This window comes from Arachis ipaensis, chromosome B3, assembly GCF_059453495.1.
Source record: "Arachis ipaensis isolate K30076 ecotype BB chromosome B3, ASM5945349v1, whole genome shotgun sequence".
Lineage (NCBI taxonomy): Eukaryota > Viridiplantae > Streptophyta > Magnoliopsida > Fabales > Fabaceae > Arachis > Arachis ipaensis.
In genome coordinates, this window is record NC_142438.1 from 48,404,089 (window position 1) to 48,692,446 (window position 288,358).

At 37.3% G+C, this 288,358-nt stretch overlaps 5 protein-coding genes, 5 non-coding genes and 3 pseudogenes across 10 annotated transcripts; 4 read left to right on the forward strand and 9 right to left on the reverse strand.

Moving 5' to 3' along the window:
- Positions 1 to 42,476: 42,476 nt before the first annotated feature.
- On the reverse strand, positions 42,477 to 44,169 carry LOC107633124 (protein BIG GRAIN 1-like B). Its single transcript, XM_016336759.3, has one exon. The coding sequence runs from the start codon at positions 43,804 to 43,806 to the stop codon at positions 42,559 to 42,561; it is 1,248 nt and encodes a 415-aa protein (XP_016192245.1). The 5' UTR covers positions 43,807 to 44,169; the 3' UTR covers positions 42,477 to 42,558.
- Positions 44,170 to 54,151: 9,982 nt separating this feature from the next.
- LOC148570549 (small nucleolar RNA R71) lies at positions 54,152 to 54,259 on the reverse strand. Its single transcript, XR_015908057.1, has one exon. It is a non-coding gene; the product is annotated as a small nucleolar RNA R71 (small nucleolar RNA).
- Positions 54,260 to 67,887: 13,628 nt separating this feature from the next.
- LOC107630489 (replication protein A 70 kDa DNA-binding subunit A) lies at positions 67,888 to 70,841 on the forward strand. Its single transcript, XM_016333632.3, has 2 exons — positions 67,888 to 68,321; positions 69,050 to 70,841. The coding sequence occupies exons 1-2, from the start codon at positions 68,050 to 68,052 to the stop codon at positions 70,665 to 70,667; spliced, it is 1,890 nt and encodes a 629-aa protein (XP_016189118.1). The 5' UTR covers positions 67,888 to 68,049; the 3' UTR covers positions 70,668 to 70,841.
- A 261-nt stretch (positions 70,842 to 71,102) lies between these two features.
- On the reverse strand, positions 71,103 to 71,705 carry LOC107630490 (uncharacterized). The gene has a single exon (XM_016333633.3). The coding sequence runs from the start codon at positions 71,574 to 71,576 to the stop codon at positions 71,205 to 71,207; it is 372 nt and encodes a 123-aa protein (XP_016189119.1). The 5' UTR covers positions 71,577 to 71,705; the 3' UTR covers positions 71,103 to 71,204.
- A 14,076-nt stretch (positions 71,706 to 85,781) lies between these two features.
- On the reverse strand, positions 85,782 to 85,889 carry LOC148570550 (small nucleolar RNA R71). The gene has a single exon (XR_015880396.1). It is a non-coding gene; the product is annotated as a small nucleolar RNA R71 (small nucleolar RNA).
- Positions 85,890 to 95,073: 9,184 nt separating this feature from the next.
- Positions 95,074 to 95,181, reverse strand: LOC148570551 (small nucleolar RNA R71). Its single transcript, XR_015880454.1, has one exon. It is a non-coding gene; the product is annotated as a small nucleolar RNA R71 (small nucleolar RNA).
- A 17,896-nt stretch (positions 95,182 to 113,077) lies between these two features.
- Positions 113,078 to 241,923, forward strand: LOC148570552 (uncharacterized; annotated as a pseudogene).
- LOC148570553 (DEAD-box ATP-dependent RNA helicase 13-like) lies at positions 170,500 to 171,475 on the forward strand. Its single transcript, XM_088508982.1, has 4 exons — positions 170,500 to 170,524; positions 170,674 to 170,744; positions 171,089 to 171,229; positions 171,371 to 171,475. Exons 1-4 carry the CDS (start codon positions 170,500 to 170,502, stop codon positions 171,473 to 171,475), a joined length of 342 nt encoding a protein of 113 aa, XP_088365108.1.
- On the reverse strand, positions 199,149 to 199,256 carry LOC148570554 (small nucleolar RNA R71). Its single transcript, XR_015880325.1, has one exon. It is a non-coding gene; the product is annotated as a small nucleolar RNA R71 (small nucleolar RNA).
- LOC148570555 (small nucleolar RNA R71) lies at positions 233,045 to 233,152 on the reverse strand. The gene has a single exon (XR_015908033.1). It is a non-coding gene; the product is annotated as a small nucleolar RNA R71 (small nucleolar RNA).
- A 1,783-nt stretch (positions 241,924 to 243,706) lies between the features above and the next one.
- Positions 243,707 to 245,853, reverse strand: LOC107630488 (protein FAR1-RELATED SEQUENCE 5-like; annotated as a pseudogene).
- Positions 245,854 to 257,790: 11,937 nt separating this feature from the next.
- On the reverse strand, positions 257,791 to 261,633 carry LOC107630486 (mechanosensitive ion channel protein 10). The gene is made up of 6 exons (XM_016333631.3): positions 260,954 to 261,633; positions 259,600 to 260,600; positions 259,378 to 259,501; positions 258,758 to 259,051; positions 258,330 to 258,532; positions 257,791 to 258,238 (listed from the first exon to the last, which is right to left on the reverse strand). Exons 1-6 carry the CDS (start codon positions 261,320 to 261,322, stop codon positions 257,965 to 257,967), a joined length of 2,265 nt encoding a protein of 754 aa, XP_016189117.1. The 5' UTR covers positions 261,323 to 261,633; the 3' UTR covers positions 257,791 to 257,964.
- Positions 261,634 to 264,921: 3,288 nt separating this feature from the next.
- LOC107630485 (protein FAR1-RELATED SEQUENCE 5-like) lies at positions 264,922 to 269,534 on the forward strand (annotated as a pseudogene).
- The last annotated feature ends 18,824 nt before the right edge of the window (positions 269,535 to 288,358 follow it).

The window sequence follows — 288,358 nt, forward strand, 5'->3', positions numbered from 1 at the left end:
GAACCATACCCCCCTCTCCACTCCTATATAAACCCATCTTCACTCCTTCATTTTCACACAATATACACACTACTTCTCCCCCTTGGCCGAAATACTAAGCCCCCTCCATCTCCTCTTTTTCTTCTTCTTCTACTCTCTTCCTTCTTCTTTTGCTCGAGGACGAGCAAACCTTCTAAGTTTGGTGTGGTAAAAGCTAAAGATTTTTGTTTTTCCATAACCATTTATGGCACCAAAGGCCGGAGAAACCTCTAGAAAGAGGAAAGGGAAGGCAAAAGCTCCCACCTCCGAGTCATGGGAGATGGAGAGATTCCTCTCAAGAGTGCATCAAGACCACTTCTATGAAGTTGTGGCCAAGAAGAAGGTGATCCCCGAGGTCCCTTTTAAGCTCAAAAAGGGCGAATATCCGGAGATCCGACATGAGATCTGAAGAAGAGGTTGGGAAGTTCTCACCAACCCCATTCAACAAGTTAGAATCTTAGTGGTTCAAGAGTTCTATGCCAATGCATGGATCACCAAGAACTATGATCAAAGTGTGAACCCGGATCCCTAAGAATTGGCTTACAATAGTCCGAGGGAAATACTTAGATTTTAGTCCGAAAAATGTAAGGTTGGCATTCAACTTGCCCATGATGCAAGGAGATGTACACCCATACACTAGAAGGGTCAACTTTGATCAAAGGTTGGACCAAGTCCTCATGGACATATGTGAAGAGGGCGCTCAATGGAAGAGAGATTCAAGAGGGAAGCCGGTTCAACTAAGAAGGCATGACCTCAAGCTTGTGGCTAGGGGATGGTTGGAGTTCATCCAACGCTCATTCATTCCTACTAGCAACCGGTCTGAAGTTACAATAGACCGGGCTATCATGATTCATAGCATCATGATTAGAGAGGAAGTAGAAGTTCATGAGGTTATATCCCAAGAACTCTACAAGATGGCAGACAAGTCCTCTACTATGGCAAGGTTATCCTTCCCTCATCTCATTTGTCACCTCTGCAATTCAGCTGGAATTGACATAGAGGAAGACATCCTCATTAATGAGGACAAGCCCATCACTAAGAAAAGGATGGAGCAAGTGAGGGAACCTCACCAAGAGCATGAGAAAACTCCTCATCATGAAATCCCTGAGATACCTCAAGGGATACATTTTCCTCCACAAAACTATTGGGAGCAAATCAACACCTCCCTAGGAGAATTAAGTTCCAACATGGGACAACTAAGGTGGAGCACCAAGAGCATTCCATCCTCCTCCATGAAATTAGGGAAGACCAAAGAACCATGAGAGAGGAGCAACAAAGGCAAGGAAGAGACATTGAGGAGCTCAAGCACTCCATAAGATCTTCAAGAGGAAGAACAAGCCATCATCACTAAGGTGGACCCGTTCTTTAATTTCCTTGTTCTTTATTTTCTATTTTTCAAAAATTATGCTTTATGTTTATTTATGTTTGTGTCTTTATTACATGATCATTAGTGTCTAAGTATCTATGCCTTAAAGCTATGAAAATGAATCCATCACCTTTCTTAAATGAAAAATGTTTTTAATTGAAAAAGAAAAGAAGTGCATGAATTTCAAATTTTAAAACAGTTTAATTATTTTGATGTGGTGGCAATACTATTGTTTTTCTGAATGAATGCTTGAACAGTGCATATTTTTGAATTTGTTGTTTAAAGAATGTTAAAATTGTTGGCTCTTGAAAGAATGATAGGAAAAGGAAAAATGTTATTTGATAATCTGAAAAATCATAAAATTGATTCTTGAAGCAAGAAAAAGCAGTGAAAAGCTTGCAGAAAAAGGATATATGCGGAAAAAAAAGAGAAAAAAAGAAAAATGAAAGAAAAAAGAAAAGCAAGCAGAAAAAGCCAATACCCCTTTAAACCAAAAGGCAAGGGTGATAAAAAGGATCCAAGGCTTTGAGCATCAGTGGATAGGAGGGCCCACAGGAATAAAATCCTGGCCTAAGCGGCTAAACCAAGCTGTCCCTAACCATTTGCTTGTGGCGTGAAGGTGTCAAGTGAAAACTTGAGACTGAGTGGTTAAAGTCGTGGTCCAAAAACAAAAAGAGTGTGCTTAAGAGCTCTGGACACTTCTAATTGGGGACTCTAGCAAAGCTGAGTCACAATCTGAAAAGGTTCACACAGTTATGTGTCTGTGGCATTTATGTATCCGGTGGTAATACTGGAAAACAAAATGCTTAGGGTCACGGCCAAGACTCATAAAGTAGTTGTGTTCAAAAATCAACATACTTAACTAGGAGAATCAATAACACTATATGGATTCTGAGTTCCTATAGATGCCAATCATTCTGAACTTCAAAGGATAAAGTGAGATGCCAAAACTGTTCAGAAGCAAAAAGCTAAAAGCCCCGCTCATCTAATTAAAACTGATCTTCATAGATGTTTTTGGAATTCATTGTATATTCTCTTCTTTTTATCCTATTTGATTTTCAGTTTCTTGGGGACAAGCAACAATTTAAGTTTGGTGTTGTGATGAGCGGATAATTTATACGCTTTTTGGCATTGTTTTTGGTATGTTTTTAGTATATTTTAGTTAGTTTTTATTATATTTTTATTAGTTTTTAAATAAAAATCTCTCTTCTGGACTTTACTATGAGTTTTTGTATTTTTCTATAATTTTAGGTATTTTCTGGCTGAAATTGAGGGACCTGAGCAAAAATCTGATTCAGAAGCTGAAAAAGGACTACAGATGCTGTTGGATTCTGACCTCCCTGCACCCAAAGTGGATTTTCTGGAGCTACAGAAGCCCAATTGGCACGCTCTCAATTGCGTTGGAAAGTAGACATTCTGGGCTTTCCATCAATATATAATAGTCCATACTTTGCCCAATATTTGATGGCCCAAACCGGCGTTCCAAGTCAGCTCAAGAATTCTGGCGTTTAACGCCAGAACTGGCACAAAAGCTGGAGTTAAACGCCCAAACTGGCACAAAAGCTAGCGTTTAACTCCAAAAAAAGTATCTACACATGGAAACTTCAATGCTCAGCCCAAGTACACACCAAGTGGGCCCGGAAGAAGATTTCTGCATTAATTACTTATTTCTGTAAACCCTAGGCTACTAGTTCTCTATAAATAGGACTTTTTGCTATTGTATTTTCATCGTTGAGAAGTCTTATACTTGGATAGACCTTTTAACGCTTTTGGGAGGCTGGCCTCACGGCCATGCCTAGACCTTGTTCTTATGTATTTTCAATGGTGGAGTTTCTACACACCATAGATTAAGGTGTGGAGCTCTGCTGTTCTTCATGAATTAATGTAAAGTACTACTGTTTTTCTATTCAATTCAAGTCTATTTCTTCTCCAAGATATTCATTCGCACCCAAGAACATGATGAATGTGATGATTATGTGACACTCATTGATAAACCCATATTTTATGATGTATTTTGTGCTCAGTTTGAGTGATTTATTCAATCCTTTACCCACTTATTCATGTTAATTGCATGGTTTTACTTTCCCTTCCTTATTATGTGATGTATGTAAAAAACATGTTTCCTATGCTTTAAAATTTATTATTTTAATTACCTTTATTTCCATTCGATGCCGTGATTAGTGTGTTGAGTAGTTTTAGATCTTCTAAGGCAGGAATGATTCAAAGGATGGAAAGGAAACATACAAAAATGGAAGGAAAGCACAAAACGGAGTCCTTGAAGAAACTGGCATCCACGCGATTGCAGGGACGACGCGATCGCGTGCCAAGCGCGAAGAAGCAGTGACGCGGTCGCATGACTGACGCGACCGCGCGCCTTAAGCAAAACGCACATGACGCAGTCGCATGACTGACGCGACCGCATAGCAAGGAAAAGCTCCGAACGACGCGACCGCGTGACCCACGCGGACGCGTGACCCACGCGAACGCGTGACAGAGGCCACGCACCAAAAATTGCAGAAAACGCTCATAGCGAATTTTGAAGCCCTTTTTGGCCCAAATCCAAGTCCAGAAGGCATAGGCCAAAGGTTATGAAGTGAGGGACTGCATCCATTCAGAGAGAGCTCGCCAATTTCCACTTCTCATGTTTTAGATCTAGTTTTGAGAGAGGTTCTCTCCTCTCTCTCTCTTAGGATTAGGATTTAGGACTTCTCTTAGTTTTAGGAGTAACTCTCAATCCCAGGTTCTTTATTTTTATTTATTCTTCCAATTTAGTTTATGAACTCTTCAGGTTAGATTACAATTTCACTTATTAATGTTATTTGAGGTATTTCAATTCATGATTGCTTTCTTTAATTTATGTTATTGCTGCTTTACATCTGAAGGCATTTTTATTCCAGCAAATTTACTTTTTCCTCTTTTGGTTTTGGTTAAGAAAGCAGTAACTCAGGAGTTATCTTATCTCAACATAATTGATAACTGTTATCTTTTCTAATTGAGTTAAGCTTCAATAATCCCAACCTTTTCTTAGGAAATAAATAGGATTCGAAGATCAAGCTAATTAGTCCCTTGACTTTCCTTTGCTTTAGTAAAGGTCGACTAAGTGGAATTAAGATTCAACTTTCATTGTTGTTGATAAAAATGACTAAGCCTGAACTTCCAATTTCTCATACCTTGCCAAAAGTTTGCTTTACAGTATTTGTTTATTTATTTTAATTGCTATTTAAATCAACTATCATAATTGTCCCTCATTCTTAAAACCCCCAATTCTACAATCTCCATAACCAATAATAAGAACATACTTCCCTGCAGTTCCTTGAGAAGACGACCCGAGGTTAAATACTCGGTTATCAATTTTAAGGGGTTTGTTACTTGTGACAACCAAAACGTTTGTAAGAAAGGTTGATTGCTTGGTTTAGTAACTATACTTACAACGAGAGTTTACTATAACCTCTAAACCATCAATCTTCAGTTCTTCAAAATGGTGCCGTTGCCGGGAAACTGCTAACGTATGCCTTATTATTGGTTATTGTAAATATTTTTTATTTTACTTGTTTATTTATTTCTGTTTTTTCTTTTTAATTTTATTTGCTACTATGAACTCTCACCCCTCTCGCTTTGAGTTTGGTTCTAACTTTGTTGAAGGAAATAGAAGTTGCAACAGGAATATGCATCAAGGTCAGACCAATCAAGGATGAATGGAGCCAAGAGGATCTAATCAACCCTTTAGGCAACAACACCCTCTAAGATATCATGGACAACGACCATTCTACAATACATACCCAACTAATAGATATGGTGGACAATCTTGTAACTACAAACAAGCCCCACCCCGTGCCTATAGACCATCCTCTCAACATAACCTCGAACCACCACACTCACAAGCTTCTCTTCACCATTCGCCACCGTATGATCCTTTTCCACCCCAGTTCCAACCCAATCACTCCCAAACACCACCACTTTCCTATGTCTCATGCCCAAATCCATCACTCTGAGAATCAGAGGTTTGCCTCAAGGCAATAGTAAATAAACTTCAAGCAACTATTTGACAACTGGAGCAAGCAGTAATTCAATTAGTTTCTAGACGCGCGAACATTCAAGGACCAACCACAGCCCCATGTGGACAATCTAATGAAGAGCGTAGCATGAAGGAGATATTAGAAACTCCGATGGACAAGACAGAGCATGAATTCGTACTCGAACAAGTAGAAGAAGCTATCATTGTACAAGAAGAAGAGTTGGTTGAAGATCTAGGAGACGCTGAACCTCCATGGGAATCCAGAGCTGAGGAAAACTCCGTTAAGGACCTTACAGTTAATGCTAAGGAGGATATTGCACAATCCCCAAGGCAGGTCGTTTATGAAGAACTAGACGGAATAACCCAGGACACAAATTCCCTTGATAATGATAGTCGCAAGTCAAGCTCTCTTAGTAATGAACTTGCATCCGCAAGCGACTTCTCTGAGATCGAAGAATCTTCCCCAAATGAATACGAAGATGATGCAGAGGTAGATTTCTCTCAACCTCCCATCTATGACTCAAGTGATGAGGAAGACATAGAAGACTTTGACCAGGACTCAGATGCATTTGAAGAACCTTACAAGGAAGTGGAGGAATTGACAGAAGAACACAAGGGAGTAGAACTCACGGAACCATTGGAATCACCTACCCCAAGGCCATTACCGCCTAATACAAGCTTCAAGTGGGTACAATCCTTAACCTTTAACTTTACTTATTCACTTGAATATGGTTTACTTGAAACAGATGGCCAGCTTAGAGCTCTATGCGGCTTTAAGAGTAAGAGGGAAATGGCTCGTGCTCAGAGCTGGTGCACAAGGTTCAATAAGGTTCCACGCTTCAACTTGAAGTGCACGGATTGGTATCAAGCTCAATTGAATGGATCTCGGAAAGCGTTTGGTCACTATGGTGAGAATCTACTTTCTAAATCGCCCGAATGGAAAAATATAGATCAAGACGGAGGCGAATTTAGATCCGAAGCTTGGGATCCTGGAATCTATTCTGACATTCGTCACCCCGGAATCCTGAAAATCTGTTTAAAGCTGCTCAGAAGCTTTACATGCCTAGTTTGGGACCCCGGAGGCTATTGGCATTCCAAACACTGGTGGAGATTTCTGGATGAATTTAAACACAAGCCACCATAACAGGAAGCTCTTCAAATGTCCAACTTAAGGACTTTAACTAAAAGTGCTAGGTGGGAGACAACCCACCGTGGTATGATCGCTCCTTTTGCAATTTTAATTTTATTCAGTTTTATTTGTTTTTGAATTTTATTTTATTTTATTAAACCTGGAATCATGCACAGCATTCACATCAAGCACTGCATTCTGCATATTGCATTCCGCATTCTGCATATAAAAAAATGGGTGCGCGACGTGACCGCATGCCCCATGCGATCGCGTCGAATGGCGAACTACACTTCCCACGCGACCGCGTCATCCACGCGGCCGCGTGACCTGGAGATCAGCGTAAACATCCAACGTCCAGAAAGTTAGGCTGGAATCGTGTAGCCATTGTGTGTCTAGCACAAAATGGCCCATGCGATCCCATGCCCCATGCGATCGCGTCACATGCACACAACCAATCCCACGCGACCGCGTGAGCGACGCAATCGCGTCGCATGGATTGCACAATTCCCAATAGGAGACAGAGAGTTATACTGGAACGACGCTGGATTTGTGCGTTTAGCACAATTTCCAGCGACGCGATCGCATGCCCCATGCGATCGCGTCATCCCTTCTTTTACCCTTTCCATGCAATTGCACGCCCCACGCGATCGCGTCACTCCCATTTTCACCCCAACCACGCGACCGCGTGGATTCAAAAATATAACCCCCCAGTCACGCGAAACCCTACATTCGCGCACCCCCCTCCAATTCCTCTTCTCCCTCTCTTCTTCCCCAACCCTCAACCACCACCACCCAGACGCCGCTGCCACCCAGACGCCGCCGCCACCTACCCCCTTCCTCCCTCCCCTTCTTTTTTCTTCTTTCTTCCTCCCCCCCTCTCCGCCACTGCCCTCCGCGAACCACCACCCACCGCCGCCATCCGTACCTGCCGCTCCCACCACCACCCGCAACCCCCAACCCTCTCCCTTATTTCCCCCATTACCCTTCCCAAAGCCCCTACCCCCCCTAACAGCAGCAACCGCCCTGCCCACCTCCGCCAGCCGCCGCACCGGACGTCACCGCCACCACCCCAGCCACCTCTGTACCCCAACCTCCTTCTTTCGCCTTCCAGGTTCCGCAACACGCAATCCCTTTTATCCGTTCGTAGTTTATTCTTATTTTTCCATTTTTGTTCATGTTAGGATAGTTAGATATGCATGTTGTAGTGGATTTTAGGTCGTTAGATAGCCTAGGATGTGGTTAGTGGATTTAGGTCTGTTTATTTGCAATGTTCTTGTTTCTGTTTTATCATATTTGCAAATCTGTTGCTGCTGTGATCTTGTTCATATGATGTACTTTCCTGCATTTGCTGCTCTCTACATTGAACTTTCATGTTTATATTCCGTATATGTAATTGCAAGCTTTAATTTGGATTCATATGAACTGCTTGTTTGCTGTTTATTTTCCGGGAAAGTCCTATTTTAGCCGGAATGCTGCCCAAATTTCTATGAAATATTTCTGTTCATGTCTTGGTTTTGGCATTTTCAACTGTGCTTTCCTATAATTTCACCAAACCAATTCATGAATGCTTAGGCATGCATTTTTATTTTCTTTGATCTCCTGGTTCATAAATTGCACTTTTGATGTTTGATTCCTATTTTTGCCTTCTTTATCTCTATTTGAATCATCATCAAACTGTTTTACTTGTTTAAATATGAGTTACCTATAGCTTCTACCTGTGATTACTTGTTACTTAGACTATTGTCCTTATGCCTCTTACTTTAACCCAATTTTCACTAACTCACTGATTTTAACTCTAACCAACCTAACCTTTTCAAAACTTCTTTTATTGCTTTTCTTTCACTTTCTTTTAACATTCTAACCCAGGCATGATGTTAATTTTTTCTATTTAACTTGCATTCAATTACATTTTGGATTGTGATTTCTTCTTTTCAGACTTTTCACTCACATACAATCCTAAATGCACATTTTACTTAACTCATATTCATTATCCTATTGCTCCTTTGCCACTTTGTGTTTTCTTTGACTATTTTCCTATTTGCTTTCCTATTTTTACTATATCCTGGTTTTCTATTTTTCAGGATGTCAGATTCCCAGAGACGAGGCAAAGGCAAGGCCACTACTGGCAAAAGGAAACGAGGCAAAGCCTCCGTGTCTATCATCGACCTAATGCACGACGCCTCCTTGCGGGAGAAAGCCTTTACCCCGCAGGAGAAGGCCGACCAGCTACTTCCCGCCACTGACCCAGTAAAGTTTGCAAACCGATATTGTGAGCTGAAGTATCCGGTGTTTGCAAACTCCAGGAACCTATACCTGGAGCGGACTTTGAAGATCCCAGAAGAACTCCAGCAATATACCTCTGATCAGATCAAACAACGAGGCTGGTTCTTTCTGGAGAGACCTCTGACTGAGGTTAATACATCTTGGGTTAGGAAATTCTACTGCAACTACTTCAAAACTTCCCTAAATGCAGTGAATCTCAGAGGGAAGCAGATTCTGGTTACTGAGGAGGCAATAGAAGAGGTTCTGAAACTTCTGCCTAAGACTGATCAGACAAATGGCTATCAGAAAGCTGAGGAGGATATGCGCTTCATGAAGTTTGACTGGGATGCAGTCAAGGCCCGGATTGCCCTTGACCCGTCAGTTCCTTGGATCACGGGTCAAAACACCACCATGTCGAAAGGGATCAAGCGGATTTACCTGAACGATGAGGCTTGGCTATGGCATCAGATATTCAGCAACTACATTATGCCGAGCACTCACGAGACTGAGATACCAGCCGCTATGATCACCCTCCTTTGGTGTGTGATGGAGGGCAAGGACCTATACCTGCCACGCTTTATCCGGCACTACATGGCCAGGGTCTACGTCCGAGGCACTCTCCCCTTTCCCTATCTGGTTACACAGCTGGGCCATCGAGCTGACGTGCCATGGGAGGATGCTGATGAGAGGCCACCTGCTGCAGAGTGCAAGAAGCTTATCCCGCACAGCAGGAACTTCCTGGCCTTGGGCTATAGACCCTCATTCCTGACTGCCACTGCTGATGATACGGCTACACCATCTTCCGGTCCCTCTTCCTCCACTGCTGCACCATCTACCCCTGCCACCACCACTGCACCTCCACCTGCCACAGAGCCTGTCTATCATCTGGTGCACCGCTTATTTCGACGACTTGACCAGATGGAGCGTCGCAACAAGCGACGCTACGAGTACCTGAAGCTGATGATACGATCCGGCGACATCCCCTTCGAGCCTGACACACCTTCTGAGGCATCTGAGGAGGAGGCGGATGCGCCTGAGGCAGAGACCCATCCCCAGGGAGAGGCAGAGCAGGCAGACACCCAGCAGGTAGCACCCCAGTAGATCCAGGTTGTAGATCCTGAGATCCCCATTCAGACAGTCCCTCCTCTCCAGCAGTCGGACATTCAGCCAGCCACCACAGAGACACCAGCTACCATCCCTCCAGTGATGACACCCCTTCACACCCTGCTTGAGTGAGCATCAGGGACGATGCTTCATTTTAAGTGTGGGGAGGTCGCCATCTCTGGCGTATTATTTTGGTGAACCACTACAGACTCTTTTTCTTTTATTTTGGATATTTTTCTGTATTTTTCTATATTTTTATTTTTATTTTCTGAGTACTTATACATTGCTAGTTTTATGTATTTTTACTCTATTTCTGCATCTTGCACTTTAGTTCATATCTTGGTTATTTAGTTTAGTTTGCAATTCTAACTTATTAGTGGATTATTCAGTATAGTTTACCCTTTTTATCATAAGATAGCTTAGTTTAAATTGAAAATATAAAAAGAAAGTAAGCTAGGAACTTGAACATAACAGATTTAAATCCATAAACCTTGTATATATAGCATTACATCATGTAGTTAAGTTAACAACACTTCATCAAGGAGAAACACTAGAACTTTAAAGCCATTCAATATAATTTTTACATTGAGAATAATGAGAATTTTTAACTAAACCTGCATGACATACATAAGTGATAAATGATTTTTGAGCTAGAGAACACATAGCCTGTGAGTTTTGAGCTTAATTGTATGGTTACATTCAAACCATAATTTTTATTCCTGTGTGTTCTGCCCTTCTTTTATATTCTGGTATTCTTTACTTTGTTTTAATCTATATGTCCAATTATAGAATATAGAATATAGAATATAGATACATACCAAAAGAATGATTGAGGCCATCATTTGATTTTAGCTCACTTATCCCAAAATAACCTACCTTTTCACATCACCCTTGTTAACCCCCTTGAGCCTTTAAATCCCTTTTTTATTCTATTAGCCACACTACTAGCCTTAAGCAGGAAAACAAAATAAAATCCCAAGTTGAATCATTGGTTAGCTTAAGATAGAAAAATATGAATAGTTTAAATACGGGAAACCCATTGGGAACATGGATGATAAAAACAAAAGGTAGAAGAGTTGAAAAGAATAAAATAACTCAAACTAAGAAATTTTTGGGAAGCATGCTCATGAGAAATCAAAGTGATTAAATTACCATGTACATTAAAAAAAAGTCATTTTTCAGTATTTAATAAAGGGGATACAAAAAGGATTCCCCAAATTCAAATTAAAAGCAATGCACATGGAAAAAAATAAAAAAAAAATGAAACATAAGCATGTAACATCAAGTGGGAAAATATGGGAAAATAGGTAAAGAAGCTTTGTTTTACTAAGTATGTATGTTAGGTGAGATCTTAGTCTAATTAAGGATTCACTTATTAGCTCACTTAACCTTATACATATATCCTTACCTTTACCTTGGCCCCATTACAACCTTAATTAAAGACCTCATGATTTTTGGTATGACTGTATTCTATAATTGTTGATTGGTTAGATGAAGAACAAAGTTATAGAAAGGAAGAATAAAAAGAGGAATAGAGTGATTAACCCAATAAACACTGAGTGACTAGAGAGTAAACACAAATCCAGTGAGGGTTCAATAGCTCATTAATATTTATCTCTGTTTGAATTATCTAATTGTCTTGCAAGTTCATAAAATGTTTTTTCTCCCATCTCAACTGTAAAAGTGCTTATTGATTATCTAAGGTTTGGCTATATATACATATATGACTCTTTGAGAATGTAAATTAATTTAACTACCTGTAAGCTTTATATATGAGTGAATAAATTAGAATTGCATGATGCATCATTCATTTAGGTAGTTGCATTTAGATTAGATTGCATTGCATGACATTCCATCACTTTAACCTTACTTATTACCTTGGAATTAGCATGAGGACATGCTATTGTTTAAGTGTGGGGAGGTTGATAAACCCATATTTTATGATGTATTTTGTGCTCAGTTTGAGTGATTTATTCAATCCTTCACCCACTTATTCATGTTAATTGCATGGTTTTACTTTTCCTTCCTTATTATGTGATGTATGTGAAAAATATGTTTCCTATGCTTTAAAATTTATTATTTTAATTACCTTTATTTCCATACGATGCCCTGATTAGTGTGTTGAGTAGTTTCAGATCTTCTAAGGCAGGAATGATTCAAAGGATGGAAAGAAAACATACAAAAATGGAAGGAAAGCACAAAACGGAGTCCTTGAAGAAACTGGCATCCACGCAATCGCATGGACGACGCGATCGCGTGCCAAGCGCGAAGAAGCAGCGACGCGGCCACATGACTGACGCGACCGCGCGCCTTAAGCAAAACGCACATGACGCAGTCGCATGACTGACGCAACCGCATGGCAAGAAAAAGCTCCGAACGACGCGACCGCGTGACCCACGCGGACGCGTGACAGAGGCCACGCACCAGAAATTGCAGAAAATGCTCATAGCGAATTCTGAAGCCCTTTTTGGCCCAAATCCAAGTCCAGAAGGCATAGGCCAAAGGTTATGAAGTGAGGGACTGCATCCATTCAGAGAGAGCTCGCCAATTTCCACTTCTCATGTTTTAGATATAGTTTTGAGAGAGGTTCTCTCCTCTCTCTCTCTCTTAGGATTAGGATCTAGGACTTCTCTTAGTTTTAGGAGTAACTCTCAATCCCAGGTTCTTTATTTTTATTTATTCTTCCAATTTAGTTTATGAACTCTTCATGTTAGATTACAATTTCACTTATTAATGTTATTTGAGGTATTTCAATTCATGATTGCTTTCTTTAATTTATGTTATTGTTGCTTTACATCTGAAGGCATTTTTATTCCAGCAAATTTACTTTTTCCTCTTTTGGTTTTGGTTAAGAAAGCAGTAACTCAGGAGTTATCTTATCTCAACATAATTGATAACTGTTATCTTTGCTAATTGAGTTGAACTTCAATAATCCCAATCTTTTCTTAGGAAATAAATAGGATTCGAAGATCAAGCTAATTAGTCCCTTGACTTTCCTTTGCTTTAGTAAAGGTCGACTAAGTGGAATTAAGATTCAACTTTCATTGTTGTTGATAAGAATGACTAAGCCTAAACTTCCAATTTCTCATACCTTGCCAAAAGTTTGCTTTACAGTATTTGTTTATTTATTTTAATTGCTATTTAAATCAACTATCATAATTATCCCTCATTCTTAAAACCCCCAATTCTACAATCTCCATAACCAATAATAAGAACATACTTCCCTGCAGTTCCTTGAGAAGACGACCCGAGGTTAAATACTCGGTTATCAATTTTAAGGGGTTTGTTACTTGTGACAACCAAAACGTTTGTAACAAAGGTTGATTGCTTGTTTAGTAACTATACTTACAATGAGAGTTTACTATAACCTCTAAACCATCAATCTTCAGTTCTTCACTCATCACCATTCTCACCTATGAACGCGTGACTGACAACCACTTCCGTTCTACATGCAAACAAGCTTGAATGTGTATCTCTTGGGTTTCTGATCTAAGATTGGAACCTTCGTGGTATAGGCTAGAATTATTGGCGGCCATTCCTGAGATCCGGAACGTCTAAACCTTGTCTGTGGTATTCTGAGTAGGATCTGGGAAGGGATGACTGTGACGAGTTTCAAACTCGCGATTGTTGGGCATGTGACAGACGTAAAAGGATCAATGGATCCTATTCCAACATGATCGAGAACTGACAGATGATTAGCCGTACGGTGACAGCGCATTTGGAACGTTTTCACTGAGAGGACGGGAAGTAGCCATTGACAACGGTGATGCCCAACATAAAGCTTGCCATGGAAAGGAGTATGAATGGTTGGAAGAAGGCAATAGGAAAGCAGAGGTTCAGGGGGAACAAAGCATCTTCATACGCTTATCTGAAATTCTCACCAATGAATTATATAAGTATCTCTATCTTTATTTTATGTTTTATTTATCTTTTAATTATCAATTCTCCATCACCATCTAAATTAGCCTGACTGAGATTTACAAGGTGACCATAGCTTGCTTCAAGCCGACAGTCTCCGTGGGATCGACCCTTACTCACGTAAGGTATTACTTGGAGGACCCAGTACACTTGCTGGTTAGTTGTGCGGAATTGTGACAAAGTGTGATTCACGTTTAAGAGCTCCAAGTCCTTTGGCGCCATTGTTGATGATCACAATTTCGTGCACCAAAAGGTCAATACGAAAGCGAGGCTCAGTCGGCTAGGGATGGTGAACCAGGAAGATGTTGTATGTGTGTTATGTAGTAAAGGAGTTGAAGATGGTCACCACTTATTTATTGGTTGTGAATTTTCTTGGAAGATTTGGTGTTCATGGTTGTCTTTTGTTGGTAGGCAATGGTCGTGTTCGGGGATGCTAAAGGAATATTTTCAAACTTGGACTGAGTCACCAACTCGAAAGGAGGAGCGAAATAGATGGATGGTGTGTTTCTGTGCAATTATCTGGAATATTTGGTTGGAAAGGAATAGAAGGATCTTCCAGAATAAAGAAAAAGGAGTTGAGGATATTATCCATTGGTCTCTTATGAACTATAGGGATTGGTTAGGTGTAGATCCCTTCTGTTGTTGATGGCAATGCCGAAGATGACAGCGGGATATCTTCTAGTGTGATTGCTTTGGTTATTTTCTTTTTATCGTTGGTACCTTATGTTTATCTTATGTTTGTTGTTATGCTCCACTTGTTGTGTTAAGCTCTTCCGTTCAAAAAAAAAACCGACCTTACTATATGTGGAATATTCCAATTCGAAAGAGCTCTATTCTGTTTGATGTATGCTTCCATTAATTCTATTTTTGTTTTTGTTGTATATGTTTATTCTGAACGACTAGGGTAGCATCAATTTTGACTTTACAACTAAGAGGAATACATGTTCCAGTTTAAATTCACACTGTAATCTCAATTTTTGACTAAATCTCCATAAAAATTGTTAAGATTCACCATATGTACTGATTTGATATTGAGGTTTCAATTACATTATTGTTCTTTTCATATTGAACTTCGAGTACCATAATGGTTTTTCGGCCACTTTTCAAAAGTAACTCAACAAACAGAATGATGAGTTAGCTCTCTCTTACCACACTGGATAATGGTAAAATAATATTGTTTGTTTTTAGCGCCTAATCAAAATGAATACCCAATCAAAATTTGTGTGCAATCCATTTTACATGCCCCAATCATCAAAACATCACTTCTGCTTTGATTATCCCTCGAGTAGCCTTTTATATTGTAATGGATATGGTAATCTTGTGCCACTCTCCTTAGAAAGTTTTCCATTATACAGCATAGGAATTGAAGCAGGTTTAGCTTCCAACATACCATATTCCTTAAGCAAATCAAGAGTGTACTTACGTTGATACAAAGCAATCCCTTCAGAACTACGAGCAACTTCTATTCCAAGAAAAAATTTCAACCGACCTAAGTCCTTAATACTAAATTCAGCATCAAGAGCCTTTTTAATAACTTCAATTTCAAATAGATTATCTCCAGATAAAACAAGATCATCAACATAAATAGTAATAATAGCCAAGCCAAGGTTAGTGTTCTTGGTGAACAAAGAGTGATCATGAGGAGACTTGATAAAGCCATGTTGCTGAAGAAAACCACTTAATCTTAAATTCCATTGACAGCTTGCTTGTTTCAAGCCATATAAAAACTAATTCAACTTACAAACAGCACCATTTGGAACATCGAGACCTTGGGAGGGTTTCATATAAACCTCTTCTTGCAACTCACCATGCAAGAATGTTGTATTAACGTCTAATTGGTGAAGTTTCCAGTCATGTACAGCAGCGAGAGTAAAAATAAGTCGTAAAGTAGTGATTTTTACAACCGGAATGAATGTATTAAAGTAATCATAGCCAACTCTTTGACGAAAACCTTGAGCCGCAAGACGTGTTGTGTGGCGTTCAACACTACCATCTGGGTGAAACTTCACTTTAAAAATCCACTTGCATCCAATGAGGCGCTTTCCAAGAGGCAAAGAAGTGATAGACCAAGTTTTATTCTTCTCAAGAGCAAGCAATTCCGCACTAATTGCATTTCTCTAGCATTCGTGCTGCACAACTTGTTCATAAGTTTTCGGTTCAACTGTTCTGGTTATTGCTAGAGAAAAGGCTCTAGGGGCAGGGGATAGCTTCCCATAATCCACCATGTGAGATAGACCATACTCTTGGAACATGATTGGTTACTAGAGCTTCCTGTTCTAAGTAACATACAATGATAATCTTGAAGATAAGAAGGTGGTTTATGTGTACGAGTTGATCTTCTAAGATCTTGATGATGCATGTTATCATTTGAATGAGAATTAGATAATGCACTATTTGGTGGATTAGTAGAAGATACATGTGAATTAGTGAGTGAGGTAGGATCCCTAGGATCATGAAAATAATCAATATTTACATGAGATGGATGAAATGCATATAAAGAATCATAAGTAAAAAGATCAAACTCATTAAAATTAGAATCAGCAATAGGTAGAGAAGAAACATTTATAAAATTTTTGGTCATGTTATCATGAAAGGATTTATAAGGAAAATAATGTTCATAAAACTCCACATTTCGAGACAAAAATAGTTCTCTAGTGTGAATATCAAACAAATTATATCCTTTTGTGCCAGGTGGCTCTTGCTCGTTTATCAAATTTTTTTCGACCATGAATTAACGTTGAAGCAAAAGCTAAGCATCCAAACACTTTAAGGTTACTGATGTCCGTATCCTTGCCAAATAAGGTAGCATAAAGGGTTTTATTTTTTAAAACTGGAGTCAAAATTCTATTAATTAAATGAACAGCTAAATCAATAGCAAAATTCCAAAGATTTTTTGGCAAGGATGATTGAAACATTAATGCTCTTGCAATGTTAAGAATATGTTGGTGTTTTCGCTCAACAATACCATTTTGTTGAGGTATCTCAACACATGATGCTTGATGCATTATACCCTGTGAATTATAAAAAATATCAAGTTTAAACTCAAGACCATTGTCAATTCGAATAATCTTTACTTGCGAATTAAAATGAGTTTTCACATAGGCAACAAAATTCTGAACCAAACTGCTGGCCTCTGACTTTAATTTCATGAAATAAATCCATACAAATATGGTTTTATCATCTACTACAGTTAAAAAATATTTATAACCTTGTAGAGAAAAAAGTGACATTGGCCCCCCAGATATCGATATGTATTAAATCAAAACTGTTTAAACTTGTTGTTTCACTAAGGGTATATGGTAACCGTTTTTGCTTGGCATAATGGCAAAAGTCACATGGTTTAGAGTAAGTAGATATAGGAAACTGCACAAAAGGATATATTTGTTTGATAATATTAATTTTTTTTGTTGTACATGACCCAATCTAAAATGCCATAAATTCACAACAGAAAAACATGATATTTGTGTAACCAAATTTGCTGTCCTAAGATTAGAAGAGAGTAAAATCTTGTCACTATGACTTTGCGGATCTAGAATCCTAGTACTCCTATTGTATGTTGTATTTTCGATGTTGTCCTTGTGTGCTAACCCTAATGCAGGAAAATCCATCATGTATAATCCATGCTTTGCTCTAACTGTGCCAATCATCTTCAAAGAGGTCCGATTCTGTATCTCACAAAGTTTGTCAGTAAAACACATTCACAATGTAGGCCTTTTGTAAGTTTGGAAATAGATAAAAGATTGAAGTTAAAACTTGGTATTTACAGCACATCCGTGAGATAGAATGTAGCTGAAAATACCACAGTTCCACCTATAGTTGTAGTTGTGTGTGTTCCATCTAGTAATTTTACCAAAATCGGCCTAATATGTCTAAAGTTTGTAAAAAACGCAATGAGTGTGATACATGATCAGTAGCTCCTGTATCAAGCACCTAAGAATTTGAGAAAAAGGTTTTTACTGACAATAATCGTGCAATATGAGAGCTCATGCAAAGTGTATAAGTCTCTAAAGGTATACCTCTACTTTCTGCATTTGATTGATTGACATCTCTCACACTTGCTCCTTGAGAAGACTATGCACACTCCTGCCGAAGAAAGGTAAGCAGTGCATCTCTCAAACTCTGATTGAATTGGGATTGACCATCGACTTCCTTGTCCTACTTGACATTGTTGGTACTGCTCTCTTCAATTCCAGCAACAATATAATTAGCCATAGCTCCGTTGCTAGTCTCTCGTGGCCATTTCTGCCTCTGTAGATGAGGTGAAAATCCAGTAACAAGTATCCACAAGATGCCCTGTCTTGTGACAATAAGAACAGGTCTTAGGTGCTGAATTTCTTCCTCCTTTTCCACCTCTACCTCCACAGATTCCTCGTCCTCTTCCTCTAGAAACACTGCTTGAATTATTGTTGAAATTATGAATTGAATTGGTCAAAGCTGTAAAGTTTTGAGTCTCCAAATCTGATCCATTAAACTGTCTTTCTTGCTGAAAAAGGTAGAGAAAAAAATTCATTGATGTTTGGAAGAGGCTTCATCAGCATGATTTGGGATCTCACAGTCCCATACTACTCATTCAATCCTCTTAAAAATCTCACTGCATAAGTTTCATCTCGATAATCTCTCATAGTTCCTAATCCATAGTCACATTTTTCATAGCATTTCTTGCATTGTGGAACTGGTTTGAAACTGTCAATGTTTTCCCAAATAGCCTTCAACTTAGTGAAATAATTTGTTATGCTTAGATTCTCTTGTTTCATAGCATACAGCTCTTCTTCTAATTCAGCAACCCTGTATCTGTCTCCATGATAATACATGTGCTTCAAATCAAGCCATAAATCTACAGCAATTTTATTCCAAACAACACTCTGTGCAATCTCAGCACTCAATGATAGATTTAACCAAGAAACAACATAAGTATTACATTTATCCCATGCTACATATGCAGGATCAATTTTATCTGGTTTCACAATGGTTCCATCAACAAAGCCTATCTTATTCTTTGATTTCAACGCTAATTTCATAGCTCTTGACCAGGAATTGTAGTTCTTAGCATTCATCACAATTAGGACAATAGAAACTCCAGGATTCTTACCTGGATGTAGGAAGTAAATACTTGCTGGATTCGCAAGCAAATTGGTACTCGATTTCGCGCTCTATGGTTGCAAACTCGAGAGTTGGCTTAGAATGCGAGCTAGATTTCGAAGCTCACCAGCTGAAAGCTCCTGGTTCTCATGTGACCCGTGATTTTCCCTAGATATTAGGTCGAAAGGAGTTTCGGCCATTGATGCTAACTCAATGCTCTATTTGTGGCCAAAAGTTCACCTCTTTCACGATCCTTCACACTCACCGCACCATGAAGAAATCGTGGTCTAAATCTGATTTTAGTGAAGAAAATTACATTGAGGTGGAAGAAGAAGACTCAGAGAGAGTAGATTTGTCATATGAATAAATACAAAACCTAAAATTGAAAACGAACAACTGAGTATCATAGAGTACATATTGTTATCCACTATTTATAGTTATTAGAAAATTAACCTTACTAAAACCTAACTCAATATGGTAAATAAATTAACTATAGTTATGAGGTAATTACTATTGCTAGCTTTAACCTGTAACCAAAACAAACTTTTCTATCATTCTAATTAAAGTTACAAAAATGAATACTATCAAAAAATTATTCTAATTAATGTTGTTTTATCATTGTTCAATGTGGCAAGAAAGTATCAATTCATCACTCCATTTGCTAAGTCACCGTCGAAAAGAAGTCAAGAGACTACTATAATACTTAGAACTCAATCTTAAAGACAACAATAATGCAATTAAAATCTTAAAAACCAAATTAATATACAACGTGAATATCTACATTTTTTATTTAAATTGTTTAAATATTTTATTTTTCGAAATGTGCGACGTATAAAAAATTTATCTTTTTACGCTCACATCCCGGATACTAAGACCTAAAGAATTGAAAAAGCACATCCCGAGTATTCAGTTGTTGGGACATATAATAAATGCTTAAACCAGAGTCTATACACCCGGGACATGTTTGTATTAGTTATCGAGTCATAATACCCGAGATACGTACGTTTTCACCTATATATAGGATGCAGTCAAGATAAGTGCTCATTTGAAATTTTTTTACAAATTTAAAAAACTTATGGTAAACTTTTCTCAAAGTTCTTTGAAGTACCATGACAGGTCGACAATAAATGTGCTTAGAAGATATCGATCGGCTAAATGCGATATCACACATAGTTGGGGCATTGGATTTTAAGGTTGGTTTGTCTCTCTTTTATTTTAAGTAAATAATTAGTTGACATGTTATAATATTTTGGTTTACTTAGTTTTAGTTGACATGTTAGGATATTTTGATTTAATTAGTTAGAAGATGTGTTAAAGTAATGACTTGTTAAATTAACTTAATTTAAATAATTAATTGACATATTAGAATAATTCGATTTAAGTAGTTAAAAGACTTATTAGAATATTAACATCTTAGATTATTTTAATTTAATTAATTAGTGACTATGCATGTTAGGGTCGTTGGGTTTAATTAATTAGAATAATATTAGTTAGAAGAGAATATTAGAAGATAATTAATTAATTTTTTAAATTTAGATGAAATTTTCTTTTTTACCGAATACTTAATTATATTAGGATATTACTAATTAATGTTGTTATATGATATCTATAAATATATTATTTTTAATTAAATTATTTAATTAGTTAGAAGAGAATATTAGAAGAGAATATTAGAAGATAATTAATTAATTTTTAAATTTTAGATGAAATTTTTTTTACCAAATACTTAATTATATTAGGATATTGCTAATTAATATTATTATTTGATTATATTCATAAAATAGAGTATTTTTTTATTAAATTATTTCATTATTTAATTCTAATATTTAATTACATTAAATACCAAAAATTCATGAATTAAAAAAGGTTAATTTGCATAATTTAGTTATTGTTTGCATTGTTATATACAATTACAAAAAGTCTAATCAATCATATTTTTATAGATATTTTTTATTGCTCTTGTTACGTACGTCGTACGACGCTGTCTATTCTCACCATCTGACGTCCTACTATTTTACATTAGGAAAGTTGGGTTCGGACATGTAATAAAGTTAAGGAATTTTATGTTTGACAGTGTTTTATTTTTTTCATTTATTGAGCGGTAGAGATTTAAGATCCATAGTTTCTACTTTCTATCGGTGAGGTCACCATTACATTCTAAGATGTAGCTTACCATTTTGATCTACGCACAGATGATGAATTGATTGGAGTTGCAGTAGAGATTTTTAGTAGTATTATGGGCATCTCTCATGACAGTGGATTGAGGACTTGCTTGGTGACATATCTCTACCACAACTAGAGGACAGAAAGTGGAGAATTTTTTGTCTGAGGATGACTTGGTTAAGAAATACGGTCGCATATATTCTCCTAAATCTACCTACCTCCCTACAAAATTACTCATGAATCTCATCGTCTAATGTATAATATAATCAACATTTACTTGTTAATTTTATAAACTGTAAACAATGACATTTAGTAGTAGCTCAAATTTTATTGAAGTGCTACGCAAAGACTCTATGGACACCTAGTAGAAAATTACTTACATCGACAATGGTATTTCAGCCTATCCAACTCCAAAACTCTGTATTTAACTTTTCTTCGAATGTTGTAGTTTTTTACTGCTATGAGAACATTTCTATTCCTAAACTTATGGTCCATCCGAAATTTCACGCCGCCATCTGTTTTCTAATCTTTTCCTTTACCAATGTTGAAAGGATCATCTAGTTGCATGACACCCAAGTTAAGATTGAAATAATGGCTTGGAACATCTTATACTTGTGAAATGGCTAAAGGAGAGGAAGAAGAAACTGAGCATCTCTACCAGCTAGAGTCTCTGGCACATACTCCTCAGAAGAATCACTTTCGTTACCCGATCCAAATTCAGCAACGTAATCCAAATCAGAGTTATTATGGTCTTTTTCGACACAATTGCGAGGTTCGGCAAATTAAAGTGAATTAGTGTTTTCGCTACTGGGACTGTCTGCGGAATCGAAGAAGACGACAAAATAGCACTCCATCATATGTTGCGACATTAACCTAACATGTACGTCGAACATTATCCTCACCTGCTAATAAGTTTCAATCCAAAATGTCCTATTAAAAAACTTTCTATTTGGCAACACTGATTTAGGATTGTATATACAACTTTTTCAATCTCCTTAGAACCTATTGCCCCATATTATTTAAAATGATTTTTTTTTTTGCGCATCTAAAAATTTAAGACAGCAAATATGCAATATTACAAGTGAATTGTACTCAATATCACTCCCTCCTCACCATTTTTTATAATCCAATAGAATAAAGTATCACAAAAAAAAACCCTAATTACTAGCTATATCTATGAAAAAGATGAAGAAAAAAGAGTAATGGAATTGATTCAGCGTGATTAGTTTTTAAGTCTTGAAGCTCTTTATATAGGAATTTTTTATGTAATTATCTAGTATACAGAAATTTTTAAATAACGTTTATTTTAGAATATTGGAACTGAATTTTATAAAATTAAGATTCAGTATTATATTTATTGTCCTAAGATTGAAACTAAAATTTCAATGATGGAATACAAAATTTTAATTTTTAAAAACTAAAAATATAAAAAACTAAAAATTTTAAGCACAGAAATTAAAATTTAACTGATAATTTCTTCCAAAACTATCATTACAAATCTTAAATTCTAAATTGTTCTTTGTTCAAAACTAATTACAACTTCTTGTTATTGGTTTCTTCCCTTCACGCAACCTGAAGTACCACCACCACCATCGTCGCAAAAAAAAATCCGTAAATATCAATGACTACTTTAGAGATTTAGTGCTCAATTTTCAAACGGACAAAAAGTTGAGTTGTGACTGGTCATCATTATATATTTGAATCTTCTATGACGTTCGAGTGGAGATAATTTTTTACTATCTTGCCACCAGGGACATGTGCTATGCCAGCGGAAAAGTTAATTAACCTTTTTTAACTTTTCCCTCCTCCGCGTAATTAGGGAAAGAAACTATAATAGATTAATTACACTACTTTACCAATAATATTTTTAGTAACTTCTGTCAATTTTTATTTATAATAATATTTAATGGAAGTGTCTTTGTGGATGTGTCTAATAAAAATATTTTTTTACGACTGTATTTAATAGAAATGTCTTTATAGATATATTTTTTAGATGTGTCTCTTTATATATGTGTTTAAAATATTATAATTAAATATTATTAACAATAAATTAACAGATAATATATTGGTACCCTACATTTTTCCATAATAGATTTGGTCCGTATTAGTGTATTACTCAATAAACTATAGTTGTGATATGCTAAAAATTAGTTTTGAAATTTTATTATTGTTAACGAAATATATTACAAAAATGCATTCCTCTCGATGTATAAAAAATAAAAAAATAGTGCTAGATAAATAAATTATTATTCAATTAAGTTTTCACTCAAATATTCCAAAAGAACAATTTCAAATATATGGGAATGAGTGCTATCATTTTTATTTTAATAATCTTACTTTTTTTATAATATACAATATAGATAAATCATACATAATTATGTATAAAGTGACATTATAAAACATAATACTGAAAGTTACATAAAAAAACCAATATTCTTCTTTTTTTTAGTTAAATTATTACATTAGTTCTTATAGCTTCGTCATTAAATTTATAATTAAATTTTCATAATTTAAAAATTTTTAATTGAATATTTTATAATTAGATTTTTTTTATATAAAAAATTTAAAGTTAATAGAATATTCTAAAAAAAAAAACATTTGTATTTAGAGATTTAACCCTTAAGTGAAGGTATCTTTAATTTAAAAAAAAATATATATTCTATTAATTCTAATGTTTTTGAGACAACAAGAATCTAAATATAAAATTTAAAATAATGTAAAGACTTAATTGAAAATTTTTAAATTATAAAAACTTAATTACAAATTTTAGTAAAACTATAAAAATTAATAAAATAATTTAATTTTTTTTTTATTACTGTACTCTTTTACCTTTTTTATTGTGTTTCTTTCTGAAAAGAAAAATAAAAAAAACATAAAAGAAGAAGAAGCAACACAAAAAAAAGCAAAGAAAAAGGAGAAAGAAAAAAAGAATTAAAGATACCATCGATAAGAAAAAACAAAAAATAAATAAAAAAACACAAAAAAAAATTTTGTATTTTTGTGTCTTTTTCTCAAATATTTGTATGCTATAAAAAAAAACCTTTTTGTTTGGTTTCAAAAAATTTATATGTTTATGTTATTTTAAAAAATGTAGTTTAAAAAATACAAAAAATAGTAACTTTTAGTCACTTGATTGAAACTTGATTGTAGAAATTCTTGATTCCCCAATATTTCTCAAAAAAGAAAAAGATATTATCAACACAAATATGTAATGACTTTGCAATTATATACGTATAGTAACATGTGATTGAGAAATGACATAAAATTATATCTTAATTTTTTTTAGCTTTTATAGTTTTATCATATTTTTAATTAGATTATTATAATTAAAAAATTTATAATTGAATTTTTAGATTATATAAAAAATTTCAATTAAATTATTTTTAACTATTCTTTTTGTTAAAAAGTATTTTTTTAGGATATTCACTTTTGTACTTGATGTAAGGTAAATTAGAAAATATTTTAAAATCAAATATTCCAGTATTATTGCATTTTTTATGAAAAATAATAGCTAATAATGATATAATTATAAATTTTTATTTAATATAGAGACTTAATATAATTACAAACTTTTAAATTATAATGATTTAATTAAAAATTTGTTAAGATTATACAAACTAATAGAATAATTAAACCTAAAATTATTCACAGGTGTGTTTCATTATGATAATTTGAAAAGATTTTTACAATTTTAATTTTGTATTTTTTATATAGTTGAATTAAAGTGAAATTGATTTTAATAATTAGAAACTATTGTTGTTATATTTTCAAAATTGAAAAGAAAAGAAGCTGATTTTTTACGATTTTGTTTTGTTATTTCATAAAGTTATACAAACTTGTGAAAAATTGATTAGTCACAAAAAAAAAAATACTTGTGAAAATTGATTATTTTTTTAATAAAGGAAAACTGATTTTTTTAAAATAAAAAAAATATCAAAGGAACCTTAACATTTTATTAAAACTAACCTTTAATAATTTATCTATATTTAAAAATATTATATGCTTTAATTATTACTTTATAAAAGTAAATATATATGTAGTTATTTTTTATAGACAATATCATTGTATTAAGTGTTGATTTTTTTTTTTTTTTTTTGTGTAGACAAAAGAAAAGAGAAAATTAAGAAACAGAAAAAAAAAAAAATCCTACGATACATGAGCGGAGTCCACAAATTCATTAGTCTGCTTCAAGGCATGTTTAACCATCCTATATGCCATTGAATTAGCCGATCTCTGCACCAATTTTACTTTTACATCTACAACATTCCAGTTTCAAGGCATAACTTACGAATTCTATTTACTTGAGAAAGGGGAGAATTGCCAAACACCAGTACACCACCTCCCTCCCAATTAATAATGTTTACCCATAAAGTTCTAATTTTTTTGGCCAATAATGCTTAAGAAATAATAATTTAAAATTTTTATTTAACTTAATATTTATAATTTTATGTATATAATATCTAAAATTACATATTTATTATATTTAATATTATACATTTATTTCAGAAGTAATTAATGAATATAAACTAAGATAATTTTAAATTGATTGAAACTAATTTTTATTATCTCTCAAATATTTTTGTTTTCTAATGTTCCTTAATTATTGTTTTCTCCTCTCAAGTTATGCTTTCATATAGGCCCCTCCAAGTAAACGTTCTAGCTCTACCCTTGTTTCTTGGTTGCAATTTAGGTATCTAGATTATCTATTCACATGTTACTTCTCAAAATTCAGTCTCCCAATTTAATACAAGTCCTCTTCTGTAAACTCCGGTGAAATTAGTAGATAATTATTCAATAAATTAGTTTTTAATAAGAAGGATTAGAAATGTGAATATTATATCAAATTAGGATAGAGCTCATCGAAACGAGAATTTTGACACTAATTTTGAGAAAATCGGTTTAAAATTAAACCGAATGAGCCGAATCGGTTGAACCGAATCCAAACCGGACCAACAGTCCAACCGGACCGACCTATTAAATGAACTCACGCATTGCATCTCCCTCATTTCAGCAACGTGACGCTGAAAGCTTGCGTCCAGGAGAAGAAGAAAAGGGTCCGAACCCTTGTTCCAAGTTCAAGGCGCCGTAACTTCTCGATCCGAGTTCTGATCGCCGCACCGTTTGCGGCCACGGGTCCACCACGTCGAGCTTTACATTTCTATCGGAATAATTTCATAGGTAAGCCATTAAATATTCTCAGCCACTCTTTTCCCCCAATTTTCGAGTTTTGAGAAGGGGTATTGAATTTCTTTGATTTTTAATGTTTTAGGATCCAATTAACTTGAGAAAAACGTTCACTCTTGCTTATGTGAAGCTTGGGTAAGGTGAGGATACAATAATTATATTTTATTTTCATTGAATTTGAGCTTTGAGTATTAAATTGGATATATATGTGTTATGAATATGTATTAGGTTATGAATAAATAATTAGAGCTTGGAATAGTGGATATTGGAACTTAAAGGAAGCTGAGCCTAGTGTTTATTGAATTCTGGAAGGGCTGTGTTTGTTTTGGAAGGGCTGTGTTTATTATAATTAAAGTGCCTTAATCGTTACGTGGAAATCGGCCAAGGTATGATTTATGTTTCTTGCATTTAATATATAATGTTCTGTGAAAACTTAGGCTAGATGACCATAGGATAAGTTGGAGTGCAGGTGTATATTTAATATTTAGTAATGGGTTGATGAATATGCTTGGTTTGGTTTGGTGATTTGTTTGTAAAATAATATTGGTTGCTAGTTGGATCTTTGAAAGGATATGTGATTGAATTGTTGATTATATGGCTATATTTTGGTTTGGTTGAATGATGATTGATGGAAAGACATGGAACTTGTTGAGGATTATTGTTGGCAATTTGGACTGGTGGTAATAGGTTTGAACATAATTGGCATGGAAATTTTGAATGAAAAATGAGGTATTTTGTGTTAAAAGCCTAGGATTTGTGAACTATGATTTTTAGTTGAATTTTGGTCGTTGGATTTGAATATTGTATGAGTATAATTGTTGATCTGAGGTAGATTTATTGTGGTAATTGTTATGATGATGAGGAAGGGTATGTTGAATTGGAAAGAATGCAGGTTTGGACCCGAAAAGGGTGGCAAAGTCCGAGTTTTAGAGGAGATGCTACCGAAATTTTATAAAAATTAGAGATTTTGTTTATATGATTATTTAAAAAGATTTAGATTTAAAGGTTATATGGTTTGATTTTGAGTTATTAAGAAAATGAGCATGTTTTAAGTTTGATTCATTTAGAAAAGAATGAATTATGTTTTGAATTGGAACTATTGATGGACGGAATGGGAGGTGTGATAATGAAGGATAAGGATTGAATATGATTGATGTATGATGATGAATGAGATGTGATTGAAAATGATGTGGATGTTGATGAATTATAATTGAATTATTTATATGGCTTATGAATTTGAATTATCTGAGATACGAGGTTCCCTGGATTAAGTGCCGTGGCTTGCCACCACGTGTACTAGATTGAAAACTCGATACTCTGTTGACCCTACGATGTAAGTGTGACCGGGCACTATATAAATTCCCGGGAATGTTACCCCCATTGAGCAATATTGATTATTTGAGATAATGCTATGCATAGACTCTTGGGGATGCACGTTGGGGGACAGTCTAAGGACAATTCAGACTTGTCGGGTTGGCTGGATAACCGACAGATGAGCCTCATCAGCCATAGGACAGGCATGCATCATATGCATATTACTTGAACTACTTGCTTGTGCTTTAATTGAGTATACCTATATGTACTTGCCATGCTAAATGTGTATTTGTTACCTGCAGTAATTGTAACCTTCTTGTGTTTTCCTTTATCTGTCTATTTGTCTGTGAAAATGCATGATGGAACTGGAGGTATGGAGGAATGGCGGTATGAGACTTAGATTTAAGGTTAAGTTAAGTTAGGTTTAAATATCCTTAGTAAACCACCTTTTATGGCTTCTGTTTAATACTTTAAGCTCTATAATCTGAGTGTCGGCGTTCTAGGATTGCCTTTGGCATTCCCATGATCTTATATATTATGTGTGTGGCACCTTTACCATACTGAGAACCTCCAGTTCTCATTCCATACTATGTTGTTGTTTTTCAGATGCAGGTCGAGAGGCTTCTCGTTAGGCGTCTGGACTCTTGAAGCGAAGTGGTTACTGGGTTATTTTGTTATGATGTGTTGTATATATATATATATATGTACTTAGCTTTCTCTCTGCATAACTTGTTCTTTTTTATCCTCTTAGAGGTTGATGGAGAGGCAGGATTGTGTATATGTACTTTTGGATTTTGGATATGTATGTATATATGTGTAAATATTCTCTGGCCAGTCTTGACTTCGTAGGCTGAGTTAGGAGCTTGTTATTTTGTATCTTTGGCACTCTATTCCTACTTCTGTTATCATATGTTCAATAGTTATGGTTTTCTTAGCACGCAAGTTAACTCGTTCCTTGAGCGTTGCGCTTTTATTTTGCGATTTTTGTTTCTTTTATTCTTCAAGGCTCCTAGCATATTATAATTCTTCTGCTATTATATGTACTCATTTTATTTTAGAGGTCGTAATACCACACCACCTCTGTTTTACGACTTAAGCGTAAAGCTTAGTGTGGTAAGTTGTTACATTATGGTATCAGAGCAGTTCGTTCCTATAGAGCCTGAAAGACGGACTGATTGTACTTCTGTGTATTCTCTGTATATGTGTTTATGTGCTATTAGGATATCTGATTGATATATATGGCATAAACGTTTGTGAGCATGCATTTGGAACTTAAAGCATTAGACCTGCGATATTGAGACTGATCAACTTAATATCACTTGTTTAGTGTGTATAAGAACCAGATGTCGACTCGCGGACGCGGTCGCGGGTGAGATAGAGGTAGGATAGGCACCGTTACTCCTAGCCCGGTAGGGAATGATCCAGTAGACTTTATGGCTTCCCTGGGAAATATGGCTGCAGCTATGCAGGCAACAGCTGAGGTGCTGGGTAACCAGATAAATCAGGGTAATCACGGGAATAATAATGATGAGGACGGTCCTATGACACTTACTACGTTTTTGAAAGTTCGCCCTCCGACTTTTAGGGGAACCTCAAATCCCACTGATGCATATAATTGGATCCAGGCTATGGAAAGGGCATCGCAGGTTCCTGAGGAGCATTGGGTTGAGTTTGGAACTTATCAGCTGCAAAGCGAGGCTCAGCATTGGTGGTAGGGAATACGACGTATCCTGCAGACAGATGATGCTGGGATAACCAGGAGGTTGGTTATCTAAGAATCATGTTTTGCTTGATTGTTCTAAAAAGTTAGTACAGTTTATGCCAGAAGGGTCAGAAGCACCAGTTGTGGTGAATAGTTACTATTTGAACTCTATGATAGTAAACTGTTCTGGAACTAAATGTCAGGGTATTATGTTATTAACTGCGGGAGTATTAGGTGATGATCAGAGTTTAGAGCAGATTATGATTGTATGTGAATTTTCAGATATGTTTCCGGATGATATTAATGAATTTTCACCTAACTGGAAAGTTGAATTTGCAATTGAGTTGGTGCCTGGAGCCGGTCCGATTTCGATTACTCCTTACAAGATGTCACCTTTAGAAATGGCTGAATTGAAAGCTCAGCTGAAGGATCTGTTGGGTAAGCATTTTATCTGACCAAGTGTTTCTCCGTAGGGAGCGTTAGTATTACTGGTAAAGAAGAAGGATGGAAGTATGCGCTTGTGTGTTGATTATCGGCAATTGAATAAGATCACTGTGAAGAACAAATATCCGTTACCTAGAATCGACGATCTAATGAATCAGTTACAGGGTGCCGGTGTGTTTTTTAAGATTGATCTGCAATCCGGGTATCATCAGATAAGGGTTAGAGACGAGGATATTCCAAAAACTGCTTTCAGAACCCGTTATGGTCATTATGAGTATACAGTGATGTCTTTCGGGTTAACTAATGCCCCAGCGGTATTTATGGATTATATGAACAGAATTTTCCGACCGTATCTAGACAAGTTTGTTATTGTCTTCATTGATGATATTCTTGTTTATTCTAAGTCTGAAGAGGAACATGCTGATCACTTGCAAATTGTGCTGCAAATTCTGAGAGACAGGAAGTTATATGCTAAATTATCTAAATGTGAGTTTTGGAAGAGTGAAGCAAAGTTTCTCGGCCACGTGGTGAGTAAGCAGAGGATAGCTGTAGATCCTGCTAAGGTGGAAGCAGTGATGAATTGGGAGCGACCAACTTCTGTAACAGAGATAAGAAGTTTCCTAGGTTTGGCGGGGTATTATCGCAGATTCATTAAAGGATTTTCACAGCTCGCCTTACCTTTAACTAAGTTGACTAGGAAGGATACGCCTTTTATCTGGACTCCAGAGTGTGAGGAGAGTTTTCGAGAATTGAAGCACAGATTGACTACTACACCCGTATTGGTATTGCCTGAGCCAAGTGAACCGTTTGAAGTATATTGTGATGCATCACTAAAGGGTTTAGGGTGCGTTCTAATGCAGCAACAGAATGTTGTAGCATACGCCTCACGGCAGTTAAGGCCGCATGAAATGAACTACCCGACACATGATTTAGAACTTGCTACTGTTGTGTTTGCTTTAAAGATCTGGAGGCACTATCTCTATGATGTTAAGTTTCATGTTTCCTCAAACCATAAGAATTTGAAGTATCTTTTTTAGTAGAAAGAGTTGAATATGAGTCAGAGGAGGTGGATGGAGCTTCTGAAAGATTATGATTTTGAATTGAATTATCATCCAGGAAAAGTGAATGTTGTGGCAAACGCCTTGAGTCGGAAGTCTTTATATGCAGCTTAGATGATGCTACAGGAAGAAGAGTTACTAAAGGCATTTCAAGGTTTGAATCTGGGAGTTACAGAAGAATCTGGAATTCTGTGTTTGAGCCAGTTGCAGATTTCAAGTGATTTTAAATCAGAACTTCTGAAGGCTCATCGAGACAGTGAAGCGTTACATAAGGTATTACCAGCAGTCAAACAGGGAAAATAGTGGAGAGTGTCAGAAGGACAGGATGGTTTGTGGAGGTTCAAGAACCGGATTATTGTGCCAGATATCGGAGACATGCGACAGAGTATTTTGAAGGAAGCTCATAAGAGCGGGTTTTCACTTCATCCAGGGAGCACTAAAATGTACCAGGATCTGAAAGCAATATTCTGGTGGCTAGGGATGAAGAATGATGTGGCATTACACGTATCTAAATGTTTAACGTGTCAGAAGGTTAAGATTGAGCATCAGAGACCATCAGGGACCCTTCAGCCTTTGGAGATTCCACAATGGAAATAGGAGAGTAGCTCAATGGATTTTGTGATAGGTTTGCCTAGAACCTGATCTGATTGTGACGCTATTTGGGTAGTTGTGGATCGACTGACAAAATCAGCTCACTTTCTTCCTATCCGAATAAGTTGTACAATGGAAAAATTAGCTCGAATGTATATTAAAGATATTATCAAGTTGCATGGCGTGCCTTCTACCATTATATCTGACAGGGATCCTCGCTTTACATCAAGATTATGGGAAGCTTTCCAGCGTGCATTTGGGACTCAGCTAAGCTTGAGTACTGCGTATCACCCTCAGACAGATGGTCAGTCAGAAAGAACTATTCAGACCTTGGAGGATATGCTAAGGGCTTGTGTTTTGGACCAGCCGGCGAGCTGGGATTGGTATATGCCATTAGTAGAGTTTGCTTATAATAATAGCTATCATGCGAGCATCGGAATGGCTCCATATGAGGCTCTGTATGGCAGGAAATGTCAATCTCCATTGTGTTGGTATGAAACTGGAGAAATAAGTTTGTTAAGACCGGAGATGATAGCTGAAACCACTGAACAAATAAAGAAGATTCGTAGTCGAATACTTATAGCCTAGAGCCGCCAGAAGAGTTATGCTGATCAGAGGCGAAAGTCTTTGGAATTTGAGGAAGGGGAGCATGTTTTTTTCTGAAAGTTACACCAACCACTGGAGTATGAAGGGCTATTAAGACTAAGAAACCGAATTCCTGTTATATTGAACCATTTGAGATCCTGAAAGGAATTGGGCCAGTAGCTTATAGGATTTCCTTACCACCATATCGTTCAAATTTGCACGACGAGTTTCATGTGTCACAGCTTCGGAGATATACTCCTGACGCAAGTCATGTTCTGGAACCAGAACCGATTCAAGTGAGGGAAGATCAAATACCTCCAGTAATTTCGATAAGGAATGGTGACACCAACATTAAACAATTACACAAGAAAAGAATATTATTGGTAAGAGTAATGTGGAGTCGAGTTGGTATTAAGGAACACACTTTGGAACTCGAATCAGATATACGGAAGGATTACCCACATCTCTTTTCAGATAACTACTAACTACATCTGAATTTTGAGGGCAAAATTCTTTATTAGGTGGATAGGATATAAACCCCGGTAAAATTAGTAGATAATTATTCAATAAATTAGTTTTTAATAAGGAGGATTAGAAATGTGAATATTATATCAAATTAGGATAGAGCTCATCGAAACGAGAATTTTGACACTAATTTTGAGAAAATCGGTCCAAGATTAAACCGAATAGGCCGAACCGGTTGAACCGGATCCAAACCGGACTGACCTATTAAATGAACCCACGCATTGCATCTCCCTCATTTCAGCAACGTGACGCTGAAAGCTTGCATCCAGGGAGAAGAAGAAAAGGGTCCGAACCCTCGTTCCAAGTTCAAGGCGTCGTAACTTCTCGATCCGAGCTCCGATCGCCGCACCGTTTGCGGCCACGTGTTCACCGCGTCGAGCTTTACATTTCTATCAGAATAATTTCATAGGTAAGCCCTTAAATATTCTCAGCCACTCTTTTCCCCCAATTTTCAAGTTTTGAGAAGGGGTATTGAATTTTTTTGATTTTTGATGTTTTAGGATCCAATTAGCTTGAGAAAAACGTTCACTCTTGCTTATATGAAGCTTGGGTAAGGTGAGGATACGATAATTATATTTTATTTTCATTGAATTTGAGCTTTGAGTATTAAATTGGATATATATGTGTTATGAATGTGTATTAGGTTATGAATAAATAATTGGAGCTTGGAATTGTGGATATTGGAACTTAGAGAAAGCTGAGCCTAGTGTTTATTGAATTCTGGAAGGGCTGTGTTTGTTTTGGAAGGGCTGTGTTTATTATAATTAAAGTGCCTTAATCGTTACGTGGGAATCGGCCAAGGTATGGTTTAGGTTTCTTGCATTTAATATATAATGTTCTGTGAAAACTTTGGCTAGATGACCATAGAATAAGTTGGAATGCAAGTGTATATTTAATGTTTAGTAATGGGTTGATGAATATGCTTGGTTTGGTTTGGTGATTTGTTTGTAAAATAATATTGGTTGCTAGTTGGATCTTTGAAAGGATATGTGATTGAATTGTTGATTATATGGCTATATTTTGGTTTGGTTGAATGATGATTGATGGAAAGACATGGAGCTTGTTGAGGATTATTGTTGGCAATTTGGACTTGTGGTAATAGGTTTGAAAATAATTAGAATGGAAATTTTGAATGAAAAATGAGGTATTTTGTGTTAAAAGCCTAGGATTTGTGAACTATGATTTTTAGTTGAATTTTGGTCGTTGGATTTGAATATTGTATGAGTATAATTGTTGATCTGAGGTAGATTTATTGTGGGGATTGTTATGATGATGAGGAAGGGTATGCTGAATTGGAAAGAATGCAGGTTTGGACCCGAAAAGGGTGGCAAAGTCCGAGTTTTAGAGGAGATGCTGCCGAAATTTTATAAAAATTAGAGATTTTGTTTATATGATTATTTAAAAAGATTTAGATTTAAAGGTTATATGGTTTGATTTTGAGTTATTAAGAAAATGAGCATGTTTTAAGTTTGATTCATTTAGAAAAGAATGAATTATGTTTTGAATTGGAACTATTGATGGACGGAATGGGAGGTGTGATAATGAAGGATAAGGATTGAATATGATTGATGTATGATGATGAATGAGATGTGATTGAAAATGATGTGGATGTTGATGAATTATAATTGAATTATTTATATGGCTTATGAATTTGAATGATCTGAGATACGAGGTTCCCTGGATTAAGTGCCGTGGCTTGCCACCACGTGTACCAGATTGAAAACTCGATACTCTATTGACCCTACGACGTAAGTGTGACCGGGCACTATATAAATTCCCGGGAATGTTACCCCCATTGAGTAATATTGATTATTTGAGATAAAGGTATGCATAGACTCTTGGGGATGCACGTTGGGGGACAGTCTAAGGACAATTCAGACTTGTCGGGTTGGCTGGATAACCGACAGATGAGCCTCATCAGCCATAGGACAGGCATGCATCATATGCATATTACTTGAGCTACTTGCTTGTGCTTTATTTGAGTATGCCTATATGTACTTGCCATGCTAAATGTGTATTTGTTACCTGCAGTAATTGTAACCTTCTTGTGTTTTCCTTTATCTGTCTATTTGTCTGTGAAAATGCATGATGGAACTGGAGGTATGGAGGAATGGCAGTATGGGACTTAGATTTAAGGTTAAGTTAAGTTAGGTTTAAATATCCTTAGTAAACCACCTTTTATAGCTTCTGTTTAATACTTTAAGCTCTATAATCTGAGTGTCGGCGTTCTAGGATTGCCTCTGGCATTCCCAGGACCTTATATATTATGTGTGTGGTACCTTTACCATACTGAGAACCTCCGGTTCTCATTCCATATTATGTTGTTGTTTTTCAGATGCAGGTCGAGAGGCTTCTCGTTAGGCGTCTGGACTCTTGAAGCGAAGTGGTTACTGGGTTATTTTGTTATGATGTGTTGTATATATATATATGTACTTAGCTTTCTCTCCGCATAACTTGTTCTTTTTTATCCTCTTAGAGGTTGATGGAGAGGCAGGATTGTGTATATGTACTTATGGGTTTTGGATATGTATGTATATATGTGTAAATATTCTTTGACCAGTCTTGACTTCGCAGGCTGAATTAGGAGCTTGTTATTTTGTATCTTTGGCACTCTATTCCTACTTCTGTTATCATATGTTCAATAGTTATGGTTTCCTTAGCACGCAAGTTAACTCGTTCCTTGAGCGTTGCGCTTTTATTTTGCGACTTTTTGTTTTCTCTATTCTTCAAGGCTCCTAGCATATTATAATTCTTCTGCTATTATATGTACTCATTTTATTTTAGAGGTCGTAATACCACACTACCTCTGTTTTACGACTTAAGCGTAAAGCTTAGTGTGATAGGGTGTTATTACATCTTCAAATCACAAAAAAAAACTCACAACACAAAACAGAGGCATATGAAAAAATTCTTGTGCAACTCTTCACCCAATTTTCATTAGAGCATTCCAAATAATGCAGCTAAAATCAGTTGATTTGTCAACAATTGACATGCTAGTTAGTATCATAATTCACCTTAGTTAAGTGAGGAGATGGAAACTACTAATTAGTTACGGAAGATAAAAATATAATATTCACATGAAATAAATAAATTCTTTCTATGTATATAGTCCTTTAATTTTTACATAGACCTCTTCGTTTTATTTTTTCTCTCCTTCTAAAGTTATATTTTTTTATATTTGCTCCCTACAAGAAACTACTCTAGCTCTGCCAGTGCATAAGTTCAGTAGCTTTTAGAATGTTATCTTACAAATGACAGCTATAATAAACTATTTTTAATAAGTAAAAATTTTATCAAACTGCATCTAAAAATAACTTTCAATGAGAACAATTAACAATAATTATTTTGATTAAAATTTTTTTAAAATTTAAAATGATCATAATAGATATAAATACAAGGATACACAAAATATTTATTAATGCATTACATTATGAACTTGTTTGGATATCATTAAATAGTTAAAAAATATATATTAATGTGTTTAAAAAAATTTTAATAACAAAAGATAAAAGTACTAAAAAAATAAAAAATAAATTTTTTTAGAGGCTAAGGCTATAATTTATATCCTTTTTAGAAAAATCTTTTTTACTTAAAAAAATATTTTAACATAATAAATTAAAAATATATTTTTATATTATTATATCCAAACATAATTAATAAATAAAAAAATTATATAAGATATTTAAACATAAAATTGCTTTTATTTTTTTAAAAAATTTTTTAAAAAAAATCACCTAAAATAAGATTTTTTTTTTAAATTTACCCAAATAAATCTTATATTAATTTTTTTAATTTTGAATTTAAAAAAATATCTCCTTAAATACTTTTTAAAAAAAATATATCTAATTTTTTAAAGTTATGAACACATACATGCAATCTTTTTGATGTATCAAATATAAAATAAAATATTTATAATTTTAAAAAGCATAAACAGTAAACACAAGATTTACTTAACGGACACCAAAAGCTTTGGTTGTGTAATTTATGACAAATTTTTATTCCCAAATTTGTTTATGAAAAAAGTTTGGTAACAAAAAATTTTTGGTCATAACTAGCTAAAATTTTTTAAAATTTATTTCATTTATATAACTTAATAACATTTTGATTTTTTTATCTCATTCTCCTATCAATCCATTTATCATTCTCTTATCAGCCCTACTTATTAATGATATTAATTATAATATTATATTTCTAATTATTAGACATTCTTGTAATCATTATTTAATATTCTCTTTTATAATTTAAATTTTATATTTAAGAATACAATAAATATTAATAATAATAAAGAACTGTAATAATAATATTCATTAAATGACTTTAATTGTAATTGATTTTTAATTTTTTTATTTTATTTATTATCATTTTAAGAGTTAGTAAACATAAAGGTCTTATTTAGTAGGTTTATCATTGTTAGAAGAACTATGAAGGCCGTATATAAGAAGTCGTTTTTATCATTGCAAATAATATGACATTTGAATTCGACCTTAATATGGTACCTATGTCGAAAGGAGTTGAAGAATAATTTGAATAACAGATGGACTCACCCAATGTGATTGTTGCCAGTCAATCAACTTTTGAGAATATGAAAAACCATGCTAGTTTTGATGAGGTATGGTAATAAACTGATTTAATTTTTTTTTTGTGTGTTTTTATCAAGGTTACGAGAATCGAACCGGTCAATGAACCGATAGAATGACTGGTTTAATGGTTCAGAGATTCAATCAGAGTTCAATCGAAATTCAACCGATTTAATTAAATATATAATAAAATTATAAAATATTTAATATATAATTTTAAATATTTAAATTTAATATTTTTTTATAATTTATGATTAAAAATTCACAAAAAATCAACAATAAAATATTTAAAAAACAGCATAAACAAAAAAATTCCAGCATAAACACAATGTAGTAAAACAATCAGAATCAAACCATAAACATCTCAAAATCAGAAAAATTTCAGCAGTCCAGCACAATGCAATGAAGCATGCACCATAGCACTATCAACAATTCAAAATCAGAAAATCATCAACTAGAATCACCAATCCAAAATCAGAGAAAATCAGCATAAACAACTCAATGTAGAATTGTGACAATATTTCTATTTTGAATCAATAACAGCAAAACAACAATTCACCAAAATAGCAAGTACAACATATTGGATTTAAAAATCAATCTCAGTAGAATTAATAAATTAAACAATTGAATTTATAACTCATCAACGACAGAATTCAAATAAAAATTCAAAAAAATTAATATCTCAAAACTCAAAATCATCAATAATACATATGCATATTCAGAATAAATTTCAAATTTTAGAGGAATAGAGTCAGAGAGATATTCAGAGAGAGTTAGTTTGAGACTTGAGATCCGAGGGTTGAAAATTTGAAAAATTTAGCCATGGAAATAAACTAAGACTGCAAGATACCACACGAAAAAGAGAAGCAACAATGGCGAGATACAGTGTGGAGAAGGGAAGAAGAAACGACACCGGCGAGGAAGGGAGAAGCGGAAACGACGAGGAGGGGAGAAGCAAAAACGACACAGGGGAGGAAGGGAGAAGCAGCGACGACCCATGACAAGGAGCGGAGAAGCGGCGACAACGACCCACGGCGAGGAGCAAGGAAGCAGCAACATAGAGACAAAGAGGGCGACAGAGAGAGAGAAGGGAGAGAAGGGTTCAGCGATGACAATGATGTGGGGCTATGGGCTGCGGTGGCTATGGGTGGCTTTGGGTGGCTAGAGTTCTTTTTCTTTCAATTTCAAAACTTTCTTCAGTTTCAGAGAAGAGAGGCCGAGAGGGGTGGGAGTGGGTTGCGGGTCTTGGGTAGCAATTCAGGGTTTGTTTTTGTATATATAAACTATAAAACATTTCCATTTAAAGGGGGTTCCGAATCGGAAATCCTTTAAAAAAATCGGCCAGTTTCAATGGTTCCTCGGTTAACTGTCGGTTCGACCGGTTCTTTGACCGGTTTTTTGCCAAGCGATTTAAAAAACTAACCGGACTGACTTGGTGACCGATTCCCAGTTGAACCGGCCAGTCTAGTTGGGTTTTTAGAACTATGGTTTTTATGCACATTTATAATTATATTGTATACATAACATTCATAATAAGTTCATATACATAACCTCTATAATTACATACAACTAACATCTAAAAATTAAATTCATATTTATTAGATATTTCATCCATACACATATCATTTTTTAGTTATTGTATAAGTAACTATCAAGTTAACATAGATGTTTTTAAATTTTATCATAATTGAATTTTGAAAAAAATGTCAAATTCTTAAATTAATTTATTCAATTGATAAATTTACTCATAACATCCATAAATTCATATACATAATATCCATAATTTTATATTAATTAAGTCCATAATTTTATACATATGATGTTTATAATTAATAAATTTTTATAATTAATATTACCAAATTTTAAACTACGCGTCTTATTGTATTCTTCAAATTATCTTATATGTACACTAATAAATCATGATTTTAATTATTTTAATATTTTTTATTTAATATTTATATGTATGCTTATTTATTGATTTTAATATGACGAGTTAATAATTATTTTTAATTATTTTATTTTTTATTTTTTAATAGTCTATATGTAAAATATGAGTTGTATAGTAGTTGTTAAAACTTTTTTAATTTAACCTCCATAATTTTTGCAAAAAATTATATTTTAATAGATAATAATATAATGAAGGGATGTTAGGGATTTAATTTGGGAGAAACTGAAATTGATTTTAAAAAAAATATTAATAACTCTAAGCACGTAAAAAAAGAATAGGTGATAAAAAGGGTAAAAGATAAAAAAAATATATATCATTTACTTATAAAAAAAGTAAAAATTTTTTACTTACTATTTCTATATTATAATTACTTTTTCACTATCTAGCATTATCGTTTATTACTTCAATTATCTTATCATTGAAACGATTACATTCTAAGTGAATAAAAGAGTTGTTGGGCAATTAATTACCATTTAACTTCCATTTCTTTATTTTATCTTTTCTTAGAAGAAAAATTAAACCTTCTTTTGTTGCTTTATATCCTGTTTTTATTGGCACGTAAGGCTCCAATCTCAGTGCTTCCAGCTTTTTCCGATCCACACTCATTATGCAACTACTCAATTCGTTACAAAATCAGTTTACTATTCCAAGCATGCTTATGCTAATGAAACCCTAATTCCAGCCTATTTCATACTTTGCAACAACAAATACATAATTTTTTTAATCTACATTTAAATCAGTGATTACTTCCATAAAAAACATCATCAAAAGATAATATTATAAATTGTTAGATAGTTAGAGATAGGGTATATCTAAAACAAGCACAACAATTATGTGTTTATTGGATGCGCCATATTTATATAAACCATTAGATTTGATTATATGAAAATCAAAAGTTAATATGAAAGAAGAGCATTGATGGACTCTAATAAATACAAAATATCTTAGTACATAAATAAATGCTTTAAATGGTAATACATTAATACTTCTTTAAAGGTTAACAGAATCTTTTATTCTTAAATAATTAAATATAAAATATATAAATACAAAAATATGAGTATTTTTTATTTAATAAGATTAATTATTATGCAAGAAATTTTTATGATATTAAAAAATTATATTAAAATAAAATTTTAAACTGTAACGTAAAAATATAAAATAATTAAAATTTTATTTTATATTACTTAACAAATAATTAGATTATTATATTCAAAATTTATTATCTAACTAATTTTATTAAAGATATTGTTATATAATATAATTTTTCATCAAAATATTTTAAAAATATAATTTATTTAAAATATTATATATAATACATGAAAATATTAACCTTTTTATTTTTTTATTTTTTTTAAAAACAGAATAAATAATATAATTCTAAAAATATGCCTATCATATTACATATTTACTTATATTAGTAAGATCTAAACTAATCAATTTTACGTAATTAAAAATATAAAACATATAAATACAAAAAAAATAAAAGTATTTTGAAAATATTATGACATTTACACTAATTTTTCATATATATATATATATTTGGTCGAGTTAGAGAATAAAAAATTTAACTAAAACAATAAAAAAATACTTGAAAATAATAAAAATAAAAAATGATCTTATTATAAATATATAATTTTAAATATTATATATATAAAATTTTAAATGTTAATTTTAATAAATAAAAAATATTTTTTTATTTATATGTTTTATATTTTTAATTAGGTAAGTTTGATTAGTTTAGGTCTTACTAATATAAGTAAATATATAATGTGATAGGCATGTATTTAGAATTATATTATTTTTATTCCGTTTTTCTAAAAAAAATTGAAAAAATAAAAAGGTTAATATTTTCAGGTATTATATATATAATATTTTAAATAAATTATATTTTTAAAATATTTTGATGAAAAATTATTTATTTTTTTCATTGATATTTATTTTATTTTTTTGTGCTTCCCAAGTTTTAATGTAGTTTTTAATATTTCTTGAAAATAGATTTTTGATCAAATTCAATTAGGCATAATAACTACTTTATTTCCATTTGTAAAACAAATGTAACCACTTATTATACTAATGTTATTTTGTAGTTTTTCTTCTAATTGCAAGAATACATTTTCTTTACAAAAGAGCTTTACACCGGAGATATTAAAAATATTAAAAACAATACTAAAACGGGAAATAAAATTGTATTTATATTTGTAACAACTAAATGTCTAAAAATTAAAAGAGTATAATATATATATTACACAACTAATTTGTTGATTTAAATATAGTTTAAAATAAATACAAATATATTAAAAAAGATTACTTTTCACGCACATATTATTTATATGTATATTTTTAATTATGTAAGTTTGATTAGTTTAGGTTTTACTAATATAAGTAAATATATAATGTGATAGGTATGTATTTAGAATTATATTATTTTTATTCTGTTTTTCTAAAAAAAATGAAAAAATGAAAAAAGGTTAATATTTTCATGTATTATATATTATATTTTAAATAAATTATACTTTTAAAATATTTTGATGAAAAATTATTTTATATAATAATATTTTTAACAAAATTAATTAATTAATAAATTTTTGAATATAATAATCTAATTATTTGTCAAGTAATATAAAATAAAATTTTAATTATTTTATATTTTTATGTTACAGTTTAAAATTTTATTTTAATATAATTTTTTAATATTATAAAAATTTATTCTATAATAACTAATCTTATTGAATAAAAAATACTCATATTTTTGTCTTTATATATTTTATATTTAATTATTTAAGAATAAAAGATTCTGTCGCCATTTAAAGTATTGCGTATTAAAGTATTGTCATTTAGTCACCAAAAAAAAAGTATTGTCATTTAAAGCATTTATTTATGTAGTAAGATATTCTGTATTTATTAGAGTCCATCAACGATCTTCTTTCATATTAGCCTTTGATTTTCATCTAATTAAATCTAATGGTCTATATAAATGTGGCGCATCCAATAAACATACAATTGTTGTGCTCGTTTTAGACATACCCATCGTTCTAACAATTAATATTTAATTGAACTATCTAATAATTTGTAATATCATATTCACATAAAAATAATTTTATGAAAGTAACCACTGTTTAAATGTTATTCAACAATAATCTTTTTTATTTATACTTTTGTTTATTGGTTATACTGTTCTTGTTGATTAATTAGGGTTATTAACCTAAATGTTTCTAAACACTTCTTAGCTAAATTTACTATATAATATAATAAAAATATTCATTATTTCTTCGTTGCAATTAAAATATATAAAATTATACATATAAATCCACTATATATATATATATATATATATATATATATATATATATATATATATATATATATATATATATAAAACACGAATAATTAACTTAAGAATTCAATTGGGTAGTCAATTTTTTTTGTCAACAACAATTAATATTTTTTAAGTTTTTATCTTAAATTATAAATTTTAAATCTTAAATCATCAACTCTAAATCATAAATTTTAGACCTTTCGAAAATAAATTAAAAAAAAGTGTACAACGAAATTTAAAGAAAAACTAACATGAACTAATTAAAAATTTTCCTGGGAACAAAGACCATTAGCAATGGCCTTGTTGGTTTCTAAATTTGTAGTCTCATAAACCGGAAGTTCTTCTTGGTACCTTCCTTCAGCTCCACAAATAATATGATCTAATTCGAACAGATCAGAACTTGAATAACTCAAAGCATCCTCATCCTCATCCTGGTCCACATCCTCATCTTCACAATTACCATAATACCCACTAATATACTCGAATTTACCATCATTACCTTCACGTGAAGAATGATTTTCTCTTGCTTCTATGCAAGAAATAGAACTTCTTGTAATCTTTCTAACATTCAATGGAAACAAGCTTGGATCTTTCTCACTATAAGCACTGTACCTCTGTTGTTGAGAATCATTCTCCCCAAGAATTAAGCTAACTGGGTAAAATCTCACAGATCTTTTGACTCCATTATTATTATTATTGTCGCTCTTCACGTTTGATGAAGATGATGATGAGGTTTTGCTGGTGCAAGACCTTCTTGAAAACGAAGCCGCCGCCATTGTTGTTGATGAAGAAGAAGAAGAAAAACATGGCGACTTGGATTTGTGTTGGAATGTTAAGTTTACATCATCAACTGCTCCAACGTAACACATCTTCTTGGCCTTCTTCACGCTTCCAGAGTTGAAGATTGAACACAGGAAGCTAGCTATTCGGCTTCCCGGAGAGATTGGTTGCTTAACTTTCCGGTTCAATTCGCCGTACATTTTCAATGCTCTTAGCTTGCTCCTTGCAAATCTATCACTATCACCATCGCCATCGCTATCACCAGCACGCTTTTCCTTCTTCTTCTGCTGCTTTTTCTGATTCTTCTTCTTCCTCTGCTGCTTTGACGATGATGAAAATGTTGCACCAACACCATAGCTACATTCTGAGGAGGCTGATGAGGTGACAGAGTTCGTGAAGATTTGATGAGAGAATTCATCATTTAGCATCACTGCGTGACGACAAAGATGATTATTCATCTTCTCCTTCTTGTTCTTGTTCTTGTTCTTGTTGTTGCCTCTACCACCCCCACCCCCAACCCCACCATGGTTATGTTTCATGGTGGTGGTTGGGTTGGTTTTTTCTTCATTCAAGTGATGATGATGATGACCCACTTGTTGATGATTGTCAAGGTCAGATTTTGATCCGTCAATTGAACGGTATATGGCATCTAAGAGGGTGGAAGAGAAAGAAGGGGTTCTTTTACTTTGTAGGTAGGTTAAGTTCTCCTCCTTCTCCATTATGTACATCTAGTCAAGTGTCAGTGCACACTACTACTACTACGATGTACTTTTTATAGGGGAACATTGAAGCAGAGAAACATGTTAGAGCAGAGAAAGAGGGAAATTTTGTGTGCATGTGTGAGATTTGGTGATAGGAGGAAAGAGGACACTGAGGTTTAGTTTAAGGGTGGTGAATAGCTGTAATGTTGGGACATCAAATGTCAAAAGCTGCAAGAGATATATAATAGGACACAAGTTGAGGATCATGTGAGAAACAGAGAAAGATTGTGTTTGTGTCTGTGATTTGAGGTTGTGAAAAAAAGAGGAACACTGGACCTGGAATAGAGAATTTTAAAAGTAGGCAATTTTTGTGGGATAAAATTGTGATATTTTATTTTAATTTTTCTTACTCAAGGCATGTATAGGTCTTTTTATTTTAAGCAATAGTGTACTGCAAAGAAAGTGTGTGGCTTTAGGTGAACATACATATACACATCTAATGGGAAATACGATGACTAGCTAAAGGTGCTCAACATCCAATCAATTCCATACAATTGTTGAATAGATCTCTAAACGAAAAAAATTGATGAAGTGATAAAGCGAGAGTTAATCACGGGTGAATTTAAAATTTTAATTATATATAAACTCCATTGATCCATCCATTATAACTCGGATATTGAAACGAATAATCATAAATGATGAAAGAAATAGTAACGAAATTTTATTCTCATAAATATCATAATCAAAATGGATGATGGTCATATTTCTCTCTACATTATAAAAACAACCTAAAGAGAAGGACAAGGTATATGCGAAATTCCAATTGATTGATTCATAAGAAAATATCTTATAAACTAACTTGAGTATCGAAGTACCTTTTGTAGGTATTCATAACACTTGTTATTCTTTGATGACCGATGTAGATCTCTTCCAGCTCAAAAATTGAGCATATCATCTGGAGGAAGACAAGCTATATGTGGCAATCTCCATAGCAGGACAAAAATAATTGGCGCCTATCATGGGTTGAAAAATTAAATTTTTCTTTGCGCTCTAATTCTTAAGACCATGTTTGATAATTAATCTCCTCCAAGACTATCCGAGCTTCTTCGTATGGTGACATAACTGCAACAAGTCAATCAACGTGTGGAGACATAAAATCAGCGAATGGCAAATTAGTTAGCCGAACTTACTAATGCTCGGATAACCAACAATGAAAATAATGAAGGTGATGAGGACGATAAAGAGGAGATAGAAAACTCTAATCTAACTCATGTTTCGGAAACACAATAGCAAGACAATACTCAACCTACAGCTTAGATGGACAGACAAAGCATTGCTGGTCCATTCACTACCGAAGTCATGAATTTTCAGCTTCCTCGACACTTTGCTTTACCTTTAACTTTGAAGCCATATGATGGACTTGGTCCAAAGAAACATATACAAAAATTTTGTTCCATAATGTTTGTTAATGGTGCTTCTAATCCTATTTTATGTCGTTATTTACCTACTTTTTTGGATACAGCTGTACTTGATTGGTTTTCTTCTTTACCAGCAAGTTCTATTTCTTGCTTTCAAGTTTTGGCCAAGCTTTATGTGGGTCAATTTGTGGCCTCCTCCATATACCTATATGACTCTGATTATCTAATCACAATTAAGCAAGGACAACATAAGAGCTTACGAGACTATGTCACTCGATTTACAAAGATCGCAATGAATATTCCTGAGGTGCATCTCCATGCCATCAAAAGTGGACTTCAGCAAGAAAAGTTTCAAGAAACCATTGCTGTCACTAAGCCAAAAACTCTCGCTGAATTCCATGAAAAAGGCCAAAGGACAAATGGAAGTTGAAGAGTTTCGGCAAGCTCGGAGATCAAAGAAAAATACTGTCTTTAAGTGCATTCTTTCTTCCCCACCAATTTTAAAGCGTCCTGAACTAAGTAAATCTTTACTTGTGTATTTATCTATCTCTAATATAGCTATAAGTTCTATTCTTGTTACAAAAATTGAGAAGCATCAGTGCCTTGTATATTTTGTTAGCAAGTCTCTCCAGCATTCCGAGCTTTGCTATCTAAAACTTGAAAAGCTCGCCTTGACTCTTGCTTATTCAACTTGACGATAGTAACCTTATTTCCAAAGTCATACAATCATTTTTCGCACCGAGAAATCCCTACAACAAGTCCTTGCTTAGCCCAAACTAGCAGGCTGACTTATTAAGTGGTCCATTGAGTTATCAGAGTTTGATATCAAATATCAGTCACGGGGTCATTGAAATCTCAACATTTAGCTGCTTTCTTTACCGAATTCACTACCGCTGATGCGAAGATCTCATCCCCACATGGACCCTATATGTGGATGGTGCTTCTAACCCTAAGGTATGTGAAGTAGGTATCCTTTTAAGATGGCCAAGGAGTTGTATTAGAGCATTCATTCTTTTTAAAGCAAGTGACAATCAAGCTGAGTATGAAGCACTCTTAGCTGGGTTATATTTGGCAAAAGACCTGCAGGTTTGGCATATTGTTGTTTATTGTGACTCTTTACTTGTGATACAGTAGGTAAACAATTTCTTCCAAGTAAAAGAATCCTTATTAGAAACATATTTGACTGCTATCAAACATTTAATATCCTATTTTGAAAAATTTGATATGCAATATATACCTAGGAAACAAAATAGACAAGCAGATGTTTTATCTAAGTCAGTTACTACTCGTCCACATTCTCATGATGCATCCTCATTATAGCCTACACTAACAACTCTTAGTGTATATCTACCCCCTATTTTAAGTATATTTTAGGCATCAGATTGGAGATCTCATATATTTCTTATTTGTAAACAAAAGAAATTCCATCTGAGATACCTAATCAGAGGAAATTTAAAAGATAGACTGTCTTTATTACCTTACTTGGCACTGACCTTTATAAGAGAGGAATCTCATATCCTCTCTTAAAATATGTGAGCCCATTAGAAGCAGACTTAGCACTTGCTGAAGCACATGAAGTAGTTTGTAGCACTCATGTTGAAAGCCAAAGTTTAGCCTATAAGATTTTTCGTGCAAGTTTCTTTTGGCTGACTTTATAACGTGATTATAAAGACAAAATAAGGCTTTGTGATCATTGTCAAAAGCATGCACCTATAATTCATAATCAAGCTAGTCCTATGCTCGGTAAAGGAGCATGAAGGCATCGGGAGAAGAGCTCAAAGCCGATGAGAGCCTTGTGTCCCCCCATTATACACAAGTAGAATGAAAAGGGCCACTCTGGACGGGTGGCACCATCCTGCCATTCTAGGAGACTTACCTAGCGATCGCCATGAAGATGCTCTAGCTCTTTTCCGGCTTTAGCTCTTTTCTTCTTATTAACTGAATTTTTTTAACTGCTAGTACCATACCTTTATTTACTGGAGACCTCTCTTGGTAAGTCAGCATGAAAGGCTATGGAATGTCTTAATGCTAGTCGAGGCAATGAATATTGTGTATAGATCTATCCCGTTGTCCAAGAGTAAGGCTTTCGCTCCCCCCTTGAAACTCAATCCTGTTTGTCAAATGCAGGTTTCGTTCAGTGCTTTACTTCAAGAGAATTTCTTTTTCTCTTACTTTTTTTTTTCAAAGAAGATAGGGTTTCGGTTGGCATTCGGCGTAAGCCCTTTCCTCTTATCTGTTGTTATCTTACCTTAGTAATTTATGTCCACACCCACGCACAAAGAATAGGTTGTGAATGTCCTCTTTTATTTTCAGGAAGAATTGGGATTTACCAGGAATGAGAGCAGAATGAGCAGCCTAACGACGTACCTTCAACTCGCAACTCGAAAGGCTAAGCCAATAAGAGATAGTCCTTCCGTGTGAAAGAATTGGATCTTCTCTTGTGAACGAATCCCCTGTTCTCTTTGAAAGACTAGCCTGTGGGACTAACTAAGTTATCACATTCGATTGAGGTAAGTTGATCATTTAATAAGTGGGGGATAGATGCTTTATGAGCATTTTCTTTAACTCCTGGTCAAGTAAAATTTCTTCTTGTTGGAATCAGTTATTTTTCAAAATGGGTTAAAGCTTAACCATTAGCAAAATTAACTTTGGACAAAATAATTTCTTTTGTTTAGAAAAATATTATCTGTAGATTTGGTATTCCACAACACATTATTACTAACAATGATCGGCAGTTTATTTGTTGACAAAAATTTTGTTGCCTTTTCATAGAACTTTAAGGTTCAATAAACATATCTCCTTAGTAGAACACCCACAATCAAATGGGCTACCTGAAGCTACTAATAAGGTGATTTTACATGCTCTAACAAAGAAGCTCGATGATGCTAAAGGATTATGGGTCGACCTTATACCTGAAATTTTATAGGGATATAACACTACTATTCAATCTACAACTCGAGAAATACCATTCCAATTAGTCTATGAATGCCACACCATGATCCCTGTAGAAATTTGTCAAGCCTCTTTACGCGCACATTTCACCTCTGATGATCAAAACTCACAAGCTAGACTTATGGAGTTCGATACTATAGAAGAAATTCAAAACTTGGCTGTAGTCAAACACTAAGCTATGCAACAACAAATAGCTCGGCGATACAATGCCAAAGTCCAACCTCATATATTTCAAGTTGGTAACCTCGTCTTAAGAGGAACTGAAGCTGCACGATGACCACCTGCTCATGGCAAATTAGCAGCAAAGTGGGATGACTGGTGCACGAATCCCCACATTTCGTACAACTAAACCAGCAAGTGCACTGAGTCATCCAAGTAATACCTGAGTGAGTTAGGGTCGATCCCACGATGATTGTGGTTTGAAGCAAGCTATGGTTATCTTGCAGGTCTTAGTCAGGCGGCTAGAAGAGTTGTTGAATTTGTGAGATCTGAACTAGGTTGATATGTTTACAATGATAATCTTAAATTTTATATGGTTAAGGTTTGAAGTTGCTTTGTCCTTCTGGATTAACTCTGGTCTTACTGTCTTCTTCAATTGTGAATGATTTCTTCTATGATAGGCTGTATGTGATTGATGCTGGTTTGAGCAGCCACCAATAATCCTCCAGATCTGAACACCAGGGTTAGTGCGCATCCAGTTTGATTGAGGGTGAACCTCCTGCAGTCCATTCTCCTTAATGATCCTATTCAAAATGCCACAGATAAGGTTGGATCTTCCAGATCAGAGAATGCTGTGCCTTTGGGTACTAGCCTCTACCATAGAGACCCTAATCTCCCTATACCTCGGTTGAACTGGTGTCTCGAGAAGTCCCCAATGAAGTTGTGGATTAAACGTTTGAGAGATGTATAATCAAGCTGGCGGTTCAATGCTTTCCAGTCACATATTCACACGAACGCAAGAAGACACGGGTGGTTGTCAGGCATGCAATCTTAGTATGAAAAACACAGCTGATTGTCACGGATCATCCCATTCATCAAGTTGAAGAACAAATATATAGCTTAGAATTGAATCAAACATGGATTGAAGAGAAACCGTAATACTTTTATTAATTCATAGAACTCAGCAGGGCTCCTCCCCTCAACTTAGGAAGTTTAGAAACTCATACTGATAGAAAATACAAGCATAGAATTCGAAATATGCTAGAAGAGATCCTAAACAAGTGTGATCTTCTCCCTTAAATACTAAACTAATGACTAGTAAGCGTAAAATAGTCTTTTTAGTGCTAAAATCCACTTTCGGGGTCCACTTGGTGAGTGTTTAGGCTGATCTTTGATGAGATCCACGTGTTAGGAGGCCTCTAGGGCATTGAACGCTGGCTAGAGGTCCTCTTTCGGTGTTTGGGCGCCTGGTCTCCTCCTTTGGGCGCTGGACACCTAGAATGGGGCAGGAGGCTGGTGTTGGACGCCAGTTTTGGGCCTTCTAATCTGAAGCAAAGTATAAACTATTATACATTGATGGAAAGCTCTAGAAGTCAGCTTTCCATAGCCATTGAGAACGCTCCATTTGGACTTCTGTAGCTCCAGAAAAGCTCTTTCAAGTGCAAGGAGGTCAGATCCGGACAACATCTGCAGTGCTTTCTCTGTCTCTGAATCAGACTTTTGCTAACTTTTGCTCCACCTCCTCAATTTGAGCTAGAAATTACCTGAAATTGCACAAAAATATACAAACTCAAAGTAGAATATAAAAATGTGAATTTTACACTAAAACCTATGAAAACTTAATAAAAATTAAACAAAACATGCTAAAAACTATATGAAAATGATGCCAAAAAGCGTATAAAATATCCACTCATCACAACACCAAACTTAAACTGTTTCTTGTCCCCAAGCAACTAGAAACAAATTAGGATAAAAAGAAGAGTAAGATACAATAAATCTCAGAGTTTCCAATGAAGCTTAGTTTCAATTAGATGAGCGAGACTTAGTAGCTTTTTGCTTCTGAATAGTTTTGGCATCTCATTATCCACTAAAACTCAGAATGGTTGGTCTCTTTAGGAACTTAGAATCCAGATGATATTACTGACTCTCCAAGTTCAGTTCCTTTTTAATTATTGAACACAACTTTTAGAGTCTTGGTCGTGGCCCTTGATGAGCGGATAATTTATACGCTTTTTGGCATTGTTTTTAGTATGTTTTCAGTATGATTTAGTTAGTTTTTAGTATATTTTTATTAGTTTTTAATTAAAAATCACATTTCTGGACTTTACTATGAGTTTGTGTGTTTTTCTGTGATTTCAGGTATTTTCTGGCTGAAATTGAGGGACCTGAGCAAAAATCAGATTCAGAGGTTGAAGAAGGACTGCAGATGCTGTTGGATTCTGACCTCCCTGCACTCAAAGTGGATTTTCTGGAGCTACAGAACTCCAAATGGCACGCTTCAAATTGCGTTGGAAAGTAGACATCCAGAGCTTTCCAGAAATATATAATAGTCCATACTTTGAATAAGGATTGACAACGTAAACTGGCGTTGAATGCCAGTTCCATGTTGTAGTCTGGCGTTCAGCGCCAGGAACAAGTTGCAAAGTAGAGTTCAACGCCAGAAACATGTTACAAACTGGCGTTCAACTCCAAGAAAGACCTCTCCACGTGTAAACTTCAAGCTCAGTCCAAGCACACACCAAGTAGGCCCCGGAAGTAGATTTCTACATCATTTACTCAATTCTGTAAACCCTAGTAACTAGTTTAGTATAAATAGGACTTTTTACTATTGTATTAGACATCTTGGGACGTTTAGTTCTTAGATCATGGGGGCTGGCCATTCGGCCATGCCTGAACCTTTCACTTATGTATTTTTCAACGGTAGAGTTTCTACACACCATAGATTAAGGTGTGGAGCTCTGCTGTTCCTCAAGGATTAATGCAAAGTACTACTGTTTTTCTATTCAATTCAACTTATTCCGCTTCTAAGATATTCATTCACACTTCAACATGAATGTGATGATCGTGACAAAGTCATCATCATTCTCCTATGAACGCGTGCCTGACAACCACTTCCGTTCTACCTTCGATTGAATGGATATCTCTTGGATATCTAATACAGGGGACCGAGTCCGAGTTATTAGCATCTTCGTGGTATAAGGTAGAACCCATGGATGGCCATTCCTGAGATCCGGAAAGTCTAAACCTTGTCTGTGGTATTCCGAGTAGGATCTGGGAAGGGATGGCTGTGACGAGTTTCAAACTCGCGAATGCTGGGCGTAGTGACAGACGCAAAAGGATAGTAAATCCTATTCCAGTATGATCGAGAACCGATAGATGATTAGCCATGCAGTGACAGCACATTGGACCATTTTCACAGGAGGATGGGATGTAGCCATTGACAATGGTGATGCCCTACATAAAGCTTGCCATGGAAAGGAGTATGATTGATTGGATGAAGACAGCAGGAAAGCAGAGATCAGAGGAACGAAAGCATCTCTATACGCTTATCTGAAATTCTCCCCAATGAATTATATAAGTACCACTATCCTATTTTATATTTTATTTATTTTCATTCACTATAATTTCTTAATACAGTTTAATCCGCCTGACTGAGATTTACAAGGTGACCATAGCTTGCTTCAAGCCGACAATTTCCGTGGGATCGACCCTTACTCACGTAAGGTTTATTACTTGGATGACCCAGTACACTTGCTGGTTAGTTGTACGAAGTTTTGAAACAGATATAAGATCATGAACGTGTGTATTGAGTTTTTATCACCGTTACCAAGGAATGGAATGATCACGATTTTGCATACAAAGTTTTTGGCGCCGTTGTCGGGGATTGTTCGAGTTTGGACAACTGACGGTTCATCTTGTTGCTCAGATTAGGTAATTTTCTTTTTGTTTTATTTTCAAAAAAAAAATTTTCTTCAAAAATCTTTCAAAAAAAAAAATTTTCCCTTTGTTTTCGAAAATTATTTTAAAATTTTTAAGAATGAATTCTAAAGTTTCAAAATGGTATGCTGAAGTTTGGCTGGCCATCAAGCTTTAGACTAACCTGGTATGATTCTTGGAATCTTGATTGAGGACTATGAAATCATTGCTTCCTTTTCCCTATACGTTTTCAAAAAAATAAAAGTATACAAAATAATAATAATAATAATAATAATAATAATAATAATAATAATAATAATAATAATAATAATAATAATAATAATAATAATAATAATAAAATCATAAAATCAAAAATATTTTGTGTTTCTTGTTTGAGTCTTGAGTCAATTTTTAAGTTTGGTATCAATTGCATTTTTTCTAAAAATGTATGCATTTTTCAAAAATTTATGCATTCATAGTGTTCTTCATGATCTTCAAGTTGTTCTTGGTAAGTCTTCTGGTTTGATCTTGATGTTTTCTTATTTTGTGTCTTTTCTTGTTTTACATGTGCATTTTTGCATTCATGGTGTCTGAACATTAAAAATTTCTAAGTTTGGTGTCTTGCATGTTTTCTTTGCATAAAAAATTTTTCAAAAATATGTTCTTGATGTTCATCATAATCTTCAAAGTGTTCTTGGTGTTCATCTTGACATTCATAGTGTTCTTGCATGCATCATGTGTTTTGATTCATAATTTTCATGTTGTGAGTCATTTTTTTATGTTTTTCTCTTTCATCATTAAAAATTCAAAAATAAAAAAATATTTTTCCCTTTTTCACTCATAAATTTTTGAAAACTTAAGTTGACTTTTTCAAAACTTTTTAAAATTTAGTTGTTTCTTATGAGTCAAATCAAATTTTCAATTTGAAAATCCTATCTTTTTCAAAATCAAATCTTTTTCATTTTTTTCTTATTTATTTTCGAAAATTATAAAAATATTTTTCAAAAATCTTTTTCTTAATTCTATCTCATAATTTTCGAAAATATTACTAACAATTAATGTGATTGATTCAAAAATGTTAAGTTTGTTACTTGCCTAGTAAGAAAGGTTCAATCTTTAAACTCTAGAATCATATCTTTTTAGTTTCTTGTTAGTCAAGTAATCAACTTTAAAATAAAATCTTTTTCTAACTTCTTATCTTTTTAAAATTGATTTTCAAATCTTATCTTTTTGTTTCAATCATATCTTTTTAAATTTCAATCATATCTTTTTCAAAAACAAATTTCAAAACTTTTTCAATCAATCTCATCTTTTTGTTTCAATCATATCTTTTTCAAAACCACCTAACTAATTTAATCTCTCTTAAATTTTCGAAAATACCTCCCTCTTTTTCAAAATCTCATTTTGATTAACTAAATATTTTAAATTTAATTTAATTTCAATTTTTAATTTTCGAATTCTCTCACATCTCATCTCCTTCTATTTATTTATTCATCTACTAACACTTCTCTTTCACCCAAAAATTCGAACACCACCTCCCTCTCTGTGTTCGAGTTTTTTCCTCTTCTCTTCTTTACATTACATTCTTTTCTTGTTCTCTTCTCTTTCTTATGAGCAGGAACAAGGAAAAAGGCATTCTTGTTGAAGCTGATCCAGAACCTGAAAGAACTCTGAAGAGAAAACTAAGAGAAGCTAAATTACAACAATCCAGAGACAACCTTACTGAAATTTTCGAACAAGAAAAGGAGATGGCAGACGCACCTAACAACAATAATGCAAGGAGGATGCTTGGTGACTTCACTGCACCTAATTCCAATTTACATGGAAGAAGCATCTCAATCCCTGCCATTGGAGCAAACAACTTTGAGCTTAAACCTCAATTAGTCTCTCTGATGCAACAGAACTGCAAGTTTCATGGACTTCCATCTGAAGATCCTTTTCAGTTCTTGACTGAATTCTTGCAGATCTGTGATACTGTTAAGACCAATGGGGTTGACCCCGAGGTCTACAGGCTTATGCTTTTCCCGTTTGCTGTAAGAGACAGAGCTAGAGTGTGGTTGGACTCTCAACCCAAAGATAGCCTGAACTCTTGGGATAAGCTGGTCACGGCTTTCTTAGCCAAGTTCTTTCCTCCTCAAAAGCTTAGTAAGCTTAGAGTGGATGTTCAAACCTTCAGACAGAAAGAAGGTGAATCCCTCTATGAAGCTTGGGAGAGATACAAGCAACTGACCAAAAAGTGTCCTTCTGACATGCTTTCAGAATGGACCATCCTGGATATATTCTATGATGGTCTATCTGAATTAGCTAAGATGTCGTTGGATACTTCTGCAGGTGGATCCATCCACCTAAAGAAAATGCCTTCAGAAGCTCAATGACTCATTGACATGGTTGCTAACAACCAGTTTATGTACACTTCTGAGAGGAATCCTATAGGTAATGGGACGCCTCAAAGGAAGGGAGTTCTTGAAATTGATGCTCTGAATGCCATATTGGCTCAGAACAAACTATTGACTCAGCAAGTCAATATGATTTCTCAGAGTCTGAATGGAATGCAAGCTGCATTCAACAGTACTCAAGAGGCATCTTCTGAAGAAGAAGCTTATGATCCTGAGAACCCTGCAATAGCAGAGGTAAATTATATGGGTGAACCTTATGGAAACACCTATAACTCCTCATGGAGAAATCACCCAAATTTCTCATGGAAGGATCAACAAAAGCCTCAACAAGGCTTTACTAATAGTGGAAGAAACAGGTTTAACAATAGTAAACCTTTTTCATCATCCACTCAGCAACAGACAGAGAATTCTGAGCAGAATCCATCTAGCTTAGCAAATTTAGTCTCTGATCTATCTAAGGCCACTCTGAGTTTCATGAATGAAACAAGGTCCTCCATTAGAAATTTGGAGGCTCAAGTGGGCCAGCTGAGTAAGAAGATCACTGAAACTCCTCCTAGTACTCTCCCAAGCAATACAGAAGAGAATCCAAAGAGAGAGTGCAAGGCCATTGATATAACCATCATGGCCAAACCTACAGGGGAGGAAGAGGACGTGAATCCCAGTGAAGAAGACCTCCTGGGACGTCCAGTGATCAACAAGGAGTTTCCCTTTGAGGAGCCAAAGGAATCTGAGGCTCATCTAGAGACCATAGAGATTCCAATGAATCTCCTTATGCCCTTCATGAGCTCTGATGAATATTCTTCTTCTGAAGAGAATGAGGATGTTACTGAAGAGCAAGTTTCCAAGTACCTTGGTGCAATCATGAAGCTAAATGCCAAATTATTTGGTAATGAGACTTGGGAAGATGAACCTCCCTTGCTCACCAATGAACTGAGTGATCTGGATCAACTGAGATTGCCTCAGAAGAAACAGGATCCTGGAAAGTTCTTAATACCTTGTACCATAGGCACCATGACCTTTGAAAAGGCTCTATGTGACCTTGGGTCAGGGATAAACCTCATGCCCCTCTCTGTAATAGAGAAACTGGGAATCTTTGAGGTGCAAGCTGCCAGAATTTCATTAGAGATGGCAGACAAATCTATGAAAATGGCTTATGGACTAGTAGAGGATGTGTTAGTAAAGGTTGAAGGCCTTTACATCCCTACTGATTTCATAATCCTAGACACTGGGAAGGATGAGGATGAATCCATCATCCTTGGAAGACCTTTCCTAGCCACAGCAAGAGCTGTGATTGATGTAGACAGAGGAGAATTGATCCTTCAACTAAATGAGGACAACCTTGTGTTTAAAACTCAAGAATCTCCTTCTGTAACAATGGAGAGGAAGCATAGAAAGCTTCTCTCAGTACAGAGTCAACTAAAGCCCCACAGTCAAACTCTAAGTTTGGTGTTGGGAGGCCTCATCCAAACTCTAAGTTTGGTGTTGGGAGTCTATAAAATTGACCTGATCACCTGTGTGGCTCCGTGAGAGCCCACTGTCAAGCTATTGACATTAAAGAAGCGCTTGTTGGGAGGCAACCCAATTTTTATTTATCTAATTTTATTTTTATTGTTCTTTCATGTTTTATTAGGTTCATGATCATGTGGAGTCACAAAATAAATACAAAAATTAAAAACAGAATCAAAAACAGCAGAAGAAAAATCACACCCTGGAGGAAGTACTTACTGGCGTTTAAACGCCAGTAAGGAGCATCTGGCTGGCGTTCAACGCCAGAACAAAGCATGGATTTGGCATTGAACGCCAGAAACAAGCAACATCCTGGCATTCAAATGCCAGGAATGCACCCTGAGAAGAGCTGGCGCTGAACGCCAGAAACAAGCATAGAACTGGCGTTCAACGCCAGAATTGCATGCAAAGGCATTTTACATGCCTCAATGGTGCAGGGATGTAAATTCTTGACACCTCAGGATCTGTGGACCCCACAAGATCATCTCAGCATCTGTGGACCCCACAGGATCCCCATCTACCTCCACTCATACTCTCCCCTCTTCTCATTCATCCTCTCTTCCCAATAAACACCTTTCCCTAAAACCCTTCACCAATCACCTCAATCTCTCTCTTCCCTATTACCCATTCACCACCTCACATCCATCCACTCTTCCCCATAAACCTACCTCATAAACCCCACCTACCTTCAAAATTCAAAATCACTTTCCCACCCAAACCCACCTCATATGGCCAAACCTTAACCCCTCTCCCTCCACTATATAAACCTCTCCATTCTTCTTCATTCTCACACAACACAACCCTCTCTCCCTCTCTTCCATATCTTCTTCTTCTTCTTCTTTTCTTTCTTCTCTTGCTCGAGGGCGAGCAATATTCTAAGTTTGGTGTGGTAAAAGCATAAGCTTTTTGTTTTTCCATTACCATTGATGGCACCTAAGACCGGAGAATCCTCTCGAAAAGGGAAAGGAAAGACAAAAGCTTCTACCTCCGAGTCATGGGAGATGGAAAGATTCATCTCCAAAGCCCATCAAGACCACTTCTATGATGTTGTGGCCAACAAGAAGGTGATGCCCGAGGTCCCTTTAAAACTCAAGAAAAATGAGTATCCAGAGATCCGGCATGAGATCCAAAGAAGAGGTTGGGAAGTTCTAACAAACCCCATCCAACAAGTCGGAATTCTAATGGTTCAAGAGTTCTATGCTAATGCATGGATCACTAGGAACCATGATCGAAGTAAGAACCCGAACCCAAAGAATTATCTCACCATGGTTCGGGGGAAATACTTAGATTTTAGTCCAAAAAATGTGAGGTTGGCGTTCAACTTGCCAATGATGGAAGAGAACGCACGCCCCTACACAAGAAGAGTCAACTTTGATCAAAGGTTGGACCAAGTCCTTATGGACATATGTGTGGAAGGAGCTCAATGGAAGATTGACTCAAAAGGCAAACCGGTTCAACTGAGAAGACTGGACCTTAAGCCTGTAGCTAGAGGATGGTTGGAGTTTATTCAACGCTCAATCATTTCCACTAGCAACCGGTCTGAAGTTACAATAGACCGGGCCATCATGATCCATAGCATCATGATTGGGGAGGAAGTGGAGGTTTATGAGATTATACCTCAAGAACTCTACAAGGTGGGTGACAAGTCCTCCACTATGGCAAGGTTAGCCTTTCCTCACCTCATTTGTCACCTATGCAATTCGGCTGGGATTGACATAGAGGGAGATATCCTCATTGAAGAGGACAAGCCCATCATTAAGAAAAGGATGGAGCAAACAAGAGAGCCTATTCATGGATCTCAAGAGACACATGAAGAAGCTCATCACCAAGAAATCCCTGAGATGCCTCAAGGGATGCACTTTCCTCCACAGAATTTTTGGGAGCAAATCAACACCTCCCTAGGAGAATTAAGTTCCAGCATGGGACAATTAAGGGTGGAACATCAAGATCACTCCATCATCCTCCATGAAATTAGAGAAGATCAAAGAGCAATGAGGGAGGAGCAACAAAGACAAGGAAGAGACATAGAAGAGCTCAAGGACATCATTGGTTCCTCAAGAAGGAAACGCCACCATCACTAAGGTGGACTCATTCCTTGTTCTCAAATTTTCTGTTTTTTGTTTTCTTTATGTTAAGTGCTTATCTATGTTAGTGTCTTATTACATGATCATTATTGTCTAAGTGTCTATGCTTTAAAGTCATGAATATGAATCCATCACCTCTCTTGAATGAAAAATGTTTTAAAAACAAAAGAACAAAAAGTACATGGTTTCGAATTCATCCTTGAAACTAGTTTAGTTATTTTGATGTGGTGACAATACTTTTTGTTTTCTGAATGAATGCTTGAACAGTGCATATGTCTTTTGAAGTTGTTGTTTAAGAATGTTAAATATGTTGGCTCTTGAAAGAATGATGACAAGGAGACATGTTATTTGATAATCTGAAAAATCATAAAAATGATTCTTGAAGCAAGAAAAAGCAGTGAATACAAAGCTTGCAGAAAAAAAAATTGCGAAAAAAAAAGAGAAAAAGAACAAGCAAGCAGAAAAAGTCAAAAGCTCTTAAAGCCAAAAGGCAAGAGCAAAAAGCCAGTAGCTCTTAAAACCAAAAGGCAAGGATAATAAAAAGGATCCAAGGCTTTGAGCATCAGTAGATAGGAGGGCCTAAAGGAATAAAATCCTGGCCTAAGTGGCTAAACCAAGCTGTCCCTAACCATGTGCTTGTGGCGTGAAGGTGTCAAGTGAAAACTTGAGACTGAGCGGTTAAAGTCAAGGTCCAAAGCAAAAAGAAGAGTGTGCTTAAGAACTCTGGACACCTCTAATTGGAGACTTTAGCAAAGCTGAGTCACAATCTGAAAAGGTTCACCCAATTATGTGTATGTGGCATTTATGTATCCGGTGGTAATACTGGAAAAACAAAGTGCTTAGGGCCACGGCCAAGACTCATAAAGTAGCTGTGTTCAAGAATCAACATACTGAACTAGGAGAATCAATAACACTATCTGAACTTTGAGTTCCTATAGATGCCAATCATTCTGAACTTCAATGGATAAAGTGAGATGCCAAAACTATTCAAGAGGCAAAAAGCTACAAGTCCCGTTCATCTTATTGGAGCTATGTTTCGTTGATATTTTGGAATTTATCGTATATTCTCTTCTTTTTATCCTATTTGATTTTCAGTTGCTTGGGGACAAGCAACAATTTAAGTTTGGTGTTGTGATGAGCGGATAATTTATACGCTTTTTGGCATTATTTTTAGTATGTTTTCAGTATGATTTAGTTAGTTTTTAGTATATTTTTATTAGTTTTTAATTAAAAATCACATTTCTGGACTTTACTATGAGTTTGTGTATTTTTCTATGATTTCAAGTATTTTCTGGCTGAAATTGAGGGACCTGAGCAAAAATCAGATTCAGAGGTTGAAGAAGGACTACAGATGCTGTTGGATTCTGACCTCTCTGCACTCAAAGTAGATTTTCTGGAGCTACAAAACTTCAAATGGCGCGCTTCTCATTGCGTTGGAAAGTAGACATCCAGAGCTTTCCAGCAATATATAATAGTCCATACTTTGAGTAAGGATTGATGACGTAAACTGGCGTTGAACGCCAGTTCCATGTTGCAATCTGGCGTTCAGCGCCAAAAACAAGTTGCAAAGTGGAGTTCAACGCCAGAAATATGTTACAAACTGGCGTTCAACTCTAAGAAAGACCTCTCCACGTGTAAACTTCAAGCTCAGCCCAAGCACACACCAAGTGGGCTCCGGAAGTGGATTTCTACATCATTTACTCAATTCTGTAAACCCTAGTAACTAGTTTAGTATAAATAGGACTTTTTACTATTGTATTAGATATCTTGGGACGTTTAGTTCTTAGATCATGGGGGCTGGCCATTCGGCCATGCCTGAACCTTTCACTTATGTATTTTTCAACGGTAGAGTTTTTACACACCATAGATTAAGGTGTGGAGCTCTGCTGTTCCTCAAGGATTAATGCAAAGTACTATTGTTTTTCTATTCAATTCAACTTATTCCACTTCTAAGATATTCATTCGCACTTCAACATGAATGTGATGATCGTGACAAAGTCATCATCATTCTCCTATGAACACGTGCCTGACAACCACTTCCGTTCTACCTTCGATTGAATGGATATCTCTTGGATATCTAATACAGGGGACCGAGTCCGAGTTATTAGCGTCTTTGTGATATAAGTTAGAACCCATGGATGGCCATTCCTGGGATCCAAAAAGTCTAAATCTTGTCTGTGGTATTCCGAGTAGGATCTGAGAAGGGATGGCTGTGACGAGCTTCAAACTCGCGAATGCTGGGCGTAGTGACAGACGCAAAAGGATAGTAAATCCTATTCCAGTATGATCGAGAACCGACAGATGATTAGCCATGCAGTGACAGCGCATTGGACCATTTTCACAGGAGGATGGGATGTATCCATTGATAACGGTGATGTCCTACATAAAGCTTGCCATGGAAAGGAGTATGATTAATTGGATGAAGACAGCAGGAAAGCAGAGATCAGAGGAACGAAAGCATCTCTATACGCTTATCTGAAATTCTCACCAATGAATTACATAAGTACCACTATCCTATTTTATATTTTATTTATTTTCATCATCTATAATTTTTTAATACAATTTAATCCGCCTGACTGAGATTTACAAGGTGACCATAGCTTGCTTCAAGCCGACAATCTCCGTGGGATCGACCCTTACTCACATAAGGTTTATTACTTGGACGACCCAGTACACTTGCTGGTTAGTTGTACGAAGTTGTGAAACAGATATAAGATCATGAACGTGCGTATTGAGTTTTTAGCGCCGTTACCAAGGAATGGAATGATCATGATTTCGCACACCAACCCTAAGCACTTTGTTTTCCAGTATTATCACCGGATACATAAATGCCACAGACACTTTAACTGGGTGAACCCTTTCGGATTGTGATTTAGCTTTGCTAGAATTCCCATATAGAGGCTTTGGATCATGACTTTAACTGCTCAGTCTCAAGCTTTTCACTTGACACGTTCACACCACAAGCACATGGTTAGGGACAGCTTGGTTGAGCCGCTTAGGCCATGATTTTATTGCTTGTAGACCCTCCTAACCATTGATGCTCAAAGCCTTGGATTCTTTTACCCTTTCCTTTTGGTTTAAAAGGTTACTGACTTTTTGCTCTTGCCTTTTCGTTTAAAGAGCTATTGGCTTTTTCGTCTTTTTATTTTTCTATTTTTTTCACCACTATTTTTTTTTTTGCATGCATATAATAATTTTTTTCTTTTATTGCAACATGCTTTTTTATTATTTTTGCTACTTTTTCTTGCTTCAAGAATCAATTTAGTAAATAATACACAAAAATACAAAATACTCTTAATATCTATTTAATCAGCAAAAAATAAATAAACAATACACAAAAATACAAAATCATAATGAAGCAAAATGAAAAATATTCAAAATTATGCAAACACCTTAAAACTTCAAAATCAAGAGCTGCATAAAAATGAATTCCATAAAAAATAAGTAGAACCAAAACCAATTCATTAGAACCATTCACACAAACAACACAAATGCAATCGTTGAACAAGATATGGGCATTGATTATCTTTGTGACCATTGAATTTAAACTGCAAGCAAATAGTAGTTTAGAATATTTTAACAAAATCATAATGAAGCAAAATGCAGAATAAACAAACCTTAACAAAAAAGATGCAAAATCAGAAAGCAAATCCTAACGAAGCAAGAAGTAGAAACTCGAAAAATCGGTAAACCCTAAAGTTCAGAAAATCCAATCTCCATCCAAAAATAATTCAGAGAATTGAAAATGAAAACACACCTTCACTGTTTGGTTTGGCTCTTAGTTCGCAAGGCAGTTCACCATCGCCATCGTTATTCTTCTTCGTTCTTCGTCACTGAAAATGAACAAAACAGAGAGTGAATGATATAGAGAAACACGAACGCGAATGTGAAAAAGGGATCGAAGTGACTCCTACCTCTAGAAAGAGGTGCGCGGTGGTCGTGTAAACCTAAATTGACGGCGAGGCGGCACCGATGCTGGTGGAGCTTCCTTGAATTTGGAAAAAAAAGCTCTGCTAGAGTTTTGTTTTTTGGTGAAATGAGAAGGGAGAGATCTGAAAGAGGGTTGGATTTTGTTATTTAGATAAGGGTAGTTTAGTCTTTTTCTTTTATTATACAAATTTCATTCCCATTGGAATTAAATATATCCAAGGGGATATGCGAATAAAAATGATGGTAATTTAATTCCCTAAAATAAAATATACCTGAGAATAATTTTTTAAACCTTGAACTGAATATGGGAATAAAATATTCCTGGGAATACACTTGTAGTCCCTCCAACCACACACACCCTAAGGGTTTGGGAGGAAGACTTAAATAAAGACATGCTCTCCATTTTGGAATATGTTCATATTCATGAGAAAAATAAGCACAATCTAAGATGGAAGCATAATAATTCTGCAATCTATTCAATATATTTTGTAGTTGTTGTACAATAATAAAGAAGAGGGGAATAACCAAAGGTGTAAAATTGCAAGAAAACTATGGAGGAATCTAACAACACTAAAAGTAGAACTACTGGCTTGGTTTGTTTTACAAGAAAAACTTAATACTAGAAAAAGTTAACCAGATATAATATTATACCCATACCATGGTGATGTTTGTCCTTAGCGACGAGAAAGAAAAATCAGTTCATCATTTGTTCTTCTCATGCAATTGGGTGTGGGAGTTATGAGGTGCTATGTTGAAGGCTCAGTGTAAGCTGGGTATGACTAGGTGATGTGGTATGATGCTTTGACACGTAGATGAATGTAATTTGCTTGAAAAAAAAAGAGTAGATGTCATTATTCATTGTGGTAATTTTGAGCATATAGGGTGATTGTAACAACAAATTTTCAAGCAAGAAGAGATGGATATAGAGAAAATAAAGTAAGACGTAGCAAAGACTCAATGCAGTATGGATCCAACAAAAGGTCGAAAGAAGATTGTTGATGCTGAGAAAGGAGAACTAGCACATGAAGAGGAGTTTCCATCTAGGTAGTTTACCTTTATTTATGAGGACATCTAGAATGAATCCTAGTTGTTATGGTTGCTACTATCATGGTTGGGTGGGGACCAGGGAAGACACAAATGATGAGATGATACTAATGCCTAGTGATTTTTATTGGAGTCTTGTGAAGGATGTATAAAGAGATCAGTACTAAAGTTGTAAACAGAGAAGTGGATAAAAGAATTATGAATTGTCTAGATCAAGATTATATTTTTTTATTGTCTTTTGTCATGCAGGTGGAGCTGAGCTTACTGTTTTATTGTGGTTTTCTATTCTGGAGCTTCTTGCTAGTCTTTCTTGTTGTTGGATTGATGTTATTTTTTGTTGTTGTGTTGTTTTTGTGATTGTACCTTGGAACTATGCCTACATCATGTTGGATTGGAGTGTTCATGGACCGGACGAAGCCAGATTTGACTCAGCTTAAACCCAGCCTTAAATCATGACTAGGTATATTTTCGAAACCTATACCCGACTCTAGACCCAACAAAATTTCTATATTTTGGGCCACTTTTTACCAAGTCTGCACTAAGTTTAAACCGGGTCTAAACTAAAAAAAATGAAAAAAAACTATCATCACTAAAATTATGATGTTTTTTTTTACAGAAACTAAAATCAACATACTTACATATATATATATATATATATATATATATATATATATCTAAAAAACACATATAACATATATTGAATTTCAAAAAACACATCTAAATGACATAACATTAGGCACAAAAATCAAACAATATATTACCACAATAAATCTAATAAAGGGGGGGGGGGATGATCTCCAAGAACAGATCTGGTCATCTGGAACAATACGCGCATTAGGAATAGATCTTGAACAACACATGCTTGAAGAACAGCGACACAGCACGGGCAGCTGCAACATGAAGCAAGGTAGAGGCTCAGTAAGGCTATGCAGAATAGATAGCGGCGAGGCAGTACTTAGGTGGTGTAGAAAAATGGCATGACAAGGCAAATTGAAGCAGAAGTAGATGGCAAGACAAAGCGGAACAGACGCACAGTGAGCCGAAGATGAACAAAGGCAGCGAATGAGAGGCTATGGTAGTGATAGGCCGCGGTGGTGACTGGGGGTAGGGGCAGTTGTTAGTGGTTGATAGTGAAGAAAAAAGAGTATATGATGTAAAGAAAGGATAAGAACAAAGAAAGCAAAATTGAAGAGGGAGGTTGAAAGGTGCCGGAAAAAAAAGGGTGAGGGAGATAAAAGATTAAGAGTTAGGATTTTACCGAATTAGGCGGGGTGACCCGAGACACAATCCTAGTCTGATTAAAGGTGCATATCATATTCTGATTTCGGGTTCCACTCGTTTTTACCGAAACTAGGTCAGGTCTAACCCGAATTGAGCAGGTCTAGTCTAGATTGTTAGGCCGGACAAAGTTGTATTCACGTCTATTATTAAATTTATATGGGTTAGTAACTATAACTAAATTACTTGTGATATTAGTAAAATGTTATAAAAAGCGCGATTGCTGTAACACTCTTACTATCAGAATGTCACACTTTCGGTTGCGCTACTCTGATAGCGAGAAGTATTACGACGACTTCATATACTTAATAATAAAATAGGAGCCTCTAACTCGAAACCGTATCGCTATTTTCTTTAAAAAAAACGAAAATACTTTTTCATGAAAACGAATAAGAATATACATATATACAAAACTTCTTACTCAAGTAACTTATAAATATTATATACATACATATTATTATAGTCACAACTCCTATCCCTCTTACAAGAATATAAATAATAAAAGAGAGAAAAATCTATATCATATGTATACAAATAGAAATAGCATATCTAAGAATCTAGCAAAAACTCCGCAAGCTTCGTCATCCGTCCTGAAAAGAGAAGTCTGTAGGGGGTGAGAACATCGTCCCTGCTGGTCCTCAATAGAGGGTTTAAGAATTGTTATAAGAAGATATTTTAAGTAAAACTATTTTCAATCGCAGTTATCGTCAGTTCATTATCCAAATTTAAAACTCATATTATTCTTAAAAAAATTTCACGCAAAATAACATTCCATATATTCTACTGCCTACTAAGAAACTATTTTATCCAAAACTTACCACCGATCCAACCAATCATGGCCTCTGGCCCAAATTAAATCAACTCGGCTTCCGGCCCAAATTAAATCAACTCAGCCTCCGGCCCAAATCCAAAACAAATCACCATCAAAACTTAATCCCAAAATAGAATCAATCACAGGCGCAAACAATGAAGGCAAACACAATCAGAGATCAATTACAAAAAGTACGACAAATAACAATAAGACAAAAATCATCAGATAGGCAAACAAAACACTTAAGCACATCCAGAGCAAACAAATGCAGTATGTTGCATGCCTGTCCTACTGGCCGTGAGCTCACATGTCGGTTAAATTGCCAGAACCCGACACATCCGGTAGTTAACTCAGATATTGTCTCTAGGTTGCACATCCCTAAGAGGAACACAAATGGAGGAGAGTGCCTTCCCACCTTCTCCTAGAGGAATTACAAAGGAAAGTGCCTTTCCACATCGAAAGAGTGTGCGTTTCCACCTTATAACTAGAGAAAGATGTGGGGGAAACCAATATGAAGGAGAGTGTCTTTCCACCTTCCCCACATCCATACCACGACAAGAGAGGGAATCCCTCATCCTCAAATCGCCAAATTTGTAAGCGGGACAAAATCACCGTCCTCACAACATCAACTATACTCATATTTTAATAATATTGAAAATCATAATCAAACTCAATTCATAATTACTTTACCAAAATTTGTCAAAAGACTCAAAACATAATTCTTTCCTTAAGTAAATCAAATTCAAAACATAATACTTTTCTTAATAAATAAAGCTCCAAAACATACTTCATTTCTTTTCTTAATAATTCGAAATCAAACTATATAATTCTTAAATCCAAACCTTTTTAAATAACACTTTAAATCAAATCTCCAATTTTTATAGAAATTTTAACATCTCTAAAACTCAGACTTCTACCACCCTTCAAGGGTCCCAACCAAACCATCTATCAATGTCTTCTCAGCCAATTCCAGTATTAAATCATTTCAAAATCAAACCAATTTTAAAATTGAACCGCTTCTGAAATCAAATCATTTTCATATCTCAAATCATTTCCAATTCTCAAAATTATTTCAAATAAATCAACAAAACCAAGAAAATCACTTTTCATAATATTCAACCAAATCAACTTTCCAAATCAATTTCTTATCAACGACTGCACACCAACTCAAACAAATCAGTAATTCAATAAAGCAAATAATTTCATTCATCCAAAGCAATTCAATTCAATTCTTAAGGCTTACGAAAATCTTAAAAATACATTTTTCGCATTAATATCGACTTGTAACAATTCTTGATAGTAAATTGAGTTAAAGAAGTCATCCCTACCTCGAATAGTTGAACCTATAAAACCAAACGTGTCTAAAAACCTTATTTCTCTTATCTAGGAACAGCGGCAGAGAGCTTCGGTGGCAACGCAGCCGCTTGTTGTCACACGCAGCAAGGCCACGTCACGTCCACTCCTCCGGTCAACCTCAAACAGCAACGGCAGTAAAGGGAACCACCACACCTTCCTCTCTTCTCCATCGCGTCCCCTCTCTATCTCGTTTGACTCTTCTCGCGGTAGCTTGACGGCGACGCTCCTCACGATTGCGGCTGTGGAAGGTTCAGCGGTTTCCTCCGGCGACTTCTCCCAAACAAAAGTGATGTCAACGTGAAGAGGAGGAAGATACAAACACTTTAATCAGATTAAATTTTTTATTAGAGTTATGGAGCTCAAAAAATCAAACGCCAAAGTTTGCAGTGCCATAAAATCACGTTCTTCTCACTCACGACATTCTCTCTTTTTTTTTTTCATTAGTGGTTTTGAATGAGATGCAAATGATGATGACTAATGGTGTCCATGATGATTAATATAGTTTGGCGACACACGGGTGTTGGGTGTGCGTTTTTGGGCTGGTGAGTTAGCAATTCAAGTTATAAATATCTTAAACAAATAATTATGAAGTGTGGATATATTAAAACACAAGTAATAATATATATGAGTTGTTAATATAAATGACACCAATAACATAATAATAAAAAATATACGATGAAGTCTTAGCAAAGCTAAGTCTACCAAAAAGTACCGATATTTACTCATATCAGCGGATATCGAGCTCGATAATAATATCATTAACTAAACTCTATTTTTAAATTAAAAATGTAATTTACTCAAATTAATATATATATAAATTTCATTACTTATAAATTATTAAAATTATAATTTTAATTATGTAAAATATTTCATCATAACAAAAGTATATATAAGAATCTGAATTTAAATAATTATAAAATTAATTTAATTACTTTTAAAAAATAATACCTAAAAATAATGAATTTAATTTAATAAATAAATCATAACTTAAAATAAATTAATAATAATTAAAATTTAAAAATATGGGGTGTTACCATTGCTAATATATAAATAACAATAAATAAAATTAAGAAAATTTCATAATTGCGATCAAGAGTTCCATTGATAGTTTTACCAAGAGTTTTTAAAAAATTTTGTCTTTTTAAATAAAAAATAATTTTTATTTTAAAAAAATTATTATTTTTATTAAATATTATTCTAAAATTATCATTTAATAAATAATTTTTTGAAGATAAAAAATAAAATAATAAAAATATGAATAATTTGAAAAATAATTAAAAATATTATCACCCATTCCTTATTTTTGTGTAGAATAACTGAAAATAAATATTTAAATTAGTTTTAAGAAATTTTTTTTAGATATCCTATTTTTCAGCACATTTTTAAGAAATTCTCAAAAATTATTTTCGTAAAATAAATTAGTCCTTCGTCATTTTTAATATACGTATTAAACAAATAAATTATTAACTAATTTTATTATGAACATTAGTTGGAACAATTTGAGATTTAATAAGTAATAAACTTCTTCCTCTCCCTCCAAAATCCGTTCTCTCGCTCTCTCCCTGAATTTCCAAGGGTTCCACTTTTGTCTTCTCCGTTGGGGAATCGCTAATCTTGGTAAACGGCAAGGAGGGGGAAGCATGTCGGTGAATCTAACGGCAAACGCGATTCCGTCAATAATAGGCGGCGACGTGAACTCGAAACCGCTGGTTCAGGTTCTCGATTTGTCGCTGATCTCAAGCAGTAGCAACTCGCAGCAGCAGCGGTACCGCATGTTGCTATCCGACGCCGTTTCGTCTCACCAAGCCATGCTCGCAACTCAGCTCAACGACCGAGTCCGAACCAACCGAGTCAAGAAAGGCTCCGTCGTTCAGCTCCTCGAGTACATTTGTAGCCCTCTCCAAAACCGCAAGTCTCTCTCTCTCTCTCTCTCTCTCTCTCTCTCGTTTTAGATTAAAGTAATTTCTAACAATTATAGTAAAAGAATAGGGCATTTTTTATACTGGCAACTTTGTCTGAAATTTTACGATCCTGTGGTTTAAATTTCAGTGAATTAGGACATTTGAATTTTCTTTCAATTTAGTTATTTCATGTGTTTGGTGAGTTTTCTATCTCATTTATTTGAAAACTTTTTGTAAAATTGAGGGAGTAACCTGTTAATGATTGAGTTCAAGGTCTTTTAGGTTCTGAGGTGCACCACAGGTGATGCAAATGGTTTTAAAGGTTTTGTTAAAGCAACTAGTTAAGGAATCAAGATTAGGATAGGTTTCGAACTTTTGCTTCATCAAATGCATTGAAAAGTTGAAGTCTTTTATATTTTCCATACGAAATTGAGCCAAGCAAGGCAACTGGTTAGGTAAACCCGTAGTTTAATAGTTTGGGCATAGTTTTACAACTTTCCTTCTCCTTTGAGTTTTGGCTTCTATCTCTTATGTAATGGTTGGTGATAAGAATTAAAATGTGCAACCTCGTTGAATGGTTGAAGATTGGCAAAGCCTTAACATTGGTTGTTGAAGAGTTTTGCATATAGTTGAATTATGAAGAAACAAAAACCATTTTGCAGTGGAATTTAGTTTATGCAATTATGAATCTATCAGATGATATTAATTTATGCTTCTATTTCTGCTTGTCCTTGAACAGGATTATTGTAGTACTCAACATGGAAACTATAATCCCAGATTGCGAGATCATTGGGAATCCAAAACCGTTTGGGGAATCTAATTTACCAACTCAGAAAACATCACCTGATAAAGTTGTGCAGACATCATCCAGGGGTCATAATAATAATCAACAACAGACTTCTCAAACAGGTCATGCTGCACAGAGTTTCCGGCCAATAGTTCAACCTGCATATCAGCCACCTCCAGTTTACAAAAACCGTGGTGCTATTGTGAAAAATGAGGCACCAGCACGCATCATTCCCATAGCAGCTTTAAATCCTTACCAAGGTCGTTGGGCAATCAAGGCAAGGGTAACCGCCAAAGGGGATCTGCGCCGCTACAATAATGCTCGTGGAGATGGGAAAGTTTTCTCATTTGATCTCCTTGATTCTGATGGAGGTGAAATACGAGTAACCTGCTTTAATGCTGTTGTAGATCGTTTCTACAATGCAATTCAAGTTGGTAAAGTTTACACAATATCCAAAGGTAGCTTGAAACCTGCGCAGAAAAATTTTAACCATTTGAAGAATGATTGGGAAATTGTATTGGATTCAAATTCAAATGTTGAACTTTGTCCGGATGAAGATGATTCTATTCCTAAACAGCAATTCTCCTTCAGGCCAATAATTGACCTTGAGAATGTTGACAATAATGCCATTCTTGATGTTATTGGGGTTGTGATATCTGTGAATCCTTCGGTTCCCATCTTGAGGAAGAATGGGATGGAAACTCAGAGAAGAATTTTGAATATAAAGGACTCCTCTGGCAGGAGTGTCGAGTTAACCCTTTGGGGCGAATTCTGCAACAGGGAAGGACAAAAGCTGCAAGAGATGGCTGATGCTGGGTCCTTCCCTATTGTGGCAGTCAAGGCAGGGAAGGTTAACGACTTCAGTGGAAAATCTATTGGTACTATTTCTACTACACAGCTTTTCATAAACCCGGACTTGCCTGAGGCTCATACCTTGAGAGAATGGTTTGATAGAGTGGGAAAGGATTCAGTTTCTCGATCCATTTCTAAGGATGTTTTGCCAGGAGGACCAAAGAATGAGATACGTAAAACTGTGTCTCAGATCAAGGATGAAGGCCTGGGGCGGTCTGATAAGCCAGACTGGATAACAGTGAGGGCAACCATATCATTCATCAAGACAGATACGTTTTGTTACACAGCTTGCCCTCTGATGGTTGGAGACCGACAGTGCAATAAGAAAGTGACCAGGGTAGGAGACGCAAGATGGCAGTGTGATAGATGCAACCAAGAGTTTGAGGAGTGTGATTACCGGTACCTTCTTCAAGCTCAAATTGTGGATCATACAGGAATAACTTGGGTAACTGCTTTTCAGGAAGCAGGGGAAGAGATTATGGAGTACCCAGCGAAAGAGCTGTACTTGTTGAAGTATGAAGAGCAGGATGATGACAAGTTCGGGGAAATAATCAAGAGTAGCCTCTTCAACCATTTTGTGTTTAGGCTTAAAATCAAAGAGGAATTGTATGGTGACGAACAGAGGGTTAAGGTAACAGTAGTCAAGGCAGATAAAGTTAATTACTCTTCAGAGAGTAGACACATGCTTGAATCGATTTCCAAGTTTTGTAGGCAGTAATTGTAGCTTTCTCAGCATCCTTTCATGAGATGTGACTTGGTGGATACCTGTTAGTATTAGTGTACAAGCTTACATAGAATTGGTCATTAATGGTCGAGTTATTGTTATTGTGTCATTTGAGCCCAATGTAAAACATACTTAAAATAACTTAAAAGTTGAGGATTTTATGTTTCTTCTCTTTTTTGTTTTGTTGAATATTTCATTGCTCCCATCCCAGTGGAATTTCATGCGAGTTGTCAACTATTGCTTTTCCTACTTTCTGATATGTGATCATTTTTGTCAGCTATTTATGCTTCATATTCCAAAATGTTCCTCAGTTGAATTGTTTCTCATTAGTCATTAATCTGTTTCTATGACGTGCCAAAACAGAGATTAGATTTTAAGAGTTGAGAAGGGTCTGCTCAGATAAAGCACAAGAATCACACATACTAGTAGTAGACACAAGAGGTTTCAGTTCATTACTGAAAAAAACATTACAGATACAAATCATCATAAGATAAAACACTACAAATTCCCTGCAGCATCTCATGAATTCCTTCAGCTTCGCTTAACAGGATCAAAATTGGCGACACCAACGACAGCGCCAACAATGACCACAAGCACAACTCCACCAGCTACTATGCTGAGCAAGAAGTTCTTGAGTGAAGGACTGACAGCAGCCTCAGCCACATCAGGAACCATCATTGAAGCTGTCAATGCAGCTGCTGTGAGCCCTGTCACAACCTTCTCCTTCATGGAAGCACTCACTTGAAACGTACCATTGGATTTTGTTGCTGATGCTGCAACACCCTTTGGAGTCCTTAGAGGAAGTGGCTTCAAGAATGCCTCGGAGCTAGGCACCCCAACAACCTTTTTCTGGGTTGTGTATGTTGGTGGCATAGCCATTGAAACTGCTGAAGTAGATGCCATTCCTGTTATTTTTTTCCGCGTTCTCTATTGGTTCTTTCTTTGTTCTCTTGTTAGGTGGTTACTTTGCCTAGAAGCTTATGTGAAGAGAGTGAGGGAATTTGTGCAGTGTGATGTGTGATTTGAGTGTGCAACGAGAGGTGGAAATTTTTCTTCATATTTGCATGTGTCTGATGTGGCAGATTGCCCATTGAGAATTGATGGATAAGCTTATCTTGTTGGTCCAATCATCATCCATCGCCCATTCAGTTCAAGTTATGATCTGAACTCTTAAATCTTATGTGGCAATATTTGCCTACTTAGACTTTATCTCATCCGAATCAATACCTTGATCATGAAATTAGTTCAATTTTTTTTTATTTTAAAAACAATAAATTGAAAAGAAAAGAACTATACAATGATGTGACAGCATTGGTTTAAGAAGAGTAATCTAATAAAAATTGATTATATTACATGTATACTAAAATTAACCATTAATATTAATCGTTAGTATAAAATATATGTTAGTATTGTAAAATAAATAAAGAATATGTACTAAATATAAAATAAAGATGTGTAAATAGAAGATTCTAGTATTAATATAATTAGCTCAAAAATAATAATTTATATATGTATTTACTATATATATATATATATATATAAAGAGAGAAGTATTTAGTAAAATTGTAACGTAAAGAAAAGGAGAGAATTGATTTTTTATTGCTGTGTCTCATGCCTCGTATATGTGTCCTTATTTATACATGTATGAGATTCTTATTTTCAACTTTTATTAAAGTTCAGTTTGGCTTGGGAGCCTCATTCTTTCATAGGAAAAGTCAACCGCCCATATAATCAATGTCATCCACATAAGCTCTTATCACAACACTCTCCTTTGAATGACCATTTAGGATTATTGCCTCGTTAAAATCTTACTAAAGAAAAATCCAGTGGGAAAAAAACCTTAGTGAAGGAAAAAGAGTACAATATCCTTTGTGATAGGGACTGCCTCATTAAAAACTTTGTCAAGAAAAATCCATTGAAAAAAAACCTGACCAAGAAAAAAAGAGTACAGTCTCCCCCTCTTGTCAACATCATTTAATGTCTCGAAATCGGCGAATCCCAATCTCATGTACCAACCTTTCAAAGGAGGATTTTGGGAGTGACTTTGTGAATAAATCTGCCAGATTGACACTTGAACGGATCTGTTGGATATCAATTGTCCCTTTATTTTGAAGATCATGAGTGAAGAAGAATTTGGGAGAAATATGCTTTGTTCTATCACCTTTGATGTATCCACCTTTAAGTTGAGCAATGCATGATGTATTATCTTCAAACAGAACAATTAGAGCTATCTTATGATCAATCAGTCTACATGATGACATAATATATTGAATCAAACTCCTCAGCCAAAAATACTCGCGACTAGCTTCATGAATCGCTAGTATTTCAGCATGATTAGAGGAGGTTGCTGCTATCGTATGTTTCGTGGACCTCCATGATATAGCTGTACCACCATATGTGAACAAGTATCCTATTTGAGATCTCCCTTTTTGTGGATCAGACAAGTATCCAGCATCTGCATAGGCAACTAGTTGTGACTTGGATCCATATGGATAAAATAATCCTATGTCAACCGTTCTATGAAGATATCAAAAGATTTGTTTGATTCCACTCCAATATCTTCTGGTTGGAGAGGAACTATATCTTGCTAGTAAATTCACAGAAAATGATATATCGGGTCGTGTATTATTAGGAAGATACATTAGCGCTCCAATGGCACTAAGATATGGTACTTTCAGGACGAAGGATATCTTCATTTTCTTTTTTAGGATGGAATTGATCATTTTCCACATTCAAAGACCTTACGACCATTGGGGTACTTAATGGATGTGACTTATCCATATAAAATCTTTTCAAGATCTTTTATGTATACATTGTTTGATGAATAAATATCCCATTTTTTGTATGCTCGATCTGCAGGCCGAGACAAAATTTAATCTTTCCAAGATCTTTCATCTCAAACCCTTCTTTTAGAGTTTTTATAATTGTTAGAATCTCTTCAGGAGTTCCAATGATATTTAAATCATCAATGTATACAGCAATTATAATGAACCCTGATGCAGATTTCTTTATTGAAACACATGGGCAGATATCATCATTCTTGAATCCGTTTTTGGCCAGATACTCAGTAAGACGATTATACCACATTCGTCCAGATTGCTTCAGACCATATAAAGGTCTTTGCAATTTAACTGAGTATAATCCCTGTGAATATGTCAATCCATGCTGATGCTAGAATTGCTTTTCCCCCTGCTCATACCTGGGAAGAGAAAGTACAACCTCTGCTGCATCCTATCCTCTACTTTAGTTGAATTCTTTTGTTCTAGAATCATAGACATTGGCTAAAGATACCACAGACTTTCTGGTTATGCGTCGTACCCTGACTACTCCTCTTTCACTGGCTTCTTTGTACCCAGCTACACCCCCTCGGCCAATCCTCACTCGACAGCAGCTCCGTCCTAGCGTAGGCAATTGAAGTAAAGATGGGGAGCGGTGAGGGGGGCCCCATCGCTTGAGCTACATCCCGCTTTTCAGGTGGCACTCAGAAAGAAAAGGAAAGCGGGGTGTCGCCATATTGAAAGATTTTGAGGGACCGACACCGGACAGGCAGACCTCGAATCGTTGGATCCGGTAAGTAAAAAAAGGTATCCCCAACTTATTCATTGGATGGTTTAGATATCTTTAGTCCTTCAGGGACTTTTATATAGATATCACGATCTAATGATCCGTATAAATAGGCTATTACCACATCCATTAAATGCATATGTAGTTTATGATATGCGGATAAATTGGCCAAATAACGCAATGTTATTGCATCCACTACAGGGGAATATGTTTCTTCATAATCTATACCGGGCCTTTGTGCAAAACCTTGTGCTACAAGTCGAGCTTTGTAGTGTACAAATTTATTTTTCTCATTTCATTTTCTCACAAATACCCACCTGTATCCAACAGGTTTTACATCTTCTGGTGTACGGACTACAGGTCCAAAGACTTCACATTTTGCAAGTGAGTCTAACTCAGCCTTCATGACTTCTTCCCATTTTGGCCAATCATTTCTTTGTCGACATTCTTCGACTGATCTTGGCTCAAGGTCCTTACTTTCATGCATGATATTTAATGCCACATTATATGCAAATATTTCATTGACAATTGTCTTATTTCGGTCCCATTTCTCTCCTGTAAAGACATAATTTATCGAGATCTCGTCATTTTTACAATTTTCAGGTACCTGAACGTCTTCTGGCGTTAAAACTATATCAGAATTTTGGACAACTATAGGTGTCTTTACTATGCCTTTTTCAACAGGAATAGAATTTATCTCTTTTATTTTTCGAGGATTTTTGTCTTTGGAACCGACAAGCCTACCACGCTTCTGGCGTGAATTTGTTTCAGTGGCAATTTGTCCGACTGGGACATCAATTCGAATTGGGACATTTTCCGTTGGTATATAAGATTTGGTTATTCTCTTTGTATCGGAAAATGTATCAGGCAATTCATTTACTATTCTTTGCAAATGTATAATTTTTTGAACTTCTAGTTCACATTTCCCAGATTGAGGATCTAAATGCATCAAGGATGATGCATTACAATTAAGTTCCTTTTTAGGAAGCTTATTCTCTCCCCCCTAATGTTGGAAATTTTGATTCATCAAAATGACAATCTGCAAATCGGGCTTTAAATACATCCCTAGTTTGTATCTCAAGATACCTGATGCGTCACTACAAGAAAAAAGGCCTGTCGGCACAATTTTTTCTTGCCACGGTTTTAAAGCGTGCCTAAAAGTGGTCAATGGCCACGCTTTTGCGAGGGTAGCCACTGATTTATGATTTGGCCACGCTTTTTTTTGCCACTCTTGAAAAGCATGGCCATATTTTACGAGGGTGGCCATTTATTTGAAATTTGGCCACGCTTTTTTATTGTCACTCTTAAAAAGCGTGGCCATAGAGAGAAATCGGCACGCTTTTACGAGGGTGGCCACTGATTTCAAATTTGGCCACGCCTTTTTTTGTCACGCTTAAAAAGCGTGGCCATAGAGGGAAACTAGCACGCTTGAATAGCGTGGCTATCCTGTGTTTATTTTGGCACCGTAAAATAACGTGCCGATAGAGTTCCCTCCCCTAAAATTTAGTTTCCCACCTATTTTTTTCCACACTTAACATTTTTTTGTAAGTTTTCAAATTTTAACCCTAAAAATGATAACAAAAACAAACTAGTTTCTTATTGTTACCAAATTCACTTTTAACCCTAAAATTCACTTCCAAACCCTAAACTGCGCCGTCAGCTTCATCTTCACTCTCGAACCCTTCCTTCGTCGTTCATCATCATCTTCATCGTTTAGCTTCATCGCACCCAGCAGCCTTCATCGCCTTCATCGTCATCTTCATCACTGCCCTTCATCGCACCCAGCCTTCATCGCCTTCATTGCACCCAACCTTCATCGCCGTCATCGTCATCTTCATCGTTCATTATAGTGGTCTTCCTCGAGCTTGCCGTCGCCGTCACCATCAGTAGTCGTTGTCTTCCTCGACGCTGCTTTGAAAGGGTTTTGAATGGCTTTTCGTTGAAAGGTTCAGAAAACCTTAACCTCCATCACGCCGCCATCTATCTCACCGTCGCCACCCTTCGCGATCAAGATCGCAACCAGATTTGTCCTTGAATGACAGTCCTCTTGCTGTTTTGCTTGTCGTCTGTCCCACCGTTCTGCTCGGAAAGCTTCTCGCCTTTCTCTCGCGGTTCTGCTCGCCGTGCTGCTCGAAGGTTAGTGCTCAGTTGTGCTCTATCTTCATCTTTTTAAAATGCTCCATTTAGAAATCAATCAAGAAAATTGGATGATTATTGAATGTTTTCTGCTGTTAACTTTTTATTGAATTGATTAGTGATTAGCTCTTGCTGTGCTACTGGTTTAATTTGTAAAATAGATGATTATTGGATGATTATTGAATATTTTCTGCTGTTTTATTGAATTGATTAGTGGTTAGTTCTTGCCTTTTATTGGATGATTTCTGCTGTTTTTTGCTGTTTTAACTAATGAGCAATATTAGAAAATAGAAAAATAGCTATCATTTATTCCTTTTTATACTATTTTAATATTTTTTTAATTTACCTTTCATAAATCACTTGTCACAGTAAATTATATATAATATAACTTATAGGTTTAATTCTATTTGAATTAACTGCCATCTTCATTTTTGTTACAGCTTCTAATGATGTTTCATTAACAAGTTCAGGTCAATGCGGCTCTCATGGAGTTTCTAGCCGAGATAATTCAAGCGAAAGCAAATTGAGGGATCTCCTTGATAGCTCGGAATACGTGCTTACCTTTAGGAGTAAGTTCATCTTTTCTAGTTTGAATTTTAGGAGAATGTCAGTCACTTGAAGAAATTATGTCACCATTTAGTAAGTTCGGGTTTACTAATTCTGTTCTTTTACTGTTGTTGTGGCCTGTTATTTCTCTCAGGCTGACTAATTTTTATTATTTGAACGAGCATGTGGCTGCTCATTTTTGTTGAAACCTTTTCACTAGTTAACTATTTTTTGGGTTACACTCACTATCTAACCATAAAGTCAAAATTAGTGATTAGAAAATAACAGAATACACCTATTTAATTTGATTTCAGTCTTGTTATCACAGATCATAGTCTTTTGCAGCTCAGATGTGTGCAGATTTCAGAACTTTTTTTTAATCTGATTATGATGATCAAGATCATCAACACTGCTCCACGCTAATGCTACCTCTTCATTTCCAACTTTTTTTAACCCCTTTAATTTGACTAACTTGTGTAATTAACGAGTCAACTTTGGTTTGATTTTGGTTAATAACTACTAATTAAGGTTACTATTGCTTTTGCATGTACCACTGAGAAGGATCATATCTTTCTGATATTTCATTTCATTCTTTTTCGAAAAAATTTTAACCGTATTGGATTTAATTTTTAATATCATGTCAATTGTGTTTGTTCTAGTATTCTTACAGTGTGCAGATTTTTTTTCAGGTATATTTAAGTTACAACCTCGATCTAAAAGAACGGTAGAGTTCGATGAATGAGGATCCAACCTCATGTTATCTACTCTAAGCTTCTCATTTTCCGCTCTAAGCTGTGAGTTCTCACTTCTTTTAGTTTGAGACTGCAACAAAATTTAAGTTATTCAAACATATACACTTTGTTTTTAGTTTGCTTGATCAACACCATGCCCAATTGTATTAAAATTTACCTTCACTTGAGTGCATTTGCCTCTTTGAATATTGAGGACTCGTATACCAGTACTAAAGTTTGCTGGTTTGCAAATTGCAAAGAATACCTTATCCTTATTTGTATTTTACTTTGTAGAGTAAGTACTATGTACTATGTAGGGTCTAATCTCTGTGTTAGCCATAGCAACTCAGTTAAATACAATTACTACTACATCTGTTTGTATGTAATGCATTAATGCAGTCATATTGAAATTGAGTGAGTCACAATTTTATTTTATTATACACAAAAAGGTAATTAAGTCATTATTCAATGTTCTGGAATCAGTTGAGAATTCAAGAATTAAACTTAAATTATAGACCTACTATACTCAACCCCACTTGTCAGTGAAGAATTGTGATTTAATTTAATTGAAATTTAAATGTGTGCATAACAACAATAATATATCTTAGCGGTTTATTTTGAACTACTTAAAATTTTTTAATAACTTTTTTTTATTTCTAAAGAGAACAATGAAGAGCCATCGAGGGCTGAAGTTTTCACAGCAACTCGCACAAGTAAAAATGAAAAAGAAATTGATGCTAAAACACAAACAACAATTGTGAGTTGTTTTGTATTTGTATTTAAATTTGTACAATATAAATGCTAGATAGATTTGTATCTATATTAAGTTAATGTGACTTTGTATTTTTTTTGTTACTTTTGGTAGAATGAACTTCAAAGCCACATAGAGGCAGGGGAAAATCATGAGGATGCATTTGTAGCAGTGCTAGAAAAGGACCAACCAGGTCGAGTTCATTGTTATGGGACTTCAGTTACAAGAAGCTCTCTTAGAAAGGATGAGGAGTTCACGAAGTGAAGGTTGAATACAACGATAGTGTCTTATCATTAAAAAAGAAGATGGACGGTGTTTGTGGTCTATTAAAGGTGATGTTGCACCAACTCAATCATGGAATGAGTGACGAAGAGGTAGCAGCCTTAGTGCAAGCAGCGCAAAATTCTCCTTTGGATGCCTCAAGTAGTAGACTAAGAAATACTCCCCACTCCTCCGAAGCAACTCACATTCTACCAACCGATGATGTAAGTAACTGTCCTAACCTTGTATTATTGTCATTCTCTTGATTTAGATTATAGAATTTTGTTTTTCATGTTGAATTTATGTTGCTGGCTGAATATGTACTGTTGATTTATGTCCTAACCTCGTATTATTGGTTGTTGAATTTTCTTGTAGTGTACTAATGAGCGGATAATTTATACGCTTTTTGGCATTGTTTTTAGTATGATTTTAGTAGGATCTAGTTACTTTTAGGGATGTTTTTATTAGTTTTTATGTTAAATTTACATTTCTGGACTTTACTATGAGTTTGTGTATTTTTCTGTGATTTCAGGTATTTTCTGGCTGAAATTGAGGGACTTGAGCAAAAATCAAATTCAGAGGTTGAAGAAGGACTGCTGATGTTGTTGGATTCTGACCTCCCTGCACTCAAAGTGGATTTTCTGGAGCTACAGAACTCAAAATGGCGCGCTTCTAATTGCGTTGGAAAGTAGACATCCAGGGCTTTCCAGCAATATATAATAGTCCATACTTTGGCCGAGTTTAGACGACGCAAAAGGGCGTTGAACGCCAGTTCTACGCTGCAGTCTGGAGTTAAACACCAGAAACACGTCACGAATCCTCTAGAAAAGGGAAGGGGAAGATAAAAGCTTCCACCTCCGAGTCATGGGAGATGGAAAGGTTCATCTCCAAAGCTCATCAAGACCACTTCTATGATGTTGTGGCCAAGAAGAAGGTGATCCCCGAGGTCCCTTTCAAACTCAAGAAAAATGAGTATCCGGAGATCCGACATGAAATCCAAAGAAGAGGTTGGGAAGTCCTAACAAACCCCATCCAACAAGTCGGCATCCTAATGGTTCAAGAGTTCTATGCCAATGCATGGATCACTAGGAACCATGATCAAAGTAAGAACCCGAATCCAAAAAATTATATTACAATGGTTCGGGGGAAATACTTAGATTTTAGCCCGGAGAATGTGAGGTTGGCGTTTAACTTGCCTATGATGCAAGGAGATGAGCACCCCTATACTAGAAGGGTCAACTTTAATCAAAGGTTGGACCAAGTCCTCATGGACATATGTGTGGAAGGAGCTCAATGGAAGATTGACTCCAAAGGCAAGCCGGTTCAATTAAGAAGACTGGACCTCAAGCCTGTGGCTAGAGGATGGTTGGAGTTCATCCAACGCTCCATCATCCCCACTAGCAACCGATCTGAAGTTACTGTGGATCGGGCCATCATGATTGGAGAGGAAGTAGAAGTTCATGAAGTCATCTCCCTTGAACTCTACAAAATAGCCGAAAAGCCCTCCCCTGGGGCAAGGCTAGCTTTTCCTCATCTTATTTGCCATCTATGTTACTCAGCTGGAGCTTTCATAGAAGGAGACATTCACATTAAGGAAGAGAAGCCCATCACTAAGAAAAAGATGGAGCAAGCAAGAGAGCCCATTCATGGAGCTCAAGAGACGCATGAAGCTCATCACCATGAGATCCCGGAGATGCCTCAAATGCATTTTCCTCCACAAAACTATTGGGAGCAAATAAACACCTCCCTAGGAGAATTAAGTTCCAACATGGGACAATTAAGGGTGGAACATCAAGAGCACTCCATCATCCTTCATGAAATAAGAGAAGATAAAAAAGCAATGAGGGAGGAGCAACAAAGGCAAGGAAGAGACATAGAAGAGCTCAAGGACATCATTGGTTCCTCAAGAAGGAAACGCCACCATCACTAAGGTGGACTCATTCCTTGTTCTTGCATTCTCTGTTTTTCATTTTCTATGTTAAGTGCTTATCTATGTTTGTGTCTTATTACATGATCATTAGTAGTTAGTAACTATGTCTTAAAGTTATGAATGTCCTATGAATCCATCACCTCTCTTAAATGAAAAATGTTTTAATTCAAAAGAACAAGAAGTACATGAGTTTCGAATTTATCCTTGAACTTAGTTTAATTATATTGATGTGGTGACAATGCTTCTTGTTTTCTGAATGAATGCTTGAACAGTGCATATGTCTTTTGAAGTTGTTGTTTATGAATGTTAAATATGTTGGCTCTTGAAATAATGATGACAAGGAGACATGTTATTTGATAATCTGAAAAATCATAAAAATGATTCTTGAAGCAAGAAAAAGCAGCAAAGAACAAAGCTTGCAGAAAAAAGAATTAGCGAAAAAAAAAAATAGAGAGAAAAAGCAAGCAGAAAAAGCCAAAGCTCTTAAAACCAAGAGGCAAGAGCAAAAAGCCAATAGCCCTTAAAACCAAAAGGCAAGGGTAATAAAAAGGATCCCAAGGCTTTGAGCATCAGTGGATAGGAGGGCCTAAAGGAATAAAATCCTGGCCTAAGCGGCTAAACCAAGCTGTCCCTAACCATGTGCTTGTGGCGTGAAGGTGTCAAGTGAAAACTTGAGACTGAGCGGTTAAAGTCAAGGTCCAAAGCAAAAGAAGAGTGTGCTTAAGAACCCTGGACACGTCTAATTGGGGACTTTAGCAAAGCTGAGTCACAATCTGAAAAGGTTCACCCAATTATGTGTCTGTGGCATTTATGTATCCGGTGGTAATACTGGAAAACAAAGTGCTTAGGGCCACGGCCAAGACTTATAAAATAGCTGTGTTCAAGAATCATCATACTGAACTAGGAGAATTAATAGCACTATCTAAACTCTGAGTTCCTATAGATGCCAATCATTCTGAACTTCAATGGATAGAGTGAGATGCCAAAACTATTCAAGAGGCAAAAAGCTACAAGTCCCACTCATCTGATTGGAGCTATGTTTCATTGATAGTTTGGAATTTATAGTATATTCTCTTATTTTTATCCTATTTAATTTTCAGTTGCTTGGGGACAAGCAACAATTTAAGTTTGGTGTTGTGATGAGCGGATAATTTATACGCTTTTTGGCATTGTTTTTAGTATATTTTTAGTAGAATCTAGTTACTTTTAGGGATGTTTTTATTAGTTTTTATGTTAAATTCACATTTCTGGACTTTACTATGAGTTTGTGTGTTTTTCTGTGATTTCAGGTATTTTCTGGCTGAAATTGAGGGACTTGAGCAAAAATCAGATTCAGAGGGGAAAGAAGGACTGCTGATGCTGTTGGATTCTGACCTCCCTGCACTCAAAATGAATTTTCTGGAGCTACAGAACTCAAAATGGCGCGCTTTCAATTGCGTTGGAAAGTAGACATCCAGGGCTTTCCATCAATGTATAATAGTCCATTCTTTTACTGAGTTTAAATGACGTAAAAGGGCGTTGAACGCCAGTTCTACGCTGCTGTCTGGAGTTAAACGCCAAAAACAAGTCACAAACCAGAGTTGAACGCCAGAAATACGTTACAACCTGGCGTTCAACTCCAGAAAGAGCCTCTGCACGTGTAACATTCAAGCTCAGCCCAAGCACACACCAATTGGGCCCCGGAAGTGGATTTATGCATCAATTACTTACTTCTGTAAACCCTAGTAGCTAGTTTATTATAAATAGGACTTTTTACTAGTGTATTAGTCATCCTGGATTGTATTTTTGATCCTGTGATCACGTTTTGGGGGCTGGCCATTCGGCCATGCCTGGACCTTTCACTTATGTATTTTCAACGGTAGAGTTTCTACACTCCATAGATTAAGGTGTGGAGCTCTGCTGTTCCTCAAAGATTAATGCAAAGTACTACTGTTTTTCTATTCAATTCAACTTATTCTGCTTCTAAGATATTCATTCGCACTTCAACCTGAATGTGATGAACGTGACAATCATCATTATTCCTTATGAATGCGTACCTGACAACCACTTCCGTTCTACCTTAGATTGAATGAGTATCTCTTAGATCTCTTAATTAGAATCTTTGTGGTATAAGCTAGATTGATGGCGGCATTCATGAGAATCCGGAAAGTCTAAACCTTGTCTGTGGTATTCCGAGTAGGATTTTGGGATTGAATGACTGTGACGAGCTTCAAACTCGCGAGTGCTGGGCGTAGTGACAGATGCAAAAGGAGGGTGAATTCTATTCCAGCATGATCGAGAACCTCAGATGATTAGCCGTGCTGTGACAGAGCATTTGGACCGTTTTCACAAGAGGATGGGATGTAGCCATTGACAACGGTGATGCCCTTACATAAAGCCAGCCATGGAAAGGAGTAGGATTGATTGGATGAAGGCAGCAGGAAAGCAGAGGTTCAGAGGAACGAAAGCATCTCTATGCGCTTATCTGAAATTCTCACCAATGATTTACATAAGTATTTCTATCCTTTTCTTCTATCCTTATTTTAGTATATGTTTTAGAAAACTCCATAACTATTTTATATCCGCCTGACTGAGATTTACAAGATGACCATAGCTTGCTTCATACCAACAATCTCCGTGGGATCGACCCTTACTCGCGTAAGGTTTATTACTTGGACGACCCAGTGCACTTGCTGGTTAGTTGTGCGAAGTTGTGATAAAAAGTTTAGATTACAATTGAGCGTACCATGTTGATGGCGCCATTGATGATCACAATTTCATGCACCAAGTTTTTGGCGCCATTGCCGGGGATTGTTCGAGTTTGGACAACTGACGGTTCATCTTGTTGCTCAGATTAGGTAATTTTCTTTTTGTTTTGTTTTCAAAAAAAAAACTTTTAAAATAAAAATGTTTTCAAAAATATATTTTTCTTCAGAATTTTTAAGAATGAATTCTAGTGTTTCATGAAACATGTTGAAGCCTGGCTGGCTGTAAAGCCATGTCTAATTCTTTTGGAGAGGGCATGTCAGGTGTGTCATGTCTGAGTTACATACTAAAGCTTGGCTGGCTATTAAGCCATGCCTGACCCTTTGATTGGAGCTTTAGACTAAAGAGCATAAGATTCCTGGAATTCATATTAAAAATTTTGGAATCCTTATTTTTCTTTTTCAAAATGATTTTCAAAAAAAATTTAAGAAAATACAAAAAAAATCATAAAATCATAAAAATAAAAAAAAATATTTCATGTTTCTTGTTTGAGTCTTGAGTCAAGTTGAAAGTTTGGTGTCAATTGCATATTCATCTTGCATTTTTCAAAAAATTCATGCATTCATAGTGTTCTTCATGATCTTCAAGTTGTTCTTGGTAAGTCTTCTTGTTTGATCTTGATGTTTTCATGTTTTGTGTCTTTTCTTGTTTTTCATATGCATTCTTGAATTCTTATTGCCTGAGCATTAAAGATTTCTAAGTTTGGTGTCTTGCATGTTTTCTTTGCATTAAAAATTTTTCAAAAATATGTTCTTGATGTTCATCATGATCTTCAAAGTGTTCTTGGTGTTCATCTTGACATTCATAGCATTCTTGCATGCATTCATTGTTTTGATCTAAAAATTTTCATGCATTGCATCATTTTCATGTTCTTCTCTCTCATCATTTAAAAATTCAAAAAAAATCAAAAAAATATCTTCCCCTTTTTCTTCTCATAAATTCGAAAATTTGAGTTGACTTTTTCAAAAATTTTTAAAATCTAGTTGTTTTATGAGTCAAATCAAATTTTCAATTTAAAAATCTTATCTTTTTCAAAAATCAAATCTTTTTCATTTTTCTTATTTATTTTCGAAAATCTTAAAAATATTTTTCAAAAATCTTTTTCTTATCTTTATCACATAATTTTCGAAAATAACATCATCAATTAGTGTTTTGATTCAAAAATTTCAAGTTTGTTACTTGCTTGTTAAGAAAGATTCAAACTTTGAGTTCTAGAATCATATCTTGTGATTTCTTGTGAATCAAGTCATTAATTGTGATTTTAAAAATCAAATCTTTTTCAAAACTAATTTCAATCATATCTTTTCAAAAATATCTCTTTATCTTATTTTTTTCAAAATTTGATTTTAAAATATCTTCTCTAACTTCTTATCTTTTCAAAATTGATTTTCAAATTTGTTTCAACTAACTAACTAACTTTTTGTTTGTTTCTTATCTTTTTCAAAACTACCTAACTAACTCTCTCTCTCTAATTTTCGAAAATATCTTTCGTCTTTTTCAAAATTTCTTTTTAATTAACTAATTATTTTAATTTTTGATTTTAATTCTCGAAAATTACTAACCTTTTTCAAAAACTATTTTCGAAAATCACTAACTCTTTTTCAAAAATTATTTTCGAAAATTCTCTCTCTCTCTCTCTCTTATCTCCTTCTATTTATTTATTCATCTACTAACACTTCATCTCACCCAAATTCGAACCCCTTCTTCCATCTGTGTTCGAATTTTTTCTTCTTCTTTTCTTTTACTCACACAGGGACCTCTATACTGTGGTAAAAAGGACCCCTATTATTATTATTATTATTATTATTATTATTATTATTATTATTATTATTATTATTATTATTATTATTATTATTATTATTATTATTATTATTATTATTATTATTATTATTTTCTGTCCCTCTTTTTCATATGAGCAGGAGCAAAGACAAGAATATTCTTGTTGAAGCAGATCTAGAACCTGAAAGGACTCTGAAGAGGAAACTAAGAGAAGCTAAATTACAACAATCCAGCAAGCACCTTTCAGAAATTTTTGAACAGGAAGAGGAGATGGCAGCCGAAAATAATAATAATGCAAGATGGATGCTTGGTGACTTTACTGCACCTAATTCCAATTTACATGGAAGAAGCATCTCCATCCCTACCATTGGAGCAAACAATTTTGAGCTTAAACCTCAATTAGTTTCTCTGATGCAGCAAAACTGCAAGTTTCATGGACTTCCATATGAAGATCCCTTTCAGTTCTTAACTGAATTTTTGCAGATCTGTGATACTGTTAAGACTAATGGAGTAGATCCTGAAGTCTACAGGCTCATGCTTTTCCTTTTGCTATAAGAGACAGAGCTAGAGTATGGTTGGACTCTCAACCTAAGGATAGCCTGAACTCTTGGGATAAGCTGGTCAAGGCTTTCTTAGCCAAGTTCTTTCCTCCTCAAAAGCTGAGTAAGCTTAGAGTGGATGTTCAGACCTTCAGACAGAAAGAAGGTGAATCCCTCTATGAAGCTTGGGAGAGATACAAAGGACTGACCAAAAAGTGTCCTTCTGACATGCTTTCAGAATGGACCATCCGGGATATATTTTATGATGGTCTGTCTGAATTAGCTAAGATGTCATTGGATACTTCTGCAGGTGGATCCATTCATCTAAAGAAAACGCCTGCAGAAGCTCAAGAACTCATTGACATGGTTGCTAATAACCAGTTCATGTACACTTCTGAGAGGAATCCTGTGAGTAACGGGACGCCTATGAAGAAGGGAGTTCTTGAAATTGATACTCTGAATGCCATATTGGCTCAGAACAAAATATTGACTCAGCAAGTCAATATGATTTCTCAGAGTCTGAATGGAATGCAAGCTGCATCCAACAGTACTCAAGAGGCATCTTCTGAAGAAGAAGCTTATGATCCTGAGAATCCTGCAATAGCAGAGGTAAATTACTTAGGTGAACCTTACGGAAACACCTATAATCCATCATGGAAAAATCATCCAAATCTCTCATGGAAGGATCAACAAAAGCCTCAACAAGGCGTTAATAATGGTGGAAGATATAGGTTTAACAATAGCAAACCTTTTCCATCATACACTCAGCAACAGACAGAGAACTCTGAACAAAATACATCTAATTTAGCAAACTTAGTCTCTAATCTATCTAAGGCCACTGTGAGTTTCATGAATGAAACAAGATCTTCCATTAGAAATTTGGAGGCACAAGTGGGCCAGCTGAGTAAAAGGATCACTGAAATCCCTCCTAGTACTCTCCCAAGCAATACAGAAGAGAATCCAAAAGGAGAGTGCAAGGCCATTGAATTAATCACCATGGCCGAACCTGTGAAGGAAGGAGAGGACGTGAATCCCAAGGAGGAAGACCTCCTGGGATGTCCAGTGATCAATAAGGAGCTTCCCTTTGAGAAACCAAAGGAATCTGAGACTCATCTAGAGACCATAGAGATTCCATTAAACCTCCTTATGCCATTCATGAGCTCTGATGAGTATTCCTCTTCTGAAGAGAATGAGGATGTTACTGAAGAGCAAGCTGCCAAGTTTCTTGGTGCAATCATGAAGCTGAATGCCAAATTATTTGGTATTGAAACTTGGGAAGATGAACCTCCCTTGTTCACCAATGAACTAAGTGATCTGGATCAACTGACATTGCCTCAGAAGAAACAGGATCCTGAAAAGTTCGTAATACCTTGTACTATAGGCAACATGATCTTTGAAAAGGCTCTATGTGACCTTGGTTCAGGGATAAACCTCATGCCCCTCTCTGTAATAGAGAAACTGGGTATCTATGGGGTGCAAGCCACTAAAATCTCATTAGAGATGGTAGACAATTCGAGAAAACAGGCTTATGGACAAGTAGAGGACGTGTTAGTAAAGGTTGAAGACCTTTACATCCCTGCTGATTTCATAATCCTAGATACTGGGAAGGATGAGGATGAATTCATCATCCTTGGAAGACCCTTCCTAGCCACAGTAAGAGCTGTGATTGATGTGGACAGAGGAGAATTGATCCTTCAATTAAATGAGGACAACCTTGTGTTTAAAACTCAAGGATCTCTCTCTGTACCCATGGAAAGGAAGCATAGTAAGCTTATCTCATTGCAGAGTCAAACAAAGCCCCCACAGTCAAACTCTAAGTTTGGTGTTGGGAGGCCACAACCAAAATCTAAGTTTGGTGTCAAACCCCCATATCCAAACTCTAAGTTTGGTGTTGGGAGGTCTCAACAAAGCTCTGCACATCTGTGAGGCTCCATGGGAGCCCACTGTCAAGCTATTGACATTAAAGAAGCGCTTGTTGGGAGGCAACCCAATGTTTATTTATCTAATTTTCAGTGTTTTTCATGTTTTATTAGGTTCATGATCATGTGGAGTCACAAAATAAATCAAAAAATTGAAAACAGAATAAAAAACAACAGAAAAAAAAAATCACACCCTGGAGGAAGACCTTACTGGCGTTTAAACGCCAGTAAGAAGCATGTTTTGGGCGTTCAACGCCAGAACAGAGCATGGTTCTGGCGCTGAACGCCAGAAATGGGCAGCATCTGGGCGTTTGAACGCCAGAAATGAACCCTGGAGAAGAGCTGGCGCTGAATGCCCAGAACAAGCATGGTTCTGGCGGTCAACGCCAGAAATGGGCTACAAATGAGCGTTCAACGCCCAGAACAAGCACCAATCTGGCGCTGAACGCCCAGAGTTGTGTGCAAGGGCATTTTACATGCCTAATTGGGTGCAAGGTTGTAAATCCTTGAACACCTCAGGATCTATGGACCCCACAGGATCCCCACCTACCTCCACTTACTTCTTCTCACCCCTCTTTCACACAATCCCATAAACACTCTTCCTCAAAACTCTTCACCAATCACCTCAATCTCTCTTCCCTATCACCACTTCACCACTCACATCCATCCACTCTTCCCCATAAACCTACCTCATAAACTCCACTTACCTTCAAAATTCAAAATCAATTTCCCACCCAAACCCACCCTATATGGCCGAAACCTTACCCCCCTCCCTTCCCTATATATAACCCTCCATTCTTCCTCATTTTCACACAACACAACCTTCTTTTGTCTTCTTGGCCGAAACATACCTCCCCCCTCCTCTCCATATTTTCTTCTTCTTCTTCATTTATTCTTTCTTCTCTTGCTCGAGGGCGAGCAAAATTCTAAGTTTGGTGTGGTAAAAGCATAAGCTTTTTGTTACCATTGATCGCACCCAAGATCGGAGAATCCTCTAGAAAAGGGAAGGGGAAGACAAAAGCTTCCACTTCCGAGTCATGGGAGATGGAAAGGTTCATCTCCAAAGCTCATCAAGACCACTTCTATGATGTTGTGGCCAAGAAGAAGGTGATCCCCGAGGTCCCTTTCAAACTCAAGAAAAATGAGTATCCGGAGATCCGACATGAAATCCAAAGAAGAGGTTGGGAAGTCCTAACAAACCCCATCCAACAAGTCGGCATCCTAATGGTTCAAGAGTTCTATGCCACTGCATGGATCACTAGGAACCATGATCAAAGTAAGAACCCGAATCCAAAAAATTATGTTACAATGGTTCGGGGGAAATACTTAGATTTTAGCCCGGAGAATGTGAGGTTGGCGTTTAACTTGCCTATGATGCAAGGAGATGAGCGCCCCTACACTAGAAGGGTCAACTTTAATCAAAGGTTGGACCAAGTCCTCATGGACATATGTGTGGAAGGAGCTCAATGGAAGATTGACTCCAAAGGCAAGCCGGTTCAATTAAGAAGACTGGACATCAAGCCTGTGGCTAGAGGATGGTTGGAGTTCATCCAACGCTCTATCATCCCCACTAGCAACCGATCTGAAGTTACTGTGGATCGGGCCATCATGATCCATAGCATTATGATTGGAGAGGAAGTAGAAGTTCATGAAGTCATCTCCCTTGAACTCTACAAAATAGCCGAAAAGCCCTCCCCTGGGGCAAGGCTAGCTTTTCCTCATCTTATTTGCCATCTATGTTACTCAGCTGGAGCTTTCATAGAAGGAGACATTCACATTAAGGAAGAGAAGCCCATCACTAAGAAAAAGATGGAGCAAGCAAGAGAGCCCATTCATGGAGCTCAAGAGACGCATGAAGCTCATCACCATGAGATCCCGGAGATGCCTCAAATGCATTTTCCTCCACAAAACTATTGGGAGCAAATAAACACCTCCCTAGGAGAATTAAGTTCCAACATGGGACAATTAAGGGTGGAACATCAAGAGCACTCCATCATCCTTCATGAAATAAGAGAAGATAAAAAAGCAATGAGGGAGGAGCAACAAAGGCAAGGAAGAGACATAGAAGAGCTCAAGGACATCATTGGTTCCTCAAGAAGGAAACGCCACCATCACTAAGGTGGACTCATTCCTTGTTCTTGCATTCTCTGTTTTTCATTTTCTATGTTAAGTGCTTATCTATGTTTGTGTCTTATTACATGATCATTAGTAGTTAGTAACTATGTCTTAAAGTTATGAATGTCCTATGAATCCATCACCTCTCTTAAATGAAAAATGTTTTAATTCAAAAGAACAAGAAGTACATGAGTTTCGAATTTATCCTTGAACTTAGTTTAATTATATTGATGTGGTGACAATGCTTCTTGTTTTCTGAATGAATGCTTGAACAGTGCATATGTCTTTTGAAGTTGTTGTTTATGAATGTTAAATATGTTGGCTCTTGAAATAATGATGACAAGGAGACATGTTATTTGATAATCTGAAAAATCATAAAAATGATTCTTGAAGCAAGAAAAAGCAGCAAAGAACAAAGCTTGCAGAAAAAAGAATTAGCGAAAAAAAAAAATAGAGAGAAAAAGCAAGCAGAAAAAGCCAAAGCTCTTAAAACCAAGAGGCAAGAGCAAAAAGCCAATAGCCCTTAAAACCAAAAGGCAAGGGTAATAAAAAGGATCCCAAGGCTTTGAGCATCAGTGGATAGGAGGGCCTAAAGGAATAAAATCCTGGCCTAAGTGGCTAAACCAAGCTGTCCCTAACCATGTGCTTGTGGCGTGAAGGTGTCAAGTGAAAACTTGAGACTGAGCGGTTAAAGTCAAGGTCCAAAGCAAAAGAAGAGTGTGCTTAAGAACCCTGGACACTTCTAATTGGGGACTTTAGCAAAGCTGAGTCACAATCTGAAAAGGTTCACCCAATTATGTGTCTGTGGCATTTATGTATCCGGTGGTAATACTGGAAAACAAAGTGCTTAGGGCCACGGCCAAGACTTATAAAATAGCTGTGTTCAAGAATCATCATACTGAACTAGGAGAATTAATAGCACTATCTAAACTCTGAGTTCCTATAGATGCCAATCATTCTGAACTTCAATGGATAGAGTGAGATGCCAAAACTATTCAAGAGGCAAAAAGCTACAAGTCCCACTCATCTGATTGGAGCTATGTTTCATTGATAGTTTGGAATTTATAGTATATTCTCTTATTTTTATCCTATTTGATTTTCAGTTGCTTGGGGACAAGCAATAATTTAAGTTTGGTGTTGTGATGAGCGGATAATTTATACGCTTTTTGGCATTGTTTTTAGTATATTTTTAGTAGAATCTAGTTACTTTTAGGGATGTTTTTATTAGTTTTTATGTTAAATTCACATTTCTGGACTTTACTATGAGTTTGTGTGTTTTTCTGTGATTTCAGGTATTTTCTGGCTGAAATTGAGGGACTTGAGCAAAAATCAGATTCAGAGGTGAAAGAAGGACTGCTGATGCTGTTGGATTCTGACCTCCCTGCACTCAAAATGAATTTTCTGGAGCTACAGAACTCAAAATGGCGCGCTTCCAATTGCGTTGGAAAGTAGACATCCAGGGCTTTCCATCAATGTATAATATTCCATTCTTTTACTGAGTTTAAATGACGTAAAAGGGCTTTGAACGCCAGTTCTACGCTGCTGTCTGGAGTTAAACGCCAAAAACAAGTCACAAACCAGAGTTGAACGCCAGAAATACGTTACAACCTGGCGTTCAACTCCAGAAAGAGGCTCTGCACGTGTAACATTCAAGCTCAGCCCAAGCACACACCAATTGGGCCCCGGAAGTGGATTTATGCATCAATTACTTACTTCTGTAAACCCTAGTAGCTAGTTTATTATAAATAGGACTTTTTACTAGTGTATTAGTCATCCTGGATTGTATTTTTGATCCTGTGATCACGTTTTGGGGGCTGGCCATTCGGCCATGCCTGGACCTTTCACTTATGTATTTTCAACGGTAGAGTTTCTACACTCCATAGATTAAGGTGTGGAGCTCTGCTGTTCCTCAAAGATTAATGCAAAGTACTACTATTTTTCTATTCAATTCAACTTATTCTGCTTCTAAGATATTCATTCGCACTTCAACCTGAATGTGATGAACGTGACAATCATCATCATTCCTTATGAACGCGTGCCTAACAACCACTTCCGTTCTACCTTAGATTGAATGAGTATCTCTTAGATCTCTTAATCAGAATCTTCGTGGTATAAGCTAGATTGATGGCGGCATTCATGAGAATCCGGAAAGTCTAAACCTTGTCTGTGGTATTTCGAGTAGGATTCTGGGATTGAATGATTGTGACGAGCTTCAAACTCGCGAGTGCTGGGCGTAGTGACAGACGCAAAAGGAGGGTGAATCCTTTTCCAGCATGATCGAGAACCTCAGATGATTAGCCGTGCTGTGACAGAGTATTTGGACCATTTTCACAAGAGAATGGGATGTAGCCATTGACAACGGTGATGCCCTTACATAAAGCCAGCCATGGAAAGGAGTAGGATTGATTGGATGAAGGCAGCAGGAAAGCAGAGGTTTAGAGGAACGAAAGCATCTCTATGCGCTTATCTGAAATTCTCATCAATGATTTACATAAGTATTTCTATCCTTTTCTTCTATCCTTATTTTAGTATATGTTTTAGAAAACTCCATAACTATTTTATATCCGCCTGACTGAGATTTACAAGATGACCATAGCTTGCTTCATACCAACAATCTCCGTGGGATCGACCCTTACTCGCGTAAGGTTTATTACTTGGATGACCCAGTGCACTTGCTGGTTAGTTGTGCGAAGTTGTGATAAAAAGTTTAGATTACAATTGAGCGTACCATGTTGATGGCGCCATTGATGATCACAATTTCGTGCACCACTTGCTTCATACCAACAATCTCCGTGGGATCGACCCTTACTCACGTAAGGTTTATTACTTGGACGACCCAGTGCACTTGCTGGTTAGTTGTGCGAAGTTGTGAAGTTATATGTGGACCATGGTATTGTGCACCAATTATTGGCGCCATTTCTAGGGAGAAAACGAACAACAAATTTTACAACCTCAGAGTAACAATTTCGCATACCAAGTTTTTGGCGCCGTTGCCGGGGATTGTTCGAGTTTGGACAACTGACGATTCATCTTGTTGCTCAGATTAGGTAACTTTATTTTAATTTTAAGTTTTTGTTTTTATTCTTTTAATTTTCGAAAAAAAAAATTTCCAAAAAAAAAATTTAAAAATATATTTTTCTTCAGAATTTTTAAGAATGAATTTTAGTGTTTCATGAAGCATGTTGAAGCCTGGCTGGCTGTAAAGCCATGTCTAAATTCTTTTGGACTGAGGCTTCCACTTATAAGTATATGAAGTTGGATGAAGTATCAGCTGTTGTATGCATGATAGGTATCTGCTGAAGCTTGGCTGGCCATTGGCCATGTCTAGTGTTTTGGACCGAAGCTTTCACTGAAAGCTTGGCTGGCTAGTGAGCCATGTCTAATTCCTGGACTGAAGCTTTAGACTAAGAGTGCAAGATTCCTGAAATTCATATTAAAAATTTTGGAATCCTTATTTTTCTTTTTCAAAATAATTTTCGAAAAATACCAAAAAAATTATAAAATCATAAAATCAAAAATATTTCATGTTTCTTGTTTGAGTCTTGAGTCAATTTTAAGTTTGGTGTCAATTGTATGTTTTAAAGTTTGCATAAAATTTTCAAAAAATTCATGCATTCATAGTGTTCTTCATGATCTTCAAGTTGTTCTTGGTAAGTCTTCTTGTTTGATCTTGATGTTTTCTTGTTTTGTGTCTTTTCTTGTTTTTCATGTGCATGTTTGCATTCATAGTGTCTGAACATGAAAGATTTCTAAGTTTGATGTCTTGCATGTTTTCTTTGCATATAAAATTTTCAAAAATAAGTCTTGATGTTCATCTTGACATTCAAAGTGTTCTTGGTGTTCATCTTGACATTCATAGTGTTCTTGCATTCATCACATGTTTTGATCCAAAATTTTCATGCATTGAGTCAATTTTGTGTTTTTCTCTTTCATCATTAAAAATTCAAAAATAAAAAAAAATTATCTTTCCCTTTTTCACTCGTAAATTTTCAAAAATTTGAGTTGACTTTTTCAAAAAATTTTAAAATTCAATTGTTTCTTATGAGTCAAATCAATTTTTCAATTTAAAAATCTTATATTTTTCAAAATCTTTTTCAAAAATCATATCTTTTTCATTTTTCTTATTTATTTTCGAAAATTATAAAAATATTTTTCAAAAATCTTTTTCTTAATTTTATATCATATTTTCGAAAATATCATCAACAATTAATGTTTTAATTCAAAAATTTCAAGTTTGTTACTTGCTTGTTAAGAAAGATTTAAACTTTAAGTTCTAGAATCATATCTTGTGATTTCTTGTGAATCAAGTCATTAATTATGATTTTAAAAATCAAATCTTTTTCAAAACTAATTCTAATCATATCTTTCTATCATATCTTTTTTTTAAAAATCTTATCTTCTTCAAAAATTTGACTTTCAAATATCTTTTCTAACTTCTTATCTTCTTATCTTTTCAAAATTGATTTTCAAATCTTTTTCAACTAACTAATTGACTTTTTGTTTGTTTCTTATCTTTTTCAAAACTATCTAACTAACTCTCTCTCTCTAATTTTCGAAAATACTTCCCTCTTTTTCAAAAATTCTTTTTAATTAATTAATTGTTTCAATTTTTAATTTTAATTTTAACTTTTTCCTAATTTTCAAAAATCACTAACCCCTTTTCAAAATTTTATTTTCGAAAATCCTCTTTCTCTCTCATCTTCTTCTATTTATTTATTCATCTACTAACACTTCATCTCACCCAAATTCGAACCCCCTCTTCCATCTGTGTTCGAATTTTCTCTTCTTCCCTTCTTTACATTACATTCTTTTCTTCTTCTACTCACACAGGGGAACCTCTATACCTGGGTAAAAAGGATCCCTATCATTATTTTTCTGTTCCCTCTTTTTCATATGAACCTGAAAGGACGCTGAAGAGGAAACTAAGAGAAGCTAAAATACAACAATCTAGAGACAACCTTACAGGAATTTTCAAACAGGAAGAGGAGATGGCAGCCGAAAATAATAATAATGCAAGGAGGATGCTTGGTGACTTTACTGCACCTAATTCCAATTTACATGGAAGAAGCATCTCCATCCCTACCATTGGAGCAAACAATTTTGAGCTTAAACCTCAATTAGTTTCTCTAATGCAACAAAACTGCAAGTTTCATGGACTTCCATCTGAAGATCCTTTTCAGTTCTTAACTGAATTCTTGCAGATCTGTGATACTGTTAAGACTAATGGAGTAGATCCTGAAGTCTACAGGCTCATGCTTTTCCCATTTGCTGTAAGAGATAGAGCTAGAATATGGTTGGATTCTCAACCTAAAGATAGCCTGAACTCTTGGGATAAGCTGGTCACCACTTTCTTAGCCAAGTTCTTTCCTCCTCAAAAGCTTAGTAAGCTTAGAGTGGATGTTCAAACCTTCAGACAGAAAGAAGGTGAATCCCTCTATGAAGCATGGGAGAGATACAAGCAACTGACCAAAAAGTGTCCTTCTGACATGCTTTCAGAATGGACCATCTTGGATATATTCTATGATGGTCTGTCTGAATTAGCTAACATGTCATTGGATACTTCTGCAGGTGGATCTATTCACCTAAAGAAAATTCCTGTAGAAGCTCAAGAACTCATTGACATGGTTGCTAATAACCAGTTCATGTACACTTCTGAGAGGAATCTTGTGAGTAATGGGACGCCTCAGAAGAAGGGAGTTCTTGAAATTGATACTCTGAATGCCATATTGGCTCAGAATAAAATATTGACTCAGCAAGTCAATATGATTTCTCAGAGTCTGAATAGAATGCAAGCTGCATCCAACAGTACTCAAGAGACATCTTCTGAAGAAGAAGCTTATGATCCTGAGAATCCTGCAATAGCAGAGATGAATTACATGGGTGAAACATATGGAAACACCTATAATCCCTCATGGAGAAATCACCCAAATCTCTCATGGAAGGATCAACAAAAGCCTCAACAAGGCTTTAATAATGGTGGAAGAAACAGGTTTAGCAATAGCAAGCCTTTTCCATCATCCACTCAGCAACAGACAGAGAACTCTGAACAAAATACCTCTAATTTAGCAAACTTAGTCTCTGATCTATCTAAGGCCACTGTGAGTTTCATGAATGAAACAAGGTTCTCCATTAGAAATTTGGAGGCACAAGTAGGACAGCTGAGTAAGAAAATCACTGAAACCCCTCCTAGTGCTCTCCCAAGCAATAGAGAAGAAAATCCAAAAGGAGAGTGCAAGGCCATTGATATAACCATCATGGCCGAATCCAAGGAGGAAGGGGAGGATGTGAATCCCAAGGAGGAAGACCTCCTGGGACGTCCAGTGATCAACAAGGAGTTTCCCTTTGAGGAACCATAGGACTCTGAGGCTCATCTAGAGACCATAGAGATTCCATTAAACCTCCTTATGCCATTCATGAGCTCTGATGAGTATTCTTCTTCTGAAGAGAATGAGAATGTTACTGAAGAGCAAGTTGCCAAGTACCTTGGTGCAATCATGAAGCTGAATGCCAAATTATTTGGTAATGAGACTTGGGAAGATGAACCTCCCTTGCTCATCAATGAACTGAGTGATCTGGATCAACTGACATTGCCTCAGAAGAAACAGGATCCTGGAAAGTTCTTAATACCTTGTACCATAGGCACCATGACCTTTGAGAAGGCTCTATGTGACCTTGGGTCAGGAATAAACCTCATGCCACTCTCTGTAATGGAGAAACTAAGAACCCTTGAGGTACAGGAAGCCAATTTCTCATTAGAGATGGCAGACAAATCCATGAAAATAGCCTATGGACAAGTAGAGGACATGTTAGTAAAGGTTAAAGACCTTTACATCCCTGCTGATTTCATAATCCTGGATACTGGGAAGGATGAGGATGAATCCATAATTCTTGGAAGACCCTTCCTAGCCACAGCAAGAGCTGTGATTGATGTGGACAGAGGAGAATTGATCCTTCAATTAAATGAGGACAACCTTGTGTTTAAAACTCAAGGATCTCTCTCTGTACCCATGGAGAGGAAGCATAAAAATCTTCTCTCACTGCAGAGTCAACCAAATCCCCCACAGTCAAACTCTAAGTTTGGTGTTGGGAGGCCACAACCAAACTCTAAGTTTGGTGTTGGGGAGTCTCAACAATGCTCTGAACATTTGTGAGGCTCCATGAGAGCCCACTGTCAAGCTATTGACATTAAAGAAGCGCTTGTTGGGAGGCAACCCAATTTTTATTTATCTAATTTTAATTTATTTTTATTGTTATTTCATGTTTTATTAGGTTCATGATCATGTGGAGTCACAAAATAAATATAAAAATTGAAAACGGAATTAAAAACAGCAGAAGAAAAATCACACCCTAGAGGAAGGACTTACTGGCGTTTAAACGCCAGTAAGGAGCATCTGGCTGGCATTCAACGCCAGAACAGAGCATGGATCTGGCGTTGAACGCCAGAAACAAGCAGCATCCTGGCGTTCAGACGCCAGGAATGCACACTGAGGAAAGCTGGCGCTGAACGCCAGAAACAAGTATAGAACTGGCGTTCAACGCCAGAAATATGCTGCATCTGGGCGCTGAACGCCCAGAACAAGCACCAATTCGGCGTTTAAACGCCAGAATTGCATGCAAAGGCATTTTACATGCCTAATTGGTGCAGGAATGCAAATCCTTGACACCTCAGGATCTGTAGACCCCACAGGATCCCCACATACTTCCACTCACCTTACCTCCTCATAATCCTATATCACCCTTTCTCAAGAACCCTTCACCAATCACCTCCAATTCCTCTCCAAAACCATCATACACTCCACCTACCAATCACCTCCATCTCCTCCATATCTTCTTCTTCTTCTACTATTCTTTCTTCTTTTGCTCGAGGGCGAGCAATATTCTAAGTTTGGTGTGGTAAAAGCATAGCTTTTTTGTTTTTCCATAACCATTGATGGCACCTAAGGCCAGAGAAACCTCTAGAAAGAGAAAAGAGAAGACAAAAGCTTCCACCTCCAAGTCATAGAAGATGGAGAGATTCATCTCAAGGGTCTATAGCTCAGTGGTAGAACATATGACTGCAAATTAAGAGATCCCTGAGATACCTCAAGGGATGCACTTTCCTCCACAGAACTATTGGGAGCAAATCAACACCTCCATAGGAGAACTAAGTTCTAACATGGGACAACTAAGGGTGGAACATCAAGAGCACTCCATCATACTTCATGAAATTAGAGAAGATCAAAGAACAATGAGGGAGGAGTAACAAAGACAAGGAAGAGACATAGAAGAGCTCAAGGACATCATTGGTTCCTCAAGAAGGAAACGCCACCATCACTAAGGTGGACTCATTCCTTGTTCTTAAATTTTATGTTTTTCGTTTTCTTATGTTAAATATTTATCTATGTTTGTGTCTTTATTACATTATCATTAGTGTCTAAGTGTCTATGCCTTAAAGTCATGAATATGAATCCATCACCTCTCTTAAATGAAAAATGTTTTAATTACAAAAGAACAAGAAGTACATGAGTTTCGAATTTATCCTTGAACTTAGTTTAATTATATTGATGTGGTGACAATACTTTTTGTTTTCTGAATGAATGTTTGAACAGTGCATATGTCTTTTGAAGTTGTTGTTTAAGAATGTTAAATATGTTGGCTCTTGAAAGAATGATGATAAGGAGAAATGTTATTTGATAATCTGAAAAATCATAAAAATGATTCTTGAAGCAAGAAAAAGCAGTGAATACAAAAGCTTGCAGAAAAAAAAGAAAAAAAAATGGCAAAAAAAAAATAGAAAAAGAAAAAGCAAGCAGAAAAAGCCAAAAGCTCTTAAAACCAAAAGGCAAGAGCAAAAAGCCAATAACCCTTAAAACCAAAAGGCAAGGGTAATAAAAAGGATTCCAAGGCTTTGAGCATCAGTGGATAGGAGGGCCTAAAGGAATAAAATCCTAGCCTAAGCGGCTAAACCAAGCTGTCCCTAACCATGTGCTTGTGGCGTGAAGGTGTCAAGTGAAAACTTGAGACTGAGCGGTTAAAGTCAAGGTCCAAAGCAAAAGAAGAGTGTGCTTAAGAACCCTGGACACCTCTAATTGGGGACTTTAGCAAAGCTGAGTCACAATCTGAAAAGGTTCACCCAGTTATGTGTCTGTGGCATTTATGTATCCGGTGGTAATACTGGAAAACAAAGTGCTTAGGGCCACGGCCAAGACTCATAAAGTAGCTGTGTTCAAGAATCAACATAATGAACTAGGAGAATCAATAACACTATCTGAACTCTGAGTTCCTATAGATGCCAATCATTCTGAACTTCAATGGATAAAGTGAGATGCCAAAACTATTCAAGAGGCAAAAAGCTACAAGTCCCGCTCATCTGATTGGAGCTATGTTTCATTGATAGTTTGGAATTTATAGTATATTCTCTTCTTTTTATCCTATTTGATTTTCAGTTGCTTGGGGACAAGCAACAATTTAAGTTTGGTGTTGTGATGAGTGGATAATTTATACGCTTTTTGGCATTATTTTTAGTATGATTTTAGTAGGATCTAGTTACTTTTATGGATGTTTTTATTAGTTTTTATGTTAAATTCACATTTCTGGACTTTACTATGAGTTTGTGTGTTTTTCTATGATTTCAGGTATTTTCTGGCTGAAATTGAGGGACTTGAGCAAAAATCAAATTCAGAGGTTGAAGAAGGACTGCTGATGCTGTTGGATTCTGACCTCCCTGCACTCAAAGTGGATTTTCTTGGGCTACAGAACTCAAAATGGCGCGCTTCTAATTGCGTTGGCAAGTAGACATCCAGGGCTTTCCAGCAATATATATTAGTCCATACTTTGGCCTAGTTTAGACGACGCAAAAGGGCGTTGAACGCCACTTCTACGCTGCAGTCTGGAGTTAAACGCTAGAAACACGTCACGAACCAGAGTTGAATGCCAGAAACACGTTACAAACTGGCGTTCAACTCCAAGAATGACCTCTCCATGTGTAAACTTCAAGCTCAGCCCAAGCACACACCAAGTGGGCTCGGAAGTGGATTTATGCATCAATTACTTACTTCTGTAAACCCTAGTAACTAGTTTAGTATAAATAGGACTTTTTACTATTGTATTTTCATCTTTGGATTATCTTTTGATCATTTTTAGATCTCTAGACCTCTATGGGAGGCTGGCCACTCGGCCATGCTTTCCCTATATTCACTTATGTATTTTTCAACGGTAGAGTTTCTGCACTCCATAGATTAAGGTGTGGAGCTCTACTGTTCCTCATGATTTAATACAAAGTACTACTGTTTTATATTCAATTCAACTTATTCCGCTTCTAAGATATTCATTCGCTCTTCAACATGAATGTGACAATCATCATCATTCCCTATGAACGCGTGCCTGACGACCACTTCCGTTCTACCTTCAATTGAATGGATATCTCTTGGATATCTAATACAGGGGACCGAGTCCGAGTTATTAAGTGTCTTCGTGGTATAAGTTAGAACCCATGGATGGCCATTCCTGAGATCCAGAATGTCTAAACCTTGTCTGTGGTATTCCGAGTTGGATCTGGGAAGGGATGGCTGTGACGAACTTCAAACTCGCGAATGCTGGGCGTAGTGACAGACGCAAAAGGATAGTAAATACTATTCCAGTATGATCGAGAACCTCCAGATGATTAGTCATGCAGTGACAGCGCATTGGACCATTTTCACAAGAGAGGATGGGATGTAGCCATTGACAACGGTGATGCCATTACATAAAGCTTGTCATGGAAAGGAGTAGGACTGATTGGATGAAGACAGCAGGAAAGTAGAGATTCAGAGGAACGAAAGCATCTCTATACGCTTATCTGAAATTCTCACCAATGATATACATAAGTATTTTTATCTTTATTTTCTGTTTATTTATTATTTATTTTCGAAAACTCCATAATCAATTATTATCCGCCTGACTGAGATTTACAAGATGACCATAGCTTGCTTCATACCAACAATCTCCGTGGGATCGACCCTTACTCACGCAAGGTTTATTACTTGGACGACCCAGTGCACTTGCTGGTTAGTTGTGCGAAGTTGTGAAGTTATATGTGTACCATGGTATTGTGCACCAGTTATTGGTGCCATTGCCAGGAAGAAAACGAACAACAAATTTTACAACCTCAGAGTAACAATTTCGCATATCATGTACTATATGTTGGCTGAATATGTACTGTTGATTGCTTAACTATAATTTTTTCTATGCTTTATTTTCTCATCTATTTGTTGACCTTGTCAAGTTTCCTGCCTCATTTCTACTTTTAAGTTGAATATGTACTGTTGATTGCTTAATTTACTATTTTGTCCTGAGTTTTTCTTTCAATTTCCGTAGATAAATAGAATGAAATAAGTATATGTGTTCAATTCAATTTATTGCAGGAGCCGACCTTTTATTTTTCTTAGTTTCTATTCAAATAAAGTATCTATTGAATTAGGATAGGTATGTTATCAATGGTGCTAGATAAAAAAGTGCCAAGGGGAGCATATATGGTTGTAACCTTGTATAGGGACTATTTCTTTTGTGTTTGATATGTGTTTTTTGTTCTAATGGCTGAATATGCATTATTGCGAGACCTAATTAAATTTTCCTTGCCATTTTCATGTTTAATCAATTTGGATTTGGAATTGGATTTGTTGGACTTAATTAAAGTAGCCTTTATAACATGCACTAACACAAGAGTATTTAAAATTCTGCAGGACAGTGGTAAAAACAATGGAGCTCATAATGGATGATCACACTACTCATAAATTTGATATTTTGTAACTAAGTATATAAAAGAAGTAGATATGTGACACCTGTTGGAATTGCAATTCTTATTTACTTGTTATGACTTTACTTTTTGGTACTTTGTCATCAAAGTCTACTTTTTGGTGACAAGTTTTATATGTATGTCTTTTTTTATGGGGAAGTTTATATATATGTTGGATTAGTTCAATATATATAATTATTTTGGTCTATGATTTTAAAATTATATATGAATTTTGCACGAAATATTAGGAAGATTAATGAAAAAAAATTCTAACCAAACTTATGGCCACGCTTAAAAAGGGTGGCTATATCTTAACTTTGGGCTCAATAGGCATGATTAATAAGCGTGGCCATAACTTGGCAACCGGCACGCTTTAAAATCGTACCCATATCCTCATCTATTGGCACATTTTATAAGCGTAGCCATATCTTTTCGTATTTATAAATAGCCACGCTTTTAAAGAGTATCCAAAACAAATATTCTGGGACGTTTTAAAAGCATGGCGATATGTGCACTTTTTGGTACGCTTCTCAAGCGTACCTATAGGTTAAGACCTATGGCCACGCTTTTTAAGCTTGGCAAGAGATGAAAGCATGCCAACAAAAAAAAGCGTGCCGATAGATCTACAAAAGCATGGCGATAGAGCAACCAGCACGCTGGCGGATGTGACCCTTTCAAAAGCATGCCGATAGCTCAAAAAGCGTGGCGAAAAGCTATCACACGCTTTTTTGCACTTTTCGGCAGGCTTTAAAAGCGTGGTAGAAAGCTTATTTGTTTGTAGTGCGTGAGCATCTTTCCTATCTTTTCCTAATGAATTTACATTCAATATGTTGAGTTTAATCAAGAATTAATTATCTTTTAGCCACTATGGATGCTACTTTGAATTATGTACAATTCTGTTTATTTCAGGTAGCATTCGGATAGATTTGATGGAGTTTCTGTAGAAAAAGAGAAGAAAGCGAATGATGCTGTCAACCCTGACCTCCCTGCACTCTAACATAAATAACTCGAGATACAAGGGTTCAATTGACATGATTCTAGTGGCGTTAGAAAGCTAACTTTCAGAGTTTTCCAACGATGTATAATAGTCCATACTTCTTCTCCAGAAATTCGGCAAGGGTGGCGCCTAACTTAATTCATCAAACCAAGGCTGCATAGGTGGTGCCTAACTTGGGTTTTACGAAGTTAGGCGCCAGGACAAGGAAAAAGGCCTCCAATGTTACTGCCAAGGTGGCGCCTAACTTGAGGTTTCTCAAGTTAGGCACAACAAGCACACACAATGGGATTCGGCCAGCATGAAGTTAGGCGTCACTCCCTTCACACACAATCCAATTTGGCTAGGTCCAAGTTAGGTGCCACTCCCTTCCAAGTTAGGCGCCAGCCATAAGAATCAAAGTGGTTCCCATTCATCAATTGAAGATGCACGAAGATCATCTTTTAATTCTGATTAAACTTTATTTTATTTAAAAATAGGAAAATATATTATTTAGTTTGAGAAAATATATTTTACATTAATTAGGATTAGATATAAAATGGAAAAGAATAAGCCCTTCGGGCCTTTCTCTTCTCTTACCTCATTCCGCACTTTACAGTTTTACAAAACCCTAGTTTTCTCTCCGCACCATGAGCAATTAAACCTCCACTGTTAAGGTTAGGAGCTCTATTTATTCTATGGATTAGTACTATTACTTTTCTATTTTAATTCATATATTGATTTCAATTTCAAGAATTGTTTTTGTTCTTTATCTTATGAATCTGGGTGGAACGGAAGTATGACCCTTTTTCTATTTGAGTTATTATAAAACACTGAAAAGCACTTTACCTGAACAACAACTTGAAAACATATTCTCCTAAATTTCTAATTATCTGGACTTAACGGGATACGTGACATATAATCTTTTATATTTGGCTAATTAGGATTTCTATGGCATATAAACTAGAATTGAACTTAATCCTCTAATTAGAATCAAGTGACCAAGGAATTGGCGGTTGATGAAGGTTAGAGGAGACTAAAAAGGTCTAAGGAATTAGGGTTTAGTCACATATAGTTTGCTATGAATTAAATCTTGCATGATTAAAACAGTTGGTAAGAAAAGTTAATCTGGAAAATAAATATCTCTGAAGCCTTAACTGTTTTCTCCATATATTCTTCACATCAATTTACTGTTTGCTTTCTGATATTCTGAATTTACTGTTTGATGCAATTGAACTTTCAACACTCTTTTCTATTTGTCTAACTAAGTAAATCACTTAACCATTGTTGCTTAATCCATCAATCCTCGTGGGATCAACCTTCACTCACCTGAGGTATTACTTGGTACGACCCGGTGCACTTGTTGGTTAGTTTGTGGGTTATAAATTTCGTACCAAGTTTTTGGCGCCGTTGTCGGAGATTGACTGTAATTGACAACTATTAGTTGTTTGATTGCTTAGATTAGGCATTTTAGTTTTAATTTCATTTAATTTTTCTTTGTAATTTTTGAAAATTAAGTGCTATTATTTTCCTTAATTTCTGAAATTAAGTTTGGTGTTACCTAGTTGATTTTATTTTAATTTTCATATTTAATTTTCTTAGTAAATTTCAAATTTCCTAGCTTAATTTTAGTCATCATTTTCGAAAATTTTTAGCTTTAATTAGTTAGTGTTTTGCTTTATTTCTTTACACAGGTTACTTCACTGGGAATTCTCTACACTCTGACATAGAGAATCCCACTTTTCTTGTCTTTTGTCTGTTTATGAGTAGGAATAAAGACAAGAAACCTCTTACAGATTTTGATCCTAAACTTGAAAGGACTTTGAGGCGGCACTTGCAACAAGCTAGACTTTACAAGGCTAGTGAAAATCTAAGTGAAACTTTTGAAAGGGAAACTGCAGAGTCCACCATGGATCATAATCGTGCTGTTGATGAGTCCATATTTTCCGATATATTCTAACTTGATTTGAAGGGATTTCATCACATAAACTCACACTTAAGCACCAAAATAGCATACTTTTGTATTATCTCCCCAATTTGGACCTAAATGGGAAAACATGTGTTTTTGTTCTTAAATTAGTGATTTTAATTCCACTTTTATACTATTTGATGCCGTGATATATTTTGTGAGTAATTTCAGGTCATTTTGGCAAGATTGGCTAGGGAAAAGTGAAAGAAAGCATGTACAAGGGAGAATACTTGAAGAAAACAAGGAAAAGCACACACAGACAAGTGTGCATGCGCACAAGCAAGCGTGCGTGCCCACAAGGGGAAATTTGTATGTGTGCGTGCGCACAACCCTCTATGCGTACGCACAGGTGGACTTTCAGCAAAGTGTGCGTGCGCACACATCTGTGCGTACGCACAGGTCCCTGCACGTGGATTCATTAATGAAGCACGTGGCTCGCGATTTTGGGGCTCTCTTGGCCCAATTTTTGGAGTTGCTGAAGCCTTTTGTGATGCTATATCAAAGGGGAATGAAGACATATAAAAGGCATTAGTTAGTATTAGTTATTATGCATCATTACAAGCTTACTTTAGGTTTTAGTTTAGTTTTTCTTAGGTAGAAAGCATCCTTAGGAGTAGGAGTAGTGTAGATAGCAATTTCTCTTCTAGGGTTTTGATTGTAGCATTTTATAGCAAGTTTGATCTTGGATTTTACTTTTTTAATTGTAAGTACTCTTTAATTCCTCTTTAATTACATCAATTTTACTTTTATTTCTCTTTGGCTCAAGTACTTTGTCAATATTTACAATTTTAAGTTCTTGAAGTTTTGATTGATGAATTTAGTATTTTATGCTTGCCTTATGTTTGTTTGGATGTTTATTGTTGATTTTGTGCATAGTTGGTTATAGTTTTCCATTTTCCTTTACAATTTCTTATGTTTTGGTTTTATGCACACAAGGTGTTTGTGAAAATGCCAACCTTAGATTTTGAGTAGATTTTCACACCTTGGCTTGGGATTTGAGTTCCTAGGATACTAGAGTCTTGATGTCCGACATTTAGTGGTAATTCTTAGGTAGTTAGTTGACTCTTGTATCCATTGAAGCTAGATTTTTACTAATTAATTTGGTAAGTTAGCTAGGACTTATGGATCAAGGTCAATTATGCTTGCTTGACCTACTCCTCGATGTTAGGAGTTAACTAAGCGAGATTGACTCATCATAATTATCATAGTTGTAGTTATGGCAATGATAGGGTTCCTTGGATTATCATCCCCAAGTCAAGGCTCTTTTATGCATATCTTAGCAGTTTCACTAATTTTGATCTTGTTTCCTTCTTAATTGCATTGATTTCAATTTTGATCATTTCTTAGTTCTTTTATTTCTTAGTTCTTTTAATCTTTTGTTCTTTGATTTCAAAAACCCCTTTTTGCCTCTACAACCGAAAGCGTAGCATTTCCAATTGCATTCCTAGGGAGAACGACCCGAGGTTTCATTACTCTCGGTTATATATTTGTATTTGAAAATTAAACTTTGATTGAGAGGATTATTTGTTGGTTCGGACTATGCTACCAATGAAGAAATTGTTTTGCTAAATTTTCGAACCATCGTGATCATCTCCATCAGCTGTTAATGCCAATGTGGCAAATTTGAATGAGAATGAATAACCTAGAAGAGTGCTTGGCTCATACACTGCCCCCAATGCAGATCTTTATGGGAAAAGTATTGTGATGCCTCCTATAGCTACAAATAACTTTGAACTGAAGCCATAGCTAGTCACTCTTGTGCAGCAAAATTGTTAGTATCATAGACTTCCTCAGGAAGACCCAAATCAATTTATTCCTAATTTTCTACAGATTTGGTGATACTGTGAAGACTAATGGAGTGAACCCTGAGGTTTACAAAATCATGCTCTTCCCATTTGCTGTGAGGGATAGAGCAAAGCTGTGGTTAGATTCTCAAGCCAAGGGGAGTCTGGATACTTGGGATAAGGTGGTCACTGGATTTCTGACTAAATTTTTCCCACCACAAAAGCTGACTAACCTAACGGGGGAGGTTCAGACCTTCAGACAGAAAGATGGTGAGACCCTTTATGAAGCCCGTGAAAGATTCAAGCTACTAACCAGGCAATGCCCTCCGGACATGTTTTCTAAATGGACTCAGCTGGATATCTTTTATGAGGGCTTATGTGAAATATCCAAAATGTGTCTAGATAATTCTGCAGGTGGTTCATTGCATATGAAGAAGACACCAGAGGATACTATTGAGCTTATTAAGTTGGTTGCTAAAAACCAATATCTCTACTCATCTAACAGGAATCCTGTGAACTCTGGGACCCCTAAGAAGAAAGGCATTTTGGAAGTAGAGGCTTTTGATGCTCTTCTTGCTCAGAACAAAATTTTGTCCCAGTAGATGAATTTGATTACTCAACAATTAAGTGGAATGCAGGTTTCAGCTGTTAATACTTAGAATGCACCTCAAGAGATGCCTTATGACATGACTGGTAGCTGTATGCAAGGTGAGATTATGATTATGCTCAATCTTCTTCTGAACAGGTCAATTACATGGGGAATGCTCCTAGAAACCCCAATAATGATCCGTATGCTAAAACCTATAATCAGGGGTGGATAAATCACCCAACTTTAAGGTGGAGAGAGCAACCTCAGAGATCCCAGAATTTTAACAATAATTCTCAGGGCGGTTTTCATTAGAATAACTATAATAACTGCGAGTTTCAGTCTTATCAACAACAAGCACCTCAGCAGGAAAATTCTCAACCCCAGAAGAACACTGATTTGGAAGCAATACTGGCTAGTTTTATGCAGGAGACTAGAACTTCACTTAGATATTTGGAGGTGCAAGTAGGCCAGTTGAGCAAGCAAGTACCTAAGAGGCCTCCAAATACACTTCCTGGTGATACAGTGGTAAACCCAAGAGAAGATTGCAAGGCTATTCAATTGAGAAGTGGTAAAGTTACTGGTTCTGAGACTAAGGTCAATGAGGAGATAGTTGAAAAAGAAGCTCCATAGGAGAAGAAAGAAGAGGTGGAGCACGTCCCTCCTAGGCGTGTAGATAACCCATTTCCAGTCTCTCTGGATACTCATCCTACATTGCCAAAGGCTCCTAAGTACAAGCCTAAAATGCCATATCCTCAGAGACTTCAGAAGGCTTCTAAAGACAAGCAATTTTCTAGATTTTTAGAAGTCTTCAAGAAGCTTCAGATCAATATTCCCTTTGCTGAGGCTCTTGAGCAAATGCCTCTCTATGCTAAATTCATGAAAGAACTGTTGACTAACAAGAGGAATTGGAAGGAAAAAGAGACAGTGATATTAACTAAGGAATGCAGTGCTATTATTCAACATAACCTTCCTGAGAAGATGCAGGATCCAGGAAGCTTTGTAATTCCTTGCACCATTAGAGATGTCACTATTCAGAGGGCTTTGTGTGACCTTGGAGCTAGCATCAACCTCATTCCACTTTTAGTGATGAAAAAGCTCCAAATTGAGGAGGTAAAACCCACTCGTATTTCTCTTCAACTTGCTGATCTTTCTATTAAATTTCCTATGGGGGGTTGTTAAGGATGTACTTGTGTAAGTGGGGCCATTCATTTTTCCTGCTGATTTTGTTATATTGGATATGGAAGAGGATAAAAAGTCCTCTATTATTCTTAGAAGACCTTTTTTTCGCTACAGATAGAGCTCTGATTGATGTGCAAAAGGGTGAATTAACCCTGAGGGTCAATGAAGAACAGGTAGTCCTTAATGTGTTTGAAGCTAAACACCCTAATGATTCTGAAGGGTGTATGAGAGTTGATGTTGTTGAACCACTTGTTCAAGAAGTACTAGAAGCTGAGGTACTTGATGATATTCTGGATCCTCTCTCTGAGTATGAATTACTTGAGATTGATGATTCACCACCCCAGAAGAACATGGTGAACACGCCTAAGGCGGAGGAAGAAGTCACCAAGCTTGAGCTAAAGCCTTTGCCTCCTTCTTTGAAATATGTGTTCTTAGGTGAAAATGATTTATATCCAATGATTATTAGCTCTTCCTTGAAACCTGGTGAGGAAGAGGCACTGATTACAGTGCTCAAGAGCCATAAAACAGCTCTTGGGTGGACCATTGGTGATTTAAAGGGGATTATTCCAACCAAGTGTATGCACAAGATCCTTCTTGAAGATGATGCTAAACCAGTTGTGCAACCACAAAGGAGACTCAATCCAACTATGAAAGAAGTGGTCCAAAAAGAGGTAACGAAACTATGGGAAGCCGACATTATATACCCTATTTCTGATAGCCCTTGGGTGAGTCCTGTGCAGGTAGTTCCCAAGAAAGGAGGGATGATAGTGATCAAGAATGAAAAGAATGAGCTAATTCCTACAAGGACCGTCACAGGATGGAGAATGTGCACAGACTACAGGAGGCTCAACACTGCTACAAGGAAGGATCACTTCCCCTTGCTTTCATTGATCAGATGCTTGAGAGGTTAGCTGGTCATACTTTTTATTGTTTTTCAGATAGATATTCTGGATATAACCAAATTGCAGTGGACCCTCAAGATCAAGAGAAGACGGCATTCACATGTCCTTTTGGAGTATTTGCTTACCAGAGAATGCCATTTGGACTCTGTAATGCCCCAGCAACTTTTCAGAGGTGTATGCTTTCAATCTTTTCTGATATGGTTGAAAAGTTCATTAAGGTATTTATGGATGCTTTTTCTGTTTTTGGTAATTCTTTTGAATCCTTCCTTAAGCATTTATCTCTAGTCCTGAAATGGTGTCAAGAATCAAATTTTGTTTTAAATTGGAAAAAATATCATTTTATGGTTACAGAAGGTATTGTTCTTAGACACCGGATTTCAAGCAAGGGGATTGAGGTTGATAGAGCCAAGGTGGAGGTAATTGAAAAATTACCACCACCAACTAATGTTAAGGCAGTCCAGAATTTGTTGGGTCATGCAGGATTTTACAGAAGATTTATAAAGGATTTTTCTAAGATTGCTAAACCATTAAGCAACCTACTAGTTGATGATGTTCCTTTTTTATTTGATACTGAATGTCTGCATGCTTTTGAAACTCTAAAAGCAAACCTCACCTCTACTCCTATCATAGCCCCCCAACTGGAATTTGCCATTTGAATTAATGTGTGATGCTAGTGATTATGCTATAGGAGTTGTTTTATGACAGAGGCACGGCAAGTTTATGCATGTCATTTACTATACTAGTCGTGTGTTAAATGATGCTCAAAAGAATTACACAACTACAGAAAAAGAATTATTAGCTATTGTGTATGCTATTAATAAGTTTAGGTCCTATTTAATTGGTTCTAATGTTATTGTTTATACTGATCATGCTGCTTTGAAGTACCTTCTAACCAAATAGGATTCTAACCAAGATTAATCAGATGGGTGCTACTCCTTCAGGAGTTTGATATTGAGATCAAAGACAGAAGAGGGTCAGAAAATCAAGTAGCTGACCACCTTTCCAGGATAGAACCTGAAGAAGGCGTGCTACCACCCACAGCTGTGATTGAGACATTTTTGGATGAGCAACTTTTTGTCATTCAGCAGGCTCCATGGTTTGCAGACATTGCAAATTACAAAGCCATGAATTTCATTCCAAAGGAGTACAGTAAACAACAAGTGAAGAAGCTACTGACTGATGCAAAGTACTACTTCTGGGAGGAACCATACCTTTTTAGAAGATGCTCAAATGGTATAATCCGGAGGTGTGTCTCAGATGAGGAAACGCAACAGATTCTTTGGCACTGTCATGGTTCTGATTATGGAGGCCACTTTGGTGGTGAAAGGACAGCTACAAAGGTCCTTTAGAGCAGTTTTTACTGGCTGACTCTCTTCTGGGACTCAAAAGCATTTGTGAAGAACTGTGATAGATGTGAAAGAGCAAAGAATCTCCCTTCCAACCATGAGATACCACAGCAGGAGATTCTTGAGATTGAGTTGTTTGATGTGTGGGGTATTACCTTCATGGGACCTTTTCCGCCCTCCTATTCCAACAATTATATTTTAGTGGCAGTTGATTATGTGTCCAAGTAGGTGGAAGCCGTGGCTTTGCCCACCAATGATGCCAAAGTGGTGATGAGATTTCTTCAGAGATATATCTTCAGCCGGTTTGGTGTCCCAAGGACACTCATTAGTGATGGTGGAAGTCACTTCTGTAACAGACAGCTGGACTCACTTCTGCAGAGGTATGGAGTCTGTCATAAAGTGGCAACCCCCTATCACCCTCAGACAAGTGGACAGGTTGAGGTTTCTAATAGAGAACTCAAGCGAATCCTGGAGAAGACCGTCAGTATTTCAAGGAAGGACTGGTCTAGGAAGCTTGATTATGCTCTCTGTGCATACCGGACAACATACAAAACTCCTATTGGAATGTCCCCTTATCATTTGGTCTATGGTAAAGCCTGTCACTTACCAGTTGAGCTGGAGGATAAAGCTTACTGGACAATTTAGTTTCTGAACTTTGATGCTCAAGTTGCAGGGACAAAGAGAATGCTTCAGTTAAATGAGCTTGATGAATTCAGATATTCGGCCTATGATAATGCCAAGCTCTATAAGGAGAGAACTAAGATATGGCATGACAAGAAGATTGCCATCAAAGTATTTAAGCCAGGTCAGAGGGTGCTTCTATTCCATTCAAGGCTCAAACTCTTTCTCGGGAAGCTGAAATCCCGGTGGTCAGGACTGTTTGTGGTCACCAAAGCATCACCATATGGTCATGTGGAAATTTAGGAGGAGAATTCTAACAGAAAGTTTACAGTTAATGGCCAAAGGTTGATGCACTATCTTGGAGGCGAGATTGATCACCAAAGTTCCACTTATCTGCTGAACTAGCAGAACTAATCGTCAAGCTAGTGACGTTAAAGAAGCGCTTGTTGGGAGGCAACCCGATATTTTCGTATCCTTTAGTTTGATTTCTTTTACTTTGATTTTGTCAATTATCTGGTTTTAGTTGAGTTTTTATTGTTTTTCCTTTATTTTACGTGTGTTTGGATCATGTAGAGTAATTAGAACAAAAGCAGGAACCTGAAAATAGATTTTCGAATACCTTGGAAGAAGTTGTTTCGGATTGGGTGGAGCCTAACTTCACAATACTCAAGTTAGGCACCACATTCATGCCGAAATTGGAGTTACTTACTGGAGGGGTGGCGCCTAACTTCACCCCTTGAGGTTAGGCACCAAGCTACGTACAAATTTGATGTTACACTCGGGAGGGGTGGTGCCTAACTTGAACTTTCCCAAGTTAAGCGCCACATGAAGCGTGCAACTTGGAATCACTCATTGCCACCCTCGCGCCCAACCCCACAAACCTCAAGTTAGGCGCTGGGTGTGAAGAAAGCAAGGGAAGTTAGGCGCCATGATGCCCCAAGTTAGGCGCTGAGTGTGAATAAAGCCATCAAGTTAGGCGCCATATGCGCTCAAGTTAGGCGCCAGATGGATATGCCAAGGGAAGTTAGGCGCCATGAAGGGTTCGAGCACAAGAAGTTAGGCATCGTGGGATCTAAGTTAGGCACCAGTTTTAATTTACTAGCCAAATCCAAACCAAATCACCTTAATTGGTTCAGCAAATCCTTTCTAATTCGGTCCCCACCCCCTTCCAATACATCCAATGAAATCCCAGATCCCCTCCCCTTTTTTCCAAGCCTTGCACACCAATAGCACTTTACCCTTTTCCCAACCTAATACGTGACACCCTCCTCCTTCCCCAATACTTGCTCGTGACACCATCCCATTACCAAGTCATTCCGGTGACTCCAACCCACCGAAACCCCACTCCAAACCCCCTATATAAGCCCCCCCTCAACTCCTCTTTCAACCACACCTCAACACACTTTATCCCCTCGTTCTAGACACACACAAGAACTCTCCCTTCCCTCATCACAACACATTACCTCCCCCAACAACTGACTCTTAGTAACCCCAATCCCTTCCTTCTTCACCACAACAAATTAGCCCTCTGTTTAAACACAACCCCTCTGTCCATCCCCTTCTCCCTCGTCTATTTTTATTTAGTGTATTAAAAAAAAGAACCAAAAAGAAAATTTTTAAATTTAATTTTTATTTTCTTCTTTTTCACTTTCTTATTCCCCCCTTCTTTCTTCCCCTTTATATTTCACTAATTTGCTTGGGGACGAGAGTCGCTTTGCATGTTTGTTTTCTCTGTTTTCTGTAATGGCACCCAAAACTAGTACACCTTCAAAGAAAAGGAAAGGTAAAGAGCCAGCCACCAGTTCTCATGATACACATAGGTTTTAATTTAAGCTCCATGAAGAACACTTTTATGATCATACTTACAAGAGGGCTGTGACTCCGGAAGTGAGATTTACACTGAAATCGGATGAATATCTGGAAATTCAATTTGAAATTGAGAGACGAGGGTGGAATTTTCTGTGCAACCCACACACGGAGGATGGACAATTGACGGTCCAAGAATTTTATGGAAACCTCTGGGTCACGTACAAGGACGTTGAGGGGGTCAATGAGAAGAATTATTAGAGTTATGTGAGAGGTAAGGTTATTGATTTTAGCCCAAGAAGCATTTGACAGGCCCTCCATCTGCTGCGTCCACCTCAACTAACTGCCTGTTACAGTGAGAGGTTGCATAGAGACCCAGAATTGGATCTAGTTATTGAAAAATTATGCATTCGGGGTTGATATTGGTGGTTGATATTGGTGATTCGATCACCTTTAGGTAAGTTGTTATGGATGATGACATCATTGACCTTAGGGTAGATGACAACACACTACCATTGGACAGTGACGATCTTCACGAAGAAGACGAGGTTGATGGAAACGAAGAAGAATTTGATGGTTAGGAAATTACCTTAGAAGAGGAGGATGATGAACCAAAGGAAGAAAATGATGAATCTGAATAAGATTAATGTCAATATAGTTCTATCTTATATATTTCATTATCGAAATTTCTTTTCATGTTTACATTATGTATATTTGATATTTTACATCATATATAAATCACTATTTTCAGATAAAATACTAATTTATTCGTTGTTAATATAGAGTTGACTATCAATTGTTAAATATCAGGATCCTTCATAGATTGAAAAAAAATAAAAAAATATTCACACTACCGGGGAATTTACCGTCGAAAAATCCTGACAGTAGCGACCATTCATATTTTTTTAGAAAAAATAAAAAACATTTTTCGTCGGATTTATCGTTGGAAAATCCGACGGTAAAGTAGTGGTGATAAACCGTTATTTTATGATTTATATTGTGTTTAATTGTGTGGTTTTATCAAGTCTTCACCCACTTATTCATATGATTTGCATGTATTTACAATTCCTTCCCAAATTTGTTCTATGGTTGAAAACTTGCTTCTTAGAGATCTTTTGATTATATATTTTAATTCTCCTATATACCATTCGATGTCGTGATCCGTGTGTTAAGTGTCTCAGGTTTCATAGGGCAAAAATGGCTTAGAGAATGGAGAGGAAGCTTGCAAAAATGGAAGGAACACAAGAAATTAAGGAGATGACCAGCGATAAGCGACGCGGACGCATGGTTCACGCGACCGCGCGAAATGGAGAAATCGAAGTGACGCGGTCGCGTGCCTGATGCGAACGCGTGGACGACGCGTGCACATGGCAAGGAAAAACGCTGAACGACGCGCACGCGTGGACGACGCATATGCGTGACATGCGCGATCTGGAGAGTTAACAGAATTCGCTGGGGGCTATTTTGGACCGTGTTTTGACCCAGTTTTTGGCCCAGAAATACAGACTAGAGCCAGGGAACATGTAGGGACTCAAGAGAACACATTAGGATAGTTTTCAGTTTTTTTTAGATCTGATTTTACTCCTCCTCTAGGTTTTCTCTCTACACATTCATAGTTCTTAAAATTTTGCTTTATTGCTTTTTGGATTGGGATATTGAGAAGAGTTATTACCTCTGCCAATACTTCATCATTCTAGTTTGTTTTCTTACTTTTCACTTACTCTTTCATATCCTTAATTTATCTAGAGTTACAATTGGATTATTTTTATAATTTATTAATACAATAACCATTTTTATTTTTAATTGATCTTTTTTATTATTGATTATCATGTCTTTCTTTATTTTTCTTTTTAATTTTGTGAAGTTTACATTTATGATAATGGAGTAATTCCCTAACTTGATTGGGAGTTGATTGAAAGGAGAACCTTGAGTTGGATTACTCAAGAGTTAAATTGTAATTGGGTTTATTGTTGGTTGTCTCTCTAGTCATTAACGCTAATCCTTCCCAAGGGAGAGGATTAGAACTTGTGAATAGAAGTAGACTTCCAACTTACTTGACTTTCCTTTACTTGGTAAAGGATAACTAAGTAGAAGCAACCTTCAATTATCAATTGATCTTGAGAGAAATCCAACAAGGATAGAACTTCCTATCAATCTACTCCTGATCAAGACCTTTATTTGAATTATATAAATTCCTTTATTTATTTTTCTATTTCTCAACATAAAAAAAATTTCCTGGAAAACCTCTGACCAATAAGATGCATTCTTTCCTGCAACTCGTTGGGAGATGACCTGGGGTTCATACTCCCAGTATTTTTATTCTAATTTCGTGACAACCCTTTTAAATTGATAAGCGGACTTTTGCCAGTTAAGAACTGTACTTGCAACGTATTTCTTACATTAATTTCTTAATCTGCCAATTTCTGCCACGTCAATTTTTGGCGCCATTGCTGGGGAGTTGCAATAGTGTGCTAACTTATTGGTTGGAATTTATTTATTTGTATTTTATTTTATTTTGTTTTATCACCATCAGCTATATGTTTCTCTCGTTGAATGATGCGTTCATTGCCTGATCCGAGTTTAGTCCCATTTGATCCTGAAATTGAAAGAACTCTTTCACATAATAGACGGACTCGACGTCGGTTAGCCTCTAAGGGTGGTGAAGTGATTATTATCGATTCACCAGTCTCATCTGAGGGCGAATCTGAACCGCCATCTGAGAGCGAAACAAGCTCATTTACTACTGACTTAGTTGATTCATGTGCAGGTGACATGGCAGCACCAAGGAGGGTTACTCTCTAGGAAGCTGGAGCGCCAGATTTTACATTGCAGTGGTATCAAGTGCATCACCCAACTGTGGCTGAAGATTTTGAACTAAAGACTGCACTAATCAACTTGTTGCCCAAGTTTCATGGGTTACCCGCTCAGGAGCCTATCAAGCACCTTAGGGACTTCCAGACAGCCTGTTCTACTGTTAGGCGTCATGGTGCAGATGAAACTTCTATTCTATTAACCGCTTTCCCATTTTCTCTTGAGGGAAAAGCGAGGGATTGGTACTACGCTCAGCCGCAAGCGACTGTCACTAACTGGAATATGCTTAGAAGAGAGTTTTTGGAAAAATACTTTCCAGCTGAAGTTACTGATAGATTGAGGAAATAGATTTCAATGATTATTCAAGGCGAATCCGAGACTCTCTATGAATATTGGGAGCGCTTCAACAATCTCCTAGATGCCTGTCCCCATCACATGATTGATAAACTAGTATTGATCAGCTACTTCACTCAAGGCATGAACCCCCAGGATAAGACTACACTGGAAGGTGCTAGCAACGGTTCTTTGAAAAAGTACAAAACCGCATATGAAGCATGGCAGCTGATCAGCGACTTAGCTGAGTCCACTAGGAATCACAAACAGAGGCGCGACCATCCCAAGGCTGTTAACGAAGTTTCTTCCAGCAGGGAGACTACTTCTCTTACACAGAGTATATGTGAAATGACCAACCTACTGAAGCAGATGCAGTTAAACCAACAACAAGCTCAACAAGCTCAACCTGCCCCATCACAGCAAAGTCAACAGTTAGTCCCACAGAGAGTGTGCGGAATCTGTGCTGATTATAGTCATTATACTGATGAATGTTCGCAGCTCCAACAGGAAGACAATACTGTAGCAGCCACTCACAACTTTTATGACCGCCCGAATCAAGGATACAATCAACAAGGCGGCAACTACAACCAAAGTGGGAACTATAACCAGAGTTGGCAAGACAACTCCAACCATGGCTAGAGAGATAATTCCAACCAGGACTGGAGGGACAACTATAACAGAGGAGGCAGAGACAATCAGAGAAATCAGAGGTGGAATAATAACAACAACAAGCAGCAGAACCAGAATCAGCCTTACAGAGCACCTCACCTAAGGCAAGCCCAAGGACCACAGCACAACCAACAACAAGTTCCTCAGATCACTTATTCTAATTCCTCTTCTAATGACGAGATGCTTCAATCCCTTGCACAAGGACAAAAGAGCATGGAAAGTTACTTAACAGTCTAACATCCGCTATACAAGCTCTCATCTCTCAGATGGGATCATCCAATACTTCTAACACTCAACATGCAAGCTCCAGTGGAATTCCTTCTCAACCCTTACCCAATCCAAAGGGTGGCATCAATGCCATCACCCTAAGATCCGGAACCACATTGCAAGAGAGGAATCAGGAGGGGAAAAATCCACCAGAACACGTCCCAGCTGAAGAGGTGGTGGAGGTAGAGGATGCTTAAGAGGAAGAGGACGTACAAGACATAGTTGAAAAAGAAGAAGCTCAACCACAGAAAGAAGCACCAAAGGATGCAGACGCTCCAGAAAACGCCCTTCCTATTCCATTTCCACAAATTGCAAAGAAGCCTAGAAAGCAGATGGAACTTGATCCCAAAATGGTAGAAATATTCAAAAAGGTTGAGGTAACTGTTCCCCTTTTTGATGTTATTCAACAGGTACCTAAATATGCGAAGTTTCTAAAGGATTTATGTATACATAAAGATAAAATTAATAAATTAGAAACTATTCCTTTAGGTAGTTCTATATCTGCTTTAATGGGAGGTATACCTGAAAAATGTAGTGATCCAGGTCCATGTATGGTTAACCGTACCATTGGAGGTGTGATATTTTTTGACTGCATGTGTGATTTAGGAGCATGTGTTAGTATAATGCCTTTGTCTATATATGATACCTTGAGGCTCCCTCCCTTAAAAAGGTTGGAAACTCGTTTTGTGTTAGCAGATAAAAGCATTATTACAGTGGTTGGAATTGCTGAAGATGTATTAATGAGCATTAAGGGGCTCACATTTCCCATTGACTTCTATATCCTGGAAATGCCCCCTAATGACTTAGGAAGGCCATCATCAATCCTGCTTGGAAGACCATTCCTAAAGACTTCAAAGTTCAAGCTGGATGCATTCTCAGGAACTTACTCCTTTGAGATAGATGGCAGAATAGTGAAGTTCAGCTTAAATGAAGCTATGAAGCACCCTCTGAAAGATCATTCTATCTCCCAGTGTGACATCATTGATGAAACTGTAGCTGAAGTTCACCAGGATGAATTAGAAGAGAAGTACATAGGGCAAGGTCCAAGTGTGGGGACACTTTTTGAAGACAATAAGTGCACTTCGCCATTATCACCAGCTCCGGATGATCCAGAGCCTGGCTATGAGCAGAAATTAGAATTAAAGCCCCTCCCTTCACACCTCAAGTATGCTTACCTTGAGGACAAGCAGAAGTTTCCAGTTATCATTGCAAAGGAACTCACTTCTCAACAAGAAGAACAACTACTCAGTGTGTTGAGAAAACATAAGAAAGCAATTGGATGGAGCCTAGCGGATATAGTAGGCATCAACCCTCAAGTTTGTAAGTACAGAATATTCTTAGAAGAGGGAGCAAAGCCTGTCCGTCAATCTCAAAGAAGATTGAATCCCACCATCTTAGAAGTTGTCAAGAAAGAAGTGACCAGGCTACTTGAAGCAGATATCATTTACCCCATCTCAGATAGCGAATGGGTCAGTCTAGTACAAGTAGTGCCCAAGAAGTCTGGAGTCACAACAATAAGAAATGAGCATGGAGAGCTTCTGACAACTAGAGTGCAGAATTCATGGAGAGTTTGCATTGACTATAGGTGTCTCAACCAAGGCACTCGCAAGGATCATTACCCCTTGCCATTCATTGATCAGATGCTTGATCGCCTATCAGGTAAATCCCATTATTGCTTTTTAGATGGTTATATAGGCTATTTTCAAATTCATATAGCTCCTGAAGATCAGGAAAAGACTACTTTTACATGTCCTTTTAGAACTTATGCTTATAAGAGAATGCCTTTTGGCTTATGCAATGCACCTGCTACGTTCCAAAGATGCATGACAAGTCTTTTCTCTGACCTTATTGAGAAATGTATGGAGGTTTTTATGGATGATTTTAGCGTATATGGTGATTCATTTAGCCTTTACTTGGATAATTTATCTAGAGTGTTAGATAGATGTGTTAGTACGAACCTTGTATTGAATTTTGAAAAATGTCACTTTATGGTAAAACAAGGGATTGTATTAGGACATGTTGTGTCTAATACTAGCATTTTTGTAGATCCAGCAAAAGTGGACGTTATTTCCAGTTTACCTTATCCCTCATCCGTGAGGGAAGTCTGTTCGTTCCTTGGCCATGCAGGTTTTTACAGGAGATTTATTAAGGACTTCAGTAAGGTAGCATTGCCTTTATCCAGATTGCTGCAGAAAGATATTGAGTTCGAGTTCAGTGAAAGCTGCATGCAAGCGTTTGATAAGCTGAAGACTTCCCTGACTCAAGCTCCAATTGTGAGAGGACCAGACTAGAGCTAGCCATTTGAAATTATGTGTGATGCCTCCAACTATGCAGTAGGAGCGGCGCTGGCTCAGCGTGAAGGTAAGGATCCTTTTGTCATTGCTTATGCGTCTAAGACTTTAGACGCTGCTCAGTCTAATTACGCTACTACTGAAAAAGAGCTTCTTGCTATTGTTTTTGCTCTGGATAAATTCCGAGCCTATTTACTTGGTACCAAAGTAGTAGTGTACTCAGACCATGCAGCTCTAAAATATTTATTAGCTAAAAAGGAGTCTAAACCAAGGCTTATATGTTGGATACTGCTACTACAAGAATTTGATTTAGAAATTAAGGATAGGAGTGTTAACCAGAATCTAGTGGCAGACCACTTGAGTCGCCTTGAGCACATTAAGGATGACTCCACTTCTATAGATGATAATTTCCCATTTGATAACCTACAAGAAGTATCTGAAGTAGTCCCTTGGTATGCACCTGTAGCTAATTATCTAGTTAGTCGTACTTTTCCTCTAAATTTTACTAAGCATCAAAGAGACAAGCTGAAAAGTGAGTCCAAATATTATATATGGGATGATCCATATTTATGGAGATGTGGTGCTGGCCAGGTAATTAGACGGTGTGTGCCTCAGTCAGAATTTCAGTCCATTTTAGAGGCCTGCCACTCATCTGAGAGTGGAGGACATTTTGGCCCTCAAAGAACAGCTAGAAAAATTTTAGACTGTGGATTCTAGTGGCCTACTCTTTTTAAAGATGCTGCTGCATTTTGTAAATCTTGTTCCCCTTGCTAAAGGTTTGGTAATATATCCAAGAGGGATGAGATGCCTCAACAGATTATGCTTTTCTGTGAAATTTTTGATGTTTGGGGCATTGACTTCATGGGTCCATTTCCAAATTCTAATGGTTACTTTTATATATTGTTAGCCGTAGATTACATCTCTAAATGGGTGGAAGCAATTTCTGCCCACACTGATGATGCTAACACTGTTGTTTCCTTTGTTAGAAACCATATTATATGTCACTTTGGATCACCACGAGCAATCGTGAGCGATCAAGGCACCCACTTTTGTAACAGGAGACTAACAGGATTACTGAAAAAGTATGGGATAATTCATAAAGTAGCAACAGCCTACCATCCCCAGACTAATGGGCAAGCTGAGGTGTCTAACAGAGAAATAAAGTGTATATTGCAGAAGATAGTCAAACCTCATAGAAGAGACTGGAGCACCAGGCTACAAGATGCACTCTGGGCATACAGAACAGCATATAAGACACCCATTGGGATGAGTCCCTTCTGCTTAGTTTACGGAAAGGCCTGTCACCTCCCAGTTAAGGTAGAGCACAAAGCCTTTTGGGCAGTGAAAGAATGCAACATGGGATTTGAGAAAGCCGGAGCTAAAAGGAAGTTTCAACTGCAAGAATTAGAAAGCCTTCACCTAGAAGCTTATGAGAACTCCAGGCTGTACAAGGAGAAGATGAAGGCTGTGCATGATAAGCACATCAAGAGGAGAGAGTTCCAACCTGGGAACTTAGTCCTCCTTTACAACTCCAGACTGAGGCTCATGCCAGGCAAGTTGAGATCAAGATGGGAAGGTCCATATAGAGTAGAGAAGGCTGAGCCATACGGAGTTTTCCACCTGAGTCATCCTTCAAGCTCTGAATTCATCAAAGTCAATGGACATCGCTTAAAGCTATATCATGGTGAGAAGATGAAGAAAAACAAGGAGCTAGAGATCTTCCTCCTGGAGGATCCACCAACAACAGAACACTGAGCTAGTGGAGCGTCCAACTTAAGGATGTTAAAGCAAAGTGCTAGGTGGGAGACAACCCACCATGATATGATCGTTCCATTTCATTCTTAGTTTTATTTTTACTTTAATTTTTTATTATAACTTTTCTCATCATCCCTGCATATAGCTGCATATAGTCTGCATGAGCATTCTGCACATTTTTATTTAAAAAAAAACGCACGCGACGCGACAGCGTCACTGACGCGTCCACGTCACGAGTGCATAAGCAAGAAAAGATAATTGAACAGAGAGTCACGCGAAAAAGTGGCTGGAGGCGTGCCTTAGGCACAAATATGCCCACGCGACCGCGTCAACCACACGTTCGCGTCATTTGCGAACTAGTCTCCCCACGCGTCCGCGTCACCCACACAAACACGTGGCTCTGTAAAATCGACGTAAATGGGTGTAAGGCAGTAAGTTGGGCTGGAATGGGGCTGGACCCATGCTGGAAGCACAAGCCCACTCACGCGAATGCGTGCCCCATGCGTCTGTGTCATTTTTCAAAGTATAGCCATTCACGCGATCGCGTCAACCACGCGACCGCATCACCCTAAAATTTGGCAAAAAGAGTTTCGAACAGAGAGTTGCGCGAACGCGATGTTGCCCTCGCACCAATCAACTCACGCGACCTCGTGCACCATGCGTCCGCGTCATTTAGCAATCGCGCCAACCGCGCGAAAGCGTGACCCACGCGCCCGCGTCACATGCGGCGCACAGAATATCCAGATCAGCCAAAATATCTTATCTTTTCTTCTCCAAATCCTTATTTTTCTTATCCTTTCTTATTTCTTTCTTCTTCCTTCTTCCTCCTTACTTCTTTCTTACTTTCTCCTACTTTCTTTTTCACCACCATTATCAAGGTTTTTATTTTCTTCTCCCCCTCTTTACTTTTACATTATTATTCTTATTTTTATTATGTTTTATTCTTCTTTTTCTTTTTACTTTCTTTATCTATATTTTCTTTTTCTTTTTCTTTCTTTCTTTTTACTCCTTTTAATTGGTGTTGAAAATTTATTTCGGTCTTTAGTTTCTATATTTTGCTTGTAGATTATCATGAATCTATTTGACAATTAATATTACCTTTTAAAGGGGTACTTGCATGTTCTATTTTATATTTAAAAAAAAAAACATATTCACCATGCATGCTATGTGTTTGTGAAAAAGTCCGTATGGCATCATGCAATACTTTTATGTTACCCTACTACCTTAATGCCAGTTTTTTTTTTTTTTTTCACAAAATCCATTTTATATTTTATTGATCCAAATATTATTGTCCATACAAACAGATTGTTAGTTTGAATGCTGTGGTAATCTAACTTGGACATTGTTTGCTTGATCTATGCTACTCATGCCTTTGCCGGCATGCCAATAAACATCTTGCATTCAATTGCCATCACATGCACTTGCTATATTACCATGGATGAGCTTTCACATGTAGTCATGACCATGTGTTAACGTCATCATTATTTACCGTGCATTGATTATCACATATCCTATTCTCTTTCTTGCTCTAACCCTTAATTTTACAAAGTTCTTTTCTCTTTCCTTTTTCAGGATGGCCACCAAAAAAGGAAAGGAGAAAGCTACTCCCAAACCACCAGCAAGGAGAAGAACAAAAAGAGCATTAGTGGCAGAGCCATCTTCAACAGCAGTAAAGCCCTCAACAAAAAGAATAAAGAGGATCATCAAGGTCGATGAAAAAGAAAAAGCCTTCCTAGCAAAGGACACTGCGCGGTTTCTTAACCGCTATTGTGAGCAGATGTTCCCTATCCTGGCAGAGAGGAATCACAACAATGAGTACCTTCTTATCTTCCCGACCAATATTGCTACCTTTGTTGAGCCGCAAATTGAACGAAGACAATGGAGATTCCTACGGAGACAGTCACGGCAGGTTAATCTCTCATGGGTAGTAGAATTCTACTCCAACTTTCACATGCCAACCATGCAGTCTGTCTATGTCCGTCAGAAACAAGTCTCCATAACTGAAGAGGCCATTCAGCGAGCTTTAGATCTTCCCCCTGCTCCAGAAGGATTGGACGCATTCCAAGAAGCCTCACTCAAGCGCCAGACATACCAATTTGACTGGGACGCTGTTATCAGAGTTATCGCACAACCTGGCAGCAGATGGATCTACGGATACCATCGATCTCGACCCAAAGGGATATCGGCTTCAGCACTTACCTTGGAAGCTCGAGTATGGGCACAGATCATGCCCCATTATGTCTTTCCGAGTACCCATGAGTCCTCCTTCACTGCAGACATGGCTGTTCTACTTTGGTGTATTCTTACAGACCAGCACCTAAACTTACCAAGACACATCTGGAATGCAATGGGACACGTACAAATTGTAGGCAATCTACCTTTTCCCGCCTTGGTTTCAGATCTCATCTTAGCAGCCGAAGTCTCCTACAGAGCTGGGGACACCAAAGCCATGCTTCTACGGGATGATCAGTACGTCCCTAACGGGAAGTATATCAGACCACCAGCAGCCACTACAAGTCAGCCTACAGAACCAGCTGAAGATATTCCTCCATCAGCACCACAAGCACCTACAATAAACCAACTGCTCTATCAGATACTCGAAAGGTTGGATCGGCAGGAACACAAAGCAAAGCTAAGAGAATGTCGAAACAAGCGCCGATTCACATACCTCAAGGAACTACTTATGGGGAACTACAAAGACCCAGACACCTCGGATTCCACTTTATTTACCAGCACAGGGAGCCATGACGGTCCCGATGGTGGAGATACTGCTACTAGCCCCCCTCTGTTCCTGACAGATGGCACCGAGGACGGTGCAAAGCCTTAAGTGTGGGGAGGTCGGTCAGTACCTGACTTTCGGAGGTAATTTCTCTTCCTTAACACCAATAAAATAGGATATTTAGTTAGTTTTTCTTTTGTAGAATAGGATAGATTGCATAGAAATAGGTTAATTGCATGCATGTTCTACTTGATTGAAAAGATAATAAGTTTCTTCTAAGACCCTATTTTTTGAAAAATTTCACTAATTTTAATCAAAACTTTTATGTTAAATTTGCTTGAAGTTGTATTTGGAACATAGTTTAAAAAGCCAAGAACACACAACCTGTGAGATTTTGAGCTTATTTATATGGTTACATTATTTAACCATAAATTTTTATTCTTGTGTGTTTTCTTCTCTATGATTGCAATCTTTGCTTTGTTCCATTCTATATGTCCATTATTTAGTGTATTTACATGCTTGCATATGATTGAGGCCATTATTTGTTTAGCTCACTTATCCCAAATAAGCCTACCCTTTAAATTACCTTTGTTAACCACTTTGAGCCTTTTAAAATCCCATTTGTTCTATATTTTACCACATTACTAGCCTTAAGCGGAAAAATAATTATATATCCCAATTGAATCTTTGGTTAGCTTAAGATAGAAATTGTGTGTTAACTGAGTATGGGAAGATTGTGGGGACAAGGGTTAATAAGGGAATGTGTCATGATAAAATAATGAGAATTTGGGTACCTACTCATGTGAAACTATAAAAATTTAAAATCTATGTGCATTGAGAAGCTACGTTTATTTTCATATTAAAAAAAAATAAATAAAATAAATAAAAAAATAAAAAAATATTCAATAAATAAATAAGGGGACAAAATTACCCCAATGATAAGTTGAAGTTCAAAGATCAATGTATATGTGATAAAAATTAAAATAAAGGTTGCTGCATGAGTATGGAATGTGAAAGGGAAATTTTGGGTAGCTAGGTATGAAATTTGAAGTTGTATAGAATATATATATGTGTTAGGTGAAAGCTCAGGTTGATTAAAGATTCAATTTATAAGCTTACTTAGCCATATATGTACCCTTACCCTTACCTTAGCCCCATTACAACCTTGAAAAGACCTCATGATGTTTAGATTGGTATATTAAGTGTTGTTGATTGGTTAGGTGTAGAAAAAAATTTAGAAAGCATGATTAGAGAAGAGTAGAGTAATTACCCTATATACTTGAGAGACTAGAGTGCACATACATCATCAGTGAGGGTTCAATGCTTAAATTCTATGTTCCCTGCTTTCATGAGCTACCTTCTTGCATTTTAATCTATTCTTACTGTATAAGAATTGAATTAGTGGAATTTGATTTATGATTGTCTTGAAGAACTTACTTACTTTTAACCAAGTGGACAAGAATCATATAGTTGCATTCATATATATATATATATATAGGTTGCATTACATTGCATGAGTTTTACATGTTCCTACTCATTTATTTTATCTCCTTCAACTAAGCATGAGGACATGCTAATGTTTAAGTATGAGGAGGTTGATAAACAGTTATTTTATGATTTATATTGTGTTTAATTGTGTGGTTTTATCAAGTCTTCACCCACTTATTCATATGATTTGCATGTATTTAAAATTACTTTCCAAATTTGTTCTATGGTTGAAAACTTGCTTCTTAGAGATCTTTTGATTATATATTTTAATTCTCCTCTATACCATTCGATGCCGTGATCCATGTGTTAAGTGTCTCAGGTTTCATAGGGCAGAAATGGCTTAGAGAATGGAGAGGAAGCTTACAAAAATGGAAGGAATACAAGAAATTAAGGAGATGACTAACGAGAAGTGACACGGACGCATGGCTCACGCGACCGCGTGAAATGGAGAAATTGAAGTGACGCGCTCGCGTGCCTGATGCGAACGCGTGGATTGGAAGCTGCACGAGTGACACGAACGCATGGACGACGTGTACGCGTGGCAAGGAAAAACGCTGAACGACGCGCACGCGCAGACGACGCGTACGCGTGACATGCGCGATCTGCAGAGTTAACAGAATTCGCTGGGGGCAATTTTGGGCCGTGTTTTGACCCAGTTTTCGGCCTAGAAACACAGACTAGAGCCAGGGAACATGCAGGGACTCAAGAGAACGCATTAGGATAGTTTTCAGTTTTTTTAGATCTTATTTTACTCCTCCTCTAGGTTTTCTCTCTACACATTCATAGTTTTTAGAATTTTGCTTTATTGCTTTTTGGATTGGGATATTGAGAAGAGTTATTACCTCCACCAAGACTTCATCATTCTAGTTTGTTTCCTTACATTTCACTTACTCTTTCATATCCTTAATTTATCCAGAGTTACAATTGGATTATTTTTATAATTTATTAATACAAGAACCATTTTTATTTTTAATTGATCTTTTTGATTATTGATTATCATGTCTTTCTTTATTTTCCTTTTTAATTTTGTGAAGTTTACATTTATGATAATGGAGTAATTCCCTAACTTGATTGGGAGTTGATTGAATGGAGAACCTTGAGTTGGGTTACTCAAGAGTTAAATTGTAATTGGGTTTATTGTTGGTTCTCTCTCTAGTCATTAACGCTAATCCTTCCCAAGGGAGAGGATTAGAACTTGTGAATAGAAGTAGACTTCCAACTTACTTGACTTTCCTTTACTTGTTAAAGGATAACTAAGTAGAAGCAACCTTCAATTATCAATTGATCTTGAGAGAAATCCAACAATGATAGAACTTCCAATCAATCTACTCCCGATCAAGACCTTTATTTGAATTATATAAATTTCCTTATTTATTTTTCTATTTCTCAACATAAAAAAAAATTTCCTGGAAAACCTCTGACCAATAAGCTGCATTCTTTCCTGCAACTCGTTGGGAGATGACCTAGGATTCATACTCCAGTATTTTTATTCTAATTTCGTGACAACCCTTTTAAATTGATAAGTGGACTTTTGCCAGTTAAGAACTGTACTTGCAACGTATTTCTTACATTAATTTCTTAATCTGCCAATTTTCGCCACGTCAAGCGCGAAGGCTCAACTTGTGGTGCCAATGTTACCATCAGATTTTTTTGCCCGTAACGTTCATCAGATTTTTTGCCCATGAACTATCATATTCCTATGGTAAACATTTACTGGTGAGGTTTATACCGTCGAATTTAATCAGATGGAACATCCGCTAATAAACATAGCCCCGATGGATTTTTTATTTTTCTTTTGGTAAATCCGACGGTACTCAGATTTTTCTTGTAGTGATATAATTCAAGGTTGAGAAGTAGTTTGAGAGCAAGAAAAGTATTTTGTGGTCGTTAAAATTTATAGCATAAAAAAGTTGTTGAGTATAAGATCTTGAAGAGTGAACATTTTTTAAGTGTTTCGTAGAGTGTATAAATTATGAAAATGAATGTAATAGAGAATACATGTCTTTTAATGCCAAAAATAGGAAAAATGATAAGTTAAGAGATACAATGGTCTTCATTATTGTCTACAAACATCAATGGGATAGGAGATCGATGGTTGGACTTCAAAGTCATTGCTCAAGCCATCTTCACCATGATATATGCAAACTTGATCCTTTGCATTAGAGATTTTCAAGGATTAGTCGAGAATAACTTCAGATGCAAAGCATCCTATAGAAAAGTGTAGCTTGCAAAGTAGACATCAATTGTTAGGATCCACGGGATTGGGAGAAATCTTACAATGAGCTTCTGCGGTGTTGTTTGCATTGCAGGTGTATTTACATTGTATGTATTTCTTTTAAGTAATCATGAAGTTATTTATGTCTCTTAGGTACATGAGTACACAACTGGTATAACGATAGAGACTCAATCGGCCAAATTAATGTTATGTTTCATCGAATATTCTAGATATTTTATCTCCGTGGAAGAATTTAAGCATTGCAAACCACATATGTCCATCGATGGAAGTGGTTGGCAACTACCAAGTGTTGTCATATTTTCTCTGCATGACACATCGTTGCCAACTTCATAAAGCATCTAAAAAAGAAAAACTTGAAAAAGATACTAGTCAATGCAATATATTCAAAATCACATAAGGAATTTGTCACTAATTTGGTAGAACGAGGGCATAGAATCTTACTCTTGTTGTGTGGCTTGACAAATTCCTAGGATCACTGGTTTAATACTATGATGAGTACAATAATGCTATGTTGAAGGCCATGCAAAATTTTCTAATATTTGTTGTTGTCAAGTTAACATACTACTATACCCTAGAAAGCAATTTGCAAAGAATTATGTTAGAAGCTCAAACACAACTTGCATGCGGGCATCAATTTTCATAAACACTTATTAAGGTTATTAAGATCATGAAGGTTCATCAATTTGATCATTCAAAATAAAACTTTACAATTGTAGAGTTAGCAACAGTTCCAGGTTCTAAGTTGCAGACTTATCAAAGTGCTGCTCTAAGAATGCAAATGTGATTCTAGATATTTTGAGGCTCTTTATGCCATGTGCTAAAGGCAATTTATTCCGACACAAAACTTGATTAAAAGGTGTTTCTGCATCTTGTATAACAAATGGAAAGTATGTTCAAAGTGTATAAACTAAAATTTTTACTAATTAGACACAATTAAAATTGGCCTACTTATGATGCCGTGCAAATTTGGTCAACTCCTCGGCTCATGTAGGCCAAGAGAAATTGTCCTTTTTGATGAGGATACAAAACAACGATATGGAGGATGCCATTGCCAAAAGGTTGTCAATAGTTTAGTTATACAAAAAGGACTTGCACTACTTTGAACCAAGATGCGTATACTTTTAACAATCTCGCATACTAGAACATTGTGTTATTTTATATAATGTTCCGTTGTGACAAGGATAATTTGTTGTACTGGTCAATAGATTAATTTTAAGATGTGAACAATTTTGAAATTAATATTACTATTTGAAAGTTAAACATAATTAAACCCTTACATAAGTTTGATGGGAAGTTCTATGGTGCTTACCAACATAATCATCATGTCATGCGGACTGTATGTGTCGTTGTTGGGATGTGACACGTGTTTGTGGAGACTGGTCAAAGGCATTGTGTTGATGCGGTAACGGTAAGAGAGCTCATCGTGTTTCCGTTTTCCGTTTGACCTAAATGTATTAATTAACGTAACTGAAGTGTTTATATTAAGTAGTAATAGGGGTGGGTCTAGTGCCTGTGTTACTGGGCCATGGGGGTTTTGGGCTCAGATAGTTAGAGTTTTTGGCATTTTGAATTGTAATACTAGTTTACTCTAGTAGTGTTGCCATAAAAATAATGAAAGTAACTTTCTGGTTCACAGGTCTAAAGCACCTGTGATGTGGACATATTGAAATCCTAAACCATCCTGTTTGCTAAACATTCTAAACCCCGACGTGTTAACTAAATACCTTAATTATGTAAGCTCATTTAAATCATAAACCTCAATCTAATGCATACTGCATGATTTATTATGCAGGTATATCACGGTATATGCTACTTTATATGATGCAACTATATGTATTAATAATTTGTCAAAAAATTATTACCCTAAAGAAAAACCACAGTGAATCATGACTTAATGCTCTTTACACATTTGCTCTTTAAATATTTTTTTCGTAAACATTATAGAAATGAATAAATTAAGAATTCATATTAATATTTTTTCTAAGAAAAAATACTTGAAATTTTTCACACAACAAGAAAAGAATTTTTTTTCTATATTCTTATACCGAAACATGTTTAATGGATAAAAATATTTTTTTATATGAGATATTCAAACATAAAATAATTTTTACTTTTTCATGAAAAAATTAAAAAAAACCTAAATTTATTTGTTGATATTTTTTAGTAGATGATATACTTTTTGAAGTATTTTTAGATTTTTTAAAGTAAATTTTGAAGCAATTGTCTTTTTAATATACATAATTGTAAAATTAAATTACAAATAATCATGTTTTACGTTATTTTCAAATTTTTTTGACAGCCTTGATAGTTAGAAAAGGTCATTTTCATATTGTTATTGTTATATAAAAGAAATAAAAAATGTTTAAAATTTGGTTTATGGTAAAACATGAAATAAATTTAGTTAAAAAGATTATAATTTTATTTTATTCGAATCAACTTAATTTTTAAATTAGCTAAGTTATTTTTGTTGAGTTAACATATTTTTATTATAAATTTATCACATATTCATGCATAATATATTTGTACTCTTTATTATTATTATTATTATTATTATTATTATTATTATTATTATTATTATTAATTAATTAATTAATTAATTAATTAATTAAAAGGTACTCTCTATTGACATATTATAGTACACGTTATGCATGTTGAGCTGTTTATATGTAATTTTTTTTATTTCTAATATGTTAATATATAATTAATTAATAATATAATATTACATCTAATGATAATAGTATTAATTTTTTTGGAAAAAATTGTGAAACTATGATCACCTTAGGTCCTCTTTTAAATTTGGTGCTGATCATAATATGTATTACAGTAGAATTAGTCCTAATATAGTATCATTTATTCGGAGGAGTAGTTCTGATAGATTTGATTGAAATTAGTTATAAATATTAGGTTTTAGTAAAATTTGTTCTGCGAACAGCTCCACTTCCAAGAGACATAACTAAGTCTACAAAATAGTTGTGGAAATGAAATTTGTACTCACCTAAATTAGATTCACATATTTTCAAAATAGCTTTGGAAAAAACTCAAAATGCCCAATAAATAAAAAGTTATTGTGAGTGAAAGTTGATACTGCAGGACCAGAAAATCAGACAATCTGCAACAACTACCAAATTTAAAAAATTCACATCTTCCAAACTACTTAGCCAAATTTTTTGAAGTAAAAGTAGTAACTTATGTTCATAATATCATTTTTTACACTTGCATAGTAAGTGATATGTTATTAATTTTAGAAAAAGTTTAAGATATGAAGCATTAATTTTTGTTGTTGTTCAAATTATTAATGAATAAAAAAATTTGAGTGATTAATGAATAACCTCAGTAGTGTTGAGAAGTTGTTTATATTGTAAATAAATTATAATTTTGGAGCCAAACTTTTCGGAATTAAAACTAAGAAAATTAACAAGTAATATGTTATTAATAAATTATTCAATATAAAAATTTATAATTTATCGAACCTATTTAATTTATAGACTAACTAAAGGATAATATTAGTACCTGTTGTTAACAACTTAAAATAAAATAGAAAGCAAAAAGCATCATAATACAATTAGTTTTGGTCATTAGTGATAATTGAAGCAAGCACATTTTTGGCATCGATGGTTTCTTTTTACATTTTCGAAACCTCCACTTTGAGACGTTGTGGGCACACTCCTTGTATAACATGGGTTCACGTGCTTAGAACGTGCAGAATATCATATTTAAGAGGGGACACCGGTTTATCTTCAGGTATTAACATACATTGAGTCAAGGTACATAAGGAGGGATGTTAGAAGTTGAGTTTGTGAGTTTTTGGATCATGACTGGAGGTAGGTATCCATTTTATGTTATCAGGAAGGGGAAGGATCCTGGTTTATACACGGACTGGGATGACTGCAAAGATAAGGTGCTTGGCGTGAGTAATAGCGAGTACAAGGGATTCAAGGATGAGCAGAAAGCCGTCGAATAGCTGAAGAGACGCGGAGTCCATGTACCAGGAGGAAGGAACAACGATGGCGAAAGAACGTTGTTGCTGCCGATGGATGGTCTCCGCATCACCACTGGAGGCGGCAGGCTTCTCAGTCGACAAGAGGGTTCTGGCAGCACTGGCAGGTTCATCCATGTAGAAGCAACCTCCGGTGGGAGCGGTGAAGATTCTTATTGTATATTCTTTGATGATGGCTTATACTTCATGTCTTTTCGACATTGTCACAAGGTATCTTGTGTGTTATTGTGGTGTAGAAATGAAAGAAGATGTAGTGGAAAAGGCGGACAGACCGGTGTTTGTGGAGGACATGGAAGGGCTGCTCCTAAGGGTATGCTTGTTTTTATGTATCGGTCCTCCCAACTTCTACCATTGTGAGTGCATCATGGACGATGGTGAAAGTGCTGTGGGGTTTGTTGTGGTTCTTCCCCACACCAGGTTTGGGATCAAAGTTGCCACAGAGGGTTCGGTTTCCACGGACGAGAGGAAAGTGAGGCAGGATGCGTCGTCAAAGATGCTGGGAGAGATAGCCCTAGCAACAAAATTGAAGATAGTTGATTTCAATTACCAACGTGTTCAGGCTCTAGAGGGTGAGGTTGCTAACTTAAAGCAACATGTTGAAAGCTTGCACCAATGGCTAGGGTTAAAGTGATACTTGTGGATGCATTTAGTGTTCATGTAGTTATGTTGTGGTTCCATAGATTGGTCAATGTGTAGAATTAATGATGAATTATGAGATGTTCAAACCTGCAGTGCTTTCATTTGGTGAGTGCTATGAATTATTCATTTAGATAGAAGTAACAGTTTCATCTTATACACATTATTGGTGCATGGAGTTCCTAATACATAACTATGAAAGGATGGGGAACTGTTTCTCGTTTACCGGGTCATTCATATCCAGGGTATGAGTTGTTGCATGTGGTGTTAGTCCCTTTTTTTTAATTATATTAATATTGTGTAATGTGCAAGGTTGGGAATAGGCCTTGCTTTTGAAATTAATATTTTTTTTTAAACTTCAATGTGATCTGTTGATTTTAAAGAGAAGGATGAACTGTGGGGTTTTTTTCCTTTAGTGAATATCTTCTGTTCCCAAAAAGAAGATTTTTTATTTTCATCTTCTGATAATACATTGAGACTTGCAATGAAGTAGAGTTCAGTGTGTTGTCACATCAAAGAAAAAGCTGATTTATGTGTCTGTTCTGTGACTATGCATTTCTTCTTTATAGTAATTAAGTTCTAGATACAAAAACGTGCTATGTAAGGCGTTGTTAAGTGTGACTAACAAAGACATCAAGAAAACATGACTAGTGTGTTATATTTAATATTTTGGAATGAATTACCTAAAATTTCTTTTGGAGAATTTTTTTCCTAAATAACGAAGTTTTATTTGAAAATTGAATAAAATGGTAATCCAATTTCTGTGTTTAACTTTTTTGCAGTCAGTTAATAAATTTAAGAAAATTTTCTGACAATTGCGGGATTTGTGAGTCATGGGGGTTGTACTGTGAAACACAGTGTTAGCTAGAGTGAGAGGGTTTCCATCCGTAGATGGGCCTGGATCTTTTACATGATCCTGTTGGGCCAGACTGGCCTGGACCTTTTACATGGTTCTGTTGGGCTAGAATATGTACCGAGGTTCACCTTCTGTGAGTACAAGTTGATGTGCATGATAAACCACTATTTTATGGTTTATCTTGTGCTACTTTGAGTGGTTTTTATCAGTTCTCCGCACACTTATTCATACAAACTGCATGGTTTTACAAATTCTTCCTACTTTAAATTGTCTATTTTTAATTCTCCTTTATACCATTCGATGCCGTGATCTGTATGTCAAGTGTTTTCAGGCTGTATAGGGCAGGAATGGCTTAGAGGATGGAAAAGAAGTATGCAAAAGTGGAAGGAACACAAGAAACTAAGGAGCTGAGTAGCGAGGATCGACGCGCACGCATATCTGACGTGTGCGCGTGGATTGGCGCATCATACAGCGACGCGTACGCGTGACTGACGCGTACGCGTGACACGCGCAGAAGACCAGCGACGCATATGCGTGACTGACACGTATGCGTGACGTGCGTCACGTGCTGCAACTACAGAAGATGCTAGGGGCTATTTTGGGCTATTTTGGACCCAGTTTTCGGCCCAGAAACATAGACTAGAGGCAGAGGGAAGCTAGACTCAAGACACTTTTGACACATTCACTTTTACTTTAGTTTTTAGTTTTAGTTTTGAATCTTAGAGAGAAAACACTACTTCTTCTAGGGTTCTTCGCATTCTTAGATTTTAGTTTTATGCTTTTGGATTGGATATTGGTAGAGTTACTACCTTCGATTGAAGTCTCTATTATTATAGTTTGCTTTTCTATTACTCTACTCTTTTGTTTTCCATTTAATTGCTCATGGTCATGTATGGATATTATTGATTTTGGGATTTATTAATGTAATGAACAATTTTTACATTTAATTCCATTACTTCTTTGATTTCCTTCAATTAATTATCAGCTCTAAAATTTTTTTTATTAATTTATTTTAATTACCATGTCTGTAATTAGAAATTGCTGGCTAATTCACTATTCACTAACTCTAATCCTTCCCTAGGAAGGGATTAGGACTTGTGAATCAGAGTTAGTAGTACCCACTTGACCTTCCTTCGCAACTGCAAGAGGATAACTGAGTGGAAGTGGTGCGGTATTTGTAACCCACTAACTTACCGGCAAGTGCACCGGGTCGTACCAAGTAATACCTTACGTGAGTAAGGGTCGATCCCACGAGGATTGATGGATTAAGCAACAATAGCGTTTGATAGGATTAGTTAGACAGACAGAAAATAGTGTTGAGATGCAATATAAAAGACATTAAACAATATCAAAAATATTGAAGAAAGACAAGTAATTAAAATGGGAATAATATATGGAGAAGATAGTTATTGTTTCAGAGTTATCTATTTTTCCGGATTAACTTTTCTTACTAACTAATTTAATTATACAGGATTTAATTTATGGCAAACTGTATGTGACTAGACCCTAATTCCTTAGACCTTCCTAGTCTCCCATAAAATTCATTAACTGCCAATTCCTTGGTCAATTAATTCCAATTAGAGGGCGATAATCAATTTCTAGTTTATATGCCACAAAAACTCTAATTATCCAAGAGGTAAAAGGATTATATGTCACGTATCCTATTAAATTCAGATAATTAAAATTTAGGAGAAATAGTTTTCAAGCTGTTGTTCAGGTAAAGAGCTTTTCCAAGTTTTACAAGAACTCAAATAGAAAGAGGGTCATACTTCCGTTCCACCCAAATTCATAAAATAAAAAGCGAAAACATTTCTTAAATTATAAATCCACACATAAATTAAAATAGTAAAAGCAATAAAATTAATCCATAGAAATAAACAGAGCTCCTAACCTTAACAGTGGAGATTTAGTTGCTCATGGAAAAGAGAAAATAAGGATTCAGGTAAAAATGTACAGAGTCCAATCTGATGGCATCAGATCCCTTTTTATAACTAATCCTAATAAATTTAAAATCTAATATTTAAAATTAAACTTAAAATAATATCTCTTTCTAATTTAAGATTTGAATTTAAATTTGAATTAATTAACAAGTCTTCAGCTGATGGGTGGGACCACTTGATTTGTCCATTCTGTAGCTTCTAATCTGTGATTTCTGGGCTGGAAACTGGGTCAAAACAGCCCAGAAATTGCCCCCAGTGTTTTTGTACTTTTTCTGCATGTGGCGCATGTGACGCGTCCGCGTCGTCCACGCGTTCGCGTCATTTGTGCAGATTCCAGTCCACGCGTTCGCGTCAGGCACGCGATCGCGTCATTGTGATTTCCTCCATTCCGCGCGGTCGCGTGAGCCATGCGTCCGCGTCGGTATTCGCTGGTCATCTCCTTGGCTTCTTCTCTTTCTCTGCAGAAACTCCATCAAATTCCGCCAAATGCTACCTAAAATAAACAGTATTGTACAAAACTCAAAATAGCATCCATAGTGGCTAAAATATAATTAATTCTTAATTAAATTCAACAATTTAGATACAAATTCACTAGGAAAAGATAGACAAGATGCTCACGCATCAGGAAGTAACAACCTTTTACTATTATGCTTGGAAAAGTCAACAAGGATAGAAACTCCAATTAATCTTCTCTCAGCCAAGGCCTTTTATTTCAAATACATAACATCTCTTGCTATTATTCACTGTGTTAATTTTTAGTTATTTATTTTCCCGTCCTCAACCTTAAAAATTTCTTAGAAAATTTTTGATCAATAATTTACACCTCTGTGTTAGCTCTTTGGGAAACGACCTGGGAATTTTACTCCCAGTTTCTTGTTCTTAAATTGTGACAATTTTCTAAATTGACAGTGGAAATTTCGTCGGTTGAGACTGTGCTCACAACACAGTTTTTGCCAGAATTTCTTAACCGACATTTTTTCACCCGTCAATTTTTGGCACCGTTGCCGGATAGTTGCAACAGTGTGCTAAATTATTGGTTAGTGTAAATATTTTTATATTTACATAATTGCATTTTTTATTTTATTTTTATTTGTGTGTTTTTGTTTATTAGTAGATTTATTAAAAAAATTTCTTAATATATTTTATTACTACAATCTCAATGTTTCTTTCATTGAATGATGCATTCATTACCGGATTCGAGTGATAAACCCCGATTTCGTGATTTATCTTGTGCTTATTTTGGGAGATTTTATCACCTTTTTCCACATTTATTCAATGAAATAGCATGGTTTTGTAATTCTCCCTTGGATTTTGCTTAAGTGTAAAAAACATACTTTTTAGGCCCTAATTTGGTGATTTTAATTCACTTTAATTCCATTTGATACCTTGATGTGTTTGTTGAGTAATTTCAGGTTATAAGGCAAGTATTGGATGGAAGGAATGAGTAGAAAAGCATACAAAGGGGAGAATGCATGAAGAAACAAGGATTGGGAATGCATCAAAGGACGCGCACGCGTACATGCCGCGTCCGCGCGGATGAAGAAATTGCCAATCGACGCGCACGCGTACATGGCACGCACGCGCCAATACTCTTACCTAGCCCACTTAATGGCAAAACGCTGGGGGCGATTTCTGAGCTACCCAGGCCCAATTCCAATTTGTTTCTGAGTGTATTTCATGCAGAATTGAAGTCCAAGCAAAGGGGGAGTGGTGCACGAATTGTGAATCACACTTTTCACAACGCGTACCGCTAACCAGCAAGTGCACTGGGTCGTCCAAGTAATACCTCACGTGAGTAAGGGTCGAATCCCATGGAGATTGTTGGTTTGAAGCAATCTATGGTTATCTTGTAAATCTTAGTCAGGAAGTCAATTATGTTTGTCAATTGAATTTTGAGTAACCAGTAGAGCATAAATTAAAAGTTACTTGTTGTGCAGTAATGGAGAATATGTTGGAGTTTTGGAGATGCTTTGTCTTCTGAATCTCTGCTTTCCTCTGTCTTCTTGTTCACGTACGCACGTCCCCCTATGGCAAGCTGTGTGTTGGTGGATCACCGTTGTCAATGGCTACCTTCCATCCTTCCAGTGAAAACTACGCTCACGCGCTCTGTCACAGCACGGCTAATCACCGGTTGGTTCTCGATCCAGTTGGAATAGGATTTACTATCCTTTTGCGTCTGTCACTAACGCCCAGCCTTCAAGAGTTTGAAGCTCGTCACAGTCATTCAATCCTTGAATCCTACTCGGAATACCACAGACAAGGTTTAGACTTTCCGGATTCTCATGAATGCTGCCATCAGTTCTAGCTTATACCACGGAGATTCTGATTAAGGAATCTAAGAGATACTCATTCAATCGTATATAGAATGGAGGTGGTTGTCAGGCACACGTTCATGATTTGAGGAAGGTGATGAGTGTCACAGCTCATCACCTCCTTCACAGTTAGGCGCGAATGAACATCTTAGATAGGGAACAAGCGTGTTTGAATGGAAAACAGAAATACTTGCATTAATTCATCGAGACACAGCAGAGCTCCTCACCCCCAACAATGGGGTTTAGAGACTCATGCCGTCAGAGAATACAAAGTTTAGATCTGAAAATGTCATAAGATACAAAAATAAGTCTCTAAAAGTTGTTTAAATACTAAACTAATAGCCTAGGGTTACAAAATATGAGTAGACTATGATGGATGATGCAGAGGTCCACTTCTGGGGCCCACTTGGTGTGTGCTGGGGCTGAGATTTGAGTGAGTCACGTGCAGAGGCCATTTGTGGATTTGAACGCCAGTTTTTATGCCAGTTTGGGCGTTCAACTCCAGTTTTTGATCCTTTTCTGGCGCTGGACGCCAGAATTGGGCAGAGAACTGGCGTTGAACGCCAGTTTACGTCGTCTATCCTTGTGCAAAGTATGGACTATTATATATTTCTGGAAAGCCCTAAATGTCTACTTTCCAATGCAATTGGAAGCATGCCATTTCATGGTCTGTAGCTCCAGAAAATCCAATTTGAGTGCAGGGAGGTCAGAATCCAACAGCATTAGCAGTCCTTTTTCAGCCTGAATCAGATTTTTGCTCAGCTCCTTGAATTTCAGCCAGAAAAATACCTGAAATTACAGAAAAACACACAACTCATAGTAAAGTCCAGAAATATGAATTTTTCCTAAAAACTACTAGAAATAGACTAAAAACTAACTAAAATATACTCTAAACTATATGAAATTATCCCCAAAAAGCGTATAAAATATCCGCTCATCACAACACCAAACTTAAACTGTTGCTTGTCCTCAAGCAACTAGACAAATAAAATAGAAGACTAATAGGTTGAGAAGCAATAATATCTCAGAGTTTTTGATTGAAGCTCAGATTCTAATTAGATGAGCGGGACAAGTAGCTTTTTGCTTCTGAACAGTTTTGGCATCTCACTTTATCCATTGAAGCTTAGAGTGATTGGCATCTATAGGAACTCAGAATTCAGATAGTGTTATTGATTTTCTTAGTTCAGTGTGATGATTCTTGAACACAGCTTCTTTATGAGTCTTGGCCGTGGCCCTAAGCACTTTGTTTTCCAGTATTACTACCGGATACATAAATGCCACAGACACATAACTGGGTGAACCTTTTCAGATTGTGACTCAGCTTTGCTAAAGTCCCCAATTAGAGGTGTCCAGAGTTCTTAAGCACACTCTTCTTTTTGCTTTGGACCTTGACTTTAACCGCTCAGTCTCAAGTTTTCACTTGACACCTGCACGCCACAAGCACATGGTTAGGGACAGCTTGGTTTAGCCGCTTAGACCAGGATTTTAGTCCTTTAGGCCCTCCTATCCACTGATGCTCAAAGCCTTGGGATCCTTTTTATTTGCCCTTGCCTTTTGGTTTTAAGAGCTTTTGGCTTTTTCTGCTTGCTTTTTTTTTCTGCAAGCTTTGTTCTTTGCTGCTTTTTCTTGCTTCAAGAATCATTTTTATGATTTTCAGATTATCAATAACATGTCTCCTGTTCATCATTCTTTCAAGAGCCAACATATTTAACAGTCTTAAACAACAAATTCAAAAGACATATGCAATGTTCAAGCATTCATTCAGAAGACAGAAAGTATTGCCACCACATTTAACCAATTAGAATTTCTTTTATTAAACTCGAAATTTTATTTCTTCTTATTCAAAAGATCTACTATTTTATTCATGTTTAATGATGATGAGAAAAATAAACTATAACTTAATTGGAGATAAAATCAAATAGATACTAATTACTATTATATGACTTCTAAGGTAGACTTTTTATAAGGACACTGTCACAGAGTTAAGGCAGAAATTGGAAATTAACAACCTTTATTCTGGGGGTATGGGGGTTCCTCTGATCCTTGGGAGGCTTGGTATTACAGAAGACTTTTGGCGCTTCAGTTCCCTTAAGTCACGTCCCTGCTCCTCTTGTTCTTTAAGCATATGGGTTAGCATTTGACTGTGTTCCTTCTGTTGTTTTATTATCTGCTCCATAGCTTCCTGTATCTTGGTGACAGACGTCTCAAGATATTCCCAATATTCCGCTTGAGGAATCTCTGGGAGGAATTCTTGTGCTCTCTTCTTGATAAGATCCTCATGTGCTTGTTGTCTCTCCATTGATGCTTTGGTGATTGACTTTTCAATTAGGATATATTCAGTTATTCCCATCTTGACTCCAGCGTCCTTGCAGAGCAAAGAAATCACGCTTGGATAAGCCAACCTGGCCTCTTTTGAATTTTTGTTAGCAATCTTATAGAGCTCAGTTGAAATCAGCTGATGAACTTCCACTTCCTTTCCCATCATGATGCAATGAATCATTACTGCTCTTTTAACTGTGACTTCAGAACGGTTGCTAGTGGGCAACAGAGAACGCCCAATGAAGTCCAGCCATCCTCTGGCAACTGGTTTGAGATCCTCTCTCTTGAGTTGATTTGGAACGCCCTTTGTGTTGGTGGTCCACCTGGCTCCAGGGATACATATGTCCTCTAGAATCTTATCCAGGCCAATGTCTGCTCTCATCATCCTCCTGTTGAAGGAGTCTGGATCATCCTTTAGCTGAGGTAGCTTTAATATCTCTCTGATCTTGTCAGGGGTGGTATGAATAATCTTTCCCCTGACCATGGTCCGAAATTCGTAGCAGGCAATTCCAGATAGTCTTTGCTTGTCAGTCTGCCACATATTAGCATAGAACTCCTGGACCATGTTCCTTCCTACTTTTGTTTCAGGATTAGCTAGGACTTTCCAGTTCCTGATTCGAATTTTCTCCTGGATCTCCGGATATTCATCTTCTTTCAGATCGAATCTAACTTCCGGGATCACTGATCTCAGACCCATTACTTTAAGATAATGGTCTGAATGTTCTTTAGATAAGAACTTCCCTTGATTCCAAAGTGGTTTTGAAATGCTCTCTTTCTTGCCTCTTAGAGTGGGTTGTTTTCCTTTGGGAGCCATGATCTCAGTGATCTCGGAAAAACACACCAAACTTAGAGGTTTGCTTGTCCTCAAGCAAAAGAAAAGAAAGGAGAGGGATAGAAGGAGATCGAGGTGCACTTGTAGATGGAGGAGGGGGGAGGCCGAACCCAATTTTAAAGAGGTGGGGGGGTGGGTTTTCGAAAAATTATAAAAGATAAGATAAAAAGATTGAGTTGAAAAAGATAAGATAGAAGATATAGTTTGATTTTGAAAAGATAGGATAGATTTTTGAAAAAGATAAATTTGGATTTTGAAAAAGATAATATGAGGATTTGAAAAAGATATTGATAAGATTTTTAGAGTGAAAAAGATAGATTTGTTTTTGGAAAAGATTTGAAAAGAGTTGGATTGAATTTGCAAAGAGGGTGTGTGCTTATGAATTAAGATACATTTGATATTTTGAAAGTAGGACTTTTAGAAATCAGGGTTCTTGACATGTTTATGTAAATAAAATCATGTATTGAATCATAAAATTATAAATTAGAATGGAAATACGTGTGGGATAAATGGATTTGGCTCCTCCCTGGCTCCCTGGCGTTTGAACGCCCAAACACTGCCTGTTTTGGGCGTTCAGCGCCCAAATGCTGATCTCCTGGGCGTTCAGCGCCCAGTTGCTGCTATTCCTGGCGTTCAACGCCCAGTGGGTGGCCATTTCTGGCGTTGAACACCCAATTGCTGCCATTACTGGCGTTCAGCGCCCAGTGGATGCCCATTTTGGGCGCTGAACGCCCAAAATGCCCCTTTACTGGCGTTTTCTTGCCATTGAGCTTCCAATCTCTGTTTTGTGTGCAAATTCCTTCTGTAACCCTGTAAACTTATGCAATTGATCCTTTACCTTAGTGTCAGTAAACTTTATATAAACAAATAAAAAAGAAAAATAGGGCAAAATGCTTAGAGGATTAATGCCCCATGGCTGGGTTGCCTCCCAGAAAGCGCTTCTTTATTGTCTTTAGCTGGACCTTGCTGAGCTTTTAATCTAGCTTCAGCCTTGAGCATTCTTGCTCAATGTTGCCTTCAAGATAATGCTTGATTCTTTGTCCATTGACAATGAACTTCTTATCAGAATCAATATCTTGAAGTTCCACGTAACCATATGGTGACACACTTGTGATCACGTATGGTCCCCTCCACCGGGATTTCAGTTTCCCGGGGAATAGCCTGAGTCTAGAGTTAAACAACAGGACCTTCTATCCTGGTTCAAAGATTCTAGATGACAGCTTTCTGTCATGCCATTTTTTTTATTTTTCTTTATAAAGCTTGGCATTTTCGAAAGCTGTGAATCTGAATTCCTCTAGCTCATTTAGCTGGAGCAATCGTTTTTCTCCTGCTAATTTGGCATCTAAGTTTAGGAATCTGGTTGCCCAGTAGGCCTTATGTTCCAGTTCCACGGGCAAGTGGCATGCCTTACCATACACGAGTTGGTATGGAGAGGTCCCTATAGGGGTCTTGAATGCTGTTCTGTAAGCCCACAGAGCATCATCCAAGCTCCTTGCCCAATCCTTTCTACGGGTATTTACTGTCCGTTCCAGGATTCTCTTTAGTTCTCTGTTAGAGACTTCAGCTTGCCCGTTGGTTTGTGGATGATATGGAGTGGCCACTTTGTGACGAATTCCATATCGAACCATGGCAGAGTAAAGCTGTTTATTGCAGAAGTGAGTGCCCCCATCACTGATTAACACTCTAGGGACACCAAACCTGCTAAAGATATGTTTCTGGAGGAACTTCAGCACTGTTTTAGTATCATTGGTGGGTGTGACAATAGCCTCAACCCATTTTGATACATAGTCAACTGCCACCAGAATATAAGTGTTTGAGTATGATGGTGGGAAAGGTCCCATGAAGTCAATTCCCCATACATCAAACAACTCTATTTCCAAGATCCCTTGTTGAGGCATGGCGTAACCATGAGGCAGGTTACCAGCTCTTTGGCAACTGTCACAATTACGTACAAACTCTCGGGAATCTTTATAGAGTGTGGGCCAATAGAAGCCACATTGGAGGACCTTGGTGGCTGTTCGCTCACCTCCGAAATGGCCTCCATATTGAGATCCGTGGCAATGCCATAGGATTCTCTGTGCTTCCTCTCTGGGGACACACCTACGGATAATTCCGTCTGCACATCTCTTAAAGAGATAGGGTTCATCCCACAAGTAGTACTTTGCATCAGTAACTAATTTCTTCTTTTGTATTCTATTGTACTCCTTGGGTATGAACCTTGCAGCTTTATAGTTTGCAATATCGGCAAACCATGGTGCTTCCTGAATGGCAAATAAATGCTCATCAGGGAACGTCTCAGAGATCTCAAGAAAGGGGAGGGATGTCCCTTTCACTGGCTCTATCCGGGACAGATGATCAGCCACTTGGTTCTCTGTCCCTTTTCTGTCTCTTATTTCTATATCAAACTCTTGTAGAAGCAATACCCATCTGATGAGCCTGGGTTTTGAATCCTGCTTTGTGAGTAGATATTTAAGAGCAGCATGGTCAGTATACACAATCACTTTTGATCCTACTAAGTATGATCTGAACTTGTCAATGGCGTAAACCACTGCAAGTAGTTCTTTTTCTGTGGTTGTGTAATTTTTCTGGGCATCATTTAGAACACGACTGGCATAATAAATGACATGCAGAAGCTTGTCATGCCTCTGTCCCAATACTGCACCAATGGCATGATCACTGGCATCACACATTAACTCAAATGGCAATGTCCAGTCTGGTGCAGAAATGACTGGTGCTGTGACCAGCTTAGCTTTCAGTGTTTCAAACGCCTGCAGGCATGCTGTGTCAAACACAAATGGCGTGTCAGCAGCTAGCAGATTGCTTAGAGGTTTTGCGATTTTCGAAAAATCCTTTATAAACCTCCTATAGAATCCTGCATGCCCCAGAAAGCTTCTGATTGCCTTAACATTGGCAGGTGGTGGTAATTTTTCAATTACCTCTATTTTTGCTTGATCCACCTCTATTCCCTTGTTTGAGATTTTATGCCCAAGAACAATTCCTTCAGTCACCATGAAATGACACTTTTCCCAGTTTAAAACTAGGTTGGTTTCTTGGCATCTTTTCAGAACAAGTTTCAGGTGATCGAGACAGGAGCTGAATGAGTCTCCATATACTGAGAAGTCATCCATGAAGACTTCCAGAAATTTTTTCACCATATCAGAGAAAATAGAGAGCATGCATCTCTGGAAGGTTGCAGGGGCATTGCATAGCCCAAAGGGCATCCTTCTATAAGCAAACACTCCGGATGGACATGTGAATGCTGTTTTCTCTTGATCCTGGAGATCTACTGCAATCTGGTTATAGCCTGAGTAGCCATCTAAAAAGCAGTAATAATCATGACCTGCTAGTCTCTCTAGCATCTAGTCTATGAATGGTAAAGGAAAATGATCCTTTCTGGTGGCTATATTGAGCCTTCTGTAGTCAATACACATGCGCCACCCTGTAACTGTTCTTGTAGGAACCAGTTCATTTTTTTCATTATGAATCACTGTCATGCCTCCCTTTTTTGGGACGACTTGAACAGGGCTCACCCAGGGGCTATCAGAAATGGGATAAATAATCCCAGCCTCTAGTAATTTGGTGACCTCTTTCTGCACCACTTCCTTCATGGCTGGATTTAGCCGCCTCTGTGGTTGAACCACTGGTTTGGCATTATCCTCCAGTAGGATTTTGTGCATGCATCTAGCTGGGCTTATGCCCTTAAGGTCACCTATGGACCACCCAAGAGCTGTCTTGTGTGTCCTTAGCACTTGAATAAGTGCTTCCTCTTCCTGTGAATTTAAAGCAGAGCTTATGATCACTGGAAAGGTGTCACCTTCTCCTAGAAATGCATATTTTAAGGATGGTGGCAGTGGCTTGAGCTCTGGTTTAGGAGGTTTTTCCTCTTTCAGAAGAAAGTTCAGAGGCTCTTTCATGTCCCCTGAATCCTCCAAATCAGGCTGAACATCTTTAAAGATGTCTTCCAACTCTGATTCGAGACTCTCAGCCATGTTGATCTCTTCTACCAAAGAGTCAATAAGGTCAACTTTCATGCAGTCTGTTGATGTGTCTGGATGCTGCATGGCTTTGACAACGTTCAACTTGAACTCGTCATCGTTGACTCTCAGGGTTATTTCCCCCTGTTGGACGTCAATGAGGGATCGTCCAGTTGCTAGGAAGGGTCTTCCTAGAATGAGAGTGGCACTCTTGTGCTCCTCCATTTCCAGCACAACAAAGTCAGTGGGAAAGGCGAATGGCCCAACTCTGACAATCATGTCCTCAATCACGCCTGATGGGTATTTAGTGGAACCATCAGCAAGTTGGAGACATATCCGGGTTGGTTTAACTTCTTCAGTTAAGCCAAGCTTCCTGATAGTGGATGCAGGTATTAGGTTGATGCTTGCCCCAAGATCGCATAAGGCTGTCTTGGTGCAATCACCTTCCAATATGCATGGTATCAGAAAACTCCCAGGGTCTTTAAGCTTTACAGGAAAACTTTTCAGAATGACTGCACTGCATTCTTCAGTGAGGAGAACTCTTTCTGTTTCTCTCCACTCCTTTTTATGACTCAAGATCTCTTTCATGAACTTGGCATAAGAAGGTATTTGCTCAAGTGCCTCTGCAAAAGGAATCTTTATTTCAAGAGTCCTTAGATAATCTGCAAAGCGAGCAAATTGCTTATCCTGCTCCTCTTTCCGGAGTTTTTGAGGATAAGGTATCTTGGCTTTATATTCCTCAACCTTAGTGGTTAAAGAAGCCTTTTTAGAGGGGTTGTTATCAGCACTTGTGTGTGTCTGATCCCTCACTGGCAATTGAGTACCAGAGTCAGAAGCTGGAGTGACATTAGACGCCAACTCACTGTCTGTTCCTGGCGCCTGAACGCCAGAAATGTGCCCATTTTGGGCGTTCAACGCTGGATTATGCCCCCTTTGGGCGTTCAACGCCAGATTCTTGCCCATTTCTGGCGTTGAACGCCAATCCTGCCTTGTTTCTGGCGCTGAACGCCAGTTTTGGGCATGGTCTGGGCGTTCAGCGCCAGCCTTCCACCCATTTTCTGGCGTTTTAGTGCCAGAATTATTTTTCCCTGGGCTCTTACTGTCCTCAGGGAAATCTTTGGTGGGTCGCTCATTTCTTGAATTTTTGATGCCTTGAGGTGGGGTATTTAATGTTTTCCCACTTCTTAATTGAACTGCTTGGCATTCTTCTGCTATTTGCTTTGATAGCTGCTGCTTTGTTTGCTTAAACTGTTCGTCCATATGTATATTAGCTATCCTTGTCTCCTGTAACCTGTCTTTGAATTCAGCTAGCTGTTTTGTTAGAAAATCTAATTGCTGATTGAATTCAGCAGCTTGTTTTACAGTACTGAATTCAGCAGTTACTGTTTTAACCTCTTCATTCATGGAAGGGTTGCTGCTTAGATACAGATGCTGATTCCTGGCAACTGTATCAATGAGCTCTTGAGCTTCTTCAATTGTCTTTCTCATATGGATAGATCCACCAGCTGAGTAATCTAAAGACATCTGAGCTCCTTCTGCAAGCCCATAGTAGAAGATGTCTAACTGAACCCACTCTGAAAACATTTCAGAGGGGCATTTTCGTAGCATCTCTCTGTATCTCTCCCAGGCATCATAAAGAGATTCATTATCTCCTTGTTTAAAGCCTTGGATGTCCAGCCTTAGCTGTGTCATCCTTTTTGGAGGGAAATATTGATTCAGGAATTTTTCTGTCAGCTGTTTCCATGTTCTTATGCTGGCCTTAGGTTGGTTATTTAACCACCTCTTGGCTTGATCTTTTACAGCAAATGGAAACAGTAATAGTCTGTAGACATCCTGATCTATTTCCTTATCATGTACTGTGTCAGCAATTTGTAAAAATTGTGCCAGAAACTCTGTAGGTTCTTCCTGTGGAAGACCGGAATACTGGCAACTTTGCTGCACCATGATAATGAGCTGAGGATTCAACTCAAAGCTACTGACTCCAATGGAGGGTATGCAGATGCTACTCCCATATGAAGCAGTAGAGGGGTTAGAATATGACCCCAGAGTCTTCCTGGACTGTTCATTTCCACTTATGTCCATGATGGATCTATGGATATAACTTGGACTGATTTACCTTTTTATTTATTTTATTTTATAAGAAGTAAATACTTAAATAAAATAAAATAACTAAAAAGAATTTGAATTTTGAAGTTAAATATTTTTTTTTTCGTTTATATAAAAAAAAAAGAAATTAATTAGTTAATAAAAAAGAAATTTTTGAAAAAGAGGGAAGATATTTTCGAAATTTAGAGAGAGGGAGAGTTAGTTAGGTAGTTTTGAAAAAGTTAAGAAACAAACAAAAAGTTAGTTAGTTAGTTGAAACAAATTTTGAAAAGATAAGAAGTTAGGAAGTTAGAAGAGATATTTTGAAAAGATATTTTTTTTTTGAATTTAGTGAGGAGAGAGAAAAACAATAAGATAGTACAAGATTTAAAATTTTTAGATCTAATGCTCCTTGTTTTCGAAAAATTTGGAGGGAAAACACCAAGGAACACCAAACTTAAAAATTTTAAGATCAAGACACAAGAAAAACTCAAGAACACTTTGAAGACTCACAAGAACACAAGAACATGAAGAAAGAACACCAAACTTAAAATTTTTAGAAAACCAAACCAAAATTTTCGAAAACCAAAGGGAAATCAACAAGAAAACACCAAACTTTAAGTTTGGCACAAAATTTAATAGAGAAAATATTATTTATGAAAAAGAAGGTTTTGAAAAGAATATAAAAGACTCTAACCCAATTACCAAGAACACAGATTAACGCTCTAGCCAAATGAGTTATGGGACCTTCAAAAATTTTAAGAAAGATTATTTTTGAAAACACCAAACTTAAAGTTTGGCACAGGATTTAATAGAAAAGTTATTTTTGAAAAAGGTTTTAAAAAATATGATAGCCAATTATCATGAACATAAACACCACGTTCTAAATAACTGAGCTATAAGTTTAAAGTATTTTAACAAGGGATAAATAATAAAAGACTCTAAACCAAAAAAAAGAAAGATTTTTCCTAATCTAAGCAACAAAATAATCCGTCAGTTGTTCAAACACGAACAATCCCCGGCAACGGCGCCAAAAACTTGGTGCACGAATTGTGAATCACACTTTTCACAACGCGTACCGCTAACCAGCAAGTGCACTGGGTCGTCCAAGTAATACCTCACGTGAGTAAGGGTCGAATCCCACGGAGATTGTTGGTTTGAAGCAATCTATGGTTATCTTGTAAATCTTAGTCAGGAAGTCAATTATGTTTGTCAATTGAATTTTGAGTAACCAGTAGAGCATAAATTAAAAGTTACTTGTTGTGCAGTAATAGAGAATATGTTGGAGTTTTGGAGATGCTTTGTCTTCTGAATCTCTGCTTTCCTCTGTCTTCTTGTTCACGTACGCACGTCCCCCTATGGCAAGCTGTGTGTTGGTGGATCACCGTTGTCAATGGCTACCTTCCATCCTTCTAGTGAAAACTACGCTCACGCGCTCTGTCACAGCACGGCTAATCACCGGTTGGTTCTCGATCCAGTTGGAATAGGATTTACTATCCTTTTGCGTCTGTCACTAACGCCCAGCCTTCAAGAGTTTGAAGCTCGTCACAGTCATTCAATCCTTGAATCCTACTCGGAATACCACAGACAAGGTTTAGACTTTCCAGATTCTCATGAATGCTGCCATCAGTTCTAGCTTATACCACGGAGATTCTGATTAAGGAATCTAAGAGATACTCATTCAATCGTATATAGAACGGAGGTGGTTGTCAGGCACACGTTCATGATTTGAGGAAGGTGATGAGTGTCACAGTTCATCACCTCCTTCACAGTTAGGCGCGAATGAACATCTTAGATAGGAACAAGCGTGTTTGAATGGAAAACAGAAATACTTGCATTAATTCATCGAGACACAGCAGAGCTCCTCACCCTCAACAATGGGGTTTAGAGACTCATGCCGTCAGAGAATACAAAGTTTAGATCTGAAAATGTCATAAGATACAAAAATAAGTCTCTAAAAGTTGTTTAAATACTAAACCAGTAGCCTAGGGTTACAAAATATGAGTGGACTATGATGGATGATGCAGAGGTCCACTTCTGGGGCCCACTTGGTGTGTGCTGGGGCTGAGATTTGAGTGAGTCACGTGCAGAGGCCATTTGTGGAGTTGAACGCCAGTTTTTATGCCAGTTTGGGCGTTCAACTCCAGTTTTTGATCCTTTTCTGGCGCTGGACGCCAGAATTGGGCAGAGAACTGGCGTTGAACGCCAGTTTACGTCGTCTATCCTTGTGCAAAGTATGGACTATTATATATTGCTGGAAAGCCCTGGATGTCTACTTTCCAATGCAATTGGAAGCATGCCATTTTTCGAGTTCTGTAGCTCCAGAAAATCCAATTTGAGTGCAGGGAGGTCAGAATCCAACAGCATTAGCAGTCCTTTTTCAGCCTGAATCAGATTTTTGCTCAGCTCCTTCAATTTCAGCCAGAAAAATACCTGAAATTACAGAAAAACACACAACTCATAGTAAAGTCCAGAAATATGAATTTTTCCTAAAAACTACTAGAAATAGACTAAAAACTAACTAAAACATACTCTAAACTATATGAAATTATCCCCAAAAAGCGTATAAAATATCCGCTCATCAGGGAGCAATTAGTTTCGCCAACATGAGCCTTTAGTTAGTTTTCTAGAGAGAGAAGCTCCCTCTTCTCTCTAGAATTAGGTTAGGATTAGGTTAGATCATCTTAATTTCATGTTTAATTACTTGATCTCATCTTGTTTCCTTTATAATTTCTTATTTTTACATCTTGATTCTCTTAATTGTGATGTTAATTTCTCATTTTGCTCTCTTTTGTGATGATGAACTCATGTTGGATTTGATTTACTTTTAATGCAATTTAATGTTGATGTTCCTTTTTATTAATGAATTGAATTGTGATCTTACTTTTCTTGAACTTAGTAGTTGTTAGATTTTATTATTCTTACAATTTATGATGTTTACCTTTATTGCACTCTATGTGTTTGATGAAATGATCTCTTTAATTTTTGAGTAGTTTTGTCAACTCTTGACCTAAGCCAAGGGAATTAGGTAATCTTGAGTCATTGGGTATGATGGATTTGGTGATTTGAGAACCCATGGTGATCAATTTGATACCCATTGACACTAACCCACTACTAAGTTAATTAGTAAGTAGGTTAGGACTTAAGGGTGGATATGATCAAATCTATTTGATGTACTTCAAGCTTAGGAGTAAATGTTACGTACTTAAAGCTTTTGGGAAGTAGACTTAATAGATTGACCTCTCATGATTATCAATATTCGATTTGTTGACAAGGATGGTGATCTCAATTACCCAAATCTTAGCCAAGAGTTCTTTATTTTGCTCTCATTATTCGCTTGCTAAATCTATTTTTCTTGCCCTCTCATGAACCAAAATCCCCCTTTTACCCCTTCATAGCCAATAACTAAGCATTACATTGTTGTCCTAGGGAGACGATCCGGAGTCCAAATACTTCGGTTAATTTTCATTGGGATTTGTACATGTGACAACACTAAATTTTTGACGTGAGAATTGTTTGTTGGTTTGGAGCTATGCTTACAACGAAGTCTTTATTTCTATAAGAGAAATTCTAAACCATCAAGCGAAACCCTCATCCCGTCAAAATGGCGTCGTTGCCGGGGAGAACAATGGTGCTATGTTATTGGCTATTGTATATATTGTGAATAGCTTGAATTTTGGTTTGTTTGCTAGTTTTTACTAGTTAGGATTTTATCTTCTTTGTTTCTTATTGTTCTTTGTTTTTATTTTCTCTTTCACTATGAATTCTAATCCTTTTGGCTATGAGTGTAGTTCAAACTATGTTGTAGGAAATGAAAGCTCTAATGAGGATATGCATAAGGGTTTGGATATCAAGGATGGGAGGAACCTCAAGCTTATGAACAACCTTCATGGCAACAACCTCCTACAAACTCCTATGGGTATAATCCTGATCCTAATGTATATCAATCCAATGTGTGTGATGACCTTTATTGTGGTTGTCAACCACAATCATCATATGCATGTGATCCCATTCCTCAATATAGCCACACACCATGCTCACAAGCCTCACATCACCATTCAAATCTATATGACCATAGCTCATACACACCATATCAACCACCATTTGAATCACATATAGAATAACCACCATCCCAATACCAATACTCCCAAGAACCAGAAATTCCACATACACCACCTCAAGAACTCCACCAATATGAACCACCTTCCGATTACAACAATCTTCCCTCAACCAATGAATTCTCTCTTTCACCACCACCTCCCGACGAAGCCTTCATATTAGAACTAAGAGATCTTGAATCTCGCATCTTAAGGCGACAAGAGGAGGATGAAACTAAGTTTAAAGAGCTAAGAGCAAGGATAGCTAGTATGGTAGATGTCGTGAATCACATAACATCTCACCTAGGCTCATGTACTCTGAGTAATCCCATTGTTGAATGTGGAAAAACTGTCAAGGAGCCTAGTGAGGGAATAAACTTGAAGCTCCAAGGTGAGGAAGAAGAGTTGAAGCAAGAAGTGCAACAAGAGGAGAAGATAGAGATTAGCGAACAAAGGAAAGTAGTGGATAGATGTTTGGGATATTTTGAGCATATAAAGGATGTTAAAGAGGAGAGTAAAGTTGCAAAAGTAAACGGAGAGTTGAAGAAAAATGATCAAGAAGTGGATTCCATCACTAGTGATTTTTTGCCCACATTGATCAACCCCCTTGACGATCTTGTTGAGCCCTCTCCCAGTGGATTAGAAAGCAAGGTTAAGAAGGATGTACAATCTTCAAAACCCATTGTAAGTGAAGAACTGGAAGAAGTGTTCCAAGCAACAAGCCCTCCTATCTATGATGATTCTGCATCAACATATGATCCCTTCGATTTTGAAGAGTCCTTCCCCAAAATGCTTGTACTTGATGAGGAGATAGACTTCACTAGACCTCCTATCTATGATGAGAGTGATGGGGAGGAGATAGAAGAAATCGGTGAAGAAGAATGTGAACTTGAGGAAGCTTGGCATGAGAAGAAACTTGAAGAACCTTGCCAAGTGGTGGAACCCTCTAGAAGAGGATGGACGGGAGTAGAGCATGCTTTATTAAGACCCTTGAGAACTCCTCCACCTAGTTCATCATCCAATCCTCCGCTTAAGTGGGTAAAACTTCTAACTCTCAGCTTTATTATCCCACTTGAGTATGGTTTGCTTGAGACGGATGGCCAACTTAGGGAGCTTTGTGGAATTAAGCGAAAGAGGAGGATGTTTAGTGGTTAGCGTTGTAAATCTAGATTCATTATGGTTGAAAGCTCAAAATTGAAGAACATGAATTGGTGTAATACTCAATTAAATGGGTTAAGGAGAGTAGTCTGGTGTTTCCATGAGAATTCTTCTTTCTCGTTGCCTGGACAAAGCCAATAACTAAGCATTACATTGTTGTCCTAAGGAGACGACCCGGAGTCCAAATACTTTGGTTAATTTTCATTGGGATTTGTACATGTGACAACACTAAATTTTTGACGTGAGAATTGTTTGTTGGTTTGGAGCTATGCTTACAACGAAGTCTTTATTTCTATAAGAGAAATTCTAAACCATCAAGCGAAACCCTCATCCCGTCACCGAGCTTAGCCACATTTGATCCTGAGATCGAAAAAACTATTTCACGTATTAGGTGAGTTCAGCATTGGTTAGCCTCTGAGGGTGGTGAAGGGGTTTCTACCAATTCACCAGTCTTATCTGAGGTTGAGTCTGAACCGTCATTTGAGGAAGAAACTAGCTCCTCTTCTACTGATTCTATTGATGCTCCTTTTGTTGATTTAAGTGCAGATACTATGGTGGAGCCAAGAAGAATTACTCTCCAAGAAGCAGGAGCTCCGGACTTTACACTGCAACCATATCAAGTACGTCATCCGAATTTAGTTGTGGATTTTGAACTGAAGACCGCTTTGATCAATCTTCTGCCTAAGTTTGATGGCTTACCTACTCAAGAGCCTATCAAGCACCTCAGAGACTTTCAGACAGCCTGCTCAACTACTAGGCATCATGGTGCAGATGAGGTTACTATTTGGTTATATGCCTTCCCATTTTCTCTTGAGGGAAAGGCAAGAGAGTGGTTCTACACTCAACTGGAAGCAGTTGTTACTAATTGGGATCTGCTCAGAAGGGAATTCCTGGACAAGTTCTTTCGAGCAGAGGTTACAGATAGACTGAGGAAGGAAATCTCCTGCATTATCCAAGGCGAATTAGAGATTCTATACGAGTATTGGGAATGCTTTAGGAATCTTCTTGACTCATGTCCCCATCACAAGATTGACCAGTTGGTGTTGATTATCTATTTCTGCCAAGGCATGAAGCCTCAAGACAAGACTATCTTAGATGCTGCAAGTAATGGCTCTCTGACGAAGTACAAGATGGCGACAGAAGTGTGGAAACTGATCACCGATCTAGCTGAGTCTACCCGAAATGCAAGGCATAGGAACAATCATCCCAAGGCTATTGTGGAAGTTTTCTCTAGTAGTGAGACTGCTGCTCTCACCAAGACTCTGGGAGAGATGACCAATATACTGAAGCAGCTCCAGCTTAATCAACCATAACCTCAGCCTCCTCCACAACAACATTGTGAATAGTTGGTCCCTCAGAGAGTGTGTGGAATATGCGCTTGCTATTCTAACTACACTGATGAGTGTCCGCAACTCCAACAAGAAGACAACACCTTAGTGGCTACCAATAACTATGACAACCGTCCGAATCAAGGGTACTATCAACAAGGCGGTGATTATAACCAAGGTGGTAACTACAATCAAGGTTGGCAAGACAATTCCAACCAAGGATAGAGAGACAACTCCAACCAAGGATGGAGAGATAATTCCAACCAAGGATGGAGGGACAACTACAACCAAGGAGGCAGAGATAATGGTGGAAATCAAATGTGGAACAACAACTCTCAATAGAACCTTTACCCAACCCCAATGGTGGAATCAATGCCATCACTTTAAGGTCCAGAACTACATTGCAAGAGAGGAGTCCAGAGGAGCCAAGCTCAAAAGAAGACATTCAAGTTGAAGACACTGTTGAGGTAGAGGATGCTGAAGAAGAGGATGAGGTACAAGATGCGGTTGAAGAAGAAGTTACTCAACCAAGGAATGAAGTATCAAAGGAAGATGAAGTTGTGAGAGAAGCTATTCCCATTCCTTTTCCACACCTTGCTAGGAGGACTAAGAAGCAAGTGGAGCTAGACCCCAAGATGGTGGAGATCTTCAAAAAAGTCGAGGTAACTATTTCCCTTTTTGATGCTATTCGCCAAGTTCCTAAGTATGCTAAGTTTCTAAAAGATTTGTGCATGAATAAAATACATGATTTAGAAACTATTCCTTTAGGTAGCTTTATTTCTGCTTTAATGGGTGCTATACCGGAGAAATATGGTGATCCCGGTCCCTGCATGGTTACTTGTACTATAGAGGGTGTACAATTCTTTGATTGAATGTGTGATTTAGGTGCATGTGTTAGTATTATGCCATTATCTGTATATGATGTTTTGAGACTCACTCCCTTAAAAAGGTCGGTAGCACGTTTTGTTTTGGCAGATAAAAGCATAATTTCAGTGGTTGGCATTGCAAAAGACGTCCTGGTGAGCATTAAGGGGCTGGCATTTCCTATTGACTTCTATATTCTGGAGATGCCCCCTAATGACTCAGGAAGACCTTTATCCATCCTGCTTGGAAGCCCATTTTTGAAGACTTCACCGTTTAAATTGGATGCCTTCTCAAGAACCTATTCATTTGAGATAGATGGCAGAGCAGTGAGCTTCAACCTGGATGAAACTATGAAGCACCCACCGGAAGATCACTCCATCTTCTAGTGTGACATTATTAATGAGAATGTGGCTGAAGTTCATCAAGAGGCAGTAGAAGAGATACACATGGAGCAAGGTGCAAGTGTGGGGAAGCCCTCTGAGCATAGTGAAGACACATTGCCACCTCCAATGGTTCCTGATGGTCAAGTGCCAAGCCATGAGCTGAAAATGGAGTTAAAGCCCCTTCTACCTCACCTCAAGTATGCTTATCTTGAGGACAATTAGAAGCTTCCAGTTATAATTGCAAAGGAACTTACTTCCCAACAAGAGGAGCAGTTGCTTAGTGTACTTAGAAGACACAAGAAGGCTATTGGGTGGAGTTTGGCAGATATAGTAGGTATAAACCCTCAAGTCTGTGAACACTGCATATTTCTAGAGGAGGGAGTAAGGCCTATCCGTCAACCTCAAAGGTGGCTAAACCCCACCATTTTGGAAGTTGTGAAGAAGGAAGTGACCTGACTGCTCGAAGCCAACATCATCTATCCAATCTCGAATAGTGAATGGGTTAGCCCAGTACAGGTGGTTCCGAAGAAGTCAGGTGTCACAACAGTGAAGAATGAGCATGGAGAACTCATGGCTACAAGAGTGCAGAATTTCTGGAGGATGTGCATTGACTATAGGCGCTTGAACCAGGCCACTCGCAAGGAACACTACCCGCTACCTTTTATCGATCAAATGCTTGATCGCCTGTTAGGTAAATCACACTACTATTTTCTAGATGGTTACACTGGTTATTTTCAAATTCATATAGCTCTAGAAGATCAGGAGAAAACAACTTTTACATGTCCCTTTGGAACATATGCATATAAGAGAATGCCTTTTGGCTTATGTAATGCACCGGCTGCGTTTTAAAGGTGCATGATGAGTATCTTCTCAGATCTTCTTGAACATTGTATGGAAGTTTTCATGGATGACTTTAGTATTTATGGTGATTTTTTTGACCTTTGTTTGGATAGTTTAGCTAGAGTATTAGAAAGGTGTGTTAGCTCAAACCTTGTACTGAATTTTGAAAAATGTCATTTTATGGTAAAGCAAGGTATTGTTCTAGGACATGTTGTTTCTAATACATGTATATCTGTTGATCCTGCAAAGGTAGATGTTATTTCTGGTTTACCTTACCCCTTTTCTGTGAGGGAAGTCTGTTCGTTTTTTGGTCATGCAGGTTTCTACCGGCGATTTAACAAGGACTTCAGTAAGGTGGCACTACCTTTGTCCCGACTGCTGTAGAAGGACGTTGAGTTCGAGTTGAGTGAAGACTGCATGGAAGTATTTGACAAGCTGAAGATTGCCTTGACCCAAGCTCCTATTGTGAGAGGGCCTGACTGGAGTAGGTCATTCAAAATTATGTATGACGCATCCAACTATACGGTAGGAGCGGCGCTGGCTCAGCGTGAAGGTAAGGACCCATATATTATTGCTTATGCTTCTAAGACCTTAGATGGTGCCCAGTCTAATTATACTACCACTGAGAAAGAGCTTTTAGCTATTGTTTTTGTCTTGGTTAAATTCTGAGCCTATTTACCTAGAACTAAGGTGGTAGTATAATCGGACCATGCAACTTTAAAATTTTTATTAGCTTAGAAAGAGTCCAAACCAAGGTTAATTCGTTGGATATTCTTGCTGCATGAATTTGATATAGAGATCAAAGATAGGAGTGGTTCCCAAAATTTAGTGGCGGACCACTTGAGTCGCCTAGAGCATATTAAAAGTGACTCCACTCCTATCAATGATACTTTTCCACTTGATAGCTTGCAAGCAATATCTGAGGTGGTTCCTTGGTATGCACCTATAGCTAATTATTTGGTTAGTCATACCTTTCCTCCCAATTTTTCTAAGCATAAAAAGGACAAGCTTAAAAGCGAGTCCAAATATTACATATAGGATGACCCATATTTGTGGAGATGTGGTGCTGACCAAATAATTAGAAGATGTGTGCCACAATCAGAATTTCAGTCAATTTTAGAGGCTTGCCACTCTTCTGAAAGTGGTGTACACTTTGATCCTTAAAGAACTACTAGAAAAATTTTAGACTTCGTATTCTGGTGGCCCACACTTTTTAAGGATGCTATTACTTTCTGTGAATTTTGCCCCCAATGCCAAAGGTTTGGTAATATATCCAAGAGGGATCAGATGCCCCCACAACTTATGTTGTTCTGTAAAATTTTTTATGTTTGAGGTATTGACTTCATGGTCCAGTTCCAAACTCTAATGGTTTCTTATACATATTGTTAGTTGTTGATTATGTTTCTAAATGGGTGGAAGCAATTTCTACCCGTAGTGATGATGCTAACGTTATTGTTTCTTTTGTTCGAAATAATATTATATGTCGCTTTGGATCACCATGAGTAATCGTGAGTGATCAAGGCACTCATTTTTGTAACAGGAGAATGACAGGTCTGTTGAAGAAACATGGCATTAGTCACAAGGTAGCAACAACTTATCACCCCCAAACCAATGGGAAAGCCGAGGTGTCTAGCAGAGAGATAAAGTGCATACTAGAGAAGATTGTGAAGCCTTACAGGAGAGACTGGAGTACCAGACTTGCAGATGCGCTTTGGGCTTATCGAACAGCATACAAGACACCCATCGAAATGAGTCCATTCCACCTAGTCTATGGAAAGGCTTGTCACCTTCCGATGGAGGTGGAACATAAAGCATTCTGGGCGATGAGGGAATGCAACTTAGGATTGGGGGGAGCCGGTATTGAGAGAAAGCTGTAGCTACAGGAATTGGAGTGCCTTCGACTGGAAGCGTACGAGAACTCAAGGCTCTACAAAGAGAGGGTGAAGGCGGTGCATGACAAGAATATCAAGAGGAGAGAGTTTAGAGTTGAGGATCTAGTCCTCCTCTATAACTCAAGGTTGAGACTCATGCAGGGCAAGCTAAGATCAAGGTGGGAAGGACCGTATAGGGTGGAAAAGGTTGAACCATATGGAGTCTTCCACTTGCATCACCCTTCAAGCCCCACTTTCTTCAAGGTCAATGGCCACCGCTTGAAGCTATATCATGGTGAGAAGGTGAAAAATAACAAGGAGCTGGAAATCTTCCTCTTAGCGGATCCAGCAACTGAAGAAGACTGAGCTTCTGGACCATCTAACTTAATGACGTTAAAGAAAAGTGCTAGGTAGGAAGCAACCCACCATGGTATGATCTTCCTTTTTATCAGTTCTATTTAATTTTTATCAGTGTTAAATTCTTCATAATTACTTCTATTAGTCATTATTTTAATATAAAAAAAGTAGCAAAGGACGTGCAAGCGTCTATGACGCGCACATGTCGTGTGTAAGTGCGTACTTATGAGAAATTGAACAGAGAGTTGTGCGAGAATTGCGTGGGAAGGGTGCTTGGCGCACAAGTCACCCCACGCATACACCGCGTACGCGTCCCCTACATGTTTTTCAATCCACGCGTAAGCGTCAGCTCCGCGTACATGTGGATATGGAAATCGGCGTAAAAGGGTGAATCGAACAGAGAGTTGTGTAGGTGCAAAGCTGGAGTTGTGCGTCTGGCATAACCATGGTCACGCGTACGCGTGACCGATGCTTATGCATCCCCTGAACTTTTGCCCACACGCGTACGCGTCGATACCGCTGCGTCACTTAATTCAGCGCGCCGCTAGATTTCAATTCTCTCACCCCTCTCTTCTTTCCCTAATCCTAATTCTTCTTCTTTCTTCTTCATTCTTTCCTTCTTCTTACTTCTTACTTCTTTCTTCTTCCCTTCCTCCACCACCACCGGCGGACCACCATCGGAGACCTCTAACTCTGGCGGCTACAATTTCCTTTTTCTTTTCTTCTTCCATTCTCACTCCTCTTCTCTCATTCTTAAGGTTTCTTTCACGCGTACGCGTCGATACCGCTGCGTCACTTAATTCAGCGCGCCGCTAGATTTCAATTCTCTCACCCCTCTCTTCTTTCCCTAATCCTAATTCTTCTTCTTTCTTCTTCATTCTTTCCTTCTTCTTACTTCTTACTTCTTTCTTCTTCCCTTCCTCCACCACCACCGGCGGACCACCATCGGAGACCTCTAACTCTGGCGGCTACAATTTCCTTTTTCTTTTCTTCTTCCATTCTCACTCCTCTTCTCTCATTCTTAAGGTTTCTTTTCTTCCTCTCTTCTATTCTTTCATTCTTCTTTTATTTATTGCATTTGGTTATTTTGTTTATTTTTAATTTCTATTAGTTTAGTTATTTATAATTTCCTTTTCATGCCTTTATATTGCATTTTATGTTGGTGTTGAAGCTTTATTTGGGTGTTTAATTTGCTATATTTTAGGTTGTGGATATTGTGAGGAGTAATTTAACAAATGACATTTTATTTTGGGTCTCATATGCACTTGGATTAATTATCTTAATTTTTATTTTTAAATTGCACACCAAGTGTTTGTGAAAAGGCTCTCATGGCATTTTGAATTCTTTTCTATTTTATTCTTACACTTTAATGCCTCTTTTTCACAACCCTTGCAATCCATGTGTATTGAGTTTATTATTCATAATTGTCATCATAAAAGTGTTCATTATTTTATTACATGTTATTTTTGATGTTGATGCTTGAGTTATACTTCTCATGCTTCTAACCTCTTGCATCTAGTTATTATGATATGCCTTCATGATTTCCATTGATGTCTTCCATGCATATTGTAGCTACCATGTATTTAAGACATTCTCTTTTCCTTTGGCATTTATTATTACTTAGTCTTTCTTTCTTTCAGTTGTTAGCTATCTATATTTGACATTAATTCTCTTTCTTCCTTGGCTACTAAGCGAGGAAAAGAGAAGGCTTCTGAAAAGCTACCGGCAAGGAAAGGCACTAAGAGAGCACCGGCTAAGGCACAACCATCTACAAGCGTCAGGCCACCTACCAAGTGGGTGAAGAGGATCATCAAGGTTGATGAAGCGGAAAAGGCATTTCCTGCACGAGACTCCGCACGGTTCACTAATCGTTACTGTGAGTAGATGTTCACCATCATGGTAGAGAGAAATTACAATAATGAGCATCTACTCATTCTTCCAACATATTTTGTTGATTTTGTGTAGCCCCGCATTGAAAGGAGACAGTGGGGATTCTTAAGGAGGCAGCCACGGGAGGCCAATCTATCTTGGGTAGTTGAATTCTACTCCAACTTCCACTCGCCTATCCTGCAGTCTGTCTATGTTCGCCAAAAGTAAGTCCATGTCTCCGAAGATATCATACAGAGAGTACTGGATCTTCCACCTAGTCCAGAGGGGTTGGATGCCTATCAGGAGGCCTAACTTAAGTGCCAGACATATCAGTTTGACTGGGACAGCATCCTTGGAGTCATAGCACAACTTGAAAGCACTTGGATCTATGGACAACACCGGGCAAAGCCCAAGAGCATCTCAGCCCAATCGCTTACCTTGGAGGCTCGCGTGTGGGCACATATTATGTCCTACTACATCTTTTCGAGCACCCACAAGTCCACCTTTACTGCTGACATGGCTGTTCTCATCTGGTGCATTCTTACAGAGCAACCTCTCAACTTACCCCGACTCATCTGGCAGGCCATGGGGCACGTGCAGATCACGGGCAACCTACCCTTTCCCGCATTGGTTTCAGATTTAGTCTCTGCGGTGGGAGTCTCCTATCAAGCTGGGGATACGAAGGCTAGGACCCCTAGGGACGATTAGTATGTCCCGAATGGGAAGTATATTAGACCCCCAGTACCTTCTGTGAGCCGGTATCCAGGCCCATCTTCAAACACTCCTTCATCTTTTGCTCCACCATCATCTACACCACAGGCACCATCCATCAATCAGATGTTCCTCCAGATCCTTCAGAGGTTGGACTGGCAAGACCGGCGGATCAAGCAAATAGAGCACCGCAACAAGTGCCGATACACTTATCTGAAGGAGCTCATTGTCAGTACTCACCCACCTCTGGAAGAGAAAGATACCCGGGACTCGACTTCACATGCCAGCACGGAGAGCCAGGACGAGTCGGACAGTGGAAGCGATGCTCCCAGCCCTACTTTGCTCATCATTGATGGCACAGAGGACCGTGCCAAAACTTATGTGTGGGGAGGTCAGTACCTGACTTCAGAAGGTAACATCTCTCTCTCCCTCTCAACACCAATATTTTATTTTTTTTCTTTTATTAGATAGGATAGATTGCATGATAGTAGTTGCTTGCATGTATGTACTGCTTGGTTGAAGTAATGAGTTTCTTTTTAAGACCCTATTTTATACCATTTCACTAATTCAAATTAAAAATTTCTTGTAAAACTTGTTTGAAGATTATAATTTGGAACATGGCTTAGAGCTAAGAACACACAACCTGTGAGATTTTGAGCTTAATTATATGGTTATATTATTTAACCATGATTTTTATTCTTGTGTGTTTTCTTCTCTATCATTGCAATCTCTGGTTTGTTTCATTCTATATGTCCATTATTTAGTGTATATTCATGCATATATGTGATTGAGGCCATCATTTGATATTAGCTCACTTATCCCAAATAGCCTACCATTTCATCTGTCTTTGTTTGCAACTTTGAGCCTTTTTAACCCCCAATTGTTCCTTATATTACCATATTACTAGCCTTAAGTGGAAAAATAATTAATTGTCCTATTTGAATCTTTGATTAGCTTAAGACAGTGAGTGTGTGTCAACTAAGTGTGGGGAAATGTGAGAACTTTGGTTGATGAGAATGTGTATTATTTTTATTGACAAATATTGAGAATTTGGGTGCTACTCATGTGAAATTAGAGAAACCATATGCGTGATATATTATGCTTTCAATTATATAAAAACAAAAAAAGTAATAAAAAAATAATAAAAAAAGAGAAGAAGAAATAAATGATTAGGGGATAAAATTACCCCAATATTAGGTTCAATAAAAAGATCAATGCATATGTGTTGGAATTAGACTTGATACATGAGTGTGTGAAAATATGCAAAAGTGAGATTTTGGGTGACTAAGCAAGATTCTAGAATTATATAGAGTGTGTCTATGTGTTAGGTGAGAACTTAGGTTAGTCAAAGATTCAAATTGTAGCTCACTTGGCCATACATATATCCTCACCCTTACTTTAGCCCCATTACAACCTTGAAAAGCCCTCATGATGTTTGCATTTGTACACTAAATATTTGTTGATTGGTTAGATGAAGAACAAAGTTTTAGAAATCATGACTAGAGGAGATGTGAGTGGATTAACCCAAGACACTTGAGCGATTAGAGTGCATAAACACTTCCAGTGAGGGTTCAATGCTTGATTCTGTGTTCTCTGCTTTCATAATCTCTCTTCTCACAAGTTTACTTATACCTTATTGTGTGATTTAAATTAGTGGAATATGATTTATGTTTGTCTTAGAGAACTTGTTTACTTTTAACCAAGTGAGTAGAATCATCTTAGCATATAGTTGCATTTATATACATAGGTTGCATTGCATGAGTCTTACTTTTCCCCCTTCATTCTTTTGGTCTCCTTGAGCTTAGCATGAAGAAATGCTAATGTTTAAGTGTGGGGAGGTTGATAAACCACTATTTTATGGTTTATCTTGTGCTACTTTGAGTGGTTTTTATCAGTTCTTCGCACACTTATTCATACAAACTGCATGGTTTTACAAATCCTTCCTAATTTTGTTCCATGATTGAAAACTTGCTTCCTAAGCCTTTAAATTGTCTATTTTTAATTTCTCTTTATACCATTCGATGCCGTGATCTGTGTGTCAAGTTTTTGCAGGCTGTATAGGGCAGGAAAGGCTTAGAGGATGGAAAAGAAGAATGCAAAAGTGGAAGGAACACAAAAAACTAAGAAGCTGAGCAGCGAAGATCGACGCGCATGCATGGCTGACGCGTGCGCGTGCATTGGCGCATCATACAGCGATGCGTATGCGTGACTGACGCGTACACGTGACACGCGCAGAAGACCAGCGACGTGTATGCATGACTGACGCGTACGCGTGACGTGCTGTAACTACAGAAGATGCTGAGGGCGATTTTGGGCTGATTTTGGACCCAATTTTTGGCCCAGAAACACAGACTAGAGGCATGGGGCAAGCTAGACTCAAGACACTTTTGACACATTCACTTTTACTTTAGTTTTTAGTTTTAGTTTTGAATCTTAGAGAGAAAACACTACTTCTTCTAGGGTTCTTCGCATTCTTATATCTTAGTTTTATGCTTTTGGATTGGATATTGAGAGAGTTACTACCTTCGATTGAAGTCTCCATCATTATAGTTTACTTTTCTATTACTCTACTCTTTTGTTTTTCATTTAATTGCTCATGGTCATATATGGATATTGTTGGTTTTGGGATTTATTAACGTAATGAACAATTTTTACATTTAATTCCATTACTTCTTTGATTTCTTTCAATTAATTATTAGCTCCAAAAATTTTCTTTTATTAATTTATTTTAATTACCATGTCTCTTATTTATTCTTATTCCATGTTGTTGAAAAATGGCATTTATGTTATGATTTAAAGCTCTCAATTTGGCTTGGGGATTGATTAATTGGAACCCCTTGAGTTGGAAAACTTAAGTATTAATCTGTAATTGAAAATTGCTGGCTAACTCACTATTCACTAACTCTAATCCTTCCCTAGGAAGGAATTAGGACTTGTGAATCAGAGTTAGTGGTACCCACTTGACCTTCCTTCGCAACTGCAAGAGGATAACTGAGTGGAAGCAACAACCTTTTACTATTATGCTTGGAAAAGTTAACAAGAATAGAAACTCCAATTAATCTTCTCTCATCCAAGGCCTTTTATTTTAAATACATAACATCTCTTGCTATTGTTCACTGCTTTAATTTTTAGTTATTTATTTTTCCGTCCTCAACCTTAAAAATTTCTTAGAAAATTTCTGATCAATAATTTACATCTCTGTGTCAACTCTTTAGGAAACAACCTGGGAATTATACTCCCAGTTTCTTATTCTTAAATTGTGACAATTTTCTAAATTGACAGTGGAAATTTCGTCGGTTGAGACTGTACTCACAACACAGTTTTTGCCAAAATTTCTTAACCGACATTTTTCCATCCGTCAGTGCCTTCCAAGTTAAACTTAGGAGACAAGGTGCTGCATGAGTGACACTTTAAGGCAAATAACGACGGAGGGGTTAAAAAGGAAGATGAAGACGAGGGTTGTCGACATCGGAACCACAACGGACGATCACTCGGTGGAACAATCGGCTGTTGAAAGGTACGCTAAATGCTGTTGTTTCATTCTTTGTAACGCTAAGAACATGTTTTCGGGATTGCTATGTGATTACGTTAGCGGTGTGCTTGTAGGGATGGCATGGAGGAAGGGAGCAAGGTTAGTGAAAGGATAGACGCACGGATTCTGAATCTTCTCAATCGCGTCGAAGAGGTAACGTAGCTGTCCAACATTAGTTTCATCTTTCATGGTTGTTACACATCGTAATTTCACATGCTTGTCTGGACCAACAACAGCGGCTAGGTCAGGAGAACAAGGTTATTGGAACAGTTATCAAAACACACACAGAGCAGATCAAGAAGCTGACAGAGGTAGTCGTCGGGCATGGTAAGGTGCTGGAGTTGTTGCTTTGAGCCTAAGGAACGGCCTCACATGTGGCAGTTGAGGGTGGTAACTACAATGTAGTGAAGGTCAGTTAGTGCTCATTTACTGTTTAGAAGAGTGAACTACCAGCCGCAACGAAGTCCAGACGGAGATCTAAGAAGAAGGACACAAAAGGAGAATATACTTTATCTACAAGGGCCAAGTGTAAAAAACATGGTGCAGCGGCTGTGAAGATGCACAAGTCTAGCATCCCTCCGTTGAAGGTAAGGTCATTGTAGTCTCTACTTAGGATCCCTATCTTTACTCTATTTTCAGTAGCTGTGTGTTGACTTGTTTTTTTCCGTTAATAGCGAAAGCTTGACTTTGACGATGACGAGGATGATGGCTGCAGAATCGAGATCATGCAACAAGGTCATGGAATGCCATTCACTTACGGGACAAACATGGCCATGTACATGGAAAGTGCCGACATGCCTTTGGTTAGTTTGAAAATGCCCGGATTGTTATGTTGTTGTTTATGCATTTCAGGTTTCACATTCTAATTAAAGTCGACGATGCTTTTAGTGCCTTGACTTGTTGTTCCGGCCTCCACTTGGAATGGAGTTCATCGGGTCAGAACTTGCCGTTGCAGCGTATATATTTGGTAATGGATTATCCAAAAAGTAAGCCTCATACATTATGACTCATTCCTTGTAATGGCAGTTTCAAAACTGAACACGCATGTTGTATAAGTTGTTATTTTTTTGTCACTGAGGCAAGTGTCGAGCGGTAATTGGTGATGCAGGGAGATCCTTATTCCAGATGAACATTGTTGTGGCAGCAGGGGAGTACTTCACTCATTGTTACCTGGTGAAGAAGTAGTGGATGATGTGAGGCTTGTTGTATATGTTTGTACTTTGGTAACTTTATTTAGCATTTGGATTTGACATATTTTCTGTTTTAATTTTACATGTAAGGTTCTGAACCTCGTTGCTTCAATGATGACGAGTAGCGATCTCAATGAAATCGGCAAGCAGTGGTGGCTTCCAACCACGTTTGCGGCAAGCCAATGAATACCCAACCCATCTTTCACACATTAAGTATATGTGGCTGGTTTCCATTTAATTTCTATTTTGGCATCCCATGACAACAATTTGCCTTGAACCCCACTAATCACTGCGCAGAGACGTTGGCATTCATCAAGAGCAAATACATGAAGAAGACTAACGAGCTTGTCAAAGTTAGCATCTTGTAGCTACCATAATTTGGTTGTCACGTTATAAACTTAGGCCTCTGTGCCCAACTGATTTAATTTGGTGGTTGTTGTCGTGACAGATCTACGTGCCTCTGAACAAGGACATGCATTGGTACCTGGTGGTCATCGATCTATTGAATGAGGAACTGGTATATCTAGACTCAGCGAAGGCTGAGTCAGTTACCGAGCGAAAGGTCTGGCTTGACCAAATCAGATATGTGGTGAGTAGTATACATGTTAAGTAAATTTTTTCCCTTTCATGTGTACCTCATTTGGTCTGTTTCATGCGTGTGAAGAAAACTCCATGACATCTCATCTTATGTGGTAGGCCTTCTTCTTGGAGAACATGTTTCGTGACGGGAATTTGTTTGAGGATAAGGAAACCGCAGCCCGACCCGCTCCTCGCATGTCTGACTATTATTTTGCTAAACCAGAAACTGGGCAACAGGATCCTTATTCTTGAGTCATGTTACCCTTTAAGTCGAATTAAGATGGGTTCATGTGCCACATCACATAACTATGTATTAGTTACTTTATACTTTTATCAACCTTTGTAATTGCACCTATTTTGATTGTAGCAAGGACTGTGGCATTTGGGTAGCACAGTGGATAATGCAAGGACATATATGGGACGACTATAACTTGCAGGTGCTATTCATTTTCTCAAATTTTTTGTTAGCGTGATTTTGACGATATTGTATACACTTGTTGAATGTGTTGGTTAAACCTACGGGTCAAAGAGTATGACGAGCAGAAAATTTCCGATTAAGAATTTATAATGAAAACAGAGTTGCAAGTACAGTTCTTAACCGACGAAAATTCCACTTATCAATTTAAAAAGAGTTGTCACAGCTTAAGAATAAAATACTGGGAGTAGGATTCCCAGGTCGTCTCCCAACGAGTTGACAAAAGAGTGCAATTTATTAGTCGGGAATTTTCTGAGAAATTTTTAGAGTTGGTGAATAAAGAAATAAATGACTATTAATTAAAGCAATAAAAATTAACGAGAGATTTTTATATAATTAAAATAAAAGCCTTGACTAGGAGAAGATTAACCAGAATTTCTATCCTTGTTGAATTTTTCCAAGTATAATAGTAAGAGGTTGTTGTTCTACTTAGCTATCCCTTACCTGATAAAGGAAAGTCAAGTAACTAACCAACTCTGATTCCCAAGTCCTAATCCCTTCCTAGGGAAGGATTAGAGTTAGAGACTAGAGAGTCAGCCAACAACTTCCAATTACAAATTAACACTTGAGTATTTCAACTCAAGGATCTCCTATTAATCAACTCCAAAGTCAAGTTGGGAGTCTACTCCATTGACATGAATGCCGTTTTCATAAACATGTAAAGGGGGTAGATGGAAGACATGGTAATTCAAATAAAGTAATAAAAGAAAATTAATTAAAGGTAAAAATAACTCTTTGCACTAATAAATTCCAAAATCGGAGATATCCATATGTAACTTTGAACAAACTGAATGGAAAGTAAAAGAGTAAGGAAATAAGGAAGCAAACTGTAATGATAAAGACTTCAAACGGAGGTAGTAACTCTTCTCAATATCCAATCCAAAATCATAAAACTAGAAATCTATGAATGTGAAGAACCCTAGAGGAAGTAGTGTTTTCTCTCTAAGATTCAAAACTAAAACTAAAACTGTGTAAAGGTGAATGTGTCTTGAGTCTCTGCTTGTCCCCTGGCTCTAGTCTGTGTTTCTGCGCTGAAAACTGGGTCCAAAACCAGCCCAAAATCGCCCCCAGCGTCTTCTGCAATTTTTGCACATGGCGCACGTCATGCATACGCGTCGATGGCCTTCTGCGCATGTCACACGTGCACGTCAATCACGCGTGCGTGTCGATATGCGACTTTTCTGGTCACGCGTACGCATCAGTCATGCGTACGCGTTGCTGTGAAAAGCTCCAAGTCACGCGCACGCGTGAGCCGTGTGTGCGCGTCGATCCTCACTGGTCAGCTCCTTAGTTTCTTGTGTTCCTTCCATTTTTGCAAACTTTCTCTCCATCGTCTAAGCCATTCCTGCCCTATATAGCCTGAAAACACTTAACACACAGATCACGGCATCGAATGGTATAAAAGGAAATGAAAAATATACAATTTAAAGGCTTAGGAAGCAAGTTTTCAATCATAGAACAAAATTGGGAGGGATTTGTAAAACCATGCAATTTGTATGAATAAGTGTGCAAAGAACTGATAAAAACCACTCAATTTAGCACAAGATAAACCATAAAATAGTGGTTTATCAATCTCCCCACACTTAAACATTAACATGTCCTCATGCTAAGCTCAAGGAGACCAAAAGAATGAATGGGGAAAAGTAAGACTCATGCAATGCAACCTATGTATATGAATGCAACTATATGTTAAGATGTTTTTACCTACTTGGTTAAAAGTAAACAACACTACAAGAAAAAAGGCCTATGGCCACGCCTTTTTTTTGCTACGCTTTAAAAGCGTAGCCAAAAGTGGTATATGGCCATGCTTTTATGAGGGTGGCGACAGAATAGAGATTTGGCCACATTTTTTTGCTATGCTTGAAAAGCGTGGCAAAAAGTGTCAATGGCCACGCTTTTATGAGGGTGGCCATTGATGCGAGATTTGGTCACATTTTTATTTGCCACGTTTAAAAAGCGTAGCCGTAGAGAGAAACTGATACGCTTTCAGAGCGTAGCAATAGGGTTTTATTATTGCGGCGTTCGAAAAGCGTAGCCGTTTCCTACAAGCCTTTTGGCACGCTTCAAAAGCGTGGCCAAAAGGTTCCCAAAAAAAAAGACGCTGGAATTAATTAAAAATGTTCCTTCTTCGTTTAAAGACTTAGAGAAAATAAGAAAAAGCCTCTCTTCTTCATGCCCTACCCTAACTCCTCCTTCAGAAGCCCCAACGTGACGACCACACTCCATTGTGCCCTAACTCCTTGTCCTTCATTGCGCCTTGCCCTCACCGCCACGATGACACTCCTCGTCCTTCATTGCCGCCACTCCCTTCCGTCGCTGCAATTTGCCTCACGAAGAACCCCAATCGAAGAACCCCTAACCACGACGAAGAACCCCAATCGAAGAACCCCTAACCGAGACGAAGAACCCCTAACAGCACTCAGCAAAGAACCTCGTCAGTTTTCGACGCTCACAATGTCTCCGTCGAAGAACCCCTAACCCTCATGCTCACTGAGTCTCACCCTTCGTCGTCAGTCTTCGCTTTTTCTTGCCACTCTCACCATCAAGCTCACTGAGTCTCACCTCTCTCATGGCTGGTCTCGTCGTCGACCTCTCTCTATCTCTCCGGTATATCGCTTTCCTTGTGGGTGTTTCAGACTCAAGTTCATCGCGCTCTGCCACCGTTGCTGCTCTGTCGCGCTCTATCGCAAGCTCTGCTTCGGCCATCAATGCTTCCTTCGCTGTGAGTTGGTCCCTGGGCAGGTGGTGGTAGGAATTTCAAGGTCCTTATGTAAGTGTCTTTTGCGTATTTATGCTTACAATTTATTAGTAAGAAAATAATTTGAATCTCTTACATGAAATTCTGATTAGGAGGTGCTATATTGTTACTATGAGTTTCTCATTACTTATCCCGTTTTCATAGCCATTAATAAAAATCTGAAAGATAGCCTTAGTGAGAGTTGTCTTCTGCATTTAGTGTTGTCTTCCATTTGGGTGCTGATTGTACTTTTCTGTGTTGGTGGCATTGAGCTATTGTCTTCATATACGAGTGTTTCATTTATATCATAATTAGTAATACAACTCTAAATCTTTGAAGTTTGGCTAATTATAATCCATAGAGCATGCTACAAATCATTTTTATAAAACTTAGAAGAAAATTGAAAAGTTGCATGCCTATTGAAAGTTGAAACCAAATTAATACTATTGTTTTAACTCTTTCCTAACAGTCAATAGCAGAAATAGGCATTTGGTTTAAATATGCATGTAATGTTACAAAGAATTTGATCCTTGTTACTTATATAGCTTAAATATGTATTGTTTTTACCTTCTTGACCAAACAGATTTTCATCTCTCTTAATGACTTTTAGTTTATAACTGTAAAATTGATGAGCAAACCAGAGAGTTTTAAGAAACTAAGATAGCGATGAAAGAAGGAAATACTTGCTATTTAATTCTTTGTTGATTGTCATTATCAATCTTATATTTGGTTTAATATTTATTCAATGGCATAGAACTAATGTTATTTTTTGTGCCTTAAAATACTAGTGAAGTGACTATCATAGTACTAAATATGCTTCAGGGATTTGGCCAATTTTAAGGGCTAGGTTCTTGTCTCGGTCTATGTTTCACTTATTTTTTATTTCATGACTTCATAATAAAAATAATAATAATAATAATATATATTTATGAATTTTGCACTTCTCACTCATCTTCTTATGTAGTTAATGTCTTTGTTTCCCTGTTTCTGTGTTTCCACTCACTCACTTCACTTTCACACACACTCTCCTCTCGGCTGCTTTTGTCACCGCTCTTTAACTTTGCTCCAAGAAACCGTTGCAACACTAAGCTTGCTCTTCATCATACAGTCACTCAAACCCTATCTTGTGACCCTTTTCAGTTTTAATCCTCAATCTCTACATAAATGTCAGTAATATTTCCTATTCTTTTATTTCTCCTTTTTCAAGTGAAATTCCTGATGCATTCATAGCATTGCTTCTTTATTTTATTTTGTTTTCAGTATCTCAGGTGTGTTAATTCACCAAAGTTTGTAACTTTCTTTGTGATTCTCTGAGCTATTATGTTTTCTGAGTGGCATTTTCTGCTGTTTGCTTTAATTTTAGAACTGAGGTTTGTCAATTATTCCATGACACTGAGTTGAAGTAATTAACTGGCCCTTTAAATTACTATTATTATTATTTTGAAAAAAATATTCTTTTTTTTTTGGGTGAGCTTGATTTATGTTGTTTGTGGTGTTTGGCTTGGAAGTTTTCTTGGTGTTTAAGGTTTTATAATGGGTTGGTGTGTGAGTGGACATGTTGCAGTTCATCCTGGTCTTTTATCTTTAATGTGAAGCATTTTAGTTATTTTCTATAAAGTTTGGTAAGCTGTGTGAAACTAGCTTCTCTTGTTGTCTTTGCTGTTTTGGTTGATTGAAACTATTGTAGAATTTTTCCGCCTTTATTTTATAGGGTTATTGTCCCGGTCTATGGCCAATAAGTTAATAACCCTATTGTAGAATTTTTCCGCCTTTAATTCGACTGAGCATATTGTTTGTTGTATCCAGATTAAAGATGGTTCCTGCCTTTCTAATATGCAATGTGTGATGGATTCGGGAGCAGAAGGTTATGATCAGGTATGCTTCTTTCCTGAAACTCTGTTCGGTGATCACTCTTGCCTATCATGAAAGCCGGTGTATTTTAAGTTCATCAGTGCAAATTGTAGCTTTTTATGTGTCTGTTTTCAAGATCTGGAGCTTATTATTAGGTTGAATCTGGTTTGATTACGACTGGTGCGTCTCTTTGGGTGCAAGGAGTTATGGTGGAGAGCCAAGGATCCAAGCAGAAAGTGGAATTGAAAGTCAACAAAATAATATTGGTTAGTCTTCCCTCATTCTCAATCAAATTGGTCATTAATTCATTATTTTGCTCTCATAGAATTTTAGCATCTTGCCTATATTAGTCAGCCAAAATGTTGTATAGACATCTCCCCTATTATATATCGACATTGTAACTGCTGTTTGTTATTTTCAAACTCAATGCTGTTTTCACTACTCTGATCACTATTATTCCTTGAAGCAAAAGAGCAATCTTTGATCTTCTTGTGACTTGCCCTATGACCCCCAAGAGCTTGGTATGAATGGAAGATCTTGTTGCACGTTGTACACTCAAACTTTCCTCTCTTGTGATTATGAGAAGAACTACTCTTGTGATTTTCATTTTTGTAGAATTTAGTAATTGTCATTGTGATTATCATTGTCATTATCTTGTTATGTACATGAAAATTTTCAGCGGTTTCCTTTACAGAACTCATACATGCCAAAGGTTTTAAAACGATTGTCTCTTGCACACCAAATTGACAAAATAACACCAAAGGATTCGCAGGTATTAGGATTCAGCTGTACAATATATTGAATTATATAACATTTTGGCATTTTTTTCATGCAACCAGTGTTAGTGTCAAGTGTGCTTGGAATTTATCATTTTTCTATTTATGATTTGAAATAGTTTTGAATGTAATTTGCTTGAGGTAACCTCTATATTTAAGAGGTTTTCCTTATTGCATCTTTACAAATGTACACAGTAATTTCTAGTAACAGACTTCCAGTCTCATATATTTTCTTGCTTTTCAGGTTTGACTTAAAATTCTGTTTTGCTTTATTGCTCCTTTGTGCTGAGTGGATATGGATAATTGTGCTTTCAAATTCTATTTCTCTTTGCTATTTTAGGTGAAAGCTGAGAGAAATTGGTTTGATCGAAATTCTAACTCAGTTGAATTAGTTACTGAAAATGACGACAGTGAGGAGGAACAACTGAACGAACACAAGCAAATGAAAGCCAGTTCTAAACAATTGAAGACATTGCAACAGGTCTGATGCCTTTATATATACCTGAAACGATATATAGATATTATTTCCAGTTTATTTAATTCTTCTCAAATGTTTCATATTGCAGGAGCTTATGTTTTTTGTTTGTTTTGTTCTTGCTTTTTCTCCTTTTTCTCCCCATAGGTGCGCATGGATGTCAAGGATTTTGCTGAAAAACAGAGAAATATAGAAAATTGGAAAAGAAAAAGAAAAGAGAAGAAACGTAATCTTCATTCTGAAAATATATGATATCTTTTCTTCTTTTCTAGTTATTTATTAATTAGATCATTGGCTCTAGCATGTTCTAAATTTTCGGAATTTTGTTGCTTGCGAGATCAGTAAAGAAAGCAGAAGAGAAAGCTAAAGCAGGACAATGAATAGAATTGCAATACATATGATATATAAAGTTAGGCAAATTTTGCACCAATCAAAGTTGTGTCATTTGTTGCTGGATAATTTTAAGGCTGGGACTATGTCCCATAGTTTTATCGTGATTCTCCATAGAGCTTTGATTTCTTGTATGAATAGAATATATAATGAAAATTTTAAAATTATACAAGGGGAAGCTTATGTCAATTTGATGTTATAAGGAATTTTGTCTGGTCATGTTTCATTCAAAACAAGCTTATTCTAATGAAAATCGACAAGTTTAGGCTTTGATCTCTCTCTCTCTCTCTCTTTCTCTCTCTCTCTCACACTCAGTGTAGCCGTATCAACTTTTATTGGCACGCTTTAAAAGCGTAGCCATAATGTACAGTAGCATCAACAGCCATGCTTTAAAAGCGTAGCTGTATCTCACGCTATTGGCATGCTTTTAAAGCGTAGCCATATGCCATACTATTGGCACGCTTTAAAAGCGTAGCCATATCTTGCTATTGGCACGCTTTTAAAGCGTAGCCATATGTCATGCTATTGGCATGCTTTAAAAGCGTAGCCATATCTGACACATAGCCACGCTTTTAAAGCGTGGCAATATTTAAAAGCGTGGCAAAAAAAAGTGTGGCGATAGATCACCAAAAGCGTGGCGATAGAGCAACCGGCACCCTTGCAGATGTGACCATTTCAAAAGCGTGTCGGTAGTTCAAAAAGCATGGCGAAAAGCTATCGCTACGCTTTTTTGGACTTTTCGCCACGCTTTAAAAGCGTAGCAAAAAGGTTGTTTTCTTGTAGTGCAAGTTCTCCAAGACTAACATAAATCATATTCCACGAATTCAAATCACACAATAAAAGACAAGTAAACTTGTAAGAAGATAGCTCATGAAAGCAGGGAACATAGAATCAAGCATTGAACCCCTTATTGGAAGTGTATATGCACTCTAATCGCTCAAGTGTCTAGGGTTAATCCACTCTACTCTTCTCTAGTCATGCTTTCTAAAACTTTGTTCTTCATCTAACCAATCAACAAATATTTAGTGTACAAATGCAAACATCATGAGGTCTTTTCAAGGTTGTAATGGGGCTAAGGTAAGGGTGAGGATATATGTATGGCCAAGTGAGCTATAATATGAATCTTTGACTAACCTAAGTTCTCACCTAACACACACACACTCCATATAATTCTAAAATCATGCCTAGCTACCCAAAAATCCCACTTTTGCATCATATACTCATGTATCAATTTTCTAATTCCACCACATATGCATTGATCTTTTTATTGGAGTTAACATTGGGGTAATTTTGTCCCCTATTCATTTATTCTTCTCTTTTTTTTTTCTTTATATATATATATATATATATATATATATATATATGAAAGCATAATATATCAATGCATATGGTTTTTCAATTTTCACATGAGTAAGCACCCAAATTCCCAATATTTTTGTCAATAAAACAACACATTCTCATCAACCCAAGTAACCACAATTCCCCACACTTAGTTGACATACAATCTCTATCTTAAGCTAACCAAAGATTTGAATGGGATAATTAATTATTTTTAGGCTTAAGGCTAGTGATGTGGTAAAATACAGAACAAGTGGGGGTTAAGAAGGCTCAAAGTGGGGATAATCATATGTATGCATGCAAATACACTAAACAATGGACATATAGAATGGAACAAACTATAGATTGCAATCATAGAGAAGAAAACATACAAGAATAAAAATTATGGTTAAATAATGTAACAATATAATTAAGCTCAAAATCTCACAGGTTGTGTGTTCGTAGCTATAAACCATGTTCCAAATTACAATTTTCAAACAAGTTTTACACAAATTTTAATTTGAATTAGTGAAATACTATAAAATAGGGTCTTGAAAAGAAAGTCATTACTTTAACCAAGTAGAACATATATGCAAGCAACTACTGTTATGCAATCTATCCTATCTAAAAAAATAAAATAAAATGTTGGTGTCAAGAGAGAGAGATTACCTCTGGAAGTCAAGGACTGACTTCTCCACACTTAAGGCTTGGCACGGTCCTCCGTGCCATTAGTAAGGAGCAAGGTAGGGCTGAAAGCATCGCCTCCACTGTCTGGCTCGTCATGGCTCCCTATGCTACTAGGTGAAGGGGAGTCCGGGGTATCCTTCTATTCTGGAGGTGGGTGAGTACTAACAATGAGCTCCTTCAGATAGTTGTATCGGTGCTTGTTGCGGCACTCCATTTGTTCCATCCGCCGATGTTGCCGGTTGAACCTCTGAAGGATCTGAAGGAACATCTGATGGGTGGATGGTGCTTGTGGTGTCGATGATGGTGGAGTAGAAGAAGGAGTGGTATCCAAAGATGGGCCTGGAGGCCGGCTCGCAGAGGGGACTGGGGGTCTGATGTACTTCCCATTTGGGACATACTGATCGGCCCTAGGAATCATGGCCTTCGTGTCCCCAGCTCGATAGGAAATACCTGCTGCAGAGACTAAATCTGAAACCAATGCTGGAAAAGGCAGGTTACCCACAATCTTCACGTGTCCCATTGCCTGTCGGATGAGTCGGGGCAGGTTGAGAGGTTGTTCCGTAAGAATGCACCAGATGAGAACAGCCATGTCTGCTATGAAGGTGGACTCGTGAGTGCTCGGAAAGATATAGTGGAACATGATCTGTGTCCACATGCATGCCTCCAAGATAAGTGTCTGGGCTGAGATACTCTTGGGTTTTGACCGGTGTTGCCCGTAGATCCAGGTGTTGCCAGGTTGGGCTATAACTACAAGGATGCTATCCCAGTCAAACTGATACATCTGGCGCTTAAGCTGGGCCTCTTGATATGCATCTAATCCCTCTGGGCTAGGTGGAAGATCCGGTGCTTTCTGTATAGCACCCTCGGAGACAGGGACTTGCTGCTGACGAACATAGACAGTCTACAGGGTAGGCGAGTAGAAGTTGGAGTAGAATTCAACTACCCATGATAGGTTGGCCTCCCGCGGATGCCTCCTCAAGAATCCCCACTGTCTCCTTTCGATGCGGGGCTCCACAAAATCAACAAAATGTGTTGGGAGAATAAGTAGATGCTCATTATTGTAGTTCCTCTCGGGTAGGATGGGGAACATCTGCTCGCAATAACGGTTGGTGAATCGTATGGAATCCCGTGCGGGAAAGGCTTTCTCTGCTTCATCAACTTTGATGATCCTCTTCACTTGCTTTGTTGGCGGCTTGGCGCTTGTAGATGGTGGCGCCTTAGCCGGAGCTCTCTTAGTTCCTCTCCTTGCTGGTGGCTTGTCAGAAGCCTTCTCCTTTCCTCTTTTAGTGGCCATCCTAAAGAAGGAAAAAAGAGAATTAATTTCAAGTATAGATAACTAACAATTGGAAGGAAGGAAGTCGAAGTAATAATGAATGCCAAAGGAAAAGGGATGTCCTATACATGGTAGCTACAACATGCATAGAAGACATTAAGTAAAATCATGAAGGAAATTCATAACAATTAGATGCAAGAGGGTTAAGAGCATGCAAGTAATAGGCATGAGAAGCATAACTCAAGCATCAATTATTAAATGTACCAAATTAAAGAGCACTTGTATGATGACAATTGTGAATGATAATCTCAATACATGTGGATTGCAAGTGTTGTGAAAAAGAGAGGCATTAAAGTGTGAGAGTAAAATAAAATAGAATTCAAAATGCCATAAGGGCTTTTTCACAAACACTTGGTGTGCAAGTTAAAATAGGAATTAAAATAATGAATCCAAGTGTATATGAGACCCAAAATTAAATGTCAATTATCAAATCACTCTTCATAATATCCACAAGCTCAATTATAATAAAGTAATACCCAAATAAAACTCCAACACCAACATAAAAATGCATGATAACAGAATGAAAAAGAACCATAAATAACTATGCTAATAGAAAATTGAGAAGAAAGAAAAAATAATTAAATGCAATAAATGAAAGAAGAATGAAAGAGTAGGGAGGAGGAAGAAAAGAAACCTGAGGAAAAAGATGAAGAAGGGAAGAAGAAATAAGGAGGAAGTAAGAAGTAAGAAGAAGGGAAGAAGGAAGAAGAAAGAAGGAAGAATTAGGATTGAATGAAAATTAGGATTAGAGAGGGGGGAAAATTGAAATCTGGGCGGCACACTTGTTTAGTGATGCGGCGCATGCGACGCTCACGCGTACCCCACGTGTACACGTGGGTTGTGCACAAATGAAAATGACGCGTAAGCGTCTGGCACGCATACGTGTGCCCTTGGTTGTGGCAGTCACGCGAAACCAGCCGCACACACACACAACTCTCTGTTCGAATAGCATAGAAACCAATATTTGCATGTGACGCGTGCGCGTCAGGCTCGCACACGCGTGGGTGGTCTTAAAGCGAAAAGGATGCGTATGCGTCAGGGACGCGTACGCGTGGTTGAATTTGTGCCTCTCGCACGATGCCAGGGCCAGACCATCACAACTCTTTATTCAAAAATATATTTACGCCAATTTCTATATTCACGCGTACGCGTGGATTGCCAAAGCTGCAAGTGACGCGCACGCGTGATGTACGCGTACGCGTGGGCTTGCTTATGCGGAAAACACGCCTCATGCTCCACTCCCGCGTAACTCTCTCTTCAAACCCAATAGTTTTTGCATTCACGCATGATGCATACGCGTCATAGACACTTGCGCGTCGAATGCTTTTTTTATGCAGAATGCAGGTGATTATGCAGAATATATAAATTAACACTGATAAAAATAAAATAACACTAATAATAAAAAGGGATGATCATACCATGGTGGGTTGCCTCCCACCTAGCACTTTTTTTTTACGTCCTTAAGTTGGACTGTCCACAAGCTCACTCTTCTTCTGTTGGTGGATCCTCCAAGAGGAAGATCTCCAGCTCCTTGTTGTTCTTCATCTTCTCACCATGATACAGCTTCAAGCAGTGGCCATTGACTCTGATGAATTTGGAACTTGAAGGATGACTCAGGTGAAAGACGCCATATGGCTCAGCCTTTTCCACCCGGCAGGGGCCTTCCCATCTTGATCGCAGCTTGCCTGGTATGAGCCTCAACCTGGAGTTGTAAAGGAGAACCAACTCCCCAGTTCTGAACTCTCTTCTTTTGATATTCTTGTCATGTACTGCCTTCACCCTCTCTTTGTATAGCATGGAGTTCTCATATGCTTCGAGTCGAAGGTTCTCTAATTTTGCTAGTTGTAGCTTCCTTTCAGCACCGGCTCCCCCCAATCCCAAGTTGCATTCTCTCACCACCCAGAAAGCCTTGTGTTCCACCTCCACTGGGAGGTGACAAGCCTTTCCGTAGACTAGGCAGAAGGGACTAATTCCGATTGGTGTCTTGTAAGCTGTCTGATAAGCCCAGAGCGCATCTGCAAGCTTGGTGCTCCAGTCTCTTCTATGAGGCTTGACAATTTTCTCCAATATGTGCTTTATCTCTCTGTTAGACACCTCGGCTTGCCCATTGGTCTAGGGATGGTAAGCCGTCGCCACCTTGTGAACAATGTCATGTTTCTTCAGTAGACCTGTCAATCTCCTGTTACAAAAATGAGTGCCTTAATCACTCACGATTGCTCGTGGTGATCCAAAGCGACAGATAATATTATTTCGAACAAAAGAGACCACAACGTTAGCATCATCAGTACGGGTAGGAATTGCTTCTACCCATTTAGAAACATAATCAACAGCTAACAATATGTATAAGAAACCACTAGAGTTTGGAAATGGACCCATGAAGTCAATGCCCAAACATAAAAAATTTCACACAACAACATAAGTTGTTGGGCATCTCATCCCTCTTGGATATATTCCCAAAGCTTTGGCAAGGATGACAGGATTCACAGAAAGCAGTTGCATCCTTAAAAAGTGTGGGCCACCAGAATCCACAGTCTAAAATTTTTCTAGTTGTTCTTTGAGGACCAAAATGTCCACAACTCTCAGAAGAGTGGCAGGCCTCTAAAATTGACTGAAATTCTGATTGTGGCACAAACCTTCTAATTATCTGGTAAGCACCACATCTCCATAAATATGGATCATCCCATATATAATATTTGGACTCGCTTTTAAGCTTGTCCTTTTGATGCTTAGTAAAATTAGGAGGGAATGTATGACTAACCAAATAATTAGCTATAGGTGCATACCAAGGAACCACCTCAGATATTGCGTGCAAGCTATCAAATGGAAAAGCATCATTGATAGGAGTGGAGTCACTCTTAATGTACTCTAGGCGACTCAAATGGTCTGCCACTAAATTCTGGAAACCACTCCTATCTTTGATTTCTAAATCAAATTCTTGCAGCAATAATATCCAATGTATTAACCTTGGTTTGGACTCTTTTTTAGCTAACAAATATTTTAGAGCTGCATGGTCTGAGTATACTACCACCTTAGTACTAAGTAAGTAGGCTCGGAATTTATCTAGAGCAAAAATAATAGCTAGAAGCTCTTTCCAGTGGTAGTATAATTAGACTGAGCAGCGTCTAAATTCTTAGAAGCATAAGCAATTATATAAGGGTCCTTACCTTCGTGCTGAGCCAGCGCCGCTCCTACTGCATAGTTGGAGGCGTCACACATTATCTCAAATGGCTAGCTCCAGTTGGGCCCTCTCACAATCGGAGCTTGAGTCAAGGCAATCTTCAGCTTATCAAACGCTTCCATGCAGTCCTCACTCAGCTCGAACTCAATATGCTTCGGCAGCAGTCGGGATAAAGGCAATGCTACCTTACTGAAGTCCTTGATAAATCGCTGATAGAAACCTGCATGACCAAGAAATGAACGGACTTTCCTCACGAAGGAGGGGTAAGGTAAACTAGAAATAATATCTACCTTTGCTGGATCTACAGAAAATACCAGTATTAGAAACAACATGTCCTAAAACAATACCTTGTTTTACCATAAAATGACATTTTTCAAAATTTAATACAAGGTTTGAACTACCACATTTTTCTAATACTCTAGCTAAACTATCCAAGCAGAGGTCAAACGAATCACCATACACATTAAAGTCATCCATAAAAACTTCCATACAACTCTCAAGAAGATCTGAGAAAATACTCACCATGCATCTTTGAAACGTAGCCGGTGTATTACATAAGCCAAAAGGCATCCTCTTGTATGCGTACGTTCCAAAGGGACATGTAAAAGTAGTTTTCTCCTAATCTTCAGGAGCTATATGAATTTGAAAATAGCCAGTGTAACCATCTAGAAAATAGTAGTGTGATTTACCTGACAGGCGATCAAGCATTTGATCGATGAAGGGCAGTGGGTAGTGATCCTTGTGAGTAGCCTGGTTGAGGTGCCTATAATCAATGCACACCCTCCAGGAGTTCTGCACTCTAGTTGCCATGAGTTCCCCATTCTCATTCTTCACTGTTGTGACTCCAGACTTCTTTGGTACCACCTGTACTGGGCTAACCCATTCACTATCCGAGATTTGATAGATGATGTCAGATTCAAGCAATCTGGTCACTTCCTTCTTGACAACTTCCAAGATGGTGGGGTTCAACCGCCTTTGAGGTTGATAGATAGGCCTTGCTCCCTCTTCTAAAAATATGCAGTGCTCACAGACTTCAGGGCTGATGCCTACTATATCCGCCAAGCTCCACCCAATAGCTTTCTTGTGTCTTCTCAGCACACTAAGCAACTGCTCCTCTTGTTGGGAAGGGAGTTCCCTTGCAATAATAACTAGGAGCTTATGATTATGCTGAAGGTAAGCATACTTGAGGTGGGGTGGAAGGGGCTTCAACTCCATTTGTAGCTCATGGCTGGGCACTTGACCATTTGGAGCCATTGGTGGTGCCAAAGTATCTTCAGTAAGCTCAGAGGGCTTCCCCACACTGGCACCTTGCTCCACGTGCATCTCTTCTACTTCTTCTTGGTGAACTGCAGCCACTGTCTCATCAATAATGTCACACTGGAAGATGGACTGATCTTCCGGGGGGTGCTTCATAGCTTCATCCAGGTTGAAGCTCACTACTCGGCCATCTATCTTAAAAGAGTAAGTTCCTGAGAAGGCATCCAATTTGAACCTTGAAGTCTTTAGAAATGGCCATCCAAGTAGGATGGATGATGGTCTTCCTGAGTCATTAGGGGGCATCTCCAAAATGTAGAAGTCAATAGGGAATGTCAACCCCTTAATGCTCATCAGCACATCTTCAGCAATTCTAACCACTGAGATTATGCTCTTATATGCCAAAACAAAATGTGTTGCCAACCTTTTCAAGGGTGGGAGCCTTAAGGCATCATATATAGATAATGGCATAATACTAACACATGCACTTAAATCACACATGCAATAAAAAAATTGTACACCCTCTATAGTAATAGTAACCATACATGGACCCGAATCACCATATTTTTCCGGTATAGCACCCATTAAAGCAGAAATAGAGCTAACTAGAGGAATAGTTTCTAAATCATATATTTTATCTTTATTCATGCATAAATCTTTCAGAAACTTCGCATACTTAGGTACCTAGCGAATGGCATCAAAAAGGGGAACAGTTACCTCAACCTTTTTGAAGATCTCCACCATCTTGGGGTCTAGCTCCAATTGCTTTCTGGGTTTCCTAGCAAGGTGTGGAAAGGGAATGGGAATGGAATCCCTCACAATGTCTTCTTCCTTAAGTGCTTCATTCCTTGGTTGAGCTGCTTCCTCTACATCCACATCTTGTACCCCATCTCCCTCTTCAACATCTTCTACCTCAACAATGTCTTCAACTTGGTTGTCTTCATTAGAGGTTGGCTCTTCGGGACTCCTCTCTTGCAATGTGGTTCCGGACCTCAAAGTGATGGCGTTGATTCCACCTTTGGGGTTGGGTAAAGGTTGAGAAGGGAGTGCACTAGAGCTGGAAGGTTGATTGTTGGGAGTAGAAGGTGGTTTCATCCGAGAGATGAGATCTTGTAAAGTGGAGGTAAGACCAGTGATGCTAGAGGTAAGCTTATTCTGAAGGTCCTTCTGTCCTTGTACAATAGAACGTAGCATCTCATTATTGGAGGAGGAAGGAGGGTAAGTAATTTGAGGGGCTTGTGGTTGGTTGTTCTGAGGTGCTTGGGCTTACCTTTGGTGAGGTGCTTGATGCTGTTGGTATGAGGGTTTTGTTGATACCGGTTCTGTTGATAGTTGTTATTGTTGTTCCATCTTTAATTTCCACCGTTGTCTTTGCCACTTTGGTTGTAGTTGTCCCTCCATCCTTGGTTGGAATTATCTTTCCACCCTTGGTGGGAATTATCTCTCCATCCCTGGTTGGTGTTGTCTTGCCAACCCTGATTATAGTTTCCACCTTGGTTATAATTACCGCCTTGTTGATAATACCCTTGATTCGGACGGTTGTAATAGTTATTGGTAGCCGCCAAGGTGTTGTCTTCTTATTGGAGTTGTGGACATTCATCAGTGTAATGGGAATAGCAGGCACATATTCCACACACTCTCTAAGAAACCAACTGTTGACACTGTTGTTGTGGAGGAGGCTGAGGTTGTTGTTGATTCAGCTGGAGTTACTTCAGTATATTGGTCATCTCTCCTAGAGTCTTTGTGAGAGCAGCAGTCTCACTACTAGAGAAAACTTCTGCAATGGCCTTGGGATGGTTATTCCTTGGCTGGCGTTCCGGGTAGACTCAGCTAGATCGGTGATCAGCTGCCACGCTTCTGTCGCCGTCTTGTACTTAGTCAGAGAGCCATTACTCGCAGCATCTAATATAGTCTTATCTTGAGGCTTCATGCCTTGGCAGAAATAGCTAATCAACACCAACTGGTCAATCTTGTAATGAGGACATGAGTCTAGGAGATTCCTGAAGCATTCCTAATACTCGTAAAAAGTCTCTGATTTGCCTTGGATGATACAGGAAATTTTTTTCTTCAGTCTATCTGTAACTTCTGCTGGGAAGTACTTGTCCAGGAATTCTCTTCTGAGCAGATCCCAATTAGTAATAACTTCTTCAGGTTGAGTGTAGAACCACTCCATTGTCTTTCCTTCAAGAGAGAATGGGAAGGCATATAACCAAATAGTAGTCTCATCCACACCGTGACGCCTAGTAGTTGAGCAGGCGATTTGAAAATCTCTGAGGTGCTTGATGGGTTCTTAAGCAGGTAGGCCATGAAACTTGGGCAGTAGATTGATTAGCGCAGTCTTCAGTTCAAAATCTACAGCAAGATTTGGATGACGCGCTTGATACGGTTGCAGTGTAAAGTCCGGATCTCCTGCTTCCTGGAGAGTAATCCTTCTGGACTCTGCCATATTACCTGCACGTAAATCAACAAAGTCAGTAGAAGAGGAGCTTGTTTCTTCCTTAAATGGCGTTTCAGATTTGCCCTTAGATAAGACTGGTGAACTGGTAGTAACCACTTCACCACCCTCAGAGACTAAACGACGCCGAGCTTGCCTAATACGTGAAATAGTTTTTTCGATGTCAGGATCAAATGCGGCTAAGCTCGGATCTGGTAGTAAACGCGTCATTCAATGAAAGAAACATACAACTCATGGTAATAAAATAAAATATATTAAGAAAAATTAAACTAAAAATAGAATAAAAATGCAAAGATGCAAATACAAAAATATTTACACCAACCAATAATTTAGCACACAGTTGCAACTCCCCGGCAACGGTGCCAAAAATTGACGGGCGGAAAATTGCCGATTAAGAATTTATAATGAAAATAGCGTTGCAAGTACAGTTCTTAACCGACGAAAATTCCACTTATCAATTTAAAAAGAGTTGTCACAATTTAAGAATAAAATACTGGGAGTATGATTCCCAGGTCGTCTCCCAACGAGTTGATAAAAGAGTGCAATTTATTGGTCGAGAATTTTCTGAGAAATTTTTAGAGTTGGCGAATAAAGAAATCAATGACTATTAATTAAAGCAATAAAATTAACGAGAGATTTTTATATAATTAAAATAAAAGCCTTGACTAGGAGAAGATTAACCGGAATTTCTATCCTCGTTGAATTTTTCCAAGTATAATAGTAAGAGGTTGTTGTTCTACTTAGTTATCCCTTACCTAATAAAGGAAAGTCAAGTAACTAACCAACTCTGATTCCCAAGTCCTAATCCCTTCCTAGGGAAGGATTAGAGTTAAAAACTAGAGAGTCAGCTGATGAGCGGATAATTTATACACTTTTTGGCATTATTTTTACTTAGTTTTTAGTATGATTTAGTTGGTTTTAGTATATTTTTATTAGTTTTTAATTAAAAATCACATTTCTGGACTTTACTATGAGTTTGTCTATTTTTCTGTGATTTCAGGTATTTTCTGGCTGAAATTGAGGGAGCTGAGCAAAAATCTGATTCAGGCTGAAAAAGGACTGCTGATGTTGTGGGATTCTAACCTCCCTGAACTCAAAGTCAATTTTCTGGAGCTACAGAACTCCAAATGGCGCTCTCTCAATTGCGTTGGAAAGTAGACATCCAGGGCTTTCCAGCAATATATAATAGTCTATACTTTGCCCAAGAATAGATGATATAAACTGGCGTTCAACGCCAGTTCCATGTTGCAGTCTGGCGTTCAGCGCCAGAAACAAGTTACAAGTTGGAGTTCAACGCCAGAAACAGGTTACAACCTGGCGTTGAACGCCCAAAACAGCCCAGGCACGTGAGAAGCTTAAGTCTCAGCCCCAGTACACACCAAGTGGGCCCCAGAAGTGGATTTCTGTGCTATCTATCATAGTTTACTCATTTTTTGTAAACCTAGGTTACTAGATTAGTATTTAAACAACTTTTAGAGATTTATTTTGTATCTCATGACATTTTAGATCTGAACTTTGTACTCTTTGACAGCATGAGTCTCTAAACTCCATTGTTAGGGGTGAGGAGCTCTGCAGCGTCTTGATGAATTAATGCAATTATCTCTGTTTTCCATTCAAACACGCTTGTTCCTATCTAAGATGTTCATTCGCGCTTCACTATGAAGAAGGTGATGATCCGTGACACTCATCACCTTCCTCAATCCATGAACGTGTGCCTGACAATCACCTCTGTTCTACATCAGATTGAATGAGAATCTCTTAGATTTCTTAATCAGAATCTTCGTGGTATAAGCTAGAATTGATGGCAGCATTCATGAGAATCCGGAAAGTCTAAACCTTGTCTGTGGTATTCTGAGTAGGATTCAAGGATTGAATGGCTATGACGAGCTTCAAACTCGCGATTGTTGGGCGTAGTGATAGACGCAAAAGAATCAAGGGATTCTATTCCGACATGATCGAGAACCAACAGATGATTAGCCGTGCTGTGACAGAGCATTTGGACCATTTTCACCGAGAGGACGGAAAGTAGCCATTGACAACGGTGACACCTTACATATAGCTTGCCATGGAAGGAGCCTTGCGTGTGTGAAGAGGAGTACAAGAGAAAAATTGAAATAAAGAAGACAAAGTATCTCCAAAACCCCAACAGATTCTCCATTATTGAGTAACAAGTATTTGTTTTATGCCCTTTGACTTTTTACAATTAAAACTAAGAATTATTATTGACATTATATCCTGACTAAGAAGTACAAGATAACCATAGCTTGCTTCAAACCAACAATCTCCGTGGGATTCGACCCTTACTCACGTAAGGTATTACTTGGACGATCCAGTGCACTTGCTGGTTAGTGGTACGAGTTGTGAAACGTGTGATTCACAATTCGTGCACCAAGTTTTTGGCGCCGTTGCCGGGGATTGTTCGTGTTTGGACAACTGACGGTTTATTTTGTTGCTTAGATTAGGAAAAAGTTTTCTTTTTGGTTTAGAGTCTCTTATTATTGTTTTTGGTTAAAATTATAGAATCCTTATTTTCTCTTTCAAAAAAAAAAATTTTTTTTTCGAAAATTATTTTTTTTATTGAATTTTTCTTGTTTGATCTTTAGTTTTTCTTGTTTTGTGATTTTTCTTGTTTTTCTTGTGCCTTTTCAAAACATTAGTTTTCAAAAAAAAATATTTTTTCATTCTTAGTTATTTAAAAAAAATATATACTTCTTCAAAACAAGTGTTACATTCATAACTCAGTTGGCTAGAGCGTTAGTCTGTGTTCTTGGTAATTGGATTAGAATCTTTTATATTCTTTTCAAAATCTTCTTTTTCATAAATAATTTTTCTATTAAATCTTGTGCCAAACTTTAAGTTTGGTGTTTTCTTGTTGATTTTTTTTTTGTTTTTTGAAAAATTTAGTTTGGTTTTCTAAAAATTTTAAGTTTGGTGTTCTTTCTTCATGTTCTTGTGTTCTTGTGAATCTTCAAAGTGTTCTTGAGTTTTTCTTGTGTCTTGATCTTAAAATTTTTAAGTTTGGTGTTCCTTGGTGTTTTCCCTCCAAAATTTTCGAAAACAAGGAGCATTATATCTAAAAATTTTAAATCTTGTGCTATCTTATTGTTTTTCTCTCTCTTCTTTAAATTCAAAAATATCTTTTCTCTCTATTTTAAAGCAAATTTTCGAAATTTACCTTTAAAATTCAGATTTTTATTTCAAAATTTAAAACCTTTTTCAAAAATCATCATATCCTTTTCAAAACTTCCTAACCACTTTCTCTCTCCTCATTTTTTCGAAAATCTTCACCCATTTTTATTTATTTTATTTTAATTTATTTTATTTTCGAAATAAATAAATAAATAAATAAAAATAATTTCTTTTTTTATTATTACATCATCTCCCTTTCTCCATCATGGATCTAAGTGGAAATGAACAGTCCAGAAGGACTCTGGGGTCATATGCTAACCCCTCTACTGCTTCATATGGGAGTAGTATCTGCATACCCTCCATTGGAGTCAGTAGCTTTGAGTTGAATCCTCAGCTCATTATCATGGTGCAGCAAAGCTGCCAGTATTTCGGTCTTCCACAGGAAGAACCTACAGAGTTTCTGGCACAGTTTTTACAAATTGCTGACACAATACATGATAAGGAAGTAGATCAGGATGTCTACAGATTATTACTATTTTCATTTGCTGTAAAAGACCAAGCCAAGAGGTGGTTAAATAACCAACCTAAGGCTAGCATAAGGACATGGAAACAGCTGACAGAAAAATTCCTGAATCAATACTTTCCTCCAAAACGGATGACACAGCTAAGGCTGGACATCCAAGGCTTTAAACAAGGAGATAATAAATCTCTTTATGATGCCTCGGAGAGATACAGAGAGATGCTATGAAAATGCCCCTCTGAAATGTTTTCAGAGTGGGTTCAGTTAGACATCTTCTATTATGGGCTTACAGAAAGAGCTCAGATCTCTCTAGATTACTCAGCTGGTGGATCTATCCACATGAGAAAGACAATTGAAGAAGCTCAAGAGCTCATTGATACAGTTGCCAGAAATCAGCATCTGTACCTAAGCAGTGACCCTTCCATGAAAGAAGAGGTTAAAACAGTAACTGCTGAACTCAGTCCTATAGAACAAGCTACTGAATTCAATCAGCAATTGGATTTTCTAACAAAACAGTTAGCTGAATTCAAGGAGAGACTACAAGAGACAAGAATGGCTAATATAAATATGGAAGAACAATTAAAGCAAACAAAGCAGCAGCTGTCAAAACAAATAATAGAAGAATGCCAAGCAGTTCAATTAAGAAGTGGGAAAACATTAAATACCCCACCTCAAGGAAGCAGGAAGCCAAGAAATGAGCAAACTACCCAAATTCCATCTGAGGACAGTAAGAGCCCAGGGAAAAATAATTCTGGCGCTAAAACGCCAGAAATTGGGTGGAAGGCTGGCGCTGAACGCCCAAACCATGCTCAGGACTGGCGTTCAACGCCAAAAACAAGCAAGGAACTGGCGTTGAACGCCCAAAGGAAGCACAGTTCTGGCATTCAGACGCCAGGAACAGATGAGGAGTTGGCGTCTAACGCCACTCCAGCTTCCAACCCTGGCTTTCAAATGCTAGTGAGGGATCAGACACCTACAAGTGCTGATAATAAATCCCTCAAGAAGGCTTCTCAACCTACCTCTGTAGGAAATAAACCTGCAGCAACTAAGGTTGAGGAATACAAAGCCAAGATGCCTTATCCTCAAAAACTCCGCAAAGAGGAGCAGGATAAGCAATTTGCCCGCTTTGCAGACTATCTCATGTCTCTTGAAATAAAGATTCTGTTTGCAGAGGCACTTGAGCAAATACCCTCTTATGCCAAGTTCATGAAAGATATCTTGAGTCATAAGAAGGATTGGAGAGAAACTGAAAGGGTTCTCCTCACTGAAGAATGCAGTGCAGTCATTCTGAAAAGCTTCCCAGAAAAGCTTAAAGATCCCGGGAGCTTTATGATACCATGCATATTAGAGGGTAACTGCACCAAGACAGCTCTATGTGATCTTGGGGCAAGCATCAACTTAATCCCTGCATCCACTATCAGAAAGCTTGGCTTGACTGAAGAGGTCAAACCAACCCAGATCTGTCTTCAACTTGCTGATGGCTCCATTAAATACCCATCAGGCATAATTGAGGACATGATTGTCAAGGTTGGGCCATTTGCCTTCCCTACTGACTTTGTAGTGCTAGAAATGGAGGAGCACAAGAGTGCAACTCTCATTCTAGGAAGACCATTCCTAGCAACTGGACAAACCCTCATTGACGTCCAAAAAGGGGAGATAACCCTGAGAGTCAATGAGGATGAGTTTAAGTTGAATGTTGTCAAAGCTATGCAACATCCAGACACATCAGACGACTGCCTGGGCGTTGATATTATTGACTCCATGGTGGAAGAGGTCCATATGACTGAGAGTCTCGAATCAGAGCTAGAGGACATTTTTAAAGATGTTCAGCCTGATCTGGAGGAACCAGAGGAAATAAAAGAACCTCTGAAAACTCCTCAGGAAGAGGAGAAACCTCCTAAACCTGAGCTCAAACCACTACCACCATCCCTGAAATATGCATTTCTGGGAGAAGGTAACACTTTTCCTGTAATCATAAGCTCTGCTTTAGGGCCACAGGAAGAGAAAGCACTAATTCAGGTGCTAAGGACACACAAGACAGCTCTTGGGTGGTCCATAAGTGATCTTAAGGGCATTAGCCCAGCTAGATGCATGCACAAGATCCTATTGGAGGATGATGCTAAGCCAGTGGTTCAACGACAGAGGCAGCTAAATCCCGCCATGAAGGAGGTGGTGCAGAAAGAGGTCACTAAGTTACTAGAGACTGGGATTATCTATCCTATTTCTGATAGCCCCTGGGTGAGCCCTGTCCATGTTGTCCCTAAGAAGGGAGGAATGACAGTGGTTCATAATGAAAAGAATGAACTGGTTCCTACAAGAACAGTTACAGGGTGGCGTATGTATATTGACTACAGAAGGCTCAATACAGCCACCAGGAAGGATCATTTTCCTTTACCATTCATAGACCAGATGCTAGAGAGACTAGCAGGTCATGAATATTACTGCTTTTTGGATGGCTATTCCGGTTACAACCAAATTGCAGTAGATCCTCAGGACCAAGAGAAAACAGCATTCACATGTCCTTCTGGAGTGTTTGCCTACAGAAGGATGCCTTTTGGTTTGTGTAATGCACCTGCAACCTTTCAGAGGTGCATGCTCTCTATCTTCTCTGATATGGTAGAGAAGTTTCTGGAAGTCTTCATGGATGACTTTTCAGTATTTGGAGACTCATTCAGCTCCTACCTTAACCATTTAGTACTTGTTCTGAAAAGATGCCAAGAGACCAACCTAGTTTTAAACTGGGAAAAATGTCACTTTATGGTGACTGAAGGGATTGTCCTTGGGCATAAAATTTCAAACAAGGGAATAGAGGTGGATCAAGCTAAAGTTGAAGTAATTGAAAAATTACCACCACCTGCCAATGTTAAGGCAATCAGAAGCTTTCTGGGGCATGCAGGATTCTATAGGAGGTTTATAAAGGATTTTTCAAAAATTGCAAAACCTCTGAGCAATCTGCTAGCTGCTGACACGCCATTTGTGTTTGACACAAAGTGTCTGCAGGCGTTTGAGACCCTGAAAGCTAAGCTGGTCACAGCACCAGTTATTTCTGCACCAGACTGGACATTACCATTCGAATTAATGTGTGATGCCAGTGACCATACCATTGGTGCAGTATTGGGACAGAGGCATAACAAGCTTCTGCATGTCATTTATTATGCTAGCAGTATTTTAAATGATGCCCAAAAAAATTACACAACCACAGAAAAAGAATTACTTGCAGTAGTTTATGCCATTGACAAGTTTAGATCCTACTTAGTAGGATCAAAAGTGATTGTATACACTGACCATGCTGCTCTTAAATATCTACTCACAAAGCAGGATTCAAAGCCCAGGCTCATAAGATGGGTGTTGCTTCTGCAAGAGTTTGATATAGAAATAAGAGACAGAAAAGGGACAGAGAATTAAGTAGCTGATCACCTGTCCCGGATAGAATCAGTAGCAGGAGCATCCCTCCCTCCTACTGAGATCTCTGAAACCTTTCCGGATGAGCAATTGTTTGCTATTCAGGAAGCTCTGTGGTTTGAAGACATTTCAAACTATAAGACATAAGGTTCTCCTTCTGTAACCATAGAGAGGAAGCATGAAAAGCTTCTCTCACTGCAGAGTCAACCAAAGCCCCCACAGTCAAACGCTAAGTTTGGTGTTGGGAGGCCACAACCAAACTCTAAGTTTGGTGTTGGGAGGTTCCAACCTTGCTCTGATTATCTGTGAGGCTCCATGAGAGCTCACTGTCAAGCTATTGACATTAAAGAAGCGCTTGTTGGGAGGCAACCCAATGTTATTTAATTATATCTATTTATTTTCCATTGCTATTTTATGTTTTCTTTAGGTTGATGATCATGTGAAGTCACAAAAACAAATGGAAAATCAAAAACAGAACGAAAAACAGCATGAAAAATAGCACACCCTGGAGGAAGATCATTCTGGCGTTTAAACGCCAGAAACAAGCATCTGTCTGGCGTTTAACGCCAGAAACAAGCACCAAGCTGGCGTTTAACACCAGAAACAAGCATCAGTCTGGCGTTAAACGCCAGAAATAGGCTACATTTGGGCGTTTAACGCCAGAAACAGGCAGCAGTCTGGCGTTAAATGCCAGGATTGCACAGTAAGGGCATTTTGTACGCCTAATTGGAGCAGGGATGCTAAATCCTTGACCCCGCAGGATCCCAACCTACCTCACCATTCAAATTCAAACCATTTTCCTCCCAAACCCACCCATTCACACACTTCCATCTCCTCCATCTTCTCCACTTCTTTCTTCTTTTGCTCGAGGACGAGCAAACCTTTTAAGTTTGGTGTGGTAAAAGCATTGCTTTTATTTTTCCATAATTCAGTGGTAGAGCAATTGATTGCAGATCAAAGAGCTATGAGGAAAGAGTAACAAAGGCAAGGAAGAGACATAGAGGAGCTCAAAAGCACCATTGTTCCTTCAAGAAGAGGAAGACGCTACCCTCATTAAGGTGGACCTGTTCCTTAATCTCCTTGTTCTTATTTTCCTGTTTTTCGTTTACTATGCTTCATGTTTAATTATGTTTGTGTTTTTACTATATGATCACTAGTATCTAAGTGTCTATGTCTTAAAGATATGAATGTCCTATGAATCCATCACCTTTCTTAAATGAAAATTGTTTTCTGAAAAAGAAAAAGAAGTACATGAATTTTGAATTTTAAAATAGTTTAATTATTTTGATGTGGTGGCAATACTTTTCGTTTTCTGAATGAATGCTTGAACAGTGCATATGTCTTTTGAATTTGTTGCTTATGAATGTTAAAATTGTTGGCTCTTGAAAGAATGATGAAAAAGGAGAAATGTTATTTGATAATTTGAAAAATTATAAAAATGATTCTTGAAGCAAGAAAAAGCAGTGAAGAACAAAGCTTGCAGAAAAAAATGCGAAAAAAAAAGTGCAAGAAAAAGAAAAAGCAAGCAGAAAAAGCCAAAAGCTCTTTAAACCAAAAGGCAAGAGCAAAAAGCCAATAGCCCTTAAAACCAAAAGGCAAGGGTAATAAAAAGGATCCAAGGCTTTGAGCATCAGTGGATAGGAGGGCCTAAAGGAATAAAATCTTGGCCTTAGCGGCTAAACCAAGCTGTCCTTAACCATGTGCTTGTGGCGTGAAGGTGTCAAGTGAAAACTTGAGACTGAGCGGTTAAAGTCGAGGTCCAAAGCAAAAAAACAGAGTGTGCTTAAGAACCCTGGACACCTCTAATTGGGGACTTTAGCAAAGCTGAGTCACAATCTGAAAAGGTTCACCCAGTTATGTGTCTGTGGCATGTATGTATCCGGTGGTAATACTGGAAAACATAGTGCTTAGGGCCACGGCCAAGACTCATAAAGTAGATGTGTTCAAGAATCAACATACTGAACTAGGAGAATCAATAACACTATCTGAATTCTGAGTTCCTATAGATACCAATCATTCTGAACTTCAAAGGATAAAGTGAGATGCCAAAACTGTTCAGAAGCAAAAAGCTAATAGCCCCGCTCATCTAATTAAGACTGATCTTCATAGATGTTTTAGGAATTCATTGTATATTCTCTTCTTTTTATCCTACTTTATTTTTAGTTGCTTGGGGACAACCAACAATTTAAGTTTGGTGTTGTGATGAGCGGATAATTTATACGCTTTTTGGCATTATTTTTACTTAGTTTTTAGTATGATTTAGTTGCTTTTTAGTATATTTTTATTATTTTTTAATTAAAAATCACATTTCTGGACTTTACTATGAGTTTGTGTGTTTTTCTGTGATTTCAGGTATTTTCTGGCTGAAATTGAGGGAGCTGAGCAAAAATCTGATTCAGGCTGAAAAAGGACTGCTGATGCTGTGGGATTCTGACCTCCCTGAACTCAAAGTAGATTTTCTGGAACTACAGAACTCCAAATGGCGCGCTCTCAATTGCGTTGGAAAGTAGACATCCAGGGCTTTCCAGAAATATATAATAGTCCATACTTTGCTCAAGGATAGATGACGTAAACTGGCGTTCAACGCCAGTTCCATGTTGCAGTCTGGCGTCCAGCGCCAGAAACAAGTTACAAGTTGGAGTTCAACGCCAGAAACAGGTTACAACCTAGCGTTGAATGCCCAAAACATCCCAGGCACGTGAGAAGCTTAAGTCTCAGCCCCAGCACACACCAAGTGGGCCCCAGAAGTGGATTTCTGTGCTATCTATCATAGTTTACTCATTTTCTATAAACCTAGGTTACTAGATTAGTATTTAAACAACTTTTAGAGATTTATTTTGTATCTCATGACATTTTAGATCTGAACTTTGTACTCTTTGACGGCATGAGTCTCTAAACTCCATTGTTGGGGGTGAGGAGCTCTGCAGCGTCTTGATGAATTAATGCAATTATCTCTATTTTCTATTCAAACACGCTTGTTCCTATCTAAGATGTTCATTCGCGCTTCACTATAAAGAAGGTGATGATCCGTGACACTCATCACCTTCCTCAATCCATGAACGTGTGCCTGACAACCACCTCCGTTCTACATCATATTGAATGAGTATCTCTTAGATTTCTTAATCAGAATCTTCGTGGTATAAGCTAGAATTGATGGCGGCATTCATGAGAATCCGGAAAGTCTAAACCTTGTCTGTGGTATTCCGAGTAGGATTCAAGGATTGAATGGCTGTGACGAGCTTCAAACTCACGATTGTTGGGCGTAGTGACAGACGCAAAAGAATCAAGGGATTCTATTCCGACATGATCGAGAACCAACAGATGATTAGCCGTGCTGTGACAGAGCATTTGGACCATTTTCACTGAGAGGACGGAAAGTAGCCATTGACAACGGTGACACCTTACATACAGCTTGCCATGGAAGGAGCCTTGCGTGTGTGAAGAGGAGTACAAGAGAAAAACTGAAATAAAGAAGACAAAGCATCTCCAAAACCCCAACAGATTCTCCATTATTGAGTAACAAGTATTTGTTTTATGCCCTTTGATTTTTTACAATTAAAACTAAGAATTATTATTGATATTATATCCTGACTAAGAAGTACAAGATAACCATAGCTTGCTTCAAACCAACAATCTCCGTGGGATTCGACCCTTACTCACGTAAGGTATTACTTGGACGACCCAGTGCACTTGCTGGTTAGTGGTACGAGTTATGAAATGTGTCATTCACAATTCGTGCACCATCAGCCAACAACTTCCAATTACAAATTAACACTTGAGTATTTCAACTCAAGGGTCTCCTATTAATCAACTCCAAAGTCAAGTTGGAAGTCTCTCCATTGACATGAATGCCATTTTCATAAACATGTAAAGTGGGTAGATGGAAGACATGGTAATTCAAATAAAGTAATAAAAGAAAATTAATTAAAGGTAAAAAATAACTTTTTGCATTAATAAATTCCAAAATCGGAGATATCCATATGTAACTCTAAACAAACTGAATGGAAAGTAAAAGAGTAAGGAAATAAGAAAGCAAACTATAATGATAAAGACTTCAAACAGAGGTAGTAACTCTTCTCAATATCTAATCCAAAATCATAAAACAAGAAATCTATGAATGTGAAGAACCCTAGAGGAAGTAGTGTTTTCTCTCTAAGATTCAAAACTAAAACTAAAACTGTGTAAAGGTGAATGTGTCTTGAGTCTCTACTTGTCCCCTGGCTCTAGTCTGTGTTTCTGGGCCAAAAACTGGGTCCAAAACCACCTCAAAATCACCCCCAATGTCTTCTGCAATTTCTGCACGTGGCGCACGTCATACGTACGCGTAAGTCACGCGTACGCGTCGATGGTCTTCTGCGCGTGTAACGCATGCGCGTCAGTCACGCGTGCGCGTCAATATATTACTTTGCTGGTCACGTGTACGCCTCAGTCACGCGTACGCGTCACTGTGAAAAGCTCCAAGTCGCACGCACGCGTGAGTGATGGGTGGAAATCAGATTCCACACCAAAACTCACCGGCAAGTGTACCAGGTCGCATCAAGTAGTAAAACTCACTTAGAGTGAGGTCGATCCCACAGGGATTGATGGATCAAGCAACTTTAGTGGGTGATTAGTTTAGTCAAGCTAACATTGGTGAATTTGATGAAATTGAACCAACAGAAAAGAAATTACAGTGAATTTTAAGTGCAGAAAGTAAAATTGCAGAAACTTAAAATGTAAGAAAGTAAAATAGCTAAAACCAAAATTGCAAGAAAAAGTAAATGACTGAAACTTAAAGTGCAAGAAACTTAAATTGCTAAATCTAAATTGCTGGGAATCTTAAATTGCTTGAAGAATAAAGGATTTGAGGACTGGGATTCAAAATAGAACTGGAATTGTAAAGTGCAGAGAAGTAGAGGATGAAGTAGATTTGCAGAAGAACTAAAGCAGAAATGAAAATTTGCAGAAGAAGTGAAAATCAGAAAGAAACAATTGAGATCCGATCTTTAATTCATAAATTCAAAAAATAGAAAAGAAATGAAACTCTAAGAGGAAGAACTTTAAAGAATTATTCACTCAGAGTTCAAAAGCCCAGAATCAGAAAGTAGAAGTTACAAAAGAAAGACAATAAAAACAGAAAATGAACCCAGATCTGATCTCAATTCTCAAATTTAAAAAGGAAATTTAAAAGAGAGCTCTCTATTCTACTACTCTTCCTATTGCTCTCTAGCAGAGTCAGCCTCTATAATGAAATAAAATTGATGCCTTTATATAGGCTTTACAAAATGAAAATGAAATTAAAAACAAATTACAATTAAATAAAATTCCTATTCTAACTATCTCTTGTGCCTTTGAGTGATGTTAATAGGCTCTGCTTGCTTTGGATTTGAAGAAGAGTGGATCCGGATGGCTTGGTTGCATGGGTCAGGATGTGTTGGAGTGAAGCTTGGGTCAGGAGGCATTTGTTTAAAAATGGGTTGGGGCATGCTTCCAGTGAAGTGCTCAGTTAGGATTGTGAACGTACCGCTCCACATGCCTTGTGAGTGTGCCTTCCTTGTGTGCTTGCAATTTGGCTTGTAGCGTTACATTAGTGAACGTAGCGTTCACTCACCCAACGTTGCCTCTTGGTCCTTTGGTTGAGCGCTACGTTGGTTTGGTTGAGCGCTCCTTAGTGTATGGCCAGCACAAGCTTCCTCCCCAAGCTTGGAATCACGAAAAAGTTATAAGAAGTAACGTAGCGCTACACATGATGCCTTGGTTCCCCTCTTCGATCCTTGGTTGCTCCATTTTGTGAGCGCAATGCTTGATTTTTGGGCCTTAAAGATGCCTTTCACTTGTACTTCATTTTCTTGCCAAATATGGGTTGCTATATATCGTTAGAAAGCTCTGAATGTCAGCTTTCTAACTCAATTAGAAGCGCATCAATCGGACATCTGTAGCTCAATTTATGGTCCTTTGAAGAAGGCATGGTCATGCTATTTGGAGGCCCTGGCGCTCAAAGCGTAACGCTCACTAAGAAAACGTAGCGCTCATAGAAGGAGCGTTGCGTTCACTAACAAAACGTAGCGCTATGGGCGCTGTTTGGAGTCCAAACTTAGCGCCAGCTTCTGAGGTCCAAAATTGATGTTCACTGATGAGCGGATAATTTATACGCTTTTTGGCATTGTTTTTAATATGTTTTTAGTAGAATCTAGTTACTTTTAGGGATGTTTTCATTAGTTTTTATGTTAAATTCACATTTCTGGACTTTACTATGAGTTTGTGTGTTTTTCTGTAATTTCAGGTATTTTCTGGCTGAAATTGAGGGACTTGAGCAAAAATCAGATTCAAGAAGGACTGCTGATGCTATTGGATTCTGACCTCCCTGCACTCAAAATAGATTTTCTGGAGCTACAGAACTCGAAATGGCGCGCTTCCAATTGCGTTGGAAAGTAGACATCCAGAGCTTTCCAGCAATATATAATAGTCCATACTTTGGCCAAGAATAGATGACGTAAACTGGCGTTCAACGCCAGCTTCCTGCCCAAATCTGGCGTCCAGCGCCAGAAAAGGAGCCAAAACCAGAGTTGAACGCCCAAACTGGCACAAAAACTGGCGTTCAACTCCAAGAAGGACCTCTACACGTGCAACACTCAAGCCCAGCTCAAGCACACACCAAGTGGGCCCCAGAAGTGGATTTATGCATCAATTACTTACTTCTGTAAACCCTAGTAGCTAGTTTATTATAAATAGGACCTTTTACTATTGTATTAGGTATCTTTGATCAGTTGTATGCTATCTTAGATCACGTTTGAGGGCTGGCCTCTCGGCCATGCCTGGACTTTCACTTATGTATTTTCAACGGTAGAGTTTCTACACTCCATAGATTAAGGTGTGGAGCTCTGCTGTTCCTCAAATATTAATGCAAAGTACTACTGTTTTCTATTCAATTCATCTTGTTTCGCTTCTAAGATATTCATTCGTACTTCAATCTGAATGTGATGAACGTGACAATAATCATCATTCCCTATGAACGCGTGCCTGACAACCACTTCCGTTCTACCTTCGATTGAATGAGTATCTCTTAGATCTCCTAAACAGAATCTTCGTGGTGTAAGCTAGAATGATGGCGGCATTCAAGAGAATCCGGAAGGTCTAAACCTTGTCTGTGGTATTCCGAGTAGGATTTAATGAATGAATGACTGTGATGAGCTCCAAACTCGCGATTGCGGGGCGTTAGTGACAGACGCAAAAGGATAGTAAATCCTATTCCAGCATGATCGAGAACCGACAGATGAATAGCCGTGCCGTGACAGGGTGCGTTGACCATTTTTACTGAGAGGATAAGATGAAGCCATTGACAAGGGTGATGCCTCCAGACGATTAGCCGTGCCGTGACAGGGCATTGGATCATTTTCCCGAGAGATGACCGAAAGTAGCCATTGACAGTGGTGATGTATCACATAAAGCCAGCCATGGAAAGGAGTAAGACTGATTGGATGAAGATAGCAGGAAAGCAGAGGTTCAGAGGAATGAAAGCATCTCCATTCGCTTATCTGAAATTCTCACCAATGAATTACATAAGTATTTCTATCCCCATTCTATTAAATTATTATTCGAAAACACCATTATCAATTTATATCTGCCTAACTGAGATTTGCAAGGTGACCATAGCTTGCTTCATACCAACAATCTCCGTGGGATTCGACCCTTACTCACGTAAGGTATTACTTGGACGACCCAGTGCACTTGCTGATCAGTTACACGGAGTTGTGAACCATGGTCTTGGCATCATATTTTTGGCGCCATTTCCAGGGAAAGAAAGAGCAATGAATTTTACATAATTAAAGTGTAATCACGATTCCGCGTACCAAGTTTATGGCGCCGTTGCCGGTGATTGTTTGAGTTTTCGGCAAGCTTTTGGTCCGGTAACATCAGTGCCAAGTTTGATCCGGCAACAGCACCAAGTTTATGGCGCCGTTGCCGGGGATTGTTCGAGTTTGGACAACGGACGGTTCATCTTGTTGCTCAGATTAGGTAATTTTCTTTTTGTTTTATTTTCAAAAATTTTTCAAAAATCTTTCAAAAATTTTCCTTCTGTTTTCGAAAAAAAAATGTTTTCAAAAATTTTATTCAAAATTTTTAAGAATGAATTCTAGTGTTTCATGAAGCATGTTGAAGCCTGGCTGGCTGTAAAGCCATGTCTAATTCCTTTGGGAATGAGTATGTCAGGCGTGTCATGTCTGAATTACATGCTGAAGCTTGGCTGGCCATTGGCCATGTCTAGTGTTTTGGACCGGAGCTTTCATTGAAAGCTTGGCTGGCTAGTGAGCCATGTCTAATTCCTGGACTGAAGCTTTAGACTAAGAATGCAAGATTCCTGGAATTCATGTTAAAAATTTTGGAATCCTTATTTTTTCTTTTTCATATAATTTTCGAAAAAAAATCCAAAAAAATTAGAAAATCATAAAAATCAAAAACATTTTTTGTGTTTCTTGTTTGAGTCATGAGTCATGTTATAAGTTTGGTGTCAATTGCATGTGCATCTTGCATTTTTCGAAAATTCATGCATTCATAGTGTTCTTCATGATCTTCAAGTTGTTCTTGGTAAGTCTTCTTGTTTGATCTTGATGTTTTCTTGTTTTGCATCTTTAGTTGTTTTTCATGTGCATTTTTTGTTTGTTAGAGTTTAAACATGAAAGATTTCTAAGTTTGGTGTCTTACATGTTTTCTTTGCATTAAAAAAAATTCTTCAAAAATGTGTTCTTGATGTTCATCATGATCTTCATAATGTTCTTGGTGTTCATCTTGACATTCATAGCATTATTGCATGCATTCATGTTTTGAATAAAAATTTCAAAAATAAAAAAAATATCTTTCCCTTTTTCTCTCATCAAATTCGAAAATTGAGTTGACTTTTTCAAAAATTTTTAAAAATCAAAGTTGTTTCTCATAAGTCAAATCAAATTTTCATTTTGAAAATCTTATCTTTTTCAAAAATCAAATCTTTTTCAAAATTCTTAGTTATTTTCGAAAATTCCAAAAATATTTTTCAAAAATCTTTTTCTTATATCAAATTTTCAAAAATAACACAATCAATTAATGTTTTGATTCAAAAATTTGAAGTTTGTTACTTGCTTGTTAAGAAAGATTCAAACTTTAAGTTCTAGGATCATATCTTGTGATTTCTTGTGAATCAAGTCATTAATTGTGATTTTAAAAATCAAATCTTTTTCAAAATTAATTCCTATCATATCTTTCTAAAATATCTTCTTATCTTACCTTTTTCAAAAAGTTGGTGTCAAAATATCTTTTCTAACCTCCTAACTTCTTATCTTTTCAAAATTTGTTCCAACTAACTAACTAACTTTTTGTTTGTTTCTTATCTTTTTCAAAACTACCTAACTAACTCTCTCTCTCATTTTCGAAAATATCTCCCCCCCTTTTTTCAAAATTTCTTTTTAATTAACTAATTATTTTAAATTTTTATTTTTCGAAAATTACTAACATTTTTCAAAAACCATTTTCGAAAATCACTAACTCTTTTTCAAAAATATTTTTCAAAAATTCTCTCTCTCTCATCTCATTCTATTTATTTATTCATCTACTAACATCTCATTTCACATCTCTACCCTCCTCACAGTTGTGTTTCTTCCATTCCATTACATTCTTTATCTCCCTCTTTTCTTTCACTCACAAAGGAATCCCTATACTGTGGTATAAAGGATTTCTATTATTATTATTTTTTTGTGCCCTCTTCTTTGTCATATGAGCAGGAGCAAAGACAAGAACATTCTTGTGGAAGCAGATCCAGAACCTGAAAGGACTCTGAAAAGGAAACTAAGAGAAGCTAAAATACAACAATCCAGAGATAACCTTTCAGAAATTTTCGAACAGGAAGAGGAGATGGCAGCCAAAAATAATAATAATGTAAGGAAGATGCTTGATGACTTTACTGCACCTAATTCCAATTTACATGGAAGAAGCATCTCCATCCCTGCCATTGGACCAAACAACTTTGAGCTGAAACCTCAATTAGTTTCTCTGATGCAGCAAAACTGCAAGTTTCATGGATTTCCATCTGAAGATCTTTTTCAGTTCTTAACTGAATTCTTGCAGATATGTGATACTGTTAAGACTAATAGAGTAGATCCTGAAGTCTACAGGCTCATGCTTTTCCCTTTTGCTGTAAGAGACAGAGCTAGAGTGTGGTTGGATTCTCAACCCAAGGATAGTCTGAACTCTTGGGATAAGCTGGTCAAGGCTTTCTTAGCCAAGTTTTTTCCTCCTCAAAAGCTGAGCAAGCTTAGAGTGGATGTTCAAACCTTCAGACAGAAAGAAGGTGAATCCCTCTATGAAGCTTGGGAGAGATACAAAGGACTGACCAAAAAGTGTCCTTCTGACATGCTTTCAGAATGGACCATCCTAGATATATTCTATGATGGTCTGTCTGAGTTATCAAAGATGTCACTGGACACTTCTGCAGGTGGATCCATTCACCTAAAGAAAACGCCTGCAGAAGCTCAAGAACTCATTGACATGGTTGCTAATAACCAGTTCATGTACACTTCTGAAAGGAATCCTGTGAGTAATGGGACGCCTATAAAGAAGGGAGTTCTTGAAGTTGATACTCTGAATGCCATATTGGCTCAGAATAAAATATTGACTCAGCAAGTCAATATGATCTCTCAGAGTCTGCATGGAATGCAAGCTGCATCCAACAGTACTCAAGAGGCTTCTTATGAAGAAGAAGCTTATGATCCTGAGAACCCTGCAATAGCAGAGGTGAATTACTTAGGTGAACCTTATGGAAACACCTATAACTCATCATGGAGAAATCATCCAAATTTCTCATGGAAGGATCAAAAGCCTCAACAAGGCTTTAATAATGATGGAAGAAACAGGTTCAACAATAATAAACCTTATCCATCATCCACTCAGCAACAGACAGAGAACTCTGAACAAAATACTTCTAATTTAACAAACTTAGTCTCTGATCTGTCCAAGGCCACTGTGAGTTTCATGAATGAAACAAGGTCTTCCATTAGAAATTTGGAAGCACAAGTGGGCCAGCTGAGTAAAAGGATCACTGAAATCCCTCCCAGTACTCTCCCAAGCAATACAGAAGAGAATCCAAAAGGAGAGTGCAAGGCCATTGACATAAGCAAAATGGCCGAACCCAATGAGGGAGAGGAAGACGTGAATCCCAAGGAGGAAGACCTCCTGGGACGTCCAGTGACCAATAAGGAGCTTCCCTCTGAGGAACCAAAGGAATCTGAGACTCATCTAGAGATCATAGAGATTCCATTGAACCTCCTTATGCCCTTCATAAGCTCTGATGAGTATTCCTCTTCTGAAGAGAATGAGGATGTTACTGAAGAGCAAACAGCCAAGTTTCTTGGTGCAATCATGAAGCTGAATGCCAAATTATTTGGCATTGATACTTGGGAAGTTGAACCTCCCTTGTTCATCAATGAACTAAGTGATCTGGATCAACTGACATTGCCTCAGAAGAGACAGGATCCTGGAAAGTTCATAATACCTTGTACCATAGGCACCATGATCTTTAAGGCCCTGTGTGACCTTGGTTCAGGGATAAACCTCATGCCCCTCTCTGTAATAGAGAAACTGGAAATCTATGGGGTGCAAGCTGCTAAAATCTCATTAGAGATGGCAGACAATTCAAGAAAACAGGCATATGGACAAGTAGAGGACGTGTTAGTAAAGGTTGAAGACCTTTACATCCCTGCTGATTTCATAGTCCTGGATGCTGGGAAGGAAGAGGATGAATCCATCATCCTAGGAAGACCTTTCCTAGCCACAGCAAGAGCTGTGATTGATGTGGACAGAGGAGAATTGATCCTTCAATTGAATGAGGACAACCTTGTGTTTACAACTCAAGGATCTCTCTCTGCATCCATGGAGAGGAAGCAGAAAAAGCTTCTCTCAAAGCAGAGTCAACCCAAGCCCCCACAGTCAAACTCTAAGTTTGGTGTTGGGAGGCCACAACCAAACTCTAAGTTTGGTGTTGAACTCCCATATCCAAACTCTAAGTTTGGTGTTAGAGAGTTTCAACAATGCTCTGAACATCTGTGAGGCTCCATGAGAGCCCACTGTCAAGCTATTGACATTAAAGAAGCGCTTGTTGGGAGGCAACCCAATTTTTATTTATCTAACTATATTTTTCTTAGTTATATGTCTTTATAGGTTCACGATCATGTGGAGTCACAAAACAAACAAAAAAAATCAAAAACGAAATCAAAAACAGCAGAAGAAAAATCACACCCTGGAGGAGCATCTGTCTGGTGTTCAAACGCCAGAACAGAGCATGGTTCTGGCACTGAACGCCCAGAATGGGCAGCATCCTGGCGCTGAATGCCCAGAGTTGTGTGCAAGGGCATTTTACATGCCTAAATTGGTGCAGGGATGTAAATGCCTTGACACCTCAGGATCTGTGGACCCCACAGGATCATCTCAGGATCTGTGGACCCCACAGGATCCCCACCTACCTCATCATCTCTCTTTCCATTCATGATCATCCCTTCTGTTTTCCATTTACCACTCACATCCATACACCCACTACCTTCAAAATTCAACATCTCTCTCTCACCCAATCCCACCCATATGGCCGAATACACACTCCCATCCATCTCCTCCATATCTTCTTCTTATTCTTCTATTCTTTCTTCTTTTGCTCGAGGGTGAGCAACATTCTAAGTTTGGTGTGGTAAAAGCATAGTTTTTTTGTTTTTTCCATAACCATTAATGGCACCTAAGGCCAGAGAAACCTCTAGAAAAAGGAAAGGGAAGACAAAAGCTTCCATCAAGGGTCTATAGCTCAGTGGTAGAACATTTGACTGCAAATCAAGAGATCCCTGAGATACCTCAGGGGATACATTTTCTTCCACACAATTATTGGAAGCAACTAAGGGTGGAACATCAAGAGCACTCCATCATCCTTCATAAAATTAGAGAAGATCAAAAAGCAATGAGGGAGGAGCAACAAAGACAAGGAAGAGACATAGAAGAGCTCAAGGACATCACTAAGGTGGACTCATTCCTTGTTCTTACTTTCTCTGTTTTTTTCGTTTTATATGTTATGTGCTTATCCATGTTTGTGTCTTCATTACATGATCATTAGTAGTTAGTGACTATGTCTTAAAGTTATGAATGTCCTATGAATCCATCACCTCTCTTAAATGAAAAATGTTTTAATTCAAAAGAACAAGAAGTACATGAGTTTCGAATTCATCCTTGAACTTAGCTTAATTATATTGATGTGGTGACAATGCTTCTTGTTTTCTGAATGTATGCTTGAACAGTGCATATGTCTTTTGAAGTTATTGTTCATGAATGTTAAATATGTTGGCTCTTGAAAGAATGATGACTAGGAGACATGTTATTTGATAATCTGAAAAATCATAAAAATGATTCTTGAAGCAAGAAAAAGCAGCAAAAAAACAAAGCTTGCAAAAAAAAATGGCGAAAAAAAAATAGAAAGAAAAAGAAAAAGCAAGCAGAAAAAGCCAAAAGCTCTTAAAACCAAGAGGCAAGAGCAAAAAGCCAATAACCCTTAAAACCAAAAGGCAAGGGCAAATAAAAAGGATCCCAAGGCTTTGAGCATCAGTGGATAGGAGGGCCTAAAGGAATAAAATCCTGGTCTAAGCGGCTAAACCAAGCTGTCCCTAACCATGTGCTTGTGGCGTGTAGGTGTCAAGTGAAAACTTGAGACTGAGCGGTTAAAGTCAAGGTCTAAAGCAAAAAAAGAGTATGCTTAAGAACCCTGGACACCTCTAATTGGGGACTTTAGCAAAGCTGAGTCACAATCTGAAAAGGTTCACCCAATTATGTGTCTGTGGCATTTATGTATCCGGTGGTAATACTGGAAAACAAAGTGCTTAGGGCCACGGCCAAGACTCATAAAGAAGCTGTGTTCAAGAATCATCATACTGAACTAGGAGAATCAATAACACTATCTGAACTCTGAGTTCCAATAGATGCCAATCATTCTGAACCTCAATGGATAGAGTGAGATGCCAAAACTATTCAAGAGGCAAAAAGCTATAAGTCCCGCTCATTTGATTGAAGCTATGTTTCATTGATAGTTTGGAATTTATAGTATATTCTCTTCTTTTTATCCTATTTGATTTTCAGCTGCTTGGGGACAAGCAACAATTTAAGTTTGGTGTTGTGATGAGCGGATAATTTATACGCTTTTTGGCATTGTTTTTAATATGTTTTTAGTAGAATCTAATTACTTTTAGGGATGTTTTCATTAGTTTTTATGTTAAATTCACATTTCTGGAATTTACTATGAGTTTGTGTATTTTTCTGTAATTTCAGGTATTTTCTGGCTGAAATTGAGGGACTTGAGCAAAAATCAGATTCAGAGGTTGAAGAAGGACTGCTGATGCTGTTGGATTCTGACTTCCCTGCACTCAAAATGGATTTTCTGGAGCTACAGAACTCGAAATGGCGCGCTTCCAATTGCGTTGGAAAGTAGACATCCAGAGCTTTCCATCAATATATAATAGTCCATATTTTGGCCAAGAATAGATTACGTAAACTGGCGTTCAACGCCAGCTTCCTGCCCAAATCTGGCGTCCAGCGCCAGAAAAGGAGCCAAAACCAGAGTTGAACGCCCAAACTGGCACAAAAACTGGCGTTCAACTCCAAGAAGGACCTCTACACGTGCAACACTCAAGCCCAGCCCAAGCACACACCAAGTGGGCCCCGGAAGTGGATTTATGCATCAATTACTTACTTCTGTAAACCCTAGTAGGTAGTTTATTATAAATAGGACCTTTTACTATTGTATTAGGTATCTTTGATCAGTTGTATGCTATCTTAGATCACGTTTGAGGGCTGGCCTCTCGGCCATGCCTGGACTTTCACTTATGTATTTTCAACGGTAGAGTTTCTACACTCCATAGATTAAGGTGTGGAGCTCTGCTGTTCCTCAAATATTAATGCAAAGTACTACTGTTTTCTATTCAATTCATCTTGTTTCGCTTCTAAGATATTCATTTGTACTTCAATCTGAATGTGATGAACGTGACAATCATCATCATTCCCTATGAACGCGTGCCTGACAACCACTTCCGTTCTACCTTCGATTGAATGAGTATCTCTTAGATCTCCTAAACAGAATCTTCGTGGTGTAAGCTAGAATGATGGCGGCATTCAAGAGAATCCGGAAGGTCTAATCCTTGTCTGTGGTATTCCAAGTAGGATTCAATGAATGAATGACTGTAACGAGCTCCAAACTCCCGATTGCAGGGCGTTAGTGACAGACGCAAAAGGATAGTAAATCCTATTCCAGCATGATCGAGAACCGACAGATGAATAGCCGTGCCGTGACAGGGTGCGTTGACCATTTTCACTGAGAGGATAAGATGAAGCCATTGACAAGGGTGATGCCTCCAGACGATTAGCCGTGCCGTGACAGGGCATTGGATCATTTTCCCGAGAGATGACCGAAAGTAGCCATTGACAGTGGTGATGTATCACATAAAGCCAGCCATGGAAAGGAGTAAGACTGATTGGATGAAGATAGCAGAAAAGCAGAGGTTCAGAGGAACGAAAGCATCTCCATTCGCTTATCTGAAATTCTCACCAATGAATTACATAAGTATTTCTATCCCCATTCTATTAAATTATTATTCGAAAACACCATTATCAATTTATATCTGCCTAACTGAGATTTGCAAGGTGACCATAGCTTGCTTCATACCAACAATCTCCGTGGGATTCGACCCTTACTCACGTAAAGTATTACTTGGACGACCCAGTGCACTTGCTGGTCAGTTACACGGAGTTGTGAACCATGGTCTTGGCATCATGTTCTTGGCGCCATTTCCAGGGAAAGAAAGAGCAATGAATTTACTCATAGTTTTTGAGTACGTTTTAGTTAGTTTTTAGTCTATTTTCATTAGTTTTTAGGAAAAATTTCTCTTTTTTGTTTAGAGTCTCTTTTTTTGTTGTGTTAGAATCTTAGAATCCTTATTTTCTTTTTAAAAAATATTTTTCAAAAAAATAATTTTTCTATTAAATCCTGTGTCAAACTTTAAGTTTGGTGTTTTCTTGTTGATTTTTCTGAGTTTTTCAAAAATTTATTTTGGTTTTCTAAAAATTTTAAGTTTGGTGTTCTTCCTTAGTGTTCTTAAGTTTTCCTTGTGTCTTGATCTTAAAATTTTTAAGTTTGGTATTCCTTGGTGTTTTTCCCCCCCAAAATTTTTTAAAATAAGGAACCTCAGATCTAAAAATTTTAAATCCTGTGTTATCTTATTGTTTTTCTCTCTCCTTTAAAAATTCAGATTTTTATTTCAAAATTTAAAACCTTTTTCAAAAATCATCATATCTTTTTCAAAATCTCCTAACCACTCTCTTTCTCCTCACTTTTTCGAAAATCTTTTACTCATTTTTATTTATTTTATTTTGATTTATTTTCTTTTCGAAATAAATTAATAAATAAATAAATAAAAATATTTTTTCTATTTTGCATCATCTCCCTTTCTCCATCATGGACCTAAGCGGAAATGAACAGTCCAGGAGGACTCTGGGGTCATATTCTAACCCCTCTACTGCTTCATATGGGAGTAGTATCTGCATACCCTCCATTGAAGTCAGTAGCTTTGAGTCGAATCCTCAGCCCATTATCATGGTACAGCAAAGCTGCCAGTATTCCGGTCTTCCACAGGAAGAACCTATAGAGTTTCTGGCACAATTTTTACAAATTGCTGACACAGTACATGATAAGAAAATAGATCAGGATGTCTACAGACTATTACTGTTTCCATTTGCTGTAAAAGATCAAGCTAAGAGGTGGTTAAATAACCAACCTAAAGCCAGCATAAGGACATGGAAACAGCTGACAGAAAAATTCCTAAATCAGTATTTTCCTCCAAAAAGGATGACACAGCTAAGGCTGGACATCCAAGGCTTTAAACAAGTAGATAATGAATCTCTTTATGATGCATGGGAGAGATACAGAGAGATGCTTCGAAAATGCCCCTCTGAAATGTTTTCAGAGTGGGTTCAGTTAGACATCTTCTACTATGGGCTTGCAGAAGGAGCTCAGATGTCTCTAGATTACTCAGCTGGTGGATCTATCCACATGAGAAAGACAATTGAAGAGGCTCAAGAGCTCATTGATACAGTTGCCAGGAATCAGCATCTGTACCTAAGCAGCAACCCTTCCATGAATGAAGAGGTTAAAACAGTAACTGCTGAACTCAGTCCTGTAAAACAAGCTGTTGAATTCAATCAGCAATTGGACTTTCTAACAAAGCAGCTAGCCGAATTTAAAGACAGGTTACAAGAGACAAGGATGGCTAATATACATATGGACGAACAGTTTAAGCAAACAAAGCAGCAGCTGTCAAGGCAAATAGCAGAAGAATGCCAAGCAGTTCAACTAAGAAGTGGGAAAACATTAAATACCCCACCTCAAGGCAGCAAAAGGCTAAGAAATGAGCAAACCACCCAAAATTCACCTGAGGACAGTAAGAGCCCAGGGAAAAATAATTCTGGCGCTAAAACGCCAGAAAATTGGTGGAAGGCCGGCGCTGAACGCCCAGACCATGGCCAAAACTGGCGTTCAATGCCAGAAACAAAGCAGGACTGGCGTTCAACGCCAGAAATGGGCAAGGATCTGGCGTTGAACGCCCAAAATGGGCAGGATCTGGCGCTGAACGCCCAAAATGGGCACAATTCTGGCGTTCAAACGCCAGGAACAGACAAGGAGTTGGCTTCTCACGTCACTCCAGCTTCTAACTCTGGCACTCAATTGCCAGTGAGGGATCAGACACACACAAATGCTGATAACAACCCCTCTAAAAAGGCTTCTTCAACCACTTCTGTAGGCAATAAACCTACAGTAACTAAGGTTGAAGAATATAAAGCCAAGATACCTTATCCTCAAAAACTCCGGAAAGAGGAGCAGGATAAGCAATTTGCTCGCTTTGCAAATTATCTCAGGACTCTTGAAATAAAGATTCCATTTGCAGAAGCACTTGAGAAAATACCTTCTTATGCCAAGTTCATGAAAGAGATCTTGAGTCATAAAAAGGATTGGAGAGAAACAGAAAAAGTTCTCCTCACTGAAGAATGCAGTGCAGTCATTCTGAAAAGCTTTCCTGAAAAGCTTAAAGACCCTGGGAGTTTTCTGATACCATGCATATTAGAAGGTAATTGCACCAAGACAGCTTTATGCGATCTTGGGGCAAGCATCAACCTAATACCTGCATCCACTATCAGAAAGCTTGGCTTAACTGAAGAAGTTAAACCAACCCGGATATGTTTCCAACTTGTTGATGGTTCTACTAAATACCCATCAGGCGTGATTGAAGACATGATTGTCAGAGTTGGGCCATTCGCCTTTCCCACTGACTTTGTTGTGCTGGAAATGGAGGAGCACAAGAGTGCTACTCTCATTCTAGGAAGACCCTTCCTAGCAACTGGACGATCCCTCATTGACGTCCAACAGGGGGAAATAACCCTGAGAGTCAATGATGATGAGTTTAAGTTTAACGCTGTCAAAGTCATGCAGCATCCAAACACATCAACAGACTGCATGAAAGTTGATCTTATTGACTCTTTGGTAGAAGAGATCAACATGGCTGAGAGTCTCGAATCAGAGTTGGAAGACATCTTTAAAGATGTTCAGCCTGATTTGGAGGATTCAGAGGACATGAAAGAGCCTCTGAACTTTCTTCTGAAAGAGGAAAAACCTCCTAAACCCGAGCTCAAGCCATTACCACAAACCTTGAAATATGTATTTCTGGGAGAAGGTGACACTTTTCCAGTGATCATAAGCTCTGCTTTAAATTCACAGGAAGAGGAAGCACTTATCCAAGTGCTAAGGACACACAAGACAGCTCTTGGGTGGTCCATAGGTGACCTTAAGGGCATAAGCCCAGCTAGATGCATGCACAAAATCTTATTGGAGGATAATGCCAAACCAGTGGTTCAACCACAGAGGCGGCTAAATCCAGCCATGAAAGAAGTGGTGCAGAAAGAGGTCACCAAATTACTAGAGGCTGGGATTATTTATCCTATTTCTAATAGCCCCTGGGTGAGCCCTGTCCAAGTCGTCCCAAAAAAGGGAGGCATGACAGTGATTCATAATGAAAAAAATGAACTGGTTCCTACAAGAACAGTTACAGGGTGGCGCATGTGTATTGACTACAGAAGGCTCAATACAGCCACCAGAAAGGATCATTTTCCTTTACCATTCATAGACCAGATGCTAGAAAGACTAGCAGGTCATGATTATTACTGCTTTTTGGATGGCTACTCAGTCTATAACCAGATTGCAGTAGATCCCCAAGATCAAGAGAAAACAACATTCACATGTCCATCCGGAGTGTTTGCTTATAGAAGGATGCCATTTGGGCTATGTAATGCGCCTGCAACCTTCCAGAGATGCATGCTCTCTATTTTCTATGATATGGTGGAAAATTTTCTGGAAGTCTTCATGGATGACTTCTCAGTATATGGAGACTCATTCAGCTCCTGTCTTGATCACCTGAAACTTGTTCTAAAAAGATGCCAAGAGACCAACCTAGTTTTAAACTGGGAAAAGTGTCACTTCATGGTGACTGAAGGAATTGTTCTTGGGCATAAAATCTCAAACAAGGGAATAGAGGTGGATCAAGCAAAAATAGAGGTAATTGAAAAATTACCACCACCTGCCAATGTTAAGGCAATCAGAAGCTTTCTGGGGCATGCAGGATTCTATAGGAGGTTTATAAAGGATTTTTCAAAAATCGCAAAACCTCTAAGCAATCTGCTAGCTGCTGACACGCCATTTGTGTTTGACACAGAGTGCCTGCAGGCGTTTGAAACGCTGAAAGCTAAGCTGGTCACAGCACCAGTCATTTCTGCACCAGACTGGACGTTACCATTTGAGCTAATGTGTGATGCCAGTGATCATGCCATTGGTGCAGTATTGGGACAGAGGCATGACAAGCTTCTGCATGTCATTTATTATGCCAGTCGCGTTCTAAATGATGCCCAGAAAAATTACACAACTACAGAAAAAGAATTACTTGCAGTGGTTTACGCCATTGACAAGTTTAGATCATACTTAGTAGGATCAAAAGTGATTGTGTATACTGACCATGCTGCTCTTAAATATCTACTCACAAAGCAGGATTCAAAACCCAGACTCATCAGATGGGTATTGCTTCTGCAAGAGTTTGATATAGAAATAAGAGACAGAAAAGGGACAGAGAACCAAGTGGCTGATCATCTGTCACGGATAGAGCCAGTGGAAGGGACGTCCCCCCCCCCCCTTTCTTGAGATCTCTGAGACGTTTCCTGATGAGCATTTATTTGCCATTCAGGAAGCACCATGGTTTGCCGATATTGCAAACTATAAAGCTGCAAGGTTCATACCCAAGGAGTACAACAGGATACAAAAGAAGAAATTAATTACTGATGCAAAGTATTACCTGTGGGATGAACCTTACCTCTTTAAGAGATGTGCAGACGGAATTATCCGTAGGTGTGTGCCTAAAGAAGAAGCACAGAGGATCCTGTGGCATTGCCATGGATCTCAATATGGAGGCCATTTCGGAGGTGAGCGAACAGCCACCAAGGTCCTCCAATGTGGCTTCTATTGGCCCACACTCTATAAAGATTCCCGAGAGTTTGTACGTAATTGTGACAGTTGCCAAAGAGCTGGTAATCTGCCTCATGGTTACGCCATGCCTCAACAAGGAATCTTGGAAATTGAGTTGTTTGACGTATGGGGAATTGATTTCATGGGACCTTTCCCACCATCATACTCAAACACTTATATTCTGGTGGAAGTTGACTATGTATCAAAATGGGTTAAGGCTATTGCCACACCCACCAATGATACTAAAACAGTGCTGAAGTTCCTCCAGAAACATATCTTTAGCAGGTTTGGTGTCCCTAGAGTACTAATCAGTGATGGGGGCACTCACTTCTGCAATAAACAGCTTTACTCTGCCATGGTTCGGTATGGAATTCGCCACAAGGTGGCCACTCCGTATCATCCACAAACCAATGGGCAAGCTGAAGTCTCTAACAGAGAATTAAAGAGAATCCTGGAACGGACAGTAAATACCCGTAGAAAGGATTGGGCACGGAGCTTGGATGATGCTCTGTGGGCTTACAGGACAACATTCAAGACCCCCATAGGGACATCTCCATACCAACTCGTGTATGGTAAGGCATGTCACCTGCCCGTGGAACTGGAACATAAGGCCTACTGGGCAACCAGATTCCTAAACTTTGATACCAAATTAGCAGGAGAAAAGCGATTGCTCCAGCTAAATGAGCTAGAGGAATTCAGATTCACAGCTTTCGAAAATGCCAAGCTTTATAAAGAAAAATAAAAAAAATGGCATGACAGAAAGCTGTCATCTAGAATCTTTGAACCAGGACAGAAGGTCCTGTTGTTTAACTCTAGACTCAGGCTATTCCCCGGGAAACTGAAATCCCGGTGGAGGGGACCATACGTGATTACAAGTGTATCACCATATGGTTATGTGGAGCTTCAAGATATTGATTCTGATAAGAAGTTCATTGTCAATGGACAGAGAATCAAGCATTATCTTGAAGGCAACATTGAGCAAGAATGCTCAAGGTTGAAGCTGGATTAAAAGCTCAGCAAGGTCCAGCTAAAGACAATAAAGAAGCGCTTGCTGGGAGGCAACCCAGCCATGGGGCAACAATCCTCTAAGCATTTTGCCCTATTTCTATTTTTATTTTTATTTGTTTATATATAGTTCATTGACAACAAGGTAAATAATCATTTACAGAAGACCTCGGCACACAAAACAGAGAAAAAGAGCTCACTGGCAAGAAAACGCCAGTAAAAGTATATTTTGGGCGTTCAACGCCCAAAATGGGCATCCACTGGGCGTTGAACGCCAGTAATGGTAGCAATCTGGGCGTTCAACGCCAGAAAGAGGCACCCACTGGGCATTGAACGCAAGTAATGGCAGCAGCTGGGCGTTAAACGCCCAGGAGAGCAGCATTTGGGCGCTGAACGCCCAAAACAGGCAGTGTTTGGGCGTTCAAACGCCAGGAAGGCAGGGAGGAGCCAAATTCATTTTTCCACACGTATTTCCATTTTAATTTCAAATTTTATGTTTCAATGCATGATTTTTACATGAACATGTTAAGAACCCTGATTTCTAAAATCCCTCTTTCCAAATTCAATCCAAACTCTTTTCAAATCTTTTCTGAAAACAAATCTATCTTTTTCACTCTAAAATCTTTTCAACTAATCCATATCTTTTTCAAATCTCCATATTATCTTTTTCAAAAATTCAGATTTATCTTTTTCAAAAATCTATCATATCTTTTCAAAATTAAACTATATCTTCTATCTTATCTTTTTCAACTCAATCTTTTTATCTTATCTTTTCTAATTTTTCGAAAACCCACCCCCCATCCCTTTAAATTCGGGTTCGGCCTCCCTCCTCCTCCATCAACAATTGCACCTAGCTCTCCTTCTATCCCTCTCCTTTCTTTTCTTTTGCTTGAGGACAAGCAAACCTCTAAGTTTGGTGTGTTTATCCGAGATCACTAAGATCATGGCTCCTAAAGGAAAACAACCCACTCCAAGAGGCAAGAAAAAGAGCGTTCCAAAACCACTTTGGAATCAAGGGAAGTTCTTATCTAAAGAACATTCAGACCATTATCTTAAAGTAATGGGTCTGAGATCAGTGATCCCGGAAGTTAGATTCGATCTGAAAGAAGATGAATATCCGGAGATCCAGGAGCAAATTCGAATCAGGAACTGGGAAGTCCTAGCTAATCCTGAAACGAAAGTGGGAAGGAACATGGTCCAGGAGTTCTATGCTAATATGTGGCAGACTAACAAGCAAAAACTATCTGGAACTGCCTTCTATGAATTTCGGACCATGGTCAGAGGAAAGATTGTTCATACCACCCCTGACAAGATCAGAGAGATCTTAAAGCTACCTCAGCTAAAGGATGATCCAGACTCCTTCAACAGGAGGATGATGAGAGCAGACATTGACCTGGACAAGATTCTAGAGGACATATGTATCCCTGGAGCCAGGTGGACCACCAACACAAAGGGTGTCCCAAATCAACTCAAGAGAGAGGATCTCAAACCAGTCGCCAGAGGATGGCTGGACTTCATTGGGCGTTCTCTGTTGCCCACTAGCAACCGTTCTGAAGTCACAGTCAAAAGAGCAGTGATGATCCATTGCATCATGATGGGAAAGGAAGTGGAGGTTCATCAGCTGATTTCAACTGAACTCTACAAAATTGCTAACAAAAATTCTAAAGAGGCTAGGTTGGCTTATCCGAGCGTGATTTCTCTGCTCTGTAAGGACGCTGGAGTAAGGATGGGAATAACTGAGTATATCCTAATTGAAAAGCCAATCACCAAAGCATCAATGGAAAAACAACAAGCACAGGAGGATCCCATCAAGAAGAGAGCACAGGAATTCCTCCCAGAGATCCCTCAATCTGAATACTGGGAGTATCTTGAGACGTCCGTTACCAAGATACGGGAAGCTATGGAGCAAATAATAAAAGAACAGAAGGAACACAGTCAAATGCTGACCTATATGTTTAAAGAACAAGAGGAGCAGGGGCGTGACTTAAGGGAATTGAAGCGCCAAAAGTCTTCTCTTGTAGGACCAAGCACCCCAAGGATCAGAGGAACCCCCGTTCCCCCAGAATAAAGGTTGTTAATTTCCAATTTCTGCCTTTACTCTGTGACAGTGTTCTTATAGAAGTTTACCTTAGGAGTCATATAATAGTAATTAGTATCTATTTTAATTTTATCTCCAATTAAGCTATAGTTTATTTTTCTCATCATCTGCAAACATGAATAAAGTAGTAGATCTTTTGAATAAGAGGCAATAAAATTTCAAGTTTTAATAAGAAAAATTCTGATTAGTTAAATGTGGTGGCAATGCTTTCTGTCTTCTGAATGAATGCTTGAACAGTGCATATGTCTTTTGAATTTATTGTTTAAGACTGTTAAATATGTTGGCTCTTGAAAGGATGATGAACATGAGACATGTTATTGGTAATATGAAAAATCATAAAAATGATTCTTGAAGCAAGAAAAAACAGCAAAGAACAAAGCTTGCAGAAAAAAAAAAGAGAGAGAGAGAAAAAAAGCAAGCAGAAAAAGCCAATAACCCTTAAAACCAAAAGGCAAGGGCAAATGAAAAGGATCCCAAGGCTTTGAGCATCAGTGGATAGGAGGGCCTAAAGGACTAAAATCCTGGTCTAAGCGGCTAAACCAAGCTGTCCCTAACCATGTGCTTGTGGCGTGAAGGTGTCAAGTGAAAACTTAAGACTGAGCGGTTAAAGTCAAGGTCCAAAGCAAAAAGAAGAGTGTGCTTAAGAACTCTGGACACCTCTAATTGGGAACTTTAGCAAAGCTGAGTCACAATCTGAAAAGGTTCACCCACTTATGTGTCTGTGGCATTTATGTATCCGGTGGTAATACTGGAAAACAAAGTGCTTAGGGCCACGGCCAAGACTCATAAAAAAGCTGTGTTCAAGAATCATCACACTGAACTAAGAGAATCAATAACACTATCTGAATTCTAAGTTCCTATAGATGCCAATCACTCTGAGCTTCAATGGATAAAGTGAGATGCCAAAACTGTTCAGAAGCAAAAAGCTACTAGTCCCGCTCATCTAATTAGAATCTGAGCTTCAATCAAAAACTCTGAGATATTATTGCTTCTCAACCTATTAGTCTTCTATTTTATTTATCTAGTTGCTTGAGGACAAGCAACAGTTTAAGTTTGGTGTTGTGATGAGCGGATATTTTATACGCTTTTTGGGGTTAATTTCATATAGTTTTGAGTACGTTTTAGCTAGTTTTTAGTCTATTTTCATTAGTTTTTAGGAAAAAATCATATTTCTGGACTTTACTATGAGTTTTGTGTTTTTCTGTAATTTCAGGTACTTTTCTGACTGAAATTGAAGGAGCTGAGCAAAAATCTGATTCAGGCTGAAAAAGGACTGCTGATGCTGTTGGATTCTGACCTCCCTGCACTCAAAGTGGATTTTCTGGAGCTACAGAACTCGAAATGGCATGCTTCCAATTGCGTTGGAAAGTATACATCTAGGGCTTTCCAGAAATATATAATAGTCCATACTTTGCATAAGGATAGACGACGTAAACTGGCGTTCAACGCCAGTTCTCTGCCCAATTCTGGCGTCCAGCGCCAGAAAAGGATCAAAAACTGGAGTTGAACGCCCAAACTGGCATAAATACTGGCGTTCAACTCCACAAATAGCCTCTGCACGTGAATTACTTAAGTCTCAGCCCAGCACACACCAAGTGGGCCCCAGAAGTGGATCTCTGCATCATCCATCATAGTTTACTCATTTTTTGTAAACCTAGGCTACTAGTTTAGTATAAAAACAACTTTTAGAGACTTATTTTGTATCTCATGACATTTTAGATTAAAACTTTGTATTCTCTGACGGCATGAGTCTCTAAACCCCATCGTTGGGGGTGAGGAGCTCTGCTGTGTCTCGATGAATTAATGCAAGTATTTCTGTTTTCCATTCAAACACGCTTGTTCCTATCTAAGATATTCATTCGCACTTAACTGTGATGAAGGTGATGATCCGTGACATTCATCACCTTCCTCAAATCATGAACGTGTGCCTGACAACCACCTCCGTTCTATATACGATTGAATGAGTATCTCTTAGATTCCTTAATCAGAATCTCCGTGGTATAAGCTAGAACTGATGGCGGCATTCATGAGAATCCGGAAAGTCTAAACCTTGTCTGTGGTATTCCGAGTAGGATTCAAGGATTGAATGACTGTGACGAGCTTCAAACTCCTGAAGGCTGGGTGTTAGTGACAGATGCAAAAGGATAGTAAATCCTATTCCAACCGGATCGAGAACCAACCGGTGATTAGCCGTGCTGTGACAGAGCGCGTGAGCGTAGTTTTCACTGGAAGGATGGAAGGTAGCCATTGACAACGGTGATCCACCAACACACAGCTTGCCATAGGAGGACGTGCGTGCGTGAACAAGAAGACAGAGGCAAGCAGAGATTCAGAGGACAAAGCATCTCCAAAACTCCAACATATTCTCCATTACTACATAACAAGTAACCTTTAATTTATGTCCTCTTGTTTATTTGCAAATCAACTGATAAACATAATTGACTTCCTGACTAAGATTTACAAGATAACCATAGATTGCTTCAAACCAACAATCTCCGTGGGATTCGACCCTTACTCACGTAAGGTATTACTTGGATGACCCAGTGCACTTGCTGGTTAGCGGTACGAGTTGTGAAAAGCGTGATTCATAATTCGTGCACCAGTCACCCAATACTATTATATATCGTTGGAAAGCTCTGGATGTCTACTTTCCAATGCAATTGAGAGCGCATCATTCCAAGCTCTGCAGTTGAAAACTTCTTTCACTCTGCAATTTCTTCCATTATTTATTAAATTTTCTATACTTTTTATTTTTGGACATTGTTAACTGAGAATCATATCATCAGTTCAAACTGTATTTTTATTATTACTTTATTTTTCTTTTTTCTTTTTCATTATTACTACAATCGAGATTGAGATAACTCTTGATAATCTATGAAATATTTTTTTCATCTTTTATTTGTTTCATTTACTGCACTTTCATATTTTTTAATAATATTTTCTTTGCACCTTTTATTTTATTGATGATGTTTATGTTTGTTATGTTTGAGTAACTTCTTGTTCTAGTTTGACAGGCCATTAACTTAGGATAGCAATTTGAATTATTGTTTTTTATATATGATAAATTTGAAAATTTAATATGAATTATTTGGATTAATATTAACTGTAGCTAGCATTCCATGTTTCTCCTCAATTTATCCTCCTTAGAATGTGAAGAGGTCAGCTGGCCTTATTGCAGGTTGATACCATGTTCATCTATACACTTTCGGGGAAAGTTTTCTCCCTCAGATTTAGTTTCCACCATGCAGTTCCATATATGCTTGGAAAGCTCTGGATGTTTACTTTCCAATGCCACTAAAATCACCTCATTTGGAGTTTTGTAGCTCAAGTTATTTTTGTTGGAACGTGAAAAAGTCAGGGTTGCAAATCCTCTTTGCTTAACTCAGAAGCCTCTTTGAGTTTGTTTCCAACTCTCTTGCCACCATGGGAGTATGATTCTTCTTTTTGGTGCTTTTATTGCTTCTTCTTCTATTATTTCCTACAAAGTTTATAAAATCAAAAGATCAAAGAAATATACCATTTAGGCACAAAAGCATTCAATATTCAAGCACTAATTATCAATTTTTTGTATGAAAAAGCATAAAAAACATGACACGATGACATGTCATCACAACACCAAACTTAAACCTTGCTTGTCCCCAAACAAGAAAAGAATCATGCAATAAAGATTGACAATCCAAGGTAAGAAGAATAGCAACTCAATGTTCATGGTTAGCTAGTTTTCTATGCATGCTACAATCACAAAAGAAATGTAAATGATTGATGCTTCTATCTAGCTCATTTTATGAAATATTTTCTTTATGTTTCTTCCTTGAAACAAGCTTTTGATTTTCTTATTAGCTTCTTTTGGGTGTTTTGCCCCATGAGTTGATAACAAAGCTACGACTTCTAAATGCTTTGTTTTCAAGTATTACCACTTGATACATAAGCACCACAAGCATTTAATTAGAGGACTTCTTTAAGCTCATTTGTTTCTTTTCTTGACTCTCTAATCATTGATGCTCAGAACCTTGAGCTTTGAGGGAGTGCATTTGCACTTGAGCCTAACCGTGACTCTAAGTGTTTTGTTTTCAAGCTTTTTGCTTGATACATAAACACCACAAGTACTTAACAATGAAATTGTCATTGGTACTCAGAGCCTTCGCCTTTCTCATTCTTTCCCTTTTTCTTTTCTTGCCTTAATTTGCAATTGCTTCTTCAAAGTTTTCATGATTTCAAAAGATTTCACAAAACGTCCTAGATGAAAACTTCAATTAAATAAAATCTAATACAATTGAGCAATAGTTAACCATACTAGCCTTCCAATACTTGTATGCACATGCTAAATTCTTCTTTAATAACCTTGTTTGTTTATGATTATGATACTTTACTGCTTTGAACTTTTACAAAACTCAAGTTGGTAGTCATAATGTCACAGCAACATGTTACATATCCAGATTTAGGCTATGCTTATTCATACACACATGTAAACAGATAAGATAAAGACAATCATGCAATTTTAAAGTGTTGGAAACAAATGAGAGGAAAAGGAACTTTACAACTTTGTAATTCATCTTCTCTATTGTTGTCATTTTTCTCTTGTTCTTTCCTTTCCCTTGCCAAACTCAGAATGCTTGCTCATCCTCAAGCAAAAATTAGAACAATGGCTATGGGGCTAGGATGGATCATGAATGTCTTTCACAGTGGAATGTTAGCAGTACATGTGTTTTAAGCAAGCAAAATTAAAGATAACAATCAAGGCACAAGAAAAAGAGGCATTGTGATTGCAAACATAAGAGGGTGTGCATGATACATGGCATAAAAGATAAGTGGCACACCAAACTTAGTGTGACACTTTCACTATGAATTGATGCAAGTATCTAGTAAAGATCGGAAACAAATTTTTTTGCATAGCAACACCAAACTTAGATTGCAACCATATGTCAATTTATTTGAATTAAAACTAAGCAAATGAAACTGTTATATGTTAAGTACAATCACCAAGCTAAGAATCTGTTATGAATAAGGATCTCTTGGTGATGTATCAACAAAAACAGTTAAGTAGCAAACTAAATGAAAGCATTTAAAAACCGAGAAATGACTAAAGTAAGTATAATGAAAAAGTGTCAAACCGAAAGAAAAATAACACTGCAGAGGCATTATGATTATGCAGACAAGTGGTGTTGCTTAATGAATTGCATAGAGAATTAAGTGGCACACCAAACTTAGAATCTTAGTGTGACACTTTCATTTTTGATGCAATCATCCAGAAAGATTGAAAACAAATTGTTGCAGGGCAACACCAATCTTAGAATGTAATCATATGCCAATTTACTGAAATTTAAACAAAGCAGACAGAGAAAATAGACAAAGCAAAGGAATGAAATGTTACCTAAGGTTGGGTTGCCTCCCACCAAGCGCTCTTTTAGTGTCATTAGCTTGACATGTTGTTCTTCACCTTCTTCCTCTTCTTCCAGTTTTTTAAGAGGAATGACCTCAAGGGGGGGAGAAGACTCAGCTATTGTCCCTTGTCTTGGCTTCTCCTCAGCAAGCTTTCTTTTGTAAATGGCTTGATTGAGCTTGCTTGCTGGATCAGGGATAGGATTGGTGCTTTTGTTAGTTGTCTTCACTTCTTTGAATTCAAGACTTGGTGGTTGTGTGATTGTTGGAGCTTTATCTTCATCAAAAGCCTTTTGAATTGGTGGTTCAATGATCCTTTCTGCCTCACTTGAGTATGGACTTCCTTGATTGTCTTCCTCCATTTCTTCTTCATGATTTTCCATTAATTCCTTTGGGAGGGAATCTTCATGTTTCATTGTCACCTCAAGTAGCTTTTGTGGACTTCGAATCACAGGTTCAAATACCTCTACCACCTCATTCTCCATTGAAATTTCTCTTGATACAGGGACCTCTTATTCCTCTTCTTCACTCACAGATTATTCTTCATCCTTAACACTTGGTAATCCTAATTGAGTCCTCCTTTGCTCTAAATGCCCCCTCTATCTTCTTGAATAGGAATTCTTGTTCTTTTTGGAATTGTTGTTGTTCCTCCAGGAATTATTCTTATCTTTCTAATAATTCTCTAGACTTTTGAAGGGGGTCCTCAACTACTGGCTCAAGAGATGAAGGCTGAGAGTGATTTTGTGGACATGGTTGTGTTACGGTGAAGTTGTTTTGAGGGATATAGAATGAGTTTTGTGGGTAGTGAAATGAGTTGTATGGATCTTGGAAAGAGTTTTGTGTTGAGGTATATTCAAGTGATGGAGAATTCTGACATGAGAAATCAGGAGGTGGGGTTTCACTTAGTTCAGGAGCCTCTGCATTTTGCTCTTTTACCTCCTCCCTTGCATTCAACATTTGGTCTACTAGTGCTTCCATGTTTTTGAAGAAGTTCTCTTGTTCATTCCAGGATATCTGTGCCTTTTCCTCATATTTTTCAAGCATGGTCTCAAGCTTTGAGAGGCTTTGGTTCAAGGAAGTTTGTGTGGGTGGTAAGTTTATGGATGGCTCTTGATAAGTGGAGTTTGAACTATCAAATGCTTTTTGGTTTTGATCCTCCTACCCATAATTTGAGTGATTATTGAATTCATTATAGTGTGGATTATTTTGTGGCATGGAGGAACAATCTTCCATGTATGTACTGACAGCATAATCAAGTGATAATGGCTTTGAATAATTAGAATGTGAATCATTACATTTCCCTTCCCAGCCATCATTTGTGTACGTGCCATAACAGTATGGGTCACTTTGTGGCTCTGGAAAATATTTCATTTCACTTGATTGTTCATACTCCCTCATTCCTTGTTGATACTCCCATCCACCATGAGGATAATGATATGAATCATTTTATGGTGGTGGTTGGTATCCCATATGATTCTCTTGCTCATCTTGTGGTTCTGAAGCATATCTCCATTGATTGGAGTGCTCAGAAATTGTGATCTCTTGGTGATATTCCCAGCCACCATTAGAGATTGGTGATGGTGGGTAATATCCCATAAAATTTGTTTGATCACAAGATGAATTGAACTCCATTTAAATTTTGTAAAACACAACACCATTGAAAATTAAAATTCATGTCACAGAGAAAGAATTTCTTAGTGAGGCAATAACTCAAACACCTTGCTATCAACTTAAAAAAGAGAACAAAAATAAAGAAAATGATTAATCTAGACTTCTCACCCACTTAATCATTGTTGATCTAAATTAAACCCCAGGAATGGTGCCAAAAACTTGATGGGTGGAAATCAGATTCCATACCAAAACTCACCGGCAAGTGTACCGGGTCGCATCAAGTAGTAAAACTCACTTAGAGTGAGGTCGATCCCATAGGGATTGATGTATCAAGCAACTTTAGTGGGTGATTAGTTTAGTCAAGCTAACATTGGTGAATTTGATGAAATTGAACCAACAGAAAGGAAATTGCTGTGAATTTAAAGTGCAGAAAGTAAAATTACAGAAACTTAAAGTGCAAGAAAGTAAAATAGCTGAAACCTAAATTGCAAGAAAAGTAAATGACTGAAACTTAAAGTACAAGAAACTTAAATTGCTAAATCTAAATTACTGGGAATCTTAAATTGCTTGCAGAATAAAGGATTTGAGGACTGGGATTTAAAATAGAACTGGAATTGTAAAGTACAGAGAAGTAGAGGATGAAGTAGATTTGCAGAAGAACTAAAGCAGAAATAAAAATTTTTAGAAGAAGTGAAAATCAGAAAGAAACAATTGAGATTCGATCTTTGATTCATAAATTCAGAAAACAGAAAAGAAATGGAACTCCAAGAGGAAGAACTTCAAAGAATTATTCACTCAGAGTTCAAAAGCCCAGAATCAGAAAGTAGAAGTTGCAAAAGAAAGACAATGAAAACAGAAAATGAACCCAGATCTGATCTCAATTCTCAAATTCAAAAAGAAAAATTAAAAGAGAGCTCTCTATTCTACTCCTCTTCCTATTGCTCTCTAGCAGAGCTAGCCTCCTTAATGAAATAAAATTAATGCCTTTATATAGGCTTTACAAAATGAAAATGAAATTAAAAATAAATTACAATTAAATAAAATTCCTATTCTAACTATCTTTGTGCCTTTGAGTAATGTTAATGGGCTCTACTTGCTTTGGATTTGAAGAAGAGTGGATCCGGATGGCTTGGTTGCATGGGTCAGGATGTGTTGGAGTGAAGCTTGGGTCAGGAGGCATTTGTTTAAAAATGGGTTAGGGCATGCTTCCAGTGAAGCGCTCAGTTAAGATTGTGAATGTAGCGCTCCACATGCCTTGTGTGTGTGCCTTCCTTGTGTGCTTGCAATTTGGCTTGTAGCGTTACATTAGTGAACGTAGCGTTCACTCACCCAACGCTGCCTCCTGGTCCTTTGGTTGAGCGCTACGTTGGTTTGGTTGAGCGCTCCTTAGTGTAAGGCCAGCACAAGCTTCCTCCCCAAGCTTGGAATCACGAAAAAGTTAAAAGAAGTAACGTAGCGCTACACATGATGCCTTGGTTCCCCTCTTCGATCCTTGGTTGCTCCATTTTGTGAGTGCTATGCTTGATTTTTGGGCCTTAAATAAGCCTTTCACTTGTGCTTCAATTTCATGCTAAATATGGATTGCTATATATCATTGGAAAGCTCTGAATGTCAGCTTTACAACTCAACTGGAAGCGCATCAATCGGACATCTGTAGCTCAAGTTATGGTCCTTTGAAGAAGGCATGGTCGTGCTGTTTGGAGGCCCTGATGCTCAAAGCGTAGCTCTCACTAAGAAAATGTAGCGCTCATAGAAGGAGCATTGCGTTCACTAATAAAACGTAGCGCTATGGGCGCTGTTTGGAGTCCAAACTTAACGCCAGCTTCTGAGGTCCAAAATTGATGTTCACTTGATACTATTTATATCGTTGGAAAGCTCTGGATGTCTACTTTCCAATATAATTGAGAGCGCATCATTCCAAACTCTGCATCTCAAGTTATCCTCCTTAGAAGGTGAAGAGGTCAGCTGGCCTTACTGCAGGTTGATACCATGTTTTTCTATGCACTTTTGGGACAAGTTTTCTCCGTCAGATTTAGTGTCCACCATGCAGTGCCAAATATTCTTGGAAAGCTCTGGATGTCTACTTTCCAATGCCACTAAAATCACCTCATTTGGAGGTTTTTAGCTCAAGTTATTCTTGTTAGAATGTGAAGAGGTCAGGGTTGCAAATCCTCTTTGATTAACTCAGAAGCCTCTTTGAGTTTGTTTCCAACTCTCTTGCCACCATGGGAGTATGATTCTTCTTTTTGGTGCTTTTATTTCTTCTTCTTCTATTATTTCCTACAAAGTTTATAAAATCAAAAGATCAAAGAAATATACCATTTAGGCACAAAAGCATTCAATATTCAAGCACTAATTATCAATTTCTTGTATGAAAAAGAATAGAAAAACATGACATGATAACATGTCATCACAACACCAAACTTAAACCTTGCTTGTCCCCAAGCAAGAAAAGAATCATGCAATAAAGATTGACAATCCAAGATAAGAAGAATAGCAACTCAATGTTCTTGGTTAGCTAGTTTTCTATGCATGCTACAATCACAAAAGAAATGTAAATGATTGATGCTTCTATCTAGCTCATTTTATGAAATATTTTCTTTATGTTTCTTCCTTGAAACAAGCTTTTGATTTTCTTATTAGCTTCTTTTGGGTGTTTTGCCCCATGAGTTGATAACAAAGCTACGACTTCTAAATGCTTTGTTTTCAAGTATTACCACTTGATACATAAGCACCACAAGCATTTAATTAGAGGACTTCTTTAAGCTCATTTGTTTCTTTTCTTGACTCTCTAATCATTGATGCTCAGAACCTTGAGCTTTGAGGGAGTGCATTTGCACTTGAGCCTAACCGTGACTCTAAGTGTTTTGTTTTCAAGCTTTTTGCTTGATACATAAACACCACAAGTACTTAACAATGAAATTGTCATTGGTACTCAGAGCCTTCGCCTTTCTCATTCTTTCCCTTTTTCTTTTCTTGCCTTAATTTGCAATTGCTTCTTCAAAGTTTTCATGATTTCAAAAGATTTCACAAAACGTCCTAGATGAAAACTTCAATTAAATAAAATCTAATACAATTGAGCAATAGTTAACCATACTAGCCTTCCAATACTTGTATGCACATGCTAAATTCTTCTTTAATAACCTTGTTTGTTTATGATTATGATACTTTACTGCTTTGAACTTTTACAAAACTCAAGTTGGTAGTCATAATGTCACAGCAACATGTTACATATCCAGATTTAGGCTATGCTTATTCATACACACATGTAAACAGATAAGATAAAGACAATCATGCAATTTTAAAGTGTTGGAAACAAATGAGAGGAAAAGGAACTTTACAACTTTGTAATTCATCTTCTCTATTGTTGTCATTTTTCTCTTGTTCTTTCCTTTCCCTTGCCAAACTCAGAATGCTTGCTCATCCTCAAGCAAAAATTAGAACAATGGCTATGGGGCTAGGATGGATCATGAATGTCTTTCACAGTGGAATGTTAGCAGTACATGTGTTTTAAGCAAGCAAAATTAAAGATAACAATCAAGGCACAAGAAAAAGAGGCATTGTGATTGCAAACATAAGAGGGTGTGCATGATACATGGCATAAAAGATAAGTGGCACACCAAACTTAGTGTGACACTTTCACTATGAATTGATGCAAGTATCTAGTAAAGATCGGAAACAAATTTTTTTGCATAGCAACACCAAACTTAGATTGCAACCATATGTCAATTTATTTGAATTAAAACTAAGCAAATGAAACTGTTATATGTTAAGTACAATCACCAAGCTAAGAATCTGTTATGAATAAGGATCTCTTGGTGATGTATCAACAAAAACAGTTAAGTAGCAAACTAAATGAAAGCATTTAAAAACCGAGAAATGACTAAAGTAAGTATAATGAAAAAGTGTCAAACCGAAAGAAAAATAACACTGCAGAGGCATTATGATTATGCAGACAAGTGGTGTTGCTTAATGAATTGCATAGAGAATTAAGTGGCACACCAAACTTAGAATCTTAGTGTGACACTTTCATTTTTGATGTAATCATCCAGAAAGATTGAAAACAAATTGTTGCAGGGCAACACCAAACTTAGAATGTAATCATATGCCAATTTACTAAAATTTAAACAAAGCAGACAGAGAAAATAGACAAAGCAAAGGAATGAAATGTTATCTAAGGTTGGGTTGCCTCCCACCAAGCGCTCTTTTAGCGTCATTAGCTTGACATGTTGTTCTTCACCTTCTTCCTCTTCTTCCAGTTTGTTAAGAGGAATGACCTCAAGGGGGGAGAAGACTCAGCTACTGTCCCTTGTCTTGGCTTCTCCTAAGCAAGCTTCCTTTTGTAAATGGCTTGATTGAGCTTGCTTGCTGGATCAGAGACAGGATTGGTGCTCTTGTTAGTTGCCTTCACTTCTTTGAATTCAAGACTTGGTGGTTGTATGATTGTTGGAGCTTTATCTTCATCAAAAGCCTTTTGAATTGGTGGTTCAATGATCCTTTCTGCCTCACTTGAGTATGGACTTCCTTGATTGTCTTCCCCCATTTCTTCTTCATGATTTTCCATTAATTCCTTTGGGAGGGAATCTTCATGTTTCATTGTCACCTCAAGTAGATTTTGTGGACTTCGAATCTCAGGTTCAAATACCTCCACTACCTCATTCTCCATTGAAATTTCACTTGCTACAAGGACCTCTTCTTTCTCTTCTTCACTCACAGATTATTCTTCATCCTTAACACTTGGTAATCCTAATTGAGTCCTCCTTTGCTCTAAATGCCCCTCTATCTTCTTGAATAGGAATTCTTGTTCTGTCTGGAATTATTGTTGTTCCTCCAGGAATTGTTCTTGTCTTTTCAATAATTCTCTAGACTTTTGAAGGGGTCCTCAACTACTGGCTCAAAAGATGAAGGCTGAGAGTGATTTTGTGGACATGGATGTGTTACGGTGAAGTTGTTTTGAGGGATATAGAATGAGTTTTATGGGTAGTGAAATGAGTTGTATGGATCTTGGAAAGAGTTTTGTGTTGAGGTATATTCAAGTGATGGAGAATTCTGACATGAGAAATCAGGAGGTGGGGTTTCACTTAGTTAAGGAGCCTCTGCATTTTGCTCTTTTACCTCCTCCCTTGCATTCAACATTTGGTCTACTAGCGCTTCCATGTTTTTGAAGAAGTTCTCTTGTTCATTCCAGGATATCTGTGCCTTTTCCTCATATTTTTCAAGCATGGTCTCAAGCTTTGAGAGGCTTTGGTTCAAGGAAGTTTATGTGGGTGGTAAGTTTATGGATGGCTCTTGATAAGTGGAGTTTGAACTATCAAATGCTTTTTGGTTTTGATCCTCCCACCCATAATTTGAGTGATTATTGAATTCATCATAGTGTGGATTATTTTGTGGCATGGAGGAACAATCTTCCATGTATGTACTGACAGCATAATCAAGTGATAATGGCTTTGAATAATTAGAATGTGAATCATTACATTTCCCTTCCCAGCCATCATTTGTGTACGTGCCATAACAGTATGGGTCACTTTGTGGCTCTGGAAAATATTTCATTTCACTTGATTATTCATACTCCCTCATTCCTTGTTGATACTCCCATCCACCATGAGGATAATGATATGAATTATTTTGTGGTGGTGGTTGGTATCCCATATGATTCTCTTGCTCATCTTGTGGTTCTGAAGCATATCTCCATTGATTGGAGTGCTCAGAAATTGTGATCTCTTGGTGATATTCCCAGCCACCATTAGAGATTGGTGATGGTGGGTAATATCCCATAAAATTTGTTTGATCACAAGATGAATTGAACTCCATTTAAATTTTTTAAAACACAACACCATTGAAAATTAAAATTCATGTCACAGAGAAAGAATTTCTTACTGAGGCAATAACTCAAACACCTTGCTATCAACTTAAAAAAGAGAACAAAAACAAAGAAAATGCTTACTCTAGACTTCTCACCCACTTAATCATTGTTGATCTAAATCAATCCCCGGCAACGGCGCCAAAAACTTGATGGGTGGAAATCAGATTTCACACCAAAACTCACCGACAAGTGTACCAGGTCACATCAAGTAGTAAAACTCACTTAGAGTAAGGTCGATCCCACAGGGATTGATGGATCAAGAAACTTTAGTGGGTGATTAGTTTAGTCAAGCTAACAGTGGTGAATTGGATGAAATTGAACCAACAGAAAAGAAATTGCAGCGAATTTAAAGTGCAGAAAGTAAAATTGCAGAAACTTAAAGCGCAAGAAAGTAAAATAGCTGAAACCTAAATTGCAAGAAAAGTAACTAACTGAAACTTAAAGTGCAAGAAACTTAAATTGCTAAATCTAAATTGCTGGGATCTTAAATTGCTTGAAGAATAAAGGATTTGAGGACTGGGAGTCAAAATAGAACTGGAATTGTAAAGTGCAGAAAAGTAGAGGATGAAGTAGATTTGCAGAAGAACTAAAGCAGAAATGAAAATTTGCAGAAGAAGTGAAAATCAAAAAGAAACAATTGAGATCCGATCTTTAATTCATAAATTCAGAAAACAGAAAAGAAATGGAACTCCAAGAGGAAGAACTTCAAAGAATTCTTCACTCAGAGTTCAAAATCCAAGAATCAGAAAGTAGAAGTTGCAAAAGAAATACAATGAAAAAAGAAAATGAACCCAGATCTGATTTCAATTCTCAAATTTAAAAAGAAAATTTAAAAGAGAGCTCTCTATTCTACTCCTCTTCCTATTGCTCTCTAGCAGAGCCAACCTCTTTAATGAAATAAAATTGATGCCTTTATATATGCTTTATAAAATAAAAATGAAATTAAAAATAAATTACAATTAAATGAAATTCCTATTCTAACTATCTCTTGTGCCTTTGAGTGATGTTAATGGGCTCTGCTTGCTTTGGATTTGAAGAAGAGTGGATCCGGATGGCTTGGTTGCATGGGTCAGGATGTGTTGGAGTGAAGCTTGGGTCAGGAGGTATTTGTTTAAAAATGGGTTGGGGCATTCTTCCAGTGGAGCGCTCAGTTAGGATTGTTAACGTAGCGCTCCACATGCCTTATGTGTGTGCCTTCCTTGTGTGCTTGCAATTTGGCTTGTAGCGTTACATTAGTGAACGTAGCATTCACTCACCCAACGCTGCCTCTTGGTCTTTTGGTTGAGCGCTACGTTGGTTTGGTTGAGCGCTCCTTAGTGTATGGCCAATACAAGCTTCCTCCCCAAGCTTGGAATCACTAAAAAGTTAAAAGAAGTAACGTAGCGCTACACATGATGCCTTGGTTACCCTCTTCAATCCTTGGTTGCTCCATTTTGTGAGCGCTATGCTTGATTTTTGGGCCTTAAAGATGCCTTTCACTTGTGCTTCAATTTCATGCCAACTATGAATTGCTATATATTGTTGGAAAGCTCTGAATGTCAGCTTTCCAATGCAACTGAAAGCGCATCAATCAAACATCTGTAGCTCATGTTATGGTCCTTTGAAGAAGGCATGATCGTGCTGTTTGGAGGCCCTGGCGCTCAAAGCGTAGCACTAAGAAAACGTAGCGCTCATAGAAGGAGCGTTGCGTTCACTAACAAAACGTAGTGCTCTGGGCGCTGTTTGGAGGCTAAACTTGGCGCCAGCTTCTAAGGTCCAAACTTGATGTTCACCCCCACACTATTATATATTATTAGAAAGCTATGGATGTCTACTTTCCAATGCAATTGAGAGCACATCATTTCAAGCTCTACAGCTCAAGTTATCTTCCTTGGAAAGTGAAGAGGTCAGCTGGCCTTACTGCAGGTTGATACCATGTTCATCTATGCACTTTTGAGAAAAGTTTTCTCCCTCAGATTTAGTGTCCACCATGCAGTGCCATATATGCTTGGAAAGTTCTGGATGTCTACTTTCCAATGCCACTAAAATCACCTCATTTGGAGTTTTGTAGCTCAAGTTATTCTTGTTGGAATGTGAAGAGGTCAGGGTTGCAAATCCTCTTTGCTTAACTCAGAAGCCTCTTTGAGTTTGTTTCCAACTCTCTTGCCACCATGGGAGTATGATTCTTCTTTTTGGTGCTTTTATTGCTTCTTCTTCTATTATTTCCTACAAATTTTATAAAATCAAAATATCAAAAAAATATACCATTTAGGCACAAAAGCATTCAATATTCAAGCACTAATTATCAATTTCTTGTATGAAAAAACATAGAAAAACATGACATGATGACATGTCATCAGTAAGCCGTGTGATGAACAGATTTTTGATGGTAAAGAATTCACAAATAAGTTCTCGTTGCTAGTATAGTTTATAAACCAACAAAGAATCCTTGCATACAAAAGTTTGGTTGTCACTTAAGCAAACCCAATAAAAATAATAATCAAAGTATTCAAACCTCAGGTCGTCTCTCAAGGAATTGCAGGGAGGTGTGTTACTTATAATTGGTTATGAGATTTTATCTTTTTGGGTTTTTGAAATAAGTAACAAGGAAATAAAATAACAAGAAAGCAAATTAATAACTAAGAAGGGCTCTTGGCAAGGTAAGAGAACTGGACATCCTATCCTAGTTATCCTTATCAATTGTGATGAGAATTGTTCATTGCTCCCACTTAGTTAACACTTACTAAATAAAGTCAAGTGGACTAATTAATTTGATTCCTCAAGTCCTAGTCAACTCCTAAGGAAAGATTAGCTTTAGAGGGATCCAAATCAACCAGCAACTGTCAATTATCAATCAACAAAAGAGTTTGATAACTCAAGAGTCTCCAATTACTCAACCAAAGCCAAGAATCATAAAAATCTAACTTAAAATTTTCCCAAGAATTTTATCAAACACTTGGAAGGCGTAACATAAAAACATAGAAAAGTAATAGGGAATATAAAATCTAAAACCAACTTGGAAGGATCAATAATAATAAATAAAGGAAGAAGCAATAAACCTGAAATACCTCAAATTGCATTAATTATAAAATCAAATCTAACATGAAGAGTTCATGAATTCAATTGGGAAGATAAATAAACTAGAATGCTAAGACAATTAAAAATAGAAGAGAAACTAAATTAAAGGAACATTGAACCTGGAATTGAGAAGAAATAAACCTAAAACTAAGAGAAATCCTAGAAACTATATCTAAAACCTGAATTATGAATAATGAGAGGTGCTCCCTTATTCCTCCATTCTCCAGCCTCTAATCTGTGTTTTCTGGGCCGAGAACTGGGTCAAAAACAGCCCAGAAATTGCTGGGGGCGAATTCTGATACGGTGAACTTTTGCAGATGCACGCATGCGCGTGATGCACATGTGCGTGTCGCCTATCTTCAAGGAAACTATGGAAAATTATATATTATTTCAAATCTCCGGATGTTAGCTTTCCAATGCAACTAGAACCGCCTCATTTGGACCTCTGTAGCTCAAGTTATAGTCAATTAAGTACGAAGAGGTCAGGCTAGACAGCTTAGCAATTCCTTTAGTTTCTTGTATTCCTTCCACTTTTGCATGCTTCCTTTCCATCCTCTAAGCCATTCCTTCCCTATAAACCCTGAAATCACTTAACACACTGATGAGCGGATAATTTATACGCTTTTTGGCATTGTTTTTAGTATGTTTTTAGTAGGATCCAGTTACTTTTAGGGATGTTTTTATTAGTTTTTATGTTAAATTCACATTTCTGGACTTTACTATGAGTTTGTGTATTTTTCTGTGATTTCAGGTATTTTCTGGCTGAAATTGAGGGACTTGAGCAAAAATCAGATTCAGAGGTTGAAGAAGGACTGCTGATGTTGTTGGATTCTGACCTCCCTGCACTCAAATTAGATTTTCTGGAGCTACAAAACTTCAAATGGTGCGCTCTCAACGGAGTTGGAAAGTAGACATCCAGGGCTTTCCAGCAATATATAATAATCCATACTTTGCCCAAGTTTAGACGACGTAAAAGGGCATTGAACGCCAGTTCTACGCTGCAGTCTGGAGTTAAACGCCAGAAACACGTCACGAACCAGAGTTGAACGCCAAAAACATGTTACAACTTGGCGTTCAACTCCAAAAGAAGCCTCTGCACGTGTAAACTTCAAGCTCAGCCCAAGCACACACCAAGTAGGCCCCAGAAGTGGATTTATGCATCGATTACTTACTTCTGTAAACCCTAGTAGCTAGTTTAGTATAAATAGGACTTTTTACTATTGTATTTACATCTTTGATCAGTTTTATGCTATCTTAGACGTTTGGGGGCTGGCCATTTGGCCATGCCTGGACCTCATCACTTATGTATTTTCAACGGTAGAGTTTCTGCACTTCATAGATTAAGGTGTGGAGCTCTGCTGTTCCTCATGATTTAATGCAAAGTACTACTGTTTTCTATTCAATTCAACTTATTCCGCTTCTAAGATATCCATTCGCACCCAAGAACATGATGAATATGATGATTATGTGACGCTCATCATCATTCTCACTTATGAACGCGTGCCTGACAAACACTTCTGTTCTACATGCAAACAAGCTAGAATGAGTATCTCTGAGATATCTAATACAGAGGACCGAGTCCGAGATATTAGAATCTTTGTGGTATAAGTTAGAACCCATGGATGGCCATTCCTAAGATCCGGAAAGTCTAAACCTTGTCTGTGGTATTCCGAGTAGGATCTGGGAAGGGATGGCTGTGACGAACTTCAAACTCGCGAGTGCTGGGCGTAGTGACAGACGCAAAAGGAGGGTGAATCCTATTCCAGTATGATCGAGAACCTCCAGATGATTAGCCGTGCCATGACAGAGCATTTGGACCTTTTTCACAGAGAAGATGGGATGTAGCCATTGACAACGGTGATGCCTTACAGAAAGCTTGCCATGGAAAGGAGTAGGACTGGTTGGATGAAGACAGTAGGAAAGCAGAGGTTTAGAGGAACGAAAGCATCTCTATACGCTTATCTGAAATTCTCACCAATGAATTACATAAGTATTTCTATCTTTATTTTCTGTTTATTTATTATTATTATTCAAAAACTCCATAACCATTTGATATCCGCCTGACTAAGATTTACAAGATGACCATAGCTTGCTTCATACCAACAATCTCCGTGGGATCGACCCTTACTCACGTAAGGTTTTATTACTTGGACGACCCAGTGCACTTGTTGGTTAGTTGTATCGAAGTTGTGACAAATTATGAATTAAGATTAGAGCACCAAGTTTTTGGAGCCATTACCAGGGATCACAATTTCGTACACCAAGTTTTTGGCGCCGTTGCCGGGGATTGTTCGAGTTTGGACAACTGACGGTTCATCTTGTTGATCAGATTAGGTAATTTTCTTTTTGTTTTATTTTCAAAAAAAAAAATTTGTTTTCAAAAATCTTTCAAAAAAATTTTCCCTTTGTTTTCGAAAATTATTTTAAAATTTTTAAGAATGAATTCTAAAGTTTCAAAATGGTATGCTGAAGTTTGGCTGGCCATCAAGCTTTAGACTAACTTGGTATGATTCCTGGAATCTTGATTGAGGACTATGAATTCATTGCTTCATTTTCCCTATATGTTTTCAAAAAATAAAAATATACAAAAATCCAAAAAAAAATTAATAAAATCATAAAATCAAAAATCTTTTTTTTTTTGTTTCTTGTTTGAGTCTTGAGTCAATTTTTAAGTTTGGTGTCAATTGCATTTTTTCTAAAAATTTATGCATTTTTCGAAAATTCATGCATTCATAGTGTTCTTCATGATCTTCAAGTTGTTCTTGGTAAGTCTTCTTGTTTGATCTTGATGTTTTCTTATTTTGTGTCTTTTGTTGTTTTTCATGTGCATCTTTGCATTCATAGTGTCTAAGAATTAAAGATTTCTAAGTTTGGTGTCTTGCATGTTTTCTTTGCATAAAAAAATTTTCAAAAATATGTTCTTGATGTTCATCATGATCTTCAAAGTGTTCTTGGTGTTCATCTTGACATTCATAGTGTTCTTGCATGCATTCATCGTTTTGATCTAAAAATTCTCATGCATTGAGTCTTTTTCATGTTTTTCTCTTTCTTCATTAAAAATTCAAAAATCAAAAAAATATCTTTCCCTTTTTCACTCATAAATTTTCGAAAATTTGAGTTGACTTTTTCAAAACTTTTTAAAATTTAGTTGTTTCTTAAGAGTCAAATCAAATTTTCAATTTAAAAATCTTATCTTTTTCAAAATCTTTTTCAAAAATCATATCTTTTTCATTTTTCTTATTTATTTTTAAAAATTTTAAAAATATTTTTCAAAAATCTTTTTCTTAATTTTACATCATATTTTCGAAAATATCATCAACAATTAATATTTTGATTCAAAAATTTCAAGTTTGTTACTTACCTGTTAAGAAAGATTCAAACTTTAAGTTCTAGAATCATATCTTGTGATTTCTTGTGAATCAAGTCATTAATTGTGATTTTAAAAATCAAATCTTTTTCAAAACTAATTTCAATCATATCTTTTCAAAAAAATATCTTTTTATCTTATCTTTTTCAAAATCATATCTTTTTCAATCATACCTCTTCATATCATATCTTTTTCAAATATCTTTTCTAACTTCTTATCTTCTTATCTTTTAAAAATTGATTTTCAAAATTTGTTTCAACTAACTGATTAACTTTTTGTTTGTTTCTTATCTCTTTCAAAACTACCTAACTAACTATCCCTCTCTAATTTTCGAAAATACCTCCCTCTTTTTCAAAAATTCTTTTTAGTTAATTAATTGTTTAAATTTTAATTTTAATTTTAATTCTCCTTTAATTTTCGAAAATCATCAACTTCTTTTCAAAAATTAATTTTCGAAATCCCCTCTCCCTCATCTCCTTCTATTTATTTATTCATCTACTAACACTTCTCCTCACCCAAAATTCGAACCCCTTCCTCTCCTCTGAGTTCGAATTCTTCTCTTCTACATTCTTATTCTTCTTTTCTTCTACTCACACAAGGGAACCTCTATACTGTGGTAAAGGGGATCCCCGGTATCTTTAGTCCTCTTCTTTTTCACATGAGCAGGAGCAAAGATAAGAACATTCTTGTTGAAGCAGATCCTGAACCTGAAAAGACTCTGAAAAGGAAACTAAGAGAAGTTAAAATACAACAATCCAGAGACAACCTTACAGGAATTTTCGAACAAGAAGAGGAGATGGCAGCCGAAAATAATAATAATGCAAGGAGGATGCTTGGTGACTTTACTGCACCTAATTTTAATTTACATGGAAGAAGCATCTCCATTCCTGCCATTGGAGCAAACAATTTTGAGCTGAAACCTCAATTAGTTTCTCTGATGCAACAGAACTGCAAGTTTCATGGACTTCCATCTGAAGATCCTTTTTAGTTCTTAACTGAATTCTTGCAGATATGTGATACTGTTAAGACTAATGGAGTAGATCCTAAAGTCTACAGACTCATGCTTTTCCCTTTTGCTGTGAGAGACAGAGCTAGAATATGGCTGAATTCTCAACCTAAAGATAGCCTGAACTCTTGGGATAAGTTGGTCACGGCTTTCTTAGCCAAGTTCTTTCCTCCTCAAAAGCTTAGTAAGCTTAGAGTGGATGTTCAAACCTTCAGACAGAAGGAAGGTGAATCCCTCTATGAAGCTTGGGAGAGATACAAGCAACTGACCAAAAAGTGTCCTTCTGACATGCTTTCAGAATGGACCATCCTGGATATATTCTATGATGGTCTGTCTGAATTAGCTAAGATGTCATTGGATACTTCTGCAGGTGGATCCATTCACCTAAAGAAAACGCCTACAGAAGCTCAAGAACTTATTGACATGGTTGCTAATAACCAGTTTATGTACACTTCTGAGAGGAATCTTGTGAGTAATGGGACGCCTCAGAAGAAGGGAGTTCTTGAAATTGATACTCTGAATGCCATATTGGCTCAGAATAAAATACTGACTCAGCAAGTCAATATGATTTCTCAAAGTCTGAATGGAATGCAAGCTGCATCCAACAGTACTCAAGAAGCATCTTCTGAAGAAGAAGCTTATGATCCTGAGAACCCTGCAATAGCAGAGGTAAATTATATGGGTGAACCTTATGGAAACACCTATAACCCCTCATGGAGAAATCACCCAAATTTCTCATGGAAGGATCAACAAAAGCCTCAACAAGGCTTTACTAATGGTGGAAGAAACAGGTTTAACAATAGTAAACCTTTTCCATCATCCACTCAGCAACAGACAGAGAATTCTGAGCAGAATCCATCTAGCTTGGCAAATTTAGTCTCTGATCTATCTAAGGCCACTTTGAGTTTCATGAATGAAACAAGGTCCTCTATCAGAAATTTGGAGGCACAAGTGGGCCAGCTGAGTAAGAAGATCACTGAAACTCCTCCTAGTACTCTCCCAAGCAATACAGAAGAGAATCCAAAGAGAGAGTGCAAGGCCATTGATATAACAATCATGGCTGAATCCAAGGAGGAAGAGGAGGACGTGAATCCCAAGGAGGAAGACCTCCTGGGACGTCCAGTGATCAACAAGAAGTTTCCCTTTGAGGAACCAAAGGAATCTGAGGCTCATCTAGAGACCATAGAGATTCCATTGAACCTCCTTATGCCCTTCATGAGCTCTGATGAGTATTCTTCTTCTGAAGAGACTGAGGATGTTACTGAAGAGCACATTTCCAAGTTCCTTGGTGCAATCATGAAGCTGAATGCCAAATTATTTGGTAATGAGACTTGGGAAGATGAACCTCCCTTGCTCATCAATGAACTGAGTGATCTGGATCAACTGACATTGCCTCAGAAGAAACAGGATCCTGGGAAGTTCCTAATACCTTGTACCATAGGCACCATGACCTTTGAGAAGGCTCTATGTGACCTGGGGTCAGGAATAAACCTCATGCTACTCTCTGTAATGGAGAAACTGGGAATCTTTGAGGTACAAGCTGCCAGAATCTTACTAGAGATGATAGACAACTCAAGAAAGCAGGCTTATGGACTAGTAGAGGACATGTTAGTAAAGGTTGAAGACCTTTACATCCCTGTTGATTTCATAATCCTAGACACTGGAAAGGATGAGGATGAATCCATCATCCTTGGAAGACCCTTCCTAGCCACAACAAGAGTTGTGATTGATGTGGATAGAGGAGAGTTGGTCCTTCAACTAAATGATGACAACCTTGTGTTTAAAACTCAAGGATCTCTCTCTACAACCATGGAGAGGAAGCATGAAAAGCTTCTCTCACTACAGAGTCAACCAGAGCTCCACAGTCAAACTCTAAGTTTGGTGTTGGGAGGCCACAACCAAACTTTAATTTTGGTGTTGAACTCCCATATCCAAACTCTAAGTTTGGTGTTGGGAAGTCTCAACAATGCTCTGAATATCTGTGAGGCTCCATGAGAGCTCACTGTCAAGCTATTGACATTAAAGAAGCGCTTGTTGGGAGGCAACCCAATTTTATTTATCTAATTTTATTTTCACTCTTATTGTTCTTTCATGTTTTATTAGGTTCATGATCATGTGGAGTCACAAAATAAATAGAAAAATTAAAAACAGAATTAAAAATAGCAGAAGAAAAATCACACCCTGGAGGAAGGGCTTACTGGCGTTTAAACGCCAGTAAGGAGCATCTGGCTGGCGTTCAACGCCAGAACAGAGCATGGATCTGGTGTTGAACGACAGAAACAAGCAGCATCCTGGCATTCAGACGCCAGAAATGCACACTGAGGAAAGCTGGCGCTGAACACCAGAAACAAGCATAGAACTGGCATTCAACGCCAGAAACATGCTGCATCTGGGCGTTGAACACCCAGAACAAGCATCAATTCGGCGTTTAAATGCCAGAATTGCATGCAAAGGCATTTTACAAGCCTAATTGGTGTAGGGATGCAAATCCTTGACACCTCAGGATCTGTGGACCCCACAGGATCATCTCATCATCTGTGGACCCCACAGGATCCCCACCTACCTCCACTCATACTCTTCCCTCTTCTCATTCATCCTCTCTTCCCAATAAACACCCTTCCCCAAAACCCTTCACCAATCACCTTAAGCTCTCTTCCCCATTACCCCTTCACCTATCACATCCATCCACTCTTCCCCATAAACCTACCTCAAAAACCCCACCTACCTTCAAAATTCAAAATCACTTTCCCACCCAAACCCACCCCATATGACCGAACCCTAACCCCTCTCCCTCCACTATATAAACCCCTCCATTCTTCTTCATTTCCACACAACACAACCCTCTCTTCCCCTTCTTGTCCTAAACACAACTCTCTCTCCCTCTCCTCCATTTCTTCTTCTTCTTCATATATTCTTTCTTCTCTTGCTCGAGGGCGAGCAATATTCTAAGTTTGGTGTGGTAAAAGCATAAGCTTTTTGTTTTTTCATTACCATTGATGGCACCTAAGACCGGAGAATCCTCTAGAAAAGGGAAAGGAAAGACAAAAGCTTCCACCTCCGAGTCATGGGAGATGGAAAGATTCATCTCCAAAGCCCATCAAGACCACTTCTATGATGTTGTGGCCAAGAAGAAGGTGACCCCCGATGTCCCTTTTAAACTCAAGAAAAATGAGTATCCGGAGATCCGACATGAGATCCAAAGAAAAGGTTGGGAAGTTCTAACAAACCCCATCCAACAAGTCAGAATTCTAATGGTTCAAGAGTTCTATGCTAATGCATGGATCACTAGGAACCATGATCAAAGTAAGAACACGAACCCAAAGAATTATCTCACCATGGTTCAGGGGAAATACTTAGATTTTAGTCTGAAAAATGTGAGGTTGGCATTCAACTTACCAATGATGGAAAAGAACGCATGCCCCTACACAAGGAGAGTCAACTTTGATCAAAGGTTGGATCAAGTCCTCATGGACATATGTGTGGAAGGAGCTCAATGGAAGATTGACTCAAAAGGCAAACCGGTTCAACTGAAAAGACTGGACCTTAAGCCTGTAGGTAGAGGATGGTTGGAGTTCATTCAACGCTCAATCATTCCCACTAGCAACCGGTCTGAAGTTACTATAGACCGGGCCATCATGATCCATAGCATCATGATTGGAGAAGAGGTGGAAGTTCATGAGATTATACCTCAAGAACTCTACAAGGTGGCTGACAAGTCCTCCACTATGGCAAGGTTAGCCTTTCCTCACCTCATTTGCCACCTATGCAATTTGGTTGGGATTGACATAGAGGGAGATATCCTCATTGAAGAGGACAAGCCCATCATTAAGAAAAAGATAGAGCAAACAAGAGAGCCTATTCATGGATCTCAAGAGACGCATGAAGAAGCTCATCACCAAGAAATCCCTGAGATGCCTCAAGGGATGCACTTTCCTCCACAGAATTTTTGGGAGTAAATCAACACCTCCCTAGGAGAATTAAGTTCTAACATGGGACAATTAAGGGTGGAACATCAAGATCACTCCATCATCCTCCATGAAATTAGAGAAGATCAAAGAGCTATGAGGGAGGAGCAACAAAGACAAGGAAGAGACATAGAAGAGCTCAAGGACATCATTGGTTCCTCAAGAAGAAAACGCCACCATCACTAAGGTGGACTCATTCCTTGTTCTCAAATTTTTTGTTTTTTGTTTTCTTTATGTTAAGTGCTTATCTATGTTAGTGTCTTACTACATGATCATTAGTATTTAGTAACCTTGTCTTAAAGTTATGAATGTTCTATGAATCCATCACCTCTCTTAAATGAAAAATGTTTTTAATTCAAAAGAACAAGAAGTACATGAGTTTTGAATTTATCCTTGAACTTAGTTTAATTATATTGATGTGGAGACAATACTTTTTGTTTTCTGAATGAATGCTTGAACAGTGCATATATCTTTTGAAGTTGTTGTTTATGAATGTTAAATATGTTGGCTCTTGAAAGAATGATGAACAGGAGACATGTTATTTGATAATCTGAAAAATCATAAAAATGATTCTTGAAGCAAGAAAAAGTAGTGAATAGAAAAGCTTGCAGAAAAATAAAAAGAAAAATAGCGGAAAAAAATAATAGAAAGAAAAAGAAAAAGAAGCAAGCAGAAAAAGCCAAAAGCTCTTAAAACCAAAAGGCAAGAGCAAAAAGCCAATAACCCTTAAAACCAAAAGGCAAGGGTAAATAAAAAGGATCCCAAGGCTTTGAGCATCAGTGGATAGGAGGGCCTAAAGGAATAAAATCCTGGCCTAAGCGGCTAAACCAAGCTGTCCCTAACCATGTGCTTGTGGCGTGAAGGTGTCAAGTGAAAACTTGAGACTGAGCGGTTAAAGTCAAGGTCCAAAGCAAAAGAAGAGTGTGCTTAAGAACCCTGGACACCTCTAATTGGGGACTTTAGCAAAGCTGAGTCACAATCTGAAAAGGTTCACCGAATTATGTGTCTGTGACATTTATGTATCCGGTGGTAATACTGGAAAACAAAGTGCTTAGGGCCACGGCCAAGACTCATAAAGTAGCTGTGTTCAAGAATCAACATACTGAACTAGGAGAATCAATAACACTATCTAAACTCTGAGTTCCTATAGATGCCAATCATTCTGAACTTCAATGGATAAAGTGAGATGCCAAAACTATTCAAGAGGCAAAAAGCTACAAGTCCCACTCATCTGATTGGAGCTATGTTTCATTGATATTTTGGAATTTATAGTATATTCTCTTCTTTTTATCCTATTTTATTTTCAGTTGCTTGGGGACAAGCAACAATTTAAGTTTGGTGTTGTGATGAGCGGATAATTTATACACTTTTTGGCATTGTTTTTAGTATGTTTTTAGTAGGATCTAGTTACTTTTAGGAATGTTTTTATTAGTTTTTATGTTAAATTCACATTTCTAGACTTTACTATGAGTTTGTGTATTTTTTTGTGATTTCAGTTATTTTCTGGCTGAAATTGAGGGACTTGAGCAAAAATCATATTCAGAGGTTGAAGAAGGACTGCTGATGCTGTTGGATTCTGACCTCCCTGCACTAAAATTGGATTTTCTGGAGCTACAGAACTCCAAATGGTGCGCTCTCAATGGCGTTGGAAAGTAGACATCCATGGCTTTCCAGCAATATATAATATTCCATACTTTGCCCAAGTTTAGACGACGAAAAAGGGCATTGAACGCCAGTTCTACGCTGCAGTCTGGAGTTAAACGCCAGAAACACGTCACGAACCAGAGTTGAACGCCAAAAACACGTTACAACTTGGCATTCAACTCCAAAAGAATCCTCTGCACGTGTAAACTTCAAGCTCAGCCCAAGCACACACCAAGTGGGCCCCGGAAGTGGATTTATGCATCGATTACTTACTTCTGTAAACCCTAGTAGCTAGTTTAGTATAAATAGGACTTTTTACTACTGTATTTACATCTTTGATCAGTTTTATGCTATCTTAGACGTTTGGGGGCTGGCCATTCGGCCATGCCTGGACCTCATCACTTATGTATTTTCAACGGTAGAGTTTCTGCACTCCATAGATTAAGGTGTGGAGCTCTGCTGTTCCTCATGATTTAATGCAAAGTACTACTGTTTTCTATTCAATTCAACTTATTTCGCTTCTAAGATATCCATTCACAGCCAAGAACATGATGAATGAGATGATTATGTGACGCTCATCATCATTCTCACTTATGAACACGTGCCTGACAAACACTTCTGTTCTACATGCAAACAAGCTAGAATGAGTATCTCTTAGATATCTAATACAGAGGACCGAGTCCGAGATATTAGAATCTTCGTGGTATAAGTTAGAACCCATGGATGTCCATTTCTAAGATCCGGAAAGTCTAAACCTTGTCTGTGGTTGACGTTGGGATTTTTGCCAGTAAAGAATGTCATAAAAACAGTCGCGTTGTAGATATAGTCTCTAAACCGACAGAAATCCCTTCGTACAAATGTTTTGGTTGTCACAAGTAACAAACCCCTTTAAAAAATTGATAACCGAGTATTTAAACCTCGGGTCGTCTTCTCAAGGAATTGCAGGGAGGTGTTCTTATTATTGATTATGAAAAAGTGTGTTTTCGGGGAATGTTGAGTTTGGGCAATGGGCACAGATATATTTAAATGACAAGTAAAATAAATAAATAACTGTAAACTAGACTCTTGGCAAGGTATTATAACTGGAAGTCCTATCCTGGTTATCATTATCAATTGTAATGAGAATTGGATTTTTCTCCCACTTGTTAACCTCTAACTATGAAGGTAAGTTAAGTGGATGAATTAATTCTGATTCCTCAGGTCCTAGTCTTTCCTTGAGAAAGGCTAGAGTTATTGGAACTTGAATTAATGAGATGAAGAAATCCAATTTTCAATCAACAATGAGTTTGATAACTCAAGTGTCTCCAATGACTCAACCAAAGCCAAAAGGGAAGAGAATCTACTTGAATGAAAATAACTTGGATAAACACAGAACATTAACAAATTAAAGAGAGCAATCATAAGTCTGAAATACCTCAAATTATATTAAATAAAATATTTAAATCATAACATGGAAAAGTTCATAAATTAAATTGGGAAAATGAATAAAAATAAAGAACCTGGGATTGAGAGTCACTCCTAAAACTAAGAGAAATCCTAAATCCTAATCATAAGAGAGAGGAGAGAACCTCTCTCTCTAAAAACTACATCTACTCCTAAAATTGTGAATGTGAAAAGCCTCTCTATGAATGGATGCAGTCCCCCACTTTATAGCCTCTAATCTGTGTTTTCTGGGCTGCAAACTGGGTCAGAAACAGTCTAGAATTCGCTGGTTTCGAATTTTGCCACGCTGGATTTCCGTCACTGCGACGCGGCCGCTTGGATCACGCGGTCACGTCGTCTAGCGTCAGGGGAACTATAGCATATTATATATCAAATCGAAGCCCCGGACGTTAGCTTTCCAACGCAACTGGAACCGCGTCGTTTGGACCTCTGTAGCTAAAGTTATAGCCATTTGAGTGCAGAGAGGTCAGGCTGGACAACTTAGCAATTTCTCCAACTTCTCGCATTCCTTCCACTTTTGCATGCTTTCTTCCCATCCTCCAAGCCATTTCTGCCTTATAATATCTGAAAACACTTAACACACATATCAAGGCATCTAATGGTAATAAGAGAGGATCAATCAAAGCACATAATTAGAAAGGCAAATGTAAAACCATGCAAATAATATGAATAAGTGGGTAAAGAGTTGATGAAATCCACTCAATTGAGCACAAGATAAACCATAAAATAGTGGTTTATCAGTGGTATTCCGAGTAGGATCTGGGAAGGGATGGCTGTGACGAACTTCAAACTCGCGAGTGCTGGGCGTAGTGACAGACGCAAAAGGAGGGTGAATCCTATTCAAGTATGATCGAGAACCTCCAGATGATTAGCCGTGCCGTGACAGAGCATTTGGACCTTTTTCACAGAGAGGATGGGATGTAGCCATTGACAACGGTGATGCCTTACAGAAAGCTTGCCATGGAAAGGAGTAGGACTGGTTGGATGAAGACAGCAGGAAAGCAGAGGTTCAGAGGAACGAAAGCATCTCTATACGCTTATCTGAAATTCTCACCAATGAATTACATAAGTATTTCTATCTTTATTTTCTGTTTATTTATTTATTATTATTCAAAAACTCCATAACCATTTGATATCCGCCTGACTGAGATTTACAAGATGACCATAGCTTGCTTCATACCAACAATATCCGTGGGATCGACCCTTACTCACGTAAGGTTTTATTACTTGGACGACCCAATGCACTTGCTGGTTAGTTGTATCGAAGTTGTGACAAATTATGAATTAAGATTAGAGCACCAAGTTTTTGGAGCCATTACCAGGGATCACAATTTCGTACACCACACACATATCAAGGCATCGAATGGTAATAAGAGAGGATTAAAGTTAGCAAATTTAAGGCCAAAGAAGCATGTTTTCAATCATAGCACAAAATTAGGAAGGAAAATGTAAAACCATGCAATTAGTATGAATAAGTGTGCAAAGACTTGATAAAAACAACTCAATTGAGCACAAGATAAATCATAAAATAGTGGTTTATCACCGTGCGTGCGCGTCGATCCTCGCTGGTCAGCTCCTTAGTTTCTTGTGTTCCTTCCATTTTTGCAAGCTTCCTTTCCATCCTCTAAGTTATTCCTGCCCTATATAGCCTGAAAACACTTAACACACAGATCACGGTATCGAATGGTATAAAAGGAAATGAAAAATATACAACTTAAAGGCTTAGAAAGCAAGTTTTCAATCATAGAACAAAATTGGAAAGGATTTGTAAAACCATGCAATTTGTATGAATAAGTGTGCAAAGAACTGATAAAAACTACTCAATTTAGCACAAGATAAACCATAAAATAGTGGTTTATCAGAGTACATGCCTTTTTGTATTCATCCATGCATGCGTGGTAACAGGTGGTCAACAATGCGACAAGGATGCAGTTAGCCATGGATCTTGTGACGGGTAGGCATAATGCCAAAATAAATGAAGTGACTCACATGGCCGAAGAGGATTGGGACTGAAAGATGAGGCGGTCGGCTAAGAAGGATTCAAAGACATTTGCAGATCCACCTAGTCTCAGCATGTCCTTTTGAGTCGAGCTGTTACCCAACATAGCATGGTCATGGGAGTTACCTCTTTTGGAAGGGCATACTAACAACTTGTTAAGTCCTATGCACACAAGGCATCCTTTTGAGAGTCTTCCCTTCAGTCTCAATCACGAAGAAGCTCTATGCAATTGACGATTATTTTGAGTGAATGTATTTTTTTGGTTTCATGGACACGTGCAGCTGCCAATTATTTTGTATGCCAATTATTTTGTCTGAATTATATTTTGTTTCCTTGGACACATTAGTGACTAGCTGATTACGTTGTTGCGTACTTAGTATCACTCCATGTTATGTATTGTTTTGTTCCATGATCACATATAAAGATGTACTAATTAGTTCATTCTCAATGCCTCATATCCAAATCTTTTTAGCCACCTCAGACTTATCAACATCTATTGGTACATCCGAAAAGCATGAGCCAAAAAATAAGCCAATTCCAACTTAGTTATATTAGTTGGGTACTATGGGTTACCAGGATAGTACGCTCCATGGAGTACAACATCTATAATAATATCACAGTTAAACATGTTGATTTTAATTTGTCGGTGAACATAACAGCATAACAGTGAAGGGAAAAGATGAATAACTTCACTCCATTGGGACGAGGGAATAAACTCCCATTTCTAATTATAACTCAACAACATAAGATTGATACTGCAGTTATACATGTAAAATGATAAAACCACACATCATCCATCCTTGCTCACCTTCTGCAAGCCGCTTAACATAATTAAAAACTAGAAACAAAGTAAAGTTGGTAGTAAACTTTTCACATGGTCTCACAATTTACAATCATATATCCCTCTCATTGGGACATCCTTCTTCGTAGGAAACATTATTTACAAATCACACAACACAATACCCATTACATATGGGAGAAAAGACTAATAGATGTTAACACTTTTGGCTTCAACCATAGACGTCAGAGTATCCTGTTCAGCCTGAGTACCATCCTGATCAGCTGCATATTCAGAATCACAAAGTCATGTTTATATTGGCTGTAGAAAAGCGCATATTTCTAATGTCTCCAAGTACACATGCAACAATACCACACCTAATTCCAAACAGAATATGACTATCATGACATCACAACCACAAGAAAAAGTGACATGCAACAATTTGGCACTAGTCTTAACGCCTTATCGTTATCATTGCACTGTGCGTCAGCCGCTGAAGTTTGTGTTGGGACATAATTATTTGCTCCAACACCCAGCATATCCATGTTATAAACCTCGATATGGCAAGCCTTGTCTTCATTTGTGCATTGAGCAACCTCATCATTGTAATTAGTCCCAACTACGGCGTCGTCACTGAACTGGGATGATCGGGAAAAATAACAACGATTGTCACAACATACCTATAACGGATTTATGCATAGATTAGTCATATAATAACAAGCTACTTCCCCATGTTGTTCACAACACTTTCAATATGTCCGTATTTTCTCAAAACACGAATCAGTGTGACTGCAACGCAACCAACAATAAAAGTAGTGGGATACCCAACACAAATCACATACTACAACTCACATAAGAATTTTAAATTAGACATAATTTCACTAACTTCTTCGATGTGGTTGAACATTTTAATCTCCTCCAATGCATCTAAGTCGAAACCAGCTGTGCATCCATCTTCCATTTCCATCCCATGACTAGTTTTTTTTCCTGGACAGCGTCTCTTCATGTGACCAGGGTTCCTACATTCGGTACACCGTCTTTTGCGCCCCCCGACAGTTCTGGGTTTTTGGAGCTCCCTTTGTCCGCACAGCCACCGAATCACGAATCACTCCATCACCCTTGGTAGAAAACACATTGTCCTCAGTTGCAATGTAACCCTCCAGGTGGATACAAAGATTACGTATTCCTTTCATTGCCGTTCGATATAGATCATACTTCTGTGACCCCAAAAAGAACAGCCAATGGCAAGCCGAATGAAGCGCACCATGACGTAATAAGCAGGCCCGGTCAGCACCGTCATCTATCTTCTCTTCATATGCTTCAAGTGCCTTGGCATTTTTAGTCCATCGCTTGAGAACTAATCCGTCCAAAATGTTAGGAAGGTGCTCATGCTTCATGACGAAAAACATGTGCTTGCAGGGATAGCCATGTTTGTTCCAAAAGTTGCAGCCACATTTCATTCTTCCCATATTCTTATTGTATAAAACTACGATCTCTCTTTCGGGTTGCCCATACTCATCGATAGTGTAAATCTTCGTAGTCAAAGACCTTTGTAATCTAACCAGATTGACCGATGCGACACCTACGATCTTGTTTCAAACATCCCCGAATATTGCACGTGTATAAACACTCACAGCGTATCGCTCTAGTGACTCCAAGCTTGTCGGCATCACCGGAATGCTATCAATTGATCTAAATTGCGCCAACAACTCGTTGTTTCGATAGTCACGGACCATCAGTTCCATTTTTGAACAAGTTCAAGCATCCCATGCTTCGACTGAAGGAAGTTCTTTGCAACACTATTTATACCTTCACAACTTGACGTCACTCTTATACCAGTACAAAATTTATCCCTCAGGTACGCATTTGCCCACATCTCCTTCTTCCCAAATACCTGATTTGCCCAGAGGCTATTTTGCAAACTAAACTCCTCAACAGACTAGCTCCATTCCATCAAGAATTTGTTAACTGCAATGTCTGCATAAAGCCACCGATTAAATCGTGCGCGCAATCCTGCATCTTTTACATTCGACGTGACATTCTTCTCAAAGTGCCACCCACACAACTGATGCGTTGCTCTAGGGAATACCACTCTCACAGCTTTCCACATTGCTTCATCACCATCGGTTACAACCACATATGGCATCTTTTGGCACATTACCTCCAACAGGCTCTTCAATAGCCAAGTATATGACCCTATCGTCTCATCCAACACTAGCCCAAAGCCGAATATCGTGGTCTGTTTGTGATTGTTTGATCCTGAGAAAATAACCAGTGGTCTGTTGTACTTATTTTTTTTTTTTTTTGTAAGTCGATTCGAAAGCCAGAACATCTCCAAAATATTGGTAGTCCAACCTACTTCCCCCGTCGGCCCAAAACATATTTGCAAGCATTCTATCCTCGGTCAAATTATACCGTGCCATCAGCATAGGATCCGCCTCTGCCTTTCCTTCTAGGTATGCTATCGCAGATTCAGCATCTTCGTCAACAATTTGCTCGCGCCTTTGCTTGTCAATATAATTGTACGCGTCCTTCTTTAGAAATCCTACCAATGAATACCTACCCACCAATCCTGCCATATATCGCATTGTTTTTGCCGTCGATATCCCGCACTCACAGAATCTATCAATTTGCGCTTTCGCCCCTTTAGTCAATGACCTATACTTTGGGATTAGGTGCACCATTACCTGGGGAGTCAATTCATGGTTGTTGTTGTTGTTGATCTTCCTTACTCGCCATACGGAAGCACTCTTATCTAGGTGAACAGAAAACTTTGCCTTGCAATTTGTTCTCGTCTCAGGTTTATGTACTCGCATCCTATCCAGTCTATTATAGTGCTTGGGATCTCTGAGTCCCTCCTTATTACAAAAAAAAACCTCCTCTTCCTAACGTTTCCATCATCGTCCCTTCGTGAGTCCCCTTTTCGGACACCGAACCCATGATACCTACCAAAATTTTTGTAGAACTCATACGCATCATCATCAAAAGTCTTTTGCATAATATCTTCAATAGTCAAACCCTCAACATCTCCAACATCCAAACACATTTGACTCTCTGATTCACTTCCAATAGTATCATTCAAAATGTCCTTCGCCACCGCCTCATCACAACGCCCGTTTTCTTCATTATTTTTCCCCTCACCACCATTGTTATGCACCGCATCCATCTACATTTCAGAAAATCAGAATCTTCAAAATCCATCAACTTAAATAAATTTTTTATATTATCTTATCATTTTAATTGAGATATTTAAATAGATGTTATTATTTAATTTTATAATAAAATAAATATTTACGGACTAAAATAAAAATAACATATAAAAATTAGCAAAATATATTTTCATATCAAAAGCAAAAATAATATATGAAAACTATATCAATATATACTTTATTAAATTATATTATTTATAACTTTTTTGGTACTCAGAGTATTCTTTTACTTAATACTATTTTAGACTATAAATTTTAATTATTTATGACTTTATTATTAGTTATAATTAGTTTTTTTTATTTATTTTGTTTTTTTAATGGATCAATGATTCATATTATAATAAATTTATCATAACAAATTAATATACAATAATTACGCTTACAAATTTTAATAGAACCAAATAAAAAATAAATACAAACCCGAAAATAAAAATTTTACTAAAAAATTAAAATTATATATTTAAAATATCTGACCAGTAAAGAGACTACCAACAGGAAATAAAGGGTAGAATTGATTATAAAAAATAAATTTAATCCTAACGTTAATTTTCTAACGCAGAAGCAGCAATTTATAATTCCTTGTAAAGACACGTTTACTTTGGCGTTTAGACCAAAAAGGTATCCAAACACAAGGAGGATGCGTTGAATGCACTCAAACGTGCTTCTCTTCTTTCTAACGCTAAACCAAACACAGCCATAGCCAAATTTCTAAAAAAAGCCAAAAACACATGCAAAGTAATCACAAATCACAACAACAATGGCTAACAATTTCAATAACACGCTAAAAAAATTAACAACCATAGTACCTAACGCAAACCCCATTCTCATACACAACATCAACACCACATTCACTCGTGTACATCAACAATAACTACATCAATGAATGTAATAACAGCTCTTACCACAAAAATACTTTAATTAGAGAAAATAATCACTTTATTGGTATTCAGAACAAGAGGACAATACCATCAGTGGTAACCAGCACAAAAACCAATACAGTCAATGACCAATAAATTCAATTTCAGAAGCTCAGCCTTCGTTAATATGTTCCAGAACAAGAAGACAATTCCGTCACTCATAATCAGAACAAGAAAACTCGACACTAATATAAATTTTAGAATCTCAACTTTAATTATTTATTTTCCAGAAATTTAATTATTTTCCAGAACAAAAAGGCAATACCATCACTAGTAATCAGAACAACAATCGAATTAATAATCAGAAGAGTAATTTTAATTTCAAAAACTCAGCTCTAATTAACTTTTTCCCGGAACAAAAGTACAATACCATCTCCTATAACTAGAACAATAACCAAAATAATAATCAGAAATAAAGAACCTCCGCAGTAGGGACTGGCTGAATGATAATGCAGAGAAGAAGAAGAACTGGGACACCAGCGCAGAAACAAAGAACCAGATGCGCGTGCCGTAGCAACAGATTTGAGGGACAGCCACAGTAGATGGGCAGCTGGCGACGGTCACAACTGAGCAGGCGACGGACGACGACGACCTTGCCACGCACACGACCGCCAGACGACGACCGACCATGACCTGTAGACTCTTGCGTTGGGGGAACGGAAGGGCCTTCGGCCACTTGGAAACAGGAGGATTGGCAACCGACCACGACGAACCAACCGGCAACAGTCAGACCAAGGGCGGCGCGCTGAGGCTAGGGTTGTATTTTGGGGAGAAATAACGCTGAGACTCAGGAATCAGGAATGAGGCTCGAGGGGAGGGCAAGGGTTTCCTCTGACTGACGACCATAACTCAGGTCTTCTTCTTTTAACCAAAACGCAAAAAAACAGCGTCGTTTCATCACAGGTGCTTTGGACCCTTGAACCAGAAAGTGACTTTTATTATTTTTATGGCAACACTACTAGACTAAACTAGTATTACAATTCAAAATGCAAAAAAATTCAATTACCTGAGCCCAAAACCCCCATGGCCCAGTAACACAGGTACTGGATCTGCCCATATTACTACTTAATATAAACACTTCAATTACGTTAATTAATACATTTAGGCCAAATAGAAAAGGGAAACACGATAAGCTCTCTTACCATTACCGCATCAACACAGTGCCTTTGACCAGTCTCCACAAACACGTATTACATTCCAACAGCAAGACATACAGTCCGCATGACATGATGATTATATTGATAAGCACCATAAAACTTCTCAAGTTTGATTATCTCACAAATTAACATTACATTTTAAAGTTAACTAAACCCTACAACTCACAGATCTCACCAACTCTATAGTATCCTAAAAATAATAACATAATCAATGCGCGCACAGACACATACATACAAGTCATGGGAACTTACTTTATATTATGTCTCGACCATGTCGTCCACCTCATTAGCCATGTCTAGGTGGTCGTGGCAGTCCCCTAAAACAACCTTTAATGTTGTAAGGGGAGGATGGACCTCCCTCTGTCCTTGACCAAGAGTCATATGATATATGTACAAAAGAAAAATAAAATTATAATTGATGGTTTATTTGCAGTGACGGATCCAGAAAATTTTAATAGTGGGGCAATATATATATATATAATAATTTTTAAAATGAAAATATTATATGTATATAAAAATTAGTTATCAAATTATTTATTAATCATTATGTATTTATATATAAATATATGTATTATTTAATTTATTTTTAATGTGTATTTTTTATTTCACTATATATACACAGGTAGTTATTTTCGATGTAAATATAACATGATTAATTTTTATAATATCTAATTTTACAAATTAAAACACTAAAATAATCATTTATAAATAGGGTAAAGTATATTTTTTGTCCTTAAAGTTTGACAAAAGTTTTAAAAATATCCCTAAGTTTTATTTTGTTTCAATTTTGTCCCAAAAATTTTCTATTTGCATCAAATATACCCCTGACAGCTAATTTTTCAAAAAATTTAAGATCGATTCAACAACAATTTCATAAGAACAACCCCTCAACACAAGCAAATCAAGCATATTTTCATGCATTATTGTTATATTAGTCTTAAATTTTTTAAAAATTTAGCTTCCGAGAGTATATTTGATGCAAATCGAAAACTTCTGTCTAAGACAATAAAAATCAGTTATGACTAATATTATTTTAAGTTTTATTGTTTAACTTGGTTAGACTTAGTTCATAAAAAGAGTTGGATGTATAGTATTTCTTTTACATATATATAAGTAAATACTTATTTAAAAATTTACTTCTTATACAATTAGAAGTCAATTCTTATTGAGATTCATAGTTGAAAAAGTTCTTTCAATTAATGTAGTTACAGAAAAAAAAAATTAAAACTAATATAAAACAGATAAATAACACTCTTTCAAGTTGATTTCTAAGAAAAAAAAATACAAATTTCATTTAAATTGAGAAATGATCATTTTAATGACATCTAATATGAAATTTTTAAATTGACTATGAAGTACCAAAAGTTGAGTAAAAAATTATTGTGGAGTCAAATTTAATAATTTAGTGGGGACAAATAAATATTATTATTATATACTAATCAAAAAAATTTCAAATCGTAGTGGGGGATTACTCTAGTTTACTAGAGACATCGATATCCTTTTTTTAGCTCGATGGAAATTTGATTCTTTTCCTAAAGATTCTTTCAAATAGAAATAGAGAACGAAGTAACTAGAAAAAACAAACGTATATTTGTAAAATACTCCTTTTCTATAGGGATCATCTAAAAAGCAAGGCGTTTTCAATGTATTCATACAGAAAGGCTGACATAGATGTTATGGGTTAGCGGAATCTTTTTCCCGTGTTCCATATTTCTTCTTTTCTGAATCCCTTCCGTAAAGGAGCCGAATGAAACAAAAGTGCGATTGCCCCACACTCATGTACATACTTCCGTCTCTGTTTATTTGCTATCCCAAAATTACAATTAGATTGGAAAAACAAGAAAAAAAAATCATTAAGAGCTAAAATTATTGATAAGTCAATAAACAAAAAAATTGAATATAATGTTAAAATCTTTATAAGAATCTATAGATTTATAGTACCTTCTACATATGTGCTAGATTCAGAAATGAATTTCATAATAGAAAATAATTTTCTTAAACTTTGTCCTCTATTTATTCAAAAATTAACGTATATAATTTTTAAGGCTCCATACGATTTACTAGTAAATCAATAATCAACCCAAATAAAACACCCATAACTTACTACAGATGACATCTTAAAATACAAAATTTTAGCTGTATTATAGGCATACTACTTACATTTTTATTTTCAAATATATACTAAAGAACAATCTAAAAAAAAAGGAACTTTTAGATGAAGTTTGCATAGAAAATCTTTTAGATGCAAAGAATACGAATAACGAATTATTAAATATATAACTAAAATATCCTACAAAGTAGGTAAATGTTTCAAAATTCCATACTGATCTGTTAGAGATAGAGAAAATTTTTTATCACAATGTAAGGATCTTCTTGAAATGGGATAATTAGACCAAGTAAAAGTTTATATTTTACACTAGCATTTTATGTTGAGAATAATAATAATAATCATTAATTATAAAAAAAAAATAAATGAAGCAATCATAGAAGATGCATATAAATTACCAAAAAAAGAGTCAGTTCTAGAAAAATTAAGAGTGAGACTAGGTTTTCATCTCTCAATGCAAATCAAGATGTTGACAATTATGCTTGGACAAGGAAACAAAGAAACTAACCGTCTTTAGATGTCCAACAAAATAACTTACAAGAGTACCTTTATATGAATGAAATGTATTTTCATTTGGGCTAAAACAAGCCCCGAGAATTTATAAAAAATTCATGAAAGAACATTTAAAAGATTTAAGTGATTTTATTTTATTTTTTTATATATCAATGATATATTAATGTTAACTAAGCAAGACAAAAATAATTAGTTCTTAGTAAAAAGAAAGCAAAAACAGTAAAGCAAGAAATTGAATTTCTTAGAATAATCTTTTCTACTCAAGGGAATATAAAACTACAAACAAATGTATTAAAAAAAGTTTATTTATTTTTTCATGGAACAGAAGATAGAAAGAAACTTCAAAAATTTTTAAGATGTATAATTATTTTTATTAAAATTCTTAAAAAATATAATAGAATAACCTAAAATAAGTATAAAGAGAGAATGAAATTGGGAACAAATAGACAGTCTACAAGTTCAAAAATTAAAAAACTATGTAAAAATCTACTAGATCTTTATGTTTTAGAAGAGGACGACTATCTAATAGTTAAAATCAAGGTTCTGAATATCGGACCAGCCGGTTCGACCGGTTTAACCACGAACCGACGATGCAAGCGGTTCGGTCCTCTTCAATAACTGCTGGAGAGAAAACCGTTAGAAAACCGGTGAATCGGCCGAAAATCGACTAGTTGGACTGGACCGGTGACCGACCGATTCCTCTAAAACAATAAAACGACGCCGTTTTTAATTGTTTTTAAAAAAAAAAAATGAAACCCGACCTAGACCCACTCGTGAACCACCCCCCTTCTTCCCCCCATTCATTCATCTCAGTCTCACACTCTCACTAATGGTGAACCCTAGCCCTCTGAAGCATTCCCAACCCAGTAGCCGTCCATCGTCGCCAGGGTTCTCAGGTCGTCAGCACCACCGCCGTCGCCTGGTCTCTTCCCCCATTCATTCATCTCAGTCTCACTACACTCGTGAACGGTGAACCCTAGCCCTCTGAAGCATTTCCAGCCCAGTAGCCCTCCATCGTCGCCGCGGTTCTCAGGTCGTCAGCACCACTGCCGTCGCCTGGTCTCTTCCCCATTCATTTATCTCAGTCTCACTCCACTCGTGAACGGTGAACCCTAGCCCTCTGAAGCATTCCCAGCCCATTAGCCCTCCATCGTCACCGCGGTCCTCAGGTCGTCAGCGCCACCGCCGTCGCCAAGTCCTCAGCACCGCCGCTTCTTCCTCTTCCCCGTGTCCGGAACCCAGTCACTCGGCAGATCCTCTTCGTCTTTGCTGGCCTCTCGAACCCAGGTGAGTGACTCCACGTCTTTATCTTCTCTGAACTTCTTCTTCAATTTTTGTTCCATAATTCTTCAATTCATCTTGGGTCTTGGGTCTGCGTTCTTCGTTCTTCGGTCTTCTTAGTGTATGGTTCTGATTTCAGAACACCTAATATTGCTGTTTTAGTGTTTTGCTGCTTTGTAATTGTTAATTTGTTACTCTATTCTGTTTTTGTCAAGCTGAATATGCAACCCTCTGCACCAAATTGTGGGAGATATTAATGGGCAAGTGGGGCTGCACCAAATTGTGGCTTTCAGTTAAGGGGGCTATGCCATTGGATGAAGGGTTGGCAATTAGATTCAATACATCTAATGTGATCAAGTGGAAGGAAGCAAAACTGCAAAACAAAACTAGGGGTTGCAAAATACAAAAATAAATTGAAGGTAGCTGGTATACATTTAGTTTGATCAATGTTGATTTACTGATTTACTGATTTGAGGTTAGCGAAAAGTTGAGTCTGTGTTACTCTTTCAAGGATTTGAGGTTGAATTTGTGATTTGTGATTTCTTGGATCTTTTGTAATGCTGCTGATTTGAGTTTGGAATTTGTGATTACTGATTAGTGACTTGTTAAGCTGTTGTTGTTAACTTGTTATGCACTTATACTGCTGTTTTGTTATGGAATTATGGCACTGAGTGTTTTGAATTTTGAATTTGTGATAAGTGATTTGTGATTAGTGATTTTGTTATGCTGCTGTTTTGAATTAATTCAGGGGTGATTATTTGTTATGCTACTGTTTTGAATTAATTTAGGAGTGATTAATGATTATTTCTAGTTGTATTGTTGCTGTTTGCACCATTGCTCTTTTCACTATTTAACTTTGTATTTTGATAAGATCATATGGATTTGGTTGACATTTCATATAATGTTTTAAATTTGGAAAATATTTAAGATTTATATTAGACTATAATTATATTTTATGATGTTTATATATAATTTATATATTATTTTATTCTGAAACGGTTCTTCTGGTTGAACCACCGGTTGAACCAGTTAGACCAATGAACCAGTAAACTAGTAACTAGAGCGATTTAATGACCGGTCCGGTTTTTCAAACCTTGGTTAAAACAAATGCTTTAGACATGACTTGATCAGGATGTCTAAAAACAAAGCTCAAATCAAGTGAAAGAAAAGTCTATAGATTTTAAGAATTCTTCAAAAGAACTTCTTTGCAATATATTTTAGGAACTTTCACAGTCACTAAGCATTAATATATAATTCATGAAAAAGAAACTCTAGCCGCAATAAAAACCCTTAAATAATGGAAAATTGACTTCCTTCCAAAAATATTTACTTTGAAAACAAATTCAAGGTATTTAACAGGTTTTATCCAATATACTTAAAGGTTGATTATAACAATGGACGTCTAGTGAGATGACAAATATTTTTATTACAATATTTCATAAAAATTGAATATATCAAAAGTGACAAAAATATTATTGTAGATACTCTAATGCGAGAATGGAGTCAGTGTGTAAATCCCTTAGAAGAAGAAGAAAGACAAAGCTAATCTTAAGCTTAATCAATGCTTGTTGACGTATTAAACAACAAATTTCTTGTATCGATAAAGTTATTGAAGCTATGGAATCATCTAAAAAGCAAGAGGCAAATCCATTAGAGCTTAGTTAAGTTAGCTAAGCATGGTGGAAAAAGTTGAAAAAAAAAATAAATAAATTCTTACAAAAGGTGAAACAATTACAGAAATAGTCGAAATTCATATAAGAAAAAAATATTATGTGATATTTAATGGCCTCATAAAAGGAATTTAAAATGCATGGGAAAAAAGAAGCCATTGATTCTCAATAATCCAGAATCCATAGTCGATGAGGATTTGTCCAGATAAATAGTATAAGAATCTATAAAGAAATATGAACAATTGCATCCCAAGCAAATATTCAAAAGAGCAAAAAACCTCCCTTACAAGTTCGGTGCAAAGAAATAATTAGAAATATTCCAACTAAAGTTGTGATTAATGAACAAAAAAGAGTCTATAGAACAGATCTTAGAAAGACTCTTAATTTACTCCTTAATTGAACAAAAGAAAAAAGAGTAATTTTAGGGTATTACCTTGTTGCTAAAGAACAAATAATAAAGCTGGTCATTTTTCCTGAAGCCTCGTCAATAGATACTTATCAATTTTTTTAATATGGATTAATTGATACAATTTTAATATTTAATCTTTTAAAACATGTTAATTAATTCACCTCTTGATTGATTGATGCAGTTGAAAGTTGGAAGATTTAGAGAACTTATTGGCAAAGTAGCTCCAAGAAATATATCTCTAAATTTTTCGAACAATCAATCCATCTTTAATGATGAAGGACATCGTGAAAATCACTTGATATATTGGTACCACACTAAAATTACTTGATATGGAGGATATTGTTTGGTACCAAAATATAATTACAAGGGCGGTATTTCAAAGAACATAACGAATAATCAAGGAATTCCACACTGTAATTAATTACAAAAGTAGGAATGATTTGTTCATCTCCTACAAAAAGAACAACGAAATTATAGAAAGAGAAATGAAACTTCTAATCAATTCCTGTGCCAGAAACAAACCAACTTCTGTGCCCAAATCAAAAAACCCAATTCCCCAAAAAAAATTCAAACCTCATCAATATATCATAGCTTCTAATGACCATGAAAAGAATGTATAAACAAAAATTTCAATATATATAGCAACTTAAAATAAACGCTTTAGGTTCATATATTATTAAAAAATTTTAATATTATCAACCTCTACATTCCTAAATAAAAAAAAATAATGAGCGATGGAGGAGAGAAAGGTGTGAGCAAGGCTATTACTCTGAGGGTAGAGCACAGTAAGAATGCCTTTGACAAGGAGAACAAAAGGAAAAAGTGTTGGGAGGGGTTGCTTCAGGTGGATAGGAAGATTCTAAAAGGATGGGTACTAGGATTTCCTTTAGAGATAAGGTGGTAGGGTCTTCAGGTTCTAAGGCATTTGTTATGGCAGATTCTATGAAAGGTGAGAAGATGACTGATGACTAGAAAGCAAGGTGATTTAGCACCACCGAAGATAGCTTTCACGATATTTTATATTTGGGTGCCTCCGACTTTTCATTCAATCAAAGTTTACTGTAATGTTAGTGTGATTGAGGTTTATTTTACTGTTGGGTTTGAGTGCATTATTAGAGATAATTCGTAAAATTGGATTAAAAGTTGTACCGAATTACTTTCTTATACTTTGATTTTCAGATGTGAATTATTTGCCATTTGTAAAGAACTGATCTTAGTTTAAAAATGTTGTTTTTGAAAAGTGATTTGTGAGACAAACCGTCTAAATACGTTCTTTGCTACTCAAAATTCTAGAAATTTTAGTGTTTATGCAAACAATGATTTAATAAATAAACTGCATGAGATGCTTTATTGGAATTGGAGAGTTGAGATGAAATTAATCCACAGAACAACTAACTATATAACATACTCTCGCTAAATATGATGTGAATCACCAGGCAGAATATATTAAGTGGCTTGAGCCTTGGAATAATCTTTATAGTTTGCCTTGCAGGGAATTTAGTCTTCACTCTTAGACTAATTTTCCTTTCTTTTTTTTTTTGTAAAAAAAAAAAATTCTACATTCCTGAACTTCTACTCTAATATACGATAATTTAAATTTGTGGGACAATGCTGTGATGTATCAAACAAAATTTAGTATATCATTCACTAAAATAATTTAATATTTTAAATTTGATGTATAATAGATGTTTAGTGCATGATTAAATGTTGCGCTAATTAATAAACCATTATTAATATTATAGCAACAAAAAATTTGAATAATATGTCTGAATATTAAATTATGACGCCCAAGTAAATCAGATCGATCTTAATTAGACAACTTTCAAACTTTGGTTTAGACTTTCTTTACCAAAGTCAGCAATTTTTTAGTATAGCCAAACCCCACATATATACGTCTTAACAACTGTTTTTCTCCAACTTGAAAACACTTCTATCAAGTAATATAATAACAAAATGGAAAAGAAACGTAACACTTTCAAGTGTCAAGAGCAAATTTTGAATTCTTGACCATACAGCTCAGAAAAGTCATATATGCATGAGGTTCTAAATCAGTATATACATATGTAAAGCTATGATATAAGTTATTAATTTATTATCAAGTGGTAATAATAATAATAATAATAATAATAATAATAATAATAATATAAAGATAAACAAAAACAGGTCAAACATCCATTATGATATGTACAAACATGACTTATGACTATGCATATTACCAGAAAAACAAAAAAGATTTTCTATTTAGGGACAGATAGTAAAAGAAACAAAATCACGTGTGCACTTGAAACATTTCCACCAACTCCCTCATTCTAATAATGTGTGTGCGCCATCATTTTACTATATATTATAAGCAACTTGCCATTCTTTGTGCAGATTGCAATTTGGGAGCCTCTAATAATTCAACCAAAGTACAAAAACCATCACACACCGACTATCTCTTTTATTTAACTAAACAAAGTAAGTCCTTTTGATTAATGTTAATCGAATAAACTCCAGGCCAGGTTATCTCTCAATTTAATCATTGTAATATTTAACTCCATTGGGAAAAAAAGGTAATTCATTGATTAGGTTATTATTATTATTATTATTATTATTATTATTATTATTATTATTATTATTATTATTAAAGTAACAATACTTTTAAAAGATTATTTCAAAGACAAAAGTATCCAAGAAAAATCATGTTCAAACAAAGTTACGCATAAAATAGTAACAATTCATTTGGTATGACAAAAAACTCAGTTCAAGGGACAAATTTATCCATAAAAATCTTGAAAAACTATCTACGCTTTAGCTAGAGTTATTTTTCAAATTATGCCATATATATATATATTTTGGTAAAAGACGGATTGTTTAAATAAATATTTTAAATATTTTATTTACTGATATACGAGATAAATCACTTTTGTTTAAACTATATCTCTAGTGCAAATAAGATATATGTAAAATTTTCACTGATCATATCTTGTTTAAACTATATCTCGTTTGCATTCGAGATATGACTTAAAAAAAGACTTCTCTTATTTATAGCGTAAACGAGATAAGTGTATTTATTTTGTTTACATTGTAAATGAAATAAATAATGGATATTTACTTATCTCGTTTACATTGTATCGAAGATAAATAATGGAATAAATACCCAAATTGTTCTCTAAGAAATTTTATATCGGATACTTTGCTCCCAACAAATTTTTATTCTAAAAAAATCCTCAAGAATTATTTTTGTCGAAGAGCATTGTCCTTGCATCATTTTAAAAGGAACTGATTTGTGTTAGAGTGTATTTTTTGAAGACCTAATTTTATTATAATATAACTTTTTAAGAATTTGTTTATCCAATACACATGAAAAATTTGATTTAAAGCGATTTAGGGACCAATTTGTCCAATCAGAATAATTCTCTGAGACTTTTAGGAAAAAAAAATTTGTTGAAAATTAAAGGGTCCAATCTAAAATTTTTTTAGGGACTAAATTGAATATTTACTCTAAATAATGAGACAAAATGACAAATTGATAAATATCTTTTAGATTACATATTTGATAAATAAAATATTTAATTTATTTATTTAAAAAATTCAGTAGAAGACGGATTAGATTTTTAATTTTCATATAATCTCAAGATTAAGGGTTCAAGTTGTAGAATTAACCCAGATGCAATTATCACATTCCACCAATAGATGGAATCTTTATTCGAACTCGTTAAGCTGTTAACACTGTGATACTTGTGCACTAGACTACCTTTAATTAATTTTATTGATAAAGGACGAAATTGGGAGTTTACAATATAATTTGTTACTATATTTTCATTGAATTTTAGCTCTGTAAATTGTAGGGAAGCACAATGCAAAAACGAATTTCACTTCTTTCATATCAACTACTTTGATCTCAATTGTGGACAACACATATCTGAATATTTATTGGGGTGGGGGAAAACAATCAGCCAGGAACTGAAAAAATAATGGTACAGAAAATTCATGCGAAACTGAAAAGATATATCAACAGATGAACAGATATCATCATCTCCAAACGGTTTGTTTTGTCGAATTTTCGGAATTTACATAACTCAGATGAACTTCTTGTGGCAGAAGATGATACTTAATCTTAAGATCCTCAAGAATTTTCTTTAACTCCAAGAGTAATTCAGATCTTCTGCTGCTCTTATCCCCATAATTCTGAAAGTTTATGGTGTGATTAACATTTAGTCCCATTTTCATCTTGTCTACATTCTCAATATCTTTAACCACCACGCTATGGTTCGGACCCCAATGCTGCGGCTTGCTCTCCAAGTATCTAAAATGATTTTAAGCAAGAACATCAAAATTTCTAGTAGTGTACTAATATTAAAATCTAGAAATAGAGATAGAGCAAGGTGAGTACTTACGATTTTATTCTTGACTTCAGAGCTGCGATACTCTCAATTGGTGTCGACATATCGACAGAAAATTCGATTGATTCGCTCATTTCTGGACTCCTGTAGAAGTTACTGATAGGCTTGTTTGCTAGAACTGAATTTGGATATGAAATCTTTTCATTGTCATATCTCAAGAAGATTGTAGTTAGTATGTTCATCTCCTCAACAGTCATCTGTTAAGTTTTGATGTATCAGTCAGATTAATTTTATATTTTCAGATTTTATAAAGAAAAAGTGAAAATAAAAAAAAAATATTTTATTGCCTATTTGTCTGTTTTAATTTCTTCAGAAAAGTCATGAAAACAAAAATAAGGTAATTGGAAAAAGGAAATGGATATCGAAATGGAAACAGAAACCAAATAGGTCATAAAAGAACTGGTGGAGTTGTAGAGAACTACCTGAACACCATCGATGACACAACGATCGCCAACATCAAATGGATGCCTCACGAAAACAAATATAATAGCTTCAAAGACAGTCTTAGCTGAGTTACCAAATATAAACGCCGCGAGTAAAAGCTGAGATGTAATAAAGAGAAGAACATGGGTTGTGAGGAACCCCATTATAAGCAACCAAACAATGATGATCACAATAATGATGAGCACGGAAGCAAGCAAGTTCAAATCATCGACAGCTGTTTTTGTATCATTTAGCGAATGCACAAGGGATTGACGCTCTTGGTAGACTTTCACCTGCAAATTACAAGAATCGTAATTTATATGTGAGCAATCAAACCTGTAGCATGGAACTAGGTAATAAATTGATGGTTGGAAGAAAGAAACTTAACATACTCATGCTCTTTAAGACAGTTTAATGTGTTTAGCCTTATGCAAAATCATGGTTTCACCTTCTTGGATTAAATTACCTTATTGTATTATTATAGTTATGAATACATTACTACATGCCAAAATTTTCAGCGGATGTTAAAAAAAATTGAATTCTGTTCTAGTGTTCTGTAAATCACCAAATTGAACCGAGAATAAATGAAGAAAGAATACATATATATCAGAGATTATACCAGCCAATTCTTGAGAGACTTCCTCTTGATTCTTCCAGTTGCAACTGCTCCTTCAAATAACGGAAGCAGGTTTTCAACTTCTTCATTGGTCATGAAGCGCAATAGGTCTTCCTTCTGAATGTACCTAATAAATTTGAAGATCAAATAAGATGAACAAACAAGGTCCAGGGAAAATGTGAAGTAAAATATTGCAGAAAATTTTAAGGAGGTCAGTGATTTTACTTGCTTCCTGGCTTGGCTACATTGCTGAAAATTCGATATGCTGCTGCCTTTGCTTCCAACTCACTAGTAATCTCACTATCTATCTGCTCATTCTCATCTTCATCAACACTCTGCGGCAGAATCGTGGTCAATCCGGAACTCTTTATCACATTGATCAATCCTTTCATAGTCAAAGCAGAAACTTTCTCTTGTTTCATTTTCTTGAGCTTGTCCACATCAATGACCTCTTCTTTCTTCTCTTCATTCCCATTCTCCCTAACCAAAGTCTTAAAACTCAACCGGCCGCTACTCGAATTCTTTCCCACATTTTCCGCAATTTCCATCAAGGGAGGCCCTGAAAGGGTCCGAAGAATGTATTGATGAAAAATCGACTCTTGAATCCGGTTGAAAAACCTAGCCGATTGGAAATGCGAAGCTAGTAGCTTAATCAGCAACATTTTCGCCAACCATAGAGCTGCCCCAATAAGACAAGATGCAAGAGATCTTGTAATGTAATCAAGAACCCTATTAACTCTTCTCGATCTCTTAACCCCATGATTGAAAATCAAACCCCATGCCATAAGAACAATGCCCAACCATAAAAATGCTTGAACACTCTTCTTCACACCATAAACAAAATACAGAACCTTCTTCTTGAACAAGAAATTCCTTTCAATCAAGAAAACCATAACATTTATAAACCACCCAGTGACAAGTCTCCCACAGAGGATAACCAGTGCAAGAACACACCATTTCCACAGCTCCAAGCCCCATATTTCGGAATTTCGCAACCTTTTGATTGCTAAGGATACAATCAAGAACCCAACAACGGAAACAAAACCAAGCCACTCAATCATACACAGGAACTTCCACCTCTTACCAGATCTCTTCTTGCTCACTTCAACGTTTGTGGTCTTGTAAAACTCCTCCTCCTCCTCTTCTTCTTCTTCCATTGGAGTCCCAATCAAAGGGGTTCTTGGGGTAATAGGAACATCCCTTGGAGGTGTGGCATTAGGAGTAGTCTACATTGCACAAACACAAATAGGAGCATTGAATACACGATATGACAAAACACTACAACTTTGTTAAAAGAGTTAGTCACAAATTTAACAAAGTCAAAATTTACGAAAGTGAAAATTTAAGTGCAGTTATTTTCATAGTTGACATGTTTAAATAAATTGGTATTTAAATATACTCAACTATCAACTTCGGTCGAACTCAACTGCACGAGAATCTCTACCATTTAACAAGTTTAGAATAATATACACATTAAATACGGCAATTTTATGGTTTTTTTTTTTTTTTTTTGGGGGGGGGGGGGGGGTTCACAAATTATTTAAGAAATTTAAAAATAACGGTAATTAAGTCCAATAACCTTTTTGCTGGTGGAAGTCCTTGCGGGTGATTTGAAGCTCTTGATTTGGGTTTTGTCTTCAAGAAAGCTTGCGGCTATTGGATGTGGCGGTTCCACCAATCTGGATTTTGGCTTCGAGAATTCGGAACGACCAACAGAGCGGGTTGAAGTGGTAGCAGTTGGAGATTGAACAGTACTACCGTTTTTTAGACTCTGAAGTTCAGCTGCTAGTTCAACATTTGAAGAATCTACGAAGGCTTTTGAGGGTGAACCCTTCTGCTGAGGAGAATAGGAAATGATGTTTTCGCTCTCGGGAATTCGAAGAACAACCTCGTTCTTTGTCCCTACTGTTCTATGTGCCGCCACGCCTTTTTCCTCTCCGTTCTCCATCACAACTTGAAGATTAAAAACTTCCTCCTCCTTTTTTTTTCTTTTCAAAATATATGTTCTGGTTCTGCGCAACTCGGTTCTTAGATTACTTTTCCTTTTACCTATTTTTTTTGGGGCGGGGGGGTCGGGGACGTGAGAAAGTAGGTGAGAGATGAGAAAATGGGAAGGATAAAGATTAAAGAGGAGAGGATAGCAGAGATTGAAATGGTGAGTGTGTGACGTCTGGTTTATGCATGCGGGGTAAGGACTAAGGACTTAAGGGGGATTCAATATTTTATTTAAATCAAGAGAAATGAGGGGTAGGCTGTTACACCGTACCGCACTCATTCTTGGTTCAAATTTTGTAGTATATTGCCACTAACCACTAGGCAATAAGCAGCCCAATAACAACGAGAATAAAGTCATAAAGATTCTTTCCAGTCAAAATACAAATATGTTTCGGTGAATTTTCTAGTACTTTATTATTATGGTATTTAAATTGTTTAATTTATTTTTTAAAATAAAAAATAAAATATTTAAAATAAAAAATAATTTTTTTTTATTTAAGTGTTGTCCTGTACTCTTGTTGACCATTATTTTTTTGGTGACTTTTTTTTTGTTGATTTTTTTTTACCATTACGAAATATCTATAAGAATTGCTATATTGTAGCTTTATTAGTAGTTTGCAGTGTATTCGCTCATGGATTCAGAAATTTTAAATAGTAGATATAAATATATAAAATATAAGAATAATAAAAAATTTTATATAAATATATTGATAATATTAAAAAAAATAATAATATAAAATTATTTTATTTTTATAATTATATATTTATTATATTTAAAATTATTTGATTATTTTAATAATAGTTAAGAAATACAAAATAAAAAACTTAATACAAAAAATAATTTTGGATTGCTTTGGAATAATTTTTTTATTATTTTCTAAACATTTTTATAAATATATCAAAGTATATAAAATTAAATAACATAAAAATATTAAATAATTTTTTATTTATTTATTAACAATATAGGTATATTAGTAGGTACTAACTTGATTATTAATTTATTTTATAGCTTAAATAATATAATTTCTCCATACTCATCTAAATGATATAGTCTTTTCATACTCTAGTTTACAAAATAAATTTTATTTTAGAGTAAACTACCAAGATAGTAGGCTTAGGATTCGGTGGTTCAGAACCTTTAGACCACTTAATGGTCCCATTAGAAAATATGTTTTTAGAGTTTTTTTAACAATTGCTACATAGTCCTCGAACTAATTTTAATTACAAATTAATCCCATATATTTTATTTAATTATAGAAACTGTTTTTTATTTTATAAATTATTATTTTATCAATTATCTATTATATTTATTAATAATCAAATACAAAAACAACAACCAATTATATCCTCCATTGATCCTAATAAAGCTTTTGGCCATTCCAATCCATTAAAATATTAAATTTGATCTCGTGACGTTTGTCCATGGCTTCCAAATCGTGTTTCCTTGAAATTCAATCGATGGTTTATCAAAACAATCGATTGAATGATAACTCAATCAATTGGATTACAGTGTATCACAAAACAATCGATTGAAAGTTGTAAGGTAGAATGGTTTTCGCTTAAACCAATCGATTGTTTATACTTTCCAATCGAATGAATGCCTCAAAACAATCGATTGTTTTTGTTACTCAATCGATTGAATTCACGAAAACAACATGGATTTGCCAAATACAATCGATTGGAAAGTGATCACATTGAAGTTTTAGAGAAATTCAATCGATTGGTAATGTAATCCAATCGATTGGAAGGTGATGAAGTTGAATTTTTTTCCAACTTCAATCGATTGGTAATACAATCCAATTGATTGAAATGTGTCATGTGCCTATTTCAATCTTGTTATCTTTTTAGAAATTATCTTATTATTCATCTATCTTATCTTTAAAATTCTATCTTCAATTTTTGCTGTTTTATTTTGATGTAGATAAACTAATCTTATCTTTTCCTTAATATTAACATTATAAATTGGTGAATAATCCATCACTAATTATTCAATCCCACCATTGAAGTCGTGTATCATTTTCTTTGATTATAAAAAATTTAATTGTTTTTCTTTGGAACATCCATCTACTCAATATCCAATTTTTTTTTAATTTTTTATCCGTCTATTTAATATCCACTATTTCTTCATCGTTAATCACCGTTGCAGCAATCAGCAAAGGTCCAATCAAGTTTTTCATTGTAGTGTTAAAAAAATAAACCATCGTTTTGATTACAAAATCGAGGTCAGTGAATAGAATCTCTAATTTTGCAATTATTCGTTTCGATACTTTATTCGTGAAATTGATTGTGTAAGGAAAAAATATTTTTTTTTATCTTTTATTAATTCATAGAAATTGAGAAATACTAAAAAGTAAATAGATGTTATTATTTATTATTATTAATTAATTAGCTAGCAATCAGGGACGGACCTAGAGGGGACGAGTAGTGGCCTGGACACCCCAAAATTTTAAGAAACTATACTTATCTATAACAATTTATATTAGGAATACAGAGGGTTGGGTGTCGATTTTTTTCCTATTTTACCCCTATGTTTATAATCTAAAACAACATACTCAATCACGTACTCACGTTCTGTAAATTTTGCATTAACCCATGACAGAATGATGTAACTGCTCGTTAAGATATTCTTATTAGATGTAAATTATTGTTACAAATATTTTTATTAAGATATGTTTTGAAGGAATAAAAGTAGAATAGTTCAATAAGGATTAATTTTTTAAAAAAATAAATTTACACTAATAATTTTTCTCTTCAAATTATTAACGTACTTTTTTAATATACTCTAAGTACCTACACAATATATAATATCAATTAGCATTCAAATTTAAGTTCCAATATTGTTATTAACGAGAGAGGTTTATTAATTTTTAAAAAAATTTACATACAATAAGTTTTGTATCAATATATCATGATTTATTTTAAAAATAATATTTATTCATCTAAGTTATAGAGTGTCTTGAAAAATCATATTTAAATAATTTTTTTATTTTTTAACTATTTTATATTTTTAGATTAAAAATTTTGAATTTTTTTATTCAAGCTTTATTTTTATATTTTATTTTAACTGTCTTATTCAAAACTATTAATATGAATTTTTATTTTGTAGGATAAATAAAAAGATGAGATTTTTTTAATAAATTAAATTATTGAAAAACTTACTTATTATAAAAGAAGTTAAGTATATTTCTTGATTATAAGAATACATATAATTTACTTTTGAATGTAATCACAATAAATATAAATTTATTCAATTTTTTAAATTTTACATTAATTATTAAAATTATAACATAATGAATGTACTCCTATACAAATTTATTCTTATTTTTGTGCTTTATTTTAATTTTGTTAAACAAAAAAGTTTAAATATTATTTACTTTTAATTTTTAACTTTTACCACAAATAAAAATATATGACTTTGTGTGTATTAAATAATTTTTTTCATTGGACATTTTTAAGATGTCAGGTATATTTACGGACACTGAGATGAATGAGCAATACCAGGAGGACGATGACTTTAACCAACAAGAAGAGCTAGTAAGTGACCAAGATATGATGGATGAACAGAATGAATTCGAACAAGATTTCATATATGAATTTACTGAGGGAGCATTTTTTTCTGAATCTGATATGTCAGAAGATATCCTTGAAGCCGCTTATGCGGTTGACTCCGTGCAAGACATTACAACTTTGAAATTTAGTGAGAATTTTGCGGAGGAAATTGGCAAATACCACTTTTCTACTTTGCAGCTTGCATTTAATTTTTATATGAAGTACTCAAAGTCGAAGGGCTTTAGTGCAAGGAAGAGCAAGACCTTCAAGAATAGTACTGGCGAGATTTACAAACAAAAGTTTGTATGTCATAGGCAAGGATTCAGGATGGAGAAATATTACACGATGGAAAAAAGGCAGAAGGAGCCTAGATTGGAAACAAGAACTGGATGTGAAGTCCAAATGGATGTTAAATTTGTACCAGAAAGTGGAAGGTGGCATATCTTTTATTTCTCTGATGAACACAACCATGATCTATTGGATACACAATTCAGTGCTATGTTGCCTACCCACAGAAAAATGTCAGAGGCAGATATTATGCAAATGATGAACATGCTAAAGTCAGAGATTAGCACCTCACAGATATTTAGTCTTCTAGCTAGTCAAGCAGGCAGGTACGAATTTGTTGGCTATGGTCCCAGAGATATGTACAATGAGATTGCTCAGCAAAGGCGTCAAATTCCTGGTGATGCAGCACGAGTGTTGAAGAAGTTGGAGGATATGCGGTTGAAGGATCCACAATTATATTTCAAGGCATGTCACGATTCAAGAGGTTTGTTACGTAATTTGTTCTGGTCTGATGGGATTAGCCAACTAGACTACCGACTCTTCGGGGATGTTATTGCTTTTGATGATACGTACAAGAAGAACAAGTATAGTTGTCCATTAGTCATATTCAGCGGGATTAACCACCACAACCAAACAATTGTTTTTGCTGCTGCGTTAATTGTAGACGAAACTACTGATACATATATTTAGCTCCTGTGTCAGCTCATGTTTGCAATGAGGGGCAAGGCCCCGACCTCAATTATAACTGATGGGACCATGGCGATTAGGAATGCAGTGAGAGATGTATTTCCCGAAGTCAGACATAGATTATGCGCTTGGCACCTTATTCGAAATGCAACTAGCAATGTTGAAAATCCATCGTTTACATCTAAATTCAGAAAAATCATGTTGGGAGACTACAAGATTCCCGTGTTTAAGCGTAAGTAGGTTCAGCTTATTGAAGAATTTGGCATTGAGGATAAGCCGTGGGTGATCAACATGTACGAAGAGAAGCATATTTGGGCTACTGCATATCTAAGAGGAAAATTCTTTGCTGGCTTTAGAACTACATCAAGATGTGAAGGTTTACACTCAGTTGTGGGAAGGTATGTGGGGTCGTGGTATGATTTGACAAGTTTTGTAGAGCATTTTCAAAGGTGTGTTGCACACATGCGCTTTAAAGAATTTAATGCTGATTATGAATCTACACGTGGGATGCCCGTCATGCAAACTTGTATAGAGCTGCTAGAGAGATATGCTGCTGAGTTATACACTCATGAGATATTTATTTTCTTTCAGCCATTTCTCCCTAGAGCTGGATCAATGCAGTTGCTAAACATAGATAATACCGATGAAAATTGCATAAAGTACATTGTGTGTAAGCATGGGAGGCCCGATTTTATGTGGACCATTGATTTTCGTCAAGAAGAAATGATCTTCATGTGTACCTGTTTAAGAATGGAGTCATTTGGTATTCCCTGCGAACATATTGTGAAAGTTCTGGTTGACAGAGACATCTGTGAGATTCCCCGGTCATTGGTATTGGATAGATGGACAAAAAAGGTTAAATCAGCACTCAATGATCCAAGTGGGTTCACCAGGGATGCTGTTGTTATTAGTCATCAAAGTACCTTGGTGGAATTTTCTAAACAATTGGCTGCTGTTACTGCTAAAGTACCAGAAAGATATGAAGAGACACGTGACATAATTATGGGATTGTACTCATCTTACAAGGCTGCAGACGAAGGCACTAATCAACCTCAGTCAGGTGTAGCTAGAATTAGCAATCCGTATATGCATCAAACCACTGGAGGCTCAGGCAACCATCTAAGAAGAAGAAGTGGCAACGTTGTAGTGTTTGTCAAATGGAAGGACATAAAAAGATAACATGTCCTTGGCAAAAGGACATTGACAACAACGTTATAGAAAATGAAGCTAACGGTTCGGACGATGGCGACATGTGTACCGAAGTGACGGCTGAGTTAGATAGTGATAATTAGCAACCTCCATAAACTTTAATATTTTTGGGTAGAAAATCAGTTCCGTAGTTGTATTTTTTTTCTCACTATATTAATGAGATTTTATACATTCTTCCAATAGTCGTGCTTATGCTTTCTAGATGTAATAATTGTCAAATAAATACCGGTTAGCGATAACGGGTAAACTGCCCCTCTCCCTTTTTGCTCACTCTCAGTCTCACTCTCACTGGCAAAATCCCTAATTTTTAGGGTTCTGAAAATCGGCCTGGACAGACCGGTCGAACAGGTTTAACTGCGAACCGGTTAAGCACGCGGTCCGATCCTCCTGTAATAACCGTTGGAGATAAAACTGCTGGATAACCGTTAAATCAGATGAGAACCGGTTGGTTGGGTCGAACCGGTTGATCTGTGAACCGCTATAAAAAACGATTCAGACAAAGGTTAAAACCGTCAATTTCCAAAACCGCAATTAAATCGTCGAACTGGCTGGTAACCGGTCGGTCGAACCGAACCGTGACCTGGCCGGTAATTTGAAAAAGGAACAAAATGCTGGCGTTTCATTGTGCTGCACACTAACTAACCCTAACCAGACTCCATCTTCGAGATTCCAAACTCAAATCCAAATCCAGAACGCGCATTTGCCTGAGCCCTCAGTGCCTCTCTCACAATCAGTCCAGGCTCCTCTCTTTGAGCTCCTGGACGTCCGTCCAGCCACTGCCTACTACCGCCGCCGTCGGAACTTCGATTAGCCACCGCATGCTCCCTCACGTCCCCTCCATCGCGCCGCAGCCATCGCTACCTTCCTTCCTTTCCATCGCGCAGCCATCGTGTGAACGTGGAAGCCTCTGTCGCGCAGGTTCCCCCTTATCCTCCTCTTCCTCATTCAGATACAGGTATACAACGCCCCACCCCTAAAACAAAAACCCTAGGTTACTCCCCCACTGCCGCAAGGGTCTCACTCAACGCCGCCGTTGCGATCAGACACCATCGTGTCTTCGTCTGGTCGTCTGCGGCTCCACGCTTCTTCCTCATTCAACAGTTGGTGTGTCTTCCTCGAGCTCACGAAGGCAATGGCTTCATTTTCTTTTTTATTTTTTGATATGTTTTTATTATCTTTGCTCAGAACATTGATTCAATGATTTTTTGTGATTCTGCTAGAACATTGATTTTTTTTGGATTCTGTTAGTGCTACTCAAAATGAAATTTAAATCATCGATTAGCTCTGCTCCTGCACTGTATTATACTATTTTCTTGTTTGGAATTGAATCATTGAATATTTAGTTAAATTAGCTCTGTTAATCTTTGTTAAATTTAGACTAATTTAGTTGTTAACCTTGCTTTAGTTCTCAAGTTGCTTGCTGCTTCAATTTAAAGGGATTGTGAATTTTGGTTTAAGCTATGATTGAAGTTTCCTTCGTTTGGGTGTTCTTATATATTTCTTTCTTTGTTGCTTTGTTTTAAATGTTCCTATAGGTGTTGTGTTGTTGCTGTGTTTTAAATGTTCCTTTGACTCTTTGTTGTGTTGTTGCTGTGTTATATTTCTTTTTTTTGAATATTTGTATTGATTTGCTGTCCGAGGACCTGCACACCAACTTGTATTCTTGCAATGAAGCTTTCCATGTTAAAACTTTTTTGCATACAAAATGAATGTGGTTTGATAATTTCTAATTGATATAACTTATTGTGGGATGAGCTAGAGATTACTTTGAAGGTGTTGGGAAGGAAATGAGGTTATTGAGCAATTGGAGAGTTGATAGTGCTAGCCTTTTTTTTTTGCTATTAATCATTGTGCTGAACTTGTTAAAATTATTTCAATAAAATTTAGCATTGATTGATCCTGGTTTAACTGTCTAATTTTGAGAATTTGTTGCATAGCGTATAGCTTCACTATTTTCTTTCTAACTTCGATGATTAGTTTGCTTTCGATTCTTTTCTTGTTGCTGTTTGCATATGATTTCTTATAACTGTAAGATAATTTTGGGTACTTTAAGTTAACATCTATTTATTTGTTTTAGAGTTGGTCCAATGGAGGATAGCCAGGAAATTGAGGAGCATGTGCAGGAAGAAGTGATTTCAGATAATGGAACTGAAAAGAAGCATGAAACTCGTGATGAGATGCTCTCGCAGTACAGGTGATGTGTTAGGCTTGTCATTTTAGTGAATCTATTTGGTTCTCCATGTTCACGTAGTAGGATCTATTTGTCATGGAATCTATCGTATTAGTAGAAATTGGTGGCTGCTGCTATTTTAGCTTCTCACTTGTTACTGATTCAATGATTTATTCTTGTTTTGTTTTTGGTTTTGATTCACTGTTAGTGTTGATATTTACTGTTGTATCTGTGATATTTTTGCAGTTTGATCATAGTATGAGGGATAAGATTAGTGAAACTGAAGGTGGAATTGAAATGTTATGTAATATTGTAATCATAATTTGATTAATCTAGCTTTTTAATTACAAATAATATTTGTTATGATTGTTTCTTGTTTTATAGAAGTTGCATCTACTATGTGATCAACTATTGTAATCATTTTTTGATTAATCTAGCTTTTTAATTATAATTTTGTATCACTGTGTGATCATATTGTTCATTATTTTTGTTTGAATTAATTAAAAAAAACCGAATAGTTCTCAACCGAGGCATTATTTTCGGAACACACAAGGGCTTATCTTTGTGGTAGATAGCTATGACAGAGAAAGAATATTTGAAGCTAGAGATGAACTCCATGGGATGCTAAGTGAGATCATTAATGGAAAACTGATTTGAATTAAAAGGAAATCTGTGCATATGAATTACTAGGCTATAATTATATTTTTGGATTTTATTTATAGATTATTTATTATTCTATTCTAAGACGGTTTTTCCGGTTGAACCACTGACTAGTGAACCACTTACTAGAACGGTTTGAAATAATATTTGTATGGGATGGTTGTTGAAATAATAAATAGAAATGACATTACTTCATCATAAAAATATGAGTTTTTAAACTAAATCTCTATACGGTGCATAGAAATAGAGCAAAATTGCAAAAGCAACGACGCATTACATATCTATTTAAGAAGTCATTGAAAAAAATTCGCAAGAAGTACATCCACTAACTCTAACAAATAAATACGCAATAACCAAAGTATTATAATCTATCTAGATTACTACTATTATCTTTATATCTCATAAGAACTGTGCATATTCCAAAACTCCTGGACCGATGCTATAATCTGTGACTTCTTATGGTTGATCCGACTCCGAAGTATATGCACCACGATTATCATGCGAATATCGTGATCCTCAAGCTACAATTTATTCATTATAAATTAGTACCAAAAAATAAGGATTAAATATTAGAGAGTTGTTTTATAAATGCTCACCTTATTGTTACCATTTGGCTTGAAATCATAAGTCATATCCATCCACTTCATCACCCAAGTTGTAGAGTTCAAGCTTGAGGAACATTGAGGTATATCTTCTGGTCTTTCAATTTTGTAGTCATGAAATTGTTTATTATACTCTTGAATGCCATAATCCTTGTAAAAGTTCGACGTGATGACTTGATCTAGTACGTGTGCCTGAGTTCATTTCACTGGTTAAATAATAAAAACAAAATAAGATCTAATAAGCTTATATAAATTTTTTCACGGACTTAATAGTGTCTTCATAACACGTTCATGATAGCAAATTCTGTCATCATTAAAATGGGTGTCCAGGTGATAGATTGTTCGCTCGCAAAGCGAGATTACCATTAGATACCAGTGGTCACCCTTTTGAATAGGAACATATATCTAGACCATAAAAATTTGCCCCTCAGTTATGTATACTAATGATGAAAAACTATATCCAACAATGAATATTAAGAAAAAATTCTTATAAATTTTAAATCAGCAGTAGGTTGCATAAATTTATAAATATAGTCTTCCATCTTCTTCTTTAAATCTGTCTTGCTGAAGACATCCACCTAGTTCATAAATGCAAACCAATGTATGTTTTAGTACATGATAAAGTATGGTTCTATATCAGCATTACATCTGTAACTTATGATAAATGAAATTATCTTGTCAGGGGTTATAGAACATACCACAAATCTCGGTGGAAGTTGCCATGTTGTCTTGAAACTTATATCAGATTGTATATCAGTGCAGTTCAATGCCGCTAATTCAAGAATCTAAATCACAATCCAAATATATTACGAGATTATGCCCATAACCGAACGTAGATTAACTAATAGATTACTTGTGTACCTTATCAGTAATGGGTCTATCAGGTATGAAATGTTCAAAGTCTGATCTAGTTGCTCTGATTGTATCTGTTACGACAAGTTCTTCACTGTATCATTAAAAACTGAAACACATTAGATTGGCCCTCATTCATCGACAACAAAGATAATATCAAATTAACTTACGATGGATCTAACGATGCTGAAAATATATATGCACAGGCCTTTATCTGATCTTCCAAAAGACGCATGGTTGGAGTTGGCATAAATTGACACTGCATTAACTACAAATTTTAATACAAAAGTATTAGCAATTCATCACTAAACGTAATAATTAGCAGTGCCCATAAGAAACTAGATAATTTAAGTGATAATTACGTTGGTAATGGAAAAGAAATAAACAGGTCTTCTATAGTTTTTTGTGGGTTGGCTCAGTGCATAAGATGCCTTCAATTTATTGACTGATTTAGGCTCAATCTTTGGCTTTCTAATTCCGCCTGGGTGAGTGAACGGTAATTTTTTCTGCGTCCCCATAATGCTCTTACCCTGAGAAAAAAACAGTTTCAGTATATTCTTATTATCATGTTAAGAATATATTACTCAAATAATAAGAGTTATGAAATTTTACTACACATGCATATACCTTTGACATTTTTTTTTATGCGGATCTTATAGTTGGGGATACTGATTTGTCCATATTGATCTTGATGTGGAACGGATCATCGTGAGTGAAAGACATATGATCCAGTACATTAAGATCATCCTCATCGTCTGATATAGCAGTATGAATATCAATAGACGAACTCTTAGCCTTCAATCTTGAGATTGGATGTGTGTTTTGTACAGATAGCTTGGTCGGAGTCTCGGAATCATTGTTCAGACTGAGTTGTGATATCATTGTCTCAATGCGACTTACTAATTCAAGGATTTTATCAATTATTTCATCCCGAGCCATGTTTACAACTCTCATTGACTGCAAAAAAGAATGATAAAAAAGGTTATAATATATAAATTATTTTACATAATATATATTAATTACTGTTTGTCACATCACATTATCTCCATGCTAGAGAGGACCTTATCCACTTTGCTAGACAATTCTTGAACTTTATTTACATCCTCGCTTTGAATAACATCGTCATTAATAACTTGGTCATCCTGTAGAAAATAAAAAAAAATAAAAGTTTAAATTACTCGTAATACATTATACTGAAAATTAAAAACCCATTAAGTCTTACCTTAGCACTAGGAATTGTAGTTCCAAGTTGATCACCAAAATCAACTTTGATAACATCATAGTCCAATGACATATTCTGTGTGTTACATGCATAATTGAAGACCCCACTATATCTTCATTAGAAGGAATATCCATGATTATTATCAACGGAAGAATATATTACGAGTAGACTTGGTTGAAAGGCAAATACTTAAAATAATTTGTCAACGTATAAAAAATTAGTCGGATTGAACACATATATATACCCAAAAAAGATAACAAAATTTTAATTCTATCTTTTTAAAAATTTTTAAATATTTTTAAATCAGCCGAATAATCTTAAAACTGTTTAAGATATCTTATCTTTTAATTAAAAACAAATACATTTCAAATTTTAAGTTAATTTTTATTTCCAATTTAAGAAATTAAATTTGATCAATTCATATAATTATATCTTATCTATAATTATTTTTAAGTAGCTAAATACTCAAATAATAATAATAATAATAATAATAATAATAATAATAATAATAATAATAAGAAGAAGAAGAAGAAGAAGAAGAAGAAGATTAGACGCATCAGATTAATAACTAAATAAAACAAGATTCAAAACTAGTAGATAGGCCCACCAATCGATTGAAATAATAAAAGAGGATACTTCAATCGATTGCACTTAGAAAACAATCGATTGAAGCAGTAACTAAATTGACTCCAATCGATTACAACAACAACACAATCGATTGAATGAGAGGTGTGTGTATTATTCAATCGGTTGCATTAAAATCCAATCGATTGAAATAGTATATATAAGAGTACTCCAATCAATTTCACTGAATATTCAATCGATTGCAGTAAAAAAAAATCGATTGAATTAGCAATTGAGGGTACAACAATCGATTTTACCACTAAACCAATCGATTGGTTCCATACACACCTGATTGCAAGTATTCTTCAATCAATTTAATACAAGAACTGATTGCAGCTTAAGTTCCCAGATTTACATGCATAGCTAAGATATTTTTGGGTACTTTAACTTCTTTGTATAATAAGAAAGTTAGATTGCCATAATAATTTAAAAACAAAATAAGCTGATCAATAACTTATGCTTCTGTTGCAATAGTAGCAGCATCAAACATACCTAGGACTCTCAAAAGTGAAATGACACAATGAACAATAATACCTGGGACTCCCAAAAGTGAAATGACACATTTCATGATACAGTGAAGATAACACTTAGATTTTGTCCTACATTTTTTTAACTCAAATATTAACTCCTATCCAAGCATCAATGGAGATCATAGGATGATGTGGAGTTCTAGATAACAATTTCTTCATGGTCCAGGTCTTGGGATGATGCCCCTTGGGTTTGTGATGCCCAGATTAGTGTATAGAATATCAATTGCTTCTCCTTGACGATTGATAGCTTCCATTTGCCTGTCTTGACGCTGCCTCATATCAGCAAATTGCTCCTCCATATATACTCTCATGCTTCGCAATTCATCCATCAAATCTTGCATTGTTGGCAAAGGAGGGGGTGGTGGTGGGGGTGTCTGTGGTTGTGCTTGCACCTGGTCTTATGGTTGTCCTTGGGCCTGAGGTTCTTGGGCATCCGGATCTCTTCCCATCTGTCTCAGAGTGCTGTCATCAATCTTGGCTACATTAGTCAAGACGACACTTTTCTCTTTACTCAAGTCAATTCCAAGCCATTTGAAAATCTTGGTCCAATGGCAAGCATATCCTAAACCAACACTTGATTTTCCTTTCTTCATTTCAAGCATATGATGAACCATAAAATAAGGCCAGTTTATCTCCTTTCTAGTCACCATAGCCCAAAGCACTAGAATATTTTCGTTAAACAAGATTCCATGATTATGTTTTCTTGGAATCAACTTGTATGAAAACAAATACATCAATATACGCTGCTCATTGCCCAACCCACTACAACTTATATTACCTCTAGCATCCATGTGTGGATTCTCATATTGTAAACTCTGCAAACCAACTAATTTGTTGTATTCACCCCATTCCTCATCTGCCGCAATACCTCTAGTAAATTTTGCCCCATGATAACCTAGACTCCATTGTTCAGCTAGTTCTTGCAAAGTAACTCTATAATGCTGTTTCCCTAAATCAAAATCAATCAGCGGAATTACCTCCTCACCCTCTTCACCCTCTTTATCAGGTTCAGGAACAACATAATTTAAAGTACTATAAACAGCCCTAACCAAGTGCGGATAATAATCATCCCTAGTTTGTACAAAATCAATTAAGTGCTGTGTTTGCAATGCATTCCACACCAAATTATAATGTCTATCCTGAATGAACTCGGCTGTTATATACCTGGGAGGAATAATTACCCTGGACTCGAACTTCTCCACATAGTTGTTCAGTGCCCTGCGAGACGGCAGCCACCTTGCCATGTAATGGGATGAAGCAATTAGTCTGGCGGGGGCAGAGCTTTCTCCCTCAACCCTGGCTCTTTTGGCGTTCTTAGTTCTGGCCATTATGGGGATATTGGTTTCGTGGGTGAGAATGGAGAAGAAGAAGACAGAAGCTTTCTGGATTTTAGAGAGAGGAGAGAGGTGCAGAAATGGCGTTCGAACGTTTAAAAGGGGGAGAGAGTAGGTGTGAATACGCAGGGTTATCTGCTTTAATACATAGCACGTTTCAAATTTCAATCGATTGGATTACATTACCAATCGATTGAATTTGGCAAAAAGTTCAATGTCATCACTTTTCAATCAATTGGATTGCATTACCAATTGATTGAATTTGGCAAAAAGTTCAATGTCATCACTTTTCAATCGATTGGATTTCATTACCAATCGATTGAATTTGGCAAAAAATTTAAAGTCATCATATTTCAATCGATTGGGTAGCATTACAATCGATTGAAGTTGGCAAAAAATTCAACTTCATCACCTTCCAATCGATTGGATTACATTACCAATCAATTGAATTTGGCTAAAACTTCAATATCATCACTTTCCAATCGATTGTATTTGGCAAATTCATGTTGTTTTCGTAAATTCAATCGATTGAGTAACAAAAACAATCGATTGTTTTGAGGCAGTCATTCGATTGGAAAGTATAAACAATCGATTGGTTTAAGCGAAAACCATTCTACCTTACAACTTTCAATCGATTGTTTTGTGATACACTGTAATCCAATCGATTGAGTTATCATTCAATCGATTGTTTTGATAAACCAATTGATTGAATTTCAAGGAAACGCGATTTGGAAGCCATGGACGAACGTCACGAGATCAAATTTAATATTTTAATGGATTGGAATGGCCAAAAGCTTTATTAGGATCAATGGAGGATATAATTGGTTGTTGTTTTTGTATTTGATTGTTAATAAATATAATAGATAATTGATAAAATAATAATTTATAAAATAAAAAATACTTTCTATAATTAAATAAAATATATGGGGTTAATTTGTAATTAAAATTAGTTCGAGGACTATGTAGCAATTGTTAAAAAAACTCTAAAAACATGTTTTCTAATGGGACCATTAAGTGGTCCAAAGGTTCTGGGACCACCGAATCCTGAGCCAAGATAGTATACATCATATTTTAAAACTCTAGCAGAGAGTACATAGAAAGTACAAAAAGTACACAAAGAGATGGAGGGAGCAAACGAAAAGAGCAGGAAAGAGGTTGCGAGGGTAGAACAGGGTGAAACTTTTTCTTTCAAGGAGAATAAGGGAGAGAGTGAGGGTAGAGATGTATCTGGTGATAAAGAGGGTTCATTTCAGGTTAGTTTTAAGAGACTTTGAAAGTTTCTTTTAGGGATAAAGTTATTGGAACTTCGAAGGCTAGGACTGTCAACAATACTGAGGATCTGGATAATGACACTATGGTTATTGTATTAGAATCTCGAAGGCTAGGGCTATTAACAATGCTGAGGATCTGGATGGTGACACTATGCCTATTCACAGGTAAACAAGGTGACTTATCGCCTCCAAAGGTTGGAGGCTAGGGATACACTTTCTGAACCATATCGAGATGCTATGGTTATTAAACTTCTTGGGAAACACCTTAGTTATATGGCTATTGTTCACAAGCTGAAGGCTGTTTGGAGGCTCAAAGACGGCTATAAAGTGTTGGACATTGGGTTCGATTACTTCTTAGTCAAATTTAATCTTCTGGAAGATAGGGAGAAGGTTCTCTTAGGTCGTCCAAAGATGATTCCTAGCCATTATGTTGCTATCAAACTTTGGTCACTAGATTTCAAACTTTGTGAGGAATCTTTTGGAAAAACCATGATTTGGATAAGGATATTGTTCCGAGGGTTACCTGAAACTGTAGGTCGATCTCGGACGAGATCTTCTATGCTGATCGGAGATGATGCGTCCGGCTGTAAGTGGAGGCCGGAGCTGTCATATCCGACTTGTTAAGCCTGGCTGCACTGCTGATCCTTCACCACCGGAGGGTGAGGGGTACCTGCAAGAGACTCCGATGCTTAAGTTAGCAAGGGTATTAAGCAGGTTTTTTAGTAGAATCAGAGTATGAGTTATACTTGGGTGCTCCAGTGTATTTATAATGGTTGTAGAGTGACCTTTCTGGAGACAAGATAGTTATCTTATCTTATCTTATCTTATCTTTAGGTGAGGTCATCTTATCCTTTAGGGAGCCGCCTTATCTTTTTGGGCTCTGACCGCCTTTAGATTTGGGCTGTGCTCCTTTATTTGGGCCTCTTCTGGCGATTTGGCCGAGCTCTTTGAGAAGAGGTCGGTAATGGGCCAACCTTCCAAGAGGTCGGACATGGGCCAACCTTCAAAGAGGTCGGATAGTCTGACCTAAAGAGGTCAGTCGACTTGTCGTAAAATATCCCGGGTCGGACAGCTTGACCTAGGGTATGAACAGTGCCCCTACTTGAGTTCGATCTTTCCGTGAGATCGTGCTTTTCAAAGCTTCGATCTCTTTGGAAGTCGTGCTCAAGCATCTGTCTGGCTTGTTTCTTCATTGCTTTGCAATCTTTGCAGATTTTTTAGAGGTTTGGTACTTTACAGTCCAACCTCTTTTGAGTGGTAGTGTGGGTTTTCTACCCTTGCCTTCTAGATCACGCCTTGCTTTAAGTTTGTGTTGACAACCCTCTGCTTTGGCGAAGTTATCCTTGCGGCTTGATATCCGGGATTTTAGTAACTTGTCCAATGACTTTTTAGTGTTCTTTATATAGAACCTTTTTTAGTCTCGGATGACGTTCGTAGCCCTGTTTGAGATTGTGCCTTTTTTGAGCGGAGTTGTATCCTTTTAGCTAAGCACATTTGAGCCTTTAGCTGTTTTCCAACCTTTTGGCTTGTTCTTTTTTGAGATCGTTCTTGTGCCTCTTCTTTGTTGACGTCGACCTGTACGACTTTGCCCCTGCTTGAGTTCGGACCTTTCCATGAGATCGTGCTTTCAGAGCTTTTGATCTCTTTGGGAAGTCGTGCTTAAGCATCCTGACTTTGGTCGATCTTAAGTAGTTTCTCCTTGTGCGAGTTTGGTATTGCCCCTTTTTAGTTTGTTGAGAGGTCTTTTCAGCCTTCTTCCGACTTGTTTGTCTTCACTGCTCGGGCTTTTTAGTCATAATCCAACAAATTTTTAAGTAGTGTTCCGATGGGGAACCTTTTTATAGTTTGTTTGGATGACTTTTTAGCGCCGTCTTTGAGGCCGTGCTTTTTGCTTTTTAAGTAGTGTCTTTTTTCAAGACTTTGTACTTTTCAGCGAAGCACTTCTGGCTTTGTTCTTTTGACCTTTCCTTGGCCTTTGTGAGATGTTTATAGGGTGTTGGCATTTTGCTGTCCGACCTCTTTTTGTTGTCCACTTTCTGCTTGGTCGAGGTGGTCCTTTGGGGCTATCTTGTCCGACAACTTTTTAGTGTTCTTGGTAGAACCTTTTTAGTTGGTCTGAACGATTTTGATAGCCTTGTCGTGGAGCCGTGGCTTTTTGGGCGAAGCTACGTCCCTTTTAGCGCACGCTTTTCGTTGGTCTGACTTCTTGTGTCGATCCTAGCTGTAGCTTTTATTGGTCCGACTTTTCTTGTCGGTCCAAACTGTAGCTTTCGTTGGTCCGACTTCTTCTTGTCGGTCCAAGCTGTAGCTTTCGTTGGTCCGACTTCTTCTCGTCGGGTCCTTCTAAGTTATTTTATAATCCTCTTTCTTGGACCTTGTTCAGGTCTCTTTCAGGGATTACTTTTATAACTTTTATGTTTTGGGCCGACTTTGTCATGTCGGGCCCTTCTAAGTTATTTTTGTAATCCTCTTTCTTGGACCTTGTTCAGGTCTCTTTCAGGGATTACTTTTTTAACTTTTATGTTTTGGGCCGACTTCGTGATGTCGGGCCCTTCTAAGTTAAAGTAATCCTCTTTTATAGGGTTGGCCAGACCTCTTTCCAAGGTTTACTTATAACTTGGGTTGACTTGGTCCGACTTCTTAACGTCAGCCAGTCTTTAAGTTATTATTTAGCAATCCATTAAGACCTCGTCAGGTCTTTTCTCCGGATCACTTTCGATAACTTCTTGCATTATTCCATTTTCATCTTTGCCGATTTGTAGAAGTTGGATTCAATCCTCTTTTGGTCGACCTTTAGATGAATTTGGTTTTTGTTCATACCCTGGGTCGAGCTGTCCGACCCGGGATGTTTAGCGACATGGCGACCAACCTCTTCAGGTCCGACTATCCGATCTCTTCTTAAAGAGATCGGCCAAATCAACAGGAAAGCGAACACGACCCAAATCCAAAGGCAATCCAAGCCTACAGAGATAAAGGCAGTTCCCTTGAAGATAAGCTGACTTCACCCAAAATAAGATAAGATAAGACAAGATAACTAACTTATCTTATCAGAAAGGTCAGCCCACACTACTATAAATACACTGGAGCACCCAGGTATAACTCATACTCTGATTCTACAATAAACCTGCTTAATACCCGTGCTAACTTAAGCATCGGAGTCCCTTGCAGGTACCCCCCACCCTCCGATGACCAAGGATCAGAAGTGCAGCCAGTCCAACAAGTCAGACACAACAGCTCCGGCCGCCATCAGCCAGCCGGACACGTCATCTCTGACCAGTACAGAAGATCTCATCCAAGATCGACCTACAGTTTCAGGTAACCCTCGGAACATTGGCACCGTTGCCGGGGACCTGGAAGTTATCCCATCACCATGGCGGACGAACAGGATAACGATCACAACTCAGATCTAGAGGACAGAACACCGCACAAAAACACGGGTGCCACACCAAAGGACACTCCGGAATCTAACGGAGACAAAAACTCATCACACCCGGGAGTAATAGAAGCACTTCAAGATCGCCTAAAGCAACTCGAAAAAGAAAGCCAGTACCAGCAAGAAGTCGGCAAGGATCTACAAAGAGAGGTAAGACGACATCGAGAATTAGAAGATAAACTCCTACAACTTGAAGCCGATCTCAAAGCAAAGGCTACCCGGACCACCCCTGAGGACAACCCTCACAAGGATCAAGATCCATTCACTAGGGAAATCATGAAGACTAAAATCCCTAAAGACTTCAAACTTCCGGATATGACTTTGTATGATGGCACTACAGATCCCAACCATCACCTCAGCAACTTCAGAAGTAGAATGTACTTCACCGACGCCTCAGACGCTGTTCGCTGCAAAGCTTTTCCAACGACTCTCACGAAGACAGCAATTAGATGGTCTGACAACCTACCTCCAAAGTCCATCTCCAACTTTGACGACCTGGCCAAAAAATTCCTGGCCAGATTCTCCATCCAAAAAGACAAGGCTAAGCACGCCCCCAGTCTACTAGGTATCAAGCAAGGAGATCGGAAATGCCTTCGCAACTACATGAAAAGATTCAACAAAACATGCCTAGACATACAAAGCTTACCAACAGAGGCTGCCGTCATGGGCCTCATCAACGGCCTACGAAAAGGACCCTTCAGCCAATCGATATCAAAGAAATATCCCACATCCCTAGATGAGGTACAAGAGAGGACAGAGAAGTACATCAACATGGAAGAAAATTCCCGACTTGGAGAAGCCTCAAAATCCGGATACACCTATCGAGATAAAGATAAAGAGTCCAAGAAGAAGGAAGATCGAACAGGCGAAAAAATAAAAAAGTATCATAATTACACCCCTCTTCGGGTGTCCCTTGTGGATATTTACAAAGAAGTCTGTAGCACAGAAAAGATACTCCAGCTCGACCACTCAAAGGCAAAAGAGGAGGAGGAAATCAGAATGAATACTGTGAATATCATCGGGTCCGAGGACATTCCACCAACGATTGTTTCGACTTAAAAAACATCATAGAAAAATTAGTAAGGAAAGGAAAACTAAATCGGTATCTAGCCACCCGAGATGATGAACAAAGAAAAAGACGAAGAGATGAAGATGTCGGACGAGCTGAGCGATCACCTCGTACGCCAGAAAGACATGTCCATATGATACACGGAGGATTTGCAGGAGGTGGCATCTCCAAATCATCCCGCAAAAGATACCTCAAAGAAGTATATCATGTCGAAGGGAAAGAGGAAGCACCCGACATCCCTTCAATCACGTTCACCAAAGAAGACGCATCTGGTATCATCTCAGGACACGACGATCTCATGGTCATCATCATCATACTGGCAAATGCCAATCTCCACCGCACATTAATAGACCAAGGAAGTTCTGCCGACATCTTATTCAAAACTGCCTTTGACAAACTCGGTTTAGAAGAAAAGGAGCTTAGAGCATACCCAAACAGCCTGTTCGGACTGGAGATACCCTAGTACAACCACTGGGATACATGTCACTACATACAACCTTCGGAAAAGGGAACCAATCCAGAACACTCAAGATAGACTACATTGTGGTCGACGTGAGTTCAGCCTACAATGCCCTAATAGGTCGGACAACATTAAATCAACTCGGCGCAATAGTCTCGACTCTACATCTATGCATGAAATTCCTAACTACAGAAGGGATAGCTACGATAAAAGTAGATCAAAAGATGGCACGCCGCTGTTATAACGAAAGTCTAAACCTCAGAGGTAGAGGAGAAGAGTTCCATACAATTGAGCTTGGTGGAGTTCAGAGGCGAGAAGAACTCCGTCCACAGCCTGAAAGAGAAATAGAGAAAATTCAGATCGGAGATACCTCGGACAAAAAACTAATATTGGCACGATCCTGAAGGGAGACGCAAAAGAATTACTAGTACAGTTCTTACGAGATAATGTCGATCTCTTCGCATGGAAAGCTGCAGACATGCCAGGCATAGACCCCAAGCTAATGAGTCACAAGTTGGCGGTCTATCCAGGATCTCGGCCAGTACAGCTGAGACGAAGAAAACTTGGGCCAGAACGATCCCAAGCTGTGGAAGAACAGGTACAAGCACTACTGGAGGCAGGATTCATAAGAGAAGTCAAGTACCCACTATGGCTAGCTAACGTCGTCTTGGTGAAAAAATCAAATGGGAAATGGCGAATGTGCATTGACTACACCGATCTCAACAAAGCCTGCCCAAAAGATCCTTACCCACTCCTAAGTATCGACGCTCTGGTAGATGCTTCATCCGGATATAGATACCTCTCGTTTATGGATGCATATTCTAGATACAACCAAATCCCCATGTATCCACCAGATCAAGAAAAGACCTCGTTTTTAACACCAAAAGCAAATTACTGCTACATAGTGATGCCTTTCGGTCTCAAGAATGCGGGAGCTACTTATCAAAGGCTGATGAATAAAGTCTTTTCAAATCACATCGAAAAAGTTATGGAAGTCTACCTAAACGACATGTTAATAAAGACACAAAGTGAAGAGACATTACTGTCCGACCTGGCTCAGGTGTTCGACACTATAAGGAAGCATGACATGTGACTCAATCCCGCAAAATGCACCTTTGCAGTAGAAGCGGGCAAATTCTTAGGTTTCATACTCACACAAGGAGGAATTGAAGCAAACCCAGACAAATGCCAGGCCATACTCAACATGAAGAGCCCGACTTGTGTCAGAGAGGTACAACAACTCAACGGGAGATTAGCAGCCTTATCCAGATTCTTAGCGGGATCAGCGATAAGATCTCTCCCCTTCTATGCCACTTTAAGGAAAGGAAAGAAGTTCGAATGGACAATGGAATGCGAGCAAGCCTTCCAGGATTTCAAAAATTTCCTGGGACGACCACCTATCCTAACTCGACCACGAGAGGAAGAACCACTCGTATTATACCTTGCAGTAGGAAGTCAGGCAGTAGCCTCAGCACTGGTTTGAGAGGACGACAAAGGGCAACAAACTGTATACTTCATTAGCAAAGCGCTGCAGGGATCCGAGCTGAACTACCGAAAAATAGAAAAGTTCGCCTACACTCTCATACTGACATCTCGACGACTTCGCCCGTACTTCCAGGCTCACACCATTAAGGTTCGGACCAACCAGCCCATAAAAGGGATACTGCAGAAAATAGATCTAGCGGAAAAAATTTTACAATGGGCAGTCGAGTTATCCGAGTTCGACCTCCAATATGAAGCTCGGACAGCCATCAAATCACAGTACTTGGCTGACTTCATCGCAGAATTCACAGATACCCTGGAATCCCCCACAGAATGGAATCTCTACGTGGACAGTTCTTCGAATAAGACTGGAAGTAGCGCAGGTGTGATAATAGAAAGCAACCAAGGAACCCAAGTTGAGCTCTCCCTCAAATTTGGATTCCCGGCCTCAAACAACCAGGCGGAATATGAAGCATTACTAGCTGGTTTGAAGCTGGCTAAGGAGGTTGGAGCTCAAAAACTCAACATCTTCAGCGATTCACAAGTAGTCATCTCAAAAATAACAGGGAGCTACCAAGCCAAAGATCCCACCATGAAAAAGTATTTGGATAAAACCAAGGAACAACTCGGACAACTCAGGGAATACAAGATCTGCCACATACCCCGCGAACAAAATGCCCGAGCTGACGCACTTTCAAAACTAGCCAGCACCAAACCAGGGGACAACAATAGAAGCCTCATCCAGGAAATGCTCCAAAACCCGTCAATCTCGGAAGAAGAAAAAGTCCTAGCCATAATAGGTCGGGATCAAGGATGGATGACCCCCATAATTAACTACCTCAAAACAGAAGCATTCCCCATGAATGAAAATGAGGCAAAGAGGTTAAAACGGAAGGCTCAATACTACACTATCATAAATAACACCCTATATAAAAGAGGAATTTCAATACCACTATTAAAATGTGTGCCGACCTCCCACACAAGGGAAGTTTTAGAGGAAGTACACAGTGGCATCTGTGATAATCATCTCGGAGCACAGGCCCTCACCAAAAAAGTACTCTGGGCGGGATTTTATTGGCCAACTATACAAAAAGAAGCTACAGAGTTTGTAAAGACATGTCCACCATGCCAGAAACATGCCAACTTTCACATCGCCCCGCCAGAAGAGCTCATCAGCGTAACTTAACCTTGGCCATTTGCAAAATGGGGACTCGACCTTCTCGGACCCTTTCCTCAGGGATCGGGACAAGTTAAATTCCTCATAGTAGGGGTAGATTATTTTACAAAGTGGATCGAGGCAGAACCCCTAGCTAATTCTACTGCTCAAAGAAGTCGAAAATTCCTATAAAGAAACATTGTCACAAGGTTTGGGGTCCCATACTCCATCACCACAGACAATGGCACCCAATTCACAAATGCAGGCTTCAGAAAATTAGCAGCCGATCTGAACATAAAACACCAGTTCACCTCCGTCAAACATCCCCAAGCCAATGAACAGGCTGAAGCAGCCAACAAAGTCATATTGGCCGGGTTAAAATGGAGATTACAGGATGCAAAGGGAGCTTGGGCTGAGGAACTCCCACAAGTCCAATGGGCATATCGGACAACGCCACACTCCACCACAAAAGAATCACCCTTCCGACTAGCCTATGGAGTGGAGGCAATGATCCTGGTAGAAATTGAAGAAGGGTCGCATAGAGTAGTACACTACAATGAAGAAGCCAATTCTCAACTTTAAAGAGAAGAGCTCGACCTACTTCCAGAAATCCAAGAAAGTGCCTGGATCAGGGAAGAAGCGCTTAAGCGATGAATGGCTTCGATATATAATCAAAGGGTAGTGCCAAGAGGTTTCGCTGATAATGATCTCATCCTAATCCGAAATGATATTGAAACAAATCGACCTGGAGAAGGAAAGCTAGTAGCAAACTGGAAAGGACCCTACCGAGTCATAGAAGTACTTGGAAAGTGCTACTACAGACTGTCCGAACTCGATGGACGAGAGCTTCCCAGATCATGGCACGCCTGCAACCTAAGAAGGTACTATAGCTAGAGAAGGTAAAAGATCTCGGATGCACTCTTTTTCCTGAAAAGATTTTTTAATGAGGCACCAAGTTGAGATCTAGAAATTATCTGATTTAAAGGGATGAAAAACTCCCGTATGTATATATTTGCACTTGTTTTTGAATAAAATATATTTTTAGATATTCTACAAATTCTCAAGATGCATTAATCTGAAGCATTCATCGTCCGATTATAAAGCAACAGATCGGCAGAAAGTGAAAAATAGATTCACTGCACGATCACGATAAAGACCAATAGAGATGAAAACACGATTCATCTAAAGGTCGAACAAACAAAGATAGAAACCACCTTCTACAAATCGGCAAAGATGAACACAGAATAATGCAAGAAGTTATCGAAAGTGATCCGGAAAAAGAACCTGACGAGGTCTTATGGATTGCTAAATAATAACTTAAAGACTGGCCGACGTTAAGAAGTCGGACCGAGTCAACCCAAGTTATCAGCAAATCCCTGGAAAGAGGTCTGGCCAACCCTATAAAAGAGGAATTGCTATAACTTAGAAGAGATCGACTTAACAAAGTCGGTCTCCTACAAACAAGTTATATAAGTAATCCCTGAAAGAGACCTGACAAAGGTCCAAGAAAGAGGATTACAAAAATAACTTAGAAGAGGACGACATGAAGAAGTCGACCTCCTACAAACAAGTTATATAAGTAATCCCTGAAAGAGACCTGACAAGGGTCCAAGAAAGAGGATTACAAAAATAACTTAGAAAGAGGATGACGTAAAGAAGTCGACCTGCTACGAAAAGTTATATAAGTAATCCCTGAAAGAGACCTGACAAGGGTCCAAGAAAGAGGATTACAAAAATAACTTAGAAAGAGGACGACGTAAAGAAGTTGACCTCCTACGAAAAGTTATAAAAGTAGTCCCTGAAAGAGACCTAACGAAGGTCCAAGAAAGAGGATTACGAAATAACTTAGAAGAGATCGACATGACGAAGTCGGTCCACTACAAAAATAACTTGAAAAAGGACGACGTAAAGAAATTGGTTATGGATAAATACAAGTAAGAGCAAGCAAACCGAAATACGAATTGGATCCACGCATCTACGACCTCCAAGTACAAAGCAGTTCAAAGAAGCCGAGCAGCAAGGCTCCAGTATTCTAAAAACCCAGAAAGGTGCCAAGACAAGTGTAAACAAGCATGCTATAGAATACAATATTATAAAGCTTCAGGGTCAAGTCCAAAAGCTTGAAAGCTACTTGTTTTTTAAAAAACAAAGTTGCTAAACAAGCAACCAAAGGGAGTACCAGCAGTCAGCAAAATATTCAACTATACAAAATAAAGAGTTTTAAAGCCCACAAGCCGGGCCAACTACGCAAATATCCAAAGAAAACTCAGCTAAAGATTAGAAGACTTTTTAGCATCATCAGTCTGGGGTGAAGGAGGGCGAGCCTGGAGAGGCACAGCATCCACGGTACCATCATCCCGGTTCAAGATCTGACAGTCTGGATCAGAAACAGAATGACCAAACTCAACCGGAGGAACTGTAGAAGCAGACACCTTGGCAGAAAGCACAGGGGGAGGATCAACATCATCATCATCTTGGTCATCGGGGACAATCTTACCATCTCTCACAACATTGTCCAAGCTAAAGAGAGTAAGGTCAACCTCAGGAGCAAGAACTTGAACTTGCTCTTTTAAATTATCATAGGCAGCGTTCATGCTGCCGACAAGGTGACCTTGGAGCTCGGAATAGTCTACTCGGGCAGACTCCAGCTCCTCCCTCAGACGCACCACCTCCCGATAAGATGTAACGTAACTGTCCTTATGCCTCAATGCCGTGTCCTCGGCCAACCGCACAGAAGCCGCCAGAGCAAGGAAACTCGGTTTTTCGTTCTCCAGATCCTTCTTCAACTTGGCTACCTTTACCTCAAGCTCTTCCTTCAGGCTCTTCATCCGGTCGAACTCCTGTTTAGCCTCCTCCATAAATTCTTTGGTGGCATGGAGAGGAAGATTCTGAGCAGTTCGGTACAGGACAACCCCCATATATGCCATTTTAACACTGTTTCGGGTCATAAAATCCAGATGGTGAAGGATTGATACATCATCCATGGGAAGGGCACCGTAGGGACCGATTTGCTGATCTACGAACTCGATTGCATTAAAAACAGGGGCGTCAAGGTTAAAGGCCTCAATTGTTTTTTGTTTCTTGTTAGGAGGAGCACCAGAAGTAGTGGCAGAAGTCTGTGGAGAATCAGTCAGACAAACTCGAGGAGTGGGGATCACCTTCCTCGGCCCAGGAGAACTCGGCACGGGCGGTTTCACTGGAACTTGAGAAGATCCCTCTCCGGCTGCCTTGGCCGAGATGTTTTGAGCAGCAGCAGCCTTCTTCGCCTTCTTGTAGGCCTTCATGGAATCATTATTTTTCGACATCTCTGAAAATACAGAATCAACCATAATTACGAGTTACAACCTAGGAGAAGTAAAACTAAGAAATAAGTATAGAAACAAGTCAGACAGTATCCAAAGCAGTTCGAACCAAAGATGGATCACTCAAAAATCTTTTTGTATCCAGATGGGGTGGTTCCCCCCACAAATCTTCAAGAACAACTACAAAAGCCCGCTCAACCTCATTAAGCATCTCCCATGTATAACGAGGCACTCTCACATTCTTTTGCCACTCTAGAGGAAAAGCAGGCTCGTCATTCTCATCAAGAAAAAAGGGGCGGACCCCCTCAACAGCACGGACTCGGAAGAAATAATTCTTAAAATCTTTAAAAGACTCATCGTACATGGCAAAAACTTTATGCCCCTGGGCCGATCTGAAAGAAACCCAGGAAGCTTTCTTTTTGGAAGAACCTCCAGGCTTGGCCGAGACAAAAAGATAGAGGAAAAGAGTTTGAGAAGGTGTAATGCCTAACTCTTGGCAAAGCAGTTAAAATATCTTGATAAAAACCCAGGAATTCGGATGAAGCTGGGATGGAGCAATGTTACATGACCACAACAAGTCGGTCTCGAAAGCAGTAAAAGGAAAAATGACGTCCAACTGGCTGAAGAAATATTCATAAGCATAGAAGAAGGGACGCTCCCTCTCGATGGAAGTTGCAAAACAAGCCCTCTCATCAGAGTCAGGATCAACAAGCTCATAATCCCTCTCCCGAGCACTGTTACCACAAATCCTATGACGTTTCCTCAGCTCTACACAAAATTCAGCATCCACGACAGAGACGCACATTAGGACAAGGGAGTCCAGCCAATCGGACATTGGTATGCGAAATTGTTACTCAGGTTGTGAATTATTGATCGAAATTGATTCCCTGGCGATGGCACCAAAAACGGATGCACAGAACCATGGTCTAAACATATCTTCACAACTTCGCATAACTAACCAGCAAGTGCACTGGGTCGTCCAAGTAACACCTTACGTGAGTAAGGGTCGAATCCCACGGAGATTGTTGGTATGAAGCAAGCTATGGTCACCTTGTAAATCTCAGTCAGGCGGATATAAAATAGTTATGT

Bases quoted from the DNA above. Each gene is read 5' to 3' on its own strand.
- LOC148570553 (XM_088508982.1), top strand. From the start codon at position 170,500: ATGGAAGATCTTGTTGCACGTTGTA. The intron at 170,745-171,088 runs GTATTAGGATTC...TTGCTATTTTAG, and splicing joins TAACACCAAAGGATTCGCAG to GTGAAAGCTGAGAGAAATTG. The intron at 171,230-171,370 runs GTCTGATGCCTT...TTCTCCCCATAG, and splicing joins AATTGAAGACATTGCAACAG to GTGCGCATGGATGTCAAGGA.
- LOC107633124 (XM_016336759.3), bottom strand. From the start codon at position 43,806: ATGTACATAATGGAGAAGGAGGAGAACTTAACCTACCTACAAAGTAAA.
- LOC107630486 (XM_016333631.3), bottom strand. From the start codon at position 261,322: ATGGAGAACGGAGAGGAAAAAGGCGTGGCGGCACATAGAACAGTAGGG. The intron at 258,533-258,757 runs GTAGTTCTCTAC...AAAACTTAACAG, and splicing joins GTGTCATCGATGGTGTTCAG to ATGACTGTTGAGGAGATGAA. The intron at 258,239-258,329 runs GTAAGTACTCAC...AAATCATTTTAG, and splicing joins CTGAAGTCAAGAATAAAATC to ATACTTGGAGAGCAAGCCGC.
- LOC107630489 (XM_016333632.3), top strand. From the start codon at position 68,050: ATGTCGGTGAATCTAACGGCAAACGCGATTCCGTCAATAATAGGCGGC. The intron at 68,322-69,049 runs GTCTCTCTCTCT...GTCCTTGAACAG, and splicing joins AGCCCTCTCCAAAACCGCAA to GATTATTGTAGTACTCAACA.
- LOC107630490 (XM_016333633.3), bottom strand. From the start codon at position 71,576: ATGGCATCTACTTCAGCAGTTTCAATGGCTATGCCACCAACATACACA.